This window comes from Homalodisca vitripennis, chromosome 6, assembly GCF_021130785.1.
Source record: "Homalodisca vitripennis isolate AUS2020 chromosome 6, UT_GWSS_2.1, whole genome shotgun sequence".
Taxonomy (NCBI): Eukaryota; Metazoa; Arthropoda; class Insecta; order Hemiptera; family Cicadellidae; genus Homalodisca; species Homalodisca vitripennis.
The window spans coordinates 121,004,290-121,292,647 of NC_060212.1; the positions used below are offsets into that span (position 1 = coordinate 121,004,290).

The 288,358-nt window shown below is 35.5% G+C and overlaps 2 protein-coding genes and 1 pseudogene across 5 annotated transcripts in view; 2 read left to right on the top strand and 1 right to left on the bottom strand.

Annotated features, from left to right (window-relative positions):
- Window positions 1–3,423: 3,423 nt before the first annotated feature.
- Window positions 3,424–216,485, bottom strand: LOC124364854 (annotated as a pseudogene).
- A 38,639-nt stretch (window positions 216,486–255,124) lies between these two features.
- Window positions 255,125–262,128, top strand: LOC124365260. Of its 4 annotated transcripts, XR_006922722.1 has the most exons (4): window positions 255,141–255,283; window positions 257,665–257,765; window positions 258,698–258,935; window positions 261,678–262,128. XR_006922722.1 is itself a non-coding variant. In XM_046821223.1 (3 exons), the coding sequence occupies exons 2-3, from the start codon at window positions 258,740–258,742 to the stop codon at window positions 261,881–261,883; spliced, it is 402 nt and encodes a 133-aa protein (XP_046677179.1). In that variant the 5' UTR covers window positions 255,125–255,283; window positions 258,698–258,739; the 3' UTR covers window positions 261,884–262,128. The 4 variants fall into 4 exon arrangements, 3 of the variants coding, with proteins under 3 accessions (XP_046677179.1, XP_046677181.1, XP_046677180.1); XM_046821223.1 differs by lacking the exon at window positions 257,665–257,765 and having other exon boundaries at window positions 255,125–255,283; XM_046821225.1 differs by lacking the exons at window positions 257,665–257,765; window positions 258,698–258,935 and adding an exon at window positions 258,343–258,475 and having other exon boundaries at window positions 255,166–255,283.
- A 9,402-nt stretch (window positions 262,129–271,530) lies between these two features.
- Window positions 271,531–288,358, top strand: part of LOC124364855 (lysine--tRNA ligase-like) — a 20,750-nt gene continuing 3,922 nt past the window's right edge. Inside the window, 7 exon segments of the mRNA XM_046820645.1 lie at window positions 271,531–271,706; window positions 276,592–276,739; window positions 282,246–282,411; window positions 284,162–284,442; window positions 285,841–286,086; window positions 286,720–286,882; window positions 287,824–288,083. Of these exon segments, the coding sequence (XP_046676601.1) occupies window positions 271,567–271,706; window positions 276,592–276,739; window positions 282,246–282,411; window positions 284,162–284,442; window positions 285,841–286,086; window positions 286,720–286,882; window positions 287,824–288,083 (1,404 nt within the window). The 5' untranslated portion in view covers window positions 271,531–271,566.

The following is a 288,358-nucleotide window of genomic DNA, read 5'->3' on the forward strand; positions in this document are numbered from 1 at the left end:
GTGGTGCAGCTGTCATGTTGAATGAGTCTATTCAACTAAATTCCTAGGAATACACATTTATCAAGGTCCATGTATTATATAATAATGTTTACTGGCAATTAAGAACTTGATTGATTTGTAATGTAAATCATTGAAATTTTGAACTTGAATATTTAATACAGAATATCTCCTTTTTGTATCATAATAATGGATTTTAACTTCCTTTTCTATGATATATAAAAAAGAGTTTTCACTTGAAAATTTTCTGTTATGGCACCATTTTCTTTGTGAATCACTCCTCAGAATTTGTACATTAAGCTAATATATTTCCCAAGTTGCTTTTTCTAAATGTTATTGTTAAAAAATTACTTGCGCATTTCAATCCTAACTTAAATTAGGGGAGATCGAGGCAATACCGTACATTGAGGTAATACCGTACACAAGGTTTGTGACGTCTAAAAGGCGACTACAGCGCTGGAACTAGTGCTGCTACCTCGCGGCAACAATACGAAACACATCTGGAGGAAAACCGCCGGCAAGCTGCACTGTGTTGTTTAACAAAACAAAGTTTTTATAGTTTCTTCAGTTTTCTTCTTATTTTGAATTCTTGCTTCATCAGAGGTAAGTAAAACTCTGCTCCAGTTATAGTCTTTACAATATTGGTATTATAATCTTTACATATAAGATCATAAATTAGTATAACTACGACCTTCTTAGTCTGTGTATTTTTTAGGTTATGAATTTTAATGTTACGCAAGACAGATCGGGGCAATGCCGTACAAAGTGTACGGTATTGCCCCAACAAATGTATGGGATTACCCATGATGCAATGTTATGATAAAAATTGTTCTTATAACATTTATCTTAATATCTAATTCTAAATTCTTTAACATTTAAATTTCTATAAAAAATACTTTTTTCAACAGATGGTGAGAAACCGTCCATGGCTGACGCAGAAAGCAAGCTGGACTAATGAGATGATGAAAGCTGCTATCAAGGCTGTGAAAGAAGATGGCAAGAAACTTCGAGAGACTGCTTGATTTTACAACATTCCCGTGATGACATTCCGTGATCGACTACATACAAATAATTCGAGTGAGACACAGTTAGGACGAAAAACCCACGTTCACCAAAGAAGAAGAAAACGATATAGCACAGCAGGTATTAACTTTAGCTAAAGTATTCTATGGGCTGACTCCAACTGAGCTTCGTAGACTAGTGTTTGAATATGCAGAAGTGAACAAAATAAAACACAACTTTAATATCTCATGTAAAATGGCTGGGTGGGACTGGTTGCAAGGGTTTTCTCAAAAGAAATCCAACTGTTAGCGTTAGAAAACCGGAGACTACCAGCTAGGACAGAATATCAGCTATTAATGTTGAAGAGGTAAAGTTGTTTTATTCAAATTTGAAGTCTGTTATGGATAAACATGCCTTTTCTTCTGCAAACATCTATAACTTTGACGAAACGGGCATATCAACTGTTCAGAAACCTGGGAATATTCTGGGTCCCAAAGGGGTAAAACAGTTGGTGCTGCTACTAGTTGGGAACGGGGGAAAAATATAACAATTTGTTGTGCTTTTTAGTGCTGCGGGTACTTACATCCCTCCAATGTTCATTTTCCCTAGGTTGAGAATGAGCCCAATTTTGAAAAAAAGATGGCCCTATAAATGCAATTTAAGAATGCAGCAAAAAATGACTGGATTAACGAAGATTTGTTTTTTGGTAATGGTTGGACCATTTTATTGCCTACGCAAAACCAACAACGGAGAGTCCTGTTTTGCTAATCACGGACAACCACACCACCCACACCAACCTTAGCTGCCTACAACAAGTGCAAGTATAACAATATTGTAGTAGTTACAATACCACCACATACATCACACCGACTGCAGCCTCTGGATGTAACATTTTACAGTTTCCTTGAAGGCAGCCTTTGCTCGAGAGTGTGATTCATTTATGAAAGTAAATGCATCTATCAAGATAACTCCTTACGATATTGCATCCCTGTTCAACAAGGCATATATCAGAGTTGCAAACATTGAAAAGGGAGTTTCGGGATTTGACAAGACTGGAATATTTCCTTTAGATACAGAAACATTTTCAGAAGAGGATTTTACAGTATTGAATCCTAATGAATCTGCACTCGTATCAGTTGTCGATGATGAGCCACAAAAGAACATCCACGAAATTGCTGTACCAACAGTCGGGCAGGTTCAACACGAAGCTTTCAATCATGGTCCTAAACCATCAACGTCAAGACAGGTCATGGATGTTGATGAACAACCCAAATGAAGATCTTAATCCTCCGAAGTCAGACAATGCATCACTTGTACCTTTTTCTATTATTTCTCCTCTTCCATGTCCCAAAAAGACTTCTAAAAACCGAACTCAAGAAAGCAGCATTCATCAATTCTCACTCTCACCCCTAATAAATAAAACTTGAGTTAGCAGCTCTCTCGAAAAAGAAGAAAGGAATAAGCGTAAGGAAAACAAACAACCTTAAAAAAGCCTCTAAAAAGGTTCTGAAACCAAAAGGTAAGAGCAAGTACAGAAAGTCTGACTCCAAATTGTTTCAAACCAAAACATGAGGTGACAAAGGCAAAGAAAAATTTATGTCGCAGAAACATTTCGTTCAGCTCATCAGAGGACGAAGATAAATGCAAGGAAATAATTCTGTGCGATGACAATGAAATGGATGACGTAGACCTTCTCAGATTTGGAAATTCTGGGGCCATATCAGAAAAGGAATTGCCTACTGAAGCTGGTTGCTGTCTTCTTTGTGGGGAGATTGGGAGGGGACAGTGAACTTTGGTTCAGGTGTGGTTTTTTGTGCAGTTGAGTACATGCAGAATGCAGTGCTGCCGATTCGGTCGAGAACTTTGTATGTGGCTATTGCAAAAATGTATCATAGCTTTTTGTAATATTTTTCTTAAAACTTAGATTTTATTGTTTTTCTTATATTTTGACGACAAAAATGTGGGGCTAACTTAGCTAATTTGTAATTTGTTTGAAGATTGTAATTAATACATAACACTAAATACATTTTAATTGTGTTTATATTACAGTTTTTTTCATAGATGTTATAGTGTACGTTATTACCCCAACACAAGTACGGAATTGCCCCAAGCTTGGGACAATTCCGTACAATGCAATGTTCTAGTAATTTTTATCTTAACTATGTTCTACTTGTAAAAAAATTTCAAAAAAATCTATTTTGTAAATAACCTTTTAATAATCATTGTATACAACTTTCAGATAGAAATATTGAAAAATACAAAAGATAGGTACCCTCTTTTCTTAAGTGTACGGTATTGCCTCGAGATCCCCCTATAAAATGTTTGTGTTAAGAAATATTTTCAATCTTATTAACCTAATATTAAATTGAGAAATCTTGTGTTCACTCATTATTTCTGTCTGTGGGGTTAAAGAAAAACAACATCCAGATTTTATAATTTATTTGGCTAATCAATTATTAATTACACGAAAATATTTATAGAGAAACATAATGTAAACGAATTCTAACATTGTGATCTTAATGTCAAAGTATGTACAATTTAATGCAGAAAAATAAAACACAATTTAAACACATGTTTTATACAATTTGTCCAGCAGTTTAACACAATGCTCGAGCCATAACATTAGCCCAAGATTGGTTAGAATTAAAAATGGAGTGTTGAATGTTGTTTCTTTCAGGAAATCATGCAGGCATGTAGAACAAAAATTGAATCTGCAGGGTCACATAATGTTTTACTAAAACGCACTACCAACTTTAATTATGCAATAATTCAAAAAAGGTTTCAGTTAATAAGTTAAAGTACAAAATTAACAATAAAGAATGCCCAAATAAAATTAGATCCCAGTATTGGGTGAGATAAAATATAGTTTTTGTCATCTATACATAATTATAATATTATTCTTTCAAAATCTACAACAATATGGATACCTTGGATCAAACTAATCAACTCATAAAATAGTGTAGGAATGGTCTTTTTCTGAAATAACTAAGAAATCTCTTTTTTCATGGTCATAAGCTATAAATTCAAGCATTTCAATTTTGTAAAGGATGAGTTAAAAGAAATATTTTAAATGTACGACACACAAAAAAAGATACATACTGACCTTATTTCTTTATATTAGAAGAGGTAAAACTTAATACCTATGCTACATCATTTTTCTACAAGTGTACCTTATAAATGAAATAATTTTTTAAAACAATTTGTTAAAATTTATTATCAGTTAGTAATTTAGATCAAGTATATGTTGTGTATAAAATTGGTCTTAAAATACATAGTATATATTATTAGCAGTAAAAAGTTGTATTTTATTTTGTAAAGAGTTTGTTGTCAATGTCTCCTAATCCAGCTTCTAATTGTAGTATAAAAAGTTTATAAAATGGAAAATTTTCATAAAAACTGTGATTTTAATTAGTTTTAAATGCAGGTAAATGTGCTCCAAAATACTTTAAAGGCACAAATATCTTAAACTTTACATTTTATGGAGTTTTATTACATAAAGCTGGTAGTATTTTAGTCAAAGGAGGCATTTTTAAGGCATATCTCGTAATATATAATGTATTGGAAGATATCAGGGTTAATACACTTTAAAATAGAATTTCACCCTTTCAGAAGTTCCTAGTACTTCTTTAAAATCTAAAAATGTTTAAAATCAAGGTATCGTATTAAAATTTATATTTCATTTGCTTGTAGCTGAACTCATCACTACCGTTCAAAATGACAAGCTTTTCCAAAACTACGACAAACAGTAAGCTACTGTACTGTTCATGACAGTGACAATCTTACACGAAATATTATCAGAATAAGACAGTTTCTCTGCTTTTATATCAATACACAACTTAATATGGATGTACTTTAAATATAAAAACATGATACATAAGAAATATACAAATTACAAAACCTAACATTAATTAATACACATAAATAATGGTTCCTTAGAAAACAGTTAAAATAATATACTGGTACTAATAAGAGCATTTCACTATGTGCAACAAATAAATTAATAAATTACTTAATAATATAAATAACAAAACATCAGTGAAAGTTATATAAACATTATTAAAGTATTTAATAAGGAAGCTATCTTGAGAAGAAAGGTACTACAATATTTTTTTAGAAAATAGAACTTATTTCAGCTACAAATTAAGACTTAGTCATGTAAGTCTCAAAATTTGAAGTTATCTACAAGAAAAACTGACAAACATTGTGAAATTGAGTGATAAAAACTTTAAAAAAATTGCACTGAGGGTCTTTAAGTTGTTTTAGAAACTGCAGCAAGTCAGTTATAAAATCTTCATAAAACTCTGAACAGCAGTGAAAGATTGAAGCAGATAAAACTATGAAGGTGAAGCTCACCATTTAAGATTGCAGAGATGAATTTTTGAAAAAAATTAAGGCGTCTTTTGTGGATACATTTCAATAAAATGATCAGTACACTTTTAAACAAAAATCTGGACAATACATCGAGAACTTCTAGACACTATTGGCTTCCAAAGGACAGGTCAAAACACAGGCTGGATGAAAAACTCTTCTGCGCCAGGTAGATTCAAAGGCCAAAGTATTCTTGAGTGTCCTGAGACGCAAGTGTGCTCAAAGATCAGAAGCTTTCAGCTGCTAGAATATTCCAGTGGCTAGAGGCTTCAGAAATCTATGTGACTCTGTGTGGTAGAGAATTCTGAATCCCAGAAGGTAGCAGAGGCTAAATAGGTTCTAAGAGATCAGGAGCTAGGAATTTGTCAAGAATGGAAACATACATTAACCGTATGATGGATGATGCTCCAATAGATTTTATGGAACCAGACGCAGATATTTCCTTGCTTTAGGTATTTCCTTAGATGCAGAGATCAGTAGCTCCTTGGGACCAAGAATGGTCTTACAGGATGGAGACTTCTTGATCAACTGATGGCATACATCAGTCAGCGTAAGATGGACCAGAGCTTGGAGAATTCAAAATACCAGATTTCTCATTATCTGCCAGACAACCTCAATATACGATAACCAGAATTTCATGTTATTTTTTGTGGACATAAAGGAACTTTAAAGCACCAATTGGAGACCCTCGTGCACTAGATAATAATTTACTTTAAAGAGAATTCTCTTGTTTACATTCCAAAAATTAAAATGTTTTGTTAAGAAACCATTTTTTGTAATCAATGCTAAAGGAAAACGAAACTGACATTTATATAAACTTGCATTCATGGTAAGTCTAAACACTTTATTCTAACGCCATTCACACATTTCCACCCATGCCACTATTAACAGCTTAGATTAATTCCTACGATTACATTCAGTATTCACAACGTTCTATACAATGACATTAATTAACATTTCACTTACAAACTAATTAAAATAGCGAATACTTTGGCTCATAAACAAAATATTAGGTCTCTCTATTGTAAATTGTACACTTAAAACACAAAATATGTACAGTAAATATAAATGATCCTGGATCATCGATGCATTCTTCCAAGAACAAAGGTATTAAGGATCAGGATTTGATCTTTGATTGTTTCAATCTGTGAATAATATACAAAACAGAATTAATGTGAATATTTAATCACATACTTGGTACATTACATAACATACTCTTTTCCTATGAAGAAATACATTTACATATGTACATTCGTCAATTTTAAAGTTTCATTTGGAAATAGTTTTTAATTTAAAATGTACCAGAAGTGTTTAGTGGTGATAATATCTGTCATGCTTATTGTTTTTAGCTTTAGAGTCTGTGATTGCACCACGAATAATAAATAATATACTAAACCACAAAATGCAATATTGACGAGAAAGATGTTGACAGAAGCTTTGCATGCATAACTCGTACTAGCAGTCAGTGGAGGTGAAGTGCTGCAACATACAAAACATGTATAAACATCCACATTTACCATGTGTTTACGATTAATTGTATATTGAATTTATTCATTCTCAATGAAATCATACCATTTACATTGGTAATAAAGAGTCTTTATATCTAGATACAAAATAAATAAGCTTCTCTAGAGAAATTGTGTTTACAAACACCTGGCACGAATTGGTACCTTTTAGAAATATCCAAATTGGAATATCTTAAGAACAAAATCTAATCACAAACGGCCAAGAATATCAGAAAGTAGCAAATATTATAAAATACTGTTGATACAAAAAAATTAGAAATTATTATCAAGGAAGGGCATATGAACAACAAATGGACAGCAGCAGAACATAATTATCTTCATGCATTATTGCAAAAAATATTGTACAATAAAACAATTGTAATCTTTTACAGAGCAAATTTATTTTTAATTCATGAGAGGAGGATGGAAAATTATTTTACTATAAAAAATTAGACCTCACTGTATTGAAACGATGTTGTATTGAAACAACATTGAGTTTTCCTTCATTAGAACAATGATAAGCATTAAATTAAGTTGTTCATTACCAAATTTGATTGAGGTTTTGTAGTGTCTAGTGTTAATTTACCCATATTTATATGGGTTCTATATAAATATTTTGAGATCTTTATTTTGGAGGACTGACAGTATAGGAAAAGTTAACCAACATTTAGGAGTGCACTAGGAGCACCTTTAAAATTAAACATTTTGCAAAACTCTCTAAACAAAATAGGGGAGTAAAGTGGAGAATGGAAAAAACGAAGATGGTTGCCAGTACTTAGTCTCTGCCTGTACACTTACCGCGCTAGTCACTAGCAGTAGAAGTGAGCCACTAGCAGAGAGGAGATTACGAGAGCAGCTGATATCCTTTGCTCGATAGCTGCACTGTTAGCAGAAGCTGAAATACACAATCATTTACGTTAGCCGAATAAAGAATATAAAATAGAATGTAAATTTCATGTTCGATTAATAATTGTAAACGGTCTGTAAAAGTTGATATAGAAATGTTTGAACTAATACCACTGTCCATCCACATACAGTCGTATACCGAGAAACCCAGTTTCTAGCACTGATCAGGTGTAGTCAATATAAAGTTTAATAACATACTATTGATTATTAATAGAAACTAACAATTAATTACTCCGCTGATTTTGAACTAAAATGGGGCGCAAATCCCTGTCACCTTTACGTAACTTATACTAAGCCTGTTTAATGGACATAAATTTGAAGTTTCAATCTCTAATGTCTAAATGTGTTTAACACGTAATTGCACGCTCTGCAGTAATTTGCTCACATCCTGTATAAACGTTTACAAATAATAAAAATTGAGTAAATTTTTCAAAACGTGACCAAGTTTCTGTTTTAGTTTATTGTCACATTAGCAAAAACATATACAGGCTTTTACATGAAAATAATTTTTTCTACATAAAAAACTAAATATTTCCATCAACATACAAATGTAAAGGAAACGTTCTCTACCGTGACTACACGCAACGTTAGTAATTTCCCACTAACTTATTCTTCTGCCACTGTAACACAAACTAATTACATATATTGAAAGAGAAACAGAACAAAAACAGGTACAGAAATATTTCACACTAGTTGTTAATTGATTTATGATCTCAACTTATTTCATTTTTATTCAATATAGTTACGTTAATAATCTAACAAGACTGAGAAACATAATCTTCACAATTCCTGACACATGAAATTTAATGAATAATAATGATAAGAAAAAAATAACAATGGCAATAATGTTTATAAACGAAGCAGTAAAAACCATAAATAATGAAGGTAATAACTTAGAATATATGATATATTTGTATAATTTAAAAGAACAGCCAAAGTTGAGCTTACTGTATGGTAATTGTGGTATTTATTTATCTAATGAATAGTATGTATCAATTTTGGCTTTTCTTATTATAACTTGCCAATAAGATTTATTTAGGCCTAAATATACTAAAATCATTTAAAAAATCGGTGCAAAAGGAGAAATAGTGTGATTTGTAAACATTGCGTCCGCATACACACAGGTGACAAAAAAAACAGTTTGAGTTGCTGTTTAATTTGATGTATGAATTATAACTTAAGTTATATGTAAAAAAAAACTATAAAATGTTAAAACTCTGATATTCATTTATAAGCACCTTATATGTTTAGCCTTCTTACATTAATACAAAAAACGAAATAGGCTAAATATTTAGGCAACAGTTCTCGTTCCAAATATGATCATGAACACTTTTGCTAGATAGCACAAATTCAGGATCTTTTATTACCAGGAGAGAGGCTATTTTGTACTGACCTACAACCAGGATTTGTAGTGTTCCACCATTACTAAAATTAGATCAAAATTTCTGCTCATCATAGCCATTTTTGCATCACTAGTAAATTCCCTCGTCTCCTAAAACCTATTCAAAGTGCATTTTACAATGCCAAATAATGTTTTTTTATTTTGAACTTGTTATATTTATGTTGTGTTATTTAAAAATGTTCTTACTTAATGCTAAGGTATGACTGTCAATAAGAAATGATATGACTGCCTAAAGAAGTTGAGTAATATCAGCCAATACACTGTTGTTCAGTTAAAGCTGAGTTAGTACAATAATTAGTAAACGATAAAAGCAAAAATCTCAACTTACCGAGTTGTTCAGTTTCTATTAAGTCGTCATCATGCTCTGAAAATAAAGTAACAAGCTGTGCTAAATTCTGTACAGTGCACTCAGACAAAACAATAAAATCAGTCTAAAATAAGGTTTTAAAAAAGCAAAAATAAGCAAAAATGAAAAATGGTCCATAGTAACATTCTAGGAATTATGAGTAAGATTATTGCACACAGATAAGTAGCAACAGAACATAAAATCGAAAACTTCATGCAATGCATGAATGATAAATGAATGATTCTGAAAAATATATTTATAAATTTGCAAATTAATAATGCAGTTTTATTTGATCTCATCTCATTACAAAATATTTAATGCTTCAAGATTAATTTCTTCTACACCTGATTTGACAATATGTGGTTGTACTTGGAAAATATCTTTAGTTAAATTGTTTCATGAAATTATGTCAATATTCTTCTGTTTAATAACATTAGCGTAGTACATGTTAAATATTTTTCAAATCTGCTTTCATCTTTGCTTTATAATGAAAAATTCTTAATTAAGAACTTTAATGTATTTGGTGGAAGAGTATTGTAAGTTAATTGCTCAAATAATCATTGAGCCTTTAATATATATATATGAAACTTATACTATGCCAATCCTTTTATTGCCAAACATGATTTTTAGTATGTACGCAAAGAGAACCAAAACAAATAGTTACAAATGTCTTATTTTGGTTAAAACGTTGATTAAGTATACGAAAGCTTTACCTGTAAATAGCACTTTTAAGTTTATATTTATGCCTTTTTGTTTAATTCAATCGCAGTGTGAATGTTTCTGGACATTACGTTCTTTATGAATACATTTATTATAATTTTAAAATACTCTCAGTTTGATATTAAATATTCTTTTGTACAAATACATGTTGGCTCTTCTTGCACATACATTGCAATCCATAAAAGAAAAAGTTGACAATAAAAGGATTAAAAACATTGTGGTTTTTATGTTTTATATATAATAATGGTAATCTATTGATTCCAAAGGAAAATAATGCAGCAGACTTTACATTGTGTAGGTACTTATAAAAAATTGATGGGTTAGTTTAAGTTTGTATTCTATTCATTAATGCGTCTTTATGTTTTAAAAAGTTAAAAATGAGATCATTGGTCCGTTCATTACTCCGAGTATTCATTAATACTCAGAGTGTAACTTAGGTATTACAACGATGAATGATGAGTTAACAAGTTTTCACTATTTAAAAACACATTCAGTTAGTATTAAAAGCAAAATTATTAATGTGAAATAAATAACACCACATTGGTTATTAATTCCCAGTTATATTGGCTGTATATGTATATTTCGCTAAATAAATAAATATAATGTATTACGTTATAAATATATAATTTTTATGACTAGTTTTGATTTAGTTGTGTTTTATGCTTAAAATAGTGAGAGTGGATCAATATTTTATTTTAGAGATGGAGTGTACAATAGAAAGGTAAAATTTGATTTAAATATTGTAAGGTTGTGATTAAATACAAGCTAGGCAAGAATCAAAAGTTGGAACTGATCCTAAATTGATTCAGCGTGCTTCAGAAGCCTAATTAAAAACTTTTATCAGCAAATTTTGTTTGCTTCCCTGTTCTTTTTGCCAACTTCCCCGTCCCGTCTCTCAAATAAACTTCTCAATGTTTTCCAGCTATTTGAATCTTCACCGATTCTAAAGATAACAGATTAAATGAAATGTCTATTTTTGAGGTGGAGTTTGTGCTGTTTTAGCCCTCTCTTTCTCTCAACCTCAAAAGAAAAAAATTAAAAGAAATAAAAATATAAAAGATGATAAATAACCAGTAGTATTATTGTGGCTTTACCTGCAAATTACAATTGAAAATATCAAGTTTTGCTTCAATTCTTAATTCCCCACATAATATTGATCTTAAAATGTGTTTGAACTCTTTGAAGTACGGTAAAAGATCTTATAAAATGTTCATAAGAAAATAAATAAGAAATAGAAGAGCAGTTTCATACACGCTATTTAATACTTAGCGTTTACATTTCTGGAAATGATAACTCGATTCTAAATAATCTTGGAACTTCGACTTACGCGCCTGGTATCACGACTATCATTCAGTTTTCCGGTTCACACCAGGTTGAAACGTATCACAATTACAATCTGGAGATATTTCAGTTTTAAATTTAAACCAGAATTGGATGAGCCAATAATACATGCCTGCTTATAAAGGTGAGTGGAGAGGGGCAGAGCTATTTTGGATTAGCTGACACTCAACCAATCAGCATTCAATGTGGTCAACCAGTGATCAGCACAGTGCTTAATCACAATCTGTCGGATTATCTCATGTCGTTGTTGAATTTATTTTATTATTGATTATTAGTAAGGTTTATTTTATTAACCTTGATAATAGGAGGGGAAGAAAAAGCAAGTAGGCTATTATTTCCAAAATACTGATGTTTTGTATGAGTAATATGTATATGAACTTAGGTGTAATAATAGATATTAAATTATTTGATTGCCAAATTTCACTGACCCACAACTACATACATTTTTTTTAGAATCCAGATGTACATAGATCACATTAAAAATTTCATGGTCGTACTAATTCCTGATTGATTGAGCTTCAGCCAATTATGATACAACTCCACCCCTCTGCACTCATCTATATTAGCAGATATGCATTACTGACAGCTCTCCACATTGAAGCAAAGTCTCTAGATTTTCATTGTATTAGAAACGTTCCATCATGGTGTGAATTCGCAAACTTAGATGATAGCCACTTCCAAAACACCGAAAGTTAGAAACATTAATAAACTTTACCTCTGGGGAAGGTGCTCACGGAGGAAAACTCTGACCAACCGTAGTTGTTCTTGGCCTTCAGTTGCGCTACGTAGACTCCTGGCACTGTATCAGTAAGGGTGTGCTTCACTGTGAAGATTCTACCCTCTGGAGACGACGTTACGGTTGGCTTCACAACAACCCACTCGTCTTTCTGTGACAAGTAATGGATGGAATGAATACATAACATTTTTTTAGCAGGAAAGTAAAAAAAGCACACCAAGCAAGAGTTTGCCTAAAAATGAATAATATAGTGTTGCCTACACTAGCTAAAAGTCATACTTGGTGTTTCAAAGTCCCACATTTTCGTTGTAACTTTTGCACAGTTGAAAATATGTCAAACCAGTTTTGTAGGAATAAGTAAATATTTTTAACAATAACATAATTTTACATCATTATAAAAAAAGAAGAAAGACAAACACTAGAGTTCTCTTTTAACTCCATCCAACATCAGTTGAAATTAGAAATTAGACTTTGTTAAACCCTTTGTAAACTATTTTTGATGGAGTGGTCAGAAATTGTTTTCCTTCATAGTGTTTGTTTTGTCATATCGAGATCTTTAATTTCAGATACTACTTTATTGATCATCCCTTTGAAAATGTTTGACTTGCCTCCCAACCCCCATCTTATAAGAGGCAATGGTAATTTAAAAATCCATAGAAAATTAATGTTCTCAGGTGATTTTTAAAATATATCCTTCAGAATTCTCAACTGCTTAAAAGTTAACCCTTTTACTGCCAGAGCAATTTACTCAGTTTTACAGTTTATTTCGAGGCTGATCTAATTGGCATCAGATTTGATTTGAAATCTGCCACCAGACAATTAGATCGGCTTTGTGTGGTTTTTTTTATATGACTATTTTTAATCAGTAAACATAAAATTTAAACCAAAATATAAACAAAAAACCTTCTTACACATTAAATATCTGAGTGAAAGAACAACAAAAAAAAAATATTAACCATGCCAAGCAGCACCAGCTCCACGTTGTCAACTGATTAATATTGTTTGCAAAAATATGTAAATAGAATTCAAAATTATATTTTACTTTCATTTCTTTAGTGTTTTGACCGTAAAACCTACAACAGATATTTCTTTGCACAAGGATTATTGGAATAGCAATAATAAAATTTTACTATAATTTTAAAATGTTAACTAAAAAGTTACATTTTTAGGGCTACAGAGTTATAATAGTCATTGTTGTAACTGTGTTTTTAATAGTAAACCTAATTTAAAATTAGGTACGTTTTTAAAGAAAATTATATGTTTTGTTTCTTTTTACTTATAATTCTTTATTTATAAATATGTAATCTTAAAATTGTTAATGTATTCTCATAAGGCAAGTATTTTTGAGGAAAATATACAGTATAGTAGACACGTTATAATAAATTTACTATACACTCGTTAAAATGTTAAAATCAATAGTTTGAAGAAAAATTTCAAAACATGTTTTTATACTAATAAAATAAAGAAACTTGGAAAGTGTTTTTCAAACAAACAAAACAAAAACGTTATAACCATAGCTGTTGTATAAGAGGATTTAGGATTGTGAACCGATGCCAACAAATTAGTGAAAATCACCGCAGCAATTTCAGTTGTGGAGCGAGTCGTCAGGTTCGCGACGTTTAGACTGCACAGCGTTAAGAACTTGGCGGTCACCGCGCGCCAAGTTGCATATGTCTGTGGCAGGTCAACAAAGCAGGCTGGAGTGTACTGTTGATAGTTATTATATAAAACACAGTATAGTCGTAGTCGTACCTCTTGTCTCTTGTAAAGTAGTTCATACTCCTCAATCGGAGCATAGCTCTCCACCTTGTAGGTGAGCACTGGAATCTTGTTGCCTTCCTCCTTGATCGACTCAATCACAGGTTGTGAAGGATGGCCTGGAAAACATACAGGTCAATATACAGTTATCACAACCCTCTCACCTTAACTTACATGCAGATTTTAAATTCCCTCGGTAATCAATTGGATTTGTTTTTGACGAATATACAGTAGCCTCCTTATTAACCACCCACCACCTTAACCAGCCTGTGTTTGCTAAAAATTGACATCCTCTTAACTGGAAATTTTTTAATAAATCATCGTTTTAACCGATCATGATCATGACTAACAGATAGGTCATGAATGACGGTGATATTTTAACTAAACTCTATGACTCATACGGAGAGACAACGTGAATGCTTTTACTTCATTCCTGTACATTCTTGAATTAATTTTAAGTTTGTCTAGATTTTCAAGGTGTGTTTGTTTTACAAATACAAATGTAATGTGTTTGTAAAACAATAATTAAGAAATGGAAATGTCATGTAACTATTGAGCAAATACTATAAATTCTCGTGAATGTATTGATAAAGGAGAATACATGAAAAGAATTTATGAGGAATGAAATGTCAGCAAAAGTATTGTAAACAGTTGGTGAAAGAATAAAAAATCTCTTCTGAATTTCTTAATCAAATAGAATTTTATAAAACACTCTCAAGCAAAAAACACTTTGAAAGCCAACAAAAAAATTAGTCGATAATGCTCTTTGATTATGGTTTAAACAAGAACATCGGAGGTGTACTCCATTAAGTGGACAAATTTCAAAGGAGAAACAATGTTGATTCATTCAAGAATTGAAAATGGAGCGCAGGTTTTACCAAAGAAAGGATGGCTATAGCGTATGTGGAAAAAGTCAGCTGATAAACTTGTAGCAAGTGAATTTACAACAAAATTTGAAGATTATTTTGCTGAAAGAACCATACAGAGAAAATAAGTTTACAATGTGGACGAAAAGTCTACACTTCAAGAAGGGAAGTTAGAGTGTGAGAGTTTTATTTGCCAGCCCACATGAGATGTTCCAGCCAATGGTCCAAGGAGTTATTACCAGCTTAAAGAGGTGTTATAGACAAACTTCTGTCTGAAATACTGTCAAAGTCATATGGCATGAGCAACAGGGCTAATCAGTGCCCTGAATGCCATTAATATTAAGAATGTAATTTGTACGCTGGCTAAGGCATTTGAAGAAATGCTAATCACATTTGTCATATTGTACAGTAAATTCTGGATAGAGGTAACAGATGCTAATGATGGAAATAACACAGAAGACAGTCTGTCACTGTCCAGAATACTATTAAACCACTAGAACCTGGTGACAACACCATGTCGCCAAACTCGAAAACGAGTTTTTCACTGATGAAATTGATGAAAAACGATTGTTGCCACAGACAACGAAGAAAATGCAGAAGAAGAAGAAGATACATACATAGTTATCTTGAAAAAATATACCACACAGAAGCTACATCGGCACTAAATTCAGCAAACACATGAATTATCAACCCTGACTGACACCACGTTTGTTGAGAAACATCATGACCACGTATTCAAAGGAGCAATAAACACAAAGACACAGAATAGAATCTACGACTTCTTTAAGAACTAACAACGACAACTTCAGTGCAAATGCCAACAACTCAGCGCCCTCATGACTTATCATTCATGATTACGAGTGTGGTGGGGGAAGTGACGGGGTTGCCAAACTGAGTAGTGTTCGTGTCAGAGCATTCTTTCCTATTTTCTAAGGCAACTTCAATCAAATATAACAATTTCCTTGGACTTATCAAACTGCATTTATGCTATACAATCTTAAATAAAGTAAAAGTTATTACTCAAAATAAATAAAGTGCTCTACCTGTCAGACGAATGATAGCTTCTCGTGATCCTTCAGCGTTTTTTGGCTTCACAAATGTAGTCTCCAAAGTCTTCCTTCTGTGTTTTCAGAACCTTCAGGATGTGGTCATTTCCGTTTCTTTCAAGTTTTATCCTCTGAGATGACACAACAGGTTTCCTTGCATCTCCGTCTTTGTACCACTTCACCTGTAAATTAACCACAGTTAAAACCACGGCAAAATTCATTTTCAATAACCTAACAAAAAGCCAGCACAGTTATTCACTTACCAACTCCTAAATAGGAAACTATAATATTCTTATTGAAAGATTTGCTATGGAACCTAACATCCATAAACATTTTCTGGCTCTTTGCTTTGTCATTATTCAATAAGAGGTTTGTAGTTTAAACTAAAAATTATATGGAGAATAAAACACAAATAAATACTGCCAATTCCAGCTGACAATATGTGTAGCAAAAATGTTTGATCTGTATCATGAGAAGCTTTAAAGGAAACTAAAATAAACAACTTATTGAGGAATCCTTACAAGCAGTATATTTAAATCGTATGAGAATAATTCAGGAAGTTAAGTTTGGTATTATCTGTGGAAAAATGTGGATAGTGCCATTATCAATATATGACCCACGTCAGTATGAGTGAATAGCGTTCATTATAAGATCAACAATCACAATAAAACTACAATAACATTATGTGTTATAATCAATTTTCAGTGCACAATAAGACTTAAATGCTGTAGAAATACACCAGAAACCTTGTGCAGTTTATAGAAGAAACATTACCAGTGAGTAAATCATGAAATTTGTTTCTGAAAATACAGACACACATCCACAAGAACAGAAGTATATTTATTTTGACTGATAAACTCATTGGAAATTGAAAGCAAAATAGGAGACACCCATTCATTCATATTTACAAAAAATGTCAGACTTACATCGGATATTGCAGATGGATCTGTGCAAAATGGTTTTTACTGATGATGATTCTAAGGGACATACTACTACTATAACTTTTTTGCTAACATGACAGTTTCTTGATCAGGAAAAGAATCTAAAAAAATAACTAACTTTGTGGCTTAAAAAAGTAAACGACTTAAAACTGAAAATATTACCTTTTTGTAACCAAACAGAATTTATTTTATGAACAGTCTTGTGCCCAGTGAGTTTTTTTGTTGAATATTTGTTTTGCTAGATATAGCTATAGCTTGTTTTTTTTGGCGATGTCAATGTTTAACAATCATGTAATACTAATTTCTGTTATTATATTCTAGTTATTATGTCACTCTCTAAAGGAATTCTTGAAAAAGTCCTTTACAAGAATAATGAGAAGTCATTTTAAACAAGAAGGCAGTCATTACAAAAAAGGGCTGGATTGAAAAGAAAAATTAACAGCTTAAAATAAAAATACTAAAGTACCCTACTCTTTCCATTCAAGAATTTTTAAAAGTTTAACCTTGTTTCTCAAAAAAACTATCCAGCTCATCATGTCAGAGCAAACTTGCTTGTGATAATCTTAGTTCTTCGGCTTAAAACTTTAGTGTAATGATTATCTTCTAAGTTTTCCAGTTCAAAACGCTTTGAAACATTGTCAACACAATGATTTCTTGAAATATTTCACTACATACTAAAGTGAAAGTGACAATACCACACATTCACTTATACACACGAGTTAAAGAGGACGGACAGAGCTGCATTGTGATTAGCTAAAACTTTACCAATTAATGACCGATATGAAGTAACAGCAATCATTATTGTTTCTTTATCACAGACACATTTTAATACTAATTGGATTGTATCATTTGTGTTGAAGTTATTATCTTTCTTCATTATCACTTGATTAATTAAATTCTTTCTCGATTATTAACGTACTTATCACTGTTCGTATTGTCCTTATGATCTTTATTATTAATATTAGTTGATACATTATTATTATTTTCACTAATTGGTATTGTTTAGTTTTTATTTACTATATTAGCTGTAATTGTTCTTACTTATTCAAGAATGTCGTTGTTATCATCTCTTTTAGTTGTATTTCATATTTGAAATGGCTGTGCATTTGGCTGTCAAAACAATTAAAGATTTAATTGTTTTGACATGTTGTAAACAAAAAGAAACTTTGAATATAGTTTTGCTCCTGACATTTAGGAGAAAATTGTCAATTGATTTAAACTGTGTTTTCACCCATCTACAGAACGCCACAGTCTAAGAGTTTATTTGAGTACTGAATGGCATCTAGACATAATGTTATAAATGAACACTCAACATACGTCCTGCAACATTTGACGTACCTCAGGTTTTTTATGACCGGTGACAGTACACATCAGCTCAGACTCGTATCCTTCTCCCGTCGGCACAATCGCTTTTGCGATCTTGATTTCAGGAGGGTCTGCAATATAATCAAAACAATATTTTATTAGAGGACAATAAATAAATTTGAAATAAAAAAGTTCTATTTCAATCTTTTTAAAAATTACGTATGAAAGGTAAATTATGGTTAAAAAAAGTAGATGAAAATTTAAGACATTTGATTCTACAAAAGTGTTCTTCTGTCACTATAATGTCATCCTTGTATAATGTTATACTTTCAATTATGTATGTCTTTAATCTCTTTACTGCCAATGATCATACAGTATGGGCATTGGTTTTTCTCTGCAATTACCAAAATCTGTGTAGTGTGGACACAAATGTCTTAGATGTGAGATATAAATCTCATCATCTTCATATCATAACAAAAGCTTTAATATTTGGCACAAAGACATTAGAAAACACAGTGAACAGATGATGCGTGATTCTTATATTTCAACAGGTTAACACATATTCATAATATAAAAGAGAGCTCTGAGCAAGTAAAAAATATACAATTATAAATTATGTCTGATCTGATATAACTTCAAAAATGGAATAAGCATTTTCAAAATTATGATTGCATTTCCCTGCATTAGTATCTGATAAAGAGGTGTCATATTTATTTCATAATTTTTTTTACTTACTGTAAAATACATACAGGGTGCGGCAAAATGATCTGACGGTTTTTGCCACTGTGCTGTAGAGCGAGTAAGTGGTAGGGGGTGGTGGGGATAAGCGCGTTCGGGAGCCCACATGTGGACATTTTTAGTAGCCATGGAGCAGTGGTCAGCTGAGCATCGTGCGTTCGTTGTCGAGGCGTTTTTTAAAAGTGGCGATTCCTGCGTTCCTGTTTAGCGGCAGTTCCGTAGATGTTTTAATGTTAGTCCCAGAGGAAGAGTCCCAACTCGTAACACGATTATGTTATGGGTGAGTAACTTCAGAGCTACAGGTTCAGCCTTAAAACGTAATTCGACTGGACGTCCAAAGTCAGCCCGGACACCAGAGAATATCGATCGAGTGAGAGAAGTGGTGGAAGCCAGTCCTCGGCGGCCGGCCCGTAAACAAGCTGCTGCTTTACGCTTGTCTGACCGCTCGGTACTACGAATATTGCGTTTTGATCTGCATTTCCACCCATACAAGATGGCTATCGTCCAGCAGTTGAAGCCTACTGACTATGCAAATTGGCAAGCATTTGTAGAGACAATGATTGATTTGACGACTGATGACAACATTGTCATGATCAGCGATGAGGCACATTTTCATCTGGATGGATATGTCAATAAACAGAAACTTTCGCTAATGGTCACCTACAAATCCTGAAGAACTGCATGAACGTCCTCTGCATAGTCCTAAGGTTACTGTGTGGTGTGGTGTAACTAAAAGTTGTGTGATTGGACCATACTTCTTTGAGGAGGGTGGTCAAACCGTTACGGTCAATTTGCAACGTTACCTCCTGATGCTGAAAAACTTTTGAAATCATTTGAAGGACGTTATCTTCAGGTCTTAAATGTGTAAAATAAGTTGTACTGATGTTATTTCCATTAATTTACATCATCACCCTTATGTAATAACCAATAAAATACTTTTTATCACTTTTAATTTTTGTGTTTTTTTATTTTAAATACATCAGATCTTTTTGCCGAACCCTGTATATGTTCTATTGCACTTCCACAGAACTATAACTTTGTTTAATAAAATATGCAATACCTTTCTTCAATTACCTTTAAAATTTGTTAGAAGAAAAATTAAAAGGTGGTTTACCTACATAAAGCCATTTAAGGTTATTTTATATTTATAGATAATCTATTTTTGTTGATTGGGGTTTCATGGGTTGACATTTTTAAATCAATGATAACCCACCAATATAATTCTTTTTATACAATTACTTCTATATAGCTAACTCAGTGCTATAAAAATGGTTTGTGTCCCATCCATTGCAGTACAAAGCATGTTGAGAGAAGACGCTTAAGCTAGTTGAGTCCAAGTATGCTAGGAGGTAATAGAAAACTATAAAAACATGTTTCTTACAGAAATGCTAACATAAATGTTGAACCTGTAACTATAATAAATAATACTCCAGCCAGCTGTTTACTGTAATGAGCTAAAGAAAGAGGAAAATAATTGCGCAAGATGAAAGCTTAAGAATTTCAACATTTATTTTAAGAGTACTGAATTACTGTTAACTGACTCCTGGACTGCAAGAGCTTACTGTCCCTTGCGAATTTCTTCTGTTCTTAACGGAAATATAAAGCTCAAAGATGACTTAGTTTACTCACAGTGGACTTCAATTTCGATAGTCTTCTCGTCGGGAACCTGCTGGCCGTTCGTTGCGGTGCACTTGTAGAACCCTGCATCCTCCATTGAGGCATTGTCGATGGTATACCTAGCTCCATGGATGGACGGATCTTGATCTTCCAACACGTGATCCTGCAGGAACAGATTATTAGTTGCCATAACAGTTCTATTGTCAGTCTTATTTACACAAATGCTTGTAAGATTAAGGCAGACTTTATTGCAGTCTGGCTTTTTTAATAGATCTTAATTCTAGAATATTCATAGTAATTCAAGATAATCCCTCTATCGGATAACCAACTAAACACAAAGGTTTATTGATTTATCAGTGCATATAATAAATAAGATTTTGTCAAATTTGATAACTTTTATAATTCTTTAACCCTCTAGCTGGCAACTGCCGTCACACTTAATTTTAGGAACAAATTGAGTGATTTGAGAGAACTATGAGCTGAATTGGAATGCATCCTCATCAGGCTTGTTCAAGGTTAAATTTTTGTGTGAATAAAAATACTATACCAACAAAAATAAGCGAATGTTATTATTCCTTTAGTTTTCTTGAAAACAATGATACATAATAAGTCGTATACAGGTTGAATTTCAGTGTTGTAAAGCAAATGTGCAAAAATGCTGAAAATACAATGATAGTGGATTTTGCGCTAAAGTTAAAAAAAATTGGTAAAATAGTAAACATTTTTTAAGTAAAAGCGCTAAAACTATAATTTATATATTTTTAGTAATTATAAAATTGTGTTTCATTGTATGATTTGGAATTTATATAAACCTTTCCACACATATTATGATAATATAGTGGAAAGTTATAAAAAATTTTAAAAATTCTTATCAAGAATATTCAAGCACCAAAGTTTCTTGAAAGTAAACATATGTTAGTGAAGATAATTTATTATTATTATTTGAAATATCCTAAAAACAATGATATATAATACATTGTATATTTGAAGAATTTTGAGAGGTATATAGCAGTTTAATATAATTCTTACAAACGGCTAAAAAAAGGGTGCCAGTACACCTCCAACAGACACCATTAACAATTAACACCAGTTAAGGGGTTAAAACAATTCCAAACTAGCTTGATAAGAGTGGACATGTATAGGACTTACATTTCTGAACCACTTGATGGAGGGAGTGGGGAAACCCTCTGCGATGCAGATGAGAGTCAGGGTGCCGGTCTGCTTGATTGTCACAAAGGAGTCATTGGGAGATATACTCACTATCTTAGCTGGACCTGAAAGAGAATAAAAAACATATAAAACTAATTACAGTGCAATAAGAACTTTGGGTTCTGTTGGCCAGTCTCCCATTAAAACCTCCCCACAAATCTGAAGTTATTTTGAATTATTTGTTTCATTATTAAACATGTGGATACTGTATTTGAAAAAAATCATCTTAGCTGAATTTATGATTTATTTATAGGTAAGCAGTGTATTTAGTTTATTTCTAGGACTAACTCAATTTCTAGATAAAGCTCTTGAGGTCTGATGTACATAAGAAGTTCTTCTGTATTGTTTAAATAGAATTTTAAAAAGTAAAGTAAAATTGTTCAGATTAGTTCATTGCTACAAACTGTACCTAGGTATGGACTAATATAAAACAAGCAAGTTGGTACATATAAAGTACTATAGAAGAAACTTTTATTTTATCGGAACCACCTAATTTCTGTTAAACAATAGATTATTGTGTATAGATTATTACATTAGTCCATACCTAGGTACAGTTTGTAGCAATGAACTAATCTGAACAATTTTACTTTACCTTTTAAAATTGAAAACACTTGAAACAATTAATTACATTAAGTTATTTAAGCATAATAGTTTCTATCGGTCGTGTTATTATTTACATTTCCAATTCAATCACTTGTCCTATGTGTTGTTACTACAGATACGATCAAGCACGTAAGCCCCAGTGTGAAACTGGTACACAGCGCCAAACAGGCCTATGCTGCCATTGACGGAAATTGGCGCAATAGTAACAAATTCTGTTGACTGATCATTAGACTCAGTTAGATGTCCAGATTTAGATTGCCTCTGATTATCAGATTTAAATGTAAAAATATTACTCTTGAAATTTGAATAAATGAATGAAGAATAAATTTATACTCATTTTACAGTTACAAAGATTAACTTACTGGTTGCACATGGCATTGTAAAAAAAATCATTAGTAACTTATGTTACTCAAGTTGACTCAGTCAGACAATGCTTGTCAAGCATTTCAATGACTAGTCAAGATCACTGAGCGTAGACCAGCAATAAAGACGTAACTACATTACTGCCTTGTGATTAATAATAAGGGTCGCCCAGTACAACTCAGCAGTGAAGACAACAATATAGTACTAATACATAAAATAACAAATTCAATTTATAAATATTTTATAAAATAACAATCCAAACAGTCTGTTTAGATACTAACTGTTGACATGTAGCATATGTATGACCTCCTGAGGCTTCTGGGCTGAGATCATACAACTGTACGCTCCGCTGTCTGAACGTTGGATGTTCTCCACTTCAAGTGATCCGTTCTCATGAAGTTTGATCCGATCATTGTTCGTCTGTCGTACACTGCCCACGTACAGTCCTGACAAGTCCTTCCTCCACACCCTGCTGAACGTGTCTGCAACCAGATATCATGCAAATTATTCATCAATAAATATTAACCCGGGATTTGTTTTTATATATAGAATTGAAATGTAAAATTTTTAGTGATCTGTACTTAACTAATACTTAGTTAAATATTCATTCTTTTTCATATTTTTTCATAAAGTAGGTACATTTTTGTAAAATTAAAACTAGTGGTAAGATATCTTCAATAAAATCTTCCAGCTCTGCACCTGTGAATTTTATTGTTACAATTATTTTTATTGCCAGATAATTTGTAAAAATTCCCACAAACATTAGAGTTTTTAAAATTTACTTTTTGGAATAGCACAAAAATTGCAGCTCATTTTATTTTGAGGAGCAATATAAAATTGAACAGAAACATTTACAAGCAAGGATATAGCCAGATAGAGAAGTGGTTGAAAAGTTTGAAGTCCTGACAAACTTATTTCTGCCAGGAGCATTCTTCTCTTCATAACTGAAAGCACTGACCATCGTTGTTTAACCACGAAAATAATTTGTTCCCCATACAGTGAGCTAACAACTTTCTGCTGAGAGGAATGGAAGTTGCCTATAAGTGGATCACCAAATCCTGTAACTCTCCCAATCTCAATATCAGCTACACACCCTTATCATAGAATCAAAATCCGGATTTTTCATATCTTTTAGATTTATTAGCAGATTTTTGGAGATTCGAGGAGGTTAACTGGATCCCCAAAATGTTAATATATGCAATAACACATGAGAGGGAGATGTATATATAAAACAACCAGTATTAAGGTAAGTGTATGACTGTACTTGCACGTGTTGTGAATTCCTGGGAAATATAAAGATTTAGTGTTGAATAAATAAATACGTCCATTCAAGGACGTAGTCAGCGAGGAGGTCCAAGGGGTCCGGACCCCCCAATTTTTAATTTTTTCAATTACTTTTTTAGTAAACGATTATTATTTAAATGATTCAGTATTACTGGCATGTACTGCTGAGAGAATGTTCTCAACAAATAAACAGGTTAAGAACTTTTTAATGAACTAAATTGGGCCTTACTCTCTATCCACTATGAGAAAATATCAGTTGTCTGGACCCCCCTCAAAATGTTTTCCTGGCTACGTTCTTGCCTCCATTGTACAGATGAAATAATTAGACTGGGCTCGCGGCTCTGGCACTACTAGCCGTTCAACTAAGGTTCGGCTCGCTCGAGGTTCTATTTCGCTGGTCACGCGTAACGTTTCACAAAACTCATTCCATTTAACACATGAAATGAGCATTTGCCATTACTTTATCGTAATAAAAGTTATATCAAATTAAAGAACACATTCTTGTCTTTCCAACCAATATATATAAAAAATGTCAATTCTAAAATAATAATGTATAAATTATTAAAAACCAAGTACAGTTTTTGTTTGGTTAATTTTATCACATGAAACTTTCGCTCTGCGAGGAAGTTTTTTATTATTCTGTCAGTATCAAACTTCCCGTGGAAAAGTTTTAGAAAATCGATTAAACTGCATTTTTTGTGTAAAAAACTTTTTTCTAAGACCCTCATTCCGGGGGAAATTAAGCGTTATCTATAATATTTATAAAAACACTCGGCGCGCGCGAGCTTCTCCCATGTCTCAGTACGGTCTTCAGTTCTTTTAGCGTGAAAGCAATGACATTTGGCTTACCTATAAACCTCACCTAATATATTTTCTAGGATAAAATAAGGATAAAAGTTCAGTTTTATACATTTTAAATCTTAAACTGTCTTTAAATGGCTTAATAATATAAAGCTAGATCCTTACATAATAGAATATAACTGAACAGTGTTGTATTCAACATTCTCCACAGTTTTTTTAAAATACTTCTGACAGAAGTAATTTAAAAAACATGTTAATAAATAATAATAAAAATATGTACAAAGTTAATACATACGCTTCAATCCAAATCTTCAATGCCGCTCAAATCACCCAAGTCTTCAATACCGCTCAAGTCATCTGGCGCGTTTTCACTGCTTTCACTGTCACTGCTGCCGAGTGAAATGATCATTGATTCCACGAGATTGTCGATTTGGGGCTCAGCTGAAGCATAATCATTTTCAATTTTTTTCACGTCTTCGCACTTTCTGGCCCATTCCTCTGCACCTATAAGTGAAAACTTTTCTTCCGCTAAAGACTTAATACTTGAAAAACTGCACTGAATATTTCTACTGGCTACGTAGTTTTTCACTTCAGCCCAAATGAGTTCAATAGGGTTTAAGTCCGGGTGGTATGGTGGGAGCCGAAGCACAACATGTCCTCCACTGCTGGTCACTAGTTCATCAAGCTCATACCTAACAAATCTCGGTTTATTTAGGAGTATAACCCTGTACAGCTCCGGGACTAGCAAATCATCTGAAAAAGGTATTTGATGTTTAGAAAGTCAATCTTTCATCAATTGTTTTCTTACTTTTTGAAGTAGGTGCTTTGTCTTTTTGTACATTGTGATAGGGGGCGTTATCAACAACAATAACTGATCTTGGTGGTATGTTAGGCAGAAGTTTTTCTCTCATCCATTTCATCATTGATTCCGTATTCACGTTATCGTGGTAATCACCCGAATGACTCGATGCCTTCCACATTGTCAATGCATTGGGAACAAAACCAGCTTCACTTCCTGCGTGTATCATGATCAACCGTTCCCCTTTCGAAATGGGAACACGCATTCCTTTAGTTGATTCGTCAGACCACGATGAACTTGACACATGACTTGTCAGTATATAAGACTCGTCTAAAGTATATAATTGGACGTCCTTCATCTCTGTAACGTTTGAGTGCTCTTAAATACGAAATTCTTTTTTTCTCTTATTTCATTAGTCTCGATCAAAAAGCTTGCGGTTATTTTGTGTCCTTCTCCACCGAAAACCAAGTTCTTTAAGAATGTTGTTGAGGCTTGATTTTGATCCTTTAAAGTCGATCCGCTGTTTCAATTCTTCATGTAACAAAGATACAGTTGGTAGCTTGTTTTTTAGAAGATGGAACTCGTACACAACTCGCCTTATCAGAGCTTTGTCAAAGTCATCCAATCCTGTAATAGGCTTTTTACGATTCCTTTTCAATTTTGTTTGGGGGTGAGAAAGCTACTTTCACCATTGTCATTATTAACGGTTAAATTTTTAAGCTCTTTATTAATTCTTGAGATTTCACGTTCTGAGACGCCTGTAGCTACTACTGCTGTTCGGACACGGGCCTTTGCCAAGGGAATACTTAAAGTTTTTTTCATCAGCCTCCTTTTTCATGAATGTATATACATTACTGACAATTTCACGACTTTGACTGTGCAAAAACTCTACCCTTCAGTTTTGAATTCACGCGGTCACACATTTTGCTTTCTGAAATAAGCTTCTTACTAAAACAAAATAAACACAATACAAAAACACTGAACGTAATAATTATTCACAGTTAACTGCACACAGTAAATACACACAGCTTAGAATAACTCACTGTTAATACTGAAGTTTAGCGATGCTCACTCTATGACAACAGATGTCACACTGGTATTATATTGTTTGGAGGGAAGGTTTGCTGGAAGGGAAAGATGAGTCACACAAGTCAGCCAAGCCCTTCCGGCTGGCCCGACCTTGAAGTCCGCCACCGTGGCGCGGGCGTGATGTTTTCAGGAATGACCGATTCATACACCCTCTTCCCCCGCGCCGTAGCCTACCACCGACCGGCCCGCGCGCCCAGACTATGTAATTATTTCATCTGTAAGTGACTCCAAAAAAAGACAACTTAAAACCGCCTATGCTTTCAGTATCCTTTTTTAGGTGTTTAGTGCACAATAGTGGGCATAATTTTACTGTGCAGCAATTATACAGCAGTTTTGCCAACCCTGTGTTGTTATCTATCTTTTATCTGTCTGTTGATTATTATCTATCTTTGAGGAAGCCAGTGATAATGGTAAAATATCATTGTAACTTATGCTTAACTGTACCAGTGATTCATTTAGGATTTTAATTGCTTCCTATTAATTGTCTTGATAATTTATCAAAGGATTGGGTTATGGTAACTTACCGTCATTCCTGGTGGTATTGCATGGGAAAATAGCCATGTCCCCTTCGTCCAGTGTCAGTGTGATGGGTTTACTCGTGATCTCGGGCGGTGGGCCTAATTCTTCTTCCTCGTAGTCTTCGTCCCCAGTGTAGTCGTCTCCCTCACCATCCCCCTGGTAGTAGTCCTCCACATTGGGTCGGCAACTCACTGTAACCAAAAGGATTAAGTTAGCCATAGAAAGATTGCTAGAATCAATTTGGAGTATAAGAGGATTTGCAGTCTCATTTCATCTCTGACAGCTTTCAAGTTCAATGCATTTTAAGAAATCTTCTACTATTAGACGATTGGGTACTCTGAAGGGTGAACGTTTAAAACAAATTTTTATTTAGTCCAGAACAAATTTTATGGTAACAGATCACACAACTTTCTAGCCTTAAAAGTGCTAACATCGCACTAAGCGAGGTTAATTCAGCATTTACGGAAAACCATACATGACGGTAATGTATTTTGTATAGTAATAAAGTAGAAAAATTACACTAGTTTTTATTTCTTCCTAAATGCTGTAGCGAAACTACAGATGACTTTAGCTATTCATATCGTCTTTGTTTATTGGAGTCACTCTGTACACGAATTGTTCTCTTGTAGATAACTAAAGTAGATTTGACATTCCTATGATGTTTAATTTAAGATTCTTAACTTTTTCTTATCACAATAGAGGTCAAAAATATTTAAAATACCAACAAGGACTATTTTGGATGCTACAAAACTCACCTGTTGAAGTAATGCCAGATTGCTAAGGCTTTTCAGTGTGCACAAACATTTTTTATTTCATTGCTTTTTTTCTAAAATGTGCAAGTTGTAGGTATATACTTTTTTATTTTGTAAAAATTTGTCTTCTTTATAATTTGGTTTTTAATTTCAGTGAATTTTGTGAAGTCATATGCTGTCCTAAATGTAAACACTGTAAAAAATATTATTATTGTTTAAAAACCTGTTTATAACTTTTCAACATGCAATGGTAAGTAATTGTAATTATTATTGTAGCTTTCGCTGAAAAAAGATGTATACAATTTTACACTGATTTGTAACGGAGGATTAGGGATGAGGCCAATGTATACGTGCACCATTTATTATAAATTTCATGTAGTTTTTAATAGACCTACACTGACTGCATCAGTAACAATCTCAAATGGCTTTAGTTTTAACTTGGAGTATGAACATCACAAATGTGAGAAATGTACAGTGATATTAAGAGGATCTATGAGAATAGCTGCCAAATATTATACTTTAATTAAACAGCCTCGCACAGTCTACACATTGAACATGAGGAAACAATATCAAATCTGAAGGAAATGCTGATTACCCAGGAAGTGTGCCTGCAGAGACTCATGGCAACAACTTGTTTGTTTTCATTATATTCTTTTATATGTAAAGGTTAACTAGGTGCTAGGAGAGACTGTCTATCTTAGCTTTGTTTGTGTGTTATTGAACATTTTGTTGCTTTGTTTGCCTTGTTATTTAGATACTAAATAGAAACTCACGCCAAAAATATTTCTAGTGCTTACAAGATGGTGTCCATTTGAAAACATGTCGAATTTTACAAAAGCCAGTGCAAGACCAAAGACTTGTAATGATTCGAGAATACAACATTGTTTAAGAAAGGTGAGTATTATAAAGGAACTTATTTTTCATGAGCCTAGACCCATGAAAAAATACATATGAATATGGATTTTTATAGCTCTTGTACATCACATCTAAATGAATTTAGATTGGATTTATGCTCCATTGGTATTATTTTTGTATCATATTACACTAAGGAACCAAACATGCTGTTTGTGATAAAGCTATTTTAATATTGCTAGAATATCTCTTTTGTTCAAGCTAACATTAGTGTACTTGAGATTCCTCAGAAACATTTTTAAAATCACCATTTTGTAATCAGTGACTTTTTAAATTTGTCACCTCTCCTAAGGATTATCATGTATTTTTCCAAAGACACTTGTTTTGATATCTATAAAATCGAGATACAGGTATGTTGGTTCAGCACTGTTACTAAATGATAAAATGATCATCAAGTCTTCCTGAGGGATTACAAGTGCTTAAGAGAGCTTTTCAGGAAACAGACGTAAGAGAAATGAAGGGTTGAGAAACGGAGTAAACACTTGAGAACCCCTTATTTGCGAGTCTCAGCACACATGGAAGGGGGAAGGGGGAAGGGGGATGAGTGTTGAGTAATATTCTATTTCACACCATGTATTATATAATACAAGTTCGTACATGTTGGATATACTCGTGCTATACACAGTTCAAGGACTGAAGTATCTAAAAGTTAAATCAAAGATGCAAATGCATAATCTTATAAAAATACACTCTAAAAATTAATAGAATTATATAGTAAACAACATACACTCATTTGAGACTTAATAAAAAAAATTAAAACTCATAAATATATGGTTAGAAATAGAACAATTAAAGCTGTTTCACTAAAAGAATATATGAAAAATAGTACAGAAAGTGGGCATATTGAGTAGTGGAACTATAAGACGACAAAATATTCAATGTAAGCCCTAATAGGGCTTATGTTGCAATTCCAAACTTCGTATGACATAAAATACACACTTTAAGAGATATTAAACCGCTTCTTTGTACAACAGTGTAGGAAAGTACCTATTAAATCATTAAAAAAAAGGCAGGGTTGGTGGTCATCATATTAAAAAGTAAAAAGTAAAGAATGTCTTATTTTATCAGGCGAAGTTAGGGCTAAGAAGCCCTCTCTAACACTTAACCTGGGGACCAACGGCTTAAAGGTGACTTCCGAACCACCACCAATGGCCGGGCAGGCAGGCCGCTTGCAAGGACAGGATCGCTCAGCGGTCACCTATCCAAGCAGCGGCCACGCTCGACGTTGCTTGACCTGGTTATCTTGCGATAACCGCCGTACCCGCTACACTGCGCCATCATATTGCTCGCCCCATAAAAACAATAAATTTAACACTTTTATGTCCTTATTGTTGTAGATTTATGGGAAATGTCTAAGCGTTTGGATGCATATTAATTATATCTTCAAATTGAGAGACATCTTAGATCTTTTCTTGTTCTTTTATGAAAACAGTCTACGTCTGTGTTGTTTTATTTAATTTCACCGATGTTAATGTAATATGATTAATATATTGGTATTGAGTGATAAGAGTATTGATATTATTATTTTAACACTGGTATGTTTATTTTTTTTGTTTACGTATGAGTATGACCAATTTCAGTCACTTTATCTTTTATGTTAAAAATGGAACCTCTAAAAGGTTTAGCCTTGTGAGATCCTAAATTTTCTCGTAATTAGTTAAGAGGTCAACTGTATTGAAATGTTCTGTATTTTATTTGAAAGAGGTAACGTTGTTTTTCAATGTTCCTCGCTCATTATACTGAGTGTTATATTTTATTTGAATTTCTTTAAGGAATGATTACTTTGAACCAATAAGTGTAGTCATATTTATCATCATATTGCCTTCTGTTTCTTAGAAAAATGTATTGTTTGTGTGTAAGAGAAAATAAATATCCTTATTCTTAGTTATACGTTCTAAAAGTGTTTATAATTTAACATTGACCTTACGTGGTGAAAAAGATTAAGGTAATTTCTTAAAAGCCAACTGTGTTAACTAGGGGTGGTCACCACATTGTCTCATCGACAAAGGAACTTAGTGCTTTGGCTGTAATAAAAGCGGTTTTTGTTCTACACGAAAGGCAGTATTGACAATTTAACACCTACTGTGTTAACTAGGGGTGGTCACCAGTGCCGCATTGTCCCTATAGGCCCACTAGGCCCAGGCCTAGGGCTGTAATTTTAGGGAGCGCATAAATTTTAAAGTTCTACACAAAAGAAAAAAGTTGCAGCGGCGGGTGGTGTTGGCACTCGGCGTGTGGCCAAGGTCAACTAGGTCCGGGGTGCGACGTTGACTCATTCATTGGTTCATTGCTTTTATATAAAGGAATATTAGTATAATTTGGCTGTAATTAAAGCGGTTATTTGTTTATTAAATTTACTGGATTTCTACGTCAGTGTAATCAGAGTCCTCTGGGGGGGGGGGGGGCGCGCTCTTTGGTCTGTAGTCTATGGGCCGAATTTGTAGGGGTGGTCACCACATTGTCTTATCGACAAAGGAACTTAGTGTTTTGGCTGTAATAAAAGCAGTTTTTGTTCTACACGAAAGGCAGTATTGACAATTTAACACCTACTGTGTTAACTAGGGGTGGTCACCACATTGTCTTATCGACAAAGGAACTTAGTGTTTTGGCTGTAATAAAAGCGGTTTTTGTTCTACACGAAAGGCAGTATTGACAATTTAACACCTACTGTGTTAACTAGGGGTGGTCACCACATTGTCTTATCGACATAGGATCTTAGTGTTTTGGCTGTAATAAAAGCGGTTTTTGTTCTACACGAAAGGCAGTATTGACAATTTAACACCTACTGTGTTAACTAGGGGTGGTCACCACATTGTCTTATCGACATAGGAACTTAGTGTTTTGGCTGTAATAAAAGCGGTTTTTGTTCTACACGAAAGGCAGTATTGACAATTTAACACCTACTGTGTTAACTAGGGGTGGTCACCACATTGTCTTATCGACATAGGAACTTAGTGTTTTGGCTGTAATAAAAGCGGTTTTTGTTCTACACGAAAGGCAGTATTGACAATTTAACACCTACTGTGTTAACTAGGGGTGGTCACCACATTGTCTTATCGACAAAGGAACTTAGTGTTTTGGCTGTAATAAAAGCGGTTTTTGTTCTACACGAAAGGCAGTATTGACAATTTAACACCTACTGTGTTATTAGGGGTACCGTCCAGTCAACACGCCCCGCTTCTCATCCTGCCGCCCCCGCCCCCCTCCCGCTCCCAGATGTCCTCCGCCCCCGCTTGTCACCTGCCCTTCGCCTATCCTCCCCCTCCCCACCCTTAACAGTCGCTTCCGTTCCTTTGTTGCCAAGAACCGGTGTTATAACATATCGATATCGCATTCCGATCTAACATTATTCGAAGCTGCCAAAGAGACAATCCCTATACAATGAGGACATGATATTTTTACACATAAGGTATCTATGGTAACAAGGTCGATTCAATGCGAATGTTGAGATCAGCTTCATTTCACCTTCCGCTTGGTGCAGCGTATGATATCTGACACTGACACTGATTTGACTCCTGGAATCTGGAGTCCACGTCCGTCTGAAAAGATCCAAAAACGTCAGCGACAATGACGTTCAAAACGAACCTTAACATCGTTTCGACGTCAGAGACACCTGTAAAACAAGAGAACTTTGCTTGATGTACCCAGCAATCCAATGTAATACAGGCGAAGAGATGTTCTCATTGACTGATCAGGTGAACAATTTCGGACAGTTGTTGGATTTCAGATGTTGCACTGAGCGAAAAGCGAAATGGAGTACAATTAAATCGCAATATTCAATAACAACACTGGACGGAAAAATTTTGTATATTTGTTCTAGCTAGCCTACTCATTCATACAAATCCACCATAATCTAAACATTCACGCATACCTTCTTCCACACGCTAAGTCAGATTCGAATTAAATTTCCAGTTAGGTTTGTCAGCGGTCTGCCATGAACTCGTAAACTCAGTAGATCGTACAAGAGGAGTTTAAGACGTTCCTTAAACCGTTTCTAATTGTTCACCTGTTTGACTCTGTCAGTTAGCATAATGATCAGCTTGACGCCAATTACGACTGTAGTATGTGTTCAAGGCCTGTGTTGCAAATTATGAAACAGCCATAATCTGAGCTAGTCAACAAAGAAGTATTTCACTCTATTTTTAGTCTCAGAGTTTTCCGATATGTCTGGTTTCAATTTCATAATTTAGACGTTATCACTTGCTTTATAGTTTTAAATTATAATTATGGACAATAAAAACGGATTGTTCATTAAAGCACACGATTATTAAAAACTACACAAGCAAAAAAAACCAACAAACAATTGGATGCTTTATGTTGTATTTTTTTATGAGGCAATCTCAATAAACTAAGAGGTTTAGGATTGAGAAGTATGTTTTACGTTGGTATTGTGCAACCAGACGTAATATCAGCCAGTGACTGGGTTAAAGCGTCTAAGAAGAAAAAAAGATTTTAGTGTTCTTGTACAATAAATGCCGCTCAGGGAATATCGAGCGCGCACACACGACACGCGCGCGCGCTCACAAAGTGTCGCAAGGCCGCTACTTCAAATGCCAGGGTCATTCAACTCCCCCCCCCCGCCCACTCGTCACCATCAGTATTTTTAACAAGGAAATGCAATTTATTTAAGGCTGACCCAAATACTGGAACTTGAATAATACGGGTTAGCTGGACCAGTTTCAAATCCGCGCCGACGAAAATAAAAATAACCGCTTGGACAGCGTGTCGCCGTTTGTTCGGGTAACGAATTCACATTTCGTGTCAAACAAAATGAATTCACATTTCATGTGAAACATACGTACGAATTACAGAGCGGCGGAGTGAAAACTGGTCTATAATTATTCATACAATTATATTTTTTGTTTTTCTTATTTAAGTGTCAAACCTATTATTCTCAAATAAAGTTTGGTTTGTAATATAAGATTTTACCTAGTTGTTGCTCGCTCTAAAGAAGGTGAAATGAATCTATTGACATAAAATGTTATTATATTTAATAATTATAAAGGAGGGTTCATAAATATAGAGAAGATCGGGAAAGTACCTTGGGTTTTATAGAGGTAATAATGTTAACCATGAGATAAACATACATTTAGGACCTTAATTTTGAGCTCGGAATCATTAAAATTGTCTCATTTTAAAGATATTACTCGTACATACAGACACTGTTGAATATACAGTAATCTTGCGGGATTACAGTAAAAACTTTGAGATGCATTCTAACCACTTCCTTTCAATGAGACATGATCCTGGATTCTTGACCAAAATTAAAGGCGTAGACGTGTTTTAAATTTAATAATGTACTTACGAGGTTGAATTCAACAAGCGCGCCTGCAGAAATTGGAGAAGCAATTCACTCGCAGATTGCAAAACGCCGTCAACTAATTTGCAGGCGTTCGTTTAAGCTCTTGCCATCCACTAGTAGTAGTACAGGTACTAATTTATTTTAAAGACAATATTTTGTATTCCTTCGCATGTGTCTCCGCAAAGGCTGGGTAAGCAACAGTAGACAATGTTTTTATACAACTTACAAGAAATAAAGGGACTAAAATAAAATTTAAGAAAATCGAAACAAGGTTGGACACAATGAGTTTATTTAGTGTAGCGTGATATTCCTTTTTTTTAAACAATCTTGAATTTAAACAATAAGTCCACAATCTTCCTGATAAAAAACATGCATATACATTGAATTGAATTAAAATACAATTTGGTCTTCAACATAAGACATTCCTTAAGGGAGCTCCGAAAAAAGAAAACGAGAATTTTAAATACAAAATTAAATGGTAAGTATTCAGCTGGTCTGATCGACTGATAGCTGCTCTATACAACAACGACACTTACAGATTATAGGCCATTATCACTGCACGCATTCACACTGTGCATTTTCAAGTGCACTCAATGCTTAAAATAGAATATAAAATTATATATACTGCAATGGGATTGTCGATTCACTGTTTTTCAGTTTGTATTACTAACTAACTAATTGTAGTGCAAAACGTGAATGAAGAAACATCTTACTGAGTTACGGGACAGGAAAAAACTACATTTCATTCAAAAAAAGTTTTACATTTTACGTTTTTTTGGTTCAAATAATGTTCTTAGACCATCAAATGTTTTGTCATATTTTTCTGTAATTTAATCGACTATTCAGTACAGCTTGGAGCTAAATAAGCAATAGAGACTTATTTAATAATAATTTATTGCTCGTACAATAATAATTTTCCTATTACGGGAAACTTCTTGGCCTCATGCAACAGTTAATTCTCCCTAACACTGTTATATTTACTTGCACCGAGTTACAGTTATATTTTTCAAGAAATTATGAACGTGTTTTAAAGGTGATATAGGTAGAAAATAAAACTCGAATTGGTCTCTTTAACTTATTTTCATTTTGATGTGTGCTATATTGTATTAGTTTCAACGCATTTGTGAATTCTTAAACAAAGTTTATTTACGAACTTCTGATATTGATTTTTTCATACTGATGTGTACCTTTAATTATTTTTAATATAAAGACCTAAGTTGGATATTCAAGGGAAGTAATTCTCTCGTTATAAAATGTTGGCCGTTCTAAAATTATAATTTCGAATTTTACGAGAGCTAACATGATAGTGTAAACATATCAAGAGGCGTAAAAGATAGTAAAATCAAAACGTTTGGTACTTCATATTTTTGTATCAGTGAAAACATTAATGGGAAATGACGTCTTTACTATTTACATAAACATGCATTTAATGTAAATAAAAATAAAAATGATCATTAATAAAAGTGGAGTTTTCTGCTATTATTTCGAGTTTTATGAAGTTTCATACTAAACATACTTAACACTACAGAAAAAATTGCTTTGCATCACAAAGTTAGTTTTTGTGTAGCAATAAGGACTATAATTAATAACACCTGACCTTGTGAAATATTACATGTTAAATATAACACAATACATAAAAAACAGAAAAATAACTAATTAGACATTCATAGTTGTATGACTTGTTGAGTTAGTTACCTTGATCCAAAAAATAACTAACCCAAAAGGTCCAAAAACAGTTCGTAAACACGAATGTAAACCTATATTTGATCAGTACAAACCTTCAGTAACTAACATCATTCACGGTAAACGTACTCTAGTTTAGTCCAATTACTCAGAATTCGATGTTATGAGATTTTACCACAACCAACCAGATAATGCAGCCTTAGCATTTTGTCAGTCGGTATTGTGCGCTAATAAAATCAGACCGATACCTGAGTGGTTTGGATTCCACATTAAAACAAATCCTTTATTTCTCAAAGCACCCAATCTATTAAATTCCCAGTAAAAGGATATCTACTTTAGATTGAAATGGACAGGTAACCCACACTTCCCCTACAATTAATAAACGCTTTAGATAATTCTTTTAAGACATGGTTTCGTTGTTGAAAGGAGGAGAAATTATCGTAAGTAAAATGCGTGCCGACTTCCTCCATATGTGACGCTGGTAGCCTACTAGCCTTGTAGTCACCACGTCTCCCACAGGACATCCTGTAGGTCGGGCGGACAGAGAGTCTATTCACACCAAGATGATGGGACAGTCAGATAACGGCTGACCATGAGTTATGACCACCCGCGTGTTTACATCTGTTCACGTCTGTAAATATCCCGGCCATATCCACCAGTAAAAATGTCTTCGCCGTTCACAAAGCTCTCTCGCCAGCTCGACACCGGCCGCAGTCATTGTTAGTCACGTGATTCACGACAGAGGGTTTTATTGCGGTTTAAGTGACAAAAATGCAGTAAACCACTCGTCTAGAAATAACGTATGTATTTTGTATCGCAGTGTTCGTTCACCGAATGAATGGTGCAGATAAAAAATATATCCTAAAATACAGTACATATTTCATCTATGAGGTGTTTAACAGTCGGGACTGCTCTCGAATTCCAAATTAAATATTAGAGGATGCAGCAATTTTTAATTTTGATACACAATAACTAATTTTAAAGATTTTGAGTTGAAATACACAAGTTGATATTGATCAAAAATTTGGTTCGACCAACTTTACCTTTTTATTTTACGGCACTTCGAATTATTTTCACAGATATGATTGTAGTATATGCATGTAAAAGAAATCAACCATATTTATATACGAGAATTGTACTACTGTTCCCCATTAATGGAAATTTTAAACTGAAAGCATTTGTGTATCATATTTAAAGAAACTTTTAATGGTGTATTTTGCAGCTAAAGATAAATTATTCGCCCAGTTAAACCATACAGTGGTCGTACTTATAAAATATGGTATAAAACAGTTAATTCACACCGGTTGACTTTTAAAAATAATAGTGCTAAATCCTTTTTTTATTGTATGAGCAGACTCCCAAAAAATCTGTTTACATTCAAATTATTCTTTCCTTAATTTATACAATAATTTAATTCGCCTGGTATTTCCATTTACTTTCATATATTTTTACTTTCTATTTGCCAAAAATTCATGTAGGCCCTTTACTGCAATAATGTGTAATGTGAGACGTAACATACACAAATAGAACTGTTACATTAGAATCATTGCCGAGCAAGTAAACATGAAAGTTCCGGATTGCTGAGTATCTCGTATCACTGAGCTGGATATCACTGAAGGGTCACTGATAGAGCGTGACCCTCTCAGTGATTGCCGACTGAAGTAATTGGTATCGGCATTGCGAAAATAAAATAGTTCTTTTATCAATATTTATGAATGTCGATGAACAATCGCTCCACTGATTTCGTTTAATGAAATCTTTTGTTCATATAAAACACGTAAGTGATGAGTTAATTTGCGAAGAAATCTGTTAATAAATGTATATTATTTAATGGTAAATATTTTAGTTCACGTGCCTGCATTTATTTAACCACCGAATAAAACTAAGTAGTTTTAGACTGACATTGTTTTGAATGCCAAACTGGAATGGCAAAACTTTATTTAAATATGTTTCAAAATTCAAATCAAGTTCCATAAAACAATTTGTAATAATATTTCTACTAAATCGTTACGGAGAAAGTTGACCAACTTTACCACCCAATTAACCACCCGTATATTATAAAGAAGCATTAACTATGTGTTAGCTATTTTATTTTAGCTTTCTCCATTTTCAAAATGTTTCGAAAAACTAACACAATCTTTTCTTTCTATATAATAATATTATAATATTCAAGGTTGTGTTAACAATGTACGCAAAAAGCAAGTGTGATAACCAAATGTATAGTTTAATTAATATTAATATTTTATTAAAATTTAATTATGTATAAGCCCCATTGCACCATCCACTCGTATAAGCAATAATTGTATTCTTTGTGTAATTTTGTTTTTATTAAATTTGTCTAAAAATATATTATAATATGCAATTACGTCATATTATGGAATCCAGCAATAAAAAAAGTTAGCACGAATAAGACAAAAACATAATATTAGTAGAAAATTAAAAACTGGGATTATTTTTGGACAGTAGAAATTTAACAGAACTACAAACAGCTAAACGAACAAGTAAGAACATATTCGATATAACATATATAACAATATTTTTACTGTCCAATATAGTTTTGAGAGTTTAAAAATCTTCCTTAGGTGATACTGAATTTATACAGAATCGAAAATCTCCTATTTGTAAACTTAAAATACAGTGTTAAAAAAAAACTAGAATAGTATTTTTGTAAATAAATTTAAACTTTTGAGGAAAATAAGCTAGGATTCTCACCACTATTTTAAAATAAAGACACTCAATTCGAAAAATAACAAAGTAAGGAATCTATAAAATTAAATGTGGTGGTGGACAATTACATATATATCGGCACGAGACGAGTCATTCCTCTATGGATGAATCAACCGGTCCCAGTATTCCTCTGTGCCAGGCGATGAAGTCACCAACAACTCCCGCCAAGTGTCCCGGCCACGGCTGCTCTTGAATATTAATGGGGCGATTATTTTCGTCACCGGAAGTCACCTGAATGGAATATTGTACGCACTGAATAAATGTTTCAGATACACTGACAGTTGTGGCGGGTACGAGAAGGAATGTCAATTGTCGGTTTACAATGTGTCATTACAATTTGTATTCGATTACGCTGCGCCCTTTCAAGTTCGAATGGACCTGGCGCCCCTCTTTGATGTTTGCCGGTCGTAGATTACTATTTATTGTAATCTGTTTGTAAAGTCTTTTGACATTTTCACTTATTAGAGATTAGAATAAACAAAAAAAAATTATGGTTGCCTGTAAAGTCGGTTTTACGGGCGAAGATTTTACGTGACAACGTCTTTTTCTCGGTAGAATATTTATTGATATGAATATTATTAAATTGCACAATAGGAACAAGGAATTGAATGAAAATAAGAATTGCACAAATTTTAACTATAGAAATATATTTTGTTTACTAAAACATTGTACATAATTTGAAATTAATTAAAATTTGTTATTGTAAATGGTAAAGTTGAATAAAACATTTACTAAAATTAGAATTTGAAATTCTTGCTAAACACAGTTAAATTCTAACTCCGCGCGTGGTGATTGGTCGGTTTAGTTCGTTTGTTTGGTTGCACTGTTATGACAGGTTAGAGGTTATAATTTGTTATTTTAAATGTTTGACTAGCAATACGCGCTGTTTCTTCTCAATCGACTGAATTACGATTGATTGCAGAGTGATTTAAACTAATAATTTACTTAACACTATCAACATTTGTCAATAGTATGACATAACCTATAAAACTCAGTTTCTCAACTTTTGTGTCAATCTAACAATTAATCAATCAATCATAGTTTACGATAATGAAATATCAGTGTACAATTATTTACCTTTATTGTTGTAGTTGTTGTAAATGACGAATCTAAGCACTCCACATTTTCACGAATAAACATAGTTATCTGCTTTATCCCGTGCGGCGGACCCACAGTTATCTGCTTTATCCCGTGCGGATCCCGTGCGGCGGACCCACTGGACGGGCATCGTAACGTTACCGGACGTTACACTTTTTCATGAGTGACTCCGAGCCGCAACCTAATTTAAGACGTTGTCACGTCAAAAATAATTGTTGTGTTGGATTGAATTTTATCTTATAGAACCAATCTAAAATTAATAAATTATTATTAAAAAAATTCATAATCATTGGATGTAGTATTGTTTTATTTGTTCGTAATACCCCGACGTTTATTTCCAATAACTACGTAATGCTCAAGGTAAAATTGTTTATCATGTTTCCAATAACTACGTAATGCTCAAGGTAAAATTGTTTATCATGATCACGTTCGCGGAGCTGTATAGCAAAATTTACTTCTGTCATCAAATTCAAGGTGAAATTGCTTACAGTGATTATTATAAGCGTCACAGCAAAATCGTCCGTCCTCCATAATCGCTTACAATAAATAGCGATATGATTTTACATAAATATTCGAGTTCGATATACAACCAACACGAGCTACGTAATTAGTACATAAACCAGTGGGAGCTTTCGATTCAAGGTTTCAAATATTAGGATAAACGTGAGAGAAAGTTTAAATGTTTATGAAATACACATACAGAGAAAACTAACAGCACTTTGACCATGACAGGCGTTATAATATGAGGTGAGGATTATCTAGTATAGAGCCGCAAAAGAATGTGTTGAAAGATTGCGAAGTTTCCTGTTTTTTTTATTTTATTTTATTTATTTTTTTTATTTAGGTGAATTGAAGGTGGGTTTACACTTTCCACCTTGAAGGATTCGCTGTGAAGAGAGGCACTAGGATTTCAATGAACTTATAATTTCAATAAAGTTTTTATCTGATATTTAAAGATCATTAATTCTTTGTTTGGTTTTCAAATCGAGCCTCATAATTCAGACAGAATTCACCATAAAAGCATATATTGCAAGGCATATGCAGTAGTAGGTTATACAGTAGGGTGTATCTTACAGAGTATGACTTATACTACAGCATAAATTACACTCTTGGAACAATCCATTCAACAGTCGACTGTTCTCTCTGCCGAGCCAATAAAGAACTATAGTAGCCCAACGACTGTGTACCCAGAGTGACGCGGTGTTTGCAGTTCCTACGACCCCGGCCAGTAATTTATGATTGCGGTGTTGGGCCGACGCCAAACATCGTCATTACCCTGATTTAGGAGACATCGGATCGACTTTCCGGAACTTTGTCGCGTTGTGTTTACCCGCCACGCCGCGCGCCGTGCCGCGGCTCACAATCATGTAGGGAGTTCTTGCCCTTTGCCCCTCTGGCTGTGAATAACTCGAACTCCACTGTTCTCTCCTAACTTGGGGTAAGCTGTCTATTTTTAAGAGGATATTCTACGCTAATATCATTTGTAACGGAGCACACAGAACGTTTTAAGGGAATATGGTCCAAACCCATTTACAAAATTGCATTGACTTCTCCGAGAATCGAACCCGTGACCACTCCATTAAAGAGTCGCAGCTATACCCTTAAGCTACCGCGAAGTTCCAAAACTTTGCACCCAAAACGTGTAGGGAAAAACAATTTATAACTCAATTGTTCCCTAAGAGTGGAGTGTGCAATAGTGAATAGTCTTTAAATATTGGTAAATTTATCGTTCTTCTATTTAATTATGAATGTGAATATAATAAATTACTCAAAGTATTATGTAAAGAGCTGCTTCTTATGAGGTTTCTTTGTTTAGTGCGCAACAGTCCATTAAGCTTCTATTTTTTTGTGTCTCTCACCGAACCCCAGTAAAACAGGCTAAATTTAATTACAAGTCTTTCGTCACAAGCAAGAGTCAGAGTTTACAACAAACCCCCATAGTGTATTGTATTAGACACTAATTACAAACCATTCAAAAGAAAACAGAATAAAATTGTTGTCCAGAGTATTCTGCACAGTGGACGAATTTATGGAACATACGATTGTATTCATTAACTCAAACTTAAGATTGTTATTTAATCTAAAACTATTCGGATATCTCTGAATTGTACTGACATTGACGACACAGTTGTAATATTGTTTAACCTAGGGTTGATGCTCAGCAAGTTCCAAAGACCGTACGTCACCATAATCGGTTACGTACATTATCAGTACACAGCTGCATTAGAAGGCATCAGAGCCGCATTATGCATCATGATGCGGAAGAACGTGACGGCGGCTTTATAAGGTACTGTTTAAACTGTGACAGAAGAAGAATTGTTTGAAAATAATGAGGAACCTTTTTAAATCCCGTACGGCGTTTGAAGAAAACAACGACCTATGTACCATTGCTACCCAGGGGGATAAGTGGGGTGCGCATGTAGCAATCTGCACACTGTGAAGACCGAAAACATGTTAAGATGCTTCAAAAATAAAATAAAATATTACGAAGTAGGTAAATCGTGGACGATCATTTGGCGCGGGTATGGCCACAAAGCACGAGACAGTCGTGAACTTTAGTGGAATAAATGGCCACCAGAGCTGCGGAGGCTGCACGATGAAGCAATCCTTGCAGGAATACCATGCTATGGAGTCGGATGGGTAAAAAAACTGTAAGTAAGAGATTACCAGCGTTCTTTCTATGAATACATTCTTCCCATATTTACATCCTTATTTACTGTCGTTTCTATTTAAGCTGTTGGCAATGTGTGAAAAAGAATCCTGACGTAGTAGTTATACCCATTTTTTCCTGGCGGTTCTCACTCGTACACCATCTACTACGAGGTGAGGCTAAGGATTACGATAGTATCCAATCTAGTCCGGTGAAGATCCTGCAGTCACTGCAGCTGTGCACATGCGTGCATGTCAGAAACTCTTCACCAGTAGCACCTGGCCGTCGTGTCGCCTGGCCGTGACAACCAGTCTCCCACTGTGTAAACGTATCGTGACGTGGCTTGACCCTCTAGACGCAACAATGGTCAGATCCACGACAAATGCCTCTATATAAGGCTGTAGACAAAATATTATTGTTGAAGCAGGTCTTGACTTTTTATTACCGTTCTATAAAGCAACATACGTGGCACAGCAGTAGGATGTTTCCTTGCACCTACAATCCAGTTGAATGAACTTGTGCTTGAGTTAGGAATTTCATTCAGCTTTCACTACTCGATCTCAAGAAATTAAGAATCGGTCATCAGCAAGATGATGTTTGTAGTTTGCGAGAAAGATAAACGGGATCATACGTCATAAATCAAGGTGAGAATTCGAATTAATCTAATTTTCACACGAGAAACGGATGGACAGATTACCAGATTCCACGCAGGTAGTCTTTATTCCTCTAAGAAGTCTAGACGTAACACCCAAACTTATTAAGAACTACTGAGATGATCTGAGTTGGGACAAAATTATCGTAGATGACAGGAAGATGATTTTACTATCGTGAATACTGTACTTCCGAGCCAGTCCTAATTACTGTTTACTCCGGTACTTCTCTGTGATATGCAAAATATTCAATAAAAGAACGTTACTTACTACCAGAGACTCTATAACGCATCGATTGCCATCAGTTTTGCAGATCTTACCGAGTCTCTGACATCTTTCACCAGAACCACATTCCAACCATCATTGGGTAATGCCATAGTCACAATTTTCTCTTACAGCATAATGCCCCATAGAGTAACGATATTCATAAAATAGGAGTTTATCCATCATCATCGGAAACTTTTGGTGTAGGAGCTGCAACCAAGAATGTAGAAACCCCAAAGATATATCTTATCTGGCGTCCATAGGGCCCTAGAAGTGGCTGAGGTTACTTACCAAACGCAGGATGCAGTAACGGGGAGGTGACGTCAAAGTTAAAATTAAATAGCGAATTAATTCAGACATTAGGTGATCGTATCGCAAAACGGATGGCTTGATGGATCGACCAACTTTGCATTACCAGGAGGTATTGTGACGATAGGTGTGGACTTCACTCTTCCGGTGCAGAGTCGTCCATCACGACATCACTTCCTCTGGGGCCTGCAGTACAGTACTATCAGTGGTATTGTATCCTGCAGTACAGTACTATCAGTGATATTGCATCGAGTATTGTCAAGCCATCAGGGTTAACAATAAATACTGTGTGTTGGATCAGATTGAAAATCTTCCAGAAACCAATGTCATTCTCGTACTGAATAGACCTCAAGACTAAGTGAGCATTTTGCCAATAATTGAACTTCAGAATGTTCAACACTTTCGCTCACAGAGTTGACAATGATACACAGCGTCACTGATATCTGATCCTGTGTACGTTTCTAGGCAAAACGTCGAATTTTACTGGCGGCCATATTATTTTTGCCTTCTAATAGTAATCTTAAACGCCATAACAGGAAGTAAGAGCTCAAGATAGTGCAATATTCAACATTTTTCTTTAGCGGAAAAACTTAAGGTCCGGTCGTTTAATTTTTTCTTCAAGTGGTAAGAATCTTCGAGAATTGGTAATAAATTATTAAAAATAGGTCCAAGAAAATATTTTCTGGAGGTTTTATTATTAATCAATTATTTTCCTACAAAAATTACATTTATATAAACTAAATTCTATACAATTCAATTATTTTCAACTTTTAATTAATGCAAGCTATTTCCATGTGGGGATTTAAACCCACTAATAACACAATTATAATTACAGTGTAAACAAAACCATCCACATTTCACACTGCCATAAACAAAAATTTCACACTGTTAAAGTATAAAACAAAACAATACAAATCTAGGAGCACTAAAACACACTACAACCAACTGAATAATGTAATGGAAAACCAATAATTACAAAAACAAATTTAAACGGATTATTATCAAAACATATTAAAAAACGATATTGTAAGAAAACTGTAAAATGATCCCGGTACACATTAAGTGATATAAATTTTAATTGTAATAATAGAGACATCGAAGATGTGTTGCGTAATTTTTACTAAGGCTCCTCGGAAATTCACCAAGGAACATAGAGATGATTGCCAGATTTGTCAAAACTGACCTAATTTCAGCAGCCTTAACTGCACAACAACAAACACACTGAGGGACAGACGGACGGGCGGACAGCTTCAGTGCCAAATGTCCGAGTTAAAACCAGGCATGATCTCTATCGCGTTGGCAGACGAGAGGCGGAGGCGGTGGCAAGTCTCCCAGACAGATGTAGGTTACTGGTCTGTAGGCTGTGACTTTGATAAGTTGTGTTTCCTTTCCTTTCTCCCGTCAATGTCTTCTTGAAATTGAAATGTTTAACTACCCTCAGACACAGACGAGATCTTCGTTACTCGTCTTTTGGTCTTTGTTCATGCCATTCATGCCAGGCATCCTCTCTGTTTAAGGCGAGGTGTCGGTGATGGATATGTGTTATGCCTTCGGGCTGGATGTATGTTATAAAGGGGACATTGTTCTGCCTCGTGTATCTGTCTGTATCGATGATCCATATGGCAATTGAGTCATGATGTTGAAGATTGGTCCGAGGTTCCCTTGTAGCACTACTCAAGGATCACCCTTCCGAAGCCTAGTTTGTGGGGTTCTGATAATGATGTTTTTGCAATAGTTCCATCGCAAGGTAGTTATATGTCACAGTGTTGGCATCTGTATGAGGTCTTGGCATCTGATCGGTATAATCTCTTTGTTATCTCTATTCGTCTCCACAGCAGTTGGGGATGTGCTTTATGTCGACTGTTGGCAAAGTCTTCAAGAGCTTTTAAGTAATCAAAAATTTGCAACTGTTGAAGCTGCCCAGTCTCTACATCTTGGAAACAACTTTGTTTTGTGTGTCTAAATGTCCCATGACGAATGGCCGAAACATACACGTGTATGAAACTAGAGGCAGAGATAACTATCGAATTGGTAGACACAGGACGGTGGTTTATGAACGCTTGCCTTCACAGGCAGTTGTTCATTTCGGCAATATATTACCAGATTCAATTAAAAACACTCCAACGCTCAAGGTGTTAAAACTCGTTTGAAACGCTTTTTAGTATCACAAACATTTTTTAATGTTGACGAGTTTTTGGCATATGATTGGGAGACCATCAATTAAAAAGACTGACTGAATTCGTCGCTGGAAGTGGGAAAAATTGGTGAATGAATGGATGTAGGTAAGTTTGCAAATTGTATGTTTGAATGAGATTTCTTGTGGTGTGTATGACAAAAAGTTTAGCAAGTTCAAAGAAAAGATTTGCCATGCGTTGTATAATGTTCCGGCAATAAAAATCTGATTTTATTTGATTTCATTTGAAGTGTCCACCATTAGGAGGAGCAGGAACTTTGCACTTGGATCTGGATTTCAGTAGCCTATGGATATAGTCCATTTTAAAATCTTTTTAGTTCATAACAGTATAGAATTCATGAATCACTTTTGCTATGGTCCATTGTTATACTATGGAAATATATCAATTAATATAGGTGCCATTAAGGGGGTATCTGTCCTGTGATCTCCAGAGTCGCCAAATTTAACTTCATGCATAAACAGTATTAGGGAGGCGATCCCCACGAGCACGTCAGCCGGTTCAGTGGACATTATTAGACCCGGAATGATCACCGGAAGACCCGCAAATGAACAGGCGATCTTATCGTTGAGAACATGTGTTCGGCAATAGTGCGAAATTGCGTCCGGTCCGGCGAGGGTGAGGGCGACTTATAGCTGGGACGGGGCGAGCATGCGTGGAACGAAGGATGCGTACTCTCTGATCATAGTCCTGTGCGTCAGTCTGGCGGAGAGACGATGACCTTGAGGTCTAAGACTTTATACCTTGGTCAGAGATAGCGTAAGTTTAATTCATGTCTGCGACCGTAACACCTTTTATCAGCTCCATCGACCTTGTACTGTATTGACTCTCCCCTTTATTCTGTTTGATAAGATCCTCGCACTTCCAGTGACCTATGAGGAGGACGGGCAGAATAAGGCCTAAAAAGGAAGCGGCCTCACTTAAATCAGTACAATGATCTAAGCGTCTGCAAGGAACAATCTGATACTGAATTACATTTTATTTGTTCACACCTTTCATCAATCTGGTCATCAAGTGTTGATTACCTTCCTGGCTCATAAAGAGTGTTACTGTTAACATCGCCGCGAGGGGACTTAAAAATTCCGTTTCTACAGGAACGTTTAGAGACAAACCTATCATTCCCAAATTTTAATTGTGCAGATACAGAGTCATGCAACATTGCGCTACAAATCCAGGATTGTATTCTTTAGTTTGGCATCCAGGAGAAATTCGACACGCTTCTTTATCAACATTTTTAGGATGCGTGTGGTGACCTTTATTCAAATCCTGTACCTTGCAAAGGAAATTCATAGCGAGAGTTTAGTGGAGAGTATTCCAGAAATATACGCAATAGTTTCAGGTAGACATTGAGGACAAAGCGTCTACATAGAGTTGCATTTATATTGATCCAATTCTTTATAGGGCTGTTATCAAACCTTTAAGGAACTACATACATACGTTTCAGACTGTGTACACATAAGGCAACCCAATAATACTACAACAGTAGGGAGTATCATCATACTCCAATATTATATTTATTGCATTTAATTGTTCCAATAATAGATGGTAAATTGCAGTAACTGCGGCAACTAGTACGTCCATTTTTTTCTTTTTCAGGTCAATGCATGTTGGTTAAACCTTGGATTTATACAACTCTGAAAAGTCAACACCTTGACCACCAAGTGAAGCAGTGACAACTGTTTCCATACTTACAGCACACTTTTCGTGTAACGCTTGGTAGTATGGTATAACATAAATCAACTTACTAAAATTTAAACCCCTGCAATTTAGTTGGTTTTTTATCAAATGGGTATTTTGAACCAGGGATACAATCAAACACCGGCACAATGCTAGGATTCTATGTCTAATATTAGCCAAGTTGCCTGCTAATTGTGTATACAAAGTGTGCGTGGGTTGGCAGTGTTTAGTGTACACCACAAGAAACTGGAAGCTTTATATTGACCAAGTATACATTATTACTTCTTTTTATTCGTAGGCATACCACGTTTATGTTTCAATATAGAATATGAATTCTCTCAATTTAACATGTACACAGTGCGAATAAAAAGCAATAAATCGTTATAGGTGGTCTATACTTCTTAATTATATTAAACACTTTCGGCTTTTGTAGGGTACACAACAATGATCAAACATTCTAGGAATACTAACTTTATCCTTGAGGAGTATTGAGTACCTACATAACATTACATTTACATGTTTTGTGTTGTAATATGAAACATGTTGCAAAATTGGGTCTCGACTTTGGACGATTATAACTTACAATATTTATTTATATGTTGTGTATTATATTATTAATGGGGAGCCCAAACAACCTTCCCTTTAATCAGGAAGTATAAGGAGGTCTACATTTGAATGCGGGTTCCGAACCACCCAGGTATAATCATAATTACCAACGTACAGTTTCAAAATGTAAACAGTTCCTACTTTAACATTTTATTTTGGAAATAGAGAATTTGACTGAGTAACAACAATATAATGATATCTCAAATTGGTACAAAAATATAGATACTACGTTTCAAGATGTGAAATCTCACCTCTTTCTCAGATGGATAAATTATAACGTTTCATTAGTATGTCCATAGTTATTATTTGAAAAATCTTAATCCAATTCATAAAAAATGTGAAGTTTAAAACAAATCAGTCAAAATTATTGACTTTACATGAATACATACTCGTAGAATATTAATTAACTGCTAAATGTGTTTATTGAAGGAAACTAAAAAAAGTATACGCTTAAGACTCACGTGGTGAAACCTTCTAAATGGCGTCTTATACCTGGAAAAGAAAGAAAGGTAAATAGTTTGACAACTTCTGTACTTAAAAAAGACCATTATACAGTTCTAATTTAGTGCTAGGTGTTGTACATGGCATCTGTGGAAATTTTATAATTCGGAAAATAGTAAGAAAAGTGAATTGTGAGTGGGCTTCACACATAACATTTTAGGATACTGATGAAAGGATACTTTCGGTGAATGTACACATGAAAGATATAGTGCGGTAATTTCTCGTATGTCGTTCTGTGGCAATTCTTGATATAAAGGTTCTGATACTTTATATCAAACCTTTGGCGCATAGGTTTATCTTGGTGAAAGGAAGACGACTTGATTTTAGGGTCAAAAGGGCAAAGGGCAGTCCGTCCGTCTACCCAACTGTGCGGTAAAGTTTGATAAGAAAGTCCTAAAGAGCTGAAATTTGATGCAAAAGCTTCTCTTCATCCACAAAAGTGCCATATTGATTTTAAGGTCAAAGGACAGTCCACTGACTGTCCGTCTGCGACATATAGGCATATGTGTTACAAATCTTGATAAAAAGGTCTAGAGTCTTAAACCTTGCTAAGTAGGTCCTTCTTGATTCTAATGATTTTGGGTTCAACACGGTAAAGGGTAGCAAAATTTCAAGTACTCCTTACGTTTTTACATTAGTCTGTGGGTAAACGATTAACATAACGAGAAAATTTGTAAAATAATTAAATACGATCATATTACATTTTCAGTAAGTTACCGACAAACATGACGATGTTACTTTGTTGGATTGGCTGGTAAGATTTTCGTTACGTTAAGTCCTTTGATACTCTGGTGTATCGTTTTATTCTATTTAACATATAAACAATATACTTAATGAAATGTGATCAATTATACATCAATCAATATTGGCATAGACAAACATGTTCATTATAGACAAATGTTACATTGTGGATCTTGTTCGAATCTGGAATATTCCAGGAGAGCTTATATTCTTACAGGACTGAGTCGTGTGCGGTGAGACAGGTACCGCAGGAAGGCAGAGTCCGACACGGGGGCAGGCACCGCTCTCAGCCACCAAATTACCCGCAATTACAATTTAGTTCTAGGAACCACGGGACGGGTCGGAAATTAGGCATTGTAATGAGGTACAGCGATGAGGGAGGGGGGAGGCACGCAACCAAATCAAGCCATTATGTCGCTGTGGTGGGTGGTTCGGGCGTGGCGAGCAGCGTCCATCTGTCAGTCGTGCTTCAACCTGATTGAATTTCAATTTGTTCAGCAGTAGGCCAAATTGAAATCAGGTAACAATTATGGTCGTACTTAAACTCATGCTGGCTACGCGTCTCTCTGTAGTGGTTAGCACGGACTGATGCTGAAGAACGCAAACGTAAACAAATTGGTTTTCCCGGACGCCCAAAAGGTTACATTGACAGAGGACTTTTTCTCCCTGGATAAATACCTAAATTTGAAATCTTTTGTAAATATATTTCCTCAATACCAACACGTGAAAAAAATTGAAGGGAAGGTCACAGCATAAAAGCTACAGCGTCGGTAACACATATACCTTAGCAATCTTCTCTATTCCCACTTACGGGATAAATGGACTGAATCAGCCACCGCACAAACTCGGCAATTTCGTTGGTTATCTTATTTCACCTAATAGAAGGCTACCCAAGAATACTTTAACCCTGATTACCACGCCCACCGTTAATGCCGTTTTTGGGCATTTACGACGTAAGAACCAAAACTTACCAAAAATCCCCGCTTTAGACAATGTTATCCCACATGGAATAAACATTCACTATGAACAAAAATGTTAATTTTCTCAATTTTGAGAGAGAGAGCATTATTACAAAGCGGCCTTTCACGGCGTGCAAATCACTTATCACAGAAACTCCACTTGCCACCTGAATATCATTGCGCAGATAAAACTCCATGCCATTTACAGCGATTACCACGCGTTCGGTGTTTGTATCACGTGACTGGGGTGTCACCGACTCATGAGTGTCAATAACATATAGTCGCCAGCTCTGTAGACCGTTAAGTGTTTCTGATACTATTCATTGTACTTGTGACAAGGGCTAATCAACAAAAGAATCAGTCACATGTCATGGTAGTCCGCGAATCATGGCAGGGGTTCTTTCCGGCTAACAGCAACCAGCTTGAAGCTGGAAATCCAAACGTCACATTTCTATTGAAATGTGCATTCTTGCTTGAAGATAGTTCCTTCGAACAGAAATAAACTTAATTTAATCTAAACTGCGATTTTAAGGAATTATTGTCTGACTATGAATTTGAGGCTTTTCATAAAACGCCCATTTACGATTTAAAAGAAAAATAATAAACTTACTTATACTGTGGAGCGAGAAATTTAAAACCGCATGAAGGAGAAACAATTGAGTGGCAGTCATGTTCCGTTGGTTATAGACACGAGGATGAACACAAATTAAGTAGATGATTGTAGGGAATTAAACTGGGGACATAAACTGTAAAGAATTGGAGAGCCATTTCCGTCATGAGGTGGGCGGAAGCGGGGAGAGGAAGGAAGTGACGATTGTGTGCCAAATGGCAGCAATCACAATGTAATAGGCCCAATTAAAGGTGGCGAATAGCCGCACCCTTCGCGTGCCAACCCTTCCCGTCCCGCGTGATGTCTGGTGACGTCATGAGTTGTTGTGGAGTGAAAGAGTTGTGGTTGTAGCTAGTGGAGAAAACCTTCCCATGGGTAGAAGCGCTCAGCGTGTGATCCCGTGTGGTCTAGTGTCTACAGGAGTCAGATCAGAAGGCCACCTGGCCTCCATCTCACAGCACCAAACCTGTTCAAATCGACCACCCTGGAACTTCACTTCTACGTTCTACGAAAACGGGCACGTTCTTTGCTGTGAACTGAACAATTTAGAAACCGCCCTGCTTCAGAGGGACATTCACTGTACTTAAGACAAGACAACACGTTTACGGAACTCTGGAAGATAAGCATTGTCCGTCTTGTTTACAAACTTCAAAGGTTATAAAAATACTCGATCATTTGTAATTTTTATTATTTATGTTCGACCTGAAGAACGAGCAGTAAGAGACTGAAAAAAGAGATCTTGCTTCTCAATTGGCAAACTGAACCAACAAAATGATTTGGGCTTCCAAAATAATGAGCGTTTCACGAGCATAGAATTTTCTTATGCAAATGAGATATCAGTAGTCGTGTGGGCCTTGTTTTTTAAATTTATAATGTATCCATTCTGCAATCCGTTCTACTACTCAAGTAACATACATTCTCAACCATGTAGCCTGGCCAAGGCATAATCAAATAGGGTTGTCAATACTCGATGTTCTTGAATTTTCCAAAAAAGTTATATATTGTAGGAGAACAAACAGTAAGAAACTGATAAAGAGATATTAACGGTGAAACAAAACTATTTGGCGTTTCAAAATTAGTAGGGGTTACTAGCGTGTTTAACATGTGTCTAATCATCATTCTATTAATGGGGCAGGGACCCTTAATTTTGTACCTGTAACAAAGCAAATAAAACTAAAAGTAACTGTGTAATCAGTTTAGAATCCAAAGTATCCAACCATCTGCACAAAAAACTAGTTTTTTGCTGATGATATTTTACGAAATTTAGAATGAATGAAGTACTCCTAGTTTGAAAACTGTTTAAACTAAAAAGTAAAAGTCAAAGAATGTCTTATTTCCCAGGCTAAGCTAGGGCTAAGAAGCCCTCTCTAATACTTAACCTGGGGACCAACGGCTTAGATGTGACCCGAACCATCACCAATGGTCTGGCAGGCGGACTGCTTGCAAGGACAGGAATCACTAAACAGGCACCCATGCAAGCTGCAGCCACGCTCGACGTTGGTACATTCGGTTATCTTGCGATAACAGCCGTACCCGCTACACTGCGATATTGGCAACATCGAACATTACACAAAATATGGGTCACAGAGAGTTTCATTTCCAGTTACTGTATTAGGAACTGTAATACTCACGTAGTCATAAAGTAATCGATAAATTATGTAGACGAGACTCCTTATGGCGATGAAAGTGCTAGAATGATGCTTAGATTACGCTATAAGGTGAACAGCTGTTTGCAGACAAGGTGCGACACTTATTTACAAACAGCTGTTGGGAGCGAAGCGGGTTTACGGTTACGGTTGAGGTTATGTTCATGTAGCACAACACAACCTGTCATTAACGTAATGTGAGGCCATCAACGGCATTGGTTGTGCCGCAGCGCCAACCGCGCCTCTGTTCACGATCTATTAGTTATTGTAAAACACTTAACGCTGTTTGCATTAACTATCTGGCGGCCTGGGTAATGACAGACGTTGGACTGGTTCAGTATTTGAAAGCTCTTGAGTGACTTTAGCGCTTTATGAGGTATTGTAAATTCTTCCAATACTTCCATGACAGAATTATTCTTTGGAAAAGTAACGGATGAGATCGAGGGAGGACAAAATCAGATGCAAAGATAAGGGAAGAAGTGAAGGTGAATAGTGACTGAAAGTGCAATGAATACAAGGAGTGATATCACACTAGAGTATTGAGGACAATAAGAGGAGCAATAAAACAGGCACATAAAGTGATTTCCCTTCCCGACCACTTGGGCAAAGTGGCTATTTATGACAAGGCCTAATGAATGGCTTACTTCGTCAGTTTCAGCATCTAAAATGTTCCATCTTTTGAAAGCATTACTAAAGCTTTAAGTACTAGCTTAGTGGTATTGAATTAGTATACAGGAGAATTAGGAGATAATCATCCATAAGAACGAGCTGTGTTTAAGTCTGGGGGATTATATCAGTTAGTTTCGACGTTGCGTCACGTAACTTTGTTACCGTTCAAATATTCACTACTTGAGCCCCTCACTCTATAGAGTGCAGTCCGAGCACTAACTTTTTTCCGTGCCTCAAATTAGAGCCTTTGATGAGTTATCTCTTGCTTAACTAATTCAATCGAAGGTAACTACGTCTATCTGTTAGCCATTACCTGAGTTTTCCTGTGCAAATAATCAGCCTTGCAACTGTTTCGTTGTGTTTCGTTGTGTTAACTTAACTTGACGTGTTAGTACGTTTTAATAAATACCGGATTTTTGATCTGAGCAACTAACAGGATGAGTGTTTTCACCACACATTCATAACGTAGGAAGTTACTTTCTGGAGATGGAGTAACCTGATTTATTCTATCATATAACTATGACAGGTCAAGCTCTTTTCTGTATTATCAATTCTAAATAAATCATCGTACTTTTATGTACAAAAAGAATGAGGTAAACTCAGGTACATCTTCTGCAATAATGCTTAATCCTGTCATTAATTTTGGATCGGAACTTCATGTTATGCCCTTGAACAAACAATTTAAAAAAGGTATTTGTGTATTCAACCGACAGCCCAATGCATTAAAACCAAACAGCTTTCCTGTTAGTTTCCGGCTTTCCAAAATCAGTTCAGCTTCATCCAGTCACGTGAGCTACAATAGTGCTGACGATTAGACGGTATGTCTGTAGCCAGCGGCGGAAGTCAGTGTTGAGGTGCGGGCTCTTCTTGCCGACGTCGCAAACCGTTCCTCCCACTCGCGGGCTCGGCCTCTCTCTCTGCAGGTCTGATAACACTTCCGGTCTATCGTTCCTTATCTCTGAAGAGCACCTTGAGCAACAGTTCCTTTCTCCCTCCACAACGCAAATGTTCTGGCATTCTTCCATAACTGCGGTCTAGTTCTCCGAAATAATATCAAATGAATATCTTGGAATGTAAGGGCAATTAACAGTGATGACGTTACCAGGTTAACACAGTGAAGTCGCTGCCGACAAAGGCGAGGCTCACACTAACCAGAGTACACTGTGTTAGCGTTGATCTGTTACAGAGTCGGAAGGCATGCGACTGACGATATTGCCGACAAGAGAACAGAAGACTAATCTACCGCACGCTGACCGCGACAATGACAGGAAGCTGGGCTGGGACAATGGTACACCGGTAATTAAATATGCGGTGTCGGCATCCCAGTGACAACCCCGTTCTGTTCATTCCCCGGGCGCCTTCCACCTGATGCTGGACAATACAAGGACTTGAGTGGTGAACTGTCGCTACGGGCAGAAAGGATGTTGGTTTGGACGTTTTTAAAATTACCAGAACTATTCAATCTCAGGTTTAACAAGCTACATTACATATACCTTATGGAATATACTGTTATACGATGGGCTCAAAAAATAAGAAAAACACATAATCATACAAAATCTGCTTGGTAATATGAATATATCTGCTCGGCATTCCAACGAAACAGTTATTCTTGTTAATGGATTCTATGACAAGTTTTAAGAGAAGCTTTCTGTTTTCGGAAAAAAAAAAATCATAACGCCACGTTTAAACCGTCCTAATATGGGAAGAATGGCCACTTTCTATACCTTTACGATTCTCATAGAATTAAACATTCAGTAATGTTTGGTTAAATCAGGCAGAGTTGTCCTTTCCGTAGTTGGATGTCGAGTCAGACAGATAGTTTAAGCTATTCTCTTAAACAAAATATTAAGTTTGGTTCTCATTTCACTACAATTATATTTAAATATTCCATCATACATCTGCATCGATCCAGAAACAGAGTTCATGAAATATCAAGGTGAAAACAGAATTTTAAGGCTTCCTGTCCTTAATTTGGGGGTCTGCACGATCTGCTAACTTGTAATTAAACTGTTTGCAGTATAAGTTTAGTTCAACAAGTAAAACAGGCAATATCTAGTTTAAAAATGCAATTTTAACCATTTAACCGATTTAAAAATTGGAATACGTGAAGAAGTATTAAGAGTATAGTTATAAATCAAAAGGTAAACAATTATAGAGCTATTCTTTCTATAAATGGACCTCCTTTATGATTCCTGGCAAACATAATTTTTAAAGTTTTAACACTGAATCCATTAAAAAAGTTTATGGAACTGGAGATAGCCACTTACTGTGACGAGGAATAAACTTGCTTACTCTACGTTTTTACTAAACATAATCTGTAAATTATATTGATATCTAACCTTGTAATTGAGGACAAAGGGGAACTAAGCCATTTGGACTGAACATACAACTAATTTTTATGTGGGATTTTTGTGTTAGAGTATACAAATGATCACGAGGAGATCATTATTATCATAGAACATTTTGCATCAATCCATTACACTGTGATTTTGTAAACCTCGGTTTAATTCGGTGCGATTTTAGATAACTTTATTTAAATAGTTCTATATTAGTCATACACAGATATAAAGTGTAACAAATACCTTAGACTTACTCTAACCAATGTTTTAAGATTGGTGTAGGGCTAAGAAAAAATCACTTACGATGGGGCCAGATCTGGCGCAATAGTGACGATCATGTATCCTCATGTATAAATGAATGCTCTGGATGCTAGAGCGTGTGTCGGGGCGTACACACGGTTCCACATACTCACCGCAGAGTTGTGTAGCACACAAGCTTACCACTCGGTTAGTCATTAAACTAATGAATCACCAACCAAACACTACATATTCATTTTGTAAACATTGACGTTGCCAGCTTCCACTGATGTAAATGCTGAACACAAACATCATTTACGGCAACCTTTGTTGCCATCAACAGCCTCAGTTCAAGGCGGTGCCTCGGTGGGAGCTTCCGATTGGCTTTCACATTTAGACACAATATCGTCTCTGAGGTCATCCGAGAGTTTGGAATGTTTGGCAAAGACGAGCTCTGGCGCGCGTCCACGGCAACTCCCGCCACCGCGCGGGCGGATGGTCAGCTGTGCGAACTTACCGCCAACTGGTCGATAGGAGTTATCACCCATCAATTATTCATCAGGTGAAATTGCCTGCGAAGACTTCTCGATCATCTCGGTGTGATTTGAATTTAGAAGAGTTAATCGGCGGAAGCGTTGAATAATCAAGTGGGCGAATTTTGAGAATGTTTCGGGCTCAGGCGTGTATTGGACTCAATGTCCTGTCACCTGATACGCGCTTCGAACCCTTTGGCAAATTCTTCATGCCACCTTTGAGTGGAAATGGGATGGTTTATGTTGCTAGTACTCATTGAAACTCAACATGAAACTGCAGGAATCTCTTAACTTCCATCAATTATTGGGATAGTAATAAACTTTGTCAAGGTTGAATCAATATTTATTCAACATGTTATCTATTCCAATTAGCACTCATCACAGCCGCCTTACAATAACTTAGGTTTGAAAGTTTACAAGTTGATAGAAATTCATAAATCCTGTTTCATGACTACATGATTTCCACACAAGTCTTTATCAACATCGCTTTCTTAAGCTCCCACACACTATTGAGTATGTTAGTGGAGCATGTTGAGATCGAGCAGCTTATCAACGTGTTCAACAAAGTCTGGATTCCAGCACAACGCATTTAACGGATGTGTTGGGTTGGACGCTCGGCTCGAGCCAACTCGAGCAGCTCGCCAGGTACGGCCTCGGTTACCTGAGGCAACCAATAAGGTAGGGGACGTTTTTTTGGCAATTCTGGTTAAAGAGTTGAAAGAATTCTGGTTGTATCTTTGAACAACAAATTAAATGTTGGCCAAAGAGTTCCGGAACGTTATATGGATGGAGCATGGAGCGTTATGAGTTGGTAACAGTAAAGTTACTGTGAATGAGGATTTTAATTCCATTAGAGACACCCAGACCACAAAATACAAAAATATAGTATAATCTCAGTGAGCCAATGAGAATGCCTCTTCTCGTAAATTACAATATGTTTTGTGGCCTGGGTGTCCATAATGTCGAAACGATGTAGAGAGTTCGTTTGAGCTGTTTCGTCACCGACGTTTTTTGGATCTTCTCAGATGAACATGACTCCAGATACCAGGAGTCAAGTCTCTACAGTGCCAAATTCCAGACGCTGCACTAAAAGGAAGGTATCAATCAATCAATCAATCAGATTTTTATTACCGGAACATTCTATAATGCATGGCAAAAGTCAACTTTTTACTTGCTAGAATTTTGTCATACACCCCACAATAGATCTCATTCAGACATACAATTTACTAATTTACATACATCCATTCATTCGCCAATGATTCCCACTTCCAGCGACGGGTTCAGTCAGTCTTTTTAATTGGTGGTCTCCCAATCATATGCCAAAAACTCGTCTACATTATAAAGTGCTTGTGACACTAAAAAGCGTTTCAAACGAGTTTTTAACACCTTGGGCGTTGGAGCGTTTTTTATTGAATTTGGTAATTTGTTGACGAAATGAACACCCGCCTGTGAAGGCAAGCGTTCATAAACTACCGTTCTGTGTCTACCAGTTCGGTAGTTATCTCTGCCTCTAGTCTCATACGCATGTATGTCTCGGCCATTCGTCATGGTACATTTAGACATACAAAACATAGTATAACCGGCTTAGTTATAACCGGCTACGGTATACTGGATCTAAAATCTAACCTTCCTACCATAGGTACGTTATATTAAGTAAAGTTGCTGTAATAAATACAGCAGCAAATACGGCTACGATATTGATATTAGAACAATGTAAGAAAACAATTTCCATTATAATGTGCTTATCTTTAAGAAATATTTCCTGAAAACATTTAAAATAGCTTCGCACTTTTCTCAGATGACTATGGAAGAACCATTTTTGCCCTATAAGCACCAATTTTTCATTTTCATCTTTATAAACAAAGAACGCCATCACACAAATCTACAACTGACCCTAATTCCATTTCACCTACCATGCTCGATCAGATGTTCGACTGTGTGGGTCGGAGGTTACACGGGCATTTTAATGTCCGGCCGTAACTAATGCAAAAAGTTGACCTTCTCTCAGTTTAATCACCGGCGAAGAGCCACAAACCCGAGGTGATGTAATAGAGCCGCGTTTCGCTAATAAAGCTGGGCGTGTTGCATAGGCGGATAGACTTTATGGGTTCCACATTGACCGGGTTCCAAAAGCCCCTTTGTCAGCTGGCAATCGTAAACTTTATGGTGTTTTAATGTTAGTCTCCTGACCGGTTGGTAGCACTGCACGGTCGGCAGCATTCCCCAAACAGCTGTCAGGATCCAGCGCGGTCGCGTGTTGCGGAAACTGTCAATTGATTGTAATTGAGTACTAAACGATTATTTGTAGCCGGTCGTAAAGGGCAGGCCAATATTACCATAGGGAGTGAGGCTGCACGCTGTAAAATATAATCGATAATAAACGCCCGAGGTCGAAGAGGGGACACATTTGCATTGAGTAACACCTGATGGTATCATTTTCTTACACGGTGTTTATGAAAGGCAAAACGATTTTCCATCGTGGATTGACTGAGTATGAAGAGGGTTTTTTATTTTTTCACTCATTATATTTTATAGCTTTACGTGAAACGTTCTCAAAGACAAAAAGTAAAAAATCTATTGAGTACTTGTCACTGTTATTATGATTTCATGAAACAGTTGTTGGGAATCCGGGATTGCCTATTTCAAAATGAAATTGAAACATCTTTTATGCTCCATATAGTGTAACCTGCATTTTAAACCCTAAATTGGGAAGTCCAAATTAATCAAGGTTGATTTTACTAATTATTAAAACACATTCTCTCCCAACTCATTAAGTGCACAAATCAAAATTGGGAGTATTACATAAAATAATATCCGCAAGAATGACAATAATTTTAAACAGATGTTGTACTATCCAGTTAAACATGTTGGTAGTTTTAACGATAGCTTCGTAGCCTATCGGGATTAAAAATTGCGAGGTTCCTTCCCAAGGATCAATGGCAGCTTTAGAAATCCCTGTGACTGTTTCTTTCACAATTGTTCCATCGTCAAAAGCAATCTTCAAACAAAGACCCAACTGCTGCTCAGAAAAATAATTAAATTCTTCCACAACAGTAGATTTTAACTAAAGATTTGTATACAAATAAAAAAAGACATTATCGAAGTGCTAAAACGATTCTCTTAGATAATAAAATCTTTCTTTCATGATAAAAAAGCACCAACGAAAGTTTTGACATCACTTCCGAAAATACTGATGAAACTAATGGAAACGAATCTTATCAATCAGAAATTAGTGAGTGCGGAGAAACAGAAGGTGGAGTTGTGAATGTTGTGACACCACGGAGCCGAGGGTGCCACACCCCTTGTGCTGTCCTGGGCGTGGTTCTACACAGTATCGACTGACCCACACTTTACTGCCCTCCTTGCCGACATTCTCCTTGTTTTATCCCCTGATGGATAACCACCACGCTACCATTGACATGGGATTGGGAGTAAACTTTGCACGTGTCCGCCAGTGGTTTATGTTCCAAGATCGATCCTTCCTTTTGTTTAGTCTCAGGATATCTTCTTACTTTGCATCAGATCCGATAAGTCTCTGTTCTCTTATTTTATTGAAGAAGGTTGATTTTCGTTTCTGTTTTTTTTTTTTTTTTTTTTTGCAAAATTCAAGTACCACCCATAGCCAAAACATCAAGTGAAACTTGAAACTTTGGATGTTAAGACAGAAGAACATGAGTCAACCCTAACTATCTTACAGTGGTAAGCAGATTAAGAGGCAAGAAGAAGATCTGCTTTGAGCAATGACGATCAAGAACACATCAAAAGACATGCACTCATGTTTGGTCAGTGATAACAGAATCATCTCAATTCTCGTGACTTCATCGTGCATGTTGATCATTCACAGATCTCGCATTGTTGACGACACGCTGACACATTGCTGATTCACGGTGTGACTGGAGAATATAACAGTGCAGATAGACATTGTTTGCTTGCAGAGGATGTCACGTGACTGTTATTGTTTGCTCATGCGTGACAAGTCAAGTAGTAAATCGAGAGAACTGTAAAGATGCGTCACAATCACAACGCGTATTCCAAACAATTTACATGAGTAAAACTCCGATACTACATTGAATTCTAAACCATTGATGTGCCTGCTAACAATGGCCAGGATAGGAAAGCCTATGACCGTGACCTTTTCAGACGTTTACAGCGATAATGCTGTGAAGTGCAAAATGGCATGTGGCCGTCCTTACTTGACTCTTTATTGAGACAAGAATTCTATTGTCGACTACACTGAGTAAGAAAAGGTCCCTAGTACCCAATCTTAAGATTTTTTATTTGTTCATAAGTACTACATATAGTATTAACCATTATTGTTCAAATAAGCAGCTACAACTCCAATGTAGTCTTTAGGAGATGATTTGAGCAATTTTCGTTACTAGGTATTAGTGTACTGTCTAAAATCTGAGTAATACTTATCTAAAAGCATATAAACCTAAATATATTAACTTTTTTAAATACAACACAATAAGAAAGGATAATATAATTACAGAAATTTATTGACTGAATGTTGCAATACTAAATTATGTCATTTCTAGATATGCTATCCTTCAGGTGTCTAACTCAAAAGCATAAGGTGGAGAATGTCTTGACAAATTTACAAAAACATGTGATGAACACGCAAAAGTCACACTCAACAACATAGACGTATGTAAAAACGTATAAAAGATACGAAATGTCGAAATCTTGATATCTTTTAAACCATCCATCGACAATGAAGTCTAAAAATTGAACGGTTTACATGATTAATAATAAGCTGGCGTTGGTAAAAGAGAACCACGAAAAAAAGTGGAAGCATCGAATGAAGAAGTAAACAGCACCGATATGAGAATGGCAAGAGATATGAAGTAGAAAAGTCGTACAAATGCTCGAAAAATATGTGACAGTAAATCAAGTTTATTGAGTAAACTCAAGGAATATACAAGATAATCTCCGAAAAGTGGAGGGGAGAAGGAGAATCGCATGACATAACTGATAAATCTTCAGGGGAAGGCAAATTTGCAACAAACAGCCATTACAGCCACGAGGGAAGCATTCTATCAAATGTACGCCATTAGAGTAATGTGGTGGGGTCGGCGGGGACACGTCATACTCTGACTGACATAGGGGAAGTAGAGGGTGGATGGATATCCTACTGCCCTTGAGACGGAGTCAGGGTCGGCTATCGGAACGGCCCAAACCACTTAACATACTCGAACAGAGATGAAAGCTATCCTGGAGTGGACTGGAGATTGCTGGAAATAGCACACTTGCTGGAACTGGAGATAACACTCCAGGTATTTCGGCGGCTGACCCACTAACTGACTCTTGTTTATCAGTCCGAAGCTTTATGGATTATAGGAATAGACGCGCTTTGTGGATGTTGTAGGGTTTGCTGAAGGCCGACGCCTCCTTGAACATTATTGATCGGCTGGAATTTGCTCCTTTGGTGTTACGATAAAGGTGGATTCCAGCTATATTTGAATCCGTCTTTGTAGTGTCAAGAAAGGGAGATACTTTAAAATTTCATTCAGTAGGTACGAGATGACGTGTTGCAGCCCTAACAATTTTAATTGTAATCGACCTAAGAAACATTATCGGAATTTAAAACATTTATTTATTTACTCGTATGTCGGGATTTTTAGACATTTGCATCTGTTCCAAATGGTCAAAGAATAAACACTATATCATTAGTAATAATTAGAGATTGCGGCTGGGTACAGTCAGTTTCAAAACCCATACACACAGGCGGAGGGGATTAGGAACGGTCGCATTTCCGCCATGTTAGTCATCTAGTGCACTTCCCCGATCAAACCCAAGATTTTTGTTATTTGTAATATTATTCTTAATCGTAATATAGATAGTAAACACCATACTGAAAAATCAATCCGGGACTGAAAACGGTCGGTATCGAGTTGTCGGGTTGGTTTCAATCCTCCGCGCTCGTGAGTGTGGGGTTGCGTGCGTGCGAGGCGGCTACCTAGCTATTTTCAGCCGCAGTCCTTATTTGCTAATACTATTGGCTATAGCAGATAGTTGCCTGTGATCCTCCTCTGAACCAAATATCCTGGAGTCTTTGACAAATTCAAACGTAAATGACACAGCGTTATAACTATGAATTCTGGTATATAACATTTAACAAAAAACTATTAGTATAGTATCCGTGGAGGCTAACGACATATCAGCCAGGCCTAACAGTAAGTAGTACGAGATACTGCCGTCAGAGGCCGTGGGCGTGCAGCATCTGCAAGACAGCAAAGTCACCTCCGCACCTCGCCTACAGAGCTACAACTAGCACGCCACGCAATGTGTTGTGTACACGTTTGTATTTGTGCTGCTATCTACCGGCAGGTGTAAACATTGCACAATACACTCCACCTGCGCTTCTCACCTCCTTACACACGTGTCACAGTTCGCCACACCACCGCCGTCAAGAGCGATGCCGCACCAGTGCATAATGTTCTCAAATCTTGACTTTCCGAATGTCAAAACCGGTTTTATTCATTATTTATCACAGGAAAATGGTCCTGACAATATAGTTTCATAATTTAAACACGTCTAGACTTGCCCCTGAATATTGCTATCACAAGACCCATATTTTGTTTTATAAACAACAACAAAAAACATGACTTATAAAAAGGACACATTCAAACAATTTCACAATAATGTTAAGAATTTACTTTCTGATGTACAGAATCGTTACTCTCAAAGGCCGATTTACTTAAATATTCTAGTGGTAGTTATGTACAGTTTAACGTGAGTTCTAAGCCATTTAGGCAGAAACTGGTAATTGGTGTTCATAATTTCAAATTTCCCTGGCTGAGGCAAAACTGATGTCCGAAGAGCAATGTAATGCAAATTCAAGATATATTTGCCAGCAAAGCTATTCGAGACTCGTATATTGGCTGATTTGTGCTAAGACGCGTGGTATTGTGCGAAGCTAGATGAGTGGTGTGTGAAGAGATGGAAGATGGAATATGTATGTTTAGTGATTCATTGAATAACCCTTTATAAGAGAAGGCTTTGTAAACTGGAGAAACAGAGATTATGCTAATGTATGTATGTGTTGTATTGTTATGCTGCGTCACGCTGGATAAGGATGTATTATTTTCTTACAAATCAATTGGAAAATTATGGCGAAACATTGGATGCTCTTAATCCTTTCTGAATCCGATGATTTGTGAGATGGAATTTCGCCACTGAAATACTTTCTCTTGTCCGCACGCATCTGGATTTCATGTCGTCATGCTAGGCAGTGGAATGAATGGAGTTCGAGTATCAGAGATAACCTGTTTATTCATCCTCTTGGTTTTTAAACTTCCCTGACAATATCATGATTAGTACAGCTTCTATTATTACTAAAAAATCTGATTTAATTCATCATCTGAGTTTCATATTAAGAGTTTCAGTTTAGTTTAACTTAGTATAGCCAGACAAATCCGTGGAAAGTATCTCGCGTCAGTGCCTATGATAAGCAATAGTGATGGCGAATAGTTCCTCAGAATTACTTACACGACAGCAATACAGAAAACATTTCAATGCTAAGTATTATTTTGTCAGAGGGGCGATGGAATTTGCGTCATTTTAGATTGCATCCTAGATGTTGCAAAGGTATTTGACATCATGATTAAAGGTACTTTGCCATTGATAAAGTTTTAATAGAGTTAGCAGTGCCAGTTGTGAGTAGAAAAGAGAGTACATGGGGTGCCTACATGAATAGAGTTCGACGACAATTGAAGTGGTTCATTTGAGGTAACACAGTTTACCTGCCATGGTGTTGCGTCGTCAATTCACTTTTTACTTGTGAGTTTGGAGGCCGTGTTCCAAGATGTGGACTATAAGAGTAGGAACCAGTGAATCAATTCGTTGGCCATTGCTTGCTGAAAAATCCGTTGGCTCGTCTTGTTTGCGGAATTGGATGGACAACTAACCGCCTGTTGAACAGTCACTGGAGTTCTAGGGTTTTTTGTTTGATCCATCTAAGTGCAGGATTTTGTGTCTTGATCCAGCCGGAAAAATGATCAAATCAAAGGCATTCATAGCTTCTATGTTAACTCTAGGCTAGGGTCCCTTTATTAATCAGATGTCAGCCTCTGGGAATGTCATTGTCTCCGCGTGGACTTGAAGGTCGAGTAGAAACAAAGAAGGTGGGTGGAGACGTTCTCTTGTATGTTATCGGATAACAACGACGCCATAACACTTCAGGAGAGCTAGAAAACTTTTGCACTAGTCTCTCCTTGCTCGGCATTGTCACAGTTTTGCACTTGGTTAGAAAAGTTGAGATCTTTTGATCACTTCACTCGGGCATACAAGGAGGACGGCCGGCGGGAAGAGGTAGCAAGCCCGCTGCGTTGCCAATCTGTGCACAACCCAAGTCAAAAGTTACGACTCACGGAGTCGTAACTTGCGACTGTCCAAAGACTACGTCTTTGACTTTCCACGTTCCCTGTCTGACAATCGGCATCCCTATTTTTTATGGTTATCATGATGAAATATTCAAAGTCCACAGCCTAGATTGATGCGCATCTTTAAGGCAAGTATGCTTGCATTCGTCTTATACGACCAATGGCTCCCGCTTTTTCTGATGTTGATTGGATTATGATGTTGTTCACCACTAAACAAGTACACAATACGTTGTTTGTGTAACACTGACAATCAAGTGGTAAGTGGAGTTTTGAGTGGTTTTCCCTGAGCAAATGAGCCAAATAGGGTGATTACACGTAGAGACAATGTTGACGCTACGAATAAAAAAAAAATTTCGAGACAAATAACACTTAGGGAAATATAGTGGATAGCATATTTTGGAATTACAAAATAGGCACTTCTAATTTTGTTTTAATTTTGCGATACTGAGATAGTCTTTTAAGGTTCTGATCCTCGGAGAACTGAGGTCAAGTTTGATTGCATAAATCAGTTGGTAATTAAAAATCATGTGTAATGTATTTTTATATCTCTGCGTGTTCGAAATACTTCGCCCATTTGAAAAAAATAAATTGATTCCTGCTCAAAAGTTCGAGAAATTTTCTTTTACGTAAGAATTCAGAAATAGATCTTCTGCTGAAGCACTACAATAGTTTAAAAGAACACTGACACAACGAGATAACAAACGTTTAAAATCCCCTAAAAGAGTCTCCGGTGAGATCAAGATGTCCTGGGAGAAATGATCCGGCGCTCAGAAGAGACGCGGCGATACGCACTGAGCGATGGTACCGTGTCACGCATTGCACAGCCACATTTATAAGGAGAGAAACAGAGTGATTATAAATGTGACGGCTTTATCACGCCAAAGATTGGGGCGGCGCGGCGCGGAGCCAGGCTATTTGTGGGCGCTGTATGGACATTGTTGTGGCGAGCCTAGGGTAGCGTCGCTAACAGAGACACCACCAATGGGAGACAGAGTTTTAAGATTTAAGAACAAATCATTTATAAGATACAGATATAAGATATAGTTCGTTTTACTTTGTCACCATTATATATCGGAATCTCAATAATGTCTAAATTTCTGAGGGCTTAAAAAAACACATCAATTTAGAATTCAACTTTAAAAATAGTTACAGAACTCCTTATATTTTCTTACAATTTTGAATATAAAACAGCATTTTAAAACACTACTTATGAAAAACGGGGGTTAATTTTTTAAATGATATTTTAATATGGTTTTAATTGTCGTTAAAAAGTAGGTAAATTCCCTAATTTAAACTAGTATGTAAAGTTTGCATTTTTGGGATACTCGTGGTGGCACAGTAAAAATGGACACCATGTATATTGTAGTTTAACTAGTTTAGTATCGACGTTATTGGTATTTTAAAACCTCAACCAATTTAAGATATGGATGATTTAAATGTATAGAATGAATGTAAATCCCATGTGTAGTCTTGAACCATTGATCCAGAGTCCTGTGACAGGGGAGCTACGGTTCGAACAATTTAATATGGATTACGAACAAATCAGTTATTGGTATTATTGTATTTGACAAATCAACTCTCAATTATCACGCTCCTTAAGGCCCAAAAATGCTCTCTGCATAACCCGGGAACTCCATTTTTCTCTGATACATCAAATTTGACCGAAGACAATACATGATAAACTTTACAGTAACACTAGGTGGTAGGGTAGCATTTGTAAACTGTAGTCAAATCTTGCCACCCCAAACACACTGCATCCGAATAGAGAACAGCACTATAAACCACGCGTGCCGGAATTTTTCGGAATGTAAAAACTCTTCATTCAAGTTTTAATAAAAGAATATACATAACAATTTTTTCCACAAAGATGACACTTTTATATTACTGAAAATAAAATAGAAAATGTGGGACATCCAAATAAATTCACTCGCTGCTTTCCTAAACATCAATTTGCAGATTGAAATGACTACAATTTCAAATATGACAAATCAGTTATCACTTTCCTAGTAAACAAATATATTATTATCACTTTACTTCTTAATAAATCCATTACTATTGCTGTCCTGATAGATAAATCCTATACTATAACTTTATCGGTTGACGAAACTATAATTTTCATTTTCCTACTTGATGAATCCATTACTATCACCTATCAACCACTTTAATGTTTGATAAATATATTACTATAAATTTCCTGGTTGAAAAATCTGTAACTGTTACTTTCCTAGTTGACCCATATAACGACACCTTGGTAGATTTTATTACTCTAATTCTCCATGTTAAATAATCTACTAAGACTATAGTTACGAGTTGAGAGTTAATATGAACTATCAGTAATATAACTTCTTGTAGTAACGAAGCAAAACAGGAGAATATTAAAAAAATTCTATTTTACCTCAATAGACAGGAACACACCCATATATACGTGTACAGTACCTGAAACATAAATAACTTTACTGTAAAAATGTATACAAATAGTTTATTGAAAACATTTAAATTAAACTATACATACTAATGATAGATAGGGTTGTCATATATGTTAACAATTGTAAATATCAATAAATGTGCCTGATAAAAAAGTAATTGCAAGTGTTTATGAATTAAACACGTAATTTGTGTGTTTTTTAACAGTTATCAAGAACTTAATTTGTTATACAAATCTTTGATAAGTGATTTGTAAAGTACTTTTTTAAACAAGGATTCACAATTTATTATTGTTATAGTTTAGTGCATACCAATTTTGCACGGTTACTAGCCATATGTCTATAAATGACATTTTAATGTTACTGTCCATCTTTCACAAACATTTACTAACATAACAGCAAAAAAGTTACGGAGCATAATCAATTCCTCTTATACATTGTTACATTTGTTACAATATGTTACAATTTATGTGATACAACAGTATACACAACACTAATGCGATATTTCCATTCTAACCTGAAGAAGAGATCAGATTGCAAATCTCGAAACGTAGTGTTACTGATTTATTGTTTCACTGAACGATGGAAAATGTCCGGAAAAATCCTGTTTCCTTCACAATCCTTCCATCGTCAAAAATAACCTTCAAACAAAGAATTGATTCTCGGTACGGACCCGGAACCAGTAAACAAATCAAAGACCTTGAGAACCTGAAAAAGAGATCAGATTGCAGATCTCGAAACGTAGTGTTACTGATTTATTGTTTCACTGAACGATGGCAAATGTCCGGAAAAATCCTGTTTCCTTTACAATCCTTCCATCGTCAAAAATAACCTTCAAACAAAGGACTAATGCGATTGTTTTAACCGTTTATGAACTATGTGTGAAGTAACAAAAAGACATACAACTTGCACGAATAAAAGGATTCGACATTTCATTATCATTGGAACCTTTTTGTGTACATTGCCCTAAAGGACGATCCTGCAAAGTTTCCAAAGAAAGTCCGGGTCACGGTATTCATATCGTGATATTTGAAGTTATAGAATCTGTGCTCTCAAGGACAGTCAGTTCAACATAATTTACATACAAAGGAATATGTGTTTATATATGCGTGCCGTGAGGAGACGGCATAAATAAGCCAGGGCCGCACCGAGATGGAAGATATTAACGAATACATGTTGAAAAGCCGCATAAACGCGTTTCCGAAGATGTAATTTCACAATGCCTTCTTAGAAGACAATATGTAAAATATAAACAATTAAAATAATATTGGAAATATATCTGTAATTCGAGCGCGTTGTTATTACCTTCACTGCAACACGAGTCATGTACGGATTTTAAGACAGCCGGAATAGTAGTAGTGCGATCGCCGTAATTAATGTGTTAAGGCAGTACATACATATATTTTTTCAATTTAATTTACCGAGTGAGTTTGGAAGTGACTTGGACTTGGAATAGTATGCGCCTTAGCATAATTGAATGGTATATACAGTCGAAATATATAATTCGTATATTTTAGTTCGACATTTTGGATAATTCGAATGTTTCTGCCACTAATTGACATCACTCTATTATAGTAATCAAGTCTAAATCACTCAAAATCTTGGTTAATTCGATTTTTTTATTTGTCCGTTGAACTTTTAGACCGCACGACGTGTCGTTTAACAATAACATGTACACACAGTTTTGAAACTATTTAAAATTGACAATTACAATTTGTGACAATTAAAAAAAAGGTTACTACTTAAATTTAAAAATACCTCAATGACGTCATTGGAATGACTTATTAAGCAACTTTGCTCTTCTGATAAATCGGCACAGGAAGAAATAAAAACCGAGTTATTTGTTGGTCAATTAATAAATTCCTTCTATTCAATGATGAATGGAGAGTTTTTGTAGCGAACTGGGCTATTTGTGAAAGATAGAGAGTTGAAGGTCGGCCAGGCAGGCGGAAGGAGGATCAGCGGCCAAAGTCATAATGATAAGACAGTAAATGATCGCTGACACAGCCCGGCAAGTGTAGCGCTCTTTCATACGCTGATTGCTATTTTTAGTCGATGTGGTTCAAAACAAGTTCATAAGATTGCCAAAGTTTCCTCAGCTCTTTGTTTATATGAGCGTTTACCATTTGCAGTGATGGCGAGTAGGAAGAATAACTTTTCTTTTGAAGTTGAAACAGGGCATGTGTACTACAATAACATGATGTATAAAACACACTACGCAAAAATGTCTCTAAATCTCAGATGTCTGAATGTTTTATAGTGAATCTAAATAGTTTTCTCCCCTTAAGTAATAACGTATCATTAAAGGTATTTTGCTGTTTGAAAATGGGTGTTCGTTCCCTTTTTGGAGAAATATCTGAAAACCTTTAACGCAACGAAAAACAGGTTCTATTGATCTTGTATTTCTAGATGTCCATTCTAAGTATTTCTAGATATTTTTTACCTGGCAATTCTGAATACGCAATACTAATTTTTATACAATATTTAAATAATAAATAAAAAAGTTAACTTCACTGATGACAATATAGTTAAGTTTACTGAGAAAACACACCCAGGAACTTTTAACGAGTTGACTAGTACTAACAACTTATTGAAAATAACAAAGTATTTTGACAAAACTGATGAACTCAGAAAGTAAATTACTTAAAGTTAGGTTGAATAAATGTTCTGTACTATATGAAATTGAACATATTATATAGGCATGATTATTATTAATGTTTACATTAGTCATAATTATGTATGTATACCTGAAGAAGAGATCAGATTGCATATCTCGAAACGTAGTTGCTGATTTTTTTGTATCACTGAACGATGGAAACTGAAAATCCTCTCAATTACGATGCTCAAACCGATTATGAAGAATTCTTGAATACCATACTCTGCTGGATTGATTATACAAATCTAAAGGAACAAATTGTATAATTTTAATGCTATGCATACGAAAGAAACTTGTATGCCAAGGACAAATACTGAATGTGTAGCTAATGCCTCGAGCGTTACGTAAGCAGTTTTGACCACGTGACCTCCTGACGATTGTGTACAATGTTTGCTACCTGTAGCATCAGCACTAGCAACACGACCAGGCAACAATACAAATGACAAGTTGTCCGTAACAGTCTTGAGAACGTGTCCAGGGTCACGGGTACATCGCAGGCGTTGCAAATATGATGTGGACACGAACCTTCTTCCGGTTAACGTGTAGTAACAGTCTCGGCTGCTTTGTTGTTACTTTGTCAACACTGTTATTTAACCATAGCAGTGAATAGAATGAATGCAAATATTTTCTGAAACTGTTGCCAAATTGCACAATAACAGCACGCATACTGAACTTCCCATAATCCTGAACTTTATATCTGTGAAAACAACCTAAGCTCAGTCGCATCAGTTTCTGAGGTCTAGGATCATTCCAGTTCCTCTTTTCCTTTCTACAAGCTCATAATCTCCAATCCATCGTTCCATTCTACGTGACCCAGCAACTGAATCTTTGGGTTGGTTTCTTGGTCATGAAACGCACTCTCCGAAGCTGACTTTCTCAGTGAACTACGTAAACATTTGATTTGAATAATGTAAAAAAATCTAAGTTTGAGATGGGTTGTAAATACACAGAGCGTGAGAGCTCTCCGTAGTCTCCGTTGTTAAGAAGGACGTGGCTGGTCCTTCTGAAATCGTGTACGTTGTCTATCCGTCTGTGCGATAAGTACGATAATTACTGTCTCTCCCAGACTGGGTACACTGTGCCTCTTGAACCAAGAAAGAACTCCATTGACTTTTAAGTCAAAAGGTCAAAGGTGTCCTTCAATACTCTCTTGTACCGGTTAATTATTTTTAACTTCTTATGACATGTTACTGGTGAATACATCAGTCATTATGAAGATTAAAGGAAACACAATTTGATGTGCTTAAGAAAGAAACAATGAGTGATTGATCAGTTTTGAGCAATCAAGGTCGAACATTAATTCGCGTCCTAAAGCCCTAGCCAGTTTGTTCAATGCTGATTTCTATTTTTCGGTTAGGGCTAGCCAGCGCTTAAAAGTATTGTGATCAAACACCATCACCTTAAAATGAATGATATCACTGTATATAACAACACAGACACTAACTAGACATCGCGGCCTCACCCTTGTGTAGGAGCGGGTACGACCTTCTTGAGATGCGCTTATCTGGTGTCTGTGTTGTGTTAGTCGTAGTGATAACATATTACATACAGCTTAAAACGAATTCTTTTCTCCTCTTGCAGTTTCTATGAGTTTATACACAGTAATAGTAAATTATAATGACTCTCGGCTCATTGACTATGTATACGAAGTATATAGCTTGTCGGAACATTTCACTTCTGAATTTTAACTTATAGTTTGATTACGCCAAGAATTGTCAGCATTAGCTTTACAAATTTGAAAAAGTAAACCTTATTGAGACCTGATTTTTCATTAAAATGTCCTTGCAATGTTCTAAACGTCATTTCTCATTTTTTTTTATTTTCGAATGTTAAATTAGTATTTTAACTAAGTGGAATATTTAAATTTCAGTATTTGATATCCAAACACGCTTGACTTTTGTTCTTTTATAATGATATTATAAAAAGCGAGGGGTTTATTATTAAAATTTGAAGAATTTAAGTTTGGAGACTGACTCGATTATAATGAACTGTAAACACCTCGATTACGTTTCCGGTTTTTGGGTAACATCTGTTCAAAATTTTGAGAAGACAAAAATAGACTCCTTTGCTAATGGGACGTTCCTGAGAAGTTTCAATTGTTAGATAAGGGCCACTCTATATGCGCATAACTTTCCATTTAATTAAGAACTCACGTGCTACACAATTATTGTCAATGTCAAGGAATCGATTGTAGAGCATTGCCAAACATTGGATGCATCATTGTGTACTGTAGGCTACACAAGATTGAGTACAAAAATATCTTACCCTACAATCCTACCTCACTTATTTTGTAGTATTTTTCATGAAGAAATTTCAAATTACCTTACTTTAAACCTGAGAAAACACTAATATTGTTACAACATATTATTAACTTAAGGGTGAGGATGTGCGATGCAATATTTACACTTTTATATATTTAGTTTTATAATTGTTTTCTTATTCGATTATATTTTTACCTCCACAAAGAATAGAAACAAATAAATTAACTAAATGGCCGGTGTAACAACTTAATTCAATTTCAAATTGTTCCAGTTCACACAGTGTCTAAACATTCCTTACACAATTAATGTCTTGGAATATTTCGGCTTCGTCGTCGAGAGTAGCAAAAAAATCAGTTGAGATGATCTGATCGTTGTTTGTTGTTGATATTTATTGAAGATTACATCGGTTACTCTTTGTTATACGTAGTTAATTATTGTTATTATAACGTCTTGATAATGTTATCGATATTATAATATGTTCTAACATATATATACCTATTGTTATCGGTTTATTATCTGTTGCTGATTTGTTATGTGATAAGTAAATCTTGCATGTTACTGTTTTAGTTCGTAACAACCATATATTTTAAAATTTTGTTATTGCTTATTTCCTTTAGGTTTGTTCTCTGCTTTATTAATTCCCGTAAAATGGAGATGTATATCCGTTGAAATGAATAAATAATATGTTAAACAGAAATTTCCAATAATAAGTAGTCGGCGAGCCATTTATGATCCAAACACCCGACTATTTACGATCAATCACTTGTCTTTTCGACAATTCCACGCTATTCTCTTTGATGAAGTTACTAACCTTCAAATCGCGTGTATAGCCAACTGTTTATTATTGGCACTTTCGGTTTAACATCTGTTGACTGAAAATGGTTCTGCACAGAGAGCCCGAAATATTCCAAGTAGAGTTAAATGCGCAAGAAATTATTTTACGCAGTGTGAAGTGGTAGACTTTTATGTTAGTTAAACAAATAATCCTCACATTATAACAAGGAAAGACTTCAAAAAACTTATATTTATTTACCTTTTATAAGATACAAATACCGAAATAAACTTAAGTTAAAATAATAGTAATATTATCTCACAAATTTTGATAAGAATTTTATTTGCTCGGTTACATTTTGCCACCTACTGTACTGCATTTGTACAGTAACGATGTATAAAGCAAATCTATATCCAGACGACAATTCATGCATATGCAAATCGGGCTCTCTGATGTTCATTATTCTGACACTAAACAAGAGACCACAATTCTATCGAGTGGACACTGAACAATACTGCAATGTGCGATAATATCGTTTCATATTATTCTCGAGGTCTCATAATCACGAACGAAGGGCAAAACAATAATCGGGCAAAGGACAAGAAAACAAACTACATACGGAGCTACTTCAGGGGTTTCCAGCGAGGTGATGCAATACAGCTGCTACTTGGATGCCAGATTTTGGAGATGGACTGAGATGTAATGGACAACGGTTTCTGACCCCTTATTCTGAAGATGCGTTGGGTTGATAGTGAACGAATGGAACTCGATTTTATGGTTACTGGATTTCTTCATCATAACTATGGCACAAACCGGAATGCTCGTGGTTCAAACCGAATATGAAACTGTAGACTTTTTCGAAATCATTAGTTTATTATTGATGATTGAAAATTTCAAGTTTTTGAAGGAGAAATGGCTGCTTTTCCTTCAGTCCTTCGCCTTTTTTGGTGTGTGCGTATGTGTTATTTAGCGTGCCTCTGTTGTGCAGTTACGTTGGTGATACTTAACCTAATCAGTATGTACCCTCAGGTATATTCAAGAGTTCCTTGAGTAAAACTTGTTTTGTTGTGTATACTCAATCTAATACTTTTTCACAAATAAATAAAAGCATACTACAATTACAGAAACACAGTTTTAAAATTTTCGTAACACACTCGTATAAAGGTTGGCAAACGCTCTAAAACCTTTTATTCTTTTAATTATTGACTGTTATAAAACAGACGGTATTACGCCATGCTCTTCGTTTACACCGGTCATACTTACTCTCCATTCTTACTGCGGTTAAATATAGGCTTGGTATCTCAGGGATAAAATAGTATGATAGATTACAAAACTTTGGATAAGTACTAACTACACATTTTTGAGTTACGCAACTCAGTATTACATTGATCATCTACACTAATCATCATATATTTCCGATGGATATGAATTTCGGTATTAACCCTAACAGCTAGTAGATTAGTGAAGCTTACTACTCAGTTACTCAAATGGTCCAAATCAGAGGTCTGAATATTTGAGAATTTGAGCACAAAATATTTCTAGAACCCTATAAGCTAAGACATTTAAATAAAGTATAACATGCCTTTATCGTGGGAAGCTTAGTAATGTCACACCTGGGGATCCACCCACGTGGAGTTAATAATGTTAGAGTAGGTCCTGACGAACAAACACTGTAATGAAATGAAATGAGAACAATCTAAAAAGAATGAGAGCTACTCACAATTCGTTTCTAACTGACAGTTCATGGTAATTCATTTGCGGAATATTTATTAGGGCATACTACTGCCCACTTCGCGGCCCACGTCTGTTTCGATTGTTTCTCCGCAATCAGCATTTCAAAGTTCCTTACCTAATTTATGTTTCAAAGTGTGGTAATTATCTGAGTCAGAATTATAAAGTTCAAGGTCTTCACTGAATTTCTAGTTCTGCTGTAAGACCACAATAATCTGGTGTTGTTTGGTTAATAATTATTTTAATAAATAAAAATATACACACTTTGTTAAATAATCCTTAGACTCACAGAGCATGCTTACTGTTCAATCTCGGGATGGTCCATCTCCATAAATGGGAATGTGAGGATTATAGAATAGGGGGTATCTCCTTCAGAGTGAAACAAACGGTATGTGACAAAAAAGGATTTTGGTTGATTCAAACCCAAAACTGGGTTCCATCGATTTCCCACTAGATTATATATATTCCGAGTGTCGATATATTTTGTATCTTTCAAACCATCCCAAAGTGTACTGATGTACTTTTTCTCGCACAACAGTTTTGTGATTCAAAGCAATGAAACATTGAAAATCGTTACAATTTAGTTAGGAACCAGTGACCTTGTCCATTCCAGTGATCTTACCAACGGAAAAGATCAATTTCCAAAAATCGATTCTGAATTTGCTCATTACCACATAAAATTACCACCTAGCCAGAGTCACGTAGCTTAAGTTTAACAACCGCACATTGGCAAGTGAAGAGTACTTCTAATGGGAGATGTGTGTGTATGTGTGTGGTGCTGAGTTCGTATCTCTACTCAATCATACCGCCTTCATGATGGTTATCAACGAAGAGGTAAATTATAAGCGGCACATACGGCATATTGTTACCCGTAGGTCAGGTACTCAGGAGAGTATAGGTATAACATTTGCCCAAGGTATTATTATGTTGGCCGGAGATAGAACAACATCGGTACTGCAACCGAAAGGTCGGCTATACTACAGCCGTTGTAGCTTACATTAGGAGATGGCACATTTGACAATAGTGCATGGATATCAATCAAATTCCACCAAAATATATTTTCATCCTTCACTGGCATCATTCATTTACCTGCATCACTGTGTTTGCGACTTTTAAATTGTTCTTGTAGGACCTAGAAGTAAAGTCAGAATGTAACTTCAGGAACCTACTGACTGAAAGCCTGAATTATGGAACCTTTCCATAATCCTGTTAGGCAGGAAGCTACAATCACAAAACACCAAAACAACTGTGACACACATGATTTGCGAGGTGAACGATATAAGAGATACGCTGTGTAGTCTTGTTACTCTATAAGGTCGAAATTACAATCATACTATCTCAGATCAACTGTTGTTCTTGTCACTATCGTTAGTTATAAGGAGACCTATGATTACATTTTGTACAAATCAATTTTAAAAGGAGCATTTGGATTATTCGTTAAATATATATATATATATATATATATATATATATATATATATATATATATATATATTTAACGAATAATCCTATAATCCAATTAGGTTTATATATATATATAAACCTAATTATGTGGTAACACTACTTAAAACAACAAAGTAACTGAATCCTAGCGAACTATGTTTCTGCTGAGTGGAGAGGCAATATTGCTAGTAAATTGTTGATAACTTGTTGACCCACAAGTGGCGGGTTATCATATGATGTTTCTCAAGACTTGAATGGCCGCTGCCATCATTATCAAACGTACCACAAAGTTGCAAAACACTTGTTTATATAAGAAACAGATCGGAAGTCCTATAAGCGTCAACATTTGCTAGAAGCAATAGAGCATAACTATTCTTGGTGGTGTTTTAGTAGGTACGGTTGAAAGTTAACAACTTGAAAATTATAAGGGTTGTTTGATATCTAATATATGAACAAATTTGCTAATTTCCTGCATCTGGAAATGAATCATAAGAATTAAAAAGTCTCACGGCAAAGAAGATGCAGGAATATCCCTTTCGGGGGGAAGACCTGGTATTGTCTTCTTATAAAACGAGTACGACTGGAAAATGTTTTAAGTTAAATTACAAGCTCAAAGTGAAATATTACAAAGGTTTTTGAAATTTCGTAAAAAACATTAAAACAGGCAAACTAAAAGGCTATGAAAGAAACGGAAACTAAACTCTAGAGTATTGTACCATATTAATGTAGAAGCTAGATGTTCTCTTCCTGTGCTAGAGATTCCGGGTGTCCAAACTCCATGGGATCTCCCAGAAAATGTTCTTAGATGATATAAAAAACTTACTGAAAGGTCTCTGGCGTAAAATCTTACACCTCGAGGTCATGTTTATCTTAACACTATAAATTGAATAATGAAGCAAAACGCGAACAATAGGGTCAACGTTTTCAATTCTTTATTTTTTTCGGGTATGCCAAATTCCTTATACAGGGTGAGTTTTTTAAAGTGATCCAATAGCTAACTTTTTAATTACACGACTGCAAGTTTTTATCATCAGTCCGAAAAAAATCCGAAAACTTGCAGTCCACGTAGCTCCTGAACCATTAGAGATATAGAAAAACTCTAAAATGCAAAAATGTCTTATTTTGTAGTGTAGAATATAAAAACAACATAAAATACAGGGTGTTCCATAAAATATTTTAAAGTTGGCCGCCATATTGGCAAAAATTATGAAAACTTCCAGTCCACGTAGCTACTGAACCATTAGAGATATTGAAAAACTCTCAAAAGCAAAAAATGTATTATTTTGTTGAGTAGAATCTAAAAACAACATAAAATACAGGGTGTTCCATAAGAGATTTTAAAGTTGACCGCCATATTGGAAAATGGCGGCCATCTTCAAAAAATTTGAAAGTGTATCCCTGAGTGAAACTTAAAATTGAGCAAGTTCCAAATTTAAAGTGTGGTGCTAAGTCGTGTAATTAAAAAGTTAGCTACTGGATCACTTTAAAAAACTCACCCTGTATATATATATATTCGATGCCCTGCAATATGAGTCATCAAGACAAAGGCAACCAAAGAGAACCGGAGAGGAAGGCGAGGAAGAGCGGCAGGACGGACAGCGGACGTGCCAAAGAGCTGTGTTTACGACGTCCGGCGACGCGACGCGACGCGCTCTGACGACATGGAGTGCCTTATGTAGTATCACGTAGTTATAGTGTCTGACGTAGCCGACGGCAGTGAGTCCTTATGTAGTTCTGATCGTACTTAAGTGTATGCGAGAGGGCTTGGGGTACAAGCGGCATAAGCCACAATCACGTGGGCGGTGGAAAAGTAGTTACTGACGGAAGATAGCCTTGTCAGTACAGTGATACTAGTTTTTATAACATCTTTAGTATTTTCTACAGAAAACCTATCATCTTAAGGAATTTTTTTCAAAGAGGGAAAAACCATCATTGATACTGGTAGACTTTTGTGTTGCTTGTCAGCGTGAATGGCGACATTTATAGTTTTAAGTTTAGTGTTGGTTTTGATTTTGATATGTTGCAGAAAATGGGGAACCTTTAATGTTGATGAAGATTAATAATGGATCTACTGAATTGTGAAATTATTGTCTAGTAAAGAAAATATTAATAGATCTAAAATAAAATTAAAAAGTAATCTTTTCTAACTGTGTCAACTGTACAATTATTGTTAAAACAGCTGATGGTATAATATCCAGTTTTGGAATATTGAAGAGAAACTGGAGGTATCGCTGGTGCCGTTTGGGCATTCATTGGGTTTCTTAAAGTACTCAAGTCATAGAATTGTAAACGAAAGAATGAATTTCTCCGGTCTGAAAAAATCTATCAACCCACTACAGAACTGGAGCGATGCAACTTCTATTCTGGAGAGTTCGTTATTTGGGAAGATTCCTGGAGAACCCTATAGGGGGTCTCTTTCCCATTTTCTATTTCTTCAGAGGCCGCTCTGTCCCTTATGCCAAATTCTAATCACGCCTTTAACGGTTTAATCGTTCTTTCCAGTCAGAAGGTCCAGAGGAAAGCTGATAAAACTTCTCTACTGTAAAATGCTGTTGATAAAACCACGGATCATGCTCTTCCACCGTGACCTCAATGTCAGCCACAATGTAGACATTAAGGGCGCGGTGCCCACGGTCGTTGTCGTCGCTGACCTGGTCAACACGGTGTCACAGCTTCCTTCCGGTTCCGGTCGTTTCTGTCGGCGTTCGCCACCGCCATTAGCTATTACAACACCGCCTGTGATTGTCACCTCGACAACACGGTCCCACGCAGCGTGTAGACTTTTGTTTATTGCTTTGCCACTGATAACACAGAACTGTGAAGTTTGTGATAGTTTGTTAGTAACAAATTCCGATATATAAGAGAATTCGTTAGCATTGAAAACGATAATTTAGATATTTTCAATCAAAGATATAATGATAATTGAAGGATAATCTGTCGAAGTAGAAGTGTGGATGTATGGCGATTGAAGACTTTATTCAGAGTCACAAATGAGGAATTGTGACGTCATATTTTCTGCAAAAAAAAGGAATACGTCAGTATCTAACATAAAATTACCATATAGTGTAATATTCTCCGCATATAGCATTTCTATTTCTAATTTCCCTGTATTTTCATATATTGGTAAATAACAAAACTATGAAATAAACAGTATTCAAAATTGTCAACACTTTATACATTCATACGCACAACAATACAAGGCAAAAGGCTGCAATGGGGTGCTAATATAAAATGTGTAAAACGATTATCGTAAGAAGTGATGAGGTTAAAGTCAACTCTTTGACTGGAGACCTCAGACATTACTCCTCCACGAAGCGACATTTGGCGATGTGGTTTATGGTTGCTCTTGGTCCAAGGCCAGAGTTCAAAGTCGGTATACAGCGACCACAAACCGCAACAACGAGAGGAGAGGAAGGAACTGTACGGGGACCACCGTGATGAAGTGTCTGCGGTCTACCCCGGCCCTCCTGCGTGCGGTTTCCGCCGAGCCACGAGCATTCAGGCCCGACTAATGATCTAGATAAGCGTTTTATCTGAAAATTCGTCACTATAATTAATTTCAGAACCCAAGTGAACGCGATGCCACTGATCATTAATTAACTCGGTTCCTTTTGATGAATTAACGTCCCGTTGTAGATCTTTTGCCAGCTGTTCTGTTGGTAAGCGTTGATAGATATTTAAAAGGTCTCTCTTTTCGAGCTGAACTTTTGTGTATGCACTGAAATCCTAATATTTTGATTTGTTCAAATCATGCGGGTAACCAATCACCAACAAGACGAGCCTTAAGGTAATATTGGTTTTTAGAATTACTACTTTGAGAAAAGTTTTTTTGTCGTGCTCGACCAACTGGTTCGAGATCTGGCAATCTCAGAGCTATAGAGGCACAAACATACCTGACGAAGAATTCATTTGATGATTCTCAAAGGAAATCATATGAGCTTCAATATGCGGGTTATCGTGATCGCCAGAGCTCCAGGAGCTGCAGATGTGTGAGGTATGTGAGGTTAGAGCCTGTCCACCCCACGTATCCGTGAGATATCATATCCCATCACCCATTCCTTTATAGCCAACTCCTTTCTTTTAGTTAATAGTGTCAGTTATTTAAAATATTTTTATACTCCGAAATGTTTACGTGATTCTGTTAAAAGTAAAATCTAATAATGACTAATTTTAAATGTAAAGGATCGCAGAATACTTTCAATTTATTGTGGATTTCAAAAGTGAATAACTACTAATTACCCGGCTAAGAATCATAGTGAAGATATTATTCTGAACGTGTTGTATGCATATTAAAAAGGTTAACTACACTCGGATCTAAGAGTTTAAATAACCGAGTTTAAAAGTGAACCACATTAATCTAACTAGTGCAGCTACAATAACATTAAAATGTACCTTGTTATTTTATGGGTTTAGATATACTGTACATATATAAAGCAAACCATTTGCAAACAATATATATTTTAATATGGGTATTATTCTGATTAAAAATCTTCGAGTCATACATTTTCAAAGTTACAGTTTGGTTGAACAGCGCCAAAAAGCGGAACTCCTTTCCGTTGTTATCGACATAAACGGTTTGCTTAATTGTCTAAACCCAGAAGTAAACTTAAAATTTGAATCACGTAATCGTATCTCTACTAGTTATTTAGTGGTTAACTTTCAAATTTGGGTATCTATGGTTTTTGATCAGAGAGTAGTGCTAACAAAGCTGCCGCAGTGCATGCTACTCGCTCAGTCTCTGGATGTCTATATTCGGCCCCTCAGCAACTGTAACTGTTATCAGCAGCAGTAAACTTCTGCTAAGATACGGCCCACAGCTCAACAGAGGTCGTTGTGATAATTTGTTTACGCGGCGAGTTGGCCAAAATAAGCATCTATTTGAAGCTAAAGATTTTACAGCTGTTTAAGTAAATAAGACGTGATTTATCTTCTGTTTGCAGAGTTATGGTCATCTTGAGTGCACCTGCTGATAAAATGACCGCGAGTAAAGGAAGAGGAACAGCAGGAGGCAAGTAATTGTCAACTCATGTTAAAGAAGGGTGATTATAAGACGCTAAGCTCAAAATAAACAACATGTGGTAAGGATTTTTTTCTGCCTTTCTGGCAAAAAGTGCTCATCGTTTTGATGTTTCCGCCGCTAATGGAAACGCTCTCTTCTTCGTGCGCCTACCAGTGAGCATAATTGTGAAGGATTGTCAATTATCCAAACCACTTACTGTTACAGTTCTATTCGCCTGATGGTTTCCGAGAAAATTTCGAGTCATATGGGGGGAGTTACAATCATAATTTTTGTTCCAGTTAAAATATCAATTCTTTTACATCCTGAGCTGTTTATTCTATCCTTCTACAACCACTGAGTACTCGAGCCTTCCTGGTCGCTCGCGTGCCTAGTGGAGAGGGTGGGAACCGCCAGGTGAGCTCGACAGACGGCAAGGGGGTGCGTGTCGGCCACCCCCACACACAGCCCCCGCCACACCCTGGCCAACCTCAAACTGTCCAGTAATAACAATTTATTCCGATTCTGCCAGCTGGATATAGACAGGGTGCGATAAATAGGAGCAAACGTAAACAACGTAAAAGTAACATTGCCGACATGGTCTACACATCACCGAAACAAAAGACAAGTAGTTCCAAATTTTTATTTGAATGCTATCAATAAGAAGTTTCTACCAGTATAACAAGAACTTCTGATATAAAGTGTTTTTGGCTAGAGTTGATTTTGTCTAACAAGGGATGTGGCACAAACATTACTTACATGTATACATTGGAATTTGTCAATCCTCCAATTTCCTTCTCTACTGGTATATGGTATTCGAGTAGATTCTCTGTCTTCGCGAAGAATCAGGAACTGTCACCATTTTTTTATAATGAAGATGAAACTTTAAAGGTGATAACGTCTCGAAATTTAACAAAAATTTGATTATATTCCATAAAAGTTGAATTTTCTCGTCTAAGATTAGTAACGTGTTGTGAATGCAGCAGATATGACCATTTTGATGAGTAAACGATAAACAGACGAACCTTTCCAAAAATTCGGTGGCTTCAATTCGGTTCTAAAACATCGATTGTTTATGATTAATACGAATGATGCTACTACGTTTCACATTACAGTGAACATTGTATTACTAACCGGATTAGTACAAATTTGTGTAACGGCATTGAGACACAGCTGTTGGTGGACTGTTACTAGACTTGACTGTAACCCACTGACCGACACTAGCGCTATCTTGGTCCATCGGCACGAACTCACTCGGCTGCAGCTAAAACAGTTCGCCTTATGGCACGCCTTCTCAAGGCATAGAGTCTACAAAGTAATATACTATACAGTTGCAAGTTACGTATTGTTCGGTACATTTTTGGCACATTTTGTAAAATTTAAGAGTGCTTTATGAACTAAAATGGATCATAAACCGCTTCGCACGATAGCTTGTATACACGTGTTTAATTAAAAACTGAAAATCATATAAAATTTAAAATACAATCTTCTTGGGTTACGTTCTTTACTCGACTTCCGATATATTTATTGTATTGTACAATAACCCATAACAGTTACTGCATATTAAATTAAGTATTCACTTGACAAAACCTAGCATAGACACAGGCCTCTACAGGATATTTCCTCCAAATATAAGGTTGCGCACTTTTATATTACTTATATGAACAACTTCATTGAATAACGTGTTTTTAAATCAATTTCAACTAAAGGAAATATTGCATTTAAAACACGATTTAAGGAAATTTAAATTTTTAATGAAATATTATATGCCGGTAAGCAAATTACTTTGTTTGTATAAAACATGTTGTTTATTTCAGTCATTTTGGATATATATGTGTTTTTTGTGAAGAATTAATAACCGTTTAATTTTACCTGTTTGTCTTTGGATCTGATTTTTAATATGTTCCCAATTACTGCTTTAAATGCGTATAATGAAATGAATTTATTCTATTTTATATGTACCCCGAGAATGCATTTAAAGGTTGGTGACTAAACGTGTTTTTAGTTTTAACAATTTATAAAAAACCCGATTGTGCTACTTTAATGACAACGCCGCAAGTCCAATGTCTTTAGCTCCTCTACGGTCACACGGCCGTAGTCGGTAATAATCTCGCAGCGTAACAGCAGGAGAACTCAGCCTCCCCTCTTTCCAACTCACAGTTGCTAACAAGGATGTTGCTACCCTGTGGTTTGAGCGTATAATAGCGGACCTATTCATTACACAAATCTGACGGTTGATATAATCGCAGGGGTTGGTGAGTCAGATTGGCGGGATCCCTTACATGTATTGTACTCGTCCCACCAACAAAACACATTTTTATATACTAGTAATAGCCACTGGAAGAAATCAATAACTTTTGAATTCATGCAAAATTTCTAGGAAAACTTCCCTTAACGGGTTTATTGTATATTAAACTAGGCTGTTTTGCTGAATTTTTCTTTTCGTGTTTTTTTTTTAAAGAGAGAGGTTAGTATAGTTTATATATGTACAATTGTATGCAAAAAAGTTTGTAATTTTTAATATGTATCGTTTAGTAAATAATTTTCGGTATCCAGTTCCGTGTCACCATCACACGAACCAATCGTCATGTTTCCATAGTAAAATAAACACTAGAAATAAAACAATAAAATACTCCTGGAAGGGTGACATGTAAATACAACACGCTTTCTGCACTGTGCGACTACAGGGAACTCACAAAAGTGCAACCACCCATGACAGAAGACCAAAAAAGTGCTGACATCTAGTAGAAAACGTCAGAATTATTGCAAGACGCGTGGTTGTCATAGAAATGCTTCTTGCGCAATATTACGGCAGAAAACAGAATAAAACAAGAACGATGTAACGATGCATAATATTACGTCCGTACTACGCTTTTTCGCAATCGATATGAACGTAATATAGTGAAAAAGTTTAAGAAGATGAGGAAATTGTATATTCACACGAAAACTCGTACATACAATATCTTCCTAAAATTCAATCTTATTTTCATTATTTCTCATTATTAACATTGTGACTCTGTCTTTGTACCAATTCTTCATAAATTGCAAAAAACTGCAAGAAAAATGTTACATCTTAGGAAGACAAACGTATAATAAGTGTTGCCCAATTGATACGTTATACTGGATATTATCGAAGAAGAGGACAATTTCCGCACCAGTAAATTGTACGATAAAGATATAGACAATTAAGTTAGTTGAAAAATTAAATAAACATTTTCTTACAGACTTAGTGTGTTATGTCATAACAAAATTGGTAAACATTGAAGGGGAAATATAAGTGATAATCATGTTGTGGTATTGTTAATACTATTTAGATGTGTACGCTAAGCTTGTGTATTTCATGAAATATTACAGACAATAAGCAAACACTTACGTCTTTTGAGGTAAACGTTCAAGTCAGTCACAAGGCACACTACTGAAGTTTGATGGCACGCCCTTGAGACCTGAGTCCCATGTGACATCTGCCGGGTATAATTTGGAAATCAGGAAAGCGGTATTTGAAGAACACTCGGACCTAACAGAGGTTCGGCCAATTACCATACAATGTGCGGTGGGCCCGCTGCGCCAGGTCAAGAGGAGAAACCCGGCCACTGCAGCGCCAATCTCCGGTAGCCCACAACCGCCAACCGGTCGTTCTGTTTCACACGATATTCCGCATAGATTGTTTCTGCGCGTGGGCACTCCTCATTGTTCCTCACTGAGCAATTCATTTCCCTTTTTTTGGTTTCATATGTATAACAGAGATAATATATGAGGGGGTATGTGCTAAATGCATTTTAAATACAAAATAATGGCGGCTTTCCTTGAATATTTCTTAACAATAGCAGATCAATTTCTCACAAGCCATCCGTCCATTTATGAAAACCTCTAGAGACATCAGTTTTCTTAATTATCCTACCGTAACTTTGGCTATTATAACTTTTATTCATATCAATTAAAATATCAAGTTCTATTTCATAGTAATTATATTATATATTCTATAGTTCAATTTATTATCTACTTGCTCAGTCTCAGTATTTTGTCGCGTGAGTGTTGGATGGATGGACCCCGGCCATCGACTCCAGGAGCAAGTTCCAGCGGTTCCAGCCTCTTACACAGTTACACCTGTCGCTCCAGCACGTTTCAGCCACCCCCTCACTCGGCCGTGTTTATTTTGGGATTCCATCAGGAGAGTAACAATAAGCGGTGTTCCAGACGGGATATTTAGGGACGAGACAAGTGCGTCGGGCCAACAGTCCATCTGTCCAGGATCTTCCTTCGGGAGTAGATCGGGAGATTCTTCTGCTGCCAGTCCGATATCTAGTTCAGCTTTCGGTGAAGAAAGATAACTTATTTTGTTCTGCATTTATATATGTCGGCTACAGAACTATGGATGTACATTATAGTGAAACACTGACCACTTTGAATTCTGGAGGGCCTGGAACTAATGTTGTGAACCAAGGACACAAATAACTGTTAAATCCGGCACGAAAGCACTTGAGAGTCTTGTGAGCAATGCTGTTAGCGCTTTGTTTATAAACTAGTGAGGTCTGGAGCGTGAAGCGCAGCAAGAATGGAGAATGTGATGTGCGGACAAAGCGAGCAGACCAGAGAACAGAGGCTGACCTGCACACCTGGCGGTCTGGACACATTCCTGCTGGTCGCTGGTCGCCGGCCACTGGTCGCTAGCCACTGGTCAGGGTCGTAGCTACCAAAAGGGCAACTAATAAACTTTATTGATATCTGTATATGTCGCCATAAGGGCATCCCTTAACCAATCAGGGCACGCCATATGCTGCAACTTTCTCTAATTATGTTAATGAAATGGCACTCGGATGGGACTCCAGCATGTACATAATTTGGTCAAAGATTATCGCAACAAACTTTCAGAATATTTAATCAACATCCAAGTCCTCTGGTTCCTAAGCTGTAATCATCGGCCAGTTCACATGGTTTGTAAATAAAATAAACAATATAAAAACGTTTCGGAGATCACAGAAACAGTGATGTCCAGGGCTCCCCAATTGCTAATTACGTCACTGAAGCTTCTTAGCAAATGCGGAGCCCTCGGAATGTCAAATACCCTCAACCTACCAAATTCGGTTGGGGAATTCCCAAAATGATGAGCTCGCTATTCCCAAAAGGGAACACCCATAAATGAAATCCGGCTTTTCAAGGTCTTGCAAAAACGAAGACACTAAAAAATATCGACCACGCGGTGGATATCAGAAAAGGAGAAGTGGTCGAAGGTGTGTTGTTGGGTAGGAGGAGGCTTTTAACACAGTTATATATATGAGGCGCCACGTCCTGTCGAGGCATCACGTTAGTCTTGTACCAAAGGAAAAGGAGTTGGGCGAGGCGGCCCAACCGTAAAAAGTATGGACACCGGAATCGTGTTCGGAGATAGTATCTAGACTTGCAGACTTACGGGTTCATTGAGAACTGTCAAGGTCACTACGGCTGTGGGTGCAGCATCTCCTACAATCCTGCTGTTTTATTTTGAGGTATTTATTGCTATTAATATCCTTTAACTGGAGAATAATACAGAACGTTTATAACTCAATTATTCAAGAATATCTGCTAGAATGTGCAGCATCAAGAAAGTTTTGCAATGTTAGATTGCAATACTATACTTTCTAAATTGGTGATATTCCCTAAAATATATTTTCTGTAAAGGAAGAAAATGTACTTGGTGGAAAACCAAGAGGATCTCAATTATTATGTCTAAAAGTTTGTGTCTAAAAAATCCACAATATTTTGCGAACTGTGTCCTAATTTCTTTAATACTATTAGGATAGTAGAGATGTTTTTACGAATTGCCCAGATCTTTCTAGTAATTATAACTCGATAAATATTCTAAGAAATAGGCCCCCACCAATTCAAATTTTAAAAAGGAGCCCTTGTGATGTAAACTTCTGAGAAAAATAACAATATTGATCCAGTATGATTAAATTACACAACTCGTAACAAACGACCACGTGATCCAAAATATACCCTTACCTATAACATGTTGATCCAAAATATATTTACTTCTACAACCTGTAAATGTAAAACATTCCCGTAACTACTACCAGTGTGTACTTGCAATTCAAAACTTATAAGTAAGATTGTTTGCGAATAAAGCAAAATCATTCGACACATACTTTTCTTAACGTACACAAAACCGCATAAAATTGTTTAGAAATATACCAAAATTATTATTTAATAAATTTTAAATATAATTAACCAACAACAAATATAGTTTGTATATAGTTATTTGATACCTTATAACAAATTTAGATACAAAACACCATTTTTCAATTATAGTTTAAATTATTGTTTCAATTATCGTATTCTTATATTTATATCATTTTATATTATGTTTAAGAAAGGGAAATGTCTTGGTGATTTTTCATATTGCATCGGGGTTCCATCCCTAATATTAGAGCAGTAACAAAAATGTTTTACTTTAAGTAAAATGTAACTAAACAATGCTTAATTAAGTGTACAAAAGTCAATATACTTTATATTGCAGATTGAGGTGTCTTTTTAATGAAAAATTCAATATTAATGGTAGCAATTTAAGTTCCTTTACGTGCGTTGCAGTTGCATTATTTATTACTTACTTTGCTAGCGTTTGTTTTAGTTTAGTTTTGAATTAGTTTTGAATTGTTTTTAACATTAAAAGTTTTTGAAAAAATGTTTCCAACAAGTTTCCAAAGGTGTTCTTCAACAAAAATTAATTCTGGTAACGAAAAAGTGTTTTGCCAATCTCAGCATTCCGGCTGCATACTGCGTTTGCTTCAAATAAGTCGGAAGTACGAGTTTTGTGGAGCAACAGTACCTTTTCGATTCTCTAAGAGCTGGCACATGGCAATAATATAAATCCTCGCGTACTTTAGCCCCTCTCAACTGTCAGTAACTCAAATTTATAGCCCAGCTGAAAGCGACAGCCTTTTCATTTACCATTTAGAACGAAAACAATCAACCGCAGCAGAGTAAATCAATTGGACAGACCGAGAGATTTATCGCTTTACTTACAACACTCCAAATTACTTGTGTATTTGTAACAAAAAGAAGGCTTGAGCAACAAAACACTGCAATAAAGCCTGAGTCATAAGTCAATGGTCAAGGTGGTCGTAGGCAGGATGACGTAATTGTGTGAAAGGAGTACGTGTGCCACTCCGATGTCGGATGGTCCTTCTCCGCGCGCTTATTTACCACTCTTTATGTCTGGCTATTCTGGGAACACCAATTCTTCAAGCGACCTCCAGAAGGGGTTAAATTCGTCATAAAAGTTTTAGGTTATCAAGAGACTGTTGTACTAACACCAGTTCGGTTTTCGGAACCGGTTTTTACTGCTTCCGAGAACGACGAGGCCGTTAATGAAATATCCTCTCGATTTAATCTCTACTATTTCATTTTGGTCACAGAATAGATTTTGCATTACCCGTTTAGTCCTTCAGAAAAAAAAACACGGTCTCGATTCGAATAGGCTTTCTGGGAAGACCACTGCCGACAAAACATGAAAAAATGAAAGAAGAACACTACTCACAATAGAATCAGGTTCTGAAACAACCTTTGAAGGATCTCTTCAGAAGCGTGTGGGTCGGTACAATCGGAGAAAATGTTTTTAGTGAATGCCCCGAACAGCGTGCCAGGTAGAAGGGGCGGTAGGTTTTCTTAACAAGCCCTTCCTTCTGAGGCTTTTAGCACCCGCTGACCACCTAGACGTTGCTCCAGGTGAGCAACTCAGGATGACATGGTTTCTCTTTCTTTGTAGGTTAGTTCATAAACCTTTTCTTGGTTATTCTTTATAGGTTTAATGATAACCCACTGTTGTGGTATATAACAAACTGCCCACAACCCTTTCGGAGACAGTATTAGTGTTATAATGAGGAGAAGCAATACCATGTTAGCACATGGTTACATTCAAAACAAAAACTCTAATTTCCTATCCATGATTTGGTGGAAAGGTTTATACCCAACACACGCAACAAACATGCGTAAGAAGAAAATTGTATGTATTATAATGAATATCCTCTTCAATTTTCTTTCCATTTCCATTTATAACAATTTTAGAAAGGGCAAAATTAAACTTTAACCTTACCTAACATATACCGTTGGAATGTCTTAGAACACATGGAAACTGGTGGAAACGTGCATACTCATAAAATTATGTCGATTGAGAACTTGAATAGATCGTCAAAGTCAACTTTAATAATTAGTGTAGGCAACCAGACTCCCACAACATGCGAAAATAAAATTTCAAAAAGGTGATATTAAAACTCATCAATAGCCGACCACACTGGCGGTCACGTTGATTGTACACCATAAGAACAATTTTAACCTCATGTGGTTTACGGTCTTAATTATAATGGTACGCAGAATAATGGTACATGTTTTTTTTTTTACTTTTACTTTACTTTACATGTTTCATTTTAAAGAAATAATTTAAACGCATCCATGCTTTTCGGTTTGTTCTGTATTTTTGTTCTGTACGGCATTCAGAAAACATCTCAAACATTACACTTATCGTTTAAATATTCAAATGATAACTTAACATAAATCCCATATATTTATACCCATACCCTCTCTTATTAACGATACATCTCCCAGAACGCTGCGATAAAAAAATAAGGTCTTAAAACTGCATGAGGTTTAACATTATTCTTATGGGGAAAAACTCAAGGTCATTTTACTAAATTGAAATTCCAAAAAGTGAATTGAAAATTAAGTCATTAATAAACAAGTACACGCGAAGACGCAAGGGGCCGCCGCATCTTTTTATCTGACAATGTATTCAGCTACCACCGCCTGACACTTGTATCGTGGAGAGCGTGTGGCGGCGTGGGCGGTGGCGGTACTAGCGGTAAGTTCCTTATCCTGACGGCTCGTCTTGTAGAAGGATCCGTTACTTGGAAGTGCCGTCTGCACGCTCAATGTACGCTCGTTTGCACTCTGAATACACTCGTTTGCATCATCTGAATGGGCCGAACAGGTGTTAAATTGTCATGCGACGCAACATCCTTCCCTGAATATTTTGGCGTGTGAAAATCTTGCAAAGAAAGCGCCTTGCATGCCGCACCTACTAGTCTGGGTGTATATTAAGAGAACTGCCATTACAGAGTAAATGAGATGACTGGAATTCGAGTTAAATGAAAATTCTATTAGATATTCCATAGATCTTCACAAAATCATCGCAGGTTTCTTTAAGAAACTAAGTACAATTTCAGACTATGATACTAAATTCCAAATTAAAGCGAGAAACTATAAGTAAATTAATATTATGATTGATAAATAAATTTTAATTACACTGAAAATCAATTTAGGACATACCACTCTAGGCAAGGATGCTACTGAATTTCCTGGCTCTCACAAGTATGAAAAAATGTAATTTGACAAGAATCAGGAATAAATAAACATCGAATAGAAATATATGAACTTTACGTAATTATAGTAATGTAACTAATATTTTTTAATTTCTATCATAGTTTTGGTTTTAGATATGTAATAGGATAAAAACTAAGAATCTTCTAGCCTAAGAATAAAAACTATTAAGCAAGAACTTTGCCTAGTTGTGTAACAATCTTCGCCCAGGTTAGTTTAGTGAAAATCTCAAGTTTCTTACAATTATTTACAGATATTTATAATATAAGATTTGTGACACACATGTGTTTAGTTTGATGTAAATTTATCAATAGTTAGTAATAGGCTAAATGTTGTAAGTACAGCCCATAAGTACAACTTTTCATGCCATTGTTGTGAAGAATCTTACAATTATATAAATCTAACAAGTCATATTTTGTTTGTACTTAATATAATAAAATTAACGGGTATATGGCTTTTTTTAAATTTAAATGCCAGATAAGAGGATACTTAAAAAATATAAATGACAAAGGCAAAAATAAATAAAATACTCAAAATTCAGAAGTACCATTAACACGTAAATATATTACATTGAATTAAGTACTATTCGCTGAATACATTTCTTCTCAATAATTATACACTTATTTTTCATAGCCTTTCTTTGTTTCATAGAACTTTTTTACAACAATATGACACGCGTTCATATAAAGAATGGCTTTATACAATTATCAGGTGTGATTTATATAGTTTGCTCCGCAAGGAATTCGTACAGTACTGATATTTTGATCTACCTTTTATCAAAGCCTAACACAGGACAAGTCCCAGCTAAAAATTACGTCCTAATAAACTAACAAATATCACATAGTTTAATATGTAAAGTATTTAAGACTGAGTTTAATACATTTCACTGGTCGTGTGTGGCTTGTTACATTTGTGAAATAGACAATATACGCAGAAATTCTTAACACAAATATGTAATTATTACTATCATGATACTGAAATACTGAAAGTTGTTGAAAATGAAATCAAATAGATATCGCCTAAGTGATACACATAATTGTATAACAACCGTTATAATTATTTTCGTCGATAAAGAGTCATAAACTATCGAAAGATAAACGCAAGACAGTACTGATTTTCTAATATTAACAAATAATGCATGTATGTAATTATACAGACTAATGAGTTGAAATACTCAGTCATTGTAACCTCCTTAATGAAAATTCAGTAAGAAAGTGTTGCCTATGGATAAGTAGTAGGTTATGTATTGTTTCTTAAATACTTCCCTTAGCCTAAAAAATACTTTATAAAATTTTATTTATAAGCAAATAATAGAGTGAATCGTAGCTTCCCCAAACGCAATATAGTGTATTTATTTCAGGTTGAACAGTAATTTATTACAAGAAGTTGTTTTAAAACACTGTGGTTTGTACATGTATAAATGTCTATTTCTATAGTGTTATTTTACAGAATTAAGTAAAGTGTTCATAGTAAAGTCCATACAGAAGGACTGAGATCAATAAGTAATGTTTTGATGAATCTTTATTCAAAGAGAGTATTTCTTTGTTTACTTTAGTTTACTGAACATGAAAAAAAAACATTATTGCACAGTTAGATTCAAATTTATATCTGTATTAGCATATATAAAATATAAAATTTAACTAGTTATAATCTTAGTTATATATATATGAATACAATTGAATGGACATGTCGCTTATTGACACTTAATATGAGTTGTAGATTTGCGTAAGTAACAATTCCACGCGAGGTACCAAAGCACTTGTAATATATAACTTTTGTTTTGTAATTTTTTATGAATACATATGTTTGAATTAGAGAATTAATGAAATTATTGTTGTGTCTATCGCTAGGAACAAAACTCAAATTTTTATTTTCTCAGGTTTTTTGCTGTAAAAGATCCGCAGTGGAACTATGGTTAAATTAATCCGAGATAATACAGTATATTTTATTTCATACTTTTAACAAATAATGTCTTGATATAAATTGAGCCTTTAAGTTCCGAGATCAGAGTGCCCGAAAACTATCCTGGTGTAATATAGATTTTGCAAAACCAATTATTTACGGAACCAGATTCTCCAAATGAGACTGGCCAAAATCAACAATCCCGGGGAGAAAGTGTGCCAATGGGCTTCTGTAGGTTTGGTGTTTGTTATTTCTGCCATTGTGTTTGTGTTTGTGTTTGGAGACCATCCATTGTCTACCGACTGACTCTCACTGTCATCGCCGTGTCCTATAATGAGTTCACTCACCACCACCGAGTCCACTCCCTGTTTTCGCTTTCACTTTATGTGTTCCCTTTTTGAGAGAGGTTTGATTAAGAGTGGATTCGTTTCTTGTCCCTTTTCTTCACTGTCGGGCAAGTTTTTGCCCTCTTACCACAGTTTTCTACTTAGTTCATACGCTTACGCGTCCAGTGTCATAAGTAACATTCAAGTTTCCCGGCTCATCCCACACCAAAACATTGTTTACGCAATAAAAGTTTTGAAATATTTCGGCTTTGCTGAATGGAGAGCCATCTTCAGTGAACAGATTTTAAATTTAAACTGCCAATAATACACATCCACCTGTAAAGGTGAGTTCGAAGGGGTAGAGAGCCATCTTCAGTGAACAGATTTTAAATTTAAACTGCCAATAATACACATCCACCTGTAAAGGTGAGTTCGAAGGGGTAGAGAGCCATCTTCAGTGAACAGATTTTAAATTTAAACTGCCAATAATACACATCCACCTGTAAAGGTGAGTTCGAAGGGGTAGAGAGCCATCTTCAGTGAACAGATTTTAAATTTAAACTGCCAATAATACACATCCACCTGTAAAGGTGAGTTCGAAGGGGTAGAGAGCCATCTTCAGTGAAACAGATTTTAAATTTAAACTGCCAATAATACACATCCACCTGTAAAGGTGAGTTCGAAGGGGTAGAGAGCCATCTTCAGTGAACAGATTTTAAATTTAAACTGCCAATAATACACATCCACCTGTAAAGGTGAGTTCGAAGGGGTAGAGAGCCATCTTCAGTGAACAGATTTTAAATTTAAACTGCCAATAATACACATCCACCTGTAAAGGTGAGTTCGAAGGGGTAGAGAGCCATCTTCAGTGAACAGATTTTAAATTTAAACTGCCAATAATACACATCCACCTGTAAAGGTGAGTTCGAAGGGGTAGAGAGCCATCTTCAGTGAACAGATTTTAAATTTAAACTGCCAATAATACACATCCACCTGTAAAGGTGAGTTCGAAGGGGTAGAGAGCCATTTTCAGTGAACAGAGCTCATCCACCTGTAAAGGTGAGTTCGAAGGGGTAGAGAGCCATCTTCAGTGAACAGATTTTAAATTTAAACTGCCAATAATACACATCCACCTGTAAAGGTGAGTTCGAAGGGGCGGAGCTTTATTGTGATTGACTGAAGCTCCAAGACACAATGACCATTTTTACCAACAATGACGGCTGCTTTATCACAGAATGCCAGCTTTTTAACAATTTGATACTATCTTCTTTATTCTATGGTGTTCTACTATCCTTAAACAATACTACGGAAAAAGTAACTTTATTTTGTCAAATTTTATTACTTTTTTTAACTATGTTACACTATGGAAAATTTATCTCTACCCTGGTCAAAAAAGAAACTCTTCCGTCTTCCTTAAGATCGTGGTTATATCAGTGTATAACCTAATGTAATTTATTTATGATGAATCACGATTTATCAAGCAGTGTAATTTGGTCGTATAACATGATAAGCCGCCGAATAACCTGTTGTAATACGGGGGAGGTAAACCTGATTTTAAACAGCCGCCTAATCGTTGTCTAATCGGCAACAAGAAGATTGATATAATTAACGTTAACTATCAATGTAAATATCTCAATGGTACTTCACTCAACATCGACACCTTTCAATTTCACACTGCAACAAATAAAAAATACGTAGTTGTAAGTTAAGCAGTTGTTTACTAGAGTTTCCAGATGGAGACGCCATTATAGTCTGTTTGAATTGAAAATGTTATTTACGCGTATATCGATAGTGCTGTGATTTAAAAATAAAAATCTGATTTAGCTTATTGGGTTTCACCTTACAAACATTACGTTTTAGAAAAAGTTTGGAGATTCATAGCATAAAAAAGACGTCACCAATTCTTTCTTTATCTGACATTTCTGTTTTGAATTCAAACCTATCAAGGTTTAACTTCGCTTTGTTTTTCGGTCCGAAACTGAAACAGAGCAGGCAAATTACGCCACGTGTTTACAGATTTGCCACGGCCACTACTACCATTGTAACCACGACTAATGTTATGTGGGATAAGGTAACGACAACATTACCTAACTGAAGATAGGACACGCTGTGGGCATTTGTGACTAATCTCTTTAAAACATATCTGTTACTACTTTGTTGAAGGTCTTTGTTGTTTGAAGGTGAAAAGGCTTTCCCAGTGTTTGTTTATATTGCAAGAATCTTAAATGGAAACGACAGAAAAAAGTATATGCGTAGCCAAAGAAAAGTTAGAAGGGCACTGGTACCTATTTTAAATTATCCCAAAGTAACCAAAAAATCTACTTGGTCCTGCACAGACTATGCAGATATGTTGGTCAAAATATTCCACCTACGGAATATATGATTGTATCGAAGATCCTTAGTCGAAATTCCTCCAGACAAAAAAAAAAAAAAAAAAAAAAAAATAGATCCTTCATTAAGCCATCTTCACGATGACCTTAGCATTTTATTTTTGAGGCGGAGGTAAGCTTATATTGAAATTCTGTCACTTTCATAGCCTGCAAACCACTAAAAAATCACCCCTATTGGGCGAACTAACAAAAGATAATGAGGCATAATGTTATTTTCTCCATTGGAGATCTCATCGGCGTTCCTCATCAGTGTTTCTCATGTGCTGGGGTTCCAGCTAAAGACAAAGATGCAGCCACAGTAGGACACAAAATATCATGAAACTTCATGTAACCACAAAAAGTACATTCAAAATTAAGTGGCAGCGGGTTTCGGCACATAGTAACCGGCAAGTAAATGTCATCCACTTGTCGTTCGTATTCTAGCCGTAAGCAGTGTAACTGAATGTCAAACAATGAAACGATAAATTTGTTTTTACTCGGATTTCTAGAGAAACAGTCCAATGCTGTAGAGACAGTAACAATCGATTCTCTCTGAGTTTACCTCTCTATCTGACAGTTCCCACCACGTATCCTGCAGATACTTCGTGAAAAGCTGTCTAAATTCCTGCTCTAAATTAGTTCATCATGTCGACCCTTGACGACCCATCAGGCATCGATTGGAGTCAATATAATTCAATCATCAGTCGTCAGCATGGAGCCGTAACCCGAGGCTGTTTACGAGTGTGAGCGGCGTAGACATGGTACAACAAACAGGCCGACAGTTAGGGTCGCTTTATGGCCGTCTTTAGGGCCGGATGGTGTAGGGTGTAGCCTAGCGGGTCTGGGCGGCGCGGCGCGGCCCGGTGGTTCGAATTAATGAACATTGTAGCAGCGCGTGCGTGAGTGCGGTGTAATGATGAGACAATGGCAGTGGGTGGCCCATCTGTGACGTCATTATATGACAAAAGTTGGCTGCACAGTACACGTGAGATAAGCTGTCATTAATTAATCATCTTTCAGCGGATGTAATGACGGGACAACTCAGCACGATGACATCCCCTGTGCCGAACTGAATGATAAACGTACTCGGCAGGAACAATATTGAAATTCTCATCAGAATTTTGGCTTGCACGATTTTGAATGATAACTCGTGATTTGTGACAGATATGAAGTGTTGCATACCCATGCAAAAGAAAGTTGAAGAATTCAATTTTACGAAACCAAATATCAGAAGCCATATTTATTGGCATTGTCGTCAAATACGCCACATATTCTTAACTTCATTTTTTTTGTTAATGGCCAGAGATCGAACGTTCTAAGACATCCAACTTTAATTTTGAATCAAAGATAGTACAGCGCTGAGCAGTATCTAGAGTTTTATCGGTGTGGACTACTTTGAATTTCTTGTTTAAGGTAAGTTCCTTGCACAATATCAACGGCTTCGGTATTTATCATGCCCGAGATAATCAACTTATCTGTGGTCCTTCCAAAGACATACTATCGATAAGAATAAAAGGAGGCACACCTCTCCCAAAAGTCTTTAGAAGCGATAACAGGGTCGTTAAAGGTGTAGGCCTTCGCTCACCTCAGAACATGTCTTAATTTCAATTCCTCCGTGCTAAAACTATTCATCATACACAACTATTCTCTTGGATTACTACTGAATATTTTGTCATATATGTGAGTATTTTGTTGTAATAGACAATATTACCAAACTATATCCTAGACAAGTAGTAAAATACGTAAGTATATGCTTTAACGATAGAAATTGTTCAAGAAATAGTAAAGAGAACAATAATTTCATTAGTGAACCTACTTTTTAAGGGCACGATGGATGCCTCCACATGTTTTGAATTGAACTCTTTGTAACAATGATTTGTGCAAATTATCTGACTTACAGTTTCAACCTTTCAAGAATCAAACCTACCCTAGAGTTATGCAGTTTTAAACAGTTCTGTATCAGTTACCACAACTACTTCACAAATAGGAGAGGTAGTGATTGACAGCCTGTTTCATCAGCTCCTCGGGTTTACGAGGCTGCTGAGTGGTTTGATTTGAATAGAAACTGTGTCACAAGTTGAGATTGGGTAACCGGGGAACGGCGGGCAGGCGGTGAGGACTCGACTTCCAAACATGGAGCCGTGCTAAACGTTCTGACCCGATTGTAGGATGTCGGAGCTGGAGCAGGTGGCAGTCGCATTCTGGAGGGCGGCTCGGACCCGGGGGCGGCTCCTCATTAGGATTCAGTCATTAAATATTTAACAGGATCATTACACGACATTAGTCCCGGACGGTGTTGGGCAAGGCCGGGCACGGAGTTGCGGCGCGGCGCGGCGTGTAGAGCTTGGCCCTCTCTAGGCGAAGACTGTTGACCCCGCATGGGCCTGATTGACATTTTGATATCCCGATTAGGCTACAGAAGAGCCAGACATCTCGGCATCATGGTGCGGGTGCTCTTCCTTTTGGACGGTTACATTTACATAATCGATTTGAATGCCGGTTATCAACACACAGTTCAGTACGCCTTCAGTGCCTCATATTGTTGACGACTTCATTTACTACACAGTGTAAAGGATAAAAGTTTAAAGGTTGATACAATTATTGGACAGTGAAGTGTTATTGTATTCTGTCCAGAGGAACGTGAAGTATTAAGGGCACTTTACTGATGTAAACATTCTCGCATAAACACTCCCTGCCTTAATGGTTGGGCCTACTTTCTCAAACATCTTGTGGCAACAGGACTTTCCAGACAAAGTATAGTGTTTGCAGTCTTGAAAAATAGTAAAATAATTTTATTTGAAAGCAAGAAAACATATTTAATTATCGTAAATGTTAACCCAGCGTTGTAAGGGTTAGAGTGTGTATGAGAATTTACTGAAAGCTTCTTTATTTACTAGTCTCTGAAAGGGTTTTAATGTCTTGATGGATCAACCTCATTCACTTGATCATCGATTATCGATTAAATAATCGATTATCATCGCTTAACCACTTGATTATCGATCATTCTAGTGGTATTTTTAATACTATGACTATCGAATGGTACGGTGTCTATAAAATGTTGGGACGTGACTTATACTGAACTCGAATAACTCTTTTTAGAGAACGTGATCAAAATTATAGAATTCTTAAATATATCACATTAACACCTCATTCCCCATGTTAAAAACACAAAACAGGAACATAATGATACCAAGAAAATAAAACAGAAACAGACAGAAATTATGAAGAAAAACAAAACCAACATAATCAATGAAAATTACTGAAAATGCACGAATAAAAAAATATAACACATACACTAGAATGTAAGGAATGATGAAATAATGGAGTAAATTATTATAATCCCCATGGATATGGTGTATATTTCCATAAATTATTAACGGTTCCTCATAAAACAGCGTCATAGTAATAATAAAACACAAAACAAATTTGAATAATATCGAGTGAACACCAAAGGGGTTCAACTCATCCTGTTATCAGCTTCTGACAATATTGACACTAAACTCCTCCTGAGAAACTACAACATTGACTTATTGACCTATCCTTGCCTCCCAATTCTGATAAAGTTCCTCAGAAATTAAGTAAGAACACTTCAATAGCGTATGGTGTACTTAACGTTGTGATAAAACGTTTATGAGAATCAGAACATTGAACAAATCTTTTGTAGCACAGCTAGAAAAAAGGGCAAGCTTCATTTCCTACCATTTTGAAAAAATCAAATTAATGGAAGATTAATATTGTTTTAACTTAAGTTCGTCCGAAATTGTACGATTTGTAAATTATAACAAATTAAAAAAAGTTACTCGACGATTTGAACCTATCATATTTCTTACTAAATCATATGTCTAATAAATCTAAAAGTGTTTAAAACATATTTTGTCTTTTAACACGCACCCCGAAAAAATAATGTTTCCCCCTAGAAAAATGTTTCATTGAACCAAAAATCTTACATTCAAATAACCTATAAAACTAAATCGTGGAGACAATTAATATATTAAGTTGGATTAGTGGGATTATTAATCCCATATTTAATTTTATGATTACACTCTTAATTTAATGACAATTAACGTATGTTACCAACTACAGAGCAGGCTAACTTGCATTTGCGTTAATTAGGATTTACATTACCTACCACGTTCAATGACCGTGTTAATTCCCATACATATATAAAAATGTTGTTAGTATCATAATAGAAGTGAATTTCCGGAAATTAAGGCGATAGGCATTTTTCAAGAATCTACATGGCAATTAATTAGCGTTAAAATGTTCCAATAACTAAGCAACAACAAGGCACTGATTGCCTATGGTCTCTAAGGCATGTGTTGTGTTTTCTACAACACACCCGTTATTCCGTCCGCCACTAAATAGTTAACATGGAAATGTATGCAGATTTACCTTCCACGCTTCATAAACAAGTCGATAACACAGGGAGGATCCATTACCTGTAACAAAGCACAACATTAATTGGTGACTTCCCTAGGTCAGAGGCTGGAGTCTAGACAGTGAGACAGGAGTGTCTAGTGTGTGTGGCGACACCTAAAGTCAGGGACCAGTGAGTTCTATTAGCTCAGTTCAGGGCACATTAACCCTGATAACAGCCCCCTTCCTGCAATCTCGCCGACCTTGGTCCACACGTGTCTTCTGCGACCTTCAGTCGGCATCATCTCACCAGACCAGTCTGTCTTTCAGCATCCCGGTCGTGGCATTTCAGGAGTCCTAAAAATTAGAACTTAAATGACACCAAAAGAGTACCCTGAATTTCTCTGCACCAGAGGTCCAAAAGAGGTCAAGAGATATTGCACAGACTGCTATTTGAACTGTTGACCCAAAAATAAGTAGAGTTCTTCCAAGGATCAAGAGAAACCAAGGGCCAAGTCTGCAGGAACTTTTTTCAAGAGTTATTCACAGACGGAGAGACGACAGGATTTTAAGAAGGACTTTTCGGGCTTTGAATCATTTAATTCCTTTTTACGGATTAGATTATGAACAATACTTTTGAACTATGTACGATCATTAAATACTTTACAATACTCTCTTAAGTCTTTTTCTCTTTATTAGAGCATTCCTGATATTTTTGTGTTCATAAGTGAACCAACATCCTCATCCTCCCGCAGAGACGGCGAATATCCAGGCCTAGAGAGAACAAAGCCTGCTCAAAAAGGTAAAGGTATAAGACGGGAGGTACAAGACGCAGGACCAATTTGAATAATTCGTGTCCCATTGAGAACCGATGACACGGACTTGTAGGAATGCTGACCTGACATTATGTTGATGTGACCTCGGCCTGCATTGTGAGGTAATCCCTGACGACACCCTCGGCTCTGGCAGAGTCTGTCTCCACCACACAAGAGAGACTACAATGGCATATCCATCAACATCTAACACACTATTTATCTTGCGGTTATTTTAAGGTCAGATCCACCAGCACACTTCTCTAGCTGGAGATGGTTAGGGATTCGCTGAACTCACTTAGGGCCGTCACCTCAGTGGGAAGCGCGTGCATGACCTGGAAGCGCTGCCAATGAGGCAGGACCTACTGTAGGAGGAGGGACGTTGAGGACGTGTACAAGGCGTACCGAATACGTAATGAGGACGAATTGTGGTTCGACCATCAAATACTTCCCAATGCCTGAACTTTGACTCGACAGTGAAGAACTGGATACGGATTCGGGACTAATTTAATATATTTGAATAGCAAAATTTGTAATTTATTACAGACATTAAAGTGGAAACATACTTGAAGTAGGATGCACAACTTAATACCAAGTGATCATTAGTGAAGAGGAGATTAGATTTAGTAAGGTACAGTCTACTTAAAATCGTGTCGTTATGTGTGACTGTGTCAGATTTACCTAGACAGAACGGTCTCGGAATTGGCGTCTGAAGGTCAAACGCGGCAAACTAACAAGTAAAATTGTAACATTTTTAACAGGGTAATGATGATAGCAATGAGAGAAACGCAGAAAAATTAGTACACAAACAAAGTATATTGTTACTAAAATCATGTGTATTTTTTCAGTAAGTAACAAACACATGAGATGAATTTAATTTGTTGCATGACCTCATATAAAGATGGGGGGATTAACTTAACCTGAACTGTTGTTATGCTTTGTTGTTTGAACATTTTTACGTTAGTCGAATACTCTAATACGTTTAATAAAAATTACGTTTGTTTGTTTTTGACGTTTTTACGTAGCAAAAGTATTTGTCTGAAGATAAATTTGTTGGTTATTGGTTGTCTTATAATGTATCGCTGTTCGAATAAATTGTTCAGTAAATAACGTCGGTAAATTCAATTAAGCTTATACGAAAGTTTAATTAGGTTACTCTATAGTTATTGGTTTGTAAAATTGAAATGATTAACAAAGCTTGGCAATGCGCGCTACACGAGTACAATTTTCGATGAGCTGACGCGGGATTTAATCGAGTCAGGGCACGGAATTCTTGGGCAGTTCGGACCTTTCGTCTCAGTTGCTGGGGGGAATCACGACTAGGGTTCTAGAGGTAGCAAAATGAACTCCAGTAGGTGGAATAAGAGACTACGATTCCCACATAAGCTCTACGACGTCATCTAATCCTTAGGAGTCAGGTGATTCAAACAGAGTACGCGCCTATTTTATCATTCCTTTCCTTTCCTTTTTCTGTCTTTCTTTGCTTATCTATGTTGTTGGCAATGTGCATAACACTATCGTACAGTACAATAACGCATCTCTGATACAGCTGATATAACAGCTATTTGATATTACTTGATTTAATTTATCTCTGAAAATGAATCACTACCAAAAGGAGGTAGGCTAATTGCGTCTAATAATTTAAGATTTACTTTGTTACTGCTTTCTTAACAGTCCAGAAGCCGAGAGCCAATTTGCCAATTGTATACGAACAGTTATTCTTGAAATCAATCGAGAATTTCCCCTAAGACACAAATCAATCGGTAGTCGGGTTAGTTTTAGTGAAGGTCGAAATTTGTTGGGGGTATCAAAAGGGTTAAAAATATGAAATGGTAATTTTACTCATATCACATTTTTCTTAGAATGTTTCACTTAATGCCAAATGTCAGACAGGTAAATAAATGTTAAATCAGCGTAAGCTAACCACACGCAGACCCTTAAAGTAGCGACTTTTAGTCTCTTTATGTAGTCGTCTGATGATGCTATAAGTATTACTTACGTGTCTGATGGTCGCTTTTAAGTTTATCAAGCTAGGAAAAATGTAATACGAAAAAATTATCGTCTGTTACTTTTCAACACGTTCCATTCCTTGTCATTTCCAACTACAAAACTGGCGTAACTGATTATCAATTTCTTTCTTAGGGAAATTCCTCTATCCATTTCAAGAAAAAGCAGGTTGCGTGCTTATAAAAGTGCACATTGGCCCTAGGGTTCCAGACTGTAAAGTTTGGATCCTCAGTGAGTTGTCTTAAATAATTGCGAAGAAATGCAGAATGGAGCCATCACGACCCCTTTGGACAAAAAATTCTTCATCTAAAATATATGTTTATTTAAAATGTTTTAAAATTATATTATTTACTGTCGGGTAATTTACGTGAAAGAAAAATATTTACGATAATACATTATAAGTTCAGAAAATATACTTGTACTTAAACAGAATTTTATATTTTACACGAAATGTTTTGACTTTTTAGACCTAAAAATTGTAAGAAACTTTCCGATGTCATTAAAAAATGGTAAAAGTTTATAACAATTCAGAAAAAGGGTTAAGCTATGGTTTACCGAATTTTGAATATATTGATTCAATTATTAAAAAACAGGTTTAATTAAATTGCAATTCATAAATTTGTGTTAATATCTATTTACTTATATTTGATTATTAACGAGGGTTAGGATTTGCTTGTTTATATACAGTTGTACTTGTTTTCCAATTTTAACTAAAAGTGGGCGTTAATGTTGAGTTAAACTATGTTATTCTTTAACGTTTAAAAGTTAAATTAATTTTTGAGAGGAACCTCAAAACGGACTTTTACCCTCTGAGGCCCTACTAGTATTTCCAAAAAGAAACATTTATGTAAATTTTTAATTATTTTATTTCAAATATTAATTTTGTAAATTTACTTGTAAGACAATATTAGTTTTAAGTTTGTTATTATCTTGACAATTTTGTTCAAAAATATTAATTGTAATATTTAATAAATGCTTCTTTGAGAAGATTAATAATGTATTCTTATTCTTATAAAAGCTTACAAAAAGCCACGCAAGATGTGTTCAAACATATGTTCAAAACCACTTAACCTATCAAGCCGTGAGTGGTGAATGTAGTTGAGAATAAATGGAACCACGAGCCATTCCCTCTAATTTGCTACAGGAGGTTTAGAATAAACAGACTAATAAGTTGGGATTGCTGAACTGGCCCGGCCTTGTAGAATGCTAACGGCAAACCACTCAGTAAATGGTGGAACACGATTAAAGTGCTCCGGAACTGCTGCCGTGTAATCTTGAACTGCTGATCATTGCAACTGATGGACAGGGCCGTAATCAATGACCTTGTGAAGCAAAGCACTGCCCTCTATTGGTCGCGGCCACGGCAATGGACTTGACCACCGTGGACTGTCTACGAGGTCGAGCTACCCGCACAGTAATGTCTCTGGTATGTCGGCTCTTTGAGCTGTACTGGTATCCTTGTCTGCTGGAATGTCATTCACCATTCAACACACGTCTCCTCTCTTGCCTCGGGGAAGTTAATTGGTATTAAGTACTCTAGCTTGTGCTTGTCTAGACTGCGTTATTTCTCGGGGACCTAGAGAAGATCTGACACTTCTAAGATATGTTGTTAAGAGCAGAGGTCATTTGTTTCGCAAGTATTGTCACGTTTTTGGAAATTGTAGTTTAGAATGATATGAGTACACCTGGTCTTCTCAATTTTATCGATATATTAGCCACATTAATCATTTCACATCGGCTGAGATTCAGTAGAAACTTATCTGTATGAGGAGATGGTTTTCAAAATAACCGGGTGTTAAAATAAATAGTAGTGACAGTTTCGGACACGAGAATTTAATAGATTTAAAAATCTTGAAATTTTGTAATTCTTTAATATTATTAATTTATTCTTTTTACTGCTTTTGAAATAACGAGAACAGTCTTTTTTGCACGTTGTGAACTTTCCTATGCACTTAAAACAACCCTATTTATGATGGGACATTGTAATGACGGTGTTTATAGAAACCTAAAGAAGGATTTGAAGCCGTTCAGAACATCTGCGAAGTCTAATCTGTAAAAATAAATGCCCCTGGGATGAAGGGAATAGGGTGTGGAATATTGGTAGTACTGTAGATGTCGACTTGTCTGGTCCTGGACATAAATCATGTCACAGATCCCGCTTCACTTCCGGACTGTGTAGCTGGGGGAAGTTGTCTGGAGCGACGGGAACACACCACCCTCTTTACAGAGCAGAATAACCCTACAGACAGCAGTAGACGTCTGCGAGACATCCCCTTCCCTCAATACTTCTAGTGCGTCTTGAAGAATTACAAAACTTGTGAGCTTTTATCAAATCAAACCAAATTCCTCTATAGATCTTTTTAACGCCCATGCTGACGTAATTTTTCGTAATTATTACTCTACACTTGCACACCAGAATCTTAAATTCTTCAGCTCCTTGCAGCACTATCTGAATGTTTCCTTTGTAGTAGAGAACTAATTGCTCCTCAAAAATGTTTCCACTTTCGTGGCGTTCTTAAGAACCATCACGTGTACTGAGACATACAATGATGCAAAATAATTAGAGATCAGATCTTTTCTCTCTTACAACAACAGTGCATTGATGTTATAGTGTAGGATAAGAATTTCACTAAGCTACGTAACTGCAGCACAAACACAGGATCAAAGTGTGAACTGCCGCTTATCAGACGGACTGTTTGTCTCTTATCTGCTCTCCCAGTCACAAAGTTCACACGGATTATTAAAGAGTTACATCTGTTTACCAGTTCCGTCAACAAACAGCGTTTATGGACCCTTACCTAGAATCGTCTAATGATGTATTACGTCTGTTTAAACGACCTCCAGAAGATGTTGATCTATCTCTTAAATCGGCGATGGTTGTAACTGATTGCATGAACCCTCACTGACAAATGAATTGGAGTTTTGTTTGAAACAATGTTTAATAAAGTCATATACCAAGTCATAGATTGATCAATAATCTCCCTGAACACATCAAACAACAAAATGGAAACAAATTCAAAAACTCAGTTGAAAACCCCTTCTGATTTCGAAAGCATTTTACTCAGTTGGCGAGTTTATAATGGATCGCTGGAATGATTGAAGCCAAACATTCTCAAAGACCAGCAAAACAAATAAATTAGCCGAGCCTGTAAATTGTATTAAAGAGGCGTGAGTGATATAAAGCATATCTGAATGGTCTATTGTGAGAATGAATGATTAGGTTAGGTAGGACGATTGTAATAAAATGTGTGCATTGTCTGTTCGCAATAAAGTTTTATTATTATTATTATATAAATTGAAAGAACAATATTTTGACTCAAACTGTCCTTTCAGGAACATTCCAGTAATTTCACTCTTATTAACTTGAACTCTTTGCAAGAGTAAAGGTGAGCCCAAAATGCAAACCTTGCCAAATTGTGCAAACTTTGTTGTTGGACATCTTAAATCCGGATTGAAGTCAATAAAGAACACTATTGATAGATAATCGAGACTAGTTGAACCATAAGAATGGGGATGAGAGACATCTTGTTACGGCTTGGGAAGATGAAGATGGAGACAAGATGTCATTAAACAATTATCGCCAGATCGAAATTGTGTCTGGCCGTGTGTGGCCGCATATGATTCAGTTATCCAATTGTCGTTTGATGGCACGTTGCACACTCCCTATTGGCTGTCTGGCTCCAACAGTAAACAGTGTGTTCTAATTGGTGATTACCAGCCAAACTCTTCAATTGGTGCCGGGTATTGCCTGCATTAAGTGGGGAAGATACTTTTGCTTTAGGAGTATACAAAATAGTTTATACAAGGTTGGCAAACATTCAGACTGACAGTTAAAAAAGTAAGAGAAAGTGGTTCTGTATTATTTTCAAGTTTAAAGCAGATCTGGATGGACAGAGGTTCCAAGGACGTTGCATCATCGATTGAATAAAACATAGAGTAACTGGTCCAACTGGCTAGGGCATCCTGACCCTGAGTCTGACTGAAACTTCCTGTGGGCAAGGATTGTTGGACACGCCGCGCTGCTGCGGATTGCGACAGAATGCCTAATTTGTCAAATACATAAAACTGGAGACCCTTATAGGAATCTGTAGAAGACTTATTCACAAACTCGAAAATATATTTATCTCAGATAATTTGAAAACCAACAATAAGGTTCAATGGTCTGAAGCCTATCACGCAATTAAGTCAATAAGGGTGTAAATACCGAGATTTTCAAATTTGGAGCATTGACTGTTGGTTGTCAAAAACCAGGGTGATATTGGAGCAATCTGCACAAAAAAAGTTCGATGGTGGCTGTTGCTTCTTAATCCTCCCTCTACACCCAGCGCCCAACATCGTTGCCAGTTTTACGTGTATGAAAAAAATTCTGATCCGTCCAACTTCAGGAAACAGGAATTATTACTACTCCGCTCTTGGTGCACAAGCTACTGATTCATCTTCCTTAAACCCAGACTTGATCGTGACTTCGGTTTTGGTTGAAGTCACGATTGGGACGGCGGAATGGCAAGGCCAGAGTCAGAGGCTGGTGATTCCCTGTCTCCTAATCAATCACGACTGCCACGCCATATGGCAAGTGCGATAGCGATACCAGGGCTGCCAACTGTGCAGGAGCAGACAACAGTGCGGCTCTATCAACATGCGATCATGCGCATGCCCTCTCACCGCGCCGGCGCAGAACGACTGCCAGCTGAGCAAACACTTTCGTTATCTTTGCGCATTCTTGCACAGGCACTGCTAATCAAAGTGGATGAGTAATAATGAGAGCGATCACGTCTGAAGAAACGAGTTGAAAAAATATCCCTTTAGAGCTCACCTTGAAATTGTAAAACCTGTTATTAAAACCCATGTAGGTCTAGTGCACCTACAATCTTGATCTTTCCATACTTGACCAAAAATATGTACAACAATATAAACCTTTCAAACTGTGCTTTATACATGGTTATTAAATCCGACGTGTTTTTATTTTTCAACTATATCAATACCCTTAAAAAATATCAGGTCAAAACGGAACAATAAAAACAAAAGTATGTTTGAATGACAACAAAATAAAATGACAATGGATTCATTTACAACTTGAAATAAATGGATACCACTAGAAGGTAAATCGGTGCGTTTCAGTATATCAATTCTATTTAGGTATCCAGGTTTTTGTCAGATTTAGTTCCAACATGTTTATTTATCATGGAATTAAAACAACCTTAGATGAATATTTTTTTAGAAAAGAAAAATCTGGTTATCAATGTTGAATGAATCAAACAGTACCCTCTGTTGCAGTCCCAAGGGGTCCAAAGGTCGAGCAGAGACTGTGAGAAGTGGGGGTGGCCAAGGGCGTCCAACTCCCTTGGAATAAATTATTGCCCGCATGCCACAAATTGGGCCACATGCTTAGGTCATCACTCAGCTGGCTGAGAGGTTGTCGTCAACAACCGCAGTCTATCACACGGCTGGGCTGTCGCGGAGACGGGGTCGAGGCTACATGATGGAGCTCAAGGGTTGACGCAGGAGAGGAGTTGGAAGTACAGATCAAGGATTTTGAGGGTGATGATTCTGTTGTTTCACCAAATATACGTCAATAGTTCAAAACCAGCAATGTGACAATTCCAAATACACCGTATACCAAATTGGACTATAGACAAATATTTGTTAAAACTCAATTGGAAAATACTTGGGTGAAGAGAAACACTTAATTAGTTGTAAAATCCAAATTGACTTAATGTACAAAATTGTAAACTGTCATAATTCATTCAAAATCTAAAATATCTCTGTTCATAAGCGGAATAATACACCAACCGAAGGGTATGAGTAACTTCTACTTTTCTATCCTCTATCCTATTACCTCAAAACTAAAATGGGCAATTCTCAGTATCTCCAAACAGAGGGGAGGTATTCTCCGTATAAATAGAACAGTGGACCAAAGTGGCGTAAAGACAACAAGACCAATGGGTGCTATTCTGGGAATAACGCCAGTGTATTGAGAAACAACTCAGTACATTTAAATATACTTGAATCCATGGTTTGCTGACTTCTTTTCAAATATCCGCTAAATCCATTCGATTAAGAGATACACTGCAGCATTCATCTATTGAGTTATTAAAATGTACCCTGTGTAAACAGTTAGGACGATGAAAAACACCTCTGTCAAATTAGCTCCACTGTGCGCTCCGCTAAATCCATTCGATTAAGAGATACACTGCAGCATTGATCTACTGAGTTATTAAAATGTACCCTGTAGAAACAGTTAGGACGATGATAAACACCTCTGTCAAATTACTCCACTGTGCGCTATGCTAGTCTATTCATGGAACATATCAAATAGCATGGTAATGTGGGAAGTCATTAGTTAACTAGATAGCCTTCATAATGTTTCCAGTGGCGGTTCATATTTCACTGTGGTACGGCACTCAGTTTTTGCACACCGGCGGCTAATTACATAGGGATGTGGGATGAGAGGGACCTACACGCGTCCCACGATACGGCCCAAGTTCCTGTCCCACCTAGTCGCGAGTCGCCTTCGACTGATAACTGGACTAAGAGACATAAATATTCGATTATTAATGAGGCAGATTTTTAATGGAATGGTTGAGAATCCTTAGTGCACGTTTATGGCACAATATTTTTTAACATTTATACACTGCCTAGTAAAGCATCCAAGGCAAATACTACAACGTACAATTATCCAATTAAAGTTCTACTCGAAACCGATCCTATTAGTTTTTCGGCTGGCATGGTCGATGTTTTATTTATTTATTTATTTATTTATTTACGGCAATACACCATTTTACATAGAAATTGTACAACTGAAAACAACAAAGAAGAAGGCTGCTGCACAGAAAAGACATTAATAACAATCAAAAGAGATGTGCAAGGACTAATAAATACAATTATGAATAACAGCTGTTATGACAACAATCATAGATAACAATAGTAAATAATAATAAAAAATAAACAGATTATAAATAACAGTAATAAATAACAAATTATAAATAACAATAATAAATGGAATTATAAATAACAATAATAAGTAACGATAGTAAATAACAATTATAATAACAAGGATAGTAACAATTAATAAATAAGAATTGACGATTGATAATAGAATAAATTAACATGCATAATGCTTATTTTACAGCTTAGTTAAATTAGTAGTATGAAAACATGTTGAGTTACTTTAGGATGAAAGCGAGTGCACACCGCTTGAAAGATTCTGTAGAAGGGCCAAAGAAGTCAAGATCAGCACAGGCATCATTACCAAGTCTCATTATGCGGGGGTAGAGTACTGTAGTAGGTGTAGTTGGTCGGATGGAAATTCCTTGAGAAAAGCTGAGGGTGACGAGACTGACGAGGTACATGGAAGTTTATCATCTGAAGGATATTCGGACAATCAATAAGGCTATTTAGTAGTCTGTAGAGGAACATGAGATCCAGTAGAGCCCTGCGAGCAGCCAAGGAAGGAAGGTGCAGCTGTTGTCCCATTTCCTCCAAGTTTGTCTCCAAGTAGCGATATCCCATCTTCACGCCAACCATCCGTAGAAAAGCGTCTTTGTACAGCATCAAGGACTAGAGCAGTGACCAACCTGATGTGGGGACCATACCATAACGGAGTATTCTAGTATTGGCCGAACTAATGTGACGTAAAGTGTTCTTATGGCAGGAATAGCAAAGTGCTGGCGGCAGGTTCGGTTTGATAAGTCCAAGAACACGATTAGCCCTGCTGCAAATGTCCGAGATATGGGCACTGGGGTCAAGGTTTGATGTCAGAAGTACTCCGAGGTCGCGAATTCTATCCACTCTTTCTGATGGCAGCTTCCTGGAGGTAGTAGTCAAATAGAAGAGTCTGTCTGGCTCTGGAAAAGGAGACGGAAACACACTTGGTTGGGTTCAAGTCCATTTCATTGATAACACACCATTGGTCCACACCGTCAAGATCCCTCTGCAATTCATTTTGTTGTTGAAGCTGAGGAAATTTCTCTAAATATCTTCACGTCATCAGCAAACAAGAGAAAGTCCCCGCTGATGTATTCACCAATATCATTTATAAATAAGCTAAAGAGGAACGGCCCAAGGTGAGAACCCTGAGGAACGCCTGATGTTGCATGAATAGGCCGTGAGAGTGCTGATGCATAGCTCACACCGGAGAGTGCGATTCGAGAGGTAACTGTCAAACCAATGTAGAAGTGATCCAGCAACACCAAGAGCTTCCAGTTTCTTCAGCAGGTGGGGGTGACTGATTCTGTCGAACGCCTTAGCATAGTCCAGATAGAGACAGTCAACTTGATTACCATTGCTAAAAGCAGAAAGGATCCTGTTGACAAAGACTGTTAGGTTTGTAACTGTAGATCTTCCATGTCTAAACCCATGCTGTTCAGCAATTACAATATTCTTGAAAAGGAAGGACATTCTATCTAGCACTATGCTCTCAAACACCTTGGCTAAGGCTGGTTGGATGACTATAGCCTATAGTTCTTAGTGTCAGTCACTTCACCCAGACTTGTAAATAGGGACCAAGAATCCAGACTTAAGAATTGAAGGAAAGGTTCCAACCTTTAGCAGTGCGTTGAAGAAACACGCTAGGTGAGGTGCCAAAGGTTCACTGCAATATTTCAGGAGACTAGCTGATATATTATCTGGTCCGGGACTCTTACTTATGTCGAGATTCCTAAGCTTCTTCTCAACTTCAATAGCGGAGACGGTTAAGGTAGCAAGGCTGACATTAGTGCAGAAGGAGTAATTTGGGGCACCAGCAACTTTTGGCTTGAAGATGGAAGAAAAACAATCAGCAAAGAGTTCACATATAGCTTGGGGGTCCGAAGCAGACCTGTCATCGAAATGAAGAATGCCCTGAGTGGAAAACGGCTGTTTTAGATTACGAATATGCTTCCAGAAGGTCTTAGGGTTTCTGACCAAGCTATTTTCAATCACTGCAATGTAGTTAGTGTGACATACCTAGCAAGCCTTTTACATTCACTTCGGGCCTCTCTAAATTTATTGTAAACTATAAGACTATTCGAGGCTTTAAATCTTCTATGGAGAAAATTCTTCCCAATCACCAACTTCCTGAGTTCCTCTTGGAGAACCAGACGGGAAAACGAGCTTTTTACCCACTCTCTTCAGCGGACAGTGCATAAGAATGGTGTTCCTCAGACTGTGACAGAATCGAGTAAAGGACTCTTCGATATCAACATTGGGAGAAGTATCTGGATAAGGTTGGTCCTGAATCCAGTTGTAGACCCTTTGTAGATTACATCTCCGTATGTCCGGGAGGAGAGTCTGTGGTTGCTTGCCATGTAGACGTCCATTCCACACTTCCAACGTCAAAGCAGGATGGGCTTCCTCCTGGTACACAAGAGGGTCATCAGTGGCCGACGAAACAGTCAGCTCTGAATCAGTTGAAAAAGACTAGGTCCAGAAGTACTCCCTTGTATTGGCGATCTTGTTAACCTGCTGCAACTGTAGGAAGTTGGCCATTTCAATTAAATACCGTGAGCCCGTTGATAAGTCATCAAACGGAGACACCATCCCAGTCTATATTTGGCTGGTTCAGGTCACCTGCGATAATTACCAATGTTCCAGGACTGAGAGACGCGCATACTTCCTCCACAGCATCACAGAAGGAAGAGTAGATTTCATGACAAGAGTTTGGAGGAATATAAACGGCGCCTATCATGACACTGAGATTAGGTAGCTTCGCTGATACAAAAACATGCTCGACATTATTCACTGATGAGTTAATCACGAATGAAGGGAGATCGTGATGCACTGCGACAAGTACACCCCCTCCAGATTGCTTCTTGCTGGTTTAAAGCGGGACCTGTCCTTCCTAAATATGTTATAACTGTCGAGCTCTAGCTCAGGATTTGAGATATCATTGGATAAATTAGTTTCTGTTAGAATAATAATTTTATGCATGCAGACACTGACTGACTCCTTCAGCATATTTAACTTAGTCTAATACCATTAACATTTTGATAATATAAAACTAATGGGTGTATTGCCATTCACTCGTTTTTTCTCTGATTTTGGGTAATTACTGGGATGCCATTACGATACTTGATTGTAAGTCCTTTCTCGCCATTATTGGTGCGTCTATCAAGTTCTGAGCGCAGACTCTGCAAGTACTTTCGCTCCTGCAGGGTCCGGTCTCTCGAAATACTGATGTCGGCGAAGACTGGATCCAGTTTGCGTATTTGCATCTTCATCAAAGAGTGTTGTAAATGACTGAGCTTCAGCATCATTGTTGAAAATGATCTTCATTGTTATAACTAAGTAGATGTTATAACTAATAATCATAACAAGAAACAGTTTATAAATGGCCAATACAAAAATAAACTTCAAACAAAGAAGATAGCATCAGATGGTCAAAAAACGGGCAGCCTGCGATAAAGGAGCCATATAGATCCCTGTTAAACATATTTGACGCTGATTGGTTAAGCATTGCCCAGTCACGATACAGCTCCGCCCCCTTTGCTTACCTATATAGGCAGATATGTATTATTGGCAGTTTAGTCTTATCAATCTTATAATTTCGTTAGCTAGTTGATTGCTTGTTCCTGTTGCACAGAGAGTTTTTATAAATATTTTTTCCTTTACGTAATTATTTATTATTCTATTTTTGTTGATATCTACCTATACTTTAGTTGTTATTTATATAAATTACAATTTATTTGAATCATTTTTCTGAGTTGTTTCCATACTTGAGTAATTATTGTTGTTTGTTAATCTTTATTTTTATTTTTTGTTATGTTTTGGATATTTATAACTTGTTATATCTTTGGATACTTATTATTTATTATCAAATTTTTGTATAGGCCTACCTATTTTGTTACTTTATGTAGATTTTTCATCTGATTGTATTAATTTTTTCCCCCGCTGTATTCTACCATCTATGCTTGTCTTTGTAAATTGGCTGCTGCCGTTGGAAATAAATAAATAAATAAACATGTGTTGACTAAATATCGCTTGTTGGCATCTCATCGCGATGTCGAAATATTTCAAGAATTTAATTGCGTAATCGTAGGTGTCTGATTACTCACACCCTATCCAAGCAGTAGAACTGTGAAACAAAAGTCCCTCCCTAATTGACGCATTTTCTACGAAACTATCCAAAGGTAAAAGTAGACGGAATCCACTGTACATCAGTTGCATGTAAGGTAGGATTTCAGAAGTAATTATTCGACATCTGGGCCGCCACCATGCACCCAAACAATAGAGAAATACTTCTTCACCACCTTCCGTCCAAAAAATCGAGAAAGCTTCCTACAATGTTCTTTACCTTGCAATAGAGCAGCGCTAAATATTGATCCGATTATTCGCCACCTAGACGCGTCACGTCCTGCCAAACAGTTGGCACGCCATTCTAGTTAACGCGATCTCTACCACTCTGGGCAGATTTACAGCTAAATAGGCTTTCATGCACAGGAGTTGCAAGCCAGGGGGGGGCACAGGACTAATCCGATTACTCGCCACCTGGGCGCGAGACCGTGCCGCTAAACAGCTGATCACTCGCGTCTCTCACCTGTTACATATTCATGCACAATTAAAACTCAACACAATCAGAGCACACCGTTACGTGTTCTAACAAATTACCGAGAACAGCACAGGTGGCCGAACAATTTTGGCGCGTCTTTGCTTCGGGCTTGAGGCCTGTCTCGCCTGTCAAATCTCCTCTTAAGGCAGTAAATATTCAATCCTTTTAATAATATAGCAGCAATAGAACCGCCAATTATCTTACGTTATGGATTTTGATAATCACGTCCACTTCGGGTGTAACTGATTTATGTACTAATCTCCACGGGTGTCAATAAATCAAAGGATTATTTTAACGTCAGAATAAATTAGCATGAAATTCCATTGCTCGATTTCTCCACAAAATACAGTTTCATAAATTGCAACAATGTATTGCCTGTCTCTAGACATTTTTGTAAAATAACTAATCAAGGAATTTACAGTCTGCTTCAGTTAGTTCATAAATGAATGTATTTAATAAGGGGAAATTGAGAACTACGAACAATGTAGGTCTAATTCAGGTTGAGCACATTCCATTATCAAAGATACAAATCTGCCAATTACTATAACATTCTCATAGTACGTTTAAACATCAAACTACTTACGTAATTACTGTAAGTAATTGAATATTGTCCAAACAAATGAATCGGAAAACAAGTGCTTGTCAAAATACTTAACAGCGACAAGATCAAGAAGACAACTACAACTGTTTAGTCGTTACAAATTTAGTCTTCTCTTCTGAAGGTAAAATCCCAGAAACAATCGGCGCTGATTAGGTTGGCAGCCTTGAGGCTCGGCTGTCAACGCCTGAAGAGCGATACCCAGTGAAAGAGCGCTAATTACAGACCACCTTGCGCCGATTTCACCGCTCTGTATTCGCAAAAAAGGGATCGACGGAGGTAGAGAGAGAATGGAAACCAGGCTGGATAATTAAACTCAAACTGAGAATGCGCTGGGGGTCCAGGGTGTGGCGTAGCTTCCAGCGATAATCAAGTTCTGAATGGGGCCAAGTGGATTTTACTGACAGTCGATTGATTTGGAGTTCAGCAGTCTGTTTAATCCGGATTGCCCTCCGGGATTAAAGGTTTTGTTAATTGTTTATCTGTAAGAATTAATTGTATCGCTACCAAGTTTATTCGGATTGGAATAATTTACTTCTGTTTCAGAAATTCTTTCTTTAAAATCAAACAGATTGAATTTTGAATTAGCCAGCCGATGTTCTAAATCTATGATGGAATACTTGAGCTAGCTAGTGATTCTATATTTACTACTGTTTCTGACTGTGATGAGAATACAGTATTATAGTAAAATTAGTTAACCTTTGATCTTTGGATTTCATGACTAACATATACAAACACGTGTAATTTCATAGGAGTATCTTATATTTATACATTTTATACGCACAAGTATAAAACAGCCGACCCCGCAGGAAAAACTCAAGTTACCTTTTAGTAAAAAAAACTTGGACTTGCAGCTTAAACTAATTATAACTTGCTTCAAGAGACAATTAATTGCCTTTTGGGATTAGTAAAAAATCTGGATATAAAGGAACAACAGGTTTTTGTTCTAAATAGCACTTAACCATTAAATAATTTCTTGTGTACTATCAGAATATTCTAAAAAATCGCGAATTATCTTCATACGTAACACAAATGATGCAATTATGCCAAAAGAGAGTTTGGAATGCACTGTGGCATTTTTGGAAAACAGTGCTTTTAGTGCCCTGATATCGGTCAGTATGTCGTGCCAGCACAGTGCCTGTAGCTTACGGCCTACAGAATTAGCATTGCAAATTATGACTATGTAACCTCATTTAAAACAATTGGTACGAGTCAGAGCACACGCGGAAGCTTCTCGTTAAAAGGTTGCACAACTGTTAGCATGTTTGCATGCAGAGCCTGCCTGCGGTCGGGGGATGAAAGGTCTCAGAGGGGTGTCGGCTCCGACTGTCTGGCCCATATCGACTCCCCTACCCACCAAACACCCTCCCGCCTACGCAACGCAATTCTCGCACATTTCCTGGTCCACTTTATCCGTCCAATTACTGGAGCACACGACACGTCCATATCCATAGGCAGCTGTTTTTCTTTGTAAGGATCACGATCAATCAAATTGATGGAGGTCCCGAAACTCTAATAATCTAAAAGATAAATTTTATCAGTTGGTGCTGCAGACTACTACTTCAGGTAATGTCCATATCCATACTAGAGCGCACAGACGTGATTATTTATCCATGGACAGATATGTTTCTATGTAAGAAATATAATCAATCAATTACACTGAAAGATAGATACTACCAGTTGGTGCTGCAGACATTTCCTCAGGTTAACGTCCATATCCATACTATAACATAATAACTCGGGTCCATATCCATGGACAGCTATTTTCCTTTGTAAGGAATATAATAAATGATATTGATGGAAACTCCGAAACCCAAATACACCGGAAGATAAATGCTGCCAATAGAAGTAGTGAAGAGAAATTTCGTCAGGAGAGTGTCTTGGTTTTGGCCCACTTTCTGGAAACATAACCAACCATCGTATACATTTTTGAACATCTTTCTTATTTTCAAAGAAATAATTCAAAATGTGTTCAAAATAAGGTCTACAAGCTGTAATATAGAAGTTACTTTCAGAATACGTCCTGAAGAAGAGTTGATGGCAAAACCAAAATATCAACACATGGTGAGTCAAGTTACACCAAATCTTTAAGGTTTCGGTTTAAAGAAAATAATGAATTTTAAAGAATGCACAATAAATGCGATTGATTTACATGTTGCCCATTCGAGAGCATTACAACCCAAATAATTGAATGGCTTGACACAGTCCCCGATTGTCCCACAATCTGACATAACATCTAGGCTACTATTACCACGGTAATAACATGTCATTACGGGGCGTCATGAATGAACATTACGCAATTAATAGTCTACAAACGGACGTAGGAGTACACCTGGTGTAATGGACTAATTACGAGTCCTGCACCATCCGCGAGCAGACGGGTTGGTGACCGAGGTACTGATGTCTGTAATCTGATAAGATTAAGTCGTTACTTCTAGACAGCTGGGGATGCTGTGGGGATAAATCGGGTCTCCTACTACAAGTCGACGTCGAGGTAGGCCTATTTCTGAGCCGCCAGACTTTTAATATCATAATAGTAGTTGTGTTCACCGCTCAAGATCTTAGATTGGTCCGCCTATAGAAAGCAGTTGGTAAATTACAACAGCCTCAGGCACTCTTATTGTATTTTTTTACGGTAAACTAGAACAGATCCTTCGCCAGTGCCACTGACAACTAGTACGGTGTACTAAACTATAATAAACACTGCAGATCTAAATTTTGTGCATATTTATTTTCATGCGTGTTTCATTTTAATATTTATTTTCATTTTTTATCTTGTATTTAAAATTATATGGAAAATAAGTCCGAAAATCAATTAAGACTGTTTTTGCGTACGTCGCAAAATTTGTTTATTTTATAAATTTCTCATCTGTACTATAGTAAGATATAATATATTTTATAGTATAAATAAAAGGACAATACAATAATTTTAAGAACAACAATTTAAAACATTGAATATAAAATAGTACATTCTTTAACAAATATCATGTAATATGTTTTATAAAATAAAATTTATTATTTTTTCTAAATTATAAAACAGAACTATATTTTTTGTATTAGTGCCGAAAATCAAGGACCACGGTCCCGCGTGGACGAAGATCCTAAATACACCGCCGCCTTCCTTTAGGTGGACATAGTATAGGCCTGGAATTAAATAAATTGTTCTACCTTATTACTTTTAATTAAATAAACTGAAAAATAGTTTTCTATAAGAATAGCACTCGAACAGATAGCAGACTGTGCTGCAACGAATGATTGACGTTTATGCACTGTTTGTAGACATAAAGGACGAAAATGGCCGAGAAACAGCTGTTTGGTTTCTGCTTTGTTGTAATTACGCAGTGAGTCGGTTTTTGTTTACTTGTATTGTTATTGTTATTCTGTATGCCCTCAAAGCGTATTTACTAGTAAAATATCTTTGTAAAGTACCTACCTTTGACGAAGGATTACGGATGAAAGTAGGTCAAGACGATTTCTACAAGAAGATTGTATCAACCGTTTTGTAATATTACAACAAAGTGATAATTTAAATTTGTTTATTGATAAAGGTTGATTTGTAAGGATAACATGAATTCTGACATTTGTAATTTTTAATAATATTGTTCGAACATGTAACTATAGCGGTTGTCTTAAATCCTGTTATCCTTCCAAATTGATAGTCTGAAAAATTAACATTTTTAACAAATGATTGTTACGTCCTCTTAATGGTATTCGTCATTGCCAGAAGCAACAAAATTGATTCACTAGCTATTTAATTAAAATTATATTTCGTATTCTATGAAAGTTGTATTTTGTAAATACAAATTATCCCGCTTTGCACAATCAAACAGTTATTGAATGCCAACTGTATCCTTACGCTTTAGTAATGTAACTGAACATTTATTATAGAATGTGACTACCCATTTCGCGGCAAATAAGAGCACTTGCTTTTCAAAGCGCGTTACATAAAGTTTAATGCATATCTTTTGTTTTGATGTTCCACAAACCCACTGACTTTTAGGAGCGTTCAGAGTATTAAATTCTACTCCTGAATTGTCCAATGACCCACATGATGTATCAATGGCTGAAAGGAAGCCTGTAATTTCCAAAGAACTACAAACGCAAGAACATCTCCGTGCTTACTTTGTTTACAACGGGGGTCGACGTGACGCGTCTTGCATGACTGGGAGGGGTTGGACGACGAGTGATACACCACCGCATTGATTGATTATTGTGGCCAGCCCCTTGTATCCATCGCGAGGGGAGAGGGGGGATAGACAATAGATGACGTGAAGGAACGCGAAGGCAGAGGGCTTCTGTAAATGCCGACACTGGCGACATCTACAACTGTCTGGCGGCTGGTGTTCCTGGATCTGTTTTCACATCATTACGTTCTCATTCATGTCAGTTAGCAGCTCATAAGCCGAATAAACAAAGTATAGGGTGTATTTAACGTACTTGGAAATACAACATTCTAAAACTAAAAGCCCTTCCGGCCTCCTTCAGTTGGGAGAAGTAGGTATATTTTGTGACTGCTGAAGTATTAGTTTTTTTTTCTTATGGGATGTGTAGCTATGCAATAGGTAGCTCGAAAATTGTTCCGAAATTTAAAACCCCTTAAATTTATGACAAGAAGTTCAGGATTTGTTTTAAACATTCCAGAACGCGTTTTACTATTTCTCTAGATCCATAATAGAGGAGTTGTGAATTTGGTAAGGTTTAAATGGCGGCCATGTATGGTACACCGAGCTGGCCAAATATTTTACCAAATTTCAACTTTTTTTGTCATTTTTTGATAGTTATTGTCACTACAAACCTCTGTATATAGCACATAATTATATGAATACTTTGGAGTTGGAGTGGGGTTTGTACTCTGGGGCCATGTTTGGCGAAGTTATGTAGAAATTGTGCAGGCTTGAGAACAATTTTAATAGGCTGATTTTGTAAACAAATTTTAGCTGAAACAAATTTCAATCACCATGGAAGTACCTGCAGAGAAATGGTGATCCACAGAATTTCGCTAATAGAATTCCGAAAATTACTGCCTCTATGAGTCGCACCCGCATGAAATGAAATGAAGAATGTCTTTATTGAATACAACGTAAAACATACTCAATTGGCGAGGTTAGCGATATTAAGTCCTCTCTTGCACCTAACCATAAATGCATGTCTTGGAACGATGGTCAAAATTTCTCCACGTTCGAATGAACTGTTCAGTAGAGACGTACCATAAGGGGGAATCGATAGTTGCTACACATAAATCGGAAACGCCTATGTGTGAAATAAAAAGGACGTTCCAATTGACTGATATCATAAAGTCGCATGAATCTGTATTCCGATCACGGTGTGTAACGAACTTGTCTCCCAGTACCAAATAAAAATAAGTAGTGCTGTCTGTACCAACTTCTAGATAAACAAGAATTTGCTTATGTTTTCAGGTTGCCTTTGGATTTTGTAGTGACTAATGAAATAATGGCTTTTCAGAATCCCAATTACACCCAACAGCTATTACCAACACTAACGTGAACTGCCAAAAAAACGTTAGCAAGTAAAGAATTTGAGCACTATTAATCAGAATTCGTCCATAGCCAACTGATCAGTGACTAAATTGTAAAACATAGCACGTCTTAAAAGATGGCCATTCTTTTTGGCCCACCCAAAATCACTTCTATAACGTACTTGGAACGTGCTTCAAATATTGACGTAGAATTATTGGAGTATTCGAGCACGTAAGAGGCAGCCGTGGCTGAATAGGCAATAAAACCTCGTCGGATACGATTTTATTACTTAATTAATTGCCCCATTAGGAAATCAGAAAAGGTACTTAGTGTTTATAAAGGAATGTTGTACATCGCAGTTTATTACCCAATGACCACGTCCAGGCCACCTTTATCTTTAGTGCCGCCTTCCTGCACGGCTCGCAGTCATTGAAGTCCTCCAGCCATGAGATCACCACTGCATATCACTTTCACAGCCAGCGTCCTTGTTCTCAACTAACTGTACTGAAAGTACTTGTCTTGTTGTTGTTTACGGCAGCCTTAAAGACCTTCGTGAGCTTTCGACCGTAAAAGGAGCTGACGATATTACAGTTGTGACTGCATTTCTATCTGCCTTTTATGTTGACGGTTTCTGGGTTGTTGTGGACAGGACTTATTTATCGCTGTTATTAAATGCTCGGTTGTCTATTAAATAACTTAAGTTCCTTCCTTCTAAGGCTGTGTTCCAGCATTAGAAATCCCTTTAAAGGGTGCGAACTGGAACTGTGATAACATTTATGAAACTAGAGAAGGTGTTCTCTTTCATTAGCTTTATAATTGTCTGACGGTTATATAGCAAATATTTATGTGTCCGGAGGTTGGTTTTAACAGTCAAGCTAAGAGAAATATGGTATGATACTTATCGTTAGGTGTTGTTAACACTCAATATTCTCCCATTGACCAAACCTAGTGAGGCTGACGATCTAGGAAACTAGTAGGCTAACTCCTTAGGAGAAATTCCTCTATCGTCTTAAAAAAACAGGTTCTGCTCGTAAATTGCAAATGGATTACAAGCTTAAGGCTCTCTTGGAATATATGTGTGATGTCTTCTATCAGCTTTAGTTACCTGTCCACATGCAAGAATCGATCTGCCATGCAAATGAATTTCAAAATTGGAAATGCAAAGAGGAAATTGGAGATGGTTCATGAATGCGCATCTAAGACTGCAGGAAGAATTCATCATCTCAGTGATTTTTTTAAACACAATTTTTACTAAATTATTATTGCGTATATAGATTGTTTTGTTTCTCGAAAATTTATAAAATTTAGAGGGGAAAACATTAAGAAAACCTTTGTGTATTGGGGATGGAGCTGTGAAGTTACAGTTAGAATGACCTTCCCTTGGAGAGAAGAAAGTGACAGTACAACTTTGTATGAGGACCCACAGCAGTTGCGGCGAGGGAAGACTCAGATATCTCAATGAAACTAGTTTACCCAGAGGAGTACAAGTAAGCTCCCATTACACATTCAATCAATTAAGATAGGACGGTTAATTTATAGCCAGAGATTACACAGGAGGTTCAACTGTTCCTCAGCCTGTGGAGGGACTAATGATGTGGATAAATAACGAGTAATTGGAGGGCAAGCGGCCGGGCATTCTGGTAATTGGCTATTTCTCGGGTAAGTCTTTGTCAAATACAGTCTTGCAGCTTACGGCTTACAGTGTTGTACTTTTTAAGGAGTTCTTTTTATGCCACTGGGAGTTTAGTCAGTTTTAAACGTTTTTAAGGGAGAAAGATCCAAGGATATTTACAAACTTATATTGACCTCTCCGGTAATCAAACCCGTGACATCTCTAACCTCTACTAATTCTCTCTTTTTGAAAGGAAATAAATGTCCAGGAATTTATATAAATCTTTGCAGTAGAACAAAACGTTTCCGGAACTATATATACAGTTTATTTTTATGTAGGTAATGTGAAGAAGAATACAAATTATCTTTTAGTTCTACATTTTATTCAGATATCTAAAAACATTTTTATTGACTTTGAAGATATAGTTTTGAATTTTGCTCTTCTAACAATACTCATCCATAACATCCAGTAGCACAAAAGAAAATCTGAAGTCACGCAGAATAAAAATTATTTCGAAGATAAAAAGAGAACTAACTACTACCTGCAGCTATTGAAAAGACTTACACACTTTCTTGGCAACTGAAACCGGAGTAGTTTTTTGGCCTCACCAACAATGCTTCAATATTCCTTCTACTCTTTGTAATTTACATTCTACCAATGTCCTTATTAACTTGGACACACCATCTCATTCTTGGTCTGCTGAATGGCCTTCTGCCTTGTGGGTTCCATAGATATACACTTGACTATCGCTGTGCCTTATATCCTCCACAAATCATCCGTGCATCCTAATCTGGGATTTTTGCTATTGACAAAAGTAAATATGATGACTCTTAACTCTCTTTTCTTTCTGATTCTCAAATCGAATTAATCTTCGACAGAGCCAAAGGTGTATCTAAATAATTTAATTCAAAAACAAGTTTTCCCCCCAGAGTCTTTGGTGAGTACGCATGTTTACGATTCATACAAATTGATCATTGATTTATTTTTTAGTGAGAAATTTCATTTTTTTGTTGAAAAGACAAAGCCCAAATATTTTAACATATGTTGAGATTGGCTATATTTATGTAAAGCCCAACAATTTAAACGAATTTCTTGTAGACATTTCATTGAAATAATACTTACAAGGAAAGGCAGATCCCCTTTTAGCCTTATTCTGAACCGTCCTCATGGGCCACTGGTAAATGCGATGATCTTATCAAATAGAATGAGGAGGAAAGTCTAAATAGTAGAAGGTCGATGGTACTGAAAAAGATTGTCATGGCCGCTAGGAATTGAACTTGCACTCGCTATCTCCGACTCAAAGTCCAATGTCTTAAACCACTCATCCCGAATATGATTTAGAAAGGCGTTTTCAGTATAGAATTTACGTTAGAAGGAAATTGTGTTTTCCAAATCTTAATTTCAATTTGGTCCTGCTTGCTTGAAGTCAGAAGTTCTGATGCTGCAAATTCAGCGTGTAATCTGGATTTTAACAAAGGTGGAAGCCTCACTAGAAGATGGAAATTGATTTTAAAGGAGCGGTTCTGGCTGGCATCCTGCAGTGTTTCCAAGAACTGCGTTCCCCAGAGGTAAAGATAGAACGGCTCCAGTGTAGCGATAGATCGGTTGTCCCTCATGAGGAACCTAGACCACAGGATAGTGAGTCGAGCGAGTTGAGTCCTGTAGGTATGCGAGTCACGTACGATATGCAGGACCGGCCACGGCAGTTTCCTTCCATTGTTGACGTGGTTGTCAACCTCCGACAGAGATATGTAGAGAGGCGAGGGCTTCAAGTGGACAGAGACAACAGAGAGAGAACTAACAGGGACGTGTACTTGAATCGTCAGCTCCTGAGACTCATTTACTTTTTGGTGAGAAGTCAAATAAACCACAGTTTTTATTACAACCTCCAGGCTGAAAACTATTCTTACAGTGACTTATATTGGAAGGGATTATAGCTACTAGTGGTTCTTCCTCTGCTGTCCAAAAGGTTCTAACGAGTCCTAGAAAGATTAACTCGACCTTAGTATATGGATCTTTTGAATTAGTATTATTACATTCGGGGCGAGGTCCTGGGGTTGTTGGACTGATGAAACTAATACAATTTTCCGGTATACCTTTACTAATCTTAAGTCAATCAAATTATTTCATAAAGTTTGAGTTGTATAAACTCATAACTATTTAGAAGTAATGTATTTGGATACTTTAATCCACCCCGTGTCTGGAGGACAAACTTAAAAATTAATAGTTAACTTAAAAAGTTTTCATTCAGCAGAGCCATGTGAAGCGTAATGGATGAATTTTGTTACTTAAAAATAACATAAAGTAGTGGTGAGTGTCTTCTGTCTAATATGAAAATATAGTGGAATATAATTCAGAATATAATTGTCTGTAATCCATCGGCTACTTTATTATAATATTTATTATAATATTATTAATATGGTGTATATCTTGCAAGTGTATAATGCTATTACATATGGAAACAGGTAGGAAGGAATTTCCTGTGATAGGCTAAGTTATTTAAAATTATTTTGCAGATATTCTAGTTAGTCCCTGTTATTGATTGCAAAATAGACGGGGACATGCTAACTGGCGTAGATGAAGTGGAGGGTATAAGAAACACAGTAGAAAACCTTTTGTTCATTTTGTTCCTTTCAATCTCCTACCGAAATTATTTTCAAAATAAATTTTAACCTAAAATTAATACTTTACTTTAAAATAGAGAATAAAGAAGACCTTCGCCTTAGCGTACTGGTAACGCTGCCGCTGTTGCTTTCTAACCGAGAGATCACGAGTTCAATTTCCATGGAGGTAATAAAAATTTGCAATCGCGCTTGGTTCGTTTTTCTTTAAAAACGATTAGTATAGTACATTAAACGCTATTAGCGTGGAAAACAACGCTAAAATAAAAAAAGATAGACCATAATTCTGATTTATAATTTATTTTCCAAATAATCGTTGCAGATTCTCAGATTCTTCATAGGACTTTCCTTCCGAACCTAAGACCTGCAGAAGATTTGGCCATCAAAAGACTTCCTAAAACTATTCAGGATTTTCATCCTTTCCACCCCACAAAGCTTTTATTGCTCATGAATATTCTGTGACGAACAAGGATTGTCGGACAATGTTCGGGAATATTGAAAGGGCATCGGTGAAGTCAACAGACTGGTGTGTGCAAAGTTAGGCCAGAAATAGAGCAACAGCTGATTCATGTTTACATCTTCTGGTCAGTGCGGACTAATATATTCTGGCTTTCAAACTGCACTATTTGTGTAACATACCCCCCCCCCCTCCCCCCCGCTCAAGAGAGTACGACTTGCACCATCGATGCATTTACTGTTTACACTGTGAATCAGGCTGCTTGTGTGCTGTGTCGGTTTCGGAGCCTTTGACTTGTGAGAACAATTACAACTGAGGCTAAATGGAACATTTTAAGAGGATTCGCAGTAAGTCTCTTTCTGTGAAGTGAGAAACAATAAAACAACTGTCTCTAATTACCACCGCTTCCTAAGTGCATTGTTCCAGGAACTATTTAAAACAGTGGTTTACTATGCAATTTCACCATGCACGTGCCTTTTTCACACTTAAACACCCACCAACCTGTTTTCATCATCAAGGTACTTTATAAATGTGCTAAACAGTTAATAATTTTTAGGCTATTCATCATCTATACCTAATTAGAACAACATAGAATATTCACACTTCAAAAAGTTACAAAAAGTATTTTTAAACATTCTTTCCAATATATAGGGCCTAAGTACTTTGATCAATTACCACATGAGGTAAAAAGTTGTATAAACTTAAAAATATTTTCTGGAAAATTAAAAGAGTGGTTATTTTTAAAACAAGATGTAGACTTTATGAATGTTTGCTTGGTATAAATTCTGTACATATGTCGAAACTAATTTAAATTTTTTTTTCTCATCTGTTTGTTGTTCTATTTTTCTTCTAAAAATTGTAAATATAAGTACGTATATTATGTGAGAAATGTTAAGTTGAACTGCAGTACCACCTATTATAGGAATATAATCTGTACATATATATTAATTATTTTATAAGTAAACCAAGCGCCACAGAGAGTGTCTTTGGATGTATCGAGACTGGACTCATTCATAATTTTTTTACTATGTATTTATATAATTAGTTTAAGGATGTTGTAAATTTGTTTATATTTAATAATTCACACTGGCCACACATACTTGTAATTGTGGTCAGTTACTTCCAAGGACATATTATGTTATATTCATGTAAATTAACGAATGGAAAATAAAATTATTATTATTGTATTTTTATTGTTAATTTTAATTGTAATACACACATAAATAATATTTTTATCAGCATCAGACTACGAAACAAAGACTCAAAGTCTTCAATGCCAATAACAATTCGGTCTCTATCGGGTGTGATTGAATCTCACTTAACTTTGATTTTCGGGTCTGATTGTTGGTTTTAAGTGTACCAACCTAAGAAAAATATAATAATTTTATATTTTAACCATTATAGCCTGGACTAATGGACACTTACAAGGTATTCCACAGATCCATCTAAAAATAAGAAACACTTATTTAATTAGTAGTAATTAGTAGGATAACGAATCAAGCTGGTTGCAAAGGGTATTAATTTGGCAAATAACATGACCGGGGCGGAGTGGCGGTGTGCTAAGAATGATTGATTAACATCCAGGTCATCTAGGATCATCTGTAACAGGGTTGTCGGGCGGGAACGAACAGCTGTTAATGTGCCTACCTGATAGGCAGTTGATTACTAATCACGAGCGAGAGAAGGCGGAGACACTGTCTACTTTTTGAGCTACAGGATATACCACTCCCTCCTGTCATCAACAACACTATTGTATTTCATATCCATATCCAAGCACGGAAGACGGCTACGATACTATAGTACTATCAAATAGAGACTGCGGCTGGAGCCTAGGTAGTTTTATACCAATACATCGCACAGACACATACACTGAAAAGTCCAGGGGATTAGGATCGACCGCATTTCAGCCATATTAGTTACCAGAGCACTTTCAAGCTCAATCCCATTAGTAATTTTATCCTAAAGTTATTAGTAGAAAAAAACCTTAATTATGAGTAAGGGTCATATATAGTAAACATGATAACGATAAAGATGATACCGAACAAAGCGTAATAAAATGAAGTTGTCACAGAGTTTTGCTTAGTCATGAGTCTAGGACGTTATTGAATAACATGGGATGGAAAACGGCAGGTGCCGGTCTGGTCGCTCGTGAGTGTGGAGGTGCGTGCGTGCGAGGCGACTATCTGGCCCTTCAGCCGCAATCCTTATTTGCTAATACTATAGGATATTCATTCTTTAGCCGCCTTCGTTATTTGTAGCCTTGGGTTCGGGATTCCTTACTGCATTTTATGTTGATTACTATAAGAACGTCTAGGAATATTTGCTGCGTGAAATTCTTTGTTGTCATTTTGTGACGATCTAAAATGGTAAGCTTCCCAGCGTTGATATGAACAGACAATCAACATTGAACTAACATGGTTTCGCATTTTCTGCTGCTAGGTACAGACCGTTTAATAAGGAATATAATTTTGGCAACATCGCAAATAATGCTAGCCACCAAAAGATATATACCCATGAGGATAATAGACTGAAGACCATAGTGGATAATGAATCCATACAGGAATTAATTATGGATGGGCAGATAAATATTTAGTTATTAATTTTAGTGTCGTCCTTTCGGACATGTTTATTCATAAATTCTTTAAAATTTTTGAATACTGTGATGTAAGTTACACGTGTAAAGCCAAATTACGCATTTCAATTTCTAAAACGGACCACTTACATCAGGTGCAAGTTTAGAATTGAGAGATGCATCCATTGAATGACAGAAAATTATCACGTGTTTTGGTATAACGGTGTTCCTAACAACCGAGAAAGATCCTGCAGTTATGATGTCCTTCCAAAACCAAAACAAAGCCCCAGAGAAGGAAAGTATCACCAGTATTAAGAAAACTTAAAACGTTCATCACTCCTGTAAATTTCAAAAGAACTCTCAATTTCCAACCATAAATATATAAACTTACCCACCTTTGGATGCAAAAAGTGGTATGGTCTTGGAAAGTTACCTGAAACAAAAAAATACATTACAATTCAGAGCTTGTCTACGATCCAACAAAACAAGTCGCGACCACAATCATCCTGAATGGGTTAAAACCGAAGCAAAACAAACGTGGATAGATAGACGGATCGACCCCAGACAAAGACCGGCGAGAAGGAGGCTGGCAGGCGGCGGACAAAGGGTCATTCATGCTGGAAACCTGTTCCCCATAAAAACTGCGTCTGCGATTTTTCAACCTGTGACTCGCGTCCATTACGCCGTGTGCGTGTACATTACGCCAATTACAAGAGGACTGGTTTTATCGGGGAAAATAAACAACGGACGGTTGTCGAGAGTCTGGGGTGGCCGGGGACTCCCGGCTTGGACTCTGCTTCCAGATTTGTACTCAGAAGGATGTTCGGTAAGAGGTCCTGTCTGGTTGAAGGTGACCTTTTTGCCATGTGAGGTCAGGACTACGAAGGCCTTTCTTACCTGGCGACCAATAACTTCCAGAACAATGCCCAGAGAGGCGGGCTACTTACAAGAGCAGAATCGCTCAGCGGCCACCCGTCCAAGAAGCGACCACTCTCTATTGCAGCGTGACTCATTTAAACCGCTGTACCAATTTGATCACGCCATCAGCTGGTTGCAAGAGGGTAATGTAAAAAAAGCTGGTGGATTGTATTCAAGATAAAATTAACCAACAAAATCAATTGCACGGTTGGATTAAAAGGCGTAGTTTTAAAAGATATACCGCTTCAATTATGAGAAGAAAATACTCGTATCTTCTCATTCTCAGTTATATGATACCCAATGGTTAACTGTGGCATGTTTAATCTTGTGTTTTGGATTTTGTCATCTGAGTTTTAGAAACGTCATCTATCTGTTATTTTCCCACATTTGAACATGACAAGGTACATTTCTGTTGCCACCTCGGAACTATCCGCTGTAAAATACATTCTTGCTGTTATGAGTTCACAGGAGATCGGCTATAAAATATGTATCTTACCAAGATATTAATCTTATTAATCAAATATTAATATTATCACGATAAGACTTAAATTTGAGAGAATAATTTCTTTATCCCCACACTGAGACTCAGAATTGCCGGAGTTTCCATAAGCATCTACATTATGACAGTTTTACTTAACAAGAGAGTTCTTGCGTATTAAAAAACAATTTGAGATTATTTTTCAACCTTGCAACCAACCATTTACATAGTGTATAGACTATTTAATTTGATTATTGGTAGGAGTAAATCAAAACTGATTTCGCTTCTCTAGGTTGAGTAAAGCAAAATGATGTATTTTGCTAGATGTCACCATTGAATGCCAGTTTTCAACGGGATATTCGAAAGATGCGGATAAGATTATGTTTTTGTATACAGTATTCGATATGGTACACTAGTTAGATGATAATAGATTGAAGGCGCAAGTTTCGACGCATTAGCTGTTCTAATGAGTGTTCCTGGAATTCAAGCTAGAATGGCTATTTACCAACAGAACCGTAAAAGAACAATTTATTATATTTTGAATTAATTACGTTGTGATTATATTGAAATATAACTAATAATCTAAAAAAACCAAATTCTCAACAAATTAACGTTTTTCGTCAATTTACCAAACCCCCACTCAAATAAGGTACTCTGCGCGATTGAGTCAAACTTTGTTTCAAACTCTAATTGTCAAAACACGTTAAAATGACCATTAAAATATTTTCTGCACTCAATAGTAGGGTTCCACACTCCAGGGAAATGTTTTCACTCACAAAACTTAAACCTGTATACACCACTGGACACCCTCTGAGTTCAATCGTTTCTTTTGCTAAGTTACGAGACAGCGCGGTTCGAATCTGACGCGATCCATCACTACTCCCTGGGGGTTCGGTCCTTGGGGGTGTATTCCATGTGACCCAAACTGTTTCACAGAATTGCTGCATTCCTGGTTCACTGCCTCTAAGGATTCCAAAGGGCAGTTTGAAACAATACATTAGAACTATAGAAGCAGGGTTGGAATGAGTTAGCCTCACCGCAGAGTTAGATCAGCTGTTTACAATCTACTTACATACTTACCTGCCATATCATCTTAATTAAACTTAAAAATAAAATAAAGGTTTTATTTTAAATATTTCATTAACACATATTCGATTGATTAACTAAAATAATATCCACCAGCCTATATGTTCATTACAACTTTTTTAGCACGAGAGATAACAGGTTTACGGAAATTTGCTATGGCAAAAGTCACAAAAATAGAACACTACGTTAACCATTGGAACGTATCCTCTTCTTCAAAAGTCAAAATCTTTTAGGCATAATGCTAGCAGCATACAAAAAAATTGTAACATCACAAACATTCTCACGCTATATTTTAAAAGTACTTGTTTACAGTCAGTACCATAAATTACCCAACGAAATCTTGTCCAATCAACTTACAGCTGAGGATATTTAAAATAAATAAATAAAATTAAAGCTTTAACATTTCTATTTTCATTAATCAATGTTTTATTTTTAGGACGCAAGTAAAATAAAAATAATAGGTATTATCTGTTGCATCCAAAATTACTATCTTTCTTACTTTATATTCTCTAGTTCGACTTTAAATAGCTTATTTTTTACATGCTTTTATTTAACTACATTATTGATTTTAATGAAAGTATTTCGTAATTTCCTAATCCTCCGTACAAAATCTTGAAATCAAAACTTTTCTGCGGTCCTTACATTTTTGTTAGAGGTAACAATTGGGCAAGAGTTCCAACTAGTAACCGTATCAAAACAATAGCAGCTCTATTGTTTAACAACTCTCCTAGACTTGTGTGAGTTTGTGTTCCAGGAACTATTAAGTCCATTAACTGATAACCAACGTGCCTCTTTTGTTGCTCTGAACTGCAATTTCAATTGTAACCGACTTAAAAATGTAGTTCTTAATGAGCTTCTTGAACAGTGACTTTCAACACTTGGAATCTATTTATTTGGCGTCATTCCAAGACGCTGTTGACTGACGTTGTTCTTCTCAGATGGAGAAGTAAACACATAAGAGTAAAACAACGTGTTGTGTCGTGCAGTCCACTTCACTCTGTTTGTACTGACTGTGAGAAGGGAACAAGAAACAACTTGTTTACTCGTCCATGGGAGTGAACACTGAACAGCAAAGTTGTTTGTTCTACCAGATGTTCGTATATCTACACTTCCGCAAACTCACTGACTCATGCATAATTCCAATACCAAACATAGATAAAGAGAATGAATGGGCTATGGCTTGGGCTGACATTTAATGTTACATTTGTGATAGAATAGATTAAGTCAACAATGGAACGTATAAAGCTACTGAACAATATTATGTTTCTTTTGTATAAGGTTACATCGTACAAAATTTTCATGTGTTTAAATCTATTATTAATGGTTGAAAGTGATGAACCTCGTAATAGAAAATATAAAAACTAGCATAATCTGTTAATAAAGTCTTATCCAGCCCGAACATGCTCGTAGCCATTCAAAACATAGTCTTATCCAGCCCGAACATGCTCGTAGCCATTCAAAACAGTCTTATCCTGCCCGAACATGCTCGTAGCCATTCAAAACATAGTCTTATCCTGCCTGAATATACTCGGAGGCATCCAAAACATAGTCTTATCCTGCCCGAACATGCTCGTAGCCATTCAAAACATAGTCTTATCCTGCCCGAACATGCTCGTAGCCATTCAAAACATAGTCTTATCCTGCCCGAACATGCTCGTAGCCATTCAAAACATAGTCTTAGACTGCCCGAATATACTCGGAGGCATAAAAAAAAACTGTTTCAGACTGTCCCAACGAATTCTCAGACATCCCAAACATCAAACAGTCCGAATTTCCACTTTTGATACGAATTTCAGACTCCTTAAAAAGTTTCAAACAGTCCGAATATATTTCTAGACATTCCAAAATAGTCTCAAACAGTCCGAATATATTTCTAGATATTCCAAAATAGTCTCAAACAGTCCGAATATATTTCTAGATATTCCAAAATAGTATCAAACAGTCCGAATATATTTCTAGATATTCCAAAATAGTATCAAACAGTCCGAATATACGAATTTCAGACTCCTTAAAAAGTTTCAAACAGTCCGAATATATTTCTAGACATTCCAAAATAGTCTCAAACAGTCCGAATATATTCTCAGGCATTCCAAAACAGTTTCAAACAGTCCGAATATACTTTTAGACTTCCAAAAGCAGTCTCAAACATTCCTAATATACTCTCATACATCCCAAACATAGTCTCAGATAATCAAAATATACTCTAAGGCATTCCAAAGAAACTCAGCCCAACTTACTGGGTCAGCCTTAGATATTCAATACATAGTTCTGGCAGTCCAAACACAGTACCGTACAGTTCAAAAAGTGCAAGACACGTTAAGGATGCTAAAACCGTAGCTACTTAACAGTAAATAAACCTAAACTACTTATCCGTAGATAAACAGTAAATACTACCAACACTCATAAAAGTAGGAGTATCGGTTGGGTTTAATGTTCTCCTATGATACGAATATGGCTTGGAGATTTTGTTAATATGCAATAAAACAGTTACTAAAATGCATCAGGTTTACTTTTTATCTCACTTAAACAATATTTTGGTACACAGATAAAAAATATGTTAAAGCGAATCTATTACTTACTTTTTTTACGTACCTAATGGTTTGTATAGACAACAACATATTTTGTTGCTGATACTTTGGTTTATTGACGTTGGTACAAATTTGGAAAGTTTTGTATTATAATTTGAACGTCTACAGATCATTTATAAGAAAACTATCAGTTTGTTCGACGGTGTACGTATTATTAGGTACATATTAGTACCGTATAAAACAGTAATGAATGGCACTGGCTCAAAATTATCTAGTTGACCAAAGTGCTATATCTGTAATTTGGACACCAAGCAATCATGTGGAGGCTCAAGTGTTTATTTGACCTAGCATTGCCGCCCCGCTCTTGAGATGGGCATTCATCATTGCCCCCCTCCCACACCACCATCACCACCCATCCACCGCCCCATAACAGAGCACTTCACTCCCTAAATTACCCACAATGCCCGGCACAAGCCACACTCTTTTAATCTGGCCTCTTGTGCTCAACGACAGTTTAATTTCTCCAACGACCAATGCGTCAGCCTCACAAGAGGGCAATGGGACAAACAAGCGCCTCTAGCTTCATTTGAGGGTCAACTTCACGAGTTATATGTCATCATATGATATACATTGGGTCAAGCAACATGTGTTTTTAAATGAACAAAAACTGATGTAAGTTGGAATTGCTTTTGCAGTGTATGCGTAATTTTCATAATAAAACTTTCTAAACACAAAAATCAACTGTTTCTGCTCACCCAAAGAGAGATTTTAGAAGTTGCTGTTCTAAATCTTGCTAATACTTTTCATGTTCCTTTTAACTTTTACGTAGTAAATGAACATAAATTAGCCTACACGTATTTACCGTATTACCTTAATAACATGACAACAGCTTATGGTCTATCTTCAAAGGTTAAAAACTCACAATTATTCGAAGGTTTATTTTGATTTTCTAATTTTATTAGATTGCTGGTATTTCACACTGAGGAATGTATTTAGTTTTTAATTAGTAAAATTATCATTGGTAGCATGGATTAGAATATTAATAATTAAATTATATAACACCTAAGAAATAAGAACAGTCCCTTATTCGAAACACAAATCCATTCAGTTTCAATTTTTAAAGAGCATTATATCGCATAAAAATTGTTAAAACATACGTGTTACAGATGGAATTTTACTAAGTGGAGAAATTTAATGTTATGAACGTGAGAATTCTCACGCGTCAGTTCAAGTTGTGACGTAACGTATATGACGTCATATGTGATAGAGCCCGTGTACACCTTGGCCTCGGCCAGGGACTACATAACTGGGTACTTAAACAGTGTGTAGCATATCTGTGTTAATGCTTTCCTTTCCATCAACACTTGTAAACTTTTGATTCGTAAATTTTTACGAATCATTCGTTCCATTACATTAACAATCAGTTATCTCTTTCAAGAAATACTGTGTGGTTTGCAGGAGTTATCTCTTTCAAGAAATACTGTGTGGTTTGCAGGTCACAAGCTTATAACGTACGGAGTCCTAGCTGATATTTTCAAAATATGTAAGAGGTGTAACCAAATCCATAAATACTTTAAACCTTTACACTCGTGAGACCTTAAATTGAATGCATGGAAACCTACGGCGGTGGTGGAGGAATTGAATTCATACCATGAAAACCATTTAACTCTGTAATTTTGTTATAATTATACACGAAAAATAATTACACGTACATAAATTTTAACGAATAATCTAATAATAATAATAATGCAAATTGCTTACATTACAATCAATTCCACAAAAATGAACCTCATAAATTAAGACTTCAAATTAAAATTAGGCTAAACAACACAAAGCACGAATTAAAAAAACTAATTTTTTAATACAATAATTTGGAAACCTTATGCTAAACAGGTTTTGTTTTCATATTTGTACAAAACAAATTGTAACGGGGACTAGCTTAATACATGTTTATGGAAGTAGTATCGTGTAACATAATCGTTTCATGTCCGTTGATGTTACATGGAATCATCGTATGTTTATGTTTTTACCAATACGAATTCTTTACTGGCTTCTTTTAAGTTTTTAGTTATGAATGTTGAGTTCCAGTTCACCCTCCGTTTAGTGCAGCGTCTGCGATCTAACGCTATCCCAGAATTTACTTCTGTAATCTAGCTAGAGGCATATACATCTGAAGGGATCCAATAAATACAACGACGAAGAAGCTCTAAACGAACTCTTTACCTAATTTCAACATTAGAGACATCAAGACTACAAAATGAAATGAAATCTAGGTGAAGAGTTCTTCTCATTGTCTCATCAGGTGCACAATTCAACTAGAGCTAAGAACACTAACATTGACATTGAATCAACCATTCCCACCCATAACTACACGGTTACTAACGTAACTACGTTATATGTAGTTTTGAGTTGTTTTAAAATCCACATTTTTGGCAAGGGTGGGTATTTGAAAAACCGTATAACGACTATGGTAGTGTGGTTACAATGGAAAACTTTCATTTTTGAAATTTTATGGTGAAAAGAGAGGTTAAATTAGATTCACTCTGCATGTATAATAATTATACCAGTTACGTTAACTGTACACGCAATGTGCCATAAGAAAATATAAACACTTACGTTATTAACCAATTTACAACACTAGTTAACGCTATCACACAATCATAATTTATAACTATAATAAAACACAGTGCAATAAACAAGTAGAGTACAATCTCCCTCGCAATGACCTGAGAAACTAACAAACGCGATAATGCACAAACTAGCGTGACAACAACATCTAAATAACAGTTGCAAAATTGCCGCTGTCGCCAATTAATTATGGTGGCCGCGACAATAGGTTATCTTCGCGCCATCTTTACACTGCTGACTAGATCAGCACGAAGATTGTCTGCAGACAGGACTCGGCGGGAGACAGCTGATCGCCCGCATATCGTACTCCAGCTTTGTTAATCTGATTGCCTTAATCTTTGGTCATTTAATAAATCATTGCTTTAAATAGTAGAGTGCGCTGCGCATTCTGGTTGCTTTCTTTATTGCACAATACACTTCTAAACGTGGCAAGACAATTTCAATCATTTTGTAACAAAATGAGATTATAAATGTGTGAAATACAAATTTGATCTCCTCATAAAAACGCTACAATACTGGACATGACTAAAATATTTCTCTATGTATAGTTATTCGTTGTCCCAAAATTAAATTTTGAGGATATTTTGTAATGGTTGGCCCTAAAATGACTTAAACTTTAATATTAATTTATTGGGATGGCCTAACTACGTTAGATAAAATATACTATTCTTATATTCTCTTGTATTATTGGATATTTTGGACCATCTTCGATGCTGATCATAATTAATATAAAAATAAAATTTAATGCTCTGTTGTATTTGAAAATTTGAACTTTTTTGTTAATTTAATGGTTGTAAATTCGACAGTGACGTCTCTTCAAAATTTAAATATTTTTTAAATGGAATTAGAGAAAGTACGGTTAAGAGAAACGCCATAGAGTCCATAGAGTTGATCTTTTTGAACACGTAAGTAGCGTTGTTTCTAAGCCTAAAGGTTTCCACTTACATGAATGTAATTACAGTGTCAGGAATAATCAGGACTCACCCCCAACACTCACACCCTATGAGAGTGAAATATCGCAGTTAGTATTCGGTACAGTATACTGTAATTCCACACGCAGTCATGCCCACAATAATCAGGACTCACCCCCAACACTCACACCCTATGAGTGTAATATCGCAGTTAGTATTCGGTACAGTATACTGTAATTCCACACGCAGTCATGCCCACAATAATCAGGACTCGACCCCCAACACTCACACCCTATGAGTGTAATATCGCAGTTAGTATTCGGTACAGTATACTGTAATTCCACACGCAGTCATGCCCACAATAATCAGGACTCACCCCCAACACTCACACCCTATGAGTGTAATATCGCAGTTAGTATTCGGTACAGTATACTGTAATTCCACACGCAGTCATGCCCACGATAATCAGGACTCACCCCCAACACTCACACCCTATGAGTGTAATATCGCAGTTAGTATTCGGTACAGTATACTGTAATTCCACACGCAGTCATGCCCACAATAATCAGGACTCACCCCCAACACTCACACCCTATGAGTGTAATATCGCAGTTAGTATTCGGTACAGTATACTGTAATTCCACACGCAGTCATGCCCACGATAATCAGGACTCACCCCCAACACTCACACCCTATGAGTGTAATATCGCAGTTAGTACAGTATAGTATTCGTATTCGGTACAGTATACTGTAATTCCACACGCAGTCATGCCCACAATAATCAGGACTCAGGACTCGACCCCAACACTCACACCCTATGAGTGTAATATCGCAGTTAGTATTCGGTACAGTATACTGTAATTCCACACGCAGTCATGCCCACAATAACCAGCGTTTAATACCGCAGCTGAGAAAATTGCCGCTATTTGAGTGAATGAACAGCGGTCTTGTAATTGTAATTATGCAATCATTGGAGTAGGCGGGGAAACGAAGTGGCGGCCGGAAGCGTCATATTACGATAACCAGATGTTGAAGGAACAGCTGATCAAAACAAAACAAATGATAATAAAACAGCTGACGTGACCAAACAGTAATGGGCGCAGTTGGACTACATTATAGAGAACGTTTTACTGTGGAACATTGCAATGACTTAATCAAAACGGTAAATCTTCATCGCTAACATTAGATTGGATTACAATTATCACATTTAACAAAATTATCTCTTCTAAAAGTTAACCTAAATTTATCCCGGAAGGTAAGATATTGACTTGATTGAATATGGCCAAAATCTAGTTTTGTATTTTAACCTTGAGTTCAAATTACTCGTAATTTGATCGTTGAAAAAAAAAAAAATTTTTTGTAGCCCAAATCATATTTCCTTAAAACTTACTATTTTACCTTCAGAACACCCTTCTCGCTCTATCTAAACCTCTTTAAGGGCTCAACCACAATTATTTTGTTAGAATCTCCACTTTGACTCATTATTGTTTGTTTCTTAGTTCCTTTCGAGTCCTCAACAACACTATCAAAATGTTAATATCTATTTAGTATCTAATAATAAATTACAATATTTAAATAGTCGCCAATTTGTTCGGGATTACCCATAATTTATTAAAATAAGTGAAACTCCACCAGTGCTTAAATTCAAGATCTTTATGAATTCTTCCAGGCCGAATTTTAAAATTGTATCCAAAGTTAATGCTTAACGTTTTAACGTTTGTATAACTGTATAACTAAAACACTAAAAATGACCAAGTCTCCTCAAAATATGTTGTACACCCATAAAAGGAAGACTGTTTTAGAACATTATGACTCCAACGATGTCATACATGTAATATAACAAGTAGACAAAGTGATACGTACTCCTGTTTAGAAACTCCAGTACGTCGACAATATGACGTTTTTCGTGTGTTAATACCCCATTGAGTAACTGTCGTTAAAATTCTAATAAATTCATCAAGTTGGCACACTTTATTTACACTAGAAGTTACTGTTCCAAGAATTTATAATCATGTTGTTGCAAGGAAGAATTCTGAGAAACCAGTAATGCTTAGCCAATATTTTGAAGGAATGACAGAGGAAAGGATATTCAAATTGAATTCTTATTTTAGAGTTTTTTTAGCTCTTAGCATTTGAAACTCAAATAACAATTAAAATGTATTTTACTTCCTCCACATTACTTACCTTATTTTAAAGCTCTAGGTCAGAACTATCCATACTACATCAGGATGAGCTCAGGAAACTTAAGTGGGTAAACCAAGATTTAAACCCAATTCACACGATAGCATAAAGTAAGATAATGATCTTAAAACTCTATGGCTTGCCTGTGGAAACATCCGTTTTGAGGACTATCGAATTGAAGGAATACATTGACCTTTTCCAAACAAAAGGCCGATTTTTAATTAGGTTATGTTATTTTGTAGTTGTTGCTGTAAGCTTCTTATGTGTATTTGTATGTGAACACGCGGCTCAAGATTTACGATTGTTCTGTGTTTTCTGCGTTTGTGTTATAGTCTCTTGAACCATTACTAAGCAGGATAGTAAAGCTTACGATATGTAATTCTTTTATGATTTTCACCTTTTCAGTCTGCATTTTGTAGCCTGCTAGTTTGTCATTTGAGCCAGTTTGAACATTTGAGTTTTCCTCTTTCTCCTCCTCCCTCTCTTTAACAACCAATGTGAACTTGCGACACAAGATTTACGATTGTTCTGTTTTGTCAGTGTTTCGATTTTTATGAGTTGACCATCAAACGGTCGTTAAACACCACTTCTGTTTCCCCACAAAGCAACACGGGGGAACATTAACAAGAACCGTTTTCTTCCACATACGATTACTATTGCAAGTATGAATTGTTTGTACGAAACGAGTGTTCTGTAAACCTGACTTAAATTATAACACGTTTAAACTTTATACCGAGCATATCATTGAAAGATTTCACATAATTTCGGAATCACAGCGTTTACTATTGCATAACTAAAAATTTCACAATGGCAAAGCACAACAGATGGTGCAAGTGTGTTTTGTTAGATAATACATATTTATATTTCCTAGGCCATTTGTAATGCTTTAAAGGAATGTCGCTACCTCCAGTCGTTTTTTAAACGTATTTGTAATAAATCAAACTCGTATATTAGCTGTATTTATATTGACTTCGTTTATAACCCACAAAACAAATGCCACAAAATTTCTTGAAATTAAATTCCTGTTTTCTATCCTCCTCTTCTTCTGGGAAGGTATCCAGAGCTGTGACTACACAATTTTTCTTAAATTAACTGAACTTAACACCCCCACACGATATCTCTTCACTAATTTTTTAAAACAAATAGAAATTCAACACGAAAATATCGTTATTAAAGGAGGATGCGTCACAAGTCTTTGATTTCCTCCCTACACGAGACTTGCGTATTAGGAGACCAGTTCCCTTGTGATATATTTTACAACTTCTCTATAGGGTTCTGTGCCATCTGTTCGACACCTGGACAGATGTGACAGTTTGTGATGTGGAGTTTGGATGGAACTGGAGCAGGTTGGAGGTCAATGGACTAACAGCGAGCGAATGTCACCCACAGTAACGACTACGCCTGCCAAACGACCCGCCTGGCAGCCAATAAACAGTTCCATCTACGCCTTTACCGCTTCCAACATAATAACTAGGCTTGTCAAAGGATTACACGGCCAAGCAATAAAGAAGCTTAACGATATTTTTAAATTGACATGATGCCAATTGGAAACATTGACTGGGAATGTTTATACGGCTTATTTACCAATTGACAAGGAGTTCCACCTACGCCACTACACATTCAACGTTTCTAACGAGGGTTGTCAAAGGCGTACTCGGATATTCATCTGGAAGAAATAAATAGGCATGATGTCTCTCAAATCTCCAGACAGGCTCGTCGAATACCATCCCGTCGGGCTACAAGTAGACGACAACCGATGCAGTAGCGGACATAATGAATACGTAAGATCAACTGGAATAAAATGCCTTCTTGAAAACATCATCTGGTCAGCCAAATTTTCCTGAAAAATAGCAAAGGAAAAATTGACATGAATGCCTATTCTTAACTGTGGACAGTTATGCACAGCAAGGGTTTAACCCTTTTTTTACTGTACCCACAATATTTTGGCAACCAGGCATATAAAAATGGGTCCCACTAAGATTCCCTTGATACTCTTTACTTCCTAACAAAGACTTCCGTTTTTAATTATTGCTTTTGTTACTTTTTGCAAACAGGTTGATGAAATGTTTATAAAATCGAAGGTAAACCTAATGTTAACAATTAAGAGAAATATGTAAAGATTAGTTTTATTGTTATTTACATAGATATTATTCTACTCTCAATTGCAGCACAAAAAAAGTAATATCTTAAAAAAAGATATTTTTTTGTGTAATAACTGACTAACTACTGCCAAAGTAATAACTGCCCTATTACTTTGTTTGGAGTTAGTAATGAATGGCAAGTGATGATTCAAAGACAAGGAAGTGCCGATACTGATTTTCTCGCCCGTTCTCCCAACCTTTCTGGTGCGTGTGACGAGTTGTGTTGTGGTCTTGGTTCTCTGCAGTGGCACTATTTGGGTTTATTCCTAGTTGTCTGGGCTTGTTATGTCGCTGGTTATACTGTGGACTTTAATTATGTAGTGTTTTGTGTATGTTTAATCGCACGTTTTAAGATATTTTTGATACCTGAATATGAGGATACATTCCAAGAGCTGATACTCCCTGAAATCCCTATTAGAAACCCTATTATTCTTTTCGGCATCTCACAAGAAATGCTGTTGTCCGTTGATGCGATAGATTAATTAAACAAATTTAAATCTCTCATTTATTAACTTATTAAAAGGCAAAAAGTTGGAGGATATTACACTTCTAAATTCATATACTCTTTCTATAAACAAGTTTATAGACTAATCTATCACAAATCATATTATAACTTGATGTTTCCTCAATGGAATATTAGTAACAAAAATAAAAATGTATAAATTATTTTAGCTTTTACTAAGAACATTGTATATGGAAATTGAATATAAATAGAATAGAAGATAAATCTATTACTTCTATAGCACTTTATGTTTTGTTTTTACAACATTGTATATTGAATAGTAACAAATCCACTGTTGATGCTACTTTTAACTACTCGATGTTGCTTATTTTATGTTACTTTTTGAAAATAAAAGTGTATTTTGATGTGCATGACATCATTGAACATAGAATAACTGCCATGTTTTGTGTAGTCTCTTTACTATCTAAGGATACCCTCTTTAATGTGGATTACGAACCAGGGACTTTTTGGTCTGGTGGGTTTTACTCTCTTGTTCCATTTCCAGGTCCAAACGGCCTACCCCAATGTTGCGGAGGCGTTGACACCAACTCTTGTCACCTCCCAGTTTGTTGATGCCGCCGTCAGGTTTGGCACCTCGTCTGTTGTCCCACAAAGCGAACGGGGCAATAAAGGTCTGTTGGAGGAGTATCGGAAGCGGTAATGAGCCCATCTCAACACTGTAGGCTAAAACTAGCCGGGCTTATTTCTGTACAGCGGCCCCGCGGGACTGTGAGGCAATAAGGGGCGTAGAGCGCCCCACGGGGACCCGTGGTCGGCGGCGGGGCGGGGGCCGAGACCGTGTTTTACGCTCGGTTATTGCTCGCGGTTCGTCGGAATGTAAGTGTGTAAAGTGCGCCAGTTTATGCGTGTTTATATTAGGAGCTACCACGGGGCGGGACACACTATGGTTAGCTCGTACAGAACACACCGTAAATCATATGTGACACGGCCTACTCGGGGCCGTGCGCGCGCTGTAATACAAACATGCTTAGCCTGTATTACACCACAGGCGTTTGTTGAAAAAATGATGAAATAATTTCTACTTCTTTTCTTCATTTAACATTCTTTAGCCGGTGTTGGATATCAGATCTTACCGGGACATCCGTAAACATAATCGTTAATAGGGATATTGTCATAAGAAAGATTAAACACAGCCTCATTGAAACAGCGCGATCCGACAGCCGGACTTAGGATCTACCATTAGCGCGGGAAATGGCGCTTCACTAGCAAACTCTGTTGACTAGACTTAGTCGGTAATCTCTGTGGGACGCCTTGGTTTTTACTGTCTTCAGATATCATTAAAGAAAGGAAAGGACAAAATCTGTGGTAAATAAAATAAAACATCATTCTCAATGTGCAAATAAATGAAGGGCATTTTTTATTGCATATACTCAATTAAGAAAGAAAGAAAAGTAATATAGTCGTACAAGTGGTAATTTATAAATGCTATCACGTAACGAGAACAAGCATTTATTCTAAACTCAAACATTTACGGATACCGTCATTCTCAATGTCAACTTAAGCTTTAAAAGGAAAGATCTCATAATCATTTATACAAATTATATTTTTCGGATGCATTGAGACAAGCAAATTAAGGAATTAATATCATTACACAAAATCCTTTATTTTAAACTTATCCAAACGTATTAAAATGTGTATCCATTTTCATTAGCCCTGTTGATTTGTCAAGAAAGACTTTACGACGTAACGGTTAAACCGATTTAAAGATCATTATATAAACAATACGCCATTTCATTTACAATTTCCGGTTTACTGTGGAAGCCTCTTCACTCAATTACTATAATAATGCAATTACCTGTATCTTTTACAGTATTTTACTAAGATCGAGATTCATTCACATGAACTCCAAAATTGTATAATTTCTCATGTCTTTGGAGTTATTACAAATAAAACAATTTTTAATTGTACAGCTCCTGTCTTCGTATCTCTTTAATTCTGTAGTTGAAATTGATTGCTATGGTTAAATTAAACAAGAATTTAAAATTTGTTGGACTCAAAACTTGGACTTCTCAAACTTCTCTTTCCACAAATTTGTTATTGTTTAGTTTAGACAATGCAAAATAACCTTACTCTACTTCGGCTATGATTGAAATTTAAGTATTTAGTATATTTACATACTTACAATACAAGAGATATTCGTTTCCAGACTGCAAAAACACAAGATAGCTGGGTGAGAAGCACATAAACGTTGAGCACTTTTGTCTCGTACAACGGTTGGCCTCAATTGAAAGTGTTTGGATATTGCATTCACATTCTCATGTTATTAAGTAAAATTTAGATTAGTAGGTGTGAAATATAAATGATATAATTTACATTGCATAATGAAAAAATAACAGTTTTACAACTATGTGCTGTAAAATATATATACGAACTCTATATTAATAAGAACCCAACAGGCCCTTCTTAAAACTGTGTTGTTGTCTGTCTGTGCAATAGCTATTTTTAGAAAAGTTCTAGAGATTTGAAACTGATAGCAGGTTTTCTTGGTCCAAAGGAGAACCCTATTGATTTTAGGGCCAAATATAAGTGCAGTCCGTCCGTCTATGTATCAACTCTCGTCAAGTTCTTCCGGCTCCATAAGATACTCCCTTGAATCGGTTTATTTACATCAGTTTTAAACTTTAGACAGAAGTAAAATGGGGCAAATCAATATGATGCCTTGACATTAAATGTGAAAAAGGACAACTTGGATTTAATTCCACCTACGTGCAAATATAAATAGTGACCCGATCATCATAACCATACATTCAGCTCGCTAAATCTAAATATGAAAACGAAACTGACCCCGGTCGCTTTACGGCTGTAAGAGGGAAACTAGTAAATAGTAAACTGTGGAGAGGCGAGGAGAGCAGACGGTCGCTGGCACCAGGCCATGTCCAACAATCGTGGTTATTTCTGACCCTGGGTGGATATCTTGTCATAGGCTGCATTCCGCTTTACACCACATCGTCCCACAACGCCACGAAGGCTTTGACTCTTCTGGCAGATCATTTGCAATCTTAGACCTCAACCTTCTGATCTCACACCTGCCATACAATGTGTCATGGAAATATGTCCAAACTTTACATAATCATGACGTTAAGAGTGTCAGTAAATGATTTAAGATATTTTTGAACTTTTGATATTTAAAAAAGTCTGGCTTTCATTTTCATGAATCTGCTTCTTGACATTGTTGAAACTCCTACTCGTTTTTTTTGAAAATATACCCGAACTTTTCTTGAATTGAATGGTATTCGAATCTTTTTACGATATGTTTGAACTAGTGATACCTTCATTTTGCTAACATGCTCAAGCTTTCCAAAGTCATGAAGGAAAAGCATTAGAATCCGCAATTTTATGTGTTTGGACTTCCGATTAATTGTGGTGAAAATAACTTATCGGTAAATATTCATAAAATAAAACTTCATGAAGTAAAGAGCATGAGAATCTACTTCTGAATATAGTTGAACCTCCGATTTCTTGTATTAGGAAATATGTTGACCTTCAACAACATGAGGTTAGGAATAACAGATTTCAATAAGTTGCTTCTTTCAAAAAGAAATTGAAGGCTGATGTCATTCTAACAAGAGGATCAACACTTCCTTTTTGGAACTTATATATTTTAGAAGTAAAATATATCTTTCAGTCCTGACATTATTGGTTGGATTTTACAGCAGTGAGATCTCGGTATGTGATCTGTAGATGTTACACAGTGGCATTGGTTTTCAAGGATGCGGTTTGTGACTTGTAGAGAAAAAGCAAGCATTAAATATTCCGCAATGGGCAACTAAATTTCAGCCAGGTCTCCTTTCAGGTAGATAGAGCAAGCAATCGCAATACAAAAAAATAATCTAGATTGGAAATCTCCAAGTAAATTGTGTTGCGCACAATGAGCTTCCAGCTAAAGAGATATCCGTGTTGATAAGATTTTTTTATTCTGTCCTCGTTTACTTAACCTTGCAGCTCGTCATAGGGAGTGGCGGTGGCACGAAGGCCCAGGAATTTATAAGGAATGACCTACATTCCTTCCACTTGAGATAAAATGTTATTGTGCACATAATGTATTTTAAAAGACACATCACGTCATCCACCCGTAGAAAATTGCAAAACCTATCGAGCATTACCTTGTAGGAACGTATCATTCCTATTAAGGAAGTGTACATGTACCTGACATGTTGTAAATTTCTCGGGAATATTTATTGTAAATCTTCCCGTATGTAATCACAATAACAAACCACAAATATGACTCACAAAAACTTTCCAGGCGTCGTATATGTCACTACAAAACCTGTTGGTGATAATGTAAGTGAGCAATTCGTGTATGATCACCTCTTGATCAATATTACCACAAAGTACCTACTTTCCTGTAATTCAGACTTCTTCTCTTTAATTGAATCTTACCATTAAACACATTGTTTCCATGTTGAGGTAATTTTCTTGGTATTCATTATATGATAAAAATAGCAATGGAAATATCCAGATTTGATATCGTGATCACCCAACGACATATTGTGGAATTAGACCAAACCTAGAGATGCTGCAGGGTTCATGGCACAGGTGGCGTGATCGATATTGATTACGAATACTGTAATTCGATAAGATAATCTCGTGTCTTCAAAACACCGATAAAGTAAGAGTCTAAGAGAAAGCCAAGTAGTGAGATAAGCATTCAACTGTAGATGCCGAGTACTTTAAAATATAATGTTGATTCTAATGACATTTTCTTAAAGTCTTACTCGATCACATGGCGTCACGTGATATACTGAACTGTATATTGTACTTATCCACCTATTCCATATACTGATCATATTATTTTAGAAACATATCCAATCGTAAAAATCCGTATTCACTGATGTACTGAAAACATTAGTGAAACAAACTTGACTTTTACTTCATAAGAACAATGTTACACTTAAAACACTTTATATAATTAATAGAGGTTTCTTTTAAATATATTAATAATAAACTTCTGAATATTCTATAAATACACAGGAAAAATAAAAAGCGTTTGTACACGTCCTAATCCAATTGCTGCTAGTTCAAATTTGAACCTTGAATATTTTAAACTAAAAATATGGTACTATACCTTGTAATGATTGAAGAGTTTTCTTGAGTGTGTGCTTGTTTTAGGTGACACGAACGAAATCAGAAACCATAAAAATTGGTACCCTGTTTCTCCATATCCTATATCATGGAACCCCGGACACTGCTTATTTATATTACATAGGTATGATAGTTCTAAAGATAAATTGATAATTTATACTACAAATCCCATACTGTGTCATCCCATTCCCCCAAAAGGATTCTTTTAATAATTTTTGTCCTGATCCAGATAATCATAACATAATAACGTACATAAGAAACAAATATGGAAAAATATAACAAGACATAAATTCAATCTCTTGAAAACATTTTAGTTTACAATCAATTTGATCTATCATCTTAGTAAAACTATCAATTTCAATCACTGTAACGCTTGATTGTAACGGTTACAAATCTGTTCGGGAAGTAAACATACGCGGTGACTGAATAATGCCTTGTTTAACAAAATAACGATATTTGTAAGGTTATGCCTTACAGTGACTATAGTTCTGTAAGTTCGGCAGGCACACATGATGAGTCAGACAGCCAGGAATGGGTTGGCTCAGGTCTTGATTTATTGTCAAGTCTGTTGTCATCATTAGCGGTTCTACACAGCTGTTGACCTACAGCGAGTGCGCTGATTATACACGGCTGCTATCGCTGCCATTACCCAGAAGGCCTCATCGAGCAGGAAACTTCCGCAAACACGTTTAAAGTGAGAGTTACACGAGGTCAATCCATGATAAAGCCAGGGAATGTTTTGTGAGTGCTGTGGATTTAGTTTTTGGAGTTGGAGGAAAGTAAAATTTAATGACCATGGCGCCAGCGATTTATTTATATGTGATTTTGAGTTTTATTGAAGTCTTCAAATCTCTAACTGAAGGCGTTAAGATATTGAAGTGAATTTAAGACCAAAAACGAAGTTTTGCTAAAAGGTAATAAACAAAAGGTTTAGATCTACTTGTAAACCTTTAAAATGAAATTCAATTCAAACAGTTTATTTTGTATTCTCCCATAAAAGTAACATGTAGACGTTCATTTTAAAAACATTTTTCTTGTGATCACAAATTTACTTTGTTTCTTTCTCTTACTCCTTTTTCGTTACCTACTTGAAAGAAACAAATTGTTTTTAAGAAAATAACGTATCCTTTAAGGTTAGTGAGCTACCTGTGAATGTACAAGTCAACATTTTAATTGCCTTTTACTCACTTCTTGTAATTTGTGGTAGCATCAAGACACTTTTCGTAATAAAATCCTCTTTTAAAAATCAACACATATTTTATTCTCTAAAACCGTATCTCTCTTAGTTACGTCTGCAAATTTTGAAGAACTGGGTTCAGTCAAAAATACTGATGCCGGCAAATCGTTCTTTATATTACAATTTACCTCATGGTTCAATTAATTATTGTAAACGCGTATTGCATAACCTTTTTAGTGGATAAACATGACGATTCGTAACGTTATCCTTCCTTTGATTAGAGTAAGCAACAGATATAGAGACTTTATACATAAACATTCTTTGATGTTAAAGTTGCTACTTACAGCAATGTGTACATAGATGAGCGAACGGCTTCTTCGTATCAACAATACATCTAAAGAAACCGGCGTAAATTTAAATCATCGTCAGTGGTTTAGTAACAACTGACACTTGTTTAGTAGAAATTCAATGATTTGTTAACTTTCAGTTAGAATATTAGAAATAGATTCCAATCTTTAAATTCTCGGCAATGGTCAAAGCACGCCAAGTAGCCTATCTATGAAAGCTGTAAAGGGAAAGCAAAGAAACGGCTCGGGCACAAGATGCCCGCAGAGATAAATACCAAAGGGGGTGTGTTTAATAAAATGAAGAGCGGAGCCCAACGTTGTGCGGGACATTCCCCCCTAGGGCGTGGTCCTTAACCTAGACATCCAGACGGACACAAATAGTGCACAACATCGCTGCGGCAGCGGACTACTGCGTCTCTGAGCGAGCCGCGCTGTCCGCCCGTCCGATGGATGTGCAAAACCTAGAGTCGGCTAAAACTTTTCTACAAAATTTCAGGAAAGTTCAAACTGAGTTACCTGGAAATGAAAACAGAATTTCCCATCATTATGTCTTACAAGAACAGAACATAACGTTTCGGGATACAATCTGTCTCCTTCTTCAGTTGTTAACATATTTTTCACCTGAAGAAGAGGATGGATACAACCCTCGAAACGTAGTACAATCCCCATGTCCTATCATTGTAAGTGTCTAAAGCAAATGTAAGTTTACTTGAATTATTAATTATTGAAAATACGCTCTTCTCTAGAAATTGAATAAATTAAAAATAACTCCAATTATAAAATTACAACTGTAATTATATTTCCACTAAATTACGTCATATTTCAGTCACATAAAAATGAGACATAAAAAATATTAAAGTATGTTGTGCTTGTGTTCAATCTTCGTATCTAATTCAACGTATTAATTCAAAGGAAATAGGACTTGGGTTAGGTAAGGAAACGCCTCCTGAGAAAGAATGCAAAGGGCACTTAACGACGTGGTTAATTCAGAGGCTGCTTTACAACAACGCTATATATTGCATTTTATAACCGTTTTTGCCGCTCTTTTTGCATTTTAGTCAATACAGTTAATTTAAGTTCATTCCCCAAGGAAACAACATTCTTCTAGCTTTTTGATATTAAGGATCTGCTATTAAATGGTTAATTTATCAGTTAAATGAGTATCAGGTATTCGTTCTTACGGTCTTGGACGAACATTTATTATAATTACAACTGATAAACTTATTTGATATGTGGTTGACGGAACTTCATATGATTTCCGGTCTAGCAAAATTTAAAAATTGAGAACAGATAAGATTTTTTTAAATTGTATTGCGAGAAAAAAATTGATTTATTGCTGGCACAAGTAACTTTCGTGGTCACCTTCATGAGGTACACACATTATTCCTTTGTGAAAGGGTTCATTTTATTTTACCATATTGGGCGCTCTACTTTCTTAAATAAGACAAAACTAAAGAAACCGAAAAGTTAATACATCAGTTTGAACGATCCTTTTCCTGTCGCCGAAATGTTTACTTCCTGTTCTTTATTACGCCTTGGACCTCTTTTGAGAATCCAGACGACACGTCTAATTTGCCCTGGATTTTGTCCAAAACAAAGCCAAAAGGCGAGTTGACAAATTCACATTTTTTACGAGAACAGAACGTGGTTTGTGACGGTTCGTAAAACGTATGAATTATTAGGGTTAGACGAGAAACAATAGTCTTTGTGGGTCGGTCCTTCCGAAAACCATTTTGGATCGTAAATTTGTGGAGCGCAGTCTGACAGCCGAATGGCTCAGACCTCGGTCGTGTTACAGCGGGAAATTAAATTGTGACCGATGGTCTTATAGGGTCTACAGTTAGTCCAGGGATTGAAGGAGCCTTCTCAATTAAAATTGGTTTAACTGTAATTGTTACATTAGCTAAAAAATCATTATAAAGTAAATTGTAGTGTTTACCTTTACGGAAACGCTTTCTTCGTCTATAAGTTCTTAATTACCTGTAACAGAAACAAATTAATACTATACATCTGTGCCAAAAATATCAACGAGAAACAATATTATTTAAAGTAATTGTAAATAAACAGTATATAGGAACATCACCTGTCGGATGTCTTTTGATTATGGTAGACGATGGCCTTGAATATCGAACAATACCTATACAACACAATAGGAGAAACACATAATAGGTCTCTATTATTGATAAAGTCACTAACAATCACGTACTTCATTCCCTGCGTTTTGTTTTCTTGTCTAAAAACAAACACTGACAAATTCTGAGTTTTGGTGCTGCTAAATTTGATAATACACTTTTGGGGAAATTTCTTAATTAAGGCTGGATTGTAAACTTAAACTCTAGAAATTAACGCAAGTTAAGACGTGTTTCAAAATTATGATCCAAAATTTTATAACGTGATGGCACAATAAAACAAACATAACGATGATCTAAAATTCAAATTACAAAATAATAACGAAGTTATAAACGCCCATTCCATGCTATGTTAAAACTTGGAAGACTGTACTGATAATATGCCAGCTTTTTTACTAGCTATTTCTTTATTTTGTTATTGCCATTTAAAAATAGAAATGGATTGGTCTACCGTATTACCATTTATTACTTACATGGTTGTAGCACTTATTGTATTATAATGATCCCGAAAACAGCCGGAGAATTATACATTGTATCAGGAAAGAAATGTACAAATGAATACAAGTGCAGTCATCTGAGACTGATGATCGCTGCATCCAATATGTAAACATGTCAAACTAGATAGTCTCCAAGATGGAGAGAACCTTATTCTACACATGTTTCAGTAAAATAAATCAACAGTCTAATTAAAATACTCTATTTCAATTGTTTGAAATGTGGCAAATGTGGATACTACTGCCATACGTTTTAAGTGTAGAAACAGTCAAGAGAAATATTTTAATAGAACTTGAATGGGTTGTCCAACTAAACCATTAGTTAACAAAAAGTGACAGCATTTTGTCATCGTTTGAAAGCACTCGAGAGTAGAAGCATTCTGAACAGGTTGACAATGATGTAAAACAATGTCGGCATGATAAGGAAGAGACTCTCCAGTGCCGCACGTATTTCCATAAAGTGTGACACGTTATCAGTGTTTATCACTGGAGGTAATGGAGCTTCGTGATGGATGAAGTGCAGACTGATAAGAGAGGTATCACCCCACCCCAGAGGGTAGGTCGGGCTGGCGTCAGCTCAAGTGGTTGATATTACCCAGCAGTCCCTGACCTGACTCGTTCTAGACTTTCACAATGGGCTTCATGAAAAAAATTGAAGCACTCAAAGGCTTCTAACCGTCAGACAACAAAAGCGTCAATACTATCTTTGTTCTGTATCAGAAAGAAAAAGCTACTCATCTTTCGTTTTCAGCCCACCAAGATCTGTGCGAGCTTCAAGCCAACATTTTGAAGACTTGCAGACTTTCAGGCAAAAACCCAACAATGCTACTTCATATGTGCGAGTCGCTCAAAAATAGAATACATAGATCCTGCAATGGATAAAAATAAATATTATTTTCCATCCATCTCATTCTGTTGGAATTTGAAATTAGTATAAAAGTTCTACCATAAATGTTATCTACAAAGAAGTTGTCACTCTAGATTTGATAATTCCACGCACTGTGATCTATTGATAAATGGAAGATAAATCAGGAGCCACTCACACAAATCTAGGTCAACGATATCTCTTTTTAAAGATTACATCACGTTTAGTGAGGCAACCAAAAGTAGACCGCCGCTTAGGATTTAGGTTACATTGTTTTATATCTATTGCATGTATTCCGTGAATCTTGTTGAGGATGTTGAAGACTATTCCAATCGCAGTCTATAACAAATAACAAATTAACATCGACACTCCAGTAGTATCCACGACCTGGAGTGGATGTTTACAAGCCTGAACGTTGTTTGGGTTGATCACTCCGTAGGTCTACGACCACCTATAAACAGATTGCTGGAAACTAGGGCACCAAGACTCCAGATAGGGAAACCATCTTATTCAATGTTTACTAGAAGAAGCGAGCGTTTGTTTCTTCTACCGAAGGCCACGCTACGTCTACAGCTCCTTCAACAGGCAATTGGAATGTTTAACTCATAAAACATCGTTGAGAAATTTTAGTTTTTAGGCTTATGTGGCTGATAACTATCGTAACCGTTGTATTCCATATAAACAATTTACAGCTTTGTTTTAGAGAGCCATTTTCCATGAGCATGATAAACCGATTTTCTAAAGTTATTGAGGAACATTATAAATAATTTGTAAACTATTATAAAAACTCTATATGTATTTAAGCCTACACAAGCCGATTTGTGCTTAGAGAAGTATACTTTTAAATTAGATAGGCATTTAGGCCTATTTGTAAATTCTGCTATAAACAAGAAGAAGATCCTTTCTAGTGCAATTGGATATATACACATATCTATGGACCTCGTAGCCAAAAGGTTACTAAAACTAACTATGGTTCATGATATTTGAAAGCTCTAGAATATAGGAGTAAGTAGGGCATGAGGATATGGGACATATGAAAGGGAAATCATCCAAAAGTACACAATGTTCTAATCCCCCTATTCAATTGATCCACTTCTAGTATTTATTTCACATCCATTATAAAGGTGGGCGAAGCCAGGGTTCATCCAGTGAAGTGACATTATTCACTGGATGATTGGTTTGAGTGGTTCCACAGCGAGTATTTATTTCACATCCATTATAATGGTGTTCAAATCCAGGAGTCATCCAGTGAAGTGACATTATTCACTGGATGATTGGTTTGAGTTGTTCCACAGCGAGTATTTATTTCACATCCATTATAAAGGTGGGCGAAGCCACGAGTCATCCAGTGAAGTGACATTATTCACTGGATGATTGGTTTGAGTGGTTCCACAGCGAGTATTTATTTCACATCCATTATAAAGGTGGGCGAAGCCAGGAGTCATCCAGTGAAGTGACATTATTCATTGGCTAGTGTTATAATGGTTCTACAACGAGCATTTATTTCACATCCATTATAATGGTGTTCAAATCCAGGAGTCATCCAGTGAAGTGACATTATTCACTGGATGATTGGTTTGAGTGGTTCCACAGCGAGTATTTATTTCACATCCATTATAATGGTGTTCAAATCCAGGAGTCATCCAGTGAAGTGACATTATTCACTGGATGATTGGTTTGAGTTGTTCCACAGCGGGTATTTATTTCACATCCATTATAAAGGTGGGCGAAGCCAGGGTTCATCCAGTGAAGTGACATTATTCACTGGATGATTGGTTTGAGTGGTTCCACAGCGAGTATTTATTTCACATCCATTATAATGGTGTTCAAATCCAGGAGTCATCCAGTGAAGTGACATTATTCACTGGATGGAGTTGTTCCACAGCGGGTATTTATTTCACATCCATTATAATGGTGTTCAAATCCAGGAGTCATCCAGTGAAGTGACATTATTCACTGGATGATTGGTTTGAGTGGTTCCACAGCGAGTATTTATTTCACATCCATTATAATGGTGTTCAAATCCAGGAGTCATCCAGTGAAGTGACATTATTCACTGGATGATTGGTTTGAGTGGTTCCACAGCGGGTATTTATTTCACATCCATTATAATGGTGTTCAAATCCAGGAGTCATCCAGTGAAGTGACATTATTCACTGGATGATTGGTTTGAGTGGTTGTGGTGTTCAAATCCAGGAGTCATCCAGTGAAGTGACATTATTCACTGGATGATTGGTTTGAGTGGTTCGAGTATTTATTTCACATCCATTATAAAGGTGGGCGAAGCCAGGGTTCATCCAGTGAAGTGACATTATTCACTGGACGATGGTTTAAGTGGTTCCACATCGAGTATTTATTTCACATCCATTGTAACTTAAAGGTGAGCTAGGGTCAATTCAGTGAAATAGTATTATTAATTGGCTGATGGTTTGAGATTAGGGTGTATTGAAATCGGGCTGTCTCACGTACCGTATGTGAAGACGCGTAAGGCGAAGGGAATTTGCTATCACAAACTGGACGTCAACAGCCCACCAAAATAGCTAATACTGAAAGTCACGTGGTTCTGAATCTGTGTCAAACGTATTCCTCTCTTAGTTATCAAAGGTTATGGGCAATTAAGTATCAACACCTGTTATAAAACTCTCGGCCTTAGTTACGTAACTACATCAATTCACTCTTACTTAATTTATATTCGCCGTAAATTGGTTCCCTGGCTAGTAGGAGTCTCCAAGGAGATGTGTAATTGGTAATAATAATAGTAATATTCTCACATTATGGACATAAATCAAAACCAGAGGAACAATCAACTAGTGAAACCTGTTTGTCCACCCATTTTATTTATTGCAGGAAACCGTTCATTCAACCTGTCCAAAGACCTACAGGGGGCACTAATGTATCTTCTGAATGAATGAACTCCGTAGGGTACTTCAAAGTAGGCTACTTACTCCTATCATCTAATCATATTCAACTTTCTAAACACCGCCTACACGCGACCCAGTATTTGTTTACTGTACTAGAATCTCATATTTTCTCATCTACATGCTCCATTCAATACAGTGTGAATAAATTTAAAAACTGGGAGTTTAAATATGTACCGCAAGTTAATTTCGTTTTAATGAGTCTCAGAAACGCTTTTTTGCAGATTCACTAGCGTTTTATTAAAATTGTATGGTTAAGAAATTAATTGTGTACAAAAATATACAGTTTTTAAGACTTATTGATAAATAATTGTTTATATTGGTTTTAGACATTGGATATACTTAGCTATATCAACCGTTATGATATAATGAACTGATGCAAGAACTGACTTTCAGTATGTAGGCTATAATGTAATACCCGAATTTAATACAATAATAAATGTAATCACCAGTACAATATGTTATTTTCTGATAAAAACATCATTTTGTAAAGAATGAATTTAAATAAATAAATAAATATGTTTTATTATTTCTACTTTTCAAAAGCAGTAGTTTTTATTTATTAAGCAGTTTTAAATTTTAGAGTGTACAAAAGCATTTATAGGACAAAAATTGGCACTATTCTTAGTAAATTTTCACATTTTATTCACGAAATGTGTAAATGACTTTTCACGAAAATCAGAAAAATTGTCAACTTCCGGTTCAACATCGGTTGAACATGAAACAGGATTATTATAACACGCTTGAGTTCTGTGAAATGGGGGTTTCTCCCCAAACAATTTATTAAATTACGGAATAATTCTTCCGGCAAAGTGGATTGCCCTTTAAAGCCCTCGCCTGTTCTGTTCACTCCATTTTGTGGCCATTCATTGTCAGCTGTGACCTTCAGCAAAGCACCCTTCTACTTAGTATAATTGAACTTTTACGTGGAAGAGACAGTTTGCACAAGTGTCTCATTTACATTTACAAATGAAAAGTTTTGTTCATCAATTTATGAAGACAATTAATAAGTATAGTTTATCAATAAATATTTGTTTTTGGGACTGGTTTGTTGAAAATAATATACCAATGCCACAATCTATTGTACATAGAAGGAAAACAACTCACTTTTTGTGGCACATGTAGTCAACAACCAAAAAGGCGGTTCTGATGTAACGTGACTTAATTATAACTTCAGAAAGACATCGGAAGACATTTAACTTTTTCTTCTCCTTTTTAAGAGAATAAATTCAATGGCAAATACGTTTGTGTGTAGAATGGGTGTGGGTACCGTGTGTAGTTTAAAAAAAAGGGTAACCTACCACCAGTTCGTAAAAGGAAATCCTTAGTTCAAGATATCACATTTGATGCGAACTTGTCAGTCGTATGCTGGAAATCTGAATTATAGTATATAAATGTTAACATTTTATCAGTTGCAGTTTTATCAGTTTACAAGATTCAATGGTTTGGAAAAAAATTATTGAGTTCGTGTTATTATAGACTGTGTTGTTATCTATCCTCTATTATCCTGTGCGATAACTCTTGATGAAGAATTCAATTCATTTTGTCAAAAGGTTAAAGAGCTACAGTTGTAACTAAACTAACTCCGAAGAAAAAGTCGTTAAGGCGTTACGTTCTGTCAGGGACTTCCATACTCTATTGTAACGGTTTATAATTCGTATTGCATTTATAAATGAAAAGTTTAAATGATAAGGAAGTCACAACTGTCTCAGAAACTATTGACTTGCCTTTTAAAATGATTTTGTAACCATTTATTAAGTAAAACAATTTTAATGGCAGAAAAAAAGCGATTCACAGTTCCGTATTTTCTGTTAGTTTGGAGTTTATACCAAAAGTTGAGTAACAAAATATCGAAAAAAATGTTGTAAGAATACACACGATTTAGGTATTCGTAATCAATGGAGAAATATTTATAACCTACAATTCTTTGCCATACACAATTTTTTTATGTAAAACTACTTTCTTCGATTAACGTGTTATTCTCTTTCACAAACCATGAAGTAGATATCTTCAGACGACTCAGAATGGAGACTGAGAGACAGGACTGTCACGTTCTCTCTCGTTATATACGCTCTACTTTAGAATATAACGTACAAAGCCAATGAGGCGTGACGTCAGTTGTTGATTGATCCTCTCGCGAAAACCGTGACTAACACCTCACACATTGAACAAATAAATCTGGGTGATAATTATGGGATAACGTGTTAGAATATGCATCAGGGTCTGCTTGCACATACAGGTGTTATATTTATCAAGTTCAACATATAATCAACGTTTCAGGCTTGCAAATTGTGTGCTAGTGAGACACTAACGTAAGTAACACCAGCTCCTCTTATCATTTGACGCGTTAAACTCAATTACGATATAAACAGAATTCTAAAAAAGAGAAATCGTTAAATTCTTAGGCAATATTAAAAAGTATAGAATTGTAATTTGTGTTCATTGTGCTTTAAGTAATTTTAGAAAACATCCGAAATGTTAAGCAATTTTAAATATTGTGACAAAGTAGGTGTCCTTTACCTGATTTTCTCATTGTGTTAGATGCATTTCAAAACTTATGAGCATTTTGTATTTCTTACTAAAAAGAACCTATACGCAATTTGCTGATCTTTTAAGAAAAGTACTTATAGATATCCAAATATACGCTACGGATTTTATCTGAATACGAGGCGGTTCCGCCTATGCCATTGCAGTGTCAACATACGTTTTAAAGCTTTTGGGGTTTTAAATGAAAAATATATCTGGTTATACACCAACTAATTTCGTATCGCTTGGATTCTGTTTTTAAGACGGACTGAACGAACAACAAAAGAACCCAAAATTTGTAGTTACATTGAAAATACAAATTTGGATTATTTGAATACTAGAATATTTCCTCCTACGTAATGTATACGCGAAAAAGTAAACAAATTATTAACGCATGTATTTTCAAAATCTTTCCATTGCAGTTCAAAACGAATACGTTGTAAATTAAATGTCGGATTATACATAGACCTATAGTTTAAATTTGATTCGGTAAATGAGCGAAAGTATGAACGAATATACATGTACAGTTTTATAGTATAATTAGGGTCTCTGCGTTTCTTCACGTACAGTACTTAAACCCTGCCTAAGCCGCGAAGGTAGCAAGGGACATTACTGCAGAATTTGCACGTACTGGCAGGAAGCCGGATATATTCGCAGAGGCGTTGATAGCAAGGGATATTACTGCGGAATCTGCACGTAGTGGCAGGAAGCCGGATATATTCGCAGAGGCGTTAATAGCAAGAGATATTACTGCGGAATCTGCACGTAGTGGCAGGAAGCCGGATATATTCGCAGAGGCGTTGATAGCAAGGAATATTAATGCGGAATCTGCACGTAGTGGCAGGAAGCCGGATATATTCGCAGAGAAGGATTCGCGGATACAGACAATAGAGGGGATGATAGTCTAGAATTACTCGGAAAACAATAGTGACTGTAGACAATGGTGAAGAGCACCCAGACCGGGCTGCGCGGCGATAGGGCACGGCAGCAGCTGCCGCTCTGCGGGGTCGGTCTCAGCCACTCGGCCAGGGGTCGATTATGGTAAATAAACGTAAATAGTTTGAATAGTATTGTGTTACTAAACGACCCATTTGCGTGATGATGGCTTAATGAGATACAGTCAATACTGATATAAGCCTCGGTGTAGAAATAAGGTTGATAGATTTGACAGTTTATTTTGATAAGGTTTGATTACTAAGTCTTTTTCCACACACATATTTGCATTATAGTACCTTATACTTTTACTTAATTGGTACAATAATGCTTATTGTAAGAACCAACATTTTGGTGTATTTAGAATTTGGTGGAAGAAGGTAGTGAGAATGATTTTGACCGCCCCCCTCCACAAAAAGGAACTTTTCTGTAATATTAAACCTATAAAAGGACAAATCTCAAAGGAACTCGCCAAAATAGAATCTGAACCGTGTCATCGATATGCTTTTGTGTAGGGAACTGTAAAGGGAAGAAAAATAAGCTTACACTCGAGGGGAGGTTCTAAGGTGAAATTATTTTTACAATTTTGCCTCGGGGACGTCGGAGGTATTTTACCTTGATGGTTATCCCTACAGGTGGCAACACTGAGCGGATGTTGAGTGTCGAGACCCGGTGTCTTGTTTGTATAAGACCATATGCGGTCATGTAATTTGTGTTGTTTTGACATCATGTTCAAAACAATGGGAGGCGGATGTGTTTTTTTGTTACAACCCACGTTGTAGTCAAGTTATTAACATGAGGTTTGGCAAAGTTTCAATCAAAAGATACGAAACAGTTGAGTAACAAAAAGCCAAATACGAAAGTAATAAGTAAGTATATTAGGCACATTTTAAATTATTCAAAGTGAAAAACAATCATTTTCGGGCAACGCGCTCTCTGATTTATGACATTATTTGGAAAATAGTTGAAGATGAAATTTTAAAGATACGAACGAGTTTAATGACGTATAACCGAAATCTTTCATCTTTCAGCAAATTTTTAGAAAAAACAAAACTCCTTTAGGAAGCAAAGCGTGCGTTCGGACCCTAGCTATATTCAAGGAAAAAATCAAGTGATAATTTTAGCGCAATTTAATTTTTAAGGATAAACTTTAATTTGATACTAACAAATCCAGACATATTTAACGATACTCAAATTATATACATACAAATAGTTTTAATTTGAATTTAAAAGTCTATACTCTTTTCTAACATTCGGGAAATGACTAAATCCTATTAGAGGTACAAGCTCATAATAGTGGGTTTCTCCGATATTCTTTCTAAAATCTTTTCACATTGTACGTTTTTTAAAAATTCGGAAATATTTCAGTCTGCAAAGAGCTTCAGGTTGGATTTTAAACCAAACCTGGCGGAACCAGCAATGCAAATCCTGAAGAAGGAGGGGTGGAGGTATATCATAATTGGTAAGAGTCAACTAATCAGCGATCAATATTGGCTTATTAATCATAGACTGCTAGTTTTTGACTATCTAATGCTGTCTTCTTTGTTGAAATATTTTCGTCCTTGATTATGCCAACGGTTTCCCTTATTGTTGAGAAATAATAGTATAAGAGTTTTTCAAGTAATTTTGTTATGTCTTGTTTTCTTTTTCATTGTTTGTTTTATAACTGTGTTTTACTGTTATACATCAATACATCCATGCGGCTGATGTTACCACATCAGATGTTTCGTGTGCCTAAGGTGTTCACGAACTCAAGCAGATATGCGTTTTCCCAATTTAGACTGAGCAACATTTGCATGAAAGTTCGTAGACGCCAAGCGTAAACAGAATCTTTACTGGTTACAAACACGCTGTCTTTAATGTCCAGCGAAACTACCCTTATATCATTGACAAAGGGAACCCACATTGCTCTCCTGCTTCAGCCTTTTTGCGCTTCTTCATGGTGGCTTTTTTACAGCTACATTGAAAATGTTAAATTTAATTGTGTTCACAATTTATGAGTGGTATGAACCTGTAAATGTAGACTAATAAATATTGAATAAATAAAACTCCTTAAAATCAAACCTAATTGTAGACTTATTAATAATTGACAGATATTCGGTGCACGTCGACCCCTCAACATAGAAAAATCAAGTATAAAATCTAAGCACAAAAACATTTAAAATAGAACGTGCACTTATCTATAAATATGTTATTACTGTATACTACGGCTATTGTATGTTCACTGACACAACCATCAGCAATAGCAGATAAGTATACACATTCAGTCATTCGTACCTGAACCGCTTAGGCATGGAGTAATTATTATACCTTTACTATTATTCTGTATCCAAACGTTATAATCTATAGATTGGACGTCCATTCCTAAAGGTAAGAGAATGTCTTAAACTACAAACACAGAGTTGAAATTTGAAATCATGATTACTGTTGATGAAGAGTAACAACAAGCTTTGGTACCCCGAGATTACCAAATAGCGTACAGGTTTTACGATCTTTATACATTTCTAGTTTAATTCATCCTAAACCAAACTCTCCACTCCATTGTTTGTAACATTTATTTTACTCTAAATTTCCAAAAATACAAAAAATTTTCAAGTTCGTCCAACAGTAGAATGGTAGTGTCCTTCGACTAGCACGGATTTGTGAAATCGTGTCGCGGCGGACACGGCCACTGCTCAAGGTACGCATACTACCATCGTTGTGACGTCACTGATGTGGATGTGTGATTCAGACAATAATTGGCCTGTAGTGAGACACACCCAGCATTGTCTGTCTCAGCTGTGTAGTAATGGTGCCGGGGCGGGCACGGCTAATCACAGGCTGGGGTGCACCAGGGTGGAAGAGCCAGATTCCGATGTAATCATCGGGGCCGTGGAATTGGGAGTTACAGGAAGTAGATGGGCCTTCCGATAACAATTTAGGCATCGATTAGACTGCTTTATGTTGCCGAAGTCATCATTTTATACCCAACTGCTCCACATAATTTATGTCATCGACATTCATAAGGTAAAGATCATTACTATGTATTCCACGTCACCTCTTCAATATTGCCACCTCTAGTCTCTTCACATCCTATTAACTTCATCCTTCACAAGATTTATTACAATTATGGTGTAAATGTGCCAAGGACGTAACTGATACTTGTGTCTGTCTTTATGGTTATCTTCTCTCATTATAAGTTAACGTTTTTAGAATCTTGTTCTGATCTTATCGTGTTATATAGGAATCGAGGAATTGAGTCTTCCTCATTGCATGAACATAAATTTCGTATTGCACTTTATTATATGATACTATTTTAACACATAACACTGTACAAGCCAGACGATGAATAAATTTGGACAATGCGGCAAGTTCTAGTTGCGGCTAAGCCTTTACAAATAGTAGTTGTTTGTTTTACTCTTTCCAGTTATTACGATGGCATCTTTCTCAAGTGGTCCAAAACCGGTTGGGTTGATTAAAACGATCGAGATGAAAGAATCATCTTCTCCAGCTTAGACACTTTAATGCTGCTTCAAATAAGTAGTACTCCTGCTTCCAGATGATTTGGACCATTTGTTTGGATCTGATAAAATAAAACAAGAGATCTCGTCAGGATGACAGGTGTGTGAGAGGGCCGTGACGATCGGAGGGTAGATATGTCAAATGATCCAGAGGTATTCTCGCTAGAACAATCGGATTAGTAGCCTGGAGGTTGTAGGTCATCCTCGGCTACTACTGGGTGCAGATAGTCGGACAGGGATGAGAAGAGCCTGGAGGGGTGGATGAAATGTAACACCGCCCAGATGAGGAAGTCTTACCTACGCTGTCCGCTCATCTTTCATCCAAACTAAAGGCATTCTACTTTCAAATGGGAGAAAGGGTGTTTTTTTACAAGATCTTTCCATCTGAGGCTCCCCTTTCCTTGGGCTTCCTTTCGGCCCGACTTGTCTTTGAGTATTCTGTGAAAGGGATCAAATAAATGGAGAAAAGTTTAGACAATTCTTACAAAAATACTTTTTGAATAAATTAAATGATTGGCTTACTAAGTAAAATCAAAGTAAATGTGGAGAGACCCACAAAAAATGTGTGTGTGGATGTGATGACTGTAACCACTTACTTACACTTAAAATATTCTTTATGATAGGAAAATATTTTTCTTTTTAAATCTGTAACGGACACCTCCATGTGCTAACAAACAAAATTATATTTACTGGTGAGATAAATTTATATAATCGCCAACAGCCTCTTATTTGGCGCTGTTATATGTAGTGTATGTTCAAATCTCGTCTGTTATTTAACTGCTTTTTATCAGTACGTCGATCTTGCACTGTACCAGTCCCTCCTTATTCTGTTTGATAAAATCAGGGCACGGTTCGACCAACCGTGGGAGCCGGTGGAGCAATGTTAAATGGAAACTGGATTCTTTTTGAGCAGTGGCAAACATGTAAAGTGGAGTAACTCAATAAAACATGAACAACCTCATAAAATGTGCTCAGACCTCCATCTTTTAACTCTAACTTCCATAAAACACAATAAAACTCACTTCTTTGTGCCTTACTTATCGAAACAAAATAGTAGCAACTATAAAATTACTTTCGTAATATTAGTTTACAATAAGTTACTTAGTATTTTAGTAATAACTTTTCATCGTCTCGCAGTTGGAAGTCATGAAAACAGTTAGGTACCGCAATCTCTGAACAACAAAAACCCACTAAAATATACCGAGATAACGCAGAGATTTGCTATAAGAGCAGAGTGTGTGTCTGCTCGTGAGAATGGCTAAGTGCAGAAGAGTGTTCCGCTAGGTGTGCCACAAGTGTCAACACTCGACCCTATTTTTTCTTCTCCGGGCGAAAAGACACTTAACGATAACACAACAAAACGTTCCGCAGAGCGGATAACTTGATAGCAAACGCTTTCTGTTATTGACCTACAAACATCCTTGGTGCCGAATCGGAGGATTGACGAATAAGAAAGTCTTTAACTAATTTTCCGACAAGGATCTATATTGTTATAATTTATTATTAATTATATTTAGCTTGATCATACTAAACGATTTTCTATGTTGGCAGGAGCACAGGCATGGGACTGCCTGATTAATTGGACAAGCGTTAAATCTTATACAGGTGTAATGTACGAGTAATTTTGAAACAGCAACCTCGTTCTCGTATTTTTCAAATTAAAACATGTTACACGAAGGTAGTTTAAATAAACATCTTGCATATGTGTTTCTTTCAACTTACAAAAAACACTTAAAATTGTTAAAATGTTAAAACTTAACAAATTAATCTCTAAGGCATATTTATTCTTAAAAAACAAACTATTGTATACTTTCTTAACTATCTAAACATTAATCATAAATAATTCAAACCAATAAATATGCAAACATTTTATTTTTACGATACTGACATTATTATTTATATAAGATTAAAAAATGTGACCATTTAAAATTATTTTCATTCATACGAGTAATTTTACCACATTTTCTTACCACCGAGCTGTTTTTGTGTCACCTGTTTAATCAATTATTTGTCCGCTAACCATTGTAATACATTTAGACTTTTATTTAAAATGGTCAACTAATTGCGGAATCGCTATCAGAACCTGAATCTATCCTGATATTGATCTAATACTGTAAGCCATAAAATGGTGACTGCAGTTACTGCGCTGCGGTCGTCCAGCTATACTACAGTACATATTCATGTATGTAAGTGTTGTACGGTGACTCGACAATGGGCCCACGTGTCTAGGTCGTTCCTCGCTCATTACATGTTCCCAGACAGGAGACGCCTACCAATATCAAACACAGGAAACTATTATAATTTGTATACAGCATTTTTAGTGTTCAGATCTTTAGTTCAAAAGTCTAGTATCATCATTAGATCAATAACAGAGAGCGTTTGTTATCCGCTCTGCGGAACGTTTTGTTGTCTTATCATGTAGTGACATTTCGTCCGGAGATGGAAAAAAATAGGGTCGAGTGTTGACACTTGTGGTACACCTAGCGGAACACCCTTCTGCATTTGGCCGTCTTCACAGTAGTTTGATTTGACAATGTGATGAAAACTTGAAAGACGGTTCCGGATTCTTTGAACTTGATTTAAAGTTCTTGGTTGCACAGAACTTTCTCAAACTAATGTCGCATATAAACCTATCATCCGATAGGATTGAAGATTGTAAATGACCACTTAGCGATGCTTATCCCAAAAAAGGGACTTTGCCTTTCAAGATAGCAGACGCTGGTCACTATTAAAGAACACTATTAGATAACTTTATGGTAGCAACCATTCTCAAAATTTGGTTCCTCTTAAACTCTTCCAGGAAGATCCAACATCTTGCCTTGGACAACTGAAGAAACCAAGTTAACTGTCAACCTCAACGAAGGAACTTGCTAAGTGGAGGTTGATGGTCATTAACATTCCTCTGCTAAGAACATCCGGTTACTGTGGTAACATGGGCATCCTTAGTATCCAACCTGGAAGTCAGTTGATATTTCATCTCAAGATTCTCATCTGTCTATCACCGACACCTCTTTTTATCAGTATGTTAGGAAGCTGATTTATACAGACTCCGCCTTCCCTACCACATCAGATAGGGATACAATGTTTTCAACATTTACGACTAAAATGATTTTTTGGTTTTTAAGATAGAAGGGTTATGAAGTTAATAGGATGTTTTGGACATTTACCATTGTTCAGTGATAGAAAAAATGAACAACACTACATTTCAAAATCAAACAAACACAATAGACATTTACAATAAATCAATGTGGAGTCAAAGTACGGTTAAAAGAAGGTCATCTAGAATAAACTATGAGATAGTGCGTATGAAGCTGACACACTTTTTGTTGCGATCTTGCCTTATGCGTATCACACCACTTCGGAATGTTTGTTTATTTTTACCTAAATTCAAGTTATGTATTAGTTATCCACCCCCGGTAGAAATCAGATTTCAGGTTTTTAAACGTAGCGTTACTGATTTTTTTATTACTGAACAATTGCAAATGTCCAAACAATAACAAGATATTCGAATTGTTGTCCTCCATTAGGCTTTTTTTAACTCACTGTGTACACTAATGTAAAATTATAATCAATAAACGCTCAGCATTTTTACTGATGTCCATCCAGGACTATTTTCTCTCTAAACACGAAAACTAAAGTGTCTTGTGATCCTAGTCACGAAGAACGAACAGTTCCAGACAAGAGCTTGGATATTTTCCAATCCGGGAACCAACACCAACCTCGGCGCAGTGTCTGAAAGTTTTAAGCTCGTAAAGCTCGTAATTAACATTGACTCCTCCATTACGTCTCAACTCACTAATTCACTTGCTAATGGTACGATCACTTCTTGTTAAACTCGTTATTTTATTTAAACTTCAATTAAATAATATTTTACAGGAAATGAAATTTGTTCGATAACAATACTTTATCTAATTAGATTGTTTTTATTTGTTGTAATACGTAGTATCTAGCGCACTCAACTATTACCAGAAAAAAATTAATCAAAGACTTAGAAAATATTCTTTGATGACAAGATAAATATAGAAAATTACTAAGAAAATGTAAGGAAATTGCTGTATTATATTCAGAAACGATAATGAATGAATCTTTGGATTTCAAAATCGAGCCTAAGAAACTTTGCTTTTTACCTATTTAAGAGGTACTGGTCTTGAGGAATTGGAGGAAAATATGAATATAAACACATTCAAAGTGGTATTGTTTATAAGACGATTGGAATTACGAAATGAAAATAAAGCATATAAATAAGAACAAAATACTAAATTAAGAAAGTTTATTTAGAATAAAAAGTTATTTCTTACAAGTGGACAAGCCTTTTAAAGCCAGTTTCCTTTAAATATTCTTTTATTTGTCAAACATAATTTTTAATAGATGGATACATAATAGTTTTCTTCTTTTACCTTTGAGTTAGTTTTCAAAACCTTTAAATTGCTGCCATTTGTTTCCGAGTTGTTCAAACATGATCTTTTATATCGTTATCTACGTATCAAAAACGTTAAAACTAGTACCTATAGAGCAACCTGATATATCAACCAAAGATATTTCCAACGACTCTGTGTTACTTTTACCTGAGGAGATGAAGAGTCGATGAAACCACAAAACATATTTTCCTGGGGCATATGTTGACATGCAGAGAGATTCATATCCATAAATCAAACAAAAAATAAACCAAACCGTTTCCATAAAACATTTTTGTACGCCATGTACACCAGCAGAGGATCAATCTAAATATTCCGGTCCTAATAATAGTTTGTTGTCAAGATGACACGACTTAATGGAGCATAAACGAGGATATAAATTGAACACGTGATGATGATAATTGAAAGCGGTGTCGGAGAGGCTATTACAAGTCGATAGAGAGCAAACGGCCGCGGGGCCGGTCCGGTATAATATGTGGTCCGTGAACACGTTGGTCTGGTGTTGATATGAATCTCGTAACTCAAGATCTTCCTGCAGGCAATGTGTGCTCAGGCGACCGTCTAGAGTTCCTTGCTCGAGGCTTATCCTCGAGGTGGGATCTCTTAGGCAGAGCTAGAAATTAACATTGCCTCATCTCTTGCAGGCGATGACTCACAGTTTACCGACCACGCTATAGCAGGTGTACCACCTATACGGGTATGACGTCAGCAGCTGTGGCGACCCTGCCGACCTCAGCATATATTTCTAGTGATGACGTAACACGGAAACGTTCCGAACCTAAACAAACCGCTCCGGCGGTTCGAACTGCGGTCTTCGATGTTGTGCAATTCTTCCAGCGTTTCGAATGTTTGTTTATTCGTATCAACATCTCCCGCTTCTGGTAGACCTTCGGAATTTCTAAACTGGCCGTGAAGGTTGAGTGGATGAGGCAATCAGTAGAACTTGGAGAAGACGATTTACTCTAATAAAGATTATTATGTTCTTCCGTGACGAAACTTATTAACAAGTGCAGTTATGTGGCAACACATCCTGAACGATGGAACATACGCTAGCGTAGCGGTGACGTCATAGTTGCAGCGGAAGTGACCTTTAATGGAACCAATGGAGGCGTTAAGTTGAATAATTGTGTGGGGCACGCCAAGGGTTCTCTGGTTTTACTACAAGTGTCGTTTTAATATGTGTCCATATTGTTTGTTCTCGTTATTTATTGCTCGACAGAGAAAATGAGGGAGAGCAACGTTAAATAAGAATTCTGTGAAAGGAATTAGGAAATAATCTTCCATCAGTTATAACTGTTTTTAAGATATACAGGTTGTTCACAAAAGGCTGTCACATACTTTTGTGGCAGACAGTATTTATAATTTCAAGCAAAATATGTTCTATAAAAATAGGTCCAGGAATGTGTCGTTTAGCCGCTGGACCGCCATTATGTATTTTTTGTAAAAAAATTATATCTCTAAAACTAGTAAAGCTAAAGAATTTTGGCATTTTTATAACAGTTCCAACGGTACCTTACTCAACGAAATCCGTCAACGCATAAACGAGCACTGTCACTTTAGATGTACGCTTGCACAAGCCAGGATCAACAAACCGCTGACACCTCTCAACTGTGACATGTTTTTGCTCTCCATGCATGACAATAAAACAAAAATATCAGTATATTTATTAAAATATAATAGGTTTTTGGTCATTTGACTATAAAAATGTTCAACAGGCGCCAATTTGGTAATACTGAAGCACATCAAACTTTTTAAAAATATTTCTCTTATATTTGTTGCACTAACTACGTGCAAATATTGGTACCTGTAGCTTTACTAGTTCTAGAGATATTAATTTTTTAATAAAGAAATGGCGGCTAGCTACTAAACGACACATTTCTCAACCATGTTTATGTGAAATTTTCTGTTAGGAATGATAAGTACAATCAGCCACATAAGTTTGTGACATCTTTCTGTGAACACCTTATATACAATGCTTAAGACGTTATCCGTGGATTAACTATAGAGATACAATTCGTTAAGCCATCGTTTCATCGAGCAACATTTGGACTTAATCCACAATATTATAAACGGACTTCACTGATGAGTACAAATAATAGTAAGAAATTAAATCTAATTTATTCCCCAAAACAACATAAACTACCAAATGACACTGTTATGATATTTGAATTAGTCCCTACAAAGACTACATCGTCTGTGTATTGGATCGAACTCAGTTATCGATATTTAAACATAAAAATCATGGAAATACAGTATGGTGTAAGGAGTAAAGACAATATTACAATTTATAAAATACAATAGTTTTTCATTGACAATAATTGACAATGCGTATGAAGTTATATTTGTTATGGAGAAAAATACAATATTAGTATTAGTTTATGCTTTCAACCTAAAGAAAGTAGAGCGTTAGCGACTTTATTTTATGTAGAGTGTGGTTTTGTGTATTTACAATATTGAAATGTTTGTGTATCACATATGAGGTTGTAGAGTAATGGGTATCACTACGCAGTATGAAGTTATGAGGAATTGTTATAATTAAAGAAAAAAATAAAATACAATATTAGTATTAGTTTATGCTTTTCAACCTAAAGAAGATAGAGCGTTCGCGACTGTACTTTATTTAGAGTGTGGTTTTTGTGTATTTACAATATTGAAAGTTTGTGTATCACATACCTGTATGAGGTTGTAGAGTAATGGGTATTATCACTACGCAGTATGAAGTTATGAGGAATTGTTATAATTAAAGAAAAATTAAATACAATATTAGTATTAGTTTTTGCTTTCAACCTAAAGAAGATAGAGCGTTCGCGACTGTACTTTATTTTAGAGTGTGGTTTGTGTATTTACAATATTGAAAGTTTGTGTATCACATATGAGGTTGTAGAGTAATGGGTATCACTACGCAGTATGAAGTTATGAGGGAATTGTTATAATTAAAGAAAAATAAAATACAATATTAGTATTAGTTTATGCTTTTCAACCTAAAGAAGATAGAGCGTTCGCGACTGTACTTTATTTAGAGTGTGGTTTTGTGTATTTACAATATTGAAAGTTTGTGTATCGCATATGAGGTTGTAGAGTAATGGGTATCACTACGCAGCATGAAAGTTATGAGGAATTGTTTATACAATTAAAGAAAAATAAAAATACAATATTAGTTATTAGTTTATGCTTTTCAACCTAAAGAAGATAGAGCAGTCCGCGACTGTACTTTATTTAGAGTGTGGTTTTGTGTATTTACAATATTGAAAGTTTGTGTATCGCATATGAGGTTGTTGTAAAGTAATAAATATCACTACGCAGTATGAAGTTATGAGGAATTGTTATAATAAAGAAAAATAAAATACAATATTAGTATTAGTTTATGCTTTCAACCTAAAGAAGATAGAGCGTTCGCGACTGTACTTTATTTAGAGTGTGGTTTTGTGTATTTACAATATTGAAAGTTTGTGTATCACATACCTGTATGAGGTTTGTAGAGTAATGGGTATCACTACGCAGTATGAAGTTATGAGGAATTGTTATAATTAAAGAAAAATTAAATACAATATTAGTATTAGTTTTTGCTTTTTCCAACCTAAAGAAGATAGAGCGTTCGCGACTGTAACTTTTATTTAGAGTGTGGTTTGTGTATTTACAATATTGAAAGTTTGTGTATCACATATGAGGTTGTTTGTAGAGTAATGGGTATCACTACGCAGTATGAAGTTATGAGGAATTGTTATAATTAAAGAAAAAATAAAATACAATATTAGTATTAGTTTATGCTTTCAACCTAAAGAAGATAGAGCGTTCGCGACTGTACTTTATTTAGAGTGTGGTTTTTGTGTATTTACAATATTGAAAGTTTGTGTATCGCATATGAGGTTGTAGAGTAATGGGTATCACTACGCAGTATGAAGTTATGAGGAATTGTTATAATTAAAGAAAAATAAAATACAATATTAGTATTAGTTTATGCTTTCAACCTAAAGAAGATTAGAGCGTTCGCGACTGTACTTTATTTAGGAGTGTGGGTTTTGTGTATTTACAATATTGAAAGTTTGTGTATCGCATATGAGGTTGTAAAGTAATAAATATCACTACGCAGTATGAAGTTATGAGGAATTGTTATAATTAAAGAAAAATAAAATACAATATTTAGTATTAGTTTATGCTTTCAACCTAAAGAAGATAGAGCGTTCGCGACTGTACTTTATTTAGAGTGTGGTTTTGTTGTATTTACAATATTGAAAGTTTGTGTATCACATATATGAGGTTGTAGAGTAATGGGTATCACTACGCAGTATGAAGTTATGAGGAATTGTTATAATTAAAGAAAAATTAAATACAATATTAGTATTAGTTTTTTTGCTTTCAACCTAAAGAAGATAGAGCGTTCGCGACTGTACTTTATTTAGAGTGTGGTTTTGTGTATTTACAATATTGGAATGTTTGTGTATCGCGCGTATGAGGTTGTAGAGTAATGGGTATCACTACGCAGTATGAAGTTATGAGGAATTGTTATAATTAAAGAAAAAATAAAATAACAATAATTAGTATTAGTTTATGCTTTCAACCTAAAGGAGATAGAGCGTTCGCGACTGTACTTTATTTAGAGTGTGGTTTTGTGTATTTACAATATTGAAAGTTTGTGTATCACATATGAGGTTGTAGAGTAATGGGTATCACTACGCAGTATGAAGTTATGAGGAATTGTTATAATTAAAGAAAAAATAAAATACAATATTAGTATTAGTTTATGCTTTCAACCTAAAGAAGATAGAGCGTTCGCGACTGTACTTTATTTAGAGTGTGGTTTTGTGTATTTACAATATTGAAAGTTTGTGTATCACATATATGAGGTTGTAGAGTAATGGGTATCACTACGCAGTATGAAGTTATGAGGAATTGTTATAATTAAAGAAAAATAAAATACAATATTAGTATTAGTTTTTGCTTTCAACCTAAAGAAGATAGAGCGTTCGCGACTGTACTTTATTTAGAGTGTGGTTTTGTGTATTTACAATATTGGAATGTTTGTGTATCGCGTATGAGGTTGTAGAGTAATGGGTATCACTACGCAGTATGAAGTTATGAGGAATTGTTATAATTAAAGAAAAAATAAAATACAATATTAGTATTAGTTTATGCTTTCAACCTAAAGAAGATAGAGCGTTCGCGACTGTACTTTATTTAGAGTGTGGTTTTGTGTATTTACAATATTGGAATGTTTGTGTATCGCATCGTGTTATTTTGAAATGTAAAGGGGAGACTCTTCACGAAATAAAAATCCTGCCATGGGTCAGAATCTCCCATTATGGAAACGTGGTGGAATGCGGGACTGAAAGTATGACCAAAAGCGCACCCACAGCAGCCACACAGCCTGTTGGTGGCCTGGTGGACCAGGCGTTGCGAGGCCGTCATGAAAGCGTCTCTGTTCCCCAGACTAATGACTCCAGCCTTGGTTCGCCATGAATGGAAGCTCACTCAGTGACGGGATGTCTTCCGCCAGCGTCCGCACCGCATCTCAATATTTACACGGTCGTAGCCAGAGGTGACTAGCCTCCTGACCCGACTTGACCCCGAGACTGATTTCGTCTAGGAGCTCTTTCCCGCAAAGCCTAGAGTGGAATGGTCTTCGGAAGGACGCGGGGATGGAATTGGAACCCATTTATGATCACAGTACAGTATGTGCAGGCCGGTTACTGAAATAATTTGATGCTCTGTAAATTACTTGCTATACTTGGATGTAGAAAAGATTTTAAAATACTGTTTGATCTTGATGAAGGTTTATTCAGAATTATTTTGGCTTTGGTTGTTTAAAAAAAATTAATACTGGAGCGTTGATGATAGAAACGTAATAAATTTAGATTTGTATTCACAACTAGGCTGATATACACATAACGTAGCTATGGTGGGAAGGATTGATTCAGTTTGAATGTTGAGTTCAGCACCAGTTCACTTTCCCTGTGGTACATGCCTAACTAGTTCATCATTATTTCTAATTCCAAGGACGTAGCCAGCAAGGGGTCCGGATCCCCTCCTCCAATCTTCAATTTTTTCAACTACTTTTTTTAGTAAACGATTATTATTATTTAAATAATTCAGTATTACTGACTTAAAAATCGTTCTCAACAAAGAAAAGGTCAAGAACTCTTTAAGGAACAAAATGGGGCCTTACTCTCTGTTCACTACAAAAAAAATAAGTTGTCTCTCGACACTCCCCAACATTGTTTTCTGCCTACATTCTTGTCTTATTCTAAAACTGACGAACTTATCGATAGCTGATTTACATCATGTAAAGTTACCCAACACAAACTCCTGATTAATAAATGTATTTTTGAATACTTCCAACTTATCGTTCGTTAAATCAACATACGCTGCAGCTGATGACACGAGCAGTCAGCGGGTGTTCAGTCGCCCAACTCCAGTCCAATGTCCCGACAGGATTCACGGTCTCTGGGTTTAATGCGGCACATCTGTCCAAACATAATGTTTACCAGCCAGACTATGCGTCGTAATTAATATTTCTAATAGCACTTAATGTCGTGGCTTTACCACAGCGGATGTCACAGCTCCGCCGGGACTACCCGGCCTGTTATGTGGAATTGTTGGACACTTTAAGTATAATTTGTCGGATGCCTCTTTACCACGAAAAAAAGTAAACTTAAGGTAAAGTTATTCTCATCATGATACAATAAGCCTAGCAGAGAAACGTTTTTTGTTGATAACTAAACAAAAGCGCCACTCCAAGTTCAGGTCTCCAGCTATCCCAATGATAATATACTTTTTAACAAGTTCTGAACTAGTTTGTTATTTTGATCTTGCTGACTTTGCTCCGAACCTAAAGATAACGAATAATCAAATTTATCTCTTCTGTGGTTATCTTTGGTTATCTCCTAGTGCTTCAGTTTGTGAATTTGTGTTTACACTCTGTGAGTGCTGTAATCCGGCATCCTACACAAACAGCGAGCTCTACTCTCGTCCTAATCCAAGAAGTAGTTATTTTACAGTTGTTTAGTTTATCAAGGCAATATTATATAATACATTTATGTTTAACGCTATGCTTATTGAAATTCTCCATATTTATTTTTGTTATTGTTGGATTGCCCTTTTCATATGTTCCGTTGTGGTTTTCTCACAAAACTTTTTAGTTTGTCTAGTTGATGCAATCAAGAAAATACACTAAACAGTTTATAAATATGGACATTGTGATTTAAATTGTTAGTTTTTGGTACGTTTGTTTCATAGTTAATTTTTGTTTTTTTTTTCCGATCAAGAAAATATTTATCCCAGAACAGAGTAGCCTACTTCTGTCAAAAGAGAACTGAGATGGGTTTTATATGTATTTACATTTATAGTAAGTCTTTAAAATATTTTAGATTATTTTGAATTGGAATTGGTCAATTAATGCAAAAGAACATACCATCGATATTCTTTCTAGAATAGTTTCCTGTGGACTGTTTTAAAGGGATTTTTTGCAGTTAAATATGTTTAGGGCATTCTCTAAGGTTGATTAGTAATTTACCTAATCGCAGAAATCTAAAGATTTGCAAAAAATTAAGGTGAATCATTAAAAATGAATTTACTTATTATAAATGTAAACATATTGAAAAAAACAGTGCTTCCACAGAACATTTGATTACATTTGACAGGCTCATTCAATTAATATTACACAAATTTAGAGAAAAAGATAAGATTTTTCGATATTTCAAAGACTAGTGGGGCGTAGCCCGAGGGTGTTTTCGAAATAAGAATAGGCCTATATTAATCTTAGGAACCGTAAGTATGACTATGTACAATTTTAGTACATAATATACTTTTTAACAAGTTCTGAACTAGTTTGTTATTAATTTTGGTCTTACTGACTTTGCTCCGAACCTAAAGATAACAAATAGTAATCAAATTTATCTCCTCTGTGGTTATCTTTGGAACCTTTTGTCATCTCGTTATCAACAGTTATTTTTGGAATTCCTTCTTCTACTTCTGTTACATGAAACACGAATTCACTCAGGATTGTTTATATTAGATTGTGTAGGTCCAGCAATTTTAAGTGGTCCATTAGTTTACGCTGATATTATAAATCTGAAAGAATACTTTAAATTGATGACATGTCTTAATTCTATTTTACTTAATATTCAATTTTTCTGTATTAAAAAACTGGACGCCATTTTTATACTATCTAAGTGGACACCATATGGTGCGTAATTGTTTTATGTCTAACCTGTTAATATGTCTTTAGCTTGTACTTGCCATGTACAGCTAAAACCGCAAGTTAAATGTTTCCTTTTACTTCTTCGAGTCGTGCTTCACTAAACGCCAAGAGTTGCAAATAAAAGAAAAAAGAAGTTCAAATTGTAACATAGGAATGAAATTTTAAAGATCGAAAAAACATAAAGAAACTAATGTTTATTAATCTAACGGCCAGTAAAGCCACCCAGAAAAATTTGTAAAGTAAATAAATATGAATTAAATATAAATTTTAAATATGATTAATAATTATGATAGGCCCCACATGTATTAAGTAAATGTTAGATGTAAAGTTTGCCAGTTATTAATCAACTTAAATGACAGAACCTGCTTTAATAATACTACAAGCGTTTCCTATTAGTATCCCCATTAACCTAGAAGATTTGTGAAAACTTTTTATTCTTCTATTGGATGACAACTGCAAAACTTACAGGTCGGTAAAGAACTAAACTCCGATGATATTTAATCAAAGTTTAATAACCAAACAAAAACTGTTATAGTACTATAATTAGGGAGAGATAAACTATATTGCTGTTATCAAGAAGGCGCTCACATCAAACGAGTGCCCTATTGAACACAAACACTAATGGCCACGAGAAATATCGACGTTATTTCGGTAGACCTCACTTGAACCCACAAATCTCTTCGTTCATTTAACGTTTCTGCACGGCCATATCTTGTTTTTCAGTAATTCCTAGAGACCAAATCCACTTGAAGATGTAATTTACCTAGCGCGATAAGGATGCATGTGATCGATATTTCGATAAGACTGCTCTTATCATTTATTTTTTAATAGTGTTTGTGTAAATCCCAATATGGAAAGTTAATTTATCTTAAGAGATTGCGGCTGAAAGTGATCAACAATGATCATAGCTGATTACAGGTTGTAATTCCCACACGCTTTATTTGAATACGTTAACTCCAATGAATGGCTAAGCATCATCGTCGTTCAAATGCAATTGATCAACTCAAAAGACCTAGTGAAAAACACCAGGACACAATTAATCTTCACTGAAAATTCTGTGATTGGACTTTGCTGATGTAAAATATCTTGTCAGTGCCACATCAATTTCTAGGCGGAGGCGGTGGTGCGCGGGCAGCATCACGGCCTCCAACATGTGGTCAACACCAACATCTGCGGGCGCACAGAAAAACAACAGCCCACCGCGAAATCTCAGGAGAGCTCCGCGAGTAACGGCCATGTGATCCGACTTCTTATAGCTTCAGATTGGCGGGAAACATAATTCACACACCTCTTAGTCTAGGAACAGATGTAAAGTGATCGGGATTTACCAGCTATTCGGCCTAGTTTCCCGCCAAAAGGACGCCGACTGTTTTCACAAACCTGGAACAAAACCAAAAATTCAGTAAAAGATAGTTGTGACCTAAAACAATCTTACCTGGGTTTGGAAACACCTTTAATTTTTAGGAATACAGTGTCCTCAATATCTGTTACTCTGAATTGATAATCGAAGCATAGACTTGCAAGAAACCCAAATATAGACATGAAATGAGCTATTTTAATTTATAAACTATGTAATTTTTTCAAAAGCTTTATCAATAGAAACAAGAAAAAAATTCAAGCCATAAAGTTCTGTCATAGAATATTTTGTGAGGACTGCCAATTGTGTCCTGATGAATTCCTACTGGAATTTCTGAGTTCATCAAAATCATATGAACGACGATCTTGAAGATTGAATTAATTTGAACGGCGCTGCGTTCATTGGAGTTCATATTAAGATGAACCATGTAGGAAGTACAAAACGATTTTCAGCTTTAATCACTTTATAAAAGAAGTTTCCCGTGAAAAGTAATTACAGTAATTTAGTACTAGAGGTTTAAATTGAAATTCGTTATATGCAGAAAAGGATTACAGGAAGAACGTGAAATTCTTGTTAGTTCAGTATATATTAACCATTAATAAACACGATTTAGTAATTTGACAAGAATATGATGGTGATAATTAAAAGATGGAGCTTACGGTACTGTTGATTTCCAAAACAAAAAAAGGGACACGTGTATAGTTAAATGCTTTGGTATTATCCACTTCCTACAAAGATTCTTCCATTACGTAAAGTCTAGAGATTGTAAGTACGAGATGCGCCTCGGTCCAGTGGTCTCGGCCTTCACATCTGCATATGCTCTACATCTTGTGCAAGGTTTGACTGACGTCTACAGAAAACAGATGTGGAGGCGAGCGAAGGGTTGCTCTCAGTTCCTTGTTCTGTTTCACTTGTGATCTGCCGAATAAACGTGCAAACCTTTTAAAGATCTGGTATTTTATTACATATGGCATGTAATTTTACAATGGAAGAGCTTGATTGTAAAGTCCGTCCAGGAATACAAAATTATTCGTAGGATTTTAAATATTTCGTATTGCTGCAGTTCTGTTAAACGCTTCTTGAAATGTGTTTTAAATCTATACAAATCTCAAAAAGTTAAGAAAAGCAGTGAGTGGGTTAACAACAGAATTACACCTTTAAAACCGTATATTACTAGTTAGTGGTCTGGTTCCTGGCATTATCTAAGGACAACTCAATCTTAGTCAATGATTAAACTACATATGGAGTCTTTATTGGATGTATTATTATTCATCTTTGAGAGGTGGTTTGGATTTCAAATTCCGTAGAAATTTAAAATACAAGAAGGTAATTTAAATGTGGGATTCAATTTGGATCCAACTTCGTGTATCAACATGACGGGTTGAATGAATGGACAACAATGTCAACAGCAGTTGCTGAGCGACCTCGTGGACTGGCACCAGGCTAGTTATGGCAGAGCAAGATATGCCTGACCTTGAGCCGCCATTTGCAAGTCAAGTGCCTGCGAGTTACTCCAATTCAATGTCAACAGCAGTTGCTGAGCGACCTCGTGGACTGGCACCAGGCTAGTTATGGCAGAGCAAGATATGCCTGACCTTGAGCCGCCATTTGCAAGTCAAGTGCCTGCGAGTTACTCCAATTCAATGTCAACAGCAGTTGCTGAGCGACCTCGTGGACTGGCACCAGGCTAGTTATGGCAGAGCAAGATATGCCTGACCTTGAGCCGCCATTTGCAAGTCAAGTGCCTGCGAGTTACTCCAATTCAATGTCAACAGCAGTTGCTGAGCGACCTCGTGGACTGGCACCAGGCTAGTTATGGCAGAGCAAGATATGCCTGACCTTGAGCCGCCATTTGCAAGTCAAGTGCCTGCGAGTTACTCCAATTCAATGTCAACAGCAGTTGCTGAGCGACCTCGTGGACTGGCACCAGGCTAGTTATGGCAGAGCAAGATATGCCTGACCTTGAGCCGCCATTTGCAAGTCAAGTGCCTGCGAGTTACTCCAATTCAATGTCAACAGCAGTTGCTGAGCGACCTCGTGGACTGGCACCAGGCTAGTTATGGCAGAGCAAGATATGCCTGACCTTGAGCCGCCATTTGCAAGTCAAGTGCCTGCGAGTTACTCCAATTCAATGTCAACAGCAGTTGCTGAGCGACCTCGTGGACTGGCACCAGGCTAGTTATGGCAGAGCAAGATATGCCTGACCTTGAGCCGCCATTTGCAAGTCAAGTGCCTGCGAGTTACTCCAATTCAATGTCAACAGCAGTTGCTGAGCGACCTCGTGGACTGGCACCAGGCTAGTTATGGCAGAGCAAGATATGCCTGACCTTGAGCCGCCATTTGCAAGTCAAGTGCCTGCGAGTTACTCCAATTCAATGTCAACAGCAGTTACTCCAATTGCAAGTCAATGTCAATGTCAACAGCAGTTGCTGAGCGACCTCGTGGACTGGCACCAGGCTAGCTAGTTATGGCAGAGCAAGATATGCCTGACCTTGAGCCGCCATTTGCAAGTCAAGTGCCTGCGAGTTACTCCAATTGTGGCTGGAAGTAGCTAACTAATATGCATTCTCACAGTTCCATCTGTCGCTCTGACCCGACCCGTCCCACACCACTCCGTATCGTCTCCATTCATTTTCAACACTCCGTCATTCAATCTGTCTCTCCAGACCTTTGTTAGCAGTAAATGCAATACAAGCTGTTGTTCATTTTCAATACCAGTTGGAACTCCTACTCAAGAGTATACTTTGAAATGATTGACATAGCGTCATCTGAGTATTGAGACAATTACTAACAGCCTGTAAAGCAATTTGATTCCTATTTTGGAAATTAAGACACTGTCAAATCGATTGTTTGCCACAACAATTATAGTAAAATTTGCTGAATTTGGAATTTCATAAAACGTGTGGCAGAAAGAGGACAAATACGAATATGCAGAACTTTTTCCTAAGATTATAGTTGCCAAAATTGTGAAGAAATTTCTGTTGAAAAAAGCACTTTCTTTGGCAAACTTATTTGTGCTTCACAAAACGGAAAATACGAAGGAGGTTGAAAATCAAAGTACATAATAACAATAATAACCATAACTTGAAATTTCATTAGCACGAATACGGGTTTCCTTAAGGAATCTATGAATCTGAAATTATTGCACGGAATTTACAAGGTTTATTAAGACATTGTAAAATCGATTGTTTGCCACAACAATAGTAACATTTGCTGAATTTGGAATTTCATAAAACGTGTGGTAAAAGAGGATAAATGCGAATATGTTGAACTTATTTCCTAAGATGATAGTAGCCAAAATTCTGATGAAATTTCTATTAACAAAACTGAAAATACGACAGCGATTGAATACCAACGTATATAATGACATTAGTACCCATAACTTTAAATTCCATTTGCACGAACACGGGTTTACTTAAGGTATCTATGAATCTGTAATTATTGGACGGAGTTTCAATTACAAGGTTTACTCTCAGACAAAATTTGCAATGCACACGTTACCAGATCTTTACGATGGACTCTATAATAGTTCATCCCTTATTAGGTTACAGGAATGCTGTTTTACACCATAGAGATCTGTGTAACACCAGGACCGAGAACTTTCCCTGAGGATGTGGGCAGCGGCAGCGACCAGTTCCGTGATCCGATGACCTCGAACAGCCTATCAGGTGATTGCTCAAGAGTAACAATGAATGGCCAACCGGTCCAGACAGCTGGGAGCCGTCACCGGTTCACACCTACATTGCACCTTTTGAAGAATGCGGCAAAATATAAACCATTATAATATCAAGATGATTTGCTCGAATTTGACCGTAGCTATTAGTTAACAATGGAAATCCTCATCCGCTGTCAAATATGGATGAGTTCGTCGAAGTGAATATGTCGTAATATATTTACACAAATATTTTTTTATACATTACTTATCATAGGATAAAATATTGACTCCTAATTGAAGAAAGATTTGTTAAAATACAAAGCGAAATATTCTCATCATATGTTTTTTTTTTCTTAGGACAAGAAGCTTATAAATTGCACTTAGTCATGTCAGAACCTTTGTGCTGCTTCCGGAGTGACACGATATTCAGGATGGGCAAGGTCCTAGAGGGTGCGCCTGAATTAGCACCCCCTGGACATAGAACCCCCTCGCTACTGAATTCAGTTTTGACGTCACGAAAGGGGGGTTGCTTAAAATCAGCACAGTGGCCCGTGTCCAAGGCCCATGAATAAGCACCCCCATTCGAATACTGGGGGTCACACTAAATTCATGGCGCCTTGACCGTGATTCAAGTGCTGATTTAGACACCCCCATTCGAATAGGGGGGTCCTAATTTCTGCGCACCTTGACCTTGTTCATATGCTGGGATTTAGCACCCCTTGGATTCTGGGGGCTGCTAAATCGGCGCCTGATAACTTAACTGATGAGATGATTATAAGCATCTCCAACGGAATATAAACAATAAACGTTTTATACCATATTTGCCGGATTTATTAAATGACTAATATTTACTGCTTTGTTACGGTTTACTTTAATGTTTCAAAAAACAAACCGTTTCAATACCAATTGTAAAAATACTATTGGCTTCAACATATACTTAAGTAAAAAAAACTCGGCTCTAGGCATTTCAAATAGAACTTTTATTTTAAAGTAAAAATTAATTTGATAAAACAATGGTACGAAAAACGCAGAGTAAACTCTTATTGCTTAAATCCGGCGATGTGTAATTAAAATATACATGAGTCTGTAGATGATTTTATCATCTATTTTAACTACTTTAAACACAAACTATTTTTTTGTTTTAATTTTTTTCGCAATACCAATCAAAACGTGGGAAAATTCTTGAAACCGTATAAATCTGTAATTTTTGCAACGGCTAAGGACCAATATTTTTTTATGGACGCATCACAATACTGAATTTTATACTATTTTAAAGCTGAAATAGTGCTACCACGCTGTGTAGACAAGATCTCAATTATCTGGGGGATTACCTGTGTTATTTTTAAATTCTTGTGGGGATAAGTTATTTCAAGGTTACAATATTTTGTGAATTCACGTCATTCCCAAGCTTTCTGCATTCTGAGATTAAAAATTAGCTTTATTATTCTATAACTATATCGTATTCTTTATATTGTTTGAATATTTTAAAAAGTGGCTTCAATCAGAACATATTAAATAGAATGTACATTCGGGAACATAGTCTGTGGACTGTTGCGTGTGAGAGCGATTGTGTCGGACTATAATTCAAACACGAAAAAAAAACTTCAGTATTATTTTATTATCTATAAGAATAAATATACCATTCATATATCCATATCAGTTAGTTGAGAACTATAATTAAAACAAACAATAAATGCAATTAAATGTTACTGTACTATCATATTTTCGAAAGCGTTTAATTGCTCCTACGGTCATAAAACACCATATATTATACTGATTATTATGGGATCTACTTTGCTTAATTTCCCCTGTGTCGGTTAGTGTGACGTTTGTTCAGTTAAAAAATGGAATATCTTAAAACCTATAATAAATTTGGAAATCCCAAAAAGTCCTTGGTCTTAAATTTTTATGGCGGCCTAAAAATAAATATTATGATTTCTTTAATTACTTTCATTTATAGTGGGCTATTAAAATATTGTAACCTTTTAAACTTCTTTTAAAATATGCAATTTTTTCTAAAATATTGCAATTAAAATGGAATTTTAGTGGGGGTTCTATCACAAATCCTTAATTGACCAAATAAATGAGAAATATCATATACAACAGATTTACTGTAATTAAAACCACTGTTGACTTGATGTTCTCAGCGAGTAGGTCACAATACAAAAGTCGAATAAACGCTGAAGCTCCAGAATTTTTTTCGTTATACCAATCTGTTGGCCAAAGCAAACTTTTTTGTCTAATAAATTACAAAAACTACTAGAGATATTGCAAATTTATCAACAATGAACGGCCTTTTATGAACAATGAAGGAAAAAAACAAAACTTCTTAATGCTTTAACCATTTAATAAAACTGTTTTATTTATCATAAAGCTCTACAATTTATTCACCAATATATGTTAAAAAAACTAAATAAAAGTGGACTAGGTTATCTGTTGTAGGCTTTATTAGGAATAATAAACAACAAGCATAAATCGCTACAGTAATATTCAGGTACAATAATGATTTTATAGATGAAAAAAAGTAAAGATAAGCGGTTTTATGATTGGAAATACAGCTAATTTGTCGCTTCGATTTTTTAAATTAAATTCATTAAACATCAAATATATGATTCTATTTCCATCCTTTAGATAGGGCCCTGAAATATGTACTTTCAAATGTTTTGGCATAATTAAATGACCATAAATTAATATAAAATAGGGGATAACAAATACTCTGGGAAGCTGCTGTTCATTTACTTTTCAGGGTACGTGTTTTTTCCATAGTAAAGGGACGCTCTAAATGAGTTATTTACTTGTTAATGGTTAAATAGTATGTGTGAGTAATTTAGACTTGTTGATGGAAATTCCCACGATCCAGGACACTTATTGTTGTTATACCTGCTGGATTTTTAAGACATTCAAAGAAAGATTTAATGGGCTGCCACTTTTTTAATTGAATAATTTTTTTTTGACTGGCGCTCTGGTTAACACAAATATTTTATCCCAAATTGGGCTAGGATTTGTGTTTATTGTTTTAAGATATTAAATATTTTTTAAATAACCACATACCAGACTGACGGTTAGGTAAAACTAAGCACCGAAAATCTATTTTCATATTCTGAAATGCGTTTGCCATGGACGTCTGAGCAGTAACCGGTATATAGGACCTTGTCCTAAGGAAATTATAGAGCTCTCTGTATATCTAATTATTCTACAGTGATCCACAACCTCTACCAATATTTTCAGACATTATTTCACCGGGACCAAAGGGCAAAAAACAATTCATTATTCACCTTATCTAAAAAACTCAATAATTAATTACTCCAGAAATAGCCACAATTTTGTTTTGTTATGTCTTTTTTTATTTAATCCATTTATATTTGATGGATTTTTTTAGGTTAACATGTTGTATATACCTTTTATAAACCTTATAGGCGTTAATTACTTCAAAACATTTAAATTGTTGCTTACAAGCTTTATTTTCAAAATGTGATGATTCCAAAAGCGGTAAATATCTTAAAGCGTAATATGGTATAAAAAGGTCTAAATTTATTACACAATTTAATAAAACATTCCAACGATACCAAGTTTTAAAAATTGGTTGTGAAATAAGGGAGATAATTTGTTTTTTTTATAACCAATTACCCAAACAATACCCGCCTTTATTATATGACAGCACTGAATGTGGGCTGCAATAATCAGGTCGATTTTTAACATTAAATTACTGAACTTTGATCATAATATCCTTAATCATAATATCCATAATATAAGAGGAATAACAAATGAGAATATAACTAATCGATTATTTTATTTACTCGACCACTACGAGTGTGGCCAGGTTAGTTTTGGCTAGTTTTGGGGTCGTAGTTCGTGCAACGGAAGGGTTTCAGTCTGTTCGTCAAAATTATGTGAGGACCTTACAGTCCTACAATCGATATTTGCAGGTCAGATTTTAATCTCGTATATTTTATATTTGGTAGGACGGCGCCGACCGATATGTAATCGAGCTACGGATGTTAAGGCTTCAAATAAGGAGTCTCAAGTTTTTTAATAATATGTTTACTACTAAGACTGATACATGCGACTTTGTCATGTACGGTAAATTTTTGTAGAAATAAAACTGGTTACGTCATAGACATTCTCCTTCATGTCTTAAGAAAAAATAGCATAACTATGATAAAATTAAATGTATGATGATTGGATAGATATTCCCAATTTTTCAATTTCAATGCAACATTCCTTGATATTGTGAAACTGATGTTCTAAAGTCAATTACAAATCACATATCCCTCCTTTTCCTATAGCACTGTAGGTAATAAAAGACTTGATGATCCACATTTGAAAAATAGGGTTCATCATAAAAGGGAGCAACAAACACCATATATGTTTTTCTGAGGAATATTTTACATGTTAATAGGTTGATTAACATTTCATTATGGAAAGTTCCCCAATATGAATTCTCTTATTCATTCTCGTAATATGACACTAATAATAATTATCATCGATACGTTTATAAAAAATGTTAAGTATAATCTAGGGTTATAATTCCTTTACCAGAGGGATATATCTGTCTAGAGGTTTGTAGTATGTATTATTATTGTTTATAAGTGTATCTGATTAGTTAAGACTTTTTAAGTTATTTTTATTAAGGATGGACAGAAGTCGGATTAAACATTTTTGTTTATTATTAAACTAGTAAAGGAGAAGAAACCTTTTGCGGATTAATATACTTCATCCTTAGCCTCATCCATAAGTGTTTTATCACAGTGTTAAGTTTATAAACTAATAATGCATCTTCAAGTTTTAGGCCTAATGCTGAAAATATACCTTTTACTATTCCGAATCAGCGGTGATGGGATATTTTGTATATGATGTTTCTGATATTCATTTTCCTTATCAATTAATAGTTCGGCGTGATTTCTATAGAGGACATTTTACACGTAAGCATAGTAATACTTATGGCGTATACCTTGAGGGACATTTTTGTGAGTAGGGTATCAGTCTTACGGATGTTTGATGTAGTGTTAAGTCTATTAGAGCTGTTCCATTGTGTGATTCACGGTGTACGCGTTAATAGTGCCATAAAAATAAAAAAATTTATAATTCTAGTTTTTTTACTGCAGATGGTTACGGAGTAATTATTTAAGGGCAGGGTAACTGAAAAATTATTTCTGTAATAAAATGAAAAGGTCATAAAAACTCTTAATTTTGCATGCTTCATCTTTTTTAGTTCCACCAAAAAACTAATTTTGAAATGTAATTTCATATTTAAAAATGATGAAACTAAAATGCTTGGAAAAGAAAAAATTCTATACTGTGACAGTGAAAAAAAACTAATTTTTTTTAATCTAAAATTAACACGAGCCTAAATTGTTTACAAAATCTATATTAGTTTTTTAAACTTGAGTTTAATTGGAACTACTAAGAAATGACACAACCATTTTCCGTTGAAGCTATGTAAATGAATATAAATTAGTTTTTATTATGGATTCATATGGCAAATAACATTAGTTTTAATTATATCTAAGAAAATCGTTTTTAATAGAGTTTTCACGATTGGGTTAGATTGAAACTGTTAATGCTCAGTGGAATGTCCTTAAATATGCAACTGATGAAGTAGATTTTCCATTTTTCCAAGGGAAAAGAGCTCTACATGGGCCTTCTTTAACGATCATGTGCGTAAGATAAGAAAATATGAATTTTTTATATATATTTTAGCTGTGCGTTAATTTAATTGTATAAACGTATTAACTGAAAGTGAACCAACTGAATAGAATAAATGGATATGATTTAATTAATAATTTTAATAGGTGATATTTAGAAAACAGAAAGCAAAATTCATGAGCGATAAATATATCCAACAATGCGTGTTTGAGGAGGGAGAGTGCTACAGGTCTATTAGCCTTGTTGGTCGGAGCATTATTATGTAATATTATGTCTATGGTTAATTTTGAAGAGAAACGTAAGCCATATTTGAGTTATTATATTCATTTAATCGTTTAATCGGAAAATTGTTAAAAACAATCCTAGATAGTAGCTTATAAGTGTGGTTGCGTCACAAAAAATCCATGATAACAAAACTATTATCTATTTATGATGTAAATTGAATATGTCAAATAGATTTAAATATTCCTTTTTTGCTGGTTTTGAATGTTAGGGGGTGGCTAATTCAGTGACTGAACCATGTCCATGCGCTGAATAAGCAACCCACTTGGAACAGGGGGGTGTTAATTCAGGGCTTCGACCATGTCCTTGCGCTGAATTTAGCACACCCACTTGTAGTCGTGGGGTGCTGTAATTCAGTGGTCTTGTCAGTGCTGTCCGTGCGCTGAATTAGCAACCCCCTGCCGTGACGTCATTGCCCCGAGGGGGGTGCTTATTTCCAGGGGGTGCTAAAGCAGCGTCCCCGGTTAGAGAATAGGGGCCGCCTCGAGATCCATGAGGAAGAATTAGGGCACTACATCTCAAAGTCGTGTCTCCCCGGAAGAAGGGGAGGCCAGCTCTGAACCAGCCTCCCGAGTCAAAGTAGGCAGGGGGTGGCACAACCTTGTTGAGGCTATTAAGAACCTCTGAGGTTAGACAACCAGGAAGGTTGTCCAGATTGAAGTGACACATCAGTTTTTGCTGTGCCCAGTGGTGGGTTCAACTGGAAGGTATAAACCAGCCAGAAGTGATCCCTGCTGGGTACTCATCATATGTTACTTTTTCTAAATCAAACTAGTCTTCACCAACACTTCGAAGTTTGCAATGGCTACCCAGACTAGGGGTTCATGAAATATAAATATAAAAATCTAGCAGCAGAAAGAAAACTTTCCAGACCCTCATTTTTATTCCTGGATGACTCTATTGCATTCGTTAATTCCAAACTGACCAGACAGTAGGGAGCTAACAGCAGTCTACAACTCACTCCCACACCTTCCTCTCGCTTGAGGACCAGTTATTCAATCAACGTCCCTGCAATTGCATTAGGGTTGTTGAGTTGTCCACTGCTATACGTCGTGACCTAGGACATCATGCTGACCACGAGTTAAAGAACGTCTGGGTTTCTCTTGCAGGGGCGTAACTAGACTATTTTTCACCCGGGCCAAGAACTGTTTGTTTGAATTTTGTTTTTGATGATGGGAGGAATGTGAAGGAAACAGGATTTTTCCGGACATTTTCCATCGTTCAGTGATACAGAGTCGTAGCTAGTTGGTCGGAAAATTCAGACCTATTGCGACCTGTATTCTGTAGTGAAGTTTTAATAATTAGTGTAAAGTTTTGTTTTTTATAAAGTCAATGTTTTAGAGTTAGTGAAGTTGACACACGACATGGTGGTTGTGACTCCTGACTTATGCGTGTCACGACGATGATTAAAAAAAAAAATTTAACATAGTTTGTAATTATGTGTTAGGTTTTTTATTTGTCTGAAAAAGAGATCAGATTGCAGATCTAGAAACGTACAACCTACTTTGGCCCCTCTCATAAAAAATACACAGCACAGAATGATCCATAACCATGACTCTGATACAACAGTTTGGTATACGTTGTAAATATAGAAAATAATACCCCAAAGTACATTGATAAGTCGTAGCTGATAACTACACTTAATCCTTTTAGTTACAAATTTATTCGCGCATTTTGTATATTATTATTATTTAACTAATATTACCCAAATTAGCGTCATTCTGATGTTTACACCAACCCCTCCCCCCTTTAAGAATTCAAATTCCATATACTTCGTAATTAATCGTTTGAGCACATTCTGCATAATCCTATGAAAAGGAACTAAATTGATTCACCAAGAGCAAACTTGAATTTCATAAAGATTTTGGAAATTCTAAAACTTGGTCTTTGCTCAAAAGGGTCCTCCGGATACCAGATATTCAACGAAAAATGTTGAAGAATTGCGTACGGATCAAATTGCCCATCCCGCTCTTGGCACCATCATACCATATAATTAGACGTGAATCCAGAAATTCCACGTGACAACTAGTGGAAATATTTTAACGACACTTTGTCCCAAACGAGGCATCACAACTCATTCCGCCCAAAGTGGTCAAGATGGACGTTAAATTAGTTGTGACGAGCGTCCTCGCGCTTTCTCCACATCGAGCAGTTCTAATTGATGTTGCTTTATGTACAGCTGGAGCAATCTGAATGTTTACGAGCAGTATTAACACCCCGCGCTATGCAGTTCCCATACTATCATCGCAAACGATGGATGACGCGCGGCAGTAAACCGTGATCCACCCTCTCCTGCAATAAACGAGCCAAGATGGCGTCCCCAATTAATGCCATCGTTATGCAGCTGTGCTCGTCACTCATGCAGTCCTCACGCTCAGACCTCCATTCACAACTATTTTAGTCAGCCGACAAAATACGTTTCTCGGCCCAGGCATCCAATTTTTTTACCGCTACGCCCGCCCCGTTCATTACGGAAGTAAACATTTGTGAAGTATGGCCTTTATTATGGGTGGCAGTTGGAATTTGAAACATATTTCCACACGATGTGATTGTCGTTTCTGCTCTCTGTCTACTATTAAAAATATCTTTCCTTTTCCCTTAGGCAATTTTTAGGTGTTCTATTAATGGACTTTTTTACTTTTTGGCATCAATAGTTTTTGCTTTTTTAAATACGTCTTACAATCAACAAAGAACAATTAATAAGTGATATCGTTATTAAATGTACGTTACCGTTTGTTATTATACAGTTTTTCTTTTGCTTTTTTATCTAGTTTCTTAGGCTGACGCGGGTGGTGTCAAAATTGGAATTGTGTTGCTTCGACCGCATATGTGAACAGAAGAACTTAAAATATATTGTTTGTCGGTTCAGAGTAATTTATGTATTCATCATCATCCGAAGTTCCAAACTAAATGTTGGCACCAATTATGGAGATATACTCGTAATTAGAAATATCCTTGCATTTTAGATGAGGCAGAGTATTTAATTGAATTTCTGCTCTATAAATACCTTATTAAACTTTCAATTTACATGAAGCAAATGAATATTTTGAGACTACCTTTAATTAGTACAGATTGTTGAAGAAGAAAGAAAAGGTTGGATGCTTCCTGATATCTTTGAAATCCAATGTAATCAGAATCAGTAACTAATAAGGAATGCCTTCCATCGATGAGAAAATTCCATAGCTTTTTCCACTATAAAATATAATGATGATTTTGATTCTTTTCCGAAGTTGTTCCGATTTTTTCTTTCATTGTCATCTTATGTACTGTTTGCATATGGACTGTTACTATGGGATTACGTCGATGTATTCCGATTTGAACCTAGAAAAGTTGAAGGTACTTATAAAGTGAAATATTTTATGGTTAGGAAAATCCATTCACGCTAGTACTCCAAGCAAGCCACAAAATTTCATGGATAGTTTACGCTTCCCACGTCGAGGCAGGAGGACTGTAATTGACTCTGTGGGAGGACGGGGAGTTGTAATTGCTCAAGTAGGTCACTTAGTTAACATAGAGGGTGTCTGGTTCTGGCAATGTTGGGAGGCACGTCACTTCCCATGTACCTGGACAATTTATATACCTCCAGTGATTGTGCCGCAGTGTATTTCTGTTGACCTACAAGTCACGGTGTTCCCGGATTGAAAATTGTGGTGGTAATGGTTACTGTCACAGACAAGCGGGGGAAATGTCAGAGTACTGGCTCCGTTGGGTTCAGTAATAAATCTTCTAGTGTTTCCTTCACACCAACGCCAGATAGAACAACGGTAGAAGAGAGAGATTCAATCCTTACAGCATTTACAACATGGTAGCATGTCACATAACAGGCTTCGCTGAGGTAACATGTAAAATTTCTAATATATATCTAGTTTCACTTTTAAAATTTCCTGAGGATATATAGACAGCCATGCGGAAAAGAATGTTTTACATCCCCCAAGCAGAGGAATGCATCATCATAGATCTTATGCTTGTACATGTAGAAATTAAGTTTAAGGCGAAATTTAAACTATACAGATGAAATATATTTCGCGATATCCGTCCAGATGGTATATTCACATTTTTTTCATTAAGTTAAGTTCCATAGCAGTGTTCGTATAATAACAGTTCCGGTGGCCTAGGAAGGTTACTATAACACAAGAGTGTGCTGAAATAAAATTTGGTCACTGAATTTCTACTCAACATAAAAATGTTACATGCTATGTTAATGTACATATTATTGTACTCAGTTTGTTTAATAATGTGTTTAGTCTTCTACTCTTTCGTTGCCATTATACACATAAGAACAATATCAAAAAACGTTCCGACAAATTCTATGGAGTGATATGCACCATTATCGAACTCGGTGTTGCCAATATAGAATTGAAGCTTCATGCACAATTTCAAGTCTACCATTTCGTTTACGAGATATCTTGCTGACATACAGACAGAAATGAAATTTTCCACCCTTTCGGGTATTATAATAGGCATCGGTAACGTTCAGCCATATAATGCATATGTACGTGGATGATCCTCATGAGCACCGCTCTACATTTCACATACTAGTAAGGCTGTTGATCTACCATAATTTATATTTTTTATTTGTTTACATACTAGAGACAGAGTGTGAGTCCCGTAGCCGTGCGATCATTTGTTGTCATAAAGAATATAAGTATCTGATTCTGTAGCAGACAGATGAATTAGTGCAGACGCTGTCTAGTCTAACGATATAGGATGCTAATCATTGCCAACATTACAAGAGCAATTTGAATGTGGATGTTCATGTACTCTGGATTCGATTGTGTCTGATCAATTACAATTGCACAGTTCATCGGTTCACTGTAATCCTAAAGTGAGTGTTTCTCACAACAAGCAGTAGTAATTAAGCACCAGACTTATGGAACCAGCATGTTCAAAGATCCTTTCAATTAAACGATTATATTACATTGTTGTTTTCTAAACGTACATTTAATAATTGGCTTGTTGAAGTAAGACTTGTTCCAAAAATAAAATGTTCAAGTCAACACATCTTCAAACTTGTATTATTTCTCATGTTTAAAACAATTGTCTCCCAAGCATTACAGTTATTAATGCTAAAAATTGTAGTAATAATGAAATTTATTTTTTGATTTTAGTCCTTTCAGTAATATATAGATACATTTCGGCTATATATATTCCATTCAATTTCAATATTCCATTCAATATTCCATTTCAATATTGTATTTAGTCAAAAATGAACTGAATTTATTGGAAATTCAAATTTCAACTATGCCGTTTACATCCAATAAACATTTTGAACTCATGCATAACCATTACAAAGAAATTACAAGTAGCTTTTGATCAAACGGTCTCAAATTTATTCATATCAGGCTAAAGGAGTTATGGTCCTATAGGAAAATGATCGAAAAATGTACTAAATGTGAGCAATAATAGAGAACGAAAAATGTACATCCATATATCAAGGTCACACTGCATCTTTAAAATTAAGATTAGGGATAAGGAATATTCGAGGTGCCCTGACAGAGGAAGGTAAAGAAGTAGTTGATGTAAGACACCCAACCCATCCCGACGTGGTCATCACTAAGTCCAGACCGGCGCAGCGGGGGGCGGATATAAATATCTTGGCATGGATGTGCCATCCTTTGCCTACAGCCTCCACTGCCAATGGCACTGCAGATTGCCCAATCTTGAATTCCTCTACTCATGCATCGTCTCGTGGTATACAAAATATACGGTGTTGGTTGAAGTCAATCACTCAGCGATAAGATAGATCTGACCAGTCTCATAACAAGAGTATAAAAATATGTATTTATTTAAGATTTGTTATAATTTCATGAAATTTAAGTACCATAATACTTTTCTTACGGAAAAACGTTCGTGCTAACCCATAGTTTCCTGTATCAATTTAAAGAAGAAGCTAAGAGTGTTGAGGAAGTTCAAGTGCTGTCATTATCATGTAGGTCAAGCCGTTATTGAAAAACGTTAATGAAATCAAGTAAGCTGTGGCGGCAGCTTTGATGGACCGGAAGTCTGCGGTGTGACCGAGATTAGCGCTCGTTTTTACTAAATACTCTGGCTCTACGGCCAATACTGTCTTGCACATGGCAAAAAAGACTTCTCTTTCTACCACCGGTCATGTAACGAAGGCGGATGTGTTGATCACTTCTTGTTTTATCATCGAGGTTTCCATCACACCTTCAATACTCACGTGGGACTGATTCACAATAAAGTATGATTTATTGTGTATATTTCAGTAAAATGTCCTGCCAAAGACTTTGATTAGACAGTTTGATACTATATAAAAACATTTAATCATAGTTACCTGCCGCCTCCCACATATCATAATTTTCTTATTCGAAGTTCGAAAGCTACATCTTCAAGAATGCCTTTACAATTCACACACACATAAAGACTAAATCTTTTCTTTTGTTTACTTTTCTCTTGCAAAATGGTAAAACTAAAGGAGGGAGAAACGTTTTTTGTTCACACTGTTATCACTTGTTACATAAATATTTAAGGCCTATTTCGTTGTTACCCACTTTTACATTTCGCTCAACTCAAGGCTACAGAAAGAGTTACTAATGACTACCACAGGATTAAAGGCAGTTGCTCGTCCTCGTTTCTGATAGTCAGTGTTTATCTGTAGCATTTATTTGGACCAGCCCACGAGCCAGAGGAGATAGCAGTTGTTGATCCCAGTAGCACCAGACTACACAAAGACGCCCAGAGACTCCTAGTGGGACCGACCTCACGTCATGTGAAGTTCCAGTATTGTTACGGTCTATTTCCAGTTGCCATCACTTCCTATAAATAGAGATCACACGAGATTTACAGCTTCCTTCACAATAGGACTAGCTCTCTTTTCTTGAGCAATTCTCCCGGCTTTTCTCCATAGCTGCTTTGATCATGGTGTTCACGCTGCACTTGTTCACTGATTGCGGCCACTTCGAGTTCATAGCAGATGTTGTTCAACATTTATTTGTCTGTGTGTGAAACAGTGATTGCCTCCAAATGGACGTTTCATTTATAGGATAACTTATACCGATGAGATGGTTTACATAAACAGGTGCTGCGACTTTCTAGGTGGGTAAGTTATGAAATCCACCAATATTTGGTATTAGTTAACATAATCGCCACTGAACACATTCATTGCATTCAGTGAAAGGAATTTGAAATTTAATGGGACGTAATAGTGGCACTTTCATCACTTTTAAAATAAATTCTAGTCATACCTGTAACTAGAATCACACAGTTTGATGATTGTTGCATTTAAGATAACGAGTTTACTAGTTTTTACGTTATTATCCCACTGTAGTCTGTGATGTTTAATTGTGATCCTCACACTTGTGATTTGTGCTCGGGACTTGAATCCTGTGCAGAGACACTGGACTGGACTGCAAGTAACTTTTGGGTATGTTTAAACCCTTTTCTTTCCCTTCTTTCTGTTCATTATTTTTATAATATTTTTTTCTAATACTTCCCCCACCTGAGGAAGAGGATAGACTCTAATCTTCGAAACGTTGGGTTATACCTTTTAGAACCTATAACGATGACAAATGTCCGAAATCCTGTTATCCTTTTTATCGGTTATTATAAAAAAGGTTAACTCCAGTAAACTGAAACTCCTTTGGTACATCGTCTGTCTATGACATATGATCTCGGATAAGACCATGATACGGCATTAAAGACGAGTAGAGCGTGGCAGAGGAGCTGCTCCAGACTAAAATAGTCCCGGGCGATCCCAGCTGGCCGCGCATGTTCTGTAGCACTTTGGCTCCAACAACATTGCTCTCATTCATCAACTTAGAGAACTTTCCGTCTCTAAAAGTCTTTTACGAAACTCCTCTGGCGTGGAATTTCACTAAATTGGCTACTACCAAAGAGTGACCAATGAGAAAATATTTTTTCACAAGGAACCTTTCGTAATGGTTTTGTTTCTAATTTGCGGGATATAAATCTAAGAAGGTGATGAAGTAGAAATACTACACAAAATATCGAAGAAAAGGAAAGCAAAAATTGTAAAATTCAAAGAAAAATGAACACATTAGGTAAGCCAGTGGTTGGATCAAGACCACTGATGGATTCTAGGAGAAGATCGTGAGACATCAAAGAAGGCCTTGTCCAGCCGACAAAGCTTGGGGGAAGCACGCCCAGAGCTAATGGAGATGTCAGCAGAGGGGCCCACGAATAATATCCTAATTTGTAAACGAAATGCTCCGGTTGTATAGGAAATTAGGACGCTCAGATTGCAGACCGCCCACTCACAGTTGCCTGCTTCCCAGAGACTAACCAGTTTCATGACATATTCATATACACTTGTTTAAATTCTGCTACTGTTTTTGAATTTCAATCTCTCTTATTGAATCAAGAACATGTGTGCTTCTTCTTTGAGTGTGGTTTAAAGAATGCCCCAAGCCAGAGACGGTTCTACAACAAAATAGCTTAGACATTACCTACTGTAGCGGTCTTTATAACGAAACCAAACTCTAGTCAATAAATAAAACAGATGAAATTATTATTCTTTATTTTCAAATTTTCCATTCAACATTGGTGAAGTAGTGGCTTCGCAAAGATAAATATTACTGTACATGATAAATACTGAATCAACGCATTTCAGTCTATTATGTCGCTTATGTTTTCAAATTTCTAACCTGTTGAATTGTTCCATCCTAATAGTTCTGTGACAGAACTGAAAGATGAACAACTACTATTTGAAACAAAAACCTGAGTCGTGGATTAAACTAGAGAAGAGGATTAAATCTGTCCTCGGTGTGGTCTCCAAGTGGAGTCTACAAGTAGGTAGACTTAGGTTCTGGCGCGTTATCTGGACACGTGTTTACCGAGCTGCTTCCGGTATGGGGCTGACTGATAAGACAGAGGGAGACTGCCACATCGGTGAGATTCCTCAGCCTTCTAGCCACGCCAGCACTCGTACAGATGTGGAGAACAGGACACATACCTCACCGTCAGCGGTCCATATATTCTGCAGACTCTGCAGACTTCAGCCTTGCTGATTCATGTCAGACAAAAACTAACAAGAATTGTAAGTCACTGTTTCAGTGTTTGTGTACGTTCTACTAGAATCACGCGACACAGTGATAGTCAGCATATCTAGACGTCATAAAGTTCGTGTTGTTGGTTTATCCGGTCTTTAAGGAAGATGGTTTACAAATCTAGCAGTCTCAGATATAGCAGAATCATTTTTTTAACTGTAATCAAATTTTCCAAAATGATTTTCTTCCTATTTTAAAGTTTGTGCGTGATTTTATTAATTTATCTGTCAAAATCACCGCTACATCCTCCAAAACACTGTTAACGCTAAGATTATTATTTGTAACAGTCCAAATCTGTCAACGTTTTTCAATATATATCTTTAAGTATAGTTTGATACTTAAGTGCATTTTTACTTGACAAAACCGGAAACTAATTTAATAAAGGGTCAGCTTTGGATTAGTATACATCATAAATATATTCAGTGAACGAATTAAAAAAATAGTGCATTAGTAAATCACGTGTTTTAATACACATTCCTGATTATATTTTAACTGATTTTACATTTATTATTGAACTCTTAACTTTTCAATATGCATTTAGACTAACGTAAAAACAATCAAGATAAAAAGCATAGTTGGCGTTTATATCCAATAAAAATACACTTAATTCTCTAGGAACATGTCAAACATAAAACTTAAAAACGTTCAAAAATAAACATCAAAAAGGTTTTGTATATTTTACGAATGAAATTCATGAAAATAAATCCTGATTCACTATGAGTACTTATTGAAGTTAGTCTACGATCTACGTCAAAAGGAAGAAGTGGGTGTGGTGCTTCCATATGTAACATTGGCACACTGCCTGACCTATAAACTAGACAGAGTATATCTAGCCATCTCACAGGGTTCAAGTTTACAAGAACTTTCCTGTTGGATATGTTCTAAGAGTGGACATTGCTGGGCAAGTACGTGACATTTCCTATTGGATCTTGATCCAGATTTGTTCTGCCTGCCGTACCTAGGTGGGGGCCTCATCCTCACTCACACACGCACAACACTGCTCAGCCAAACACTGATCTCGAGTTATTCTAAGCAGCTGTTGGCCCAGCTGCTGTGACGTCACCAAACAGATGTTCCTAGCTCCGAGGGTAACAATTGTGACAATTGGGAGTCCTGTCACTTTCACTGTCAATGTCACACAGCCTTTCGATTGCTGTAGGATTCCTTCTGTCAACTGAGACTAATAGGAAGGCTCAAGCTGAGAAATGAGTAAGATGATGGATGGACGCAATTTCCAGTTGAGGTCATAGTGGTAATTTGAAGGCTCATGTGAAACGATAATTCTTTCAGAAACGATTCGGCACGATTTCGCTTAGAAATGTAACAAAATACCAAACCAAAATTGTTTAGCCTTGAACTATAAAGTCTCTACTTTCCCTAATATGTGATTAGACGTAAATGGAAATCAAGGAAATCCTCTCTAGGTTTAGACCATTTTCCAACGGAGGAAAAATCAAACGCTGCTGGTCTCAAATCAGTGTTTCCGTCTTTTGGGGTCTATAGTGTCGGCCATCTTGATTTTAAGCCCATTAGAAGATTAAATCTCATACATGTTTACAATCTTAAACCGTAGACTTCTGGAAGATGTCTCATTTCAAAGATGTAATTAACACGCTTTTTTCTTTTTTTTTCTTTTTTTTACATCCTTCGAAATGTTTTTACTAGTTACTCAGGAAAGTCTCAAAATATTTGTGCTTCGTCGTACAGTAAAAAGTATAAACTTTATGATGTAAACTAAAAAGCGTTTTGATGCATGTTAATTATATACTCAAAATGACACACCGCCCAAAACGATACGATCGTACGAATAAGGGCGTACAAATGTATGATACTTAACATTGTCCTTACGTGTGAAAATTTAAGGGCCCTTCATTACAGCCGGTTAAAGATGGAAAATGTACGTACTCATTTTACCTATATGAATGTTTTGTCCTCAAACATAAACATTAAAGTAAAGTTCTAAACACTTGTGTAAAGTACAGTTTACTGGCATAACCAAGTGAGTGAAATGCGGTAGGTTAATGGTTGAGTAAGGTATAACTTTGATAACAGTAAAGACTGACGGCTTATGTTAGACTAATAAAACTGTACAGTACATAAAGAAAATTCACTATCTTTAATAGCAAGTGCTAGTAAATAGTAAAAGCATTTCCATAGTGTTACGCTAAATTGTAGATCAGAAACTTTGGTATATTTATCAAAAATGATGGCAAGGGAATATGTTAAACGACTAGTTTAATCTAGTTTCTAGCAGTGATATGATTTTATTCGAATATAGAAATCTTCTTCTCCAATACAACTTTCACATTGAAGGCAAGGGGGTGCGTGAAGGGGGGCCAGATGGCGGAGTGGTGAGTCACTCGATAAGTCAAGTCGCCCGACGTTTGCTCCAGATTAAGTGGCAGTAAATGGGGCACAAGGGGAGGGTCCTAGGATGGGACACTGGCCATGTATCGGCTTATCTCTGTGTGATCTGGGGTGACAACTTCATGTGACACGCGATCCTCTTCTGGTGAGTACAATCTGTCCAGTGGAGGAACAGGGATTGGGGTGCGACAGATCACTAGAATAAGGGACTTTATTTTACAAGAGTTGTCACGCATATTCTATATGTATTCAAAACTGAGTAAAATCTTCCATCTTTTTCCTGAAACTTTGTTATGACTTTTATTGACATGGCAATTAAAAAGGTGTAAATATGTTAACACGAGGGAATTTTTAGTTCAGGAAATTCAGCAACAATATTCGAAGAGAACAGGATTTTCTGGACCTTTACCATCGTTCAGTGATACAAAAAAATCAGTAACACTACGTTTCGAGATATGCAATCTGATCTCTTCTTCAGGTAAATAACTAACCCAACACATAAAATTACAAACTAGGTTAAAAAAACAAATCATACCACAGCGTTGTGACACGCGTAAACAGGGTGGTTGGTCGGCGAATGCCAACCTATTGTGACCTGTATTCTGTAGTAGGCTACATATTCAATAATTAGTGCTGTAATTATTTTTTTTTTTTTATTAATTGCATGTTTTAGAGTTTGTGAAGTTGACACACAACATGGTAGTTGTGATTCCTGATTTAGGCGTGTCACAACGCTCTGGTATGACTTGTTTATTTTAACCTAGTTTGTAATTATGTGTTAGGTTAGTTATTTACCTTAAGAAGAGATCAAATTGCAGATCTCAAAACGTAGTGTTACTGATTTTTTGTATCACTGAACAATGTAAAATGTCCAGAAAAATCCTGATTCCTTCACAATCCTTTCATCGTCGAAAACAAACTTCAAAACAAGAACAATATTCCGATCTTCTTCCAGAAATGGTTCAGAAGTTTTGTTAAATTACGGCTTTTGAATGGGGATGAGTCAGTTTTAACCATAATGACAGACTATGCGAACTATGAATATGGGGTAATTGAAAGTAAAGGCCCCAATATTTAAAGTATTTCTTTCAGAAATATACTTCATTAATTGATCAAAACGCATGATCTAGAAGTCCATAAAATCCAAACTCTAAACAGAGGAACGCTCTACCTTCCTGTACTGGGAACCTCTGACAGTTGGTTGTTAACTGCTCCTGAGTTCAGTCAGTGTTGCGTACAATTAGAACTATGATGGTAACCACCGGTTATTCATGAAATGCTCACAGCAGAGTGTCAACCTTCAGCTCATTATCGTCTACTCTAACCGAGGTTGGAGTACTCTTATTTTCCCTCGTGGCTAAGAACTGAGCCACCGTAAGAATGTGGGAAAGTTATTTAATGGCCTTTAAGACGTTTACAGAATTCAAAACATTTTCTAATATTTATGATGTATCCATATTGAAAGTGTGTCCACACAGTTCATAGGTCCAATTCTCTGTACAAAAGCGGGATTCCTTATTTTAAGAAAAATCTAAAACCTTCGTGGTAATAGAGGAATATGAAAATTAGAGGTCTTCCATATTGATTTCAAACATGCGGCCAATAGAGTTTACTTAACATTTTGGTAAACAATTTAAAGTAGTAAACAGCTTTTTCTAGACCTATATTAATCTTGCAATAAGAAAACAGAGGCAAATCAATTTATTTATATTGGCACTTGTTTTTAGTATTGAATGAATACTTGAAAAGGAAGGCTGCTGGTCTTTCAACCAAGACTGTTTAAAACTTACTTAGTTTCGAAGAAATAAACCCAACAATAAATGCAAAAAATCGCGTAAGTTTAAAGTATATGTATTTCTCCATATCCGATTCAACAACAAGATGGATAGCCATTTCTAGTTTCAACATGTTCTATTTGTTTCATAATGTTCTAAAATGTGGTATCACAAGTTGGGAGGGTAAAGAAATTTTGATTTCTTTCCCGCATTCCTCGAGTTGAAAAGGGAAAATTTGTTCCATTAAGAAAAAAATCATTGCCATATAAGTTGCTGCAAATTTTAATGAAGACACAAGTTTCCTTCTGAACACATTTGAGGAGAAAGCCTGTATAGAACTGTATAGCTTGAAAGCACCGATCTACCTTGATGTCAACTTCACCCAAGGTTCTGGGTTTCCTGTGACAATTTACCATACTGATTGTCGAGCTAGGAGTTTAGTATTCCTGAGTCTCCACGCCGGTTCAGTCCAGTCTCATTTTGTGATTCCTGCCACGCAGACTGCTCAGATATGCGTGATTTATTAGTAGGCGTCAGGAATAGAGGCAGGAATGTAGGGATCGCTGATGCTACGTGAGGAGACATGGAAGCCAACTACATTCTTGCGTCCAAACATATCCTAAGAAATCTTCTTTAGGGTATGGCGAACTGCTGTAGACAACTACATTCTCGCGTCCCAAACATATCCTAGGAAATCTTCTTTAGGGTATGGCGAACTGCTATAGCCAACTACATTCTCGCGTCCCAAACATATCCTAGGAAATCTTCTTTAGGGTATGGCGAACTGCTATAGCCAACTACATTCTCGCGTCCCAAACATATCCTAGGAAATCTTCTTTAGGGTATGGCGAACTGCTATAGCCAACTACATTCTCGCGTCCCAAACATATCCTAGGAAATCTTCTTTAGGGTATGGCGAACTGCTGTAGCCAACTACATTCTCGTGTCCCAAACATATCCTAGGAAATCTTCTTTAGGGTATGGCGAACTGCTATAGCCAACTACATTCTCGCGTCCCAAACATATCCTAGGAAATCTTCTTTAGGGTATGGCGAACTGCTGTAGCCAACTACATTCTCGCGTCCCAAACATATCCTAGGAAATCTTCTTTAGGGTATGGCGAACTGCTGTAGCCAACTACATTCTCGCGTCCCAAACATATCCTAGGAAATCTTCTTTAGGGTATGGCGAACTGCTGTAGCCAACTACATTCTCGCGTCCCAAACATATCCTAGGAAATCTTCTTTAGAGTATGGCGAACTGCTGTAGCCAACTACATTCTCGCGTCCCAAACATATCCTAGGAAATCTTCTTTAGGGTATGGCGAACTGCTGTAGCCAACTACATTCTCGCGTCCCAAACATATCCTAGGAAATCTTCTTTAGGGTATGGCGAACTGCTGTAGCCAACTACATTCTCGCGTCCCAAACATATCCTAGGAAATCTTCTTTAGGGTATGGCGAACTGCTGTGTAACGTTAAATTTCCATTCACTGGTTTTTTAAAATGGAAGTAAACAACTTTTGGACATCACAATAAATTACTTAATTACGTCAAATCAAATATATCTCTGTAGATCATGATAAACACTGCAATTATTTTTGTGAATAGTTATCAATAAATCAAATTAATTACGAAATAATTCGTTTCGGAGCTCAACTAAAAAAAATTGTCTAACCGGAAAGTTCCCAATCTGTAAGCGAAAGACAAATCAAGTTCAGTTGTTCTCTGTAGGAACAAGAGGAACAACATTCCAAAATGCAATGGCAACATATGACCTTTACCTTTGCAGCATCTGTTTTTTAAGAAAGATAACAACTTAAGACCCATAACCTGAAGACGGAACGGTTTGAAGCATTTAAAAGTGAATTGAAAATCATTAAAATTAGAAAGATTAATAGTAATGATATGTGTATACTTTTTTCTTTTGGGTAAACCAGAAAAACTTCCAGTAATTGGAATATATTTTCAATAAAGAATCCAAAATATCTTACCTCTGTTCGATTTGGGTGAATTTTAAAGAACTAATTTACAGATCATGAGCATGTGTTTAGTAAATCACACAAAGCGTGTTCTTACACGTTTAACGCTGCTCAGTTTGGTAGTTTGAAGTACAATAGCGATTCTAGCTCTAAAAAGTAACACAATTATTGCTCTAAGACTATCATATAACTACTTAAAACTGTTAAAATTCATCACGACAATCTGTTGCCTGAAATTATTTACTGGCAAATCTTTAAGTAGATGTATAAAATTAGCAACTGCCTCGCCTCGGAGACACATGTGAAAGCGGATCTGGTCAAATAACAGAGAAGTCCGTCGGTATGTTCAGACATGCTCCATGTATGGTCAGGGCAGTCTATCTCCGCAGGCCAGAGGTTATACTGAGATAATGTTATTGCCCAACACCGGCGCCGCCACCCTTGGCTGGGGCACGTTCTTGCGACTCAGCCTTTACTGCACAGAGTTACGGTTGTTTGTTTTTATGGAAGATCTTTCGACAACGCTGTAAATTGTGTTAGCGGCGCGTTATGCGTTCCTCAGCTGCAATAGAATTCATGGTCACTTAATTTCTCCATAAATCTCCCTCAGAGGGGAAAGTATTTGGCCGTAAATGGAAATCCAAAAGCATTACCAGCTTCAGTTGGGCTTGTTCTGGAATATTGAACATTTGTTCAAAAGTATCCATATAAAAGACTTGCTTTATAGTACGTAATATATCAGGAAATGTCAAACATTCTGAAACAAATGCCAGAAAACACTGCATCAACATTCACTTTATTTTATGACGTTATCTTATATCCGTACGTGTATTTACTAAGGAAAGAGTTTGTTCTCAGTCTCCAAGGCTCCACCCGCTTTAGAATTTCCAGTAGCAACAACTGAAATTTTAGTAGTCTACTAAATACAATGACGTTTCGCATTTACGTTATATTTTTAAGGGGATCAATAAAAATTGCTTCGCTCTTGACTACATGGTTCAATTCCAGTTGCCATTGGTATTCAAATAGAAGATACTCTACTAAATGTCCTGATATTATAGTAATTAAATTTTATACACTGTTAATGCATTAAATGTGGAATCCACCAAATTTACTTTGATACGTTTTGAAAAATTGTATTATTTCAAATTCCGCAGAAACTGGTGAACTTTATGTTCATCTTAATCTTATTAAAACTGTCGAAAGCATTTACGAAACGACTGTATTTGTCACTTTCATTAACATTTCCTGCAACCGAAATTTTACTAGTTAGACCGTTTTGGTCTTCTTCTCTGTACTGCTTCAATCTTCAGCCGTTTGGAACTACACTGACAAAACTACGAGCGATTTCATTCCAACAATTCAATTTTTATTCATGCCAAGATTTTTTAAATCATCGCCTCAAGTTATTAGATTAGGACGCAATGTAATAGTTTTGAAACGAATCTTAAAAAACTTGTCAAACCTAGCCTGGTCAGAAGATTATCGTATAGAGATACCTCTGAAATATACGCTATCCACTCTTTTTCAGTATGGCTTTAATGTTATTGTAATTCCCATGTTTCATTTTAGAACAACATTCATCATTACCTCCATAGAAGACAATTCAGTTCAAAAATTAATAAATTTAGATCTAACCTAAAAAAAGAATCCGCCTTAACGACTTGGCACCGCTTATGTTTGTAAACCTGCTCAGTGCCGAATAAGGCACTTGGGAGTGAGGGAAAGGACAACGGGCATGTGGCCAGGTCACATGTAATCAGACTGTTTCAGATAGATGCACATGCACTCACATTGTACTCATTGGCGCCAGTTGCGCATGGGTGTTGGGAAATACTCTCACAAGTGGTCACTCTGTAGTGTTTGTCGGCAACATCACATTGTACCATCATCACAATAGTCCACTCTGTACCAACCGCTATTCATCATCCTTATTGTGGTAGCCTTGGATTCACCATTTAGTTGGGGAAATTTCAACATCAAGTAAAGGAATAACATTGTTAAAAACCATTAATAACGAGTTAAAAATCAGTAATCAAAAAAGTTTGTTTCTTACTAAAATTCAAAAGAGCTATCAGAAACTAGTGAAGTCTCCACAGTTGTGTTAAGATAATTATTACAAACAGATAACCAATCATGATTCTATTTCAGTAAAGCTACTTTCAACCGATGCCAAAACATTCTAGAATCTTAGAAAATTTAACTGTCCCATGAGGACTGGACCTCGCCTGGATAAGGACGCTATCAATGCGTTGGCAAACCATGCACGCAGGATGTGCAGTCCTAACCCTACCAATGATTCTCTATTGAATAAACACATCCTTCCCTCAATCCTCGCACATCGTCTATCTTCATCATGACCCTATTCGCCACCTCTATATATAGCTGTCCCTCAACACTTGTTATTGCTTGATTATAGCTGAAAGCTTTGAATACAAATATAACGGTTCGGTCAAGATATCCTAATATAAAAGTTCGAACTGATTAATAACAGACTTATATAAAAATAAACGTAGAATGGAGGTCCATGCTCATAACGTTATAAGGAATCGGCGTAAACATGACCATAAGGATAAACTGCTCTGCTTCTAGGATACATAATATTGACTGTTATGTTTTGATCAGTTTACGAACAATATTTCGTTTAAACATTGGCATTAATGCCTAGCTTCAGGCAGGTTACCTATCACTCTAACACATATCTTCATTCTGTATTCACTTGTTTACAAGGATCATGAATGAGGATCATCTCTACTCTAGATTGAGTATAAGAGGTAGCTCTATGTGGGATATATATCTGTGATAGCTGGTCTCGACGATATTCAGTAAAATATCATCAACCGAAGCTCATGAAGTGTGGTAGACTCATTGACCATAAGAGTTGGGATGTCGAGAAGTTCCCTTTATATTTTCAGGCTCGACCAGTAATCTTTCGTTGGTTCGGAATATTCTCGTTCTGTGTAAGACATATACGATGGGACACCATGTGGGCTCTCGTCGGCACCGCGAGCTTCCGACATTAGATTCGTGGTTTTAGTGGATACCCTCGCGAGCTTAAAGCCTGAAGGACACATTCGGGTACAGGCCCTCGCGTCGGCCTCCCTCCTCGCGATTGGCGCTCAGAATTGGATTGATCGGCATTTGCCGTTCTCTTAATGTTCAAAACTACTTGCCACGCGTAAAGGTTGGAACTCGGAGCAATGCGTTCGAAACTCTTGCCGTTCAGTACTACTGGCCGCGCGTAAAGGTTGGAACTCGGAGCAATGCGTTCGAAACGCTTGCCGTTCAGTACTACTGGCGCGCGGTAAAGGTTGGAACTCGGAGCAATGCGTTCGAAACGCTTGCCGTTCAGTACTACTGGCGCGCGTAAAGGTTGGAACTCGGAGCAATGCGTTCGAAACGCTTGCCGTTCAGTACTACTGCCGCGCGTAAAGGTTGGAACTCGGAGCAATGCGTTCGAAACGCTTGCCGTTCAGTACTACTGGCGCGCTGAACTCGCAATGCGTTCGAAACGCTTGCCGGTGAGTACTACTGCCGCGCGTGAAGGTTGGAACTCGGAGCAATGCGTTCGAAACGCTTGCCGTTCAGTACTGCCGCGCGTAAAGGTTGGAACTCGAAGCAATGCGTTCGAAAGGTACTACTGCCGCGCGTGAAGGTTGGAACTCGGAGCAATGCGTTCGAAACGCTTGCCGTTCAGTACTACTGGCGCGCGGAAAGGTCGGTATTCGGCAAAAATGCGTTCGAAACGCTTGCCGTTCAGTACTACTGCGTAAAGGTTGGAACTCGAAGCAATGCGTTCGAAACGCTTGCCGTTTAGTACTACTGCCGCGCGTGAATGGGAACTCGGAGCAATGCGTTCGAAACGCTTGCCGTTCAGATCAAAAATGTGTTTGAAACGTTCGGAATGGGACTACTGGAACTTGGAACAATCGATACTTGAAACATGGCACTTGGGACGCTTGCCGGTCGGAAGTTTCAGCGATCGGAACATCCTACCACTACAATGATTACACCAGGAGTTCATGGATGACCCTGATCCTTACTGAATATCAGGGTCAGAACGACTATTTCTGTAACGAATAACACCACTAATTCGATAAGGAAAGCTTGCCCTGCTTTAAAAACTAACATTTTACACATCCCCTTTGTTGTTGCTACACTCAGGAATTCTTTTTCTTTTAAACCGTCCGTACAAAGGTGAATGCACGATCGATAAACGAACAATTGCCTTCGTTTGACAAAGAATACACAGGCGACAGCAAGGACGAAGGAGACGATACTGCGAGACAGGAGCAAATAAACAAACACACGTGAGGCAAATAAAACTAGATGGACGTTCAGGGAATGGACAATGGTCAGTAACAAGGGCCAGATTCACACAATGAGGTGCGATATTCAATGTTAATGTCATGTAAATTGGTGTCGCGGTACCGGATTTCTTTAGTAACTCAATATAAATACGAGAGCTCTTAAAGAACAATTTAATTCTCAGTGCAGCTAATTGTGGACAAACATAAGTAGTTCAATTTTTCATTACGGATCTCAAATCTGTGCCTTGACAATTTTCTAATTTCTCAATTTCGCAATTCCAAGATTTGTAAGAACCATTTCCCATTAAGATATAAATCTATAAATGTCGGTCGGTTATTGGATTTGTACTTAAAATGTCTCAATTTACCTCTTACACCGAAATGATGTAATAATAAAAGGATTTCGGACATTTGCCATAGTTATATGTTAAAAAATGTATAACACAACGCTTCGAGAGTTAACATATGTACTCTTCATCAAGTGAGAAAACATTAAGTACGTAACATTATGTACTAATTGTAAGTGTCTAATTAGAAAGTGCGGCAATGGACTCCCACTATAAAAAAGGAAAAAAGAAGAGAAAGTAAAGGGATTTCTCTTCTAGGATATAGCAATCCCTTTATTTCTTTTCTTCTTTTAGTCGCAGTCCACTGCCGCAAGTTCTAACTTTTATGTATTAATTGTCTTCTCACCTGATGAAGAGGATAGATGTCAATCCTTGAAACGTTGTGCTATACATTTTTTAACATACGATATCAAAAGTACGAAATCTTATTATACTTACAAACCTTCCATCGTTAATTACAAACTATAAACAAATAATATTGTAGTATTTCAAATATGTCTTTAGGATCTTTTCACGTCATTTCTAAATTTACCACGAATATTAATGTCTGACCTAAAAGCTAAGTTATAAAATCACTACATTTCATTATTATCCGACTATTATTCACCACATTCCTGGCTAGGAAACATCCTCCTGAATATTGTATGAACATTTTACAATATAAGTATGTGTTCATACTTAACATAGAATTCATGTGTTCCTGCAATCCACATTCTAACCATTCTGTCATATTGGGTAACTAGTTTCTCTTAATTTGTAAATTTAAATTTGTATTGAATTAAATATTTCTGCACGTTAAAGATAAAACAATGAAACATATTCTAACTTGATTATGTCTAAACAATTTTATTCCAGAATTTCAGTAATAAATAACTGACAGTGCTCTACTCAAATTGGTAGATATTGAAAAGTGCCTGGATGCTGGTTGTTGATAAACAAAATTCACAAAACTCATCGTATTTTTTTACAAAACAAATATTTAACGTACGAATGACAATGATCCAAGGTAAAACAGACATGACTCGACTTTTTCCTCAGCCGAAGAGTCGCACCACGAAACATCAAAGACAGCTGCTCATGATTAACCACATATTGTGCCTCCCCTCCCTAGACTAAACAAACACTATTATACCATCCCTTCCCCCACTGGGTCTGTCATCAACAATAATAGAGCTTATTAAAATCGCATCATGTCTGTTGAAAAATCCGCGGATCATTTCAAGATCAGACTATCAAAAAGCTGCAGATCCTAACAAAAATGTGGTACACCTCCATGAGCTTTGTCTAGTTGCAGCGTTCCGCATAGAAAAGCCCGAGCTTGTGCTGAGCAAGGGAGGGGAGAGATGTGTACCTCGTCTCTACAAGATTTTGAGTGATTTTTCAAAACTCCATTTCAAAATTGATTTTTTTTCAAATTTGTATTTAGTACGAGCATACCAAATGTATGAACAAATTTTCTTCTAATTTTACATTTTACTTGGGGAAGAATTCGTTAACGGGACAAATCAAGAGAAATTTGGTCTTAGAGAACTCTGTTTAGCAAAGTTGTATTTTTTGAAAGTTTTGTTCGTTTGACAACATGCGGAGTTTTAATCCTTCTGGAACAGTAAACAATTTTTTTTTATTTCCTGCAAAGAAATCAAATTAGAAATTGAAGAGTTATGGTCTATGTCCCGGCATAGACCAAAATTAATAGTAGGAATCGTTGACCTACTTCAAAATTAACACACTTGTCGTAAAAACAAAAGATAATGTAATTGCCTTTGCAACCTGAACAGCTACACATATTCCGCAATTCAACAAAACGGGATCTGGCGACTGTTTTTATCCTTTTCCATGAATGTGATCTAATTCAGAGTTATGAAAATAACAGCGATTAATTAACGCGTGGCGCCTGTCAAATATCATCAATCCGTTTAATTGTGTCCTTAGTAGCGACCCCAGAATCTCAATAAATCTTGCGATCGACCATTAAACCTAATTGATCGCGTTGACGAATCGGCAGAGATACACTGGGTCTGTTGATAAGCGAGATATCATTCATTGACAAGTCGGTTCGCAGCCACTTTCTGCCAGCTCTTTGTTTTGTTCTTGCGTTATCGCCGTGGAATGCGGGAAGTTCAATGATCTCTTATCAGCCATAACGGTCCTTATCTCCAGCACCTTCTTGTGGGGAACAAGAGCTTCCAGTATTGTTGAATGTTTTGAATCCGCTAAAACTGTGGAGTGATTGACAAAACTGGCAGATTTGTGACTGAACTGTGCACCTGATGATGCCCCAATTTCCCAGCTCAGAATTATTGGGTAGCTTCACTAAATCGTCTTCTAGTAATTGACCTAAAGCGCCCCCGCCGATACAAACTGTAAATGTTACGGAATTTCAAAAGCACTGTCTAATTAGGCGTTTAAATTATTCTACAAGCTTCACCTGTAACAAGAAATTTCTTTAGTAATCCATATAGAGTAATTTTTAAAAAACCTCAAAATTTGAAAAACATATTAGTAAGAAATGAATTAATTAGAAACGGCTCATCAGAGGGTCCTACAAACTAAACATCCGGAAATTTAAGGTATGGGTAGTTGTAGATGTAAATTATCCTTTACAATTTTAATTTGTTTAATTTTATCAAATTACACAATTAACTACAAATTGATTTTTTAAATTAATATTCCTTGTGTTATGCAAAATTATTTACTCTTTGTACCTAATTCGAAATTATTTTTATTAACATATAACGTTTCTTTTGTTTATTTTTTTTATAGTATGTTTACTTATTTATATCTCTTGAAAATGTCTTGTATAGAGAATCTGTATGGTTCATTTTTCTGTTTTGATTGAAGTTTTATATCTATATATATATATATATATATATATATATATATATATATATATATATCGTGTGTGTGCGTGTGCGTATGTGTGTGTGTGTGTGTGTGTGTGTGTGTGTGTGTGTGTGTGTGTGCGTGCGTGTGCGTGCGCGCGCGTGTGTAAATCCGATGTGTGTTAACAATAAACTTATAAAGACGAGTATGAGATAAGGTAGAATCAATAGTACAATTTATCAACATCAAATTGTTTAAAAGCTGAAGCCTCTATTTATACGCCATAGTCTATCAGCGGTCATTCACCCAGCTTCTTATCACGGGCCGCCTTATTGAGCCATCTAATTAGTGACATACAATCTTTGTAACGAACTAAGCCGCGCTTCTCCTTAAACGAGCACATTTCACTCACATTTCCTTCTATCATTAAAACCGCTCTTGAGTGCAAATTGGTTTTTGAGGGTGCATCACATTCAAGAAGGCATTTAAATTGCGGTATTAGAATAAAGAAGAGCTTTGAGCCATGAAAGCTGCCGCTACGGGGACCTGGGCCTCTCCATTAGAATTTGCCGCACCTGCCGCGGTGGACAGGTTTTTTGGGAGTCACGCCCAATTTCCTCCCAGACCGCAGAGTTTGCCGCTTCTAAGACATCCCGCGCAGGCTATCACATTACTAATGATTCTATTCCACCTGGCATCACGTTTAGAATCGCCTCTTCTGATTTGACTTGAAGAGATTGTAACCTGTTGAGTAATTTTGTTCTTTTCAGATTTCCTATTTCCAGATTATCATCAGGAGAAAAAGCAGTGAATAAATAATCATCACGGTAATCAACAAATAGATGAAAAGATTAACTTAAATAAAAGATAAGTAGAGATACCTTACTTCTAAATTGACTAAAGGTCTGGCTGGTCTAATTTCATTCCACGCGTCACGTTTGGAGCCAATCAAGTGATATACCACATTGACGTGTTTGGACAACAGCGGATTGGCCATCCACCAATTGACCGTTGACGTACTGCCAGCCTCTCAATTAACCGAATACTAAACATCAGCGTGTTCCTCTCCTCACAACACATGTAGAACACACATGCGGTTGCGAGATAGTAGTGTGTATCACGTCACAGACCCCCTCCCCCCCACAGTTCGACTGCCCGCATGTAGGTAATCAAATAATTGAGGCGACTCGAAAATAATTTAATTTATTTTAATGATCGTAATTTGAAAGAATGAGTTATTGTAATTGTGGGTGGAGTTGGTACACGATGTCCATCGTCCATCCATGGTACATCGTCGGGTGCTGAGCCGATGGGCATTTTGAGAGAAAGGGTGGAGAACAGACAAATATATATGGGGAAGATGGAAACACTGACCATAGAAGCCAGTTTAATACCCATATAAGGAAATACCAGTAGAAGCATGAGCCATTCAACTGCTTCCTCAACACGACAGGTTGTATTATCTCGTTGGATCCGTCCAGCATTGCTGTAATTTGTATTTACACGTCTACTTAAGCCAAGGTCTAATCTATACAATGACTGGCGGATTCTACAGGTATTCAACGCAAGAAAGTCAATTCCCATTTTAACGATCTTTTTAAATTGTTTTTAAAAACTACAAAATTTTCTTCACTGGTCTATGCTTTTGAATGGATTCAGAAGGGATCCTGTAAGTCTAGAGGAATCATATTTTAGAAAATTAAATCACTATTGTCTTTTTATAATGCTATCTAAGGAATATTAGGTCAGATCAACTCACCACAAAATTTACAAAAACCATCCATTTTTCTCATCGTACATAATTTCAGATCTAACTGAGGGGTGAAAAAAGCTCTATGCTGTTGTAAAACCAGATCACTGAGACAATCTGGAAAAGAACTTAGACATAACGCTAAAACATTTCGCCTTTGCACTCATTTTCAGATAAAGAAATTATTCGTTCATTCTATAAGATATCACAATTAGGTTGTTTCACAAAACAGAAAGGCAAAACGGCATTTTGGAAGTGCAGTTTTTGGAAGTCGATATCTTGAAGATAAGATAGATGGTTAAATGAGGTAGTACTTCGATCCAAAACTGTAAAAGTGACCACTAAAAGAATCATTAGCTTGCTTCACAAAGCAAAAAGGCAAAACAGTATTTTAGTTTTTGGAACTTGATACCTGAAAGATAATATCAACGATAAATGAGGTAGAACTTTGATTTAAAACTCGAAAAGAGATTATTAAAAATATCATTAGCTCGCTTCACAAAGCAGAAGGGCAAAAAGTGATAGTGGGAGAGCAATTAGTATGGAAGCCGTTATCACTGAAAAAATGTCACAATAAAGTCAACCCAAGCCTTATGTGCACTATCGATATAATTAAACACGCATGACAGCCAGGCTGGGACAAGGGAGCTATTATCAGCTGATAAGATGTCAACAAACGCACCGACAGCGACAACAGCAGACGGGTCGTGGGACTCTGGTGTTTACTGTGCGAGGTTTACACTGGCCTGCAGTTGGCAAACAGTGTTGTCTTTGTTGTTTCCAGGCCACCTTCTGCATTCCTAACCTCCTCATTGATCAGGTTAAGTTCCGATAAGCTGATTGCATTCCCCTTAAATGCCCTACGTTTAAGGGAACGTAGGCAACATATTACGTTTTTGTGATACCCTGCGTAGTCAATCTCCTTCGACCCTACCTACCATGCTTGTCATCATAGTGCCTTTCCATACTTCACACCCTAGGCTCCAAACTGTTAATATTGATGGTATCCTGGATCGTTCTCGCTACTCCTCAGATGATTTAGTCAATATCCCTACCAATTATTTCTGATGGTTTCGTAACTTATGGAAGGATTAGTCCTTTTGATGCTGAAATTTATGAAGAGAAAAGTAGAGGTTGTTTCAGTCCATGGTAGATGTGGAACTAACCGACTCTATACCAGCAGTCAGACTATCACTCCGGTAGTGTACTGACAGTTAGTTATATTGATGGTATAGAATCTGAAATGACGGTTTGAAGAAGATGCTGACGGAAGTCAGATTGAGTGAACAACATTGTGCCGTTGTTTATGCGGCATCAATACATGAATATTGTATGGGAAAGACAACAGGCCTGTGTGTCCTTAGTCATTGCTGTCTTCAAACTTTAGTGTTTTTGTTTATAACTTGAACAAGATACAATGTTGCATTAACATATAAAGTAAGAACTTAAAATAGTAAATGATGTAGCAAGAATATAAAGAATACTTTACTTTGCGTTTAGTAATTAAAATTAAAATTAGACCACTCTTTGATTTGACCACTTTGTACTTACTACAGGTCTAAGGAAAACAAACCTTCTATTCTATAAAGCTAAGTCTAAATCGATCGAACAAAATCTAATGAAATCTGAGTCATGTCAGTCGGATTGATCATTTAGTGGCCTACATTTGGTTAAGATCGCTATATAGCAATGAGCACACGCATAAGTAAATGGTAATTTAAAAAATATGCATACTACGATTCCCTCTGATGATAAACGAGGAAGTATTATCCAATAGCTATCGTTCTCCGATCTTGTGTTTTGCATATGAGTAATTGTGTCGTCATCGGCCATTTTTACTTCTGAGTATCATAAACATTTATTTAGTGCGGATGTAACTTGTAAGAGTGCGCTTTGAAATAAAATACTACACTCCTTTAATTTTCACTGATATAATTTGAACCACCTTTCACTAACAGTATAAAAGTGGGTCATTTCTGTACATCATTCTCTATTTTTGGAATTAGAGGGCAATAAGGTCATTTCACAAAAATCGTTTGTTCGGTCTACTTCCATTGAGCACAGATGGAATTTGGCTTTCAAATGCAATATAAATTTAGTATCTTAATTACTAATAAAAAACAAAATTTTACATTACAAATTGGTTTTTTTTTTTTTATCACTTTATCATATTTTCTACATACAAAAACTGTATCATCATTACAATTTTTAAAATCTAACCTCAATCGTCTTTTACTGCTATAAAGAAACAACAATTTTACCCGAAATGTTTGCATCTGAAAGTTTTTATGAGATTAAGGATGAAGCTCTCGACAGCTATTATATTGATTCAGAAGCATAACTATGTTTATATTATGTTTATATTATACCGTTTCCTAATTTAAGGTGCACCTCGATAATACTAAAAAAATTAGCTTATAACATTTACCATGTACACTAAAGTTAAGTGTGTACTTAACGAAAAGTTTGGTGACTATAGTAATGAAGCAAATATTTTATAGAAAACACTAATATTTGCTTTTATGCTGAGAAAAAACCTTGTAAATTTATGCCTAAATAATTAAGAGAATTGAAATCTAATAGTCTATTTCTGAGGCGAAGTTATGGGCTGCATAGCCCCTCTTATCCATTTAATCACCAATTGACATATCATCGACATAAGCTGATAATTCTACGGTATATTTACTCAACGTAATAAATATGTACGTGTTAAAAAATTACATGTATTAACAGAACATAAATCTCAAAAATAGTTTCGATTCATTTAGAAACCTAATGAATTTGATATGGCATAGCGTAACCAAAATTTGCATCTCTAATTATTCATAAATCAACAGGTACTCTCAAGCACTTATATATTAAAATGTGTTATCTTAGTAATTAATTACATCATTTCCCTTTTTCATAGTAAACAAAATGTTTTTATCGAAGAAACATGAAATAAATTACGTAGCTCTCGAGGCAATCAGTGGTGTAGCTGGCATTATTGTGGGAATGGCGTATTCCGTCTCCTAAACGACAGTTTAACTGGCAGGCGTCAAGCAATATCCATTTTATCTTTATTAACCTCAACATGGCCTGTGTTATCATATGAAAAATGTCGACAGGTCGATATCCGAGCTGATAAAAACAGAGTACTGATAAACAGTTCAGTTCTTATGAACCAGCACATTCTAGACAACTCGTACAGTATGTCCGTAAATTGGAAATAATTGAACTTCGCGGAAGATCTGCCGGAAACAGCTTGTTTGTGGCCGCTCACAATCAGCGCGGTAGCTACAACCAGTCCCACGCCTGGTCCATAGAGATTCATTGACCGATCGCTCTATCAGTTCAGCCCTATCTCAGTAGACCCAGCACTATCTCAATCTGACATTGTAGTTAGTCTACCAGAAGCAGTGTTGTAGTTGCTACCTACCCTGTGGCTGTTCTCACGGCATCGTTTTCCCCACTTCCTGCTACTTGTTACGCTCGGCTACCCAACAGGTTTTTGGTCATCTTCACAATCTACATATTCAATAATGTCCAAGCACATCAAGCATCCAGTGTAAATATCCAATCTCCATACTTTGTATGGACCCTTGAAGAATTAGGTCGAAAAAATGGAAGAAAACGTTAATCCCTTCTTCTTAAGATTCCAGAGAAGCCCATTTTGACACCCCAAAATACAGGGTCAATTACAGGTCAAAACATTGTGAACAATGAATACAGATATTAAAGGCACCTATAAATCTTCATCAAAAGACCTACAGTCAGAGAGCAGAATGATACCCTGCGTAGTCAATCTCCTTCGACCCTACCTACCATGCTTGTCATCATAGTGCCTTTCCATACTTCACACCCTAGGCTCCAAACTGTTAATATTGATGGTATCCTAGATCGTTCTCGCTACTCCTCAGATGATTTAGTCAATATCCCTACCAATTAGTTCTGATGGTTTCGTAACTTATGGAAGGATTAGTCCTTTTGATGCTGAAATTTATGAAGAGAAAAGTAGAGGTTGTTTCAGTCCATGGTAGATGTGGAACTAACCGACTCTATACCAGCAGTCGGACTATCACTCCGGTAGTGTACTGACAGTTAGTTATATTGATGGTATAGAATCTGAAATGACGGTTTGAAGAAGATGCTGACGGAAGTCAGATTGAGTGAACAACATTGTGCCGTTGTTTATGCGGCATCAATACATGAATATTGTATGGAAAAGACAACAGGCCTGTGTGTCCTTAGTCATTGCTGTCTTCAAACTTTAGTGTTTTTGTTTATAACTTGAACAAGATACAATGTTGCATTAACATATTAAAGTAAGAACTTAAAATAGTAAATGATGTAGCAAGAATATAAAGAATACTTTACTTTGCGTTTAGTAATTAAAATTAAAATTAGACCACTCTTTGATTTGACCACTTTGTACTTACTACAGGTCTAAGGAAAACAAACCTTCTATTCTATAAGCTAAGTCTAAATCGATCGAACAAAATCTAATGAAAACTGAGTCATGTCAGTCGGATTGATCATTTAGTGGCCTACATTTGGTTAAGATCGCTATAGCATGAGCACACGCTTAAGTAAATGGTAATTTAAAAGATATGCATACTACGATTCCCTCTGATGATAACGAGGAAGTATTATCCAATAGCTATCGTTCTCCGATCTTGTGTTTGCATATGAGTAATTGTGCCGTCATCGGCCATTTTTACTTCTGAGTATCATAAACATTTATTTAGTGCGGATGTAACTTGTAAGAGTGCACTTTGAAATAAAATACTACACTCCTTTAATTTTCACTGATATAATTTGAACCACCTTTCACTAGCAGTATAAAAGTAGTCATTTCTGTACATCATTCTCTATTTTTGGAATTAGAGGCAATAAGGTCATTTCACAAAAATCGTTTGTTAGGTCTACTTCCATTGAGCATAGATGGAATTTGGCTTTCAAATGCAATATAAATTTAGTATCTTAATTACTAATAAAAAACAAAATTTTACATTGTAAATTGGTTTTTATTAATCACTTTATCATATTTTGTACATACAAAGCTGTATCATCATTACAGTTTTTAAAATCTAACCTCAATCGTCTTTTACCGCTACAAAGAAACAACAATTTTACCCGAAATGTTTGCATCTGAAAGTTTTTATGAGATTAAGGATGAAGCTCTCGAAAGCTATTATATTGATTCAGAAGCATAACTATGTTTATATTATGTTATATAATACCGTTTCCTAATTTAAGGTGCACCTCGATAATACTAAAAAATTAGCTTATAACATTTACCATGTACACTAAAGTTAAGTGTGTACTTAACGAAAAGTTTGGTGACTATAGTAATGAAGCAAATATTTTATAGAAACACTAATATTTGCTTTTATGCTGAGAAAAAACCTTGTAAATTTATGCCTAAATAATTAAGAGAATTGAAATCTAATAGTCTATTTCTGAGGCGAAGTTATGGCTGCATAGCCCTCTTATCCATTTAATCACCAATTGACATATCATCGACATAAGCTGATAATTCTACGGTATATTTACTCAACGTAATAAATATGTACGTGTTAAAAAATTACGTGTATTAACAGAACATAAATCTCAAAAATAGTTTCGATTCATTTAGAAACCTAATGAATTTGATATGGCATAGCGTAACCAAAATTTGCATCTCTAATTATTCATAAATCAACAGGTACTCTCAAGCACTTATATATTAAAATGTGCTACTTAGTAATAATTACATCATTTCCCTTTTCAAAAACCGATCATAGTACACAAAATGTTTTATCGAAGAAACATGAAATAATTATGTAGCTCTCGAGGCAATCAGTGGTGTAGCTGGCATTATTGTGGGAATGGGCGTATTCCGTCTCCTAAACGACAGTTTAACTGGCAGGCGTCAAGCAATATCCATTTTATCTTTATTAACCTCAACATGGCCTGTGTTATCATATGATAAAGTGTCGACAGGTCGATATCCGAGCTGATAAACAGAGTACTGATAAACAGTTCAGTTCTTCTGAACCAGCACATTCTAGACAACTCGTACAGTATGTCCGTAATTGGAAATAATTGAACTTCGCGGAAGGTCTGCCGGAACAGCCTGTTTGTGGCCGCTCACAATCAGCGCGGTAGCTACAACCAGTCCCACGCCTGGTCCATAGAGAGATTCATTGACCGATCGCTCTATCAGTTCAGCCCTATCTCAGTAGACCCAGCACTATCTCAATCTGACATTGTAGTTAGTCTACCAGAAGCAGTGTTGTAGTTGCTACCTACCCTGTGGCTGTTCTCACGGCATCGTTTTCCCCACTTCCTGCTACTTGTTACGCTCGGCTACCCAACAGGTTTTTGGTCCATCTTCACAATCTACATCTTCAATAATGTCCAAGCACATCAAGCATCCATGTAACGCCCTATAATTGTATGTAAATATCCAATCTCCATACTTTGGATGGACCCCTTGAAGAATTAGGTCGAAAAATGGAAGAAAACGTTAATCCCCCTTCTTCGTAAACGCGCAAGATTCCCAGAGAAGCCCATTTTGACACCCCAAAAACACAGGGTTCAATTACAGGTCAAATGCATTGTGAACAATGAAGACAGATCATTTAAAGGCACTATAAATCTTCATCAAAAGACTTGAAGGATAGTGGCAGTCAGAGTTAATGAACCCAACAAGACCGTCGAACCCTGATCAAGGTCAGGATCAAGGTTGTAAAAACTGAGAATTTTAATTGTCAAAATCACTAATTTGAGAGGAAATCTCCTTAAAACACCTAAGGAAACCAATTTTAAATCTGTAAATATGCAAGACTTGGGGTGGCACACGTATTCCAAACCGTTAGTATCAAAACAATCCATCAATTCAAAGGGCTGACTGGCCCAGCACTCGTCCTAGAGGGCGCTAATAATCATAATAGTCGCGGCTCAGGCTCTAATATATTCCGTTCCTTTGTGATGGGGTAACTGGTTAGACGCCTTTCAGCACCTTAGACCCCACCAACCCTTCTTAACCTTTCCCTTCCTGGATCCGATTGGGGTAGGTCTCGGTTTCGTCTAGCCTTTGGTCGTCATAACGAAATTTTATAATCTGGACCACCTGAAGCGATTACAGACTTTTCACAATAGCAGTATCGATTTAACTGCGAACACTAAAACAATGGTTCATAAACCAGTCGTATATATATTACTGATGCTAAGTAAGGTATTAATGGCCTAACTGGTATAAAACCCACTCAAGAATACTGATACCGGTTTAAGATTGATCACCGCTTAGTTTTATTAAGTAGTACCCATGACTATAAGCCGATTGCAATATTGCCCGAACTTTAAAAGTCAAAACAAGATGTAGAAATTTTACTTTTAGTTTTACAAATTAATAAATAGCCCTAAATTACGGCACAAACTTGTCTTTCACTGGTAGAAGTTCAGTCCTTTACCCTGGAATTCTCTAGAAAAGTCTAGGTTTCTCTAAGAGGTTATTCGGTGGCTTTTGGTTTCAGTTGCATTTTTATACTAAGTTCAATATTTTATTAAAATATAATTTTTATTAAAATGTTTTCTCAATTTGTTCCCTCTTTTTAGAAAACTTTCGGTTTCACGAACAAAAAAATAATTTTGTTTATTAACATTAATAGATTTTAGTATCACAATTAACAACTAAAAAAAGTGTCTATTAAGCTATTCTTAAAACTAAATTTCCTCCAAAAACATTCTTTCAATTTTTAAAACTAATTACTGTGGTTTAAACACAAAACCCGTACGTTGCTAATAAATTTAAAATGCATTTGTTAATTGGAAAAGCTACCGTATGATAAATGTTACCAAAATAAATTAAAAAATGGTTTAATTATATAGTGCAATATCAAAATTCATTTCAAAGATGTAATTTTGAAATATTCCTGTTCAAATTTTAGTAAAAAAATTTAATTATATTTCACCGCGCTACAATTTTAAACGAATATTTCATGAAAACTTCTCCCAGGAGCACTTTTATTCCCGCGTTTAAATTGTACTAATTATTACGATCCTTATCAACACAATCCTTTTATACATATACATAGAAAATAATACCTTGATTGAGGAGTATGAAGGCGACGAGGCACAACAGCCAGGTGGAGTAGGACTTCATGGTAGAACACTCACAGCACGGTACCGGGACAGTAGGAACACACGCACTCACTTCTACCTGAACTGTGGACGGCCAGAACTGAACTGAACTGGTAGAACTCCGGTGTCAGCTCTCGCGCCAGCGCCGCGCCGCCGCCCCTCCACACACGCTGGGGCACACGCCTAGGCCTAGGCCTACGGTGGCCAGCGGTAGTCATCCGCAAGACTTCCTTTCGTCAGAGGCCAACAAAAGGGAATTTGCAAGTATAGTTAGTTAGTTAGTTCTGCGTAAGGTCTGATGTACGAAACAAAGGGTACACCATTATGACTAAAAATACTTAATATTCCGATTAACGTACATTCAAGTTTAGTTGAAATAAAAGTAGTTCTCGAGTGTGTCTACCGCCTTGCAATATAAAAGTCAAGATTTATTAATACTTTTACCAACAATTTTAATTTTGGATGCAATACATTATGTGGTCTTTTTACGTCCTTCCTCTTTTAAAAACAAACGGCGAGTTAGTAAATAATTAAAATAATGGTTCAGATAACATTTTAAACATGCTTAAAATAGCATTTCAAAAAAATTATAATCTTTGGTAAAATAGATATTGGTCTGTACTTTTTCATATTGAAAGGTTATTTATTTTGTTACTAGGAATAACTAAGATAACTTGAGAGTGACCAAACCTACTGTAAATGCTGCCTGAGATAGTCGCTATTTTGTAAAGAGGAATTGATTTGATTTTAATTAATGCTGTAATTAAATTATACTTAGTAAAATTGCTTTAAAACTTGACATCTCACTCTTAAATACCACAATTGTATATTGTTGCTGTTATACATCTCTTACAATATTATGTTGCTGATATTATATTTATGTTTTATAATTGTTCAGGATTATTATAAACTAGATCTGGATACCAACATTTTCTTTCACTACCCAACCAAATATTTCTTTTCATTCTTTTTTGGTGTTTTACAAGGGCAATATTCTTTAGATTTCCAGTTACGAACGTACATTAACTATAACTATACTTAATTCTTGACCATAACCAGTGTCTATACTGTCAGTTTTTGTCTTAAAAATCTGTTTAAAAATAAAATAATATTGATTATTAGATTTTTTTTTAATGAATTAGATTTTGATGATATTTCATAGTATTGGTAATTAAAACTCGGCAAATGATCAGAGATGGCACTATTAGGAATTTCAATTCGAATAGGTTGGGATATTTGAGACAATATTATTATAACAATGGAATACATTTTTACAGAATTAGAATCTTTTTGAAACAGGAGTTTTCTAACTTTAATTAACATATTATAACATACTAATTTCATACTTTATCAAATTATTTGGAACATATACTAAGACCGTTTCGTAATACATTCTGTAAACGTTTACTGAAGTCGAGCAAGGTCCCTGGTAGCAATAAATTAACGTTATTGAAAATTAATTATCCAATAATTAATTACGCGCGCATATGGTTGCATTCAATTCAAGTTTAAATAGTATTTATTTATATGTTTTATTATTAAGTAGGCTAATAAGTAAAAATCTATTTATTTACAATCGTTTGTCAGATATATGTACTGCTTTTCAGAACAGCTCAACTCAGCAATGGCCTTATAAACTAAATCTCAAATAAATAATAATGACTCGCAAAATATGTTGCTAAGCGCTAAATCTCGAGAACGGCTGGATCAATTTGGCTAATTTAATTCTTTTAAACAATCTTTGAAGTCCACGGAAGGTGTATACGAGAAAAAAACGGAAAAGTAGCTCAGGATCATTTAGAGTTTTTAAAAATAATAATAATATTTATGTTTTATAATCCAAATTTAAATAGCACTAAATAACTGTTGAGATTTTCTACTGAAGTTCAACAAACACTTGCTTACATTTGAATATGAGAAAATTATGCTATGCTTGATCAATAGTGTAGAAGTTACTATGTAACTTACACTTTATACTGTGCCATTGACGAATTTAAAATATTTTCTTCGTTGCACATACTATTTGAACACTCTTAAAAATCCCACATCAATGAGCAAAGCTGTGAATGTTTGCACATAAGATACTCAAAACTGGTTGGCTTGCTTGAGATTGTGATATGGTACTGGTACGCATTTTACAGTAGCTTTAGGAGAAAGAGAGAAATGAAACATGCCTCAATAAGCCATTTTTCCCAGAGTACAACCCAAAAAACAACAAGGCTTCTGTAGCCTAATGCAAAACCTATTATAAACCTGCGTATGTATATTTTTCATTGTTTAGGTAATAAGACAAACTCAACTGTGCCAACGTGAATACATTAGACCTGAAGTGAACTTTAACTACCGGAAGTAGACAATCTTTTATCAAAGTAGGCTTTTTAGTTCTACATATCTATGTATATATATATATATATATATATATATATATATATATATATATATAATTAAACTATGGCATTTGAAACACCTTAGACCGGAAATATATTACAACGGCTGGAAGTAAACTCTTTTTGGCCAAAGAAGGTTTCTGAGACATGTATATATTCGTTTGGTCGGTACGACAAGGCAAACTGAAGAAAAATAATTTATTCGAACCAAAAAATGCTTCTACACATGCAAAATCGTGATATGGTAGTCCGTCGCAATATCCCTTACTTTACTTTCTGAGCCTCTTAACCATGAACACTGAAATAATACGGACCTGATATATTAAGTTTGAAAAATATAATAAGGCTCCATCATATCACGTCATAATTGCTTTTACTAAGTAGGCAACGGACTTCTATTTTGGAGATTGCGAGCGAAATCGAGAGTAAGAAATAAAAATACAATACAATACAATTTTACTTAATTATAAATAAATTAGTTAAAATCTAGTTTCTTGTTTAAAATTCTAGCAAAAACTAAAATCTTAAAATCTAAAATCTTATGAACTAACAGCTTAGCTAACTTATTTGTGTACAATTAAAGGATTCTTAAGTTTTAATTTAAATAATAAGCACCTGCATTGTTTGAGGCTAAGAGGGAGATAGTTGTTCAATTTGGGGCCAAAATAAAAGAATCTCCTCCTCCTGACTTCATTTGTAATCTAGCAGGCGGCCGTGCTAGAATTCCATAGGTAGGTGCTAATTTTGACTGTATTAGTTACACAAGAGATAGCTCATCCATCGGTATAATTTGAGGCAAAAGTCAGTGCTCGGACTACAGTATTTGAACGGTAAAAATCAAAAATAAGTGGCTCAGTCCTAGCGTCGGATCTCAGAACTAACAGAAATGATCTCTCGGAACTCGGCACAACTTGTTCTTATCAATGTCACTAATACAATCAAAGCTGTTACTTAAGCTTTATTGATTTTTTCAAAAGATGGAACGTTTTAGATGCTGAAACTGACGAAATAAGCCATTAGTCCTTGTCGCAAATAGCCACTTTGCCTAAGTGGTCGAGAAGGGAAATCACTTTATGTGCCTGTTTTATTGCTCCTCCTATTGTCCTCAATTCTACTCGGTATGATATTACTCCTTATATTCATTGCCGTTTCCGTCTCTCTTTCTTCTTCACGTCTTCCCATTGTGTCTTCGTATATTTTTGATTTTCAAGTAATATCTTTGATTGTATTAGTAGGCCTACTACAGGAGATAATTATTCATATTAACCGTTAATGTGTGCTGAGGTCCAGGGATTATTTCAGTTAGTTCTGAGGTCCGCCGCTACGGATGCGCCACGTGCCTTTCGTTGTTACTGTTCAAATATTAAAACCTGAGCCTCTCACTCCAAAGATGGCAGTCTGAGTACTTACACTAATGTTGCCTAAAATTATAGCAAACGCACTACGTCCGATACGTCCTCCCGGGACGCGAAGGCAATACGGTTCTTACGTAACCACTTTTTAGTTGCGAAAATATTTTTATGAATTCATAGCCCTTTTAGGTAACTTTTTTTAGGCGCAGAAAAAGTATACAACCGTTATCACTCCACGAGCACATACAGGCATTTAAAGTAAGACATGTAGACAATTTTGTAATCGGCCTCAAATAAGAACGACTAAAATACAGATGTAAAATCTTTATATAATATGCATGAGTTAATGTAAGTAATATGAAAATATTTTTAACATTGCAATTATAAATGTAAAATAAGCACCAACACACTCTGGTTTTGGGGTGTTAAATATACATGTAACAGGAAAATTACATGTTTTAATATGGTTTTCTTTTATATAAAATTATATTTTATACAAAAAATTACTCCCTCAATTTATTTTTTATGTGTCTATTTTTAAGTTCATATTCTTATCCCCAACTGTACTAATTTGGACCTGATTATAGGATAGCCTAAAATTCTGTTCCAAATTACGGCCATACCTCGTTAAATAATGTCATCTTTTCTGTCGTCAGAAATGCTAAAGGCCAAAGATGTGACCAAAATTATCTATGACAATTACTTAAACTACTAACCGAAAAGCGATTGTATTGCCGTAATGTGGAACGAAATGTATCACGTTTATTTTTTAAGATTAGTATTCATTTATATAAAGTTTATTATAATTACACCGTGCCGGTGGAAGCAGTCCAAGAAGCACGACATGGGTTGGCAGCTGGCCCACTTTGATGATGTCATCACTGAGACGGATTGTCTCGTCGACGACAACATTTACGACAGAGAAACAGCAAGAAACAAGCGGTGTGTGGAAGTAGTGAAAACCGAGACGCTGTATTTTTAGAGAACTAATCATTTCAAGGATTCTCTGGACTCACTTAACAGTTCACTGTATGAAAACAGCGACAGCTAAGCCACGTGAATGTTTTGAGAACTGAGACTTTATAGCTATAGAGAACTAATCATTTTACGGATTCTCTAGACTCACTTAACGGTTCGCTACACAGAAAACAGCGACAGCTAAGCCACGTGAATGTTTTGAGAACTGAGACTTTATGGCTATAGAGAACTAATCATTTCATGGATTCTCTAGACTCACTTAACGGTTCTCTACACAGAAAAACAGCGACAGCTAAGCAACGTGAATGTTTTAGAATCGAGACTTTGTGTCTATAGAGAACTAATCAATGTCATGGATTCTCTAGCCTTACTCAACGGTTCTCTACAGAAAAACAGCGACAGCTAAGCAACGTGAATGTTTTGAGAATAGAGACTTTGTGTCTATAGAGAACTAATCATTTCATGGATTCTATAGCCTTACTCAACGGTTCTCTACAGAATAACAGCGACAGCTAAGCAACGTGAATGTTTTGAGAGTCGAGACTTTGTGTCTATAGAGAACTAATCATTTCATGGATTCTCTAGACTCACTTAACGGTTCTCTACACAGAAACAGCGACAGCTAAGCCACGTGAATGTTTTGAGAGTCAAGACTTTGTGTCTATAGAGAACTAATCATTTCATGGATTCTCTAGACTCACTTAACGGTTCTCTACACAGAAACAGCGACAGCTAAGCCACGTGAATGTTTTGAGAGTCAAGACTTTGTGTCTATAGAGAACTAATCATTTCATGGATTCTCTAGACTCACTTAACGGTTCTCTACACAGAAACAGCGACAGCTAAGCCACGTGAATGTTTTGAGAGTCGAAACTTCGTAAAAGCGTCGTAAAAGTTGTGAAACCAGAGAAGCCGTATTTTTAGATAATTAATCATTTCGCGGGTCCCGGGGCGGAGTTCAGAGTTCGTGCGTAAAAAGTCTATCCGGTCCGAAGATTCGCGCCGTTGACTCATCGCCACATATGGTCCTCTTCGCTGTTTTAACCAACCGCTGACTGTACGCTTAGCGGTCCTCAATAACGCTCTGTCCATATGAGCCCGCGCGTGAACAGATGTTCCACGACACTTTTGACTTTAGGCTGTGTATGATTATTTCATTGTGTTCCAGTGTTTAGAACGACGTAATGGGTTTACTAACATTCGTATTCTTGTGCTCTTCCATACAAGATCATCTATTATCTACTCAAGGTGATTACATAAGACCAAAAGTCAAAAAAATTATTTTCAGAAAATCTGTTTGATTTCTATGCCCAATAATGTTTAATCGTGTTCCTGATTCTTAAAAAAAAAACTAAAAACATAAAACTATTTCAAAATAAGTTAAAAACGTGGCTTTTAGGAAAAGCTAAAATAAGTTACTTGCTTGACGTTATTGGTTACTTAGATAGGTTCTTTCAATGCACATTGAAGATATATTTTTGATTTTGTATTTGTAAATATGTACATAATTCATTTTCTTAATTTTATTACATTTAAGTAACTTTATTATGTCTAGTATTTTGCTTTTGTTTGAATTTTGTGTTAGGTATGTGTTCTGTCAAGAAAAGAGAAGTTGTAATTTTTCACATTTAATTAAATTAAGAACGCTACAGTGTGAACCGCAAGTTTTTAAGTTGAAAATTATCGACTGTAAATATATAAATAATTATGTTAGTTTAAGTTGTGCTAGCAATAGGTACTTAATATTATGGCTAGTACTTCCAGGCAAATATCTATATTAGTTTAATTGTAAACTAATGGAGAAATACATTATTTCTTATTCTTATACAATTGCTATGTACTAACGATTGTAACAGCTTGGCAACATGAAACCATGCACTGTATAGTCGCCCATTCTATATCTTTCAATCTAGAACCTACATTGATAAGTGAAGCTGATGTGCCAAGAAAGATTCAGCGAGTTTATCTACTATCCTCGCTTACTCTTTCTCTATAGAGCTCTACATGGTTATGACATAACGGAGATAATGTATGTAGTTCCAGGTTGTACCTTACGAATGAGTGATCCATTCGTTATTTTGTATTCTGAAGTACGTAATCCGATAATTAGAGTTACTATAATCGCTAACTCTTTGAATACTAGATTTACAGATTTAGACTGCTTTCAAAAACACCTTTAGCAAGTTTAAGGAACGTCGAAATTACGTCTAGATAATGACCGTGTAACTTAGTTTCGCATTTCGAATGTGTTTAGGAAAATAACAATTTTCAAGTGTTGATTAGGCCCTTGATCTGTTTTAAAAACTTAATTATTCTGCACCTGAAACTATGCAGAGCTTAAATCTGTTAATAGAGTTTCGAACATATGCCTTCGTTATTTGTTTCAACATATATAACACATCGTTTCAAGGATTAAAATCTATCCTGTTCATCAAGTGAAAAATATTTAATCCTTTACAAAAGAAAAAGAAAAATATAAAGAAATGTTTTGTTTCTTTTGTAAATGACAATTTTTCTCCAGATGAAGAGGATAGATTTTAATCCTGGAAACGTTGTGTTACAATTTTATAACATATAACTATGTGAAATGTCCGCAATCTTATTATCTTTTCAAACAATCCTTCGTCAATAACTAACTTTAAACAAAGAATTAAATCTATTATTTCCATTTCTGGTTTTTGGAATATTTTGTCCTGAAAGGGTTCTGCCTACTCCGGTGACACCAAATGTTATTATGAGAAAAAAGAGCCAAACGGACTTCAAAAATGTTTGTGGCATTTTTGAAAAACGATTCTCGTCAGAGAGTCGCAGTCTTACCACTACGGTTCTGTGAAGGTATAGTTTAGTTTTGTGATGGATCAGTTGGAAAGGTTGAGATTGCTTTCTTAGCTGGGATAGGCCAATATTTGACTTCTATCAACACTAGATCCATTCTTGACAAGTAGCGAAGGTTGTTTCATAATCCAGGATTGTTGTAGCAGTTTCAAAATTGAATGGGTTCTGAAGCGTATTGGTATGCCTCGGAATATAGATTTTCCGACCCATACATAAAGCTGGGGAACAATTACAGTGGAAATCCGAATAAAAAGTCTAACTATCGAAGATTTTGAATTACACAGACTTTATTATCATTGTGTACGAATAACAAGGGACCGGGAGAAAAGGTCGAATTGTCCCACTTCAATAATTATATTATGAAGTACCTGAATTATATATTATGGGCTAGAATACTCCACTATTCTTGGGACTATTTGTGAAATCGCAGGTAGAGGTTACGTTCACACCCCTGTGAGTCGGTTGAAGTCTATCGCAGATTGTTAAGTACTATCAGAAAGCATGGTTCTACTTCGATTAGTTTTCACAACACAATGTAAAATTGAGAGATCCGTATTTAAACTTCCTTTATGTCAGAAGCACACTGTGTTTCAATCGAGAGCACTTGATGTGAAAGTCAATTATTTCAGATCTCATAATTTTTAAAGACTTTGAGTTTTTTTAAGACTATATTTTTAAAGACATCTTAGATCCTAAGAGAGGTTTCCACTTGAGTATCTCTGAAGTGATGAGATGGGTTTCTCTGGGTATAATAAGGGGTCCACAAGAGTGGATGGCTCTGGGGGGGGGGGTTAAAGTTCTCCATACATTTTTCCGCCAACAGAGAAATTAGGTCAGTTTTGAGTTTCCCAAAAGAAGTCCGCATTGTGAATACTAGCGTACGTCTTTTGACTCTTTCCCTACCAGATTCCTATCTTATTACTCTTTTTTGGTTTCTTACTGATAGTGTAAAATAAAACTTTAGACTGCGCCAGGATTTACCAAAATGGTACATAAAATGCAATCTTTTATCATACTTCCGTTTCTAAAAAAAACTCTAATGTGTTAAACATTAAAAAACCTGGTTTGGGCAAGATCCGAACTTTTCTAGAACCATCCTATGTTTACTCAAGGATCAACGATGGTGGCAAAACTGGAACAATATAAAACCAGTAATGCTCTAAGGATTTAGCAACAAAGATTAAAGGTATATTTTAGAAAGAGAGTATAGTCTAATTAAAAACTCAGCATTGTTAGTAAGCGGTATCAAGACGTAAAGTTAAAATGAGCCTAGTAGAGTTATCTTACTCCCAATAAGTCATCTATCTATTCGTCGTTTGATGTTATTAACAGATTAAACTAATAGTTACAAGGCCAATTTCCTCTACAGCTCTTCTATTAGTAGCTAACCAATTATAGACAGACTGCTCTGCTTCTGTCAGCCGGATGTGATGAGTGACAGAATGTCACAGTGACAGAGTGTAACGGTGACAGTTACAGACGTTGACATTGTTAGAGGCAGTGAATAATAGGTCCGTGCAGTAACAGCGTTGTGACATATACTCTGTGTGAGATTTCGAATTCTGCAATGAAAATAATTCTGCTGAACAATAAATTGAAAGGGTTGGCAGAGCTTTATGTATACTGTGGAGGGTTGAAATTTGATTAGGTACGATAAATCAGTAATACTTTCACACCGTATAGATCTATTTATTCAAGAGTGGATATATTTTATACAAAAATTATATTTTCTATATGTAATAAATCAGCCTCTAAAATACATGTAAACAAAAAAGTATCTGAATTTTTAATACCGATTAATTTACTTTTGTTAACCCTCTAAATTAAAAGGCATTAGTATTGTTGTAAATTTTGGAACAAACTGTGAATTATGATTAAATTTAATATATCAGCCATTCCATATTTAGGTCAAACTGAGTGGTTAAAAGATTTATAAACTCGAAGTTACTCAAAAATCAGGTATGATCATCCACTTAAATTCTCTTCTCTTATGGATAACACAACAAGAAATAAAAACATAACTTGTAGAATATATCACAAAGCCGAACTTTCATATAGTCCTCAGAGTTCCACATTACTATGCTACCGCATTATGAGAATCATGTCCAATCTAGACATCACAGTTTGTAAGTCAGATATGTAACATTATATCTATAGTAGCAATGTTATGGCAATATATAGTGAACCTTGTGAAGCTATGGTGGGGAGATTTGTAAAATATCTAGCAGGAATATTAGTTGGGATAGGTGAAAGAAGAGAAGAACTGTAAAGATAAGGCATCGGTTCAGGAGAATAAAAATGTGGGTATTATGATAAATAATTGTAATTCACTATATTGTAAGGAGGCGACATGATAAGTTTAAATCTAGAAATCAAAAGAAAAGAAGAGATACGAGGGTAAGATAAACTGATATTAGGCACGAATCATCAGATCTACCGAATAAAAGCTGAATTAAGGAAAGAATACAGAAAGGAATACATGCAAGATATAGATAAAATCAATTCTCTCTCTTTACAATTAAGACCCCATACCGTAAAATCAGTCATCAAATACAATTCCTTACCTCATCTAGAGCAAAGTGTAAAACACCGATAAAATGGAGTAAAATAGTTCGACAGAATATATAAGTAAGAGTTAGTGCACAGACAGATGGACAGACTGCCCAGTTACTCTTTGACACAAAATCAATAAACCTCTTCCTTGGATCAAAAGAAACACCTATATGCAGAATTTTCAACTTTCTAAGACCTTTCTATCAAGAGTCAGGGCAAATAGATTGACGGACACACATACTGCTCTTAGACCTTTTGACCATAAAATTAATTGGGTTCCTCCCTTGATTAAGAGGCACATATATACCAAGTTTCAAGTCTCTAGGGCCTTTCTTTCAAGAGTCCGGGCAAATAGATTGACGGACAGACATAATGCTCTTAGACCTTTTGACCATAAAATTAATTGGGTTTCCTCCCTTGATTAAGAGGCACATATATACAAAGTTTCAAGTCTCTAGGACCTTTCTTTCAAGAGTCCGGGCAAATAGATTGACGGACAGACATACTGCTCTTAGACCTTTTGACCATAAAATTAATTGGGTTCCTCCCTTGATCAAGAGGCACATATATACCAAGTTTCAAGTCTCTAGGACCTTTCTTTCAAGAGTCCGGGCAAATAGATTGACGGACAGACATACTGCTCTTAGACCTTTTGACCATAAAATTAATTGGGTTCCTCCCTTGATTAAGAGGCACATATATACCAAGTTTCAAGTCTCTAGGACCTTTCTATCAAGAGTCCGGGCAAATAGATTGACGGACAGACATACTGATCTTAGATCTTTTGACTCCAAAATCAATAGGGTTCCTCCCTGGATCAAGAGGCACATATATACCAAGTTTCAAGTCTCTAGGACCTTACTATTAAGAATTACCTCACATATACACAGGCAGTCAGACAGATGTACAGACAGACCTTTGACATTTGACCCCAAAATCTATAGCGTTGTTCCTTAGAAACCGCTACTACGTTTCGTCTATAAGACATTTCTATCAAGAGTCTATTTCTATCGGGGATAGTGAAACGAATGTCGGGGTCATTATAATAAAGGGTGCCTTGATAAAAAAAATAATGACGTACACGGACTGTAACCTTTATACGATGAGATAGTATCTGTGAGCCAACTATCAAAATGTCAAATCTTGCACTTTCGCAACAATCTACCCCGTTGTGACCCAGTTCCCTACAGCCCTGATAATCAGCAAAATGTCTGAGTTACTCTGGAGAGACAGTTTCTTACAGAGATCTCCTAACCGTATAATTTACTTCATTCTAGATTACGTTCGAACTATTATGCATGCAAAGACTCAACATTATTCTTTAAATTCCTGTTGTAATTTCATTCTTAAGTAACCATAATTTATGTATTTATAAATAAAAAAGGAACTAATTTTGATAGTAAAATACTGTAGAGGAATGTATTTTTGTGCCTATGTATTTGTAGTGCTCTGTTGAAAATTTATGCTCATCTGATAATGGTATCAGAGAAATCGTATTAAGTAATTTTAATTATTGACAATTTGACATTTATGGTCTCTTCTTCAGTAATCAAAATACAAGTTTAGGTGCACTTATCTTTAGCGCGATTCATTCATTTTGGGCATGTTGGGATTTCACCATGTATCTTGCAAATCTTATAACACAAAAGTAGATTCGGTATTTTCAGCAGAACAAAGTTTAAGAGGTTTACTTTTATATTATTTAATGTTTACCTAACAAAATGTCCTAAACTATCGCTCTGTCTAATTTATGTAATTACAGAAACAAGAATATATTCAAAATTGATATTTACACAAATAAAGCTATCCAAAGTAAGTACTATGTACGGTTACTTGTCGCCAAATTCGGAAATAACAAAAAAATTGGCGATAGGTTGTGAATTTGGAGGTGAGGTTTGTAGCCGGTAGTGATTATTTTCTTTTGTGAATTGAACAGTGTGCTTTGACTTTGAGATTTGTGGTTTTAACATTGAAGGTTCGATTAAAAAACTATTTGATTCTTTTGTAGGAAATTTAAATCTCTGGAATTCGTATTCAACCTATGCCATCTAGTTCGCTACTGGGCTGCTCCAGATAGAAGAATGGAGTGGTAAATCAGAGGTGTGTTCTCAAAAATGTTAGGTGTTGAGTTTAAGTTCTTGAATTTTGAAAATGTTTTCTGTGGGTACTAGATTTAAGCTTCAATTGTACCAAATGTTTAGTTTCTCGAATTTCATAAAGCGGGTTAGAATTAATATTCTGCCTTTGACGCACTTGGAGTTGGAACACCTGGTGATTTTTACCTAGACTACTTGACCAAAATGGTCATGTTTACCAGGATAATGATTTATTTAAGGAGTTTAATTCACCCAGGAGATCATTTCGGCATACCGTTGTGGGAGGGAGTTCTAAGGACGGGTGTTAAGGTAATGAGGAGTAATACAATCAACAATAAATAAACAACGTACCCTAACTACTCGTATATCTAGCAATAAATACTCAAACCAGTAGTTAAATAGATAAGTAACTATAATGAATGTAAATAACAAGAAAAAACAATTTCTTTGTTTGTTGGCTTAGTGAAACCCGTTACAATCTGTACTTTTTAATGTTGCTGTAATACAACAGTTTTTTCCGTCATTAAGATTAATGTTTTTTTTTATTTATATTGATACAAAATATAATAAAATTGACACTTTAGATCTCAGCTTACAGTAGTTTCTCATATGGAGGCCTTTTTTTAAGAAATGTAAAAGTGTAAAATTCAATCGTGTAAACATGAAACAAGACTGCTTCTGCTGGTGGTTTTTATAATTAGAGGTCTTCTTTCATCTCTTGTGTCACAAGGTGGAAGTTGGAACTTTTGATTTACCTTCACCCATTTTTTTTATAAAGAGGGCAAAATAACAAATATTAAAATCAAACCAAAATTATTTAGCCGATTTTTGTTGTTATATTTTAGTTAATGCGAAGAAAATACATGTTGTACATAAAAAACTAAAAATTATGCATAACTGGCCGTCATTTCGGAATAGCAACAAAAAGCTCTTTATCGACAGTGACGGATTTTTGACGCTTTTATTTAATAGATTATAACATCTATGATGATAGCCACGTGAAAATGAAATTCTCCTATATTCATCATATTGATACAAAAGGCAAAATACAAAATATACCGGAGTAAATTATAAGTTGTAAAATAATGGTACTTTGACTCTGCTTCAAAAACCAAGTGAATACATTCCTTATTATTATTCCATGTGTTCTTAACATTACAACAACATTTAATCTTAATCTCATGGGAGACGTTGGATAAGCCAGTTCTCTCGTTGTCAAAACTCGTAATATAAATATAAATAATACTCAATGTTGCTTAAATGCGCATATACAAAAAAATGGTAAATTGTACACTTGTTAGATAATTCAGGTAATTTGATATAATTTAACATATTCCTAGAACACAAATTATTTTTAATTTGTATGAATATTAAAGAATTAGATTTATTTTAAGTTGAAAATGAGGTTTCAATTGTTTATCCGACGGTTTTTGAGATAGGCCTACACAGATAAAAACTAAATTTGATATAAAATTTTGCCAGAAATAAATGTGTGCTAATTAGATAAGGTTGTTTAATCTTATTGGCAAAATAATTGTGTGAACTCTTAACTGATAAAAAACGTATTGACAAAGCTCTCAAATCACCACACAGGATCCAACCGAGTATGCCATCAGTTTGATAAAGCTATCAGTACTTCATTTAGATTAATTACGTGAATTACCATTGCACAGTACCATCACCACACAATCACCACACAGGATCCAACCGAGTATGCCATCAGTTTGATAAAGCTATCAGTACTTCATTTAGATTAATTACGTGAATTACCATTGCACAGTACCATCACCACACAATCACCACACAGGATCCAACCGAGTATGCCATCAGTTTGATAAAGCTATCAGTACTTCATTTAGATTAATTACGTGAATTACCATTGCACAGTACCATCACCACACAATCACCACACAGGATCCAACCGAGTATGCCATCAGTTTGATAAAGCTATCAGTACTTCATTTAGATTAATTACGTGAATTACCATTACACAGAATCATAAATTTATGACATAATTCAGCCTATTATTTTAATCTTAAATCTAAAATTAAATTTAACAATATTCATTTTTCAAACACTTCCATAAGCTTTAATGGCTTTAAACTTTAAAAACTTCAACCATCCGCCATCTTGAAACATGATATAATTTTACAATATTAATTTTTATCTTGATTTAAGATTGCATGAAAATATCTTTATCAAATTTTAGCTTTATATCTTTATTCATTTCTGAAATAAAAAATAAAAAGTATAAATCACATATAGAAGACAAAGGCTAAACGAAATAAGATGGACCATTGGTTGCCTTTAATTTTTAGTTCATCTTGATCCATGGAACAATACCTAAAGTTTACGTAGAGATATTTGTCACACCCTGTACACCGTGTGTCTTAAAGTCCCCCCCCCCCTTATTAATTTTCTTCTGAATAGAGATGGAGTGATTTTCGTTGGGGGATATCTATATATGACCAACTGAGGAGCTTTTTGATATGTGAAAATTTTTGACCCTCCTCCCTCCAAGTGGGGTATTTTTGGGGTAAGTCAAAACTTTTAAATACGAACCCCTGCCTAGTGACACCTCATTTTAAAGGTATTAAAAGAAAGAAAGGAAATGGTACAAACTAGAAGTCTCTAATGTTACCCTATCAATTTTAGTGGCTAATTAAAGTTTGAATTGGTTTATAAACTCCCATTGTTTGTGAGCAATGTTGTAACAAAAGTGGTAAAAATCTTGAAATTCCACCCAAATTTCACTCATATGAGATACTCGAAATGACTACCATGAACTTCTTGACAAAAATAAAGCCTTGATTCAAAACTGTGGCTCACATTTTGTAACATTTCAGACGTGATGAGGTAGCATGCATCTTCGATCGGGGTGGGACTTTTAAGTCACCCGATAGATATACCTTTTAAAAAGTCTAAAAGTAGTTGTAGTTGTATATTGCGGGCATTTGTGGAATGTGTTTAAAATTCTTATGCTAGCTGAAGTGTCGCTTAATTATAGTACAATTTTAGGACTCTGTTCTTAAATCGCTACAACAAGATGGACACCAGTGCAGCACCATATTAGCATTCAACTAACCAATAATTTGAATTTATAAATTTTTAGTTATTATTTTGTTTAATTAGCTTACAATATATATATATATATATATATATATATATATATATATATATATATATATAAAAATGAATGTTTGTATGTTTGTCCTTTATGGAATCACAAAATATTAGACAGACCATTATGAAAATTTATATGTATACGTATTTTTTTCACCGAGAAAGTTTATAAGCTATGCCCATTGATGTAACTCTCCACCAAACGGCACTGCAAAAGATAAAAGGTTTCAAAGCGCCTGCACACTATAAACTGCAATTACGAGACAGTTACGTATATTACATAGCTAAACACTATTTGAAGGCGCTAAGTTATTATGTATATTTGTCTTTAAGATACATTTCTGATTGAACTTAAAGTTTGAGTGTTAGACCACTTTATAATAAAGTACATGTACGTGCCCAATGGCTATAAACATAAAACATATTTTCTTGATCGTGGCAACAAGGCAAACTCTACATCGGCGTTGTAAATATAATTCAATTAAACCAGAAGTTCACATACACGGGCAAAGCTTACGAAAAGCGTGTAAAGCCGCGGGAAACAGCTAGTATTTTATAATTCCTGTATAATTTTATATCGTATGAATTAGGAATGTATTTAATGTATTTAATGGATTTACCGTTGATAATAAATAAATAAAGTTACACCTGCTCCAGATTATGATTCAAGGTCAAGATTACGGCTCACAGTCAGGAGGAGCTTTACACTCTTCTTGTGTCCAATTTTAGTTGCTCATCCTATCCATCCTCATCCCTCATCCATTTTTAGTCCCGCAAGTTCATGATTCACATCCAGAGGAGCCTTGCTTTCGTAACTTCGCATTTTCAAGGCCAAGAACTCTATTGGTCGTTGTAGGAGTTCACACTGACATTCATTGTTTGCAATGTTACAATAAGGTCAAGTGTGCGGTTTTTGTAGTACAGGTGTCTCTGATATCGAAACGATGCAAAGAATTCGTTTCGAGCTCTTCGTCGCCGACTTTTTGGATCTCTTTAGAATAACTGGAGAAAGTCTTTGACAACGTCAGATTTCAGACTCTGCACAAAGCGGAAGGTGAAATGGAGCTGAAGTCATCATTCGTATTGAATCAACCCTTCACATCATAGCTACGTTATGTGAAAAAGCTCTTTGTTCGGTATTTTCAAGGAGAAATTCAAGGTCAAATATTGGCCCATTTTATAATATACGTTATTACGCTCATCACAAGTACTCTTTTACGCTTTGTATTACAATAACGTACTCTTATAGATGTTAACTTTCATCTTTGTGTTCACGTATTTATTTCTTTTTAATAACTAGATAAACTGTATGGATATTTGAGTGTCTGGACATCAGATTTTCTTGTTCAGATTTCTAAAATTGTATTTAGTCTTAAAATGTGTCTCTTTAATATTTACAATTAAATAATAAAAAAATATCTAACTACGCTTTGTGGAATTGTTTCTTGGGTCGGGTTAAAAACGTATGTTACAAGAGATTTTGGTTTATATTCCATTAGACTGTCTAGACTTACAGTTAATAAAATAGTTAACGTTACAGTATGGTACATCATTAAGTATATTTGTAATAACGGCACAACTATTTTAGTATTAAAATAAAGATAGTATGTTGAATTATATCAATATGTGGGACAATATTAAAAACTGTGATACATAATTTTCTTTAACTAAAGTGTAACCTGAAACCAGACAATTTCAAAATTAATTGCTTTCTTGGATTTGTACATAATAAGTTCATTCTGATATCGTAAGTTCTGCAATTGAAGTAATGTAAAAATGTATTTAGTTCTTATTTCTTATTTCTTTATTTCCAACGGACCTCATCCAATTTACAACGTGTAAATAATATGGCAGACTTGAAAGATAAGCACAAATATAAAAAATAAACATCTGCATAAACACAATAATAAATAATCAAGGTATAACACCACAATAAGAATAAATATGGCTTATATATATATATATATATATATATATATATATATATATATATATATATATATATATATATATATATATATATATATCAACAAACTGCGTAGGGAATACAAAAAAGTAGGAGTAGTAGGGGGGGGGGGGGGTAGGGTTCTTCAATTTAAAATTCGCTCTTGAAGAATAAAATAGTCTCAGATAAAAATCCTTTTATTAAATCGCGTTACAAACCAGTGGTAATAAAAATTGTGCAACGTTTTTAAGTGGTATACTATTGCAGTTAAGGAATTCATTGCACTCATCATATTTGTCTTTTGTACATAAAACATTTGTCCCATAAAATGTTTACGTCAGTTGGATTACTCAGAAGTAGTCGTTTGAAACACAATTCCAGCTCGGATTCCAAGGAATCGAAGTCCACCCACGTTCATGAGGCAGTGACGTTATACCCTTCCAGTGCAATAATACCCGTGTAATTGTAGTGTGCTCCAGTTCCAGTTCATAAATTCTCCCGCATGGTATAGTGGGAATGTAATTTGTTCTCCCAGCTGCATCCCTAGGAATTCACTTAACACTCCATTTGTAAAAGGAAACTGCCGGAACCAATGGAGATGATGACTTATGCCAATAAATACTAAACTATAAAATAAATATTTCGGTATTTTTTGCTTATAAACAATATCGCAGTCAACACAAATCGCAGACGGCGAAATATTCACAACACCACCAATATTATGAAAGACAGGTTCATAAAACCACTGTTAAAATGTTCGTTGCCAACTTGAAATTACTAAGATGATTTAAAATGGCAACAGCCTCTAGAGTTGGTAGAACTCCATGTTGCCACCGCCAGCTACGAATTTTCAGACAGCGAGTTTCTTCTAAATCTTATTCTAGCGCTACCTCCAGAAGGTTCAATCATGAGGTCTGTAAGGATAGTGACGGGCAGATAATCTTGCCGGTAGCCACTCCACAGCCATCTAGCCAGGGTTGTACCTACCAGGAGGCCTATCGGGGGTGATCGTTCGTATGGGGGGGGGGGCGAATTGCATTGTGTGCTGAAGCTTACTCAATATGCCATTGAGACAATGTGTTCTATGACCCAAATGCTGTCTATTATCGTTTTAACCAACAAATTACGGAATTATTTGTGGACGAGCTAATCATATTGCATGGATTACAGATTTGTAGATTTACCTCTCACCTCCCTGATCTATTCTTATCCGTATTGTAATATGTTATAATCGTAATAACTAAATAAAAACAATCTTTGAAGAAATAGAGATAAAAGTAAAAAGCACAAGAAACAAAATTATAAGGGCCCAACGAGATATTGAAAACATGTCTTGTATGGTTTATATAGACATTCATTCGAAAGTTTTGTAGTTTTTTAGTAACTGACCAAAAACTATTATAACCAAATAGGAACCTCCTATTTGCAGGTCTTCAAATTTGAGTAGCAATGCATGAATGACCTTTTTCTACTTACTTTGTTACCTTTATATTGTTATTTTATGTTGTATATTTATATTGTTATATGTGTATAGTTGTTATATTTGTATATGTTTATATTGTTATATTTAAATGTTACTTTAATTTGAAGTTTATATATCTCTTTTTCACTACCTCTAATTGCTAAAAGGTAGTCTAAGGTACGGTATTTCATAAATCTTTCACTTGCTATCAAAGATTACGGTACGTACCTGAATGTCTTAAGTTATTATCATCAGTTTTTGTTTTTGGCTTTTTCATACTTAGTTTAGTCTGGTTTTCGACCATTTAAATTTATTAGGATAAATGACATATTTTTCTTGTTTTGCTTGAATGGGCTCTATATGTCTACTGTTTTTTTAATGATTGCTGTTCTATTTATTTATTTCAAACGGTACACACCATTTATACAAATAGAATAGTACAGAGTAACTTAGTGTTTTAGTTTTATATATAAGTACAACAGTAACAAGAATATGACTAGGATTAAGAAATACTACACAACAATAACAAAATATGAAACAAATAGATACATTACTTAAACGAATGGTAACAAAAACAATATTGAATTAAACTAGGAAAATAAAATAACAAGACTGACATTAGTACCTACAGGCTAGCTGGCTAGCTAAATTACATATCAAATAATGGAAGCTACCTTACATTTAAAAGACACAACAGATTCATTGAAAAAGTCTACATGAGTAGCAATGTCACTTCCAGTTCTCAGGAGTCTAGAGAGGCCGCTGTGGTAGGAGTAATAAGTCGAACGATGGCGTCTTTGAAATATCGTTTCTGGAAACGGGTTCCTCTTGAGACAGAGAGATCAACATTGCTGAGTAGAACGGGCAGTCAATCAATTCATTTACTAGCTTGTATAACATAACCAAGTCAGTGATTTGACGCCTCGAATCCAGTGGACGGAGAGCAAATTGGTTTTTTTAATCTCAGCAATGGAAGTGCCAAAATAGGTCCAGCCAAGCCGGCAGCCAAGCATCCTGACAAAGCGTGTTCTGTATGTTGTTTAGGCTGTGTACATGGTTGAGTTGATAAGGCGACCAAATAATAGACCCATACTCAAGAATAGGGCGGACTAGGGCTTTGTACAAGATTACCATAGAATATGGCGAGACGAAGTGTTTAGTTGATCTGAAGATAAATCCAAGCAACGAGTTGGCTCTAGAAACTATATTCTGTACGTGATCGTAGGGACTGAGAGAAGATGAATGGAACACATCCAAGTCCTTGAATTTAACAACTCTTTTCAGTGGAGCATTATCCAGCAAATAGTCTATTAAGATGATGTTAGAACCACGTTTAAAAGATTTGTTGGACTCGTTGGAAACTACATTGGGCTTTCCTTTTCCATGAGGTCCCTGTCGATGACGTTATGAAACAGTTCAACCTCTGCCCACTGGAAGTTCGCCGTGAGCTTGCTGATCTAGCTTTACTCTCAAGGCTTATCAATGGATCCCTTGATTGTCCTGATCTTCTTGCCATGATTAACTTTCGAATTCCACGCACTACCAGGTCAACTGAACTCTTTGTTCGCAAATATTATCGGACAAACTACCTGAAGAACGGACCCATGGCCAGACTGCATCGTGTTGGAAACTGCGTTCCTGCCGAGCTAGACCTGTTCTTCACGAATCTGAAAACACTGAAAAAGAAATGGGTTGCCCTTATCTGTGGATTGAGAGGAATGAGGATAACCAAGCTGTCTAAACTCTTTGCTACCACTATCCACCACCTTCTGCAGCTCAACAGAACTCTTCCCCATCCACTGACCAAACTTCCTTTGCCTTTACTTTGACCCTTCCTGCCATTTTTCTCTCTCTGACCTACATTACCCAGTTCATGCTCTTTACTTTTACTCATAAATACTGTACTTACACTTGCATTTCAGTTGTTGTAGTTTATACTTTTGTAATCTAATTAATGGATTTGTTGTTTATGTCATATTATTATTGTTGTGTATATATTATTGGTTTATTATATTTTTACTTATGTATTGCAATTTATTACATTGATATAACAAATTGTATTATTATGTTATTACATACCCGTATTTATTATTATCATTATTATATATATTCTATTATTATGTTATTTAACACGTTTATATTATTGTTTGTAGTTATCTTAAGCATGCATTTTTGTTTCTTTGTATCCATATATGTTTGTACCAATTATTCGCATGTCATCAATTCATTGTATTTTTAAAATGGCATTGCCGTTGGAATGTATAAATGTAATGTAAATGTAAGATAGTACAACACATTTTTCCAGCATTCAGCTCCATACCATTAGAACTGCACCAGTTAACGATGTTATTTAGTGAGCATTGCAGGGCTTTACCATCAGAATGAACCTTAATCAAAAATCTTTGTCATCAGCATATATGAGGAAGTTTGTAAGTATAATCCCATGGATGTCATTCATAAAAATCAAGAAGAGCAAGGACCCAAGTGGGACCCTTGGGGAACTCCAGATAACACAATTATAGGTATTGAAGTACTTCCATCAAAACTTCACTGTAAGGAATTCTGTCAACCAATTTTATATGTGAATATTCTTATATTCTTGTATTGATAATTGTATCTTTTTGTAGGCCTATGTCATTTTTATATTTATATTGTTATACTTGTTATTGCTGGATGTTATCTTTAAATTTATACCCTATACTTGCATATTACATTTATTTAAGTCTTTATTCATTTTGCACTACTACTTATCAATTGCCGAACAATGATACCTTTCACTTAAATCAATCTTTTGCTACCATTGATCAGAGTGTACTTGCAAATTTTGTTAATTATCAGTCACTATTTTTTTATTTACAACTAGGATACAGATTAGCAATGGTTTACATGGTCCAACTATTTCATCATTTTAGTTTAGCATCTTGAGTAGAATTATCTAATTCCTTGTCTAATATTTGTAAAAAATGGAGATATGTCCGTTGATATGTAAAATAAATAAATAATGAATAAAACCAATGTATGGAATCTAAGATAAATCTTACGGATCAAATTACAAATATCCATTGTAATATATTAAAAAGGAGTCCATTTTGTCAAACAGTAATTTAGTATTTATTTCAGTATATATTCATTTTACAAAATACATGAAAAAGGTAAGTTTCGGGTAAAATTCAGAATTGAGAAGAATCATTGCAGTATGGACCAGGGTTCCAAGATGAAGGATACTGCCCTGGCCACTGCCATGGTGACTTGCACACTCACAAACAATGGCAGGATTAATTGGTCCGGATCAAGGAGGCCGCTGCCCGCTATCCTGTTTTGATTGGTTTATCCCTCCCTCCTTCCACAGGATCTCTATAGTTCACTGTCCACAGTAATGATGTCGTCCATCTCCATGTCAAATCTGTGATTGACTGCTGGGGCCACGGACAACTCAATTAAAATAACGTTTCCAACCCACACACAAACCCTTTTCACCATGTAATGTCTAATATTACAACGATAGCAATATCATATTCCTCTTTTCTGGATTTCGCAAATATAAAATGAGTTCTTGCTCAAGTAATAGGCTAGTATCCAACTCCAAAAGGTTGAATTGCTGTCGATGCAATATGGATTACGAAGATTTCAAATTTTTATGTGTTTTAGTTTAATACGTTTTCACTGAATTATCTTATGGAGAAGTTCCTTATCCTACTCATGCGACTTAAAGAGAGATTTTTAAATCATTTCTAAATTCAGAAAACTTTTAAAATCTAATGAAACAGAAGTTTCATTTGATATTATTTATTTATTTATTGTATACGGTTAACACCATTTTTACATTACATGATAAATCTTTACAGTTTGGATTTAGATGGCTAACAATACAGGCATCTAATTCAATGTATAGTTCTAATATATAATACACAGACAACCTGCAGTTATAATATCCGTAGCTGCAAACATTACAACAGGCACTAATATTCATATTTTATATCAGGTATATTTATATTTACCTCTGCCCTTATTACTATTAAATACATAAGATACACTCTTATAGACAAAAACACAAATTAATTAACAGACCATGCAATTGATTTAAATAAATAATTAAAAAGAGACGTACAACTTGTGCTAAATCATTACAAGTATTAAGAAACCTTATTATTATATTATAAATATATACAGAAATGGTTCTAAACAACAGGCAAGTTCAAAAATATGTCTACACTCTACATATTCCAAAATAAACAGATCACCATTCAAAAATAAAACTTGGAGAGTTTTCTTTTTTAAAAGTTACCTCAAACATAGTAAAGAAATCATTGTGATCTGGTAAGCTATTTCCCAGGCGGTGAAGGACGTGACACTGAGCTGTGGTAAGAATACAGAGTCTGACAATATCCTCCTCTCAAACATATGATTTGTTCTGGCCAATCTTGAGCAGCGAAAATCTATTCTCCCAAGTAGTTCAGGGGAATCCACTGAAGATGTAATAATCTTTCGGAGAAGAAGTAAATCATTGATCTTCCGCCTGGTGCTCAGAGATTGAAAGACCAAACTGATGGCTGATGTCATCCAAAGGAACCTCCGCATAATGAAAGCAAGTTTCATTCCTAGAACTCGAAGAAAACTTCCTCTGTATGCTCTCAATGGAATCAATATGGCCTATCCGATATGGCGACCACACTGGTGAACAATATTCTAATATGGTGCGAACTAATTGTACTTAGAGTGTTCTAAGCGCTACAGGGGAAAACCCATCTCTGGATCCCCTAATAATAAATCCAAGAGCTGAAATTTGCCCTACGGCTAATAAAGTCAATGTGACTTTTAGGATTAAGTGAAGATGTCAGTCACCCCAAGATCCTTAATCATAGAACATCTGCTGAGTGGTTCCTCTCCAAAGAAAGTACTCGAAGGTCTCCTCATTCATCCGTCGGGAGAAAGTAAGTACTGAGCACTTTGATACATTAACCTCCATTTTATTTCTAGAAACACCACAATAGTACACCATTCAAGTCAGCCTGTAGATCTCTGCAATCACACTCCGAAGTGATCTCCTTGTATATTTTGGATATTTTTATGATTGGCATCATCTGCAAAGAGCAATATCTTGGAGTGTTTAAATGACAGAAACCATATCATTAACATAAATAGCAAAAAGCAAAGGCCCCAAGGAGGGAAACCTGTGGGACTCCAGAAAGCACAGGGAAAGCTGTGGATTTCAAACCTCTGTATCTAACCACCTGATGACGATCACTCAAATAACTTCGAAACCATCGTAGCATGGGACCAACAACGCCCAAACTACAAAGCTTGGCTAGCAGATGTTTCATGGCTAATCTTGTCAAACGCCTTAGATAGGTCTATGTAGACACTATCAACTTGACTTCCTATATTGAAAGCAGATGTCATCCTGATAAATAATGAGATTCGTGGCGGTTGATCTTCCTCTCAAGAAACCATGCTGAGCAGTGGATATAGTGTTCTTGACAAAAAAAGAGAGTCTATTGAAAACTAAGGTTTCAAACACCTTAGCTAGAGTCGATTGAATTGAGATAGGTCTGTAATTTCTTATGTCTGAGCTGTTTCCACTCTTATATATGGGCGTAACGTAGCTAGTCTTCAGGCAGTGAGGGAAAACCCCCAACCGCAAAAACTCATTGAAATATAAAAGTTAAGTGAGGAGCTAGAATAGAGCTACAGTATCTTAATATTGACGGAGGTATCTCATCAGGTCCCGCTCCTTTATTGACATTCAAGGAGGACAGCACTCTCTCAAGTTCCACGGAAGAAATAGAAAATTCTGCAAGAGAAAATGCAGTTAACTGGTCCTCATATGAAGGACACTCAACATGCATCTGGTAGACAGATGAAAAATGCTCTGCGAAAAGTTCGCATATATCTTGCGGGAAATCTACAGCCCTATCGTTTAGATGCATTGTGTCATTTATCCCTGTTTTTGCCCTTTGTGTTGTTAATGTGAGCCCAAAAGGCCTTAATATTATGTTGCATGGCGCTTTCAACTGAATCAATATACTGCCGGTAACAGTGTGCAGTAAGTTCCTTACATTGTGTCCGCACACTGCAAAATTCTCTATATAATTTCAAGCTATTTGTTGATTTATATTTGCATTGCAGCTTCTTCTTTAAGGATACCAGTCTCTTCAAATCCTGTGAGAACCAACAAGGCCCACAAGGTAGAAGCCCCACAAAACTTTTAAGGGCGTATAAAATTTAATCAGGGCAGTAAGATTAGAGCAAAAGGTTGTAAACGATGCCTCAACCTGCTCAGGACTAGTCAGTATGGGGTACTGCCAAAGTTGCAAGTTACGAAAGATTTCCTCCTCATTACTGTTGTTAAAGTCATACTTAAAGATCTTACTTTTGGATTTTCCATTGTTCAGAGCATATAATTACAATATCCAAAGCAGGATGATGAGATTCCCAGGTTTACTAAAGGATTAACTGATATATAGCTGTCTGATGAGAATATGAGGTCCAGCAAGACTCCACGATCATTCATAACTCCATTAATTTGTTGAAGATGAAAGAGATTAGCCCAGGTTTAGAACAGAATGAAAGGAAAAGTCCTGCACAGTTCGGGTGGTACATTCCCAGTCCCTGTCCGGCAAGTTAAAATCTCCAACAATGAGAATAGGCCCAGTTAAATTTGTTGAAAGAAAGGTTTCCTCACAGGTCAAACTGAAATCTGCATATTGACTTGCCGGCTTATTTTGGTGGGAGGTATACAGCACAAAGAAGCAAAGAATACCCCGTGAACTTTATCTAAGCAAAATACACACTCGACAGGGCGAGATTTTGGGAAGAATTCTTGAGAATGCAATCTGGTGCAATTATTGTAGTAAAACTCGCCATAACGAGAGCGTTCGCTCAAAAATCGCTTCGTTACAATATCTATTAATGACGAGAATCTGCTGCATCCATTATCTGCAAAAACTATACCCTGATGTCGTTACATTTTGAAACTGGTAAAATCTTAAATCATCTTTCTATATAAATAATTCTCTGAAAAATGTGCATTGAATTTTAGATCGATAGAGAAAAATTAAAATGTTGGCTCTTATATGATGGACACATGTCTGGGAATCCTTAGCCTAATAACTTTTCATACAGTATTTGTTTTATTTTTATCATAATTATTAAAATTGTTGGGTATTTGTTCTTTATACAAGAATTTTTTAAATTACATTTTCTGTATTTATGATTTTTCATTTATAGTAACTCACTCTTAAACATAATGGTTTTCTATGTAAGTATACCTACTAGTCAGAGTTTGGCGTCTTATTCATATATTTGTGTAAAATGGTGTACTCCGTACAATAAATAAGTAAATAACAAAAATCATGTTTGGAGGATATTGTATTATTTTTTAAACAGCATTTTGTTTCCACAGTTCAAAATCCATGGGACCATGTTGAAATTCTTGTAAATTACGTAAAATGGCTATGTCCGATGACAAATAAAAAAATAAAGCATTTTAACGTTTTTCTGCATCAAAAGGATTAGTTTCATTTGTAATTAACTTCTAAGTTTTCCAGTTCAGAAAATGTTAGAACATTGCTAAAACATATTTTTATTTCGGCCTCGCTGAGGTTAAGCATACTCAGTTAACATTTATGTTAAACTGAAACTACTAATAATACATATTCACCTGTACAGTTGAATTAAAAAGAGCCGGAGATGTGTCGTGATTTCGTGATTGGGCGAAGCTTAAGTAATCAACGACCGATATGGCAAAACAAGTATAAGGCTTTTTATCATCATCCGATTTATTTTTTATAGATTAACATTGCCTTTGTTGTTAAAGCTATTTTCTTGAAATAATAAGATAAAGTTTAGAAATTATCAAGAAAAAATAACTTCAACAAAAGTGATAGAGAGGAACTGTCAAAAAGCTCGCAGTCTGTGGCAAAGAAACTGCATTAACCAATTGGTCATTGATTAGGTAAGCTTCGCCCAATAACGATTCAGCTCCGCCCCCTCTGCATAGGCAGATGTATTATTGGCAGTTTCTGTCTAACATGTATTCGCTTAATATGGATCTCAAGAGGGAGATTGAAATCAAATCTCAAGAAATTACTTTTGTCAGCAATGTTTCGACGTAACTGGAAATCCTAGCAATTAGTTGAGACACCGTACATAAGCCTAAGAACTAAGATCACATATATTTAATAGAAAGTTGATTTGCAGGAAGTGATGTTCCTGTTACAAGGACTCTCTCAGGCCACAGTCAATGACTATCCTACACTTAAGTAGGACAGTCTGTGGCTTTATTGATATCTAACGAGAAAACTGTTAATCATGGAGTGATACCATTGGGATAGTCCAAGGACTGTGCTGGTGACTACAGTGTTTGAAACTAGTAGCAAGTTGCCTATTTTGCAGACAATTATAGCATAATAATAATTTTTTATTGATCCGTAATAAAAAGTCGTTAAAACAAGGTAAAAGGGACATTAGGTTTTTTTAATATTAAAATTTATTTACCTGTTAATCACAACTCATATTTATATGAAATAGTTTTGAACGAAAGTGTTGTTGTTAATTATTTGTTACATTGTTTAACAATCGCTAATTATTTGTTAGATTACTTATAATTTGTTATTCTCTTTAAGTTTATTTTTCGTTATAAAATGTTATAGTTAAGTTATTATAAATTGAAGTACTAATGCGTACAAATCAAGGTCGTAGCCAGGGGGTCCGGATCCCCCCTAAATTTTCAAAATTTTCAATTAATATTTTAGTAAATGATTATTGTTATTTATATAATTCAGTATTACTCACATGTACTGCTGAAAGATCGTTCTCAACAAAGAAACGGGTCAAGAACTTTTTTAGGAACTAAATGGGGCCCTACTCTCTGTCCACTACGGGAAAATATCAGTTGTCTGGGCCCCCTTCCGCCAATTCTTTCGTAGCTACGTCCTTGGCACAAACATATAAAATTCTAGTTTTAGAAACACGTTATTTAAATCACAAGCATTATTAATTTATTTGTTGATTTTTTCGTTTTATGATGTAAGATTATATTTTAGTTCCCCTGTAAAGTTTCTTAGAATTAACATTATTTTACATGAACATAATTTTAAAGTTAGTCATTATTGTTCTTAGTACTTATAGACTACTTATTTCTATAGTACCAACTGTCATTACTTTGCATATTAATATAAAGTTCAAGTATATAATGGCATTGCCGTTGGCCATAAATAAATAAGATACGATTGTATTACCTTTTACCGATATGAAAGGTTTTAAATGATAGGTTCTACCTTTCCATCTGAACTTATAAAACTGCACTATGTGCTACATTAATAAAATTTTTATTTTTGACAGAGTTACATCATATACAAACAATTGGATTTTTTGGTCTTATTTTAGCACTTTTCATATTTTTAAATCATAACTTAAAACTTTTCAAAACCTAAGATTCATCCATCTAAGATACAGACGACTACAAATTTGTAAAAACACTAATTGCGGATGAAAGATATTGCAAATGATGATATGATATTGCAATATTTGTTCTAAAATACATATAAAATTCAAATAGCAATAAAAACTTTATGGTTTTGTATTTGATATAGAGAGTCGCATCGTCTGCATATTGATTTATCTTTCCATTTTGAATTGATGATTCAACCCGTTGACGTAAATGAGAAATATAATTGGCCCCAGATTTGAATCCTGTAGGACACCCTACGGCATTTTTATTTTTCCTGACAGGGTGTTCGCAGTTTACATACACACACTGCTCTCTAAGATAAAACGAGAGCCATTTATGCGGTAAACCTCAAACACATGTTGATAACCGCATGGTGCACGCAGATAAAAGGGCTTTGCAAGGTCAAGAAATATGCTGAGCACTTGTTCTCGCTTCTGAAATCACTAACAAAACAATCAATGATTTTTGTAACAGCATCGATGGTTGATTTGTTTTTCCTGTATCCAAACTGTTCAGAACTAAAGATTTCAAAACGTGTAAGGAATCTTTCAAGTCTTCGAAGAAAAACGTTTTCAAATATTTTGCTCAGGACTGAAAGGATAGAAGCCGAGCGATAACTACTTGCAATGCAACGATCGTCCTTTTTAAAAATCTAAACCAATTTTCCTGTTTTAAAGTAGGCGTGGAAACGCATTGAGCGAAAGAAAGATTGATCAATTCAGTGACAGTCGTCAAGATGTAACTGAAGCAGTGCTTGACCACACATACGTCTGTGATTTTACCATGGATTTTGAGTTTCGATTTTTTTTAGCAGTTTATACTGTACCACTTTTTATAAACTCCCACGCAATTTACGAATAGTTCTCCGCAATTCTAATTTGTTGTGCCTTGGCTGCTTACATTTCTTGCGATAGTTTCGTTTGGATTTCCGATGGAACTCTTCGTTTACAGATTTAAAACTGAATAGTAGAATTTGAGCTTTTTTTAAGTAAAGAATATCCGGAGTAATCCAGATATTACTCTCTCTTTGATGTCGCTCTTTGACTATTTTGTATGGGCAAGTGATATTCAACTTAAAATTTAAACATCATTTAATGCAGTGAACTCTTCCTCCACGCGTACAAGAGTGTCAACAAACGACTAAGACTCTTTTTGGAGGAATTTGTTAAAAATTGAGATGTTTTAGTGTTTAAATCTCTTTTATATTTTACTGAAGAAGATTTTAAGATTTTAATTAGAGTTGCACCCCTGATTTCAGTGCAAAATGGTCTGAGATAGCCAGATCAAGAACTGAAACAGGATGTGTCCGGAAAGTTTGTGACGACGTTGTCGGTAAGGTTGTGCAACGTCCTAAAAATATGTATATATATTTTTTTACAATGACGTTGTGTTACATATTTTCAGTTTATATTGTAGTTTAATTACCTAACAGTCATCAGTGTGCTTTTATCTTTACATTAGATGTTAATAATTAAGCACATGTTATTTATCTTATACTATTATTTTTTAACGCACTGCAGTTTATAATAAAATAAAAACAAAATGGGAACCTATTTCGACTGGTGTTAATGATCTATCAAAGTCTTTAATCGATAGTTCTGGAAATCTTTTGAGATAATCAGTTACAGATTTTTAACGTTGCCTTATGTGGGAATCGAGTCGTAAAAATGTGTGTAAAGAGCTCGAAATCAAATAAGCTGTAACCTTAAAGGGTTAACATGACCAAAACTAAAACCTAACCTATAGTACTCAATATTTTAAGTCAAAATTAAATTTAGGTTGACTGAGAAGGTATGAGTAGTAATCCAAGTAGATTTTTATTGTCAGTCATAATTCTGCTTGTGAGATGCAGACAAAGCTAGTGCTGATGAAGTGGAAGGCAACACCTTCCTCTCAGTTTGCAAGGTTGTCGTCGTAGTAGTACAGTGGAGTAGGCCACAGAAGCTCAATTCATTGTGGTCAGCAGTCCAAGAGCCTTGTGTATACCTTCAGAACGACAGCCCAACGCACAGGCACATTTCTAAAGTCTACTCACCACAATGTTTGGTATGCGAACCTCACTCACATCGCATCATGTTCCAAAAGGGAACCACGACAGCTCCTACTTGATCTCTGACATTTCTGACTCAACTGTTGGCAACACTCAACATCACATCACAATACGACCAGCTGACTTCCGGCGAGCTCGAGGGTTGCCCCAGCTGATGTCACCCGGACAGGTTTGCCAACCGCAGAGCACACGGTGAATGTGTCCCCGTCTGGCCGGTATGACCTGTGATGTGATAGCGAGTCATCCCGCAACTGCACAGACCGGTACTGACTCACTGTTAGTCACTGGGTCTGCGGTCGGCGTGACCAGGGATCTGATTGGGAAACTGTTCATGCGCGCGTGTTTATATCTCTGGCCTTCTGTACATGATGTCATGGCATATGAGTACTTGTCTTTATCTTTATTTACCAACATCATTAAAGGAAGTAAGATGACTGAAATACGAGATGACATTAACGACGCTATCAGTGCTAATACCCACTGTACTGCTCCCACATTACTCTCAAACATAATACTTGGACTATAGTACTTGTACCCTCTCAGCTCTGCAGCTAAGATGGCAATTCCTGGACACATTATCCTAACAACAGCTGGTGCTCATGTAGTTACCTCGGAGACCCTTAAACAGGCTAGAAATGTTTCCCAAGAACTTTGTGCCCTGTAACGTTCAGAGTCCAAAGCAGAGTCCCCGGATTTCTGGTCTAGGACGAAAAGAGCAATACGACACTACTGGTACTTTAACAAAGCCAGCTTCAGTTACGGGTTATCCTTATTTTAGAACTTGCCATGACACCGCACAACGAAAGAACTCAATTTAATCACTACTTTTAGAACATAAAAAAACCAACACTTAAAACTTTTATTTTTGTGAGGTCTTTCAATAGCAAGGCTATCTTCGTCAGACATCACAAAATTTTGCGTATTTATTGGCTTGTATAAGGCCTTTTATTGTAGGAATCGCGACATTTTATTGAACAAACTCGAGCGCTACACAGTGCGAGGTGTTTCTCGTCGTTAGCTTTAGTCATATTTACAAGACAGAAGCCAGTGTGTCCAAATTTCCAATTCAAATCTGCAATCACCAAATTACCCCACTTAGTCCCTCATGGATCGATCCTTGGGCCCGCACCGTTTATTATTCGTCAATGACGTAGATTCGTCCATCTCAAGCGGGAACATTATTCGATGCGCTGACGACACGTCTCTCTGTTTCAGAGCAGTCTCCCTTAGGGAATTTGAAAAAATTTCGTACATTCAATTTAGCCTGGCCATTCTAAAGCCACCTACACCCATTTCAACCTTCAAAAATAGAAATTTTAAATTAACTCCAACGATAGTAGTGTAGTGGATGATGTCATTCTCAAATAAGCCAAATCCACCAAGTTCCTAGGATTACACCTTGATAGAATCTTGATCTGGAACTACCACATTGGCAGTGTGTGTACGAGAGTTGCTTCGGGTATATTTTTTCTTCGTAAAATTTCCAACTTTTGTAGTCGGCAAATAAAATGATTGGCGTATTTTGACCTTATTTACCCGCACTTATCCTGTGATATAAGACTGTAGAGTACTTGTGCCAATGCAAACTTTAATAGAGTTTTACGCCTCCAGAAAAAAGCAATTCGTATAAATTCTAAATGAAATAAAAAGATTCGCTTAAAGAGGCCTTTAGGGATCTTGGGCTGCTGATTCTTCCATGCTTCTACTTGCTTGAGACTAACCTACGCTGTCATTTCAAGTGAATCTTAACGCAGGGCAGAGCAGTGCACCAGTACGAGACTAGGGCGAGAATCAATTTTTGTACTGCCGCTTTTGAACGCCTCCCATCAGAAGTTGGTGTCAAAATACTCAATAAACTTCCTGAAGGCCTAGGATCAGAAACCAATCCCTACAAATTTAAAGCTCGTTTGAAGCGCTACCTAGTGACCTCTACATTCTACTTAATGGACAGGCTCATGAGCCATTGCTAGCGAATGGACCATTGATAACGGTTAGGTAACACCCGGGGTGTATGCTGATAAATTGTACTGATAAGAATGACTGAAGGATAATTTAATTATTGTATAACTTTAGAAAGTATGAATGTGTGAGTAAATGTGTTAGAACTATTAGTACTTTAACGTAAAAGATAATAAGGAATGACGTTTGTAACACATTGTTATACAATGTCTGTTGCAATAAAAGATGTTTCATTTCATTTCAAGACCACACGTGTTGTCATCTCTTTCGCATTCCACTTCATGGTTTACAGAGTCTGTCATCCAATGTTAAGTAGATCTTGCGGCACTGCCCAGCTAGCAACTGATAACCGAAGGCACAGTTTTGCATACAGCAGTTTCTCAGTCAGTTCTTTGTTTTAGTTGTAGAAACTAAAGCGTTATTTGATTAGTTTTCTGTATTCACAAGAATTGCAATCATATTTTATATTGATAACCTAGAAATTGAAGTAAACAACGAGCAAGTGGATGGGAATAGGAGAGAAAAGGAGTGGCTAATAGGTGGAATAGGTAGAATGACTAAGCTTGTCAAATTCTTCGTGAAAAGTTAGAGTGTTTTATCACGAAAACCCTTACTTTGTAGCTTGAACGGGTACAATATCTACTCAAACTGTGCATAAAAATTACCACTTTATGTTGTTACTTTGCATGGCTAATGTTCCTGTTTGACGTATTAATAGTTTATCATGGCTTTATTTTGGCATGACTTTCCATGAAACATTACGGGTTCGATTTCCGGAAAGATTGCATCAATAATTATAGAGTATCATCTAAGTTTTCCTGTTCACTATTCCTTCTTATAATATATCTGTCTCGCTGTGAAACCCATCTTCAATAAAGAGATGTTAATCTGAAACTGCGAATACAATTATCTGCTTATACTTTTATTCTGGTGTTAAAGGAGGCGGGATTGTTTTGTGATTGGCTCAATCAACCATGACAAAATAGTGACGATACGAGTATGCCACATGCAGCCAACGTTTAAAGAATCCACGTTGATTACTGTTTTGTCTTCTCAGTCGTTGATTTGTTAAACTACGCCGAAACACGTTACAGCTACACTCCCTCAGTATATTTGTATAAGCATACATATTTTATTGGTAGTTGCGGCAGGGATTTTATTGAAATTTGAATATTGTTTCAATGTTGTGAGAATCGGAACACGGACCACATTTATGTTGTTGCGATGTTATCGGCTGCGTAAGTCTAATAATTAAAAATTACATAGTTATGTTAAGAAATTTGACATCGCACTTACAAGCTTCCTAGGTTAATAGTAAGGAATAACAGAATTCTTAACAATGGTAAATGTCCGAACGAAATCCTATTATCTTCATAAACCACCCTTGGTCAAATACAAACTTTAAGCAAAGGACAAGAATGTCCTGTCTATAATAATATATAAGAATAACCATACATTACATTAAATTAATAATATGCATTGTATCGTAATCGTCAACAGATTTCTCAATTCAATTTTATTATTTTCATCGAGACATTCACACACATTCAGACCTACAGAGTTATACCCAAATATAATTCACACTTTCATATCCACCATTGTTAAATATCCCAGCGGCTCATCAAGAATTCACCAACAGAGCACAACGCATTGGACACCAAAAGGCGTTTGAGACGAATTTTAAATTGATTTTGGTTATCAGAATATTATTATGGTTTCATTGATTTAGTCTGACACCAACTTATTGCTTTAGATGTTTAGCTAATGTTAATTCTGTGTTGACAAGTTCTAAAGTTGTCCTTGCCTCGGGTTTCATATTGATGAATGTCACCGCCACGAAACAAAGCACATCTGCAGTACACCTTAAGAGAGCCAAGGTAAAACCAGCAATCCTAACTCTCTGAAAGCTTCCGTACAAGCTCCCTATAATTCATTTTGAATTATTCTAATAGCCTTTTTGAAGCCTGAAGATTCGTTCTATTTTGTTTCTAGCACAACCTCCCCAAATTCTCCCGCCATACGAAAATGTGAATGGATTTAGGACATAATAGGCCATTTTAAAACTCAAGGGAAATAGAACAATAGTAGATTCCGCAGGACACAGATGCCTGAGGTGACTAGCACAATCCAGATCAACATGCTCGCTCCAGGTAAGTCCTCTATCTATGATCATTCCCAGAAATTTTGCGGAATTAGTCTCTTCTAAAGGGACACCATCAATTAACACAGGCGGCCTCATGGAACGATCATGCTGACGAAGCAAAAAATCATGACATTAGACTTTAGTCTGTTCTAACTTAGTTCGATTGCAGTTTGTCAAGTTGTTTTATACCTTATTTCATAGTTTTTGTGTTTTTGCGTGCAAATACTTAATATCCTGATTCTTACATATCCGGTTTATGTAATAAACTATACGAAATATAATGAAATCGATGTATCGTATCGATATATTGCAAAGTATCGAAATATAGTGTAATATAATCGGGGAAATGCTTTCGGGGTAATATTAGTTGAAGCTCGTTGTTTTTTTATCCCTTTCTTACTCATCAAAGTGCAATAAATCTTTCTCGGTTTTAACCTACTGACTCTTGAACAGTATTACAACAATCGTAGTTCCTTCCGACTCAAAATGTGCATTAAATATTTATGATAAAGTGTAAATGTGAGGTCTAACGGCTTAACTATAAAACATTCGAAAATTCGTTATCTTGAAGGAATATTTTTATCGGACTTGTTTTGTTTGTTTTTTTTCCTTTATTACATGAACATGAAGTACAGTAATAGTGTCACACAAAATTCAAAGAGAGTATGTCATTACACAAGTAAAAATTTTGACATATTTTATGTCATTCAATATTAGTGCAGTTCTTTCTCAGCTTGGCGTTGTCAGGAGCTTTTCAAGGGACATGCAATATTGGTTTCAAAAAGAGTTTTTTAATTCATCTTCAAAACCATTACCTAATTATTTTTTATCTAAATCATTGTTCGTGGTCAACTAACAATGTAACGAACTTAAAATCCCTATTTTTAGAGGGCGGTGTTAATATTTATTAAAAGCAACTTCCTCAGGTTGAGATAAATTAAGAATAATTATGACAATTAGAGTTCTCTACATTATAAAATGTATTCCGTCTAATATACAATCCAGTGTAAGTCATAATTTTATCTTTATTTAAAGTACTCCCGTTTTGGATTGAGTAATCAGAAATAGTATTTGTTGCCGTTGTTTTTGTCTCATCTAAATATTGTTTGAATTATCCCCCACTAACATTTTTTGGGGTGAATGTGGACAGTCTTAAGCCTAACGTTCTTCAGATTGTAGGAATAATTGTGTTATTACATAATCACAATTTATTGAGATTTTAAATTCCGAACCTTTTCAAAATTAAGGTGGGAAACTTTTGGGAAGCCCGGTTATGGAAGGGTAAAATTCGGCACATTAAACTATCCTTGCTTTCGTGAAGAACAACCAATGTGTGAGGGCTTTGAAGGGCTGTGTCGAATCTAACATTTTTCAAAACGTGTTTTGGACCTTTTCCAGAATTTTACCTGTTGATAACATTATTAAATTCCTAATAATAATAAATTAGGAACTCACTGTTCGCCTTCATTACGCCCCCGCGAATAGACAGGTGAGACAGATGAAAGAATGTCCATAAGTCAGAATATAATAAAAAGTCCGGTATGTGAGGACCGTAGAATTTCCTGATAAGCCAAACCCATTTCCTGAACATGTACTGTCAAATCTGTGAGCAGAACAAGTCAGAGTCGCCCATATGTTAGCTATCAATAAATTATCTAGTTATAAAAGTATGAAACGTGCGAGATAAAACAGAAATAGCCGCTAATAGAAACCGCGCAAGTCGATTTGTGCCTAGTAATAAAAAATTGAACTTTTTTCAGATGAGTGTACATTTCTTCAGCAGAGACTGAATGTAGAAGATAAGATAAATACAGGTAGTCAAACTAGAAAATAATGTCAGGGATAAGTACTAATATACCACACGCTTAATAAAGTTATAAATAAATAAATACGTTCATAAAATAACCAACTAAAACTGCCAGGAATTAATTATATTATATGTAACATTGGTTATGATTTGAAGATTATAATGTTGTTTTTATTCTCTCATGTGCACTAAGTTCTCGGATTTTACGACTTCCAGCACCATGAGAATTATGTTTATAGCTTATTTTGTATGCCAAATTGGGGTAAAATTATACAGCTTCATTATCTTAGACGCCTGCATAACTTTGTTGGCAAAATGCCAACATCAAAGTAAGGTTAATAGAGGAAACTATTTTGCAGGCATGCAATATTTTATTGCAATCTGTTTTAAATCGTTAATCTTTTTGATGTCTTATAATACACTACTGTGTCAATTAATTATTCATAATGAAAGAATATAACTTTTAACATGTAATAAAACCAACCAATAAGCAATATCTCTTATTCAACACTGACTTTATAATTTTTATTTGTAACTGGAAACATGATAGGATGATAATACTCTGAGAGGAAAAAGATTTAGAACTACCTTAACCATTCTGTCACTATAAACTAATTTTACCTTACAGGTTTCACAACAGAACAGATATAAAAGGCAATTTGGTAATTAATTTCCAAACACATCGTTGTTTTGTTACATACAATTATATAATCAGAAAATTAATAAAAGACCAAATCAATGTAAGTCCCTCATGAAATTATTAATTAGTTCAGATTATAAGTCTCTGACTTATTATTTTTCAAAGTTGTGATTATGTGGAAATACATAAAACCCACCACTTTTTATTGTTTTTTTTTTTCAACAAAACCCTTTAATTATGGTTCCAATAAATGTATTACTGTATATGCTGGCCTAAAATAACCGAATTTTAATGTGACTATAGTCATGGTTTCACTTTTGTTTGGTTTTTAATTACGCTACTCATTATTTTTATTTGGAAGGCACTTTAAGTTTATTCAAGGTATTTAGTATTTTATTGATGTTGTTATGTTGTTTTATTGTTTTTCTCACATCGAAGGAAATCAGGGGGGGGAAGACATATTACATTTTCAACTAAAATCTGATGTCCTGTAATTTTTTTAGAGATAACATTAACACCATTTAGATTGCATTTAGTTTGTCTCTGACTTTTTATTTCAATTACAAAATGGGAATTACTAAATAAAACATGTGAAGTATCATCCATGCTTTCATTTTGGTAAAATGGTCAAAACTAATATTTATAAATAAATTTAACTTACAAACAAAGTAGTGTAACAAAATAATCTAAAGCTTTCATTATTGTCATAGTTACAGCAAAAGAGAGGTACTTTATTTTATACTCTATGCAAATCGTAACAGTTTCACATGTTAATTAAATTTATTTTTCAATCTGAGATAATTAAATAGTTATTTATAGTAGCCTGTTATAGTAAACTCAGTAAGTAAAATCTTTGATTATATTAGTTAAACAACATTAGTTTTAAATAAAGATAGAAAGGAGTCAAATTAAGCAGGACCAGAAAGAACTACCTTGAATATGGAAAACTCTAAATATTCGAAGATTGCAATTAAATATCCTAAAAGCTCAATATTATTTGTAAAAATGGTTTATTTATACTATTAACTACCTACATTAGGTACTTACGACCCAGCTGAACCAATTAAGTGCATTCCAACCCTGTGTAGCCCAGGACCTATTTGAGCATGCAAGTATGAAAAAATCTGATTACTGATTATCGTTATATGGACCGTAAGGAAGGCAAAATTGCATGTTGTCACTTTCCGTGGGGTTGACAAGAAGGGAGGGAGGGACATGACAGAGGTGTCGTATGGCAAAACAATGGTATCTCGATAATGACATATAGTATTGGTTAAAATGTAATTTTAATGAAAAAAGTGTGCAAAATAATAATGCCTATTAAGTCTAGGAGTCTATCTTTAACAGTTATTGCTATATATAGAATTATTTTTCAAACTGTAGAATCTTACAGTTTTAGGCTGGACAAACATCATCATGGACATATTTTTATATTGAAATAAATAAAATATAAAATTAAACTTTGTTAACCCAGCGGCTTGAATAATCGCAAACTCGGATAATAGGACTTTACATTCATTTCGTTCTCATAATCATCAACTTAATACATATGTTTTAAAAGATAAAATAAACAAATTTATAGTTCGAGACTAACATTACAGGTGTTAAAAGCATACATAATAGCAACAACAGTTATTAAGCAAAGAACAAACTTGTTTATTTATTATTAATATTTATAAATAGTTCTTTTTATGTTACAAATATAATTTATATTTGTAATCAAATTTTTGAACTCTAAAATTATACAGATAAAAGGTATTATAAATGGTTAAATTTTGATGAATTAAACAACAAAATTTATTTATTTTCGTTTAAAATATTTTATGTCTATTTGAAATGAGTTTTCACATGTTTTTATAACATTAAAATAGTAAAATTATGTCATTGTCTGAAATAATAGGGTAACTCTTCACAATACTACTAGGATGCTACAAAGGTCAGTCATGGTACATCATGCAACTAGAAAAACGTCATATTTTCCTGTGTGGGCCTGAATTAATTCTGCCTGTGAAGGGACAAAGGATCACTTGAGTTCTGGCGGAGGCCTTATGACAAACACAACTGACTACCACATGACGGCATCTTGAGATTTTTACTGATTTTTTTGTGGCCAAATTCTTCTACAGGACTCATCTGTAAGTACGATATTTTTATAACTCAATAGTATTTTAAATAGTAAATTGCTTATTTTTCATATATTTAATGACTTTTGATAACAATCTTGTTGCTGCATGAAATTGTTCAATATTGAACTCTTTTACTTTTACTTCTCTCTCTTGCGTACGGTAGTATAACATTTTAGTGATTGTCCAAAAATTTCAATTTGGATTTTCAGTAGAAACAGCTGTTTTGAAACACCAGACTAAAAAAGTGTTTCAGTAAAAATATACGTTTGAATGTATGTGTACATCAAACCACTGGCAGTAATCAAACAAACAAACTAATTTTGACCAAATTTGACTTCTATGTGAATATCTTTGAATATCCAAGTTTTTATGTATAAAAAAAAAAACACGGTTTAGAACAGAAATATAAAAATTTCATTAACTAATTAGAGTTAAATTTTTAACCATCAAATACTTACTGAAATATACAGTCTGTATCGGTTTAAAGATCCTCATTCAATAGTAAAATTTGAATTTAAATTTTAAGTCATATACAATGTAAACCTTGTATTATAGAGATGGTCTGATTATTATTACATAGAGAATTTAATTATAAAACGTAAGGAGATCACCAGGGAATCTTTTCATATATTTACATTTCGTTAATCAAAAAGGGTAATGATTTTTTATTGCTATAAATTGTTTCCTTCATCATTTTCAATAATAAGACAAATAAAGTTTGAATACCTATTTATTTTATAAAATACAATAAATATTGTTAGAAAACATGGACAAATACAAAAAAAGGATTGTTGAAGAATTCAGTAGCTTAAATAATTAATTAAAATGTTTAGCTAATCATTATTAATGATTTTAATGTTAAATAAATTTCCTCAACTTAGTTCAAGGTCAAGCACAACCAGTTCTCATGTATAGTTGTTTAGTTGTTAATAACATAATACAAGTAGCATATACAACTGAATAGTTAAGTTGGCTGGATTAAGTCTAAATATCGAATATCGAAGATTTAACACAGTCATTCAATACCCTAACAAATTGGTGTTCTTCACAAAAGTAAGGATAGTATAGTATTTACTCTTGTATATTCCAGACTTCCCAAAAGTCTCAATCCCACCTTAATTTTGAAAAAGTTTTAAAATTAGAAATCTCAAAAATTGTGATTATATAATAACACAATTATTCCTATAATCTTTAGAAGGTTTAGGCGTTTTATTTTAAAACTGTCCACAAAATGTTAGTGTGAAATAATTTTTAAAATATTTGGAATGAGACAACACCAATGGCAACAAATACTATTTCTGATTATTCAATCCAAAACAGGTATACTTTGAATAAAGATACAATTATTACTTAAATTTGATTCTATATTAGACAGAATCGATTTTATATTGTAAAGAACTCTAAGTGTCATAATTATTCTTATTTCATCACGACGTGCTGGAGTTGCTTTAAAAAATATTAACACCACCCTCCAAAAAATGGGAATTTTAGTTCTTTACGTTATTAGTTATCAATCCTTCCTTAGAGTCCCTATCGATCCATTGTTCAAATCCACCAAATATGTCTTTTGTTCGTGTTATAAAAATCCACAAATTTTGTTTCCAAATTATATCTATTGCAATGTTAAAGTTAGAAGTAATGGATATAAATAACAATAAAGGCTAATGATTCTTTACCATTCAAGCAACTATGTATAAGGCAATCATTGCTGTAACGTTAATTCTAGTTTTAAATGCTCAGTAAATCAAGCTCTGTATTAATTTTTTCTAAAATTATTGTATTTGAGGAAATTTTATATATTTCAAAAATTAAAATTAAAACTAACCTATGATTAAAAAAATGTATAATACTATAATTTCTGTAATAAAATTAATTTTGAGAGGAAATCTTTAATTTGTTAGTAAGAAAACAACAAACTCTCCACTTTTAATGGTATTAATCGTGTTATATCCAAATTAAATTTAAGTAATTATCTTTTATGAAAGAATTTATTTATTTAAATTGTTTTACTGTAGAATAAATATTTTGTTTTGTGAAGCTTCATTTCAATTCAGGCAACACTGAATTCTAAAATGGTGTATGTCACTCCATAGACTTTTCAAGAGCATTAGCGAAGATTTTTACAAATATCTTATGAGTAAACCATCATAGCAGGTCAATGTTTTTATAGATGGAGTCAGCTGACATCAGCTAAGTGATCATGGCATGGAGTGTGACGTAGGATGTTATGAGAAATGCTCCATTTGATTAGGGAGTCATGGAAGATTACCTGCTTTGTATCAAATCATGAATCATATTCTCCAGTAAGACCTTCCCTTGGATCTGTCAAAGCTATAATATTAATCACACAAAAGGTGGAATAATAACCTTCCAAGTCACTGATTTTATAGATGGAGTCTGCAGGCAGCAGCTAAGTGATCATGGCATGGTGTGTGACAAAGGATCTTGTGAGAACTGCACCACCTGATTAGGGGAGTCATAGTAGATTACGGTAGGTACTTGATTTGTTTCAAATCATTAATCACATTCTCCAGCATCACCTTGCCTTGGATCTGTCATTGCTATAATATTAATCACACAAAAGGTGGAATAATAACCTTACAGGTCAATGTTTTTATAGATGGAGTCAGTAGAAATCAGCTAAGTGATCATGGCATGGTGTGTTACAAAGGATCTTATAAGAACTGCTCCTTTTGATTAGGGAGTCATGGAAGATCACCTGCTTTGTATCAAATCACGAATCATATTTTCCAGTAAGACCTTCCCTTGGATCTGTCAAAGCTATAATATTAATCACACAAAAGGTGGAATAATAACCTTCCAGGTCCAATTTTCATAAATTGAGTCTTCAGGTAGCAGCTAAGTGATCATGGCATGGTGTGTGACAAAGGATCTTGTGAGAACTGCACCACCTGATTAGGGAGTCATAGTAGATTACGGTAGGTACCTGATTTGTTTCAAATCATTAATCACATTCTCCAGCATCACCTTGCCTTGGATCTTTCATTGCTATAATATTAATTACACAAAAAGTGAAATAATAACCTTCCAGGTCAATGTTTATATAGATGGAGTCCGCAGGCAGCAGCTAAGTGATCATGGCATGGTGTGTTACAAAGGATCTTATAAGAACTGCTCCTTTTGATTAGGGAGTCATGGAAGATTACCTGCCTTGTATCAAATCAAGAATCATATTCTCCAGTAAGACCTTCCCTTGTCTAAGCTATAATATTAATCACACAAAAGGTGGAAGGTCCAATTTTCATAGATTGAGTCTGCAGGTAGCAGCTTTGCTATCAACAAGGATGTTGTGTGACTTGCTCCATCTGACTAGAAATGCATGAAAGATTAACCTGATCTGCCTGTGCTATAATATTAATGGACAAATTGGTGGAGTACTAACCTTTATTTCAACTGTTTTAGAGACAGACTGCAACTGACAACCAAGTGACCAACTGACTAAGCATGGTGTTAAACCTGATCCGTTTCATTAGAGAGTGGTGGAGGTATATCCTACTTTACTTCTTCATGATGTTCCTCTACTTCGGCATGGTCATTGGTTGTTTTTGCTCTTATGTACTAACCTGCAAGTGTTGTCGACGTCGTCGCAGAAGATGCCCTATTCATTCCGGTCCTATGACTTCCGGTACTGCAACTTCCGGTACGTTTTAAATTAATCATCTTGTACAGTACATTTTTCTGTATATAAACCTATTATTTCTGTGGAAATCAATTGTTTAATTATAAAAAATATAGATTCCTTTGTTAAAATCCCTATTACAATACTATGATATCAACTCTTTGATCACAATTATGAAGATAATTTATATATGCTACAAATATTCACAGTGGAAAATAGTTACCTTAATTCGGCTAACAAACATGTCACTCTATTAAAGTAAACACTATGCAATTTAAATGTTTATGCGAGTAATTTCATTATGTAGTGTTTGTAAAGTTATTAAATAATTTGTTTTATAGAGAGGCCAGTAAGTTATTTTTCTATTTTATGCGTTACATATTACATGTATGATATTTTTAACTTTATAAAGAATTTCAGTATTACAGTACTATTATACTAAAACAAATCAAAGACCATAAGGATTAAATTAAATTATTTCCAGTTTCCACACAATACTTAAATAAAAAATTTGTAAATAAAAAATTAGAAATAAAAGTGAAGTGCATTAGGTCTGTCACAAAACACTGTCAACTTAAAGTAAAATTATTCAAAGGTTTTTTAAATTATAAATTTAATTTGAAGTTTTATTGTGCTGCATTCAATACGAAATATTTTATTACATGTTTTAAGTATAAACAATATGGTGTGTAAATATGTTGTTTATTTCAAAGGAAATATCAATTTCTATAGTGCTCGAATATTAAAACGTTTTCTAAAGAAATGCGAAAATAAAAGAAAAAGTAAATAAAAATGGAAAACTTTTTGGTAAGGAATATTTTTTAGACTATTCAACATTTTTTTAAGTACATCTTTACAGTTCATCATGTTTTCCAAAGTAGGATCCAAGTATATTGTGATCCTCTAAATGAAAATAGCTTTTTCTGAAAAAGAAGGTGCCCTTTTAAACCTATTCTGCCAATTCTCAAACCCCAATCACCTGTGTAAGGATCTTATCAATCAGAATAAAGGGAAGAGTTCTACAGTACAAGGTTGATGGTACTGATAAAAAGTGCTGTGGTTACAGTCAGGATTTTAACCTGCTCTATCTCTAACCCAGGTCCAAAGTTTGATGACAGTTGGGCTATAAAATCTCCATGAAATAAAAGCTAATATTGTATTTTGGTTTTAAAAAATAAAAAGCACCATTTAGAAAGGGAAAGTTATTAACACTTTTACTCATTCTAGGGTGATTATGTGCAGAAATATTTAGTTCAATTTATACATAAGTATAGTTTGAGAGAGGTATGCATATTATTTATAAAAAATTTCAATTTTTAAACAACTATTATGTCCTACAGGATTAAAGTAACAATTTTTGTATTCTTTCATTCTTATTGTTTTTTTCACAAATCTTTAAGAATAATAAATAATAGTTTTATACATATGTCAATATTTCAAACGAAATTATAACTTTAATTGAAATAAGGAAACCTTTAATCATAAAATTAATTTTCTTTGTTTCATTAGTAGCATCATTATACATTTCTCAAAGAAATCCTGCTGGATCAATGATTTCCAATATGACCCCTTTGATGTTGTATTTGATTTAAATGATATCTTGTTGAATATCTATCGGGCTGAGGTTTATAGATTTTTATTCTACTGTTTCATTATTTTACCAAAACCCCAATCATCATTTGTTATCGGATGTTCGATTCACTTAGGGTGCATTTTTAAGGAAGTCCCATCAGTGCACAGTAGGAAAAATTGCTATATTTTTCCAATTAAATTAAGAGCCAAAAGTAAAAAACTGAGGCTCATCTTAGAGGAAAATAAGAATTGAAATTAAAACACAATTTCCAATAGTCTTAATTAATATTGATAATGTCTGACACAACATAATGTCTAATGGGGACTATTTTGAAGGTGACAAAATTAATGTAGACAAATATATAAATATTTTTTTCAAATTCCTGTCACTTTTTGAACATGCATCGTTCAGTATTATTGTGGATATTACAGTGGAGTCCTGCTAATCCGAACACGTGTAATCCGAACGTCGGTTAATCCGAACAGGTCCAGGAGGAATTATTTATAACGATAATGAACAGTTATAGGAACTAATTACATAAAAAATGAAAATGGGTGCATCATTTCATACATAAACAAAGAAAACTTTACTTAAATAGACATATAGTATTTTATTAAGACAAATTGTGTACGGTACAGTACATAAATAATGAAGTTAAATACAGTACCAAATTGAAACTTATAGGTTAAGTATGAGTTAAATTACTGTATTAAGAAGTGAAATTCAAACAAAAATTTGACGTACAGTACTGATATTATTATTGAGTACAATATTAAATGTTAAAAGACATAAATTCAGTTATTCTCTTCTGTCGCATTGAAGAGAGTCTATTGGATGACGCGTAGCGTGGACCCGTACAATATCCAGTACGCTCACATTGCTTAACAATAGAACTCTCACACTAAATATGGTAAATGTGCTTAGTATTTGCAAACACGTTTATTTGTCAAGAGATACAATGCAACAGTCAGAAAACATGTTTTAATAAACAATATTAATAATTCTATAACAAAATAGACCCATCTCAAGTTTAAAACCGTATTTTTCTGTAATTCTGGCTAATCCGAACAATCACATAATCCGAATAGGGCTCGGTCCCAATTAGGTCGGATTAACGGGACTCTACTGTACTAAAACTACAGTATGAATTTGAATATTTTACAATATTCCAGTTTATTTACTTCTTTCAGGTACATTCCACTATGACACGTCTATGACAGGGGTGGCAGAGAGGCTCAGGAGAAGTCCTCACAACTACACGAAAATCACCTACCACTCGGTAGATCCATCAATGAAACGAGTAAAGCGTGTTCTGTACCCAGTAAATAATCCTAATAGCCCAGAAAGAGCCGAAGTTGATCTTTTTCATCCAGATTATTTTAGAGGTCATGATTAGTTACTTCTTGTTTCTTCTATATATATTTTAACTCTACAATTTTAGCCTATATATATTGTTTTGTGTGTTTGAAAATGTATAACCCAACCTATTCTATTTAGCTGATTTACGTGTGTCAATTACAAGACTTATTGTGTTCAAAGCGTAATAAGTTGCACTAAGTTACCAAATATTTACAAAATATATTAAAACCATTACTATTTTAAACTAACTCAGAGTGTGGAATAAAAAAAATGAGTTCACTATTAATGTATGTTTTCTTTCACGTTCCAAGATCTCCTGCGGTAGATAATAATTCAAAGTGCTGCAGTGGTGTAACTCAAGGAGCATGAGGGGATGGAACCCCCCCACGAAGGACTACAAAGTTTTAAAATATACATATAATAGCAATCTAACTTGTTTGCAATACATCAGTTAGTTTTACTTCAAACTAGGCCTGTTTAATTTATTTAAATTTAAATTTATTCAGATTGATTCAGTACACCCCAGTGTAGTATGGTCTTCAAACAAATTCATCATGCCTAAGGCCTAATCCTAGTTACACAACTGAAGTACTGATAGTAATGTAATTAGGAGTGGTTACTGACATAATACCCAAGAGACAAAGTTAGAAAGAAACACTCACACCAAAGACAGTTCAAAGGCAGAAATGTTACTGCGGATAATAACTGAGACAAGTCAAAAAAATTCGCTAGTTATGCACTATGTCCTGTTAGTGGTAGTTCCTAGGTCTCCCCATTGGATGGTGCTGTAATAGTGGTTCAGTAAGACTACTGTGCTTTATATATTAAAACTAGTGAAACAAAAGTAACTTTATTACAAACTACTTTTGCAGTAGATTTCTTAAATATTGTAATTGCCTATTGGCTTCATCCTCATGAAGCAATTTCCGAGAGAATTTTTGTATTTTTGGTCCAAATACCACACCGTATTGTTCCAAAATTGTATAGATTTATTTATGAGCTTATGCAATATGATGGAGATTGTGAAAATTATAACTGAAAATGATAATTTCAATAGATTCAAACTGAACTTTGGCACAGAGATTTGCACATAGACTATGGATGAATTTTTACATGATCACAACTACTAACAAATTTCAAAATGGTGGGTTATTTCATTTGCATAAAGTTTGTATCTTGAGTATTTTCTAACATTGACCCAAGGTAATAATTTAAACATTTCAAAACAACTTCCATCTTTTTTTATATCTCATAAAGTGTCAAGATGGCAGACGTTCAATGTTTCTAAAAGAATTGATTTTATCTTAATTATTAGAAATAATGTAATGTATACCATATTGTTTAGAATTATAAGTTTATTTTCAACAACGTTTGTTCTTCCATGTTTTTTAATAGATCCGAATCAGAATTATTTCTTTATTGCTATTCAAAATTATGAAACATACATATTACAATAATGTGTAATATACTTCTTTCCTGATCGACAAAAGCGTTCTTTTCTTAAACTTTACTACATATTTAAAGTTTCAAGCCAGAGTCTTTGTGAAGTTTTGAGTCTTTTAAACAGCATAAATAACGTAATATAGCTGAATACAAAGAACAGGTAGCAGTTCCATAATTTGTGAATAAGTTTATAATTAATTATGATTTGACAAAGATTTGTAAGCTGGTGGCCTTTTATATTTATCCATTTGGGGTAGATTTCTCTTATTCTGCCTATAGTGTTAATTATTAAAATTATTATTATTAAAATCAAATAGTGTTTTGTCTCATGTTTAAACCCTAAGAACAATTTTGTTAATCTGCATCGTTTGTAAGTCTTTAAGACCTAAAACTTCGCTTAGTAATATGTGCATCTGTGTGACTCTAATGTTTCTTCTGACCACGATTTCTTCTGAAAATCTTGACAGATTTCTATGAAACTCACGGCATGCATCATCGAGATACCTTAAATAAATCTTGAGTCAGAATCTCAGAACTGTTCCTTGAAAACTTTCAAGCCAGCATTTTGTATGTATGTTTATGGGATATTTTATCATGAAAAGCCCTCTGTGGTGAGTTCAAACTGTAATGCACCTTTAAGAAACAGAGTCAAGAATAGAGGACTTGTAAACAACAATTATACTTACAACATACATCATACTCAAGAAAGTATTGATGACATTAATGTTGGAAATATATATACTTAATATGACATTGTGTTAGAAGAGATGTTTTTTATGAAACAAATTGTTACTTTTATTAGATTAAGTTTAGAATTGATTTTTACTGAGGAACAATTTAAAGATGATATAGTTGATATATTGTTCGGTAACTTAGACAAAAGTAAATATTATGTATGTGACGTTTTCAAATTGTGTGGATAAATTATAAACACCTACACCAAAATTATATATAAGTGGGTAATATAGTACGATCCTCGTATACTGTTAACACTGTATCAGATACTATGTAATCATGTGACCTTGTGGTATAATTACAACTTGGTTCTTAGGGTGAGGGAATAAATCTGATTGAAGAGCACACTATACCCTTATAGAAATAAATCTAAATTTGAATAAATTAGTTAGGCCTAATTCAAAGTAAAACATGTAACTATTGTCACAGAGTAATAAGGCATATACCTTATTACTCTGTGCTATTGTATTTCAATCTTATCCCCCTCATACCCACTGTAGTTACACCACTGTATGTAATGTATATATCGATGCATTTGGAGTGAGTTGGTAACAGCTAATGCAGGCAAGCATACCTGCGAGTTTTATAATCTGGTAACCAGTTTTAGAGGATATAGCTCATTCAACATTCAACATTGTACCCGGTTAACAGAACACATCAAGCCATATATCAAGCCAAAGCCAGTATTTTTTTAACATTATAATGTACTACTGGGCCAATGAACTTATTGTTAATTTGGTAGTTGAAATATATTTCACCTTTGTTTTCAAACACACAAAGAGAATGCCTGCATTTTAAAGCTAACTCTGTTCCCTGATTACACCCTAGTAATTAATTAGCGAGTTCTAATTGTTTACATTACATTATGTTTCATTAAAATCCACGTCAATGAGTGTGACTGATCATGTCTCATAACAATAAAAACAGACTGCATGTATTGCTATTGTCAGGGCCGCATTTACAAATTCGGCGCCCCTAGGCCTACAGACCAAAGAGCGCCCCCCCCCCCCAGGGGACTCTGATTACACTGACGTAGAAATCCAGTAAATTTCTTAATTACGTAATTTTGATGAACGATAATTACAATAGTATATATATATATATAGGAGTGTTTTGAATAAATAAAAGCAATGAACCTATGAATGAGTCAACGTCGCACCCCGGACCTAGTTGACCTTGGCCACCCGCCCCGCCGAGCGCCAACACCACCCGCCGCCGCAACTTTTTTCTTTTGTGTACTTTAAAATTTATGCGCCCCCTAAAATTTTGCGCCCTAGGCCTGGGCCTAGTGGGAAATGCGGCACTGACTATTGTAGATATTTTCTTCCTATTGTATAGTTGAGTTTTAATTCCTCAAGTCCTCTTAAAATGTAAATCTACATTCGTGAGAACCACATGTATTCGGTTTACAATTCGGGTTTGAAAAATGAACCGTGAAAGTCAAAAATAGTTAGCTAAAATATGTCATAAGGGGCATGTTTATGTGTTTCTTAGGGTAAACAAATGTGATAAATCGATGTTCAAATAGAAAAAAGACAGTTCTGTGTTTAAAGTGCGATCAACACAAGTCAAATATAACCTTTAATTATAACTCAATTTCACAACTCTTTCTCTTCTGATATATTAGTCATTAAATCTTGTAAAGCCGTAATAATTTCAAATTACTTTGGAAAAGACATATGAATTTTGCCGGATATAAATCTTGTTTGAAACCATTCTACAAACTTCCACTCGTACGAAACAAGCAAGATACCAGTTCCAATATATATTATCCATTCATTAATCTCATAAACAGCACCTTTCATGTTTTTTTTTTTATTTTTAAAGAAAACCTTATTATCAGATACTATGATACTGCTTATATTTTATACCTCTATTTTCTGAGTTATATGTATAGGTCTCTGACATAAATCATTTACCTCCAATACTTATATTTCGCTTATTGGGCCCTATACGTTTCCTAAGTAGTAGGGTGAATATGTGGTACAGCAGAAACTCCACAAATCACAGTTATTTGTAATCCTATAAAGTTGGTTTCAAATGATTTTGTAACATATATCGAGACAGGAGTATGCCAATCTACGTGTCGCGTAACAGGTTTCGCTGAAGTTGCATCTAAAATTCAAGTCTTGTAGATTATTTATTCTCGATATATCCTACGAAAAGACAGACAGAAAACCAAACAGAACAGATGACAGTTAGTTTAATTAATAAATGCCCAGCCAATCTCATGAAAGGACAAACACCATCATTAAACTCGAAATTGCCTATGTAGGTTTCTATAAGGATACATTTAAGGATAATTTTTAAGGATAGAAAAAGGACGCTAATGCTAACGCTTAACCAATAAATTAGGTAAAATAATATAAGCAATATCAAATATACCTCTAAAATCAAAACCAACGAGGATGTTTTCCTTCCAAAAAAAAAACTCCTCCCTTCTAAAATACCTAATAACATATTTTTAAACCTGAACAGGATTATTATGGTTTAAGTTTACATGTACATGAGTACTAGTGAAAGTCGAATTGCAAAACCCTTGTATTTCTCTTCTTGTCCGTGACTAGAGGCTCAGTTCACTTTGGCTATATTTTATATTTAATTATTCGTGTTTATTCGAGTTTGGATACAAAAGTAGACAACATATTTGGTTTTCTTGTATATTTTATCTTAAGTAAGGTTGGGTGTTTTTTATCTTGTTTTGACAAATTATTATTATTGAAAATTCGTTATTGATCAACGTAGTTATGCATTTTACTTAACTTTTTAGACTTTTAAGAACTTAAAAAAGTTCACTTCAAAATTAAAGTTTCTTACTTTTTGTTTTCTATCATCTTGTGGATGAAGTTCTATACTTATTTAAATAAATAACTTTTAATTTGGTTTTTTTTTATTGTAACAAAAACCTGAACTAGATACATCTTGAGTATTGAGTATTTCAGGTTAACACGTATCTTCTCGCTACCATGACTATTAGAGTTTTCACTCAGACTTGGTGCTTAGTGGCCTGGTTGCACGTTCCCAGGGGTGAGTTACTCTACTCTTCCTCATCCTCGTACACGTCAGCTGCTGCAGACAACCTCAGCCTGGACCCGCTACCTACGAGTGGATGGCGTGTAGCCTGTTGAAGGAGCGGGGGTGTGGCAGCTTCTGGTGCACAGTTGGGTTGCGATGCTGGTATCTTCTTCGTTTCGAGGGCTGATGACTGACTTTTACTCTTCTTCATCCTCGTACGAGTTAGCTGCTGCCGCAAGCCTCAGCCTGGACCCGCTACCAACCAGAGGTATCATGCTAGCTTGTGAAGCATTGACAGGCACGATGGAGTACTGCCGTTCCTCCCCGTCTCCAATCGGCGTGGCTTCTGCAGGTTCTTCTATTTGTTCCTCACGAGGATCTGTTACAGGTTCTGGGACAGTGACGGCAGGATCAGGGGTTACAACAGGATCAGGGGTTAAAACAGGATCAGGGGTTACAACAGGAGCAGGGGTGCCGCCAGACGAAGTGTATCTTCTTCGATAAGCCCAGAAACCGCCTCCAACTATGACTGCAGCTATTCCACCGCCAATAGCTACAGCCTTCCAGGGTACATTTCGAAACATGGACATGTCGAAAAAGCTTCTGTGTTCAATTATCGTTTTACAGAAACTGATTAATTCATTCAGTTACCAGGAATATCTAACTATTGTTGAACTCATTATTTTAAACATATACATTGAATGTTTAATATATTTGCTGTATCTGAAATTTGTATTTAAAAATTAAATTTCAATAGGTGTTAACCACTGTTACATATGGAAATTTTTTGTGAAAGTATCTTTGGTGTAATATGATAAATTACTATGATAGGTTTTAAACACAAATATATATGTGTGTGTGTGTTTCTATTATTTTAGTATAAGTTAAATACAACTTTTATTGGTTATGCTTTGGTCAAAAAACGTCCACCTGGTTCTTGCAATCTGCATAAGGTCTCTAGTAGCATAAGTTTGGTTTGCCTTGTTGTCCCAATAATATATACGTTTCAAACAGAACTTTATAATTTTTAAAATTCATATAAATTTTATTAAACAAGGCACTGAGCTGGTTTTTGGTGTTATTTTAAAGGAAAAAACTTCAAGTTTTTTCCCTTAAACTAAAGATGTTCTATGTGGTTTTCGTTGGTTATTCTGCAGACATCCCATCGATAGTCGATTTCTTCCCAGACTCGCACTAGCATTTCAGGTGTAACTTGCTCAGCAGCAGCGTAAATTCCTGCTCTAAGTTCAGGTAGAGTCACCGACAAAGGAGGTACGTACACCATATCTTTTATGAAACCCCAGAAGAAAAAATCTAGCGGTGTCAGGTCTGGGGAACGGAGGGGGGCCATGCAATTGGCGCATCATAGCCAATCCATTGACCTGGGAAGCGATCATTTAGAAAATCCCGGACGTCAGTCAGATAGTGAGGTGGTGCGCCATCTTGCATAAAGAAAACATTTCGTTCTCGGTCATCCTCAACGATCTGTGGTATTAAAAATGTTTGCAACATATCAAGGTACACTATCCCATTGATGGTTCTCTCTTGGGAAAAAAGGGTTTATAGGTTCCAACACGCAGTACACAGGTTTGCGTAGTCACAGGAGAACTGTAAATCACATCCTCAAATTCATATTATTCCTGCAGGATCAGGTACCACTTCTAAAACCGTATTATTTATCTTTTCCCTGAATAAACAAGTACAGAAGCCACTTCCAAACAATATTAATCAATATTATTATTCAGTATTGATTAATTAAAAAAAAAGGTTTTCAATGTGTTAACATAAACCCCCAACTCTTTGGTAGAGCGTTTAGAATGTGTTATATTGTTATACTCATATTGTGTGTATATATAAAAATTACGGTATGACATCAGTCATAATCCTGTTGAGAGAAAATACCTACATAGATTACTATTAACAAGCAACTAACGCAACTTTCGGATAAGAAATTACATAATTTTTTCCAGTAGTTCCCATTTTTGGTGAAGTGCAATGGTGATATCTATCTCGTAACACAATTATTATTTAGGCTTTTTTAGTTCACAATATAATTGTAGAATTGTAAAGAATATACATCTATTTAAAGAATATCTAATGATTTTATCTTAATTTGTAGTCGATTACAAATTCACAAATCCGTATTTTTAATATTGTAGTGACAGGAGGTTGTAGAAAAACGACGTTGAGTTTTACACCATAATTACAATATGAAACCTAAAGTACGTATTCGCATTTATTTTTTATCGCATAATTATAGAGAATATGACATGAATGGTATGATAAGTACGTATTCAAACGCTTTTTAATTTAACTTGTGAAGTTTATACTTTTTAGCATTGAATATTAAGTTTAAAGTTAGAATATTTGTTATTAATTAACCGATAAAATAAAAAAGCTAAAATTATTTTCTATGCGTTTTAGTTACTTTTATAAAATGAGTCATCTCTCATAACTGTACGGCTATAAATAAAGACGTGATTGACGTTTATTACTATTCTTATGGGTGATAAAACCAAATCAAGATGGCTGCCAGTAAGCCAGCTCTTAACAACTGAAGTCATTTGCACCGATTTCATATCACATGCCATTAATTTTATACCTGGGGATGTTGAGTCAAGAGGATATGTCCTGACTATTGATATGTCCTGAAATACGTGCTACGTTCTTTTTTACTCTTTAAGGACTCCTGTCAGTTATACAAAAACTTAATAAAAATTTAAAGTCAACTTAGATTTAAACATATTTTTGTTAAATTGGAAAAAATGGATCAGCAGTGGAATGAAACAAAAAGGTTTATAGCTGTAAAACTTGCGTGTGGATGATTATAATCCACTACTAAAAATATTTTCTGCAGAGATTTGTAAAAAATATAATAAAAAAAAGTAATTTTCAAAAGCGATATTATGAAATAATTTTTTTCTCAGTTATGCTAGCACATACACACCTATAAAAAACTCAACATATGTATCAAGAGTTACTTAAACAGTGCTAAAAAATTCAAGTCTGTACTACATACAGTTTCTGAGAAAATGTTCCTTATATTAACATTACGAAGATGGGCGTTCCGGGTCCCCTTAAATTTCAAACAATTTTTCTGGAGAGGATCATTAATTTAGTTAAATACTCTGATCTAATTAAACTACACATGACACTCAGACCAAATTTTGGCCTTAGTGTGACAAAGTATTACCTGCTTGGTACCAAGTTTGAGAAACCCTATATAAAGTGTAAGAAGTGCACGACGCTAGAATCGCGGATGGATCATCCGAGTTGATTCATTAGGAGATAGACTAGTGGTTGTCTATCAAGGTCTTTCTTAGCCAGGAATCGTTTAGCAGTTGAGTTCATCTCCTACACTGGCTGAGATGGTTCTCGAAGAGAGAGCAAGCTCTCGATCTTCATAACTGAGGACGCTGTAGTATAGTGACAGCTGCAATCGATTCTAGCGTCGTGCACCTCACGAGAGACAGACATTTCGAAACGCAAAAGTAACTACGGACCACCCGTCTGGGCGTATGGCACACCGGCTTTCGCCTTAGGCAACTTCCTTGGGTTGATAACCGAAGTCAACAATCTTTAGGACAACAATATAGTTGGCGGTATCCAGTTGCAGCATTGCTGCGCGCTGGTAAGGTAGCGATTCAACGCTCGCGCGTTCCCATTCTACCCGCATTTGTAGTACTTCTGCAGCATACACGAGCGGTTCCAGCATCATGTGAAAGATCATAACTGTCCTCCGCTTTACAAAAAGGAGCCGCGCTTCTATAGCGTATTGCTAAGGTAGTGTTGGCACCACCACACTGCTATGCGCTTGTTCCCTTCGCGAAAGCTTAGGTGATAATAGGGATAGATGTCTCGCTAAAACGTATTGCTGTTTCGTCGTTGTTTCGTCTCATCAGGTATAGATAGACAGCAGATTGCAGCTGTCACTATACTACAGCGCTCTCAGTTATGAAGATCGAGAGCTTGCTCTCTCTTCGAGTACCATCTGAGCCAGTGTAGTTTTATTGTGAGGAATAAATATTATTTCATACAGGAAAGGTATATAAATGGGGGGTTTAGAAGCGACTTTAGTATAAGCAAAGCTACAAAACGTATTTGTCACAAATTATGATGATACGCCATTGGCATAGTAGAAGGTTCATTAACGAGTCACGTTAAATATTTTAACTTTGTTGTATAAACAACACTATGAATAATGAAACATAAAAAAGATACAAACCCATCCAATGGTGACTCGTAGAGGAATGTTATTTTTAGAGCTTATTATCAACGACACATCCGGCAAGTTAAAAAGAGTAACATGCCGTCAATTTGTGTTCTTATATTTATTTTAGGAGTTTGTTAAATAATTTCATAATCGATAGGGTTCAATATCAGTTTAATGTTCACCTAATGGCTGTTAACGACAAGATTAGTGAGATAATCTTGCTTTGAGATCAGTGGTTCGAATTTGAATAATAATGTAAAGTAAAATGTAGGTGTGTTTGAAAATGACGTTGTTTTTTATGTATAAAGTTAACTATGAACAACATGCCTTGTCGGCAATGGCAACGTGTCCTGTCTCCTTTCAGGAACCTGCCGGCGTTTCTGTTTTTTCTTCTTGTTCTTTACTGTTTCTGCGAAAGCATGGCTGAAGCTGGAGGGGAACAACTTTCCAAGAGGTAGGCTAATTATAAATATTTTAGTTATAAAGTTTTGTTCTTCTGAATTTGTATTGAATACTTATTATTCTAAATAGAATAGTATGGTTATGTTGCCTTGTTGTTATATATACACTCACCTTTTATTTTGAGGTTATGTTAGGTTAATAGGATTCACTTTTGCTTGTGATAAAAAAGATCTAGGTATAAGATAACAGGTTTTTGTATTGCGTCATTCCTTAAAAAATTAACAAAAGTTCAATTTGAAATGTTTGGCTTGATTTTATTGTTTTTTTTTAATGTTGGATTAATTCAATAATTTTGATTAACTTCACATTCACATAGTCTCTTTTATTTATTATTTGCTATAGCAAACTCTAATAACATTTGAAACTAGAAAGAGTGTGGGGGTCACCAAAAAACTTGTTGATAATAAATTACACTTAAAATATGTGTATATAATGTAATTTGATTATGTTGTGATTGGCTTTTGAATAGGCCTAATTTTATGGCTAACTACTTAAATTTCATGTTAATTTAATGATTACCAAGTGATTTAAAGGATCAGTATTCCATGCTTGTTCATAATATATAGCCTAGCCTATTATAAGTTATGGATATACGGTTCTGTCCTATACTTTGGATTATATCCTTTGCTCCAGTATAATGAGCGGTCACCATGACATCATTATTCATGATTATTGAGTAATCGATATTCCTCATTATCGAGGCATCAATATTCATAACCAACGAATCCTTGATATAGGCTAACTACTGAAACCAAATTAAGTTATAGGTATTTCAAATTACAGTATAGTTCGGCTGTTTTTATATCTTAAAAAATAATATGTTAATGATAAATTTATAAAAACTATCTATGCTATATATTTATAAAATGTAACAAACAAACAAACAGTGTAACATTTAGTTGTTTTTTTCTATTTTGAATGATAAACATGTCTTTTGACACCTTGTGATACATATAACACATGTACATCACCATTGTATTTGCGAACAGCCATTACTCAAATACTATACACATGATTTTACTTTATTTCAATAAATTTTGGACAATAATGACAAATCGAATTAGGTACGTTATAGCCTTCTAAGATTGTATTAAAATGTTGTTATTCAATAAAATAAAAACAACTGACAGTTATTAGGCCTAATTATGATTATGTATAAGTAAAAAGTTTTTATATATTTCATAGTTTAGATATTTCTAATTGATAGTTGATTCGATTGTAGTGGTGGACACTTGTTATACTGTAGATAAATCTTGATTTATTCGGAATTAAATTTTTTAAGAATTATTGTTGTAAAAAAGAATGAGGAAGTAAACTAAAAATTACTGTGAAACTCTGACAATCACTAGCCCTTTTATCACCATAAACCTAAGTTTAATGTTATAATTTAAATTGAACATATATATCTTGTTCTAAAGCCCTTGAATATTTTCAATAAATTAAAAAAAGTTATATCTCAACCTGTACTTTGCCCTGGGATTGATGGGACTACTATAATAGAGCTACCAATTGTGTCACAAATTATATCAGAAACTGCTCACAGTGTAGGCATGATTCAGAAAGAAAATAAAAATATTTGTCACTCATTTATCATCACATAAAATGGTTATTGGCATGTCTTGAGTTGACAGGCTATGAAACTTCTTGAGATTTTGCATATATAAATCTCTAGATTTTACTTATGATAAGGTCTAAACACTGAAAGTTGTATTTTGTAGTTGTAACTATGAACTAAGTTATTTGGGAGAAGAAAGGGGGATAACAACTTTGACAGGTTAATATTTCTTATTGGTTTGAAGAAACCGGTGTACTTACTGAGTTTTGTTCTCTTCTTGTTGAAGGAAACTCAAATATTATCTATGATGTACGATTAGATACATTTTGTAGTGTAAATAAAAGTTTCATTTTTATTTTCAAGCCAATGTAGCCTAAGCTTAAAATATTTATGATACCATTCCAATAATCTGAAAAATTGATATTGACCACTAAAAAATACTAACCCAATATGATGGATCTTCTTTCCTCCTTTCATCACTACATTCCCCAAACTTTTGCAAGACTTGAAAATATGGGAACGAATGATTAGTGTTTTAACATTTTAAAATCAAACAAATCAATTTAGGGTTTAAAACCATCTGCATTCTTAATTTTTTTTCTAACAACCTAGAGGTGCTGGTGACAAAGGAGTCAATTTCCAAACAAACAGGCTATTTATTAGTTCCCCCGCGACTTTTGAAATATTTCTTCATAATATAATGGAGGCGTTCATCATATACAGCTCCTTTTTAAATGGTTTTTTCAAACATTACTGGGATAATTAATGGAATTTTGAATACTTCTACATCTCAAACTATCTCCAGATCATTTAATATCCGAGTATCCAGTGTGTTACGGAACTTAGTCTGGGTGTCAATCAAGTGCACCTACATGGCAACATATGTACCTTAGTGGGGTAGATTACAGTAGTTGTAAACATTGCAACAGTTCTGAACAAAATATTAAACATGAAAAAAATGTAGATGAACAGAGTAGTAAAGGTGCTGTTTTTAAGTAAGTAAATGATTTTTGTAAGAGGTTACAAAAAATGGACTCGTAAACAAATTTAGTATGAATATAACATTGGTGTCACCAGTGGATACATAATATATACACATAAGATTTTAACATATTTTGGAAAACTAAGGTCAAAATGAGTAAATTTAAGCACTTAATGCATAGTTTTCTTCATATTTGTGTGGATTTAATTAACCACATGCATTAGACATTACTTATAATTACATTACAGATTTTCCACTGACTCCTCATGCTTAGAATAGATCTTTGAATCACTAATACAAATATTACTAAATGTTAATAAAAACACAACTTTTTCCAAAAAAAAAAAATAAACAATTTGGAAAAAGTTGTGTTTTTATTAACATTTAGTAATATTTAAAGAATTTCCCAATTGCTCCAAGAGTCTACACTAATACAAAGTTGTTTCTTCAACCTTAAATTATTGTGGAGATTTAATTTGAATAATTTGTATACTATAATTAGTAATTACTTTAATCCTATCCTTTTTAACATTCTCTATTTGCAGCTGGTTTGGTGTCTTATTTAGTTAATAAAACATTGATGGAAGGAATTCACAACGAATCCCCCAATCTCTTTTACCAAACTCTCCACTAGTGTTGAATTAGAAATAGTATTGAGACATGAAAAGCTGCATCATTTTTTGTCGGCTCACATTGTAATATGGAACATGCCAATTAGTCATTGTATTAATAGAATAACATCTCAAAGATATGATCTATAGGCTACTGTTAATATTGTTACTTATGTATTTAAACATGTTTATGGGTAACCATTGTTCTGGTTAGAGTTTGGTCTGTTGTAACATAGGTGCTGTATTACAGGTAAGTGATTGATGACGATGATGATGCTGAGGCCATTGCAGCAGATTATTGTAAACATTCACAATGGGGCCTCTAAAACCCACATGGTTCGCCTCTTGTCTGGATCTCAGAGTTTAATGAATAACGGGTGGGTTTATTTACAATCTCGTAAAGCTGACTCTTTCCTGTCAATTATTAGAGTGTACACAACATTTCCTGGAATAGCGAGCTGTGCTTGTTGGAGCTTGCATGGATACATGTCTCGACTAGGCGAGCGTTGCAAGACTCATTAAAAAACTCCTAATGATACCATCTGGAAAGGTCTCTGCAGTTACAGTAATGTTTGTTATTTTATTAATTCTCTCTTTTGTCACACTGGATAAACATAGTTCTTTACTTCTTCAACTTTTTTCCAAAGGCTGTCACTTATGTTATTTATAGAAAAATAGTTTATGAAGTGATATATTGGTTGTGTGGTATATCATTTACGCTTAAAAATCAAAGCACTGGTCAATCATTTGAGTAGGTGAATTTTTATTTGAGTAGGTGAATTTTTATTTGTATCCTTATAAACTGTTTTTAACACCAGAGCAGCTTCACAAGTGTTTTTATGAAGTAAGAAACAAAATTTCATATTTTATAGCAGAATGAATGTTTAAGTTTCTTTATAACAAAAGATTATTACATATCCAAAATGCTTTCTTCAGATAAAGACTGCTTATGTTTTGCTTATTATTATAGAAATATATTATAATATATAAGGTTAACTCTGCAATTCGCTATTCCAGAAAGTTGGAGGCAATTATTTGTACATGTGTTCAATTTTTAATGTCTTACAAACACATTAATGAGTTGTACTCTAATCTATGATGTTACAAACAATGCTTTTTAGCGTAGTGACAAGCATTTTTAAACTTAAAAGATAATTTTACTTTTTTTATCTCTGCTAGGTATCATGTGTAATGTATTTATATTAATAAGCATACAGCACTTTTTTATTTTCATCTCGGAATCAGGAACCGATGTCGCTGCTATGTTTGGTGATAAGCTTGTCAGTTCTGTTAACTTTCTATCGAGGTCTGGTCTACAGAACTTACCAGTCAGAATTCTACTTAGAAATTCATTTTCGAACATCATGGTAGTAGGAGAAAAACACATAATGTACAGTCATGTTGTTTTGTTTTGTATCCAGTCGAACACCTATGACCATAATAATCTTTCTAGATAATATTTTAAAAATTTTATTAGAATGTTAAAATTAACACTGACGTGTAGCAAACGGTTTAGCTTTAAATTTGTCTGCCCGTAACTTTGTCTGCAGATGTTCAATTCTGTACATTTGCAAGTATTTTCCTATTTTTAAGATTGTAGGTTGATAATGTAACTATCAATTTCTTGAATAATGTTACAAATGTCTATAAATTATTTCAATAGGACAGTCATATTGCTTTGTACTAATTTCCGACTGTTTTATTAAATGGTATTGATAATTTGTTACAGTGAGTTAAAGAGGCGGCTGAAAGCTGAGCAAAAGGCCAAAGAAAAGGCTGAAAAGGAACTGGCAAAAGCAGCTGAAAAAGAAAAAGACGGTCATGGTCATAGTGAGAAAAAGAAAGACCTCAATGCTGAAGAAGAAATCAGTCCAAATGTAATTATACTGTAATAGAGAATAAATAAAAAGTAGTTACACTGGGTCATATGTATGATTGTACTATTTAACGATGAACTTATAAACATTAAAGTATCTCAAATAGCATTATACACAAAATTTTAACTTCAGTAATTTCAGGTCTTAACATAATTGTGTACATTTAAATTAAATTTTTATTTAGTGTAAATCAAACTTCTCCTTCTTTAGCTCTTTGAAAAGTATGATTTTACTGGGAAAGGAGTAGTGACATATTTGTATATCATTTATTTGCTTGGCCTACAAAATGTTAAGATGTACTTTTTTACTATAATTTTAATAGCAAATTTCCTTATTGAAGCCTAATTAAAAGTGTTTAGTCTCCCTGGGTTCACAACAGCTTCTGGGTTTTGTTGCACTTCTATGTATTTTAATTGAAGACGGCTTAGCGTTCCAGACTATTGATAAATTTTGTTCTTAGGGCATTTGTGAAATATCAGGTATTAGTTACAGTTTAGAACATATTGCATATTTTCTACTTGCCTTCCTTCTTGACCTCCAAATAATTCTGTTGATATATTTATTGAATCTAATGAATGTTTGGAGTCATTTGTAAAACCAAACCAGAAAACTATTGTGGTTGGGGAATTGATATGTGTGTTCGTGATAGTAATTCAAAGGAATTAGCTAACTTAATGTCGTCATTTGGGTTGCACAACACTGAGAGCTTATACCAGAGAATTGAATGGCTCAGAATCAGTTATTGACAATGTATTTTGTAACATTAGTCCATCAAGTTGTTGTTTCCGGCATATCCGATCATTATGCTCAGGTTTCAAACATTTCATTGTAGGGGTCTTCCCTTTGAAGTTCCCTAAGTTCAGAATTCGGAGGTATTTTTGTAAGGAGAACATTAATGTCTTTAAAATGGACATCTTCTTGGCTAATGGTGTCAGTAATAAATTTGATTGTTTCATTTGTGTTTAGACATCTTTACTTTACTTTTTTTTACCACTGAACATTATTTTTAAATGGCCTTTCCATATAATAAATTTAAAAAGCATCAAAAAAGTACTTCACCCGGATAGAGTTTGATCATTCCCTTTCGAAGTTTGGTTAGGATCTAGTTAATATGTACTTTTCTACAAAAGATCTTCGCTCCTCAAATCCTGCAATACAACTTTATCTTTATCTAAAAAGGAAGTTTAGGAGAGCAGTTTGAGCGGTCAAGGCTAGGAAGGTCCTCTCTCACATTGAAGACTCAAATAACAGTAAAAAATCTGTTTGGGATGTAATTAAAGAGACAATCCGTAACAAAAGCTCAGAACAGATAAAAAGCAGGATGTTGAAAGAAGATGACGGTTTTACAGTCCCTAGGCCCAAACAGGTAGATGAATTATTCAACAATTTCTTTGCACATGTAGCATTTAAATATGGTTTGGAAATTCGTGCAGATCAGAATAACACTTTGGATTTAGGAAGTGTCAACTCATCTCTGTTTTTGTATCCAACCAGTGTAGTCGTAGTATTGAAAACTACAAGTTGTTGGTTAGTAGCTCCACTTTGCTGATTTATGCTTGTTTGCTGACGACACTTCCTTAAGTGTTAGCAATCATTCTCATAATGATCTTGAGATTAATATGTTCCAACAGATTGGATCGCTATTGCAATGGTTGGCAGACAATAATTTGTTAGTGAACACAAATAAAACTGTGTTCATTGACTTTTGGTTGAGGAATTCTGATGGAAATGCTTTCAAATTACTTATAGGCGAGGACGAAATTGATTCAAGCCATTACACTAATTTCCTTGGACTAGTAGTTGTTTCTCGCATTGATTTCTCAAGACATATTGATAAGGTATCTGGTAAGTTAAACAGCGGTATCTTTGTTATTAGGAGGCTTGCACAGTTTGCTGACAAGAATGTCCTCACATTCACTGTAAATATCCGTATTTGTCCTATGAAGTTGCAATTTGGGGTGCTGAAACCATAAAAATAAATATTTCGCTTGCAAAAAAATCAATTAGGCTGATTTTTGAAATGAAACAATATGATTCCTGTAGAGGGGTTTTTTCAAATCATAATCTTTTGACATTTTTTGGTATTTACATTCTTAATACCCTAACTCTGCAGGAAACATAAGGACGTATTTCAACCTACTACCACTAACAGATACAGTTTTGATACTCCAGATCTTTAGTTATACCAATGCACAACACTACATTTTTAACCCGGGAGCACTCGCGCTATTAGATTGAATCTAACATAATTTTTGTGCTATATAACATTATTTTTATTTCTTATCTTACAACACTGAACCCTTAATTTATGCTTCTATGGGTATGTCTGCTGCGCATTGCATCATGTTTAGACATTAGAAGTTGCTGGGGTGAGGCGTCATGGTGGGGGGGGGGGGTGGACGCTCCTCGCGGGTTATTAGTTTCAACCTAACAGCGCGAGTGATCGCGTCAGCCCAATGTTAGGAGCGATCTAACGGCGCGAGTGATCGCGTAACTGCCAGTTTAAATCCATAAGTTTAGTGATTTTTCTTGTTTTTCTGTTTGCTTTTGAGTTATATTTCGTAGATTGTTCTTTTATGACTTTACAATATTATTGCAATGAATGAAGACCATGAAAAAGCCGTTCTTAGTTGGTTGGAGGATGTTAGATTCGATCTAACAACGCGAGTTCTCGCGGGCTAAAGACACTCAATACTCTGCAATTAAATTGATTAACGCCATTCCTCCAAAGCTTAGGTCAGTCGGGTGTGGTTTTGTTTCGGAGGAGGCTTAGAGCATTTTTAGTCCGTTTGGAATGTTACAGTATCTGGGAGAATTATGCCCAACTGTCCAATATGTAAAATAGTGATACTATAATATCATATCTAATACATAATTATCATATCTGATATTTAATATTGTTTACACTGTAAGCAGATGCTTTTTAGAATCCAATTCTTATATCAACTATTTTTATAGATAAATAATATTGAATTGACCTTTGCTAAGGTATGTATATAGTTGGACGACAATAAAAGATTTTGACTTTGACTCAGATGTTGTTTTATTTATATTGAAACAAGAATAAGGTTTTTATTGAGGATAGTTAACTCATGCTGCCCTACAGAACGTTTATACAGTATTTCCTTCTCTTTGTTACATTAGTAATATCTCGGTGTGTACTAAAAGCTTTGATTTTATAAGTCAATAAAATTGTGTTTCATTAAAATCTTATGAGAAAAAAACCTTCCTGAGTGTAATTTTATATATACTTGTTAAGCCTATTCCTGAGTGTAATGCTGCTGGTTATATACCGGTACGTCATTAATATGTTATGCTTTCACTGTGCCAAATCACACTTTGCGCTAAGACAGGTTATAGAAAAGTCATTCTACGTCATAACCACTTGCAAACCAATTGACCTTGTACTATTAAAATGGTTCACAAACAACAGTTTTAAATGTATTGAGTGTATTGTATGTATTGATTACACTAAGAAGATTAAGTATTTATTTACAATACCGTGACCATGGAAAATGGACTTTTTTTTCATGGGTTGGGCATTTATAGTCTAGTATTATTATGACAGGTGCATATAAACTGGGGGGAAAAAATATTATTGTATTATATTGATGCCTTTCGGGCATTATTGCGTTAAGGAGCAGGGGCATCACGTGATCTGGGATTCGACTTTTGCAAGCTCGAGTTAATTTTTTTTCTAAAAGAGCAAGCAGTGCACAGCACTGCGCAGCGGGCAGGCATCGTTGACAGGATTAACGTACTAGTCACTATCATTTCAGTAACTTATCACTTACCTTAATGTTCAGGTGGGGAATTGCTTCCACGTAAGATAACGAACATCCAACACAAAGGTGTGCCATTACCACTACTGAACTAGGAGGTTAAGAATAGACACGGAGGAACAAAATAGTTCAAAATGGCGCCCCTTCTTTATTTGAGAGAGCCGCGGAGTAATACCAAACTGTCAAATATGGATAGTGTTGCCAGAGGTACTGTCAAAAACAGAGTTTTCAGAGAATTTAAAAAAATCGTAACTCCTTTGCTTTTCGTTGCCGACGGATTTTTTTTTTACTATTGTTTTCAGGAAACATTGTAGTTTTCAGGGAAAAAAAAATGAACATACCTTTCCATGGTCACGATATTGTAAATTGATACCGAAGATTAGTAATGCTGATAAGAGTTATTCTTTGTATAACTTGGTATCTGTAGTTTCCAAAATGTTGTATGTGTTCCTTAATAAAATTATGAATCAGAAATTTTAATATTGCTCCTACCTACCAGTTATAATCTAAATTTTTTATATTTACTTACATAAACATTGACTACATATTGTTGGATAATGAATGAAGGAATAATTTATTTATTTGTTATATGAGTACAGAGGCAAAATTAGGGCCACATGGCCCTTATGTTTGACCTAAAAAGAAACCAACTACTAAATACAGAACTTCACTCAAAAAACTAAACCAGCTTAAATCTGGCTGCTGTTTGTAAATCATTTAAAAGTTTAAATAAAAACAAACTAATATATATTATTTTTCAGAATAACATATATATTACGTAACAAACAAAAATATATTTTAAGCCCATTCACTCAGTAATTCATTTCTCCGTCTGCTTAAACCCACACCCACGCCGTCAGTTTCGACTTTAGAAAGTGGCTGACAAGGACTGCAGTGGTAGGTGTAGTCTTGTAACTTATCATGTACAGTAGAACCCCTCATATCCGGCCACCACAGGACCGAGCCCCTGGCCGGATAACGATTCGGCCGGATAAACCAACCTACAGTACACAGCACTTGACGAAACAAAACAATTGTACTGCACTGTACTAACCGCACTGGAAATAATCAATGAACTGTTTACAGGTTAAACCTATTAGCTCAACTGAGGACAACACAGGAAAATGTAAACAAATAGATACACCAAAATAACGCAAGAGTCGTGGGATACTAGTGCGTGCAACTGCGCGTCTGCAAGCCGTGGTAAATAAATTTCGATATTGGCTTCCGGGAAGTGGCCGGATAAACCGAGGTGCGGTAAAACCGAGGCCGGATATGAGGGGTTTCTACTGTATTCGTGAAGAACCTTCAGAACATTTTCCCCAAATTGTTTACAGTTTTGTGCATAAAATTTGGTTAGCTTGTATACACAAATTTTGTGCTAGAAGTTCCAAATATTTTATTGGAAGATGAATGACTAGTAGATAAAATAATTTTTATTTTTAAATGTATGTTACTAAAAATGTGCTGTAATGTAAAAAGGTCTGTCCTTTTGTATTAATGCTCCAGTTGCTTCTATCACACTTTTCAATATGTTTGTTTTCATGAAATTATTTGAAAGTGCCTCTTCCATAGTAAATACTTGTGGTAATATTTTGCCCCAAATGCAGACAATTTCCAATTAAGACTTCTATGTTCAATTTAAGCCCTAGTAGTATATTGTATTTTTCATGCCTGAAATGAGATGAAACTGATTTATACAAAAATGTTGGTGACTGTTTAAGGAATATTTCAAGCTGCGAAGTAATGCAGTGGCCCAGCTCAAGCTAGGAAAGGAACATCCGTACCCCCACAAGTTCAATGTGACAATATCATTGGAGGACTTTATTGATAAATACAGCAGTTTAGAACCTGGCCAGATTCTCGAGGATGTGACCTTGCACGTTGCGGGTAAGGCATAATCTTTATTGTAACATAACTCAACATATTATGTTTACGTATTTATGAAGTACTAATGATAGTGTTAAGCTAACAAATGTACCTGTTGTGCAATCTGTGATACACCAATTTAATTCTTTCTTTGTATTATATTAATTAATTTATTACTTGGAAGTTGTGAGTATAAAAATAAAAATTGGAATAGTTGGATTAATTAATTAAAAAAGTATCAACAAAAATTTGTTCTAATTTAATCTAAACACTGTTGTATAACAAATGTATTTTCATCATTATGTTAAGGGATTTGAATTTAAAAGTATTTAACCCTCCATCAGGCGCTCACGGAGATTTCCTCCAGGTTAGCGAATAATGGATATCATAGTCGTTTAAACTGTTTTTATTTGTTTAAATATTCATACTGATTTAATTATAATGTAATATATTCATTTTTAGAAATTAAATAAAAATTACTCTCTTATATACTCTCTAAATGTCAATTATTACTCTAAAATCAAAATTTATTCTTTACTAAAAAATTTTTTAAACACTACATACAGTTTCAAAAAATTTTCCTTTTGGTTCTTATAACGACAATGTTCACTCCATAAACAGTACTGAAATGTTCCCTAGCACACGGGCACTGTACTGACAAGTCTCTCGTCTTCATTCTCCATTTCACAAAATTCAAATAAAATATATTGTAAAACTTAAAAAGAAACCATCACAGGTCACACATTTAGGCGCACACGGATTATTACTCCATAAAAACTAAACACTATAAGGCGCTCACGGAGATTTCGTCCAAGCACTACAAACACAACATCGGGCGCTCACGGAGGAATCGTCCAGTCTCGCACGGAAGTAGACCTCATACTGACAGATTTTGACAAAGATAAGCGGGAGGCTATTGTTTCGCTTCCCCGAAAGATACTCGTGAAGTACACTGCGGGAAACGACTGCCAACATCAGAAAAGTAGTACTATTTTTAATAATAAAAAATACACGGAGGAAAAACTCCGTTTAGCCCCCAATGTAGGGTTAAACATTGTTGAAGAGTTGATTTTTTTGTATTGAATATTGTTGTCTTTCAAGTCTTTCAAAAGTGCAATATTTTTGGGATATTTTTACACTTCTATAAAGCTTTTGTTAATGTTTGTGTGCTACAAACAACTGAATATTCAAAGGTAGTCACAAGAATACGTTTATATAAATATTATATATGTCAGATTTAAAAGTATTGATTGGTATTCAAGGAGTTGAAGAATCGAGAGATAATTTTATCACCCTAAACAGAGTGAATATATTGAAATAGTGGTCTTTTTAACTACAAAGGAAAGTAACTCATGTATACTTTAATAAATGTGTGTGTGTTTTCTATTAGTCTATTGGTATTTAGGGTGGAATTGTAATTATTGCAAAGATAAAACTGATATTGGACCTCCTTTAATGGTAAAACTCTGTAGTATTTTCTCTTTAATGTTTTTTTGATTATGGATTTCATACGTATTTCTCGAATATTGAATGATTTATCTTCAATTTATAATTGTCCAAGTAGATGCCCAAAAATAAAGGTCAGCTACCTAGCAGGTTTGTAAAACAAGATTTTCCACAACAAAATGATCAACTTTATTCTAATCTTTGAGTCCCAATTTAAACTTATTAATTATTTCCAATTAAATAACAGCCGTTTAACGATTCTACTCCCATTGTTAAGTACAATTATATTGAATTCTTTTATAATATTTTATGTTTGTTTCAACAGGACGTATCCACTCAATTAGGGTATCAGGAGCAAAGCTGATCTTTTACGATGTGCGAGGCGAAGGGGTCAAGATCCAGGTGATGGCAAATGCGAGGCTATATCGTTCTGAGGCAGAATACGAGACGGACACAGACAAGCTGCGGCGTGGCGATATCGTTGGTTGTATCGGTCACCCTGGCAAGACCAAAAAGGGAGAACTATCTGTCATGCCCAAGAAGATAGAGTTGCTCTCACCCTGTTTACACATGCTTCCCCATCTCCATTATGGCCTGAAAGATAAGGTGAAAGATCTGCATTGAAACCATTTCTTTTTTGTAGACTTCTCTATGTACTATATATTTCAACTTAGAAAAAACATATATGTCCATAGCATATGATCTTGAAGTATCATTTCTAATTGCCGTTTAGTGGTACAAGGGGCTTTGCATGTGTGTAGTTGTAAATAATATGATTCTTTTTCAGAACCCACATAAATGATATTAGTTAGTTTTTTCATTCAGCGATTTCAAAAGATATTCAAATTCCTTTTTTGTCATTAAGCATACAATGCCATAGTGTCATAACTAATCTAAGAATAAAATGAAATAAATAATCAGAATAAAATATATACATTAAAATTCAAAGTTTGTTTCTAATTGAAGTATTAAAAACTGATCAACATAAAGGAATTTTCCAACAGCCAAATTCCAATTCAAAATGTTTTTGTCTTCAGACATTTACAGCATATAATCGACAATACTTGTAGTATTGTTAACAATACTTCATACAAAATGAATTATTCCATTATTATTGTATGTAATATGCCCAAATACCAACAGTACTCATAAAAATAAACACATATAATATTTCATAAGTACATATAAAACAAGGACATACTCTATTTTTCATGGACAGTCACATTTAATTTAAATTTTTATACAGATATATAAATAAAAATAGACAAACAAGCAATATTTACAGATAAAAATAGCTCAATGCAATAAAAACATTGAAGCATTAAGAAACAACACTAGATAATATTGTACATAAACTTTATGATCCCAGCTTAGGTTTACTGTCTAAACCAATACCTAATAACTTAACAGACTCGTTACTGCTTGTATTTATTTGTTTATGGAAAATATAATGTGTTCTGTTTTTTTGTGGTTCACTGTCAATCTATTTGCTTGAAACCACTCTAAGGACTCTTTCAGAATTTTATTTCTCATGAAAGAGAGCATTTAAATCTTGGTTGTGATTTAGTAGGGTGGTTTCATCTGCATATAGAACAGACACATGAAATGTTATGAGAAAAATCATTTACAGCAATAATGAACAAAAAAGGTGTCAGTACACTTCCCTGTGTTACCCCTACAAGTTTTGTTCTAAAAGCAGACTTATTTTCACCTTGAACCACCCTTTGTTTCCCCAATCAGTCAAATTGGCACATTGTGTACAAGATTTTCAGTTTGTTGTGGCTCCAAATTCTTTCCTGTTATGCTATTAGTATTGATTAATCAATTTCTATATGAAAATGTATAGTGGTACTGTCATGACAGTTGTTCAGGCTCTACTCTGATAGGCTGATAATTTGTCTACACATATCTGAGCCTGCCATTCATACTAAACTGTCATTGTGAATGTTAATCGTGCAGACTCGTACAAGATGACAGTTCTTAATATAATATTTTGGTCACCAGGAGACGCGGTACAGGCAGAGGTACCTGGATCTGATCCTCAACGAGAAGGTTCGCCAGAAGTTTATCACAAGGGCCAAGGTCATCGCTTACGTTCGACACTTCCTAGACTCCCACGGGTTCCTAGAAGTGGAGACTCCGATGATGAACATGATTGCGGGCGGTGCCACAGCAAAACCATTTGTCACTCACCACAATGAGCTCAACCTGGATCTTTTCATGAGGGTGGCTCCTGAACTTTACCTCAAGGTCTGTACTTAACAAGAAATTTCAGCAAAATATGAATAACATATAAACACACCTGTATTCTTATAGAGAATTATATATATATACAAATACACAAGTACAATGTAAATACATTGTAGCAGTTTTTTGTTTGTTACTGCTGAGGAGTTGATGTCTGCTTGGACGCAGCAAACACACGGTATCACACAAATATAAATAGGAAGTACAAATAAAATATTGTTTATAAATATTTTTTGTCTAAGAATTTATTGTGGAAATACAAGTATAGGATACAAGTATAGGAAATGGTGTAAAGTGGTATTAGTTAGTTTTAGGTAACGTGGTATTAGTTAGTTTTTAGGTAACGTGGTATTAGTTTTAGGTAACGTGGGTAAAGTAAATATTTTCCTAAACTTTTATAAGAATAAGATTCTTGAATTTGGAGGAATATTTGATGGTAAGAAAAGATTTTAAGTTATGTCAGCCAGCCATTTATCTCATCTACAATCCCTCGTTTTCTATGTCAATAAAAAAAAAACAAGGAAATATTGAAACCTTCTTTCCATACTCTAATTTTGCCTGTGCAAATTTTCATAACATTGCTTGGATAAAGTGAATGTTAAAAATGTGTTGTTAATCCACTGCTGCCATCGATAGATGTTGGTAGTGGGAGGTATCGACCGAGTATACGAGATCGGCCGTCAGTTCAGAAACGAAGGTATTGACCTGACGCATAATCCAGAGTTCACAACCTGCGAGTTCTACATGGCTTACGCAGACTATAACGACCTCATGACAATCACCGAGAGTTTGATGTCTGGTGAGTCATCCATTTTACTTGTAATTTTGATGCTTTCACACACACTCATACTAGGTATCATACTAGCCATGGCATCGTGTTTGGTTCTCTTGAAAAAATAACAAAAGATTTTCATTTCAATACTTCTGGTTGTGTTAATAATTTAACCTGAAGTTTTGGTATACAGTTCAGAAAATATATTGTATATTGGAACATAAATTTGTTACTCAAACGATTCTTTCTTTAACTAATTTTTTTATTTTGTTTCCTTAAATATTTGAGAAAACAAAATGATGAAGATGCGTCATAATAATGCAACACCAATGTTCTTTACACGTTCTTTATGTACGTATGTTGATACATACATATTTTTGGAATTAAAACAGTATGGGGAATTATCAGTTTTCCTAAGGTTTATTATAGTGACACTGGCTTCTTATGTGTGTGGCCCTTGACATAAAGAATGTACAGGTGTAACAGGTGAATGAGATCTAATGTTACATTATCATAACAATGAAGACTCTGCTCTGTAGAGCCCTATGTCAAGGCATTGCAATACTATGCTTGTTAATATTAGGAAAGTAGAGATCTTTAGATCGCTCCTCATGTTTAGTGATGGCTAAAGCCACCCACAAAATATAGCTGCAGGTCTTACCACAATACAATGCATAACAGTGAACTATGTATCCCCTCTCTAGCTATTACTGTTTTAGCTATCTCTAGAAATATTCTGTTTTCAAAAATAGAATTTTTAATAACTGATTAATTGTTTAATAAATATTTGCAATAAACATTTTTTATAAAATAAGAGACATTTACATTTCTTTTTAGAAGATGTTTTCAAACACTCTTATTTGACTGATAGATTACTTTCTGCCCTAAATTAAACCAGAACTACTACATGTATAAGGTTGTAATATCCTTGCAACAATAGTACAAGAACAGTTGTACCATATCTGCAGGTCTGGTGAAGAGTGTCCACGGCTCGTACAAGGTGACCTACCATCCAGAGGGTGAGGAAGGGGAGGCGTTTGTTATTGACTTTACGCCGCCGTTCCGCCGCATCCACATGTTTCCTGCACTTGAGGAGATATTAAAGGTGAAACTTCCTGCCCCGGACCAGTTGTCCACACCTGAGGCCAACAAGCTGCTGTCTGACCTCTGTGAGAAGCACCAGGTTGAGTGCCCACCCCCAAGGACTTCCGCTAGGCTTCTAGACAAGGTCAGTGTTACCTTACATGGTAAAATAGAGAGAAAGATGGTGTGGGATGAAGGGAGAAAGAAAATAACTTTATTTCGAGATCACAAATACTTGAAATTGTGTTATAAGTTTATACAATTAATTGCCAACAAATTTTCTTGCTTTACAAATCAATTTCTGTTTTGAGTCCATGATTAGTGTTGGAAGTGTGATGCCAGTTCAAAAACGCATTCACAACCCTAGAAGGGGTTTTCAAGAAGTCATCTTGTGAGACGTAGCTAGAGTGTTCTGGGGTT

Bases quoted from the DNA above. Each gene is read 5' to 3' on its own strand.
- LOC124365260 (XM_046821223.1), top strand. From the start codon at position 258,740: ATGGTGTTAAACCTGATCCGTTTCATTAGAGAGTGGTGGAGGTATATC. The intron at 258,936-261,677 runs GTACGTTTTAAA...TACTTCTTTCAG, and splicing joins TTCCGGTACTGCAACTTCCG to GTACATTCCACTATGACACG.